Raw genomic sequence first — 287,714 nt, 5'->3', positions numbered from 1 at the left:
TGGTTAGCCTCAGCACAATGATGAAATCAGGGAACCAGATCTATACATCTGTTCAGTGGGCACTGGGGACAGAAGTGAAGTCGAAACACCTCCTTTCTGATCTGGAAGACACGAGTGGAACCCTTCCTCACAGAGAGCCGGAAGTTGGTGTCACTCCGACCCTGTCACAGCCTCTCTGAGGCATGAGGCCCCAGCCCTTTCTAGCTCTGCCTCCAGCCTGCCTGGGAGACAGCTTGAGGGACAGTGACTCTGCTCTGACCTGGGAATCTTAACAGGAGTGTGTCGAGCTGGAGAAACATACCTCGCTTACTCCTCCTGAGCAGAGCGGATGAGTGAAAATTCAGAATTACTGTAAAAGCCGGCCTCCAATGTCCTGAAATGTGCATGTGTGCGAGCGTGCGTGCGTGCGTGCATGCATGCATGGGTGCATGTGTGCGTGTGAGAGGGATGACTGAGGGTCCTGGCTGGGAGTGACTCAGTCTGCTCTATTGTTTAGGCTTGTCAGGTCACGCAGGGCATGAGGGACTGAGTGTGGTGCTTATGTCCAGGGGTTAGAGCGCACGGTACTTATATCTAACAAGGCAGGCAGTACAGTGTTGTGTACAGTGGTAGGTCTCAGTTAACTTAAAAATCCCCTCCTACAAATTTAGTCAAGGGAGAGCTCATGTGTATATCTGAACTAGAGACAAACATATATATCTTAAAACTCATAGTAGTTTTGAAGCCCGTATACATCTATTCTGCATCTATTATCTACCGTGTGATTACATATGAAGTTACTGGTCTAGACATGGGTAAGTAACTTTCACAGTGATGGGTAAATTATGTCATATTAAAACCTTTTGTCCCACGTTGTTCTTACTGCTTGACAGCTTTGTCCATGCATACAATGTATCTTGATTATACCCAACCCAAATCCCTGCTCCCATACTTTCCGTCCCCTCCTTTTTACATACACCTGATGAGTCCAATTTTTGCCTATTGTGTGGACATGGGTGTGAAGCCATCCATTAGAGCTTGCCAACCGACCAATGGCCACACTCCCCCCTCAAAAAAAAACTCCCTACATTAGCAATCACCAATCGCCAATAGCTCTTCAGTCAGAGATGTAGCCTTGTGAGGCCCTCTCCTGTTCATGACTGGGTTGATCTTGTGTGGGTCTTGTACAGGTCACCTGAACAATGGCCATACCATGCTCAGAAGACAGCATTCCACAGCACTCTTCCCCATCCTCTGGCTCTTACAGCCTTTACACCCTGACTTCAGTGATGTTCCCTGAGCTTTGGCATGCTGGCATGGATGTAGATGTCCTTTTTAGGGCTGACCAACCAACAGCCATATATTCTTAGGACTTGGATGAGTTATGAGTCTGTGCATTAGCCACTATCCCCTGTAAAAAAAAAAAAAAAGAAGCTACTCTGATCAAGGTTGAGAACAGCACTAATCTATGGATCCGAACATAAATATTGAAAATGTGGTTTGACAAGATGTCCATTTAGCAAAGCAATAGTAGTAGGTTCCTTTTAGAGCCTATGATCTCCACAGCTGTAGGCTTTTGATAGATTTCCAGTGCTGGCCATGAATTCCCTCCAACAGAATAGACCTCAAATCCATTTAGTAAGTGGTTGATTACCCCCATGACAATCATACCACGTTTACACCAATAGGTACGTGTTGCCTGGAAGGTCAGCATTGCAGGGTCCATTCCTAGGCAAATCTATTGATTATCCCCTAACCCCCTCCCTAGGATCCCATAAAGCACCTTCCAGTTCTCTGAAAGATAGCCATCAAAGAGGACGTTTTCAGGCCAGGTACAGCTTGATCTCTCTATGTTCTACAATCAAAGTGCATTATGTCTTCATCAATAGGCTCTTACCATTTAGTTAGTTAATGATGAAGACCAAAGGCAAAGCCTGTGGTTTTTGTTGTTTGTTTTTTATTTTTTTGGTGATGATGGGTGGGGCATTCAGGGGTCTCTCTAACTAATAACTCCTAGGGAAGTGGATATGGAGATTTTCACTTAATAACCCATGCTTGGAGAAGCATTGCACACCCATGCAGGGCACCTCCACCCAAATTTCTTCTGCTTTTTGGTTTTATTTTTGTTTGTTGTTTTTAAGTTGCTTATAAAGCAGTGGGTTTCCATAATGCTTTTTAATATATCCTAAGTTTTGGTTAAACTGCCCCAGCCTCTCGTTACTCCACGCCTATCCTTGCTTAACCTTTAACCTCCAGTAGTCCTCTCTTCCTCTACTTTCTTATCACATGTATTCTGTTATCCCTTCTCTTAAAGGCCTCCTACACTCCACAGGCCCTTTCTAGCTTCCTGACCTCTAACGACACTCCAAATTAAGCACAGCAATCAAAAAACTCAAAGCTAGGCTCCAGTGAGAGAGAACACAAATTGTCTTGCTGGGCTGGATTATTTCACTTAGTATTATTTTCAAGTTCCATTCATTTCCTTGCAAATGTCAAAGTCTTATTTTTCTTTACAGGTGAATAGTAATTCATTGTGCATAGGTTGCATATTTTCATTGTCCATTCATCAGTTGACATGTATTTAGGTTGATTCCATTTCGTAGCTATTATGAATAAAGCAGCCAGGAATATGGATGCACTGATGCATCCTTCACTCAGATACGGCATCCTCTGGATATATGTTGAGGAATGGTATAGTTGGGTCATATGGCAGTCTTACCTTTAGTTTTTTTGAGAAACCTCCACACTGATTTCTATAGTGGTTGTACCAATTTACATTCCTGCTAACAGTGGATAACAATTCTCCTTTTCCACGTCCTCACCAGCATTCACTATTACCTGTTTTCTTGCTGATAGCCATTCTCCCTGGAGTGAGATAGGATCTCTAAGTAGTTTTAGTGATGGCTAACAGTGTTGGGTACTTTGTAAATGTTCATTAACTATTTGTATTTCTTCTATAGTAGTCCAGGTTTTGATTGCATCATTTGTCTTCTTGATGTTTGTTTCTTAAGTTCTTTGGATAGTCTAGGTACTGATCCTCTGTGTAGCTGGCAGATTTTCTTCATTTTGTAGGCCACCTCTTCACGGTCATCGACACTTTCTTGTTCTGTACAGAAGCATTTACTCTTATGAGGTCTTAGTTGAGGCTGTCCTTTTTTCCTGACGTATCATCATCCTATCCAGAAAGTCCTTGTCTCTGCTTACCTCTTGAAGGGCTCTCCCTCCCTTTTTCTCTAGTTCAGAGTTTCAGGCTTTACATTGGGGTCCTTTATCCACTTGGAGCTGATGGTTGCGCAGGATGAAAGGTAAAACTCTATTTTTATTCTTCTATATGTAGATACCCAGTTTCCTGGAACTACTTGTTAAAGACTTTTTTTTTCCAATGTGTATTTTTTATTTATTATTTTGCATTTTTCAATGTATATTTTGTATTCTTTGTCAAAGATTGGGTGACTGCAGTTGTGTAGCTTTGTAAGCTCGGTTCTATTGCGTTGATCTAGGGTTTGTTTGTTTGTTAATGCAGTAGCATGCTGTTGTATTACCATGGCTCTGTAGGATAACTTGAAATCACATATGAGGGATAACTCCAGCAGTGTTCCTTTTGTCCAGGATTGCTTTGGCTGTCTGGTCTCTTTTGTGTTTGCTTTTTGTTTCTGTGAATGTCACTGAAATTTTGATTGGGATTGCTTTTGGTAGGAAGACCATTTTCCACAATATCGATTCTTCTGATCTGTGACACTGAAGGTCTTTCTGTCTTCTAATGTCTTCCTCAATCTCTCTCTTTAGTGTTTTAGAATGTTCATTGAAGTCTTTGGTGAGTTTTATTCTAAAGGTTTTTGTTGTTGTTTTTGTTTGGCTATTGTGAATGGTATTGTTTGCCCAGTTTCTTTCTCAGTGTGTTTGTCCTTAGCAAATAGGATGGCTTCTGTATGGTAACTTTGTATCCTGACACTTTGCTGAGTAAGAGTTTCCTTGCATTAAAAAAAGTCCATTATGTATAGAATCATATGTACAAATGCAGATACTTTGATTCTTGTCTTTCCTATTTATATATTTTGTATTTGCTTCTCTAATCTTATTGCTCTAGCTAAGAATCCCAGCACTATATTGAATCAGAGTAGAGAAGGTGAACATCCTTGTCTTATTCCTCATTTTATTGGAAATGCTTTGTGTTTTTCCCAGTTTAACATGATGTTGGCTATGTTTGTTATATACAGTCTTTATTATGTTGAGATATAGCCTTCCAATTCTGAGTTTCTTCAGGACTTCTAGCATGAAAAAGTGTTGGATTTTGTCAAAAGCATTTTCTGCATCTATTAAAAATGACCATGTGATTTCTGTCCTTAAGTCCATTTTTGTAATGTTTAATATTTATTGATTTATATTGAACCATCCATGCACCTCAGTAATAAATCCAATTCAGCCATGGTAAGTGATCTTTTTTATATGTTCTTAAATTTGGTTGGCAAATCTCTTGTTAAGAATTTTTGTGTTTGTGTTCATCCGGGGGATTGGTCTGTAAGTACGTTGTTGTTGTATCTTTATCTGCTTTGGGCATCAGGACAGAACAAGCTTCATGAGAGTTTGGTGATGTCCTTTCCTTTCTGATTTTGGGTAACACTTTGAGAAGCATCAGTTTATTTCTTCTTTAAAGATTTGGTAAAATTCACCAGGGAGTCCATCTGGAGCTGTTCTTTTTTTAGTTGGAAGATTTATAATCACCACTTCAATCCCACTTCTTGCTACGATCTGTTTAAATAGTCTATCTTGTCCTGGTTTAATTTTGGCAGGCCATATGCATCTAGAAATTCACGTATTTCTTTAGATTTCCAATGTACTGCAATATATGTCTTAAGGTAACATGCAATAATTTTCTGAATTTCAAAGGCATTTGTTTTGATGGCTCCATTTTCATCTCTAATTTTATTAATTTGAATTTTCTCTCTTGCTATTTTGGCTAAAGGTTTGTCAGTCTTGTTTATCTTCTTAAGAACCAACTCTGTCATTCATTCTTTGTATTTTTTTTTCTTATTTCTGTTTAATTAATTTTGATATGAATTTGCTTTCTTTTCGTATACTGACTAGAGATTTGGCCTGTTCTTTTCTCAGGGCCCTGTGGTACATTGTTATTTCTTTCAGACCGCTCTGATTTCTTGATGTAGGCATTTAGAGCTATTTACTCCCCTCCTTTAATTTGGACTCCTTTAATTGTCCCAAATAGGTTTTTATATGTTGTGTATTCATTTGATTCTATTTTTTCCCTTATTCCCTTCTTGATTTCTTCAAGGACCCATTCATTGCTCAATAGGTTATTATTTAACCTCCAAGAGGTTGTATACATGTGGAGAGTTCTCTTGGTATTGATTTGTAGTCTTACTCCATTGTAATCAGATAGAATACATAGCATTGTATCACTTGCCCTGTATTTGTTAAGACTTACTTTGTGTCCTATTATGTGATCTACTTTACGTAAAGTTCCATAGGTTGCTGAGAAGAATGTATATTCTTCAGTGTTTGGATGGAATATTCTTAGATGTCTGTTAAATCCATTTCATCTGTGATGTCATTTAATTGGTCATTTAAATGTCATTTAATTTCTCTGTTAATTTTATTTTTGCAAAATGACATGTCAATTGATCAGAATTAGTTATTTTAATTACCAGCTGTGGTGATTTGAATGAGAATGCTCCCAGAGACCCATATTTGAGTGTTTGGTCTACCATTGGTGAAAATGCAAAGGATTAGGAGTATGTCCTTATTGGAGGGGGTGTGTCCTTGGTGGAGAAGGTGTGTCACTAGGGGTGGGCTTTGAGATTTCAAAAGCCCACACCTGCTGGGCATGGTGATGCATGCCTTTAATCTAAGTACTTGGGAGGCAGAGGCAGGTGGATCTCCGGATCTCTGTGAGTTCAAGGCCAGCCTGGTCTACATAGTGAGTTCCAGGATAGCCAGAGCTAGGTTGAGAGACCTTGTCCCAAAAAATGGGAATGGATGTGTGTGTGTGTGGTGTGTGTGTGTGTGTGTGTGTGTGTGTGTGTGTGTGTAAAATACCATTCACAGTTAGCTCTCTGCCTCTTGCCTCCCATTTGTAGATAAGATGTAAGCTCTCGCTGCTGCTCCAGCACCATGTGTGCCTGCCTACTCCCAAGCTTCCCACCATGATGATCAGGGACTCATCCTCTGAAACTGGAAGTCCCCAATTAAATGCTTTCTTTTGTACGTTGCGTTGGTCATGGTGTCTCTTCATGACAACAGAAAAGTGAGACACTAATTCCTATCGTGGTAGTGCTAACTTGTATTTTGTCTCGTGAATCTGGATACACCTATGTTTGTGATGGATCTGTTTAGCATTGGGACATGCTCTCAATGGATTGCTCCCTGACAGCATGAAGCACACTTCTTTATCTTTTCTCACCAGTTTTTGTTTAAGCTTACGTTGTCAGATACTAGAGTCTGCTTGCCTCCTAGTTCCATTTGCTCCAAGTTCCTTTTCCCCCTTTCTCCCTAAGGTAGCATCCATCTTTTGTCATGAGGTGGGTTTCATGGAGGCAGCAGATAGATGATTGCTGCTTTTTTTAAAAAAATTATTCAATCTACTAGTCAGTGCCTTTGGTTGGGAGACTCAGACCATTAATATTCATTAATTATCCAAAGTTATTATCCAAAGATATGTATTGCTTCCTGTCATTTGTTATTTTGTAGCATTTATTTTTTTTCTCTTCTCTTGCTTTTGTTTGTTTTTGTTTAGCATGGTTTACTTTTTCTTGTGGCTTCACGGATAGATTTGGTTTTGTCTTCAACCTGAAGGACACCTTCAAGTATCTTCTGTAGCGTTGCCTTGCCATGTATAAATCCCTCTATTTTTATCATGGAAAGTTGGGGGTTTCCTCCAATTATGAGAGGTAGTTTTGCTGGGTATAGTAGTCCGGGCCGGCAGCTCTTTCCTTTCAGAAACCGAAACACATCATTTCGAGACCTTCTGGCTTTTAGGGTTTCCTTTGAGTAATCTCTGTTACTCTGACAGCCTGTGGCCTTCCTGTGTGAGTCAGCGTTCTCTCTTCCCCTCTCAATGCACTTTTCTTTGATTTGCATATTTATTATTTTATTATAGTATGGTAGGGGAAGTTCTTTTCCAGTTTTTCTATTTGGAGTCATAAAAGCCTCCTGTACCTACACTGGCATCTTTTTCCTAATTCTGGGAATTTTTCTCTTATGATTCTTAAAAAAAAAAATAAAATAAAACGTTTCCTAAGGCTTTAGAATGAGGACCAACAAACCATATACTTGGTCTCTTCAGAGGATCCCGCAGACTTTGATATTCACGTTGGGATCGTTGTATTACTCGTCTTCGTCCATGTTTGATTGCCTCAATCCCTCCACCTTGTCCTCGGGCTCACATGATCTGTCATCTCCTTGATCCTTCCTGCTGGAGAGACTTTTCGTCTTTTTTATTGATGTTTTTCATTTCCAACATTTCAGATTGTTTTTTCCCCAGCATTTCTTTCTCTTTGTTGACTTCCTCTTACATATGTTACATCATCTTCCTTATTTTATTCAGTTGTTTGTATTCTCAATCAGGATCTTGTTTTCCTTTTTCATTTCTTACAAGACACTTATGATCATTCTTTTGAGTTCTCTGCCCAGGAGTCCATCTCACTCATTCTCTTTGGATGATATTACCATCAGGGTTGCCTTGGTTTTTCATGTTTCTTGTGTTACTGAATTGGGATTTATGCATCTAGGATTAGTTCTCTGAGTTTTTTATGTCAGCTCTATTCTTTCAATTGAAGTATTTTCATGTTCATGTGGGACTTGGATGTGATGGAGTTGAAATCCATTATTCAGAAAACAGTTGCTTGCTCCTGGAACTCAGGATGTTGCTGATGCTGTATTAACCTCTGGGTAGAATATTAACTCATCCTGAAGCCTTTGGCAGGTCCAGTCTTTTCTTCTCTACCTTTATTTTTAGGACCATGATGGGTCTTCACAGTGATGCAGATGAAAATCTGGGGCAAGGCTGAGATGCTATTTTCAATGTGGTGCGGGGTCCTCACGGTTTTCAAGTGCATCATCTGAAGGATGAAATTTTTAAAAGTAATTTTAGAAGCAAAAATATGCATGAGTGTGTGAGCACATGCCTGTCATCCTGGCACATGGGAGGCAGAAGCAGGAGCATTACCCTCCCTGGGCTACACAGCAAGACCCCATCTCAATAAATCAATGAATAATAAAGCAAAGCAATAAAAAAATTAAAAGGCCAATAAAGCGTGAACTGAGAAGCTCAAGTCCACCTCTGTACAACACACTAAGCTCTCACTCTCCAGGGGTTACCCTGGTAACAGAGTTTTGCATACCCTTCAAGAAAATGCTTCTGCATACATAAGCATCTGCGACCCAGATGTTCCTCACCCGTCTCATCTGTTTGGCTGACTCTTTTTTGGCTCCAAGCTGCACTTGACACAGAACTCAGCCCTTTGTCCAGCATTTACAAGAAATCCAATGACACCAAATATATCCCGATTTTTAAAGTATTATTAAAGATTGATGGGGCCGAGGGGAAGGGTCACGTTGCACAGCATCGGCTGCTCTCCCTCTCCAACCCAAACAAAGCTGTGCTGAATTGTTTCCACGGTGTTGTCAGCCCACACTACAAACGGGGACTGCTCTCCCTGGCCTCCACTTATCCAATTTGACACATACACCGTGTTCCAAGGCCCCTGTCTTTGCACCGCAACCCTTTCCCTCCCAGTCCCTGCCACCCCGGTTGTAAGGACACCCCACAGTCCATCTCAACAGCTCTTGTCTGGCTGGCATTTGGCTTGCTTCTGTTTTTTTTTTTTTTCTTTAGCTCGTTAACCCTTGTCATAATTAGTATGGCAGAAGCTACATCTCTGTGTACTTGTGAGGTGGCTAGGGGGCAAATTCTTAGAAGTGTAAAATCTGAATCAAGCATGCAGGCTTGATTTGCAGTTTGATGTATTGTGATAACTGGTTCTGGCAAAGAAAAAAAAGTAGTGTGAATATTGTAACTTATAGATCATGGGAGTGGCCCCATGTCTCAGTGTCTTGTCCAACACTGAACGTTACCAAACGGTGTCATCCTCACCAATATAAAGGTGGAAATATGTATTCTTTTAACGATGAGTGGTATTAGGCAACTTCCATCTGTGTATCTGGCACACACACAGACACACAGACAACACACACACACACAGACACACACACACACACACACACACACACACACACACACTATGAGAATAAGCCCATGCTTCACATGTGTGAGATAAGCTCTGCCTCTGAGTTCCACTCCCTCAATAGCCATTCATATTTCTTTCTTATCTTTTTTTTTTCTCTCTGCTCTGTATCCCAGGCTGGACTCAAACTTGAGTTCCTCCTGCCTCAGCCTCCCCAAGTGCTAGAATTCCAGCCTCCTGTTGCTACACCCAGCTGTTGCATTTCTTTTCTCTGAAAGTTTTCATCCTCCCCATCTCCTCCTCCATCTCCCCCTCCTCCTCCATCTCCCCCTCCTCCTCTCCTCCTCTTCCATCTTCCCCTCCTCCTCTCCCTCCTCTCCCCCTCCTCCTCTTCTTCCTCCTTCCAGCTCTTTATCTAGGTGTCAGTCACACCAGGAAATCTCTCTCCTCTCTCCTCCTTGGAGGGATCAACTCCCTTTGCCTCCAAGCCACATCTATCTTCTGATTCTCTGATGCCCTTTTGTGGTTTCTCTGCTAGTTTTTTGTTGATCTGTCTCAAGAAGTCACTGTCTCATGTTCCCTGAGGCAGGTGTCAGCCACATCCTGTCTCTCCTGTCCACCATACTGTGATCTCCACTCCTGGATAAGAGGTATCTTTTATCTATTACTTATGTCATAGCTTGCCACCAGGCTCTCTGAGTGTGTATTATTGTGCAATAATTCTATGAGGTCAGTTTATCAGCCTCAGTTCTCCAAATAGGAAAATGGGGGTTACAGGCTAACCTGTATGCTGTTCTCTACTAGTATATGGGACTGGATACCTGCTGGGACTCTCCAGTGTCCCCTCCTGTCATTCACCTCACTGTGCCCTCATTTACCTCCAGGGAGATGACCCTGACCTGTACTGTCTGTCACTCAAGACCTCTTCCCTACCTTCCAACCTGTCTATCCAACTCCTCCATAGAAATCTCTACCTGGATATCTGCCTGAAATCTATGGAGCATGCTCCCAAACCTGCCTGAACCTGCCCTTGCAAGGAGGTCCCTCAGGCTCTGGCAAGAGTCGCCAAGTCCTAAAGAGACAGCCCTCTCCTCCTCTCCTCTGTCACTCCCTACTCACAGATGTCGCATGCCTCCTACCCTGCCTCTGCATCACCAGGCTCTGCACTCTACTTCACCCCAGCTCTGCAGCCAGACATGCTTCTCCTTCAAGCCGAAGAATCCCGATGCTCTGCCTCAGACTCTGTCAGAACAGCTCTTGTTGGGGTCACAAAGGTCCTTGTGCCCACAGGTCACTAGGGAAACCAGGAATGTTAAACAAGCAGGGGCTTTTCTCAGTGGAGGAAATAAAATACTTGTTTCCCCACCCAGAAGGCTGGGAGTGGGTTTTAATGACTTGGTGACCTTTTTGCTATCCGTGGAGGCAGACCTTACCCTAACTCCCCAGAATGGTTATTCCAGACTCGTCTCTCCCTAGACCATCATCTGTCCTTGGGAGAGATGTCACATGCACTGTATGACCTGCTGACCTCTATGCTATAGGTCAGAGATCACATTAGATTCTTGGCCTTTTAGCTCTAGAAGCCACCCTCATGGTCACCTGTACTTTGTAAAAGAGTTTTTATGTAGTCACACCTTAAGAGGTACTGTACAGCTGGAATTGGAAAGACTGTTGCCTGGAAACCTTTTCCCAAATCATACTTTGTTTTAAAGATGCTGATAACGAACTGCCTGGCATTAGACTCCCCAAAGTCTGGTCCGGGTTGAGGAAGTCAATCAATCTGCACTGGGTTTTCATTCTTGTCTCTTCTCCAATCACTGCCTGCGCTGATGCCTACAGGGTCCCCTTCACGCTCTTAAAGGAAAAAGTGAAACAATCTGTGTAAAATAGATGCTTTATGCTAATTTCACAATCAGTTAGACTTTCCTCAGCACCCAGGAGGCAGAGGCAGGGGGATTGCCACAAGTCCTTAGCCAGGCTGCTCTACCTAATGAGTTCCCAGCCAGCCCAGCCAGCCAGGGCTCCATAAGAAACTCCGTCTCAAAACAAAACAAATCTAATTTCTCAATCAATACCAGACTCTGACTCGCCTTGTGGAGAGTCAGTCCCTGTGGTCTAGAGAGGAACGTGGCAAGCCCCAGTTTTCAGGGCTCTGGTAGACAACCCTGGCTTTGCTGCACATCCCCATATCTGGTCAACCGAAGTCCTCTGTGCCTTTGCGCACATCGTTCTCGAAGCTGGGAACTCCCTTCCCTCACAGTGCTGGGAACTAAGCTCAGGTTTGTGGGGCAAATTCTCTGTCACTGAGCTGTGTCCCCCAGCTCCCATTATTTATATTTTGAAACACAGTCTCACTAAACGGCCCGGGCAGGTCTTAGCTTTCCTCTGTTGCTGTTTATTTTTAGAGGGCATGTCTCATACATCTCAAGCTGCCTCTACCTTGCTATGTAACAGAGGCTGGCCTTGAACCCCCGGCCCTCCCTTCTCTACCTCCCAAATGATGTGGCTATAGGTATATGCCAGCATGCACGGTAACCTTGAGCTCCGGATCCTCCTGCCTCAGCCTCCAAGTATGTGAGTTTACAGGCCTGAGTCACCCAGCCCTGCTTAGCGAGTGAGCATTCTCACATCTTTCAGAGCTAGCTTAACGGGCACTTTCCTCATGGTGCTGGCCCGCATCCCTCCATTCAGGTTCCCAGGCATCTTCTCTGGCCTCCTTTTCCATTCTTCTGGTATTGCATCATCGCTCTTCTGTGTTCGACTCTCTCCAAGGCAAGGCTGCCAGCAAAGGCTTCGTTATCCATTCCCAGCTCTGTGTGTGGCGCTCACGAGGTGCCTTGGGAATGTGTGTGGAATTAACGTGTTCCACGCATGAGTAAGTCTCATCACCTGTGCCCCACCCCTCAAGAACTAGAACTGTGAAGAAAAGGACCAACGGTGTGGTGGTACAGTGACAGAACACAGGGACACATGGGAGGACAACATCCCTATTCCTGCATCCTAGCCTGAGGTGGGAGCTTAGCCCCATCACCCCGCAAAGTTGTTCCCCCAAATCTAGATAGTCAAGAAGATCCATCTATATATGTTAGTGTACTTGGAAAGTAAAGCAAGAGGTTAGTAGTTCCGGGATAGCATGGACTACAGTGAGACCCTACCCCACAACAAACAAACAAACAAACAAAATCAAGAGACACTTGGGAGCAGCCAAAAAATGCAATCAAGACTCAAGTAGATATGAAGTTGTAGCTGTTGGAGCAGGAAGGTGGGAAGCCTTTTCCTCCTCTCACCCATCATAAGGAGCGTGGCTGAAGCCTCTACGACAAAGGACAGGTTGGCAAGGAAAAGCCATGACGAATTTGTCTAATCAAAGCTTTATATCATGGAAGAATCCACAAATGAAGATCCAAAGACCCCAGGAAATGTCTTTACACTTCTGATTGATGAAGAGATAGCCATGAGCAAATGGATCGGCCCAAAAGGTGTGACCTGATATAAAAGACAGAGGAGAGGGACCCAGCGAGGCCTCTCTGGGCAACCTTCCTTCCTCCCTGAGTGAGACTGGAGCCACTGGAGTGAGGGCTTCAGAGGAGAAGGGAAACAGTGGCCTTGAGAGGTGGCTTTGGGGGAGAGATGTTCTAGTCTCAGTGCTACACTCTGGGGAAGGGGAATTCTGGGACCTATGATTCACTTTAGGGCACAGAGACAGGGAGTCGACAGATGGGCAGGAGAAGGTCAGAGAGAGCTTGTTTCTCGGGCTGCCTCGGAGGTTTCCAGTCTCCTGGTTTCAAAGTGTCCAGCAGATCCAAGTACCGTACTTCAAGATGTTTTGTCGTGTTTTTTCCTTTGTGCCCTAACATAGCCAAGGCCAGAAGACAGATAATCATTTTTTCAGGAAACAGATTGATACTTAGAAAGAATGGAGGTGCTAGAGACAAATTTAAATTTACAGTGCCATCCTGTCCTGACAAATTAACCCTGAAGCACCCTTGACCTGACAAAACAAGAGTCATTTTCACGCCGGGGACATGTCCACTACGGGTGGCGTGGGCCCTGCTCTACACTTTATTTAGGGACCCACTCTAATGAAGTGTGGCAGATTGAGATTTTCCTCAAGAGCAGATTTTAAAAGGTTCCCAACTGAGAACTTGTCAGAATACAAAAAACCGAACACATAGCATGTTAGTTACGGAGGTCCCCTGGGGATCAACTCCCCTGAGAAAAAGCAAAAGAAAATGAGTGTGCAGAGGGGAGAGTCTCACTGCAGTGTAGGCCCAGCAACAGCCTCGGCCTCATCTCTGGGTCTCTGGAGCTTGGCAGTCCCTTCAGAGCTGCTCTGGAGCCAAGGTTAGACCTCAGCCTTTGCAGGTGAGGAAGCCTAGTAGAGACTGACAGCTGAAGACCTTTTGTGGACAGCGCTCCCAGTCCCTGGGGCCACGTGTCTTGGGGGAAGAACCCGGACTGAGAGTAACCCCATTTTGCAGTAGCTGTATCCTGGGAACGCAATCCAAAATTCTCAGCTTGGGGTTTCCCAGAACCTGATCTGGAGACTGGAATGTGAGTGCAGGACGTCTGCTCAGGAACCCGGAACGGAGATGCTGTGCTGGTCAATTCTGCGGAACTGAGATGGGGTGCCAGTAAGTGTTTGCCAGCTGGACACAAACACCAACCACCTGGGAAGAGTCGACCTCAGTTGAGGAATCGCCTTCATCAGACTGGCCCTTGGGCATGTCTGTGGTACATTTTCTTGATTAATGATTGACATAGGGGGACCAGCTTGCCGGGTGCCACCACCCCACAGTAGGTGGTCCTGGCTTGTATGAGAAAGCAGGCTGAGCAAGGTAGTAAGGAACGTTCATTTGTGTCCTCTGCTTCAGTCCCGATGTCCTCAGTAATGGACTGTCGCCTGGAAGCCCGAGGAGCCTTTTCTTCCCTGGGTTGACTGGTCCGTGTTTTGTCACGGCAGCTGAAAGTGAACTAGAGCAGAAGGATGAGAAGCGGCGTAGGGGGAGCCGGTGGACAGGGAAGGGCCGAGGACTCCGGCAAAGCAGTCCTTTCCCCACTCGGGGGACAAAGAAAAGGTGGGCTGTGTCACCAAGGCCACTCCCAGAAATGGCCACTCTCTGACATTTGTCACCGGCCTTGGCCGCATACACCAAACATTACAGGTCACTGGAGAAGGAAGCCACTGATGTGAAGGGGCGCGAGGTGAAAACCAGCAGTGTCTGCCAGGCCAGCGGAGTCTAAGCCACCTCCAAGAATGACTCCTCAGCCCAGAGGTGACACGTTCAGATGTCCACAAGGAGAGTCCATCACATGGTCTGCCTCCTGGTGATGGGGGCGGGACAGGGAGCCAGCCTTGCTTCCCTCGAGACCAGAGAAAGGGTTTTGTTGAGAACTGATGAGGTACACCCCGCCACATCTCCTCCCTCTTAGCTGCATGAAACTGAGAAGGGCTTGTTTTTCTATGCCTCGGTTTACCAATCTGTAAAGTGGGAAGGCCAGCACCTATCCGACCAGAGTGTGGGAAATTATGTGATGCGCACAGCATTCCTGCCGTCTCCTGGTTCTAATCTGAATCAAATGAATGTAACGAACCTGACATAGCTCCTCCAATGCGATTGTCTTACCTTATAACACAAACGCATTATGGACGTTTTTATGTCTCAAACATAACATTAAGTGGTGAGGTGTGTGCATTTGACGTTAGGTATGCTTGACATTCTAGGACTGATTTCAAATATGTAAATCTCCCAAAATACTAAATGAAGGAGCACCTGTGAGTGGTAACTCAGCAAACTGACTAGGGTGCAAGCAAGAGGACCCCAAGTTTGAATCCCTAGCCCTGATACCAGAGGGTCGAGTGAGAACAGGATGGAGACACATGGATCCCTGAAGCTCACTGGCCAGCTAGCCACCTGCTGAACTGAGCCTCAGATTCAGTGAGACATCCCATCCCCACCCACAGGAAGACACCACTGTCAGCTCCTGGCCTCTACACGCATGCCAGCACATGAGCACACTCCACCCATCCACACATCCACAAATAAACACATTTTTAAAGCTGTAATGGTCAACCACAGTGCTTAGCTCATCCAGGGCCTTCACTAGACAGTGACTCATCATGGCTTGGGAACTTTGGAACGTCAATCTCATAAGTCCAAATCAGACAGGAGTGTGAGTCGCCCAGATAAACAACCGACTCTCAGGTCTCCTGCGGGAAGTGGAGGGCTGACCCACGCCTGGACTCGCCATGTAAACAAAAGTCACAGCCATTTACTAACAGTGAAGATCTACTTCCCACTGAGCTCTTGCAGTCGGGGCTCCAGGGCAAGGGGTCAAACACGCTCACGTGGAACCTGCTTTTCCTTCCCACCAGGTTCTGAGCTGCAAAGGCTCCAATGTCATTTGAATGAGACACAGAAATTCCTCACCTGCCAGAAGCTGGACAGAGCTTTTGAGATGCAAACCATATCGGTCCTCTGAGATGAGAAGTGAAACCAGAGAGAGAGAGAGAAGTCACTTTCAAAGCACTGCCCACCTCTTTCTTATACACACATGCTAAGCATACACCGCTTGCTCAATCTGCTACGAAAACAGAATTCTAAAATAAGCCGTCGTCTACCCTCTCGAGTTGGGAATCTGGAAGAAGATGGATTCGTGTATTTGGGTGAGCGTCACCCTGATGAGTGCACTCTCTACCCTCACCTCCGTTCCCACAAAGGGCAGCACTGGTTGGCAGAACCAGTTAAGAACAGGAGAGAGACACCAATAATTACAAGGGCAGGCTGCAAGGGCCGTGAAAATAAAATGCACAGAAGCCAGCAGATGGCACTTAATCATAATTTTTCCTACAATTTCTATTAATTGTCGAAGATCCTTCATTCTGTCTCCCATAAGATGAATGATAGGCTAATGTGGCGTAGTAAGTAATGTTTCCCCTTTGAGATATTAAATAAGCTTGTTACATAAAGGATCCCCTCCCACATAACCAGCCCCAGACCCGCTTTTCTCATGCATATATTTATCATATCATAGCATGTCATGCATATGCATGCCCATATATCTGTGCACTTCCCAGCACGCTGTGAGCTTGATCAATGTATAAAGTCAAAGCTAACGCCTGGGTTTATCTCCAGAAGCGAGACTGAATCAAGGAACTGTTGTTTCTAAAACAGTGCCGAGAAACCATTTAAACCACATTGTTGAACAGAAATAGCGATGCAGAAATACCTTAGGGAGGCCACTGGGGCAGTTTCCTCCAAGGCTCTTATTACAAGCATTAACAAGGTGTGTGACCCCTTCCAGGCTGCTCTGCCTCACCTGCCAATCCTTCCCCCTCCCTCTCCCTCCATTTCCACAACGCCTCTTCTTTCCGATGTCTCGTTCCCTTCACTCTGCTTCTCCTGTTTTCTTTTGCACTCGTGTGTGTGTGTGTGTGTGTGTGTGTGTGTGTGCTCGCGTGCACGCACGCACGCGCGCGAGTCTTGCAGGGACAGATGCTGTACCAGGCAGGGTTCTTGATTTCCAACACTACAAATCGACTCTTGGTAGAAAAAAAGAAAAATTATTGGACAGCGCTCAAGTAGTTCACAGAATCGATGGGAAGCCTGGGAAATTTGGCTCAGTACACAGGCAAGAACCAAAGGATCTGGCACCCAAGAGCAGAGCCAAGGTCACACCACTGAAAACTGCCCGGTGCGGCTGCCACTGGCATCCAGGCCACCAGTCACTAATGACCACCGCTGCCAGTTGACTCTGCGGAAGGGTGGTCTACACCCACCTGAGGCAAGGCCTCGCCTCCTGCAGTCTGGGCTGGAGACCAATGCCAAGGTCTAGAGGGAGAGGCTTGCACACAGCTTTCCAAGAGCTGGGCTGTGGTTCCGGCTCAGACCACAGCAGGGTCAGGGTACACAGCCCAGAGGCTGAGAGGCTAGCAGAGTTCAGGACACATTGGGTCTGGAGGGGCATTAGGTGTCACTGGCAGGGCCCAGGTTAAAGTCATCCTCACCCCACCCCCTCCCCGACCCCCACACGTGGAAAGGTGTGGAGGTCTGCACTTTCTAGCTGATGATAACTCTGGGGAGAGGTATTTGGCCAGACACATCAGGATTAGCGATGCCTCCTCTGGAAAGATAATGTCTGGTGAAATCCTGCTGAAGCTGAGGCCTTCCCAGGCCACTCGGTCTCTCCACACATACTCAGGCCCAGGCTGAGCAAGGCGCTGGGATGTGAACGCTCTTTGTTCTCAGGTTCGCTTAGCCACTTTCCAGTCCTGCTCTCAAGGACTGCTCTCCTGACCTCCCACATTTTAACCCTTAATGGAGACTAGTTTTTTTCTAGGGAGTGAATTTGCAACCAGATTCCTGGCCCAGCCCAGGGCCTTGCTCTCTCCTGCCAGCTGTTTTCAATTAGGAGCTGGTTTAAGTAATTTGAGCGACGGAGGGTGTCAGTCAACAGGAGTATTTATTTGTTAGTACCTAGTTTCCCTTAGGATCCCAGCCCCACGACGAATAGATTCTCTAATATCCCGAATTACGAGGTGATTTTTGTTGGTTTTCCAAGGAAGGAGAATAAAACATATGAATAAAGTCTCTAAGCTGTGGGCCCGATGGTCCCCGCCACTGCAGGGTGAGTGATGGAGACAGTTCTCTGTGTTATTCTGACAAGGCTCTGACTTTGCCGACTACATTTCTCGGGCGGTTACCTCAATTCTCCTCCATGTTTTAACGGAGGGTCTCTGTGTTGCAAGAAGCTTCCTGGAAAAGGACACCCAGGCAGGGCTCTGGGGGGGCCCTGGGGAAGCTCCGCCGGCATAGCGTGAAAAGGATGCCACATACACCCGTGTTCACTGGTTTCAGCCTGGTGTTTGTTGAGCATCTATTACAGCTGAAATGCTTGCATATTTTGGAATTCAGAATGGCATGAAAGTCACAATTTGGTAATACGGACCCCTTCCGACCAGTGTCATTTTCAGAGGATAGGAGACCAGTCTTTGGCTATATTTGTTGCCAACTGTTTGCCATGGCCACGGCCATGGTGATGATATAAACCAGATGGCTTTTAGTTGGTTTTAGTATTATTTTTAAACTCTGCAGACTAATATGGCCCTTATTGCCTGCACCTGGCTGGCTCCTTCCCCTGACTGCCTTCCAGAACTCGCTGCTCTCAATCACTCTTCCAACTGACAGGAGCAGAGAAATGGAGGGGGAGTAAATGTTGCCGGAAGGCAAAGGGCCCTGGCTAAGCGGACTGGGCTGCTTGGCTGGTTAAACCGCTTTCTGTTGCTCTGAATCTGCATTTGGGAAGCTTTCTGAGGCACTCCCTCTATCTCTACAAGCTGCTCCTATTAAGTGCAGACATAGGCTCTGGGGACAGTCTACTCTTCTGGCGACACTCACATGTCCTCGAGGCACATTGTGGGCGTTTACAAGTCAGCTCCTTTTGTCTTTTATTGTTTACTGTCTTTGGGCCTGCACTGGTCTCACTGGTGGAATGTGCCTAAGCACGGTCTCTCCTGAGGACTCTTGTCAGGAGTCAGCCAATGAGCAAACACGTGAGATGACCAAGTCACGGCAGGGGCTCCGTGAACAAAAGCTGTAGTTACATCAGCATTCTGTCAGAAGATGTGATGCTGTGCTTACAGTTAAGGAGCGGTTTAAGAAAGTCCTGGAACTCAATTCAAGGTCATAAAGACAGGGCTCGGGAGTGATGGAGACAGCCTGGGGACACACGGGACTGTGGACCCAGGTCAGCTGTCCAGACGACAAAGACACAGTTCTGAAAGATGGAGGCGGAGTGGGTGGATCAGGGTCCCAAGTCCTCCCCTACTGGCCTCAACCACAGTGTCCCATCATCACTGTCTTCTATTAACATTTCTGGCCTTCGGTACCACAATGACGCCCCTCAGAGGGGGGCTCTCTCCTGCCATCATCTGCTCTGTATTTATTAATAGACCTTGTACTTTGAGAAATACTTTCTGCATGTATTTGTTCATTCATAGAATTGTATCTGGGTGAGCATATGTGTTTGTATTTTATCAATGGATCTTTACTGTTATTTTGACCCTCAGATTGTTTCAGATTTAGCCAGTAGAAGTCCCTTAAAGGCCGGGCGGTGGTGGCGCACGTCTTTAATCCCAGCGCTCAGGAGGCAGAGCCAGGCGGATCTCTATGTGTTTGAGGCCAGCCTGGTCTACAGAGCGAGATCCAGGACAGGCACCAAAACTACACAGAGAAGAAAAAGTCCCTTAAAGCTGGTTTCAGTGCCCTTTTAATATTGTCATCATTTGGGGAAAAACCTACAACCTACAATCATGTGGTTTTTTGTTGTTGTTTTCTAATTTGTAGCTGAGAGGTAGACTGTCTGTCTGTCTCCCTGTCTATCTCATTACTTACACTAGTAGCTTCAACTTTAATCCAGTACTAGTTAAGTTTCTGTCAACTGGCTTTCCCCTTTCTACATGTGTGCCTCTCTTCTCCAGTCCTGGGAAAGCAGGCTCCCACCACGTCAGTCTGTTTGTCCATAGCCAGTCTCCAGCAGCACTGGGCATGCCCCGGGCCCTCGGTGGGTAGCATCCTCTGAACTGGTTATGTACTTCCCTCGGATTTGTTTTCATAAAGAAAGAGGCAAGGATTCTGGGAGTGGAAAGGTCTATATGGGGGTAGTGCCAGGGAGATTGGGAAAAGGAGAGCATGTGGGGAGGCTGACCAAAACTAAGGATATATGGAAACCCACTACTTTGTAAGCTAATTTTACAAATATAAGTAAAAAGAAAAAAGTTTGAGTGTCGGTATCCTGACTGAATGCATAATGCTGCTCCTATACAAGCTGTAAGTCATTAGACAAAACCCTAGTGCTGGGAGTGGATACCTCCCTAAGGTCAGAGGGGTCCCAGAGGCTCCCCCAAACAACAGAGACCATTGCTATTGTTTTGCTTTTACTCACCAGAACGAGATGGGAAGACCCTATTGCTGGCCTGGACAATGCCTTGTTAGTGAGCTCTGGTAGAGCCAGAATGTGCCACACAGGCACCGATGGGCTTACCACAGTGGTGGGGCCGTGCATGCTATAATACTGACCTGCTAGGCAAGATGGACCTACTGGTGAAACAGACAACAGTTGTGAGGCTAACCAGCCACGTTCTGGGGAGATAAGAGGCCTGCTTCCTAGGAGGGAATTCATGCCTGGTGCTGGTCACAGGCCCTAGTGAGGGACTGTGACTGTTGTTTTGTTAAATGGCCATGTTGTTAGCTGCCTTCTCCATGTTTATGCTGATGTATTAGTACTACTCTCAGCCTTGGGTAAAGAAGCTTCCTAGTGGCTGAAATGCTGAGAGCAAGTGAGGATGGAGTACTCAGTCCTACCAGAGCATCTACTTAGCCCCTCCGCCCCTAAGACCCAAGGAACATCCGGCAAGAGGGGTGGAAAGGGTGTTAGAGCTGGAAGATGGTGAGCGGGACTATGACACGTCATCCTCTGGACATGACATGGGGCTGGCACACATGAACACACAGTGCTGTGGATACCTGCACAAGCCCATTAATAGTCCAGCATGGATGAAGGAGGGGCATATGGAACCCCGCCCCCAGCTGAGTTAGTTAATAGTTTCCTGAGGAGAGGGGGTCGTTTTTTCTTCGGAGGTACAGCCACTGGTGAATTACCCATGATGTAGGAAAACAAACAAACACCTCACGCCCATGCACATGCCAGCGACCTTACCTAGACTCTGACTGTTTGTTTGTTTATTTTAAAGACATGGACGTAGGAACAGGGAGGTTCTGGGAAGAAGGGCTCCAGAGGAAGCAGGTTCAAAGTTCGTTATATACTTGTATCAAATCCTTGAATACTAAATAAGAAATTAATGGTCAAAAAATAAACAAGGAGCCAGTAAATACTTTTTAAAGAGAAGAAGAGCAGGAGAAAAGTCTGAAGAGAATAGGAAGAAAAGAAAGTGAACAGCCTGAGTGGCAGGAGAGGGATGGAGTGAGGAGGAGGAGGGGGAGGAGGAGGAAGAAGGGAGATCTAGGTTCCATTTGGCTTTGCATTTTTGAAGGGCATCCTGGAGGTTCTGAAGAGAAGGAATTGAAGGGTAAGTTCTCCTCATACTTATTTTCTCACTTTGTAGCCTGTTCTGTGGAAGGTACTGTCTGTCTAAGGATGGAAGGCAGAATCGCGTCTCCATGGTGGAGAACTCACAAGACAAAACCGTACTCAGTGTGTGTCTTCTTTGTGCTGTAAAGACCCTCTTAAGTGGCTTCCTGTGGTTTCTGGTGTAAGATTGGACCCATTGTCTGTGGAAGGGTACATCATTTTGGAGTAGATATTCTTTGCTCGGTGGCAAAGCACTCATAGTCTGTTAGTTATATACATGTAGGTCAGATACAAGCTTTGTCCTGGGAGACATTTTGGCAGGTCGTTTGTTTTTTTCTCCCCTCAATCTATTTCTGGTCAAGACTTTTTCTTTTCTACACAAAGCTCACATTCTAGAAGTGGAGACCTATTTCCTTGAGAGCCCAGCGATCCTGGAAGAGAGGGGATTAAAGTTCAGGGTCCTGCTCCCTGAGTTCAAAGCTGGTAGACAGCGCAAGGTGTGGCTCACACTGAAGCTAGAGTGACTAGGAAGCTGTGAGTCTGTGCTATTTGGGAGCTGGCTGGCTGGGTCATGTGAACTGAAGTTCTCCGAGGAAGTCCTGTCTCTACTGAAGACCTTTCGGACTGATTTATCTTGCGTATCTCCTTCCAGGAGAGAGTTAGAAACATCTACCCCTCCTCCTAGGGCCCAAGGGCAAACTAAGGCACCGATGAATTCACTGGGCTTACTTAACAGAGCAATGAGTGAGGGATTGTGGGCAGGAGCACGGGTGACCTTAGGGTAGTCACACTGGAAGGTCTGCACCCATCACGGAGGACGACCTCCCCAGGACCAGGTAGACGGGACTCCCTTTTTTCATCTTCCTTCACCTATATTCTCTAGCCCCTCCCCCAAGACAGAATTCCATCCAACTGGTTGGGAAGGGTGGCTAGAGTCTCAGGTGAGATTTCCATGACCCTTCCCGGCCCCTCCTTCAATGAGAGACCCAGCAGGCTCCTGAAGACAGTGGCAATTTGCCCAGAGGACAGTCTTGTACAACACCTTGGCTGAACATCGGAACTGTAGAGAGATGGACTATTGTAAATGGAGAGCTGAAGTTATCTTGGGCCCTCAGAGCCATTTACTATCAGCTTCTGTTTCTGACCTAACTTCATCCTGACCACGAGATAACATTCCTAGAATGTCCCACTAAGCCTGTTAGACCTCTAGGCTCCACCTGGCCCCAAAGTAAGAATGCATCGAGATAATATCTGACGTCCATAGAACACATCGCCTCACCTTGCTGTAGTTGGCCCAGCTGATATTCCCACTGCTGTAACTGATAAATGTATTGATTCCTGGCATTCTTTTATTCTGTGACTACAAAGATTACACATAACATCTTCCATGGTGGGAAATATCACTCAAGATAAGTTGAACCTGTGTTCGTATATCACGATCTTACTTCCTTTAACACAGGGTACCCATTGACACTTATATGAACTCTTAGATGTTCTTAAATTTAGAAAGCTCCTTGTTAAACGTATCCTTTAGTAATTGTTGAATTATGTAAACTTTCAACTAAATAACTATATTTCAAGCTATGAGTGGATAAAGGTTCTGGTTGCTTACTACTCGGAAACCAGTATTTAGTAGTTGAGAGCTAGTTAAAAGAACTGGAATTTTTAAAAGGACAGTAATATTGAGGAGATGGGGGTGGGTGACCTCTTTGAAGTTCTTTCTATCTTGGGTGTCTTTAGGGACAGGTCATAAAGGGCTTTTCCAGGAAGGGAAAGGAGGGACAGGAAAGCCACACACTGAGTGGGTCTCCATCATCATCATCATCATCATCATCATCATCATCATCATCAAAGCCCGTGTCTCTTTTGTTCTTCACTGGAGCATTGCACGGGACTAACTTCCTCAAGCAAGTTCCTATACTTTACAGACAGATATATGTATAGAAAAAGACTTAAGGAAGGGTGCTGGAGAGAGAGCTCAGGTGGTACAGTGCTTGCTATGTGTGCTGGCTAGTTTTACGTCAACTGGACACAAGATAGAGTTATCTGAAAGGAGGAAACCTCAAGTGAGAAAATGCCTCCAAAAATTTGGTTGCAAGGCATCTTCTTAATTAGTGATTGCTAGAGGAGGACCCAGCTCATGGTGGGTGGTGATGTCCCTGGGCTGATGGTCCTGGGTTCTGTAAGAAAACAGGCTGAGCAAGCCAGTAAGCAGCACCCCTCCATGGCCTCTGCATCAACTCCCGCCTCCAGGTTCCTGCCCTGTTCGAGTTTTTGCCCTCATTGCTTTGAATGACAAACTGCTATATGGAACTGTGAGTGAAACAAACCCTTTCCTCCCCAAATTGCTTCTGGCCATGGTGTTTCATCACAGCAATAGTAACCTTAACTAAGACCACCATACAAGCGTGAGGACCCACCTTAATTTGGATACTCTTGCTGTGATAAACATCATGACCAAAGCAACTTGGGGAGGAAGGGGTTAATTTCATCTTACACTTCACAGTCTATCATCAAGAGAAGTGGGGGCCAGAACTCAAGTCAGGAACCTAGAGGCTTAAACTGAAGCAGAGGCTATGGAGGATGCTGCTTACTGGCTTGCTTTCCATAGCTTGTTCAGTTTGCTTTCTTACACACCTCGGGACCAGCAGCCCAGGGGTGGCACCACCCACCACAGTGGGCTGGGTCCTCCCCTACCAGGAAAATCCCCCACAGACTTGCCTACAGGCCATCTGATGGAGGCATTTTCTCAGCTGAGTTCCTTCTTCCCAGATGAGTACAGTTATTGTTAATTACCATTATCCAGGTCTACAGTGAATCAAAACCGAGTGGAGAAGAAAGATGTGGGAAATGTGCAGTTCGCCGAGGACAGGAGTGCGAGCCAGTTAAAGCTGCAGACAAGGGTGCGAAACAGGCAGAATTGTTCAGGATGTTAGCACCGCTAAAGAGAAGCCTTGTGTTCTGCGCTGGGAAAATAGCAAAGCTGGTCTGAGGACAAGACCCCACCCGTGGATGGGTCCAACTTGTGAAAATAGAGATGAATTTAAAAGGAGAAAAATCTATACTGAGCATGCCACCACGGGGTTTGAGGTGGGGGTGGAGGGGGTCTATTCTCAAAACACATGTGTAGAAGTGGTTCCCCAGGATCAGCCTCAGAGACATGCAGAAGCCACTGCAAGCCAGGCTGTATCTTATCCGGCAGCAGAACTCGGCAGCATTGCCCACATGGTACCCAACTGATTTCTGCAGGCATGAAAGCTACAGTGGTTTACAGGAGGTGGAGACTTGCAGCAATATTCTAGAAAGCCCCTGAGCCAGAGCCAGATTTCCTGAGGGAAGCTCCCCCTCCCCCATAGACCATTGCATGAACTTGGGAAGGTGAAACCCAAGTTTCAGTGAAGATCCTGGGATGTTGGAGATGCCTGGGATTGTGAGATGTGTGTCCAGGAAGGTGACAGGCAGAAGGGCAGCTGGTGGCCTATGGGAGAGTTTGCATGTGTGGTAGGTGGCAGAACTGGAGGGCCAGGCATGTCCAAGCCGTTGGAGTCCAGATGATTCCACCACAAGTATAGATATGGAACCTAAGGGTTTGGTGTGTACCTTGTTGGATATGGATCTATCTTTGAGTCAATATTTTCTTGGTGTGCCTCTATTCCTCCATTTTGGAATAAGAATATTTATTCTGAGCCATTATATACCAGAGTATGCAAGCTATCTTTTTTAAACTTTATAGGAGTTTATAATTAAGAAGTTGTCTTGAGTCTCAGAAGAATCTACTTTTGAACAGTGATTGAAACCATTAAAGACTGTGAACCAATTGCTTTCTGTGTTACAAGCTGAAACTGAGTCCTTTGAGTCTTGGGATGGAATGTAAGATTATAAGTGTTGTGTTTGGTGTCAAGTGGACAGTGGGTAAGGATGTGATGGCCATTCTTCATTGTCAAATTGGCTGGATTTAGAACCATTATGGAAACACACTTCTGGGTGTGTCTTTATGGGGGTATTTCCAGAAAAGTCTGACTGAGGAGGGAAGACCCCTCTGTCGAGAGTCAGCCACCCCTTCCCATGGTCTGGGGCCCTGGACTAAATAGAAAGGAGAAAGTTTGCTGAGGACCAGCATTCATCTCTCTCTGCTTCCTGACTCAATGTGACCAGTTGTTTCACATCCCTGCCATGGCCATCACGATGGCCTGCAACTGTGAGCCAAAGCACAGCTTTCCTTCCTTTAGTTGTTTTCTTTTCGGGCATTTGGTCACAACAGGGAGAAAAGTAACCGATGCATTGTTCCCTCACTACACAAGAGAAGCTGTCACTTCAGAGTCTGTGTGGTCAATGTCTGTTCCCTAAGACAATCTTCCCCTGGACAGCCACATGCCTAGCCCCCAACTTCTCTCTGCCCTTAATTCAAAAAGCCTGCTCTCAAGGGCTTGAGAGATGCTCAGCAGCTAAGAGCGCCTGTTGCTCTTACAGAGGACCCAGGTTAGGTTCCCAGCACCCATATGGCAGCTTACAGCCTTCTGTAACTCCAGTTCCAGGAGGTCCAAAGCCTCTTCTGACCTCCAAGGGCATGCAGGTGGTGCATAGATATAAATGCAAGCAAAACACTTACACACATATAAAAAATTCAACCTTCTCAGGGAGCCCTACCCTAGCTACTCACTCTTCATATTCAACTTTGCCTCCCTATTTTTTTTTAAATTACACTGTGTGTGTGAGGGGGCACACACATTAATTGGCTCTCTCTCACACTAGCATGTGACTTCATAGGGCACATTTGTTTATTATCTGGGTTCTAAAACATTGCCTCGTTCATGGGAAGCACACATTTCAACTGTCTACTGCTACATCATAAACTATCCCACGACACATTGACTTAAGACAACAGTTTATCATCATCTCACTCCCATGGGTTGAGAAGGATCAACTGGGACTTCTTCCTTGGGGATGCTATGTAGTTGGGGTCAGATGGTCACCTGAAACACATGGCCGTCACAGAATGCTAGCTGTTGACTAAAGTTGACTGAAGTCTGTAGTGGCTGCATGTAGTGCTGCTGCTAAGTCCATCAGAGAACCATGCCTAAGGGTTGGTCACAAAGCATCAGTGAGCATTTGGGGGAGGAAGGAAGGCAGGACGGAAGAAGGAATCTGAAAGATGGAAACAAAGAAATAAGGAAGGGGGTGGGGAGGAAGAGAAGGGGCAGAAAGGGGTTTCTGAGCCAACGGTAGCCTGGTAGCCCTGGAATACAAGCCCTGATTGCCTGGCTCTATTTCCCATCTCCCTCAAGTTACACAACGAGCTGGCTTAGAGGCAGAAATTCATCTCATACGGCCGATCAGAACTGGAGTGCTCTTGGCAGAATCTTTTACAATTTATGCCCCACGTTGAAAATCAAGCCAAGGCATAACTCCAGGGGAAGAACAACAGAGCACTTCATCTTGAGGTTGCTCCTTCCCCTTGATAAATTCAAGGCAGTTTTATAAACAAGTGTTATCATTGTCCGGGGAGGAAACGGAAAGGAACTGGCAATATTTAGGTAACGAATAACAAAATGCTTGAATCAACATACTGACATGATTAAGTAATTATGTGGAATCAGAGGCAGGCTACCAACTGCAGCAAATTAATAAAATATAATTTGGAGGAAAGAAAATGTTGGAAATTACACACACACACACACACACACACACACACACACACACGTGAGTGGGGGAGGGAAGGAGCGAGACAGCAAAAGTAGACTTAAACACAACCAGGTAGAGAGAAATGTAAACGGCGGAATGTTTAAAATGGACTAACTTTTAAAACAGTTTGGAAAGAGTCCGTCATTTTCCAGAGCCAGGGTCTCCGCCAGCTGGAGGCCTCTTCCTCAGCCAGCCTGGCAGGCCGTCGTCTAATAAGAGGCCTCGCAGACAAGCTTCTGGCTAATAACACTCAGAGACCGTGGGCCTGCAAGATCTCAGGTTTCACGGTCAACGATGGCGGATGTTCTCGGAACTGCAGCCCTCCTCTGCCCTGGACTTACCCAGGATGCAGTGCTGCTGTGCGTATGGTAACCTTTGCTCCTACAGCTCAAATAGGCTCATTGTGGGGAAACTGGAGCAATTTAAAAAAAAATCAAATGACCATTCTTCACCCCATCCATCTCTGCAAGAACAAGACAAAACACCACAAGCAAGCAAACAAACAAAACCAGCAGTGGAATAAGTAATTTACAAAGACTCTTCCCTTTCATACAAGCCTGGATATGGGACACAGACTATATTTTTCTTTTCTATCTAATCTGAATTGTCTAATCATCTATGGCCCAGCGCGACTGTGTTAGCCCGAGCTCTCACGTCCTCCTTCTATTCAGGAGAGAGAAGACACAGGTAAGAAGAAGGGACCACCTCCTCCTTTTAAAAACGGTTGCTGTGAGCTACTCACATCACTGCCCCAGGCAGCCCTGTGCCCACACCTCCATCACCTCACCTTACCTGACAGGCAGGGAGTCTGGGAGCCCAGGAAGTAGGGTCTTTGTGGTATCATGCACCTGGCAAAGCATGAAGGGTTATCATATTACTGAAGAGAGAAAAATGAAACAAATATTTGCTTGGGAGATGGAGACAGGGAGATCAAGAGTTCAAGGCCAGTCTCAGCCATGTAGCGAGTTTGAAGGCCAGCCTGCTTTTTATAAGAACCCATCTCAAAAAAAAAAAAAAAAAAAAAAACCTGAGAAAAGGTGGGGGAGGGGCACAGATCAAACAGCCTCTGCCACAGTTCTACCCCTTTGTCATCTTAAAAATTCTTCTCTTACATAGGGCACGCCCCCTCCCCAAGAGAAGAAATCACAAAATCCTATCAAGAGTAAGATGATGATGATGATGATGATGGTGAAGAGCAAACTTTTAGGTACCGTTTCATCTCCCTCCTTGAGTCCAGACCACACTGTTATGCAAACCATCTGAGTCTTTTCAAGCTGCTTTAATAAAAATGCCCTAGACGAGGTGCCCTCTTATACACAGTAGAACTTTATTTCTCACAGTTCTGAAGACTGACAAATCCAAGATCAAAATGGCAGCAGATTTGGAGTTTGGTGAGGTCTTCAAAGACAATGGCCCCACGGAGCCTTTAATCAACAGCTGGCATCCGGTGACAACCATGTGCTCAGTGCTCAGGTGACTCCAGTCCTAGCTGCTATTTGGTCCCAACTACATAGAGATTCCTAAGGAAAAACTCTCAGCTGATCCTGCTAAACCCATGGATGTGAGATTATGATAAACTGTTATCTTGTCATTGTATAGTGGGATAGTTTATGGTGTGGCATTAGATCGCTGAAAAGTGGCCAAACAGACCTCCTTATGCCCTCTATAATAAGGGTGGTCCTATTCACAAGGACTAAGCTTTCACAGGTGTGTTCTATCTTTTGACATTGAAACATGCAACTAACACCTCCCCAAAAATGTATAATATATTAAATGAGATTACAATTTTGGATGAGGCCACATCTATAGCTATCCCTGGACACATGTGGCCCCAGGACTGCAGGTTAAACACAGCTGAAAGTCTCCTTCTTATACTGTTGAATTGAGGATTAAGTTCTATGTGGACTTGGGAGAGAAAACATATAAACCATAACATAAACCATGAACCAAAAGACCAGTAATTTGCCCTCTGGTCCACTCCATATACTGTAAGACAGGAAAACTATAGTTAAAATTACCCTTCAGAAAATGCAAACCCCCAGAATGATCAGATCCCTGGGGAATCTTATAATAATGATCAAACTCTGCTGGTAAAGAACAAAGCGAGTCCTTCTATCAGCTGACTTCCCTGGAGGAGGTGCTTAGAGCCCAGCATCCTCTACGGCCATGTTTGAAGCAGGAATTAGAAAGTTTGTTCTCTTGGGACTTCATAGCTCCCAGAGCCCACTTCCTGCTGATAGAGATTTCTTGGCATGGGGGCTGCCTGAGGTATAGAACCATCTTGGGCTCCAGTAGGTTGGACTTATGGATTTGGGTTCATTTGGCTCTCCTAAATTTCAAGAGGCACCTCTTCCTTTTGCCTCCCATTATTTCCTTGCATGATTAACAACATCTAAAGACCTTGTATAAAAATATTTTCTAAGCTTAAAGACTCAAGTCTTTTATCTATAGTGGTGTGCCCTCTGATCACCTTCCCCCAAGTGTGATGCTAGTAAGTTGAGACTATCTTTAGCAACAGGATTTGGAAGGGAAGCAACGGCTTTAATTGGATAGTAGCCATGAAGCTGTCACCCATCACCTCACAGAGAGATTTTCATGCCACTTGGATGGAGTTTAGCTTTGGAGCTGCTACCTACGAATGTATCTTTTCAGGGTCAGCACATCTGTCTTTTTTACTTTGAAGTTCTCAGATCACTGAATTGCTAGTCAGTTTAGGTGACAGTTAAGACAGAGGGCATAACCTGTGTCACCTCCCTAACATAAAAATTGGGAGGTTTAGCTTTTGTTTCTTACTCTCCTGCTGCTCACAGATTTTAGGGTTTCATAATGATATTTCTCCATTTATTTTAGGATTTTCTGATAATACTTTACCATCCCACTCCTGGTACCAATTTATGTTTTGATTGGAGTAAACTAAATTGCCCCAGCAATAGACCTAAGGGTTTAATTGCTCTTCTACAAAATGAAAGTATCTCCCTTTCATGTAGCTGTCCAGGATAGGTACTTTAGAGATTCAGCAACTCTGACTGCTAGAGTCAGTGTCTTCATGCTGTGGATGACTGATTGATAAATAAAATGCTGATTGGCCAGTAGCCAGGCAGGAAGTATAGGCTGGACAAAGAGAGAGGAGAATTCTGGGAACAGGAGGGCTGACACAGAGGGACCCTGCCAGCCGCCACCATGACAAGTGAGATGTAAGGTACCAGTAAGCCACGAGCCACATGACAACTTATAGACTAATAAATATGGGTTAATTTGAGATATAGGAACTAGATAGGAAGAAGCCTGAGCCATTAGGCCAAACAGTTTAAATAATATAAGCGTCTGTGTGTTTATTTTATAAGTGGGCTGTGGAGCTGCTGGGGCTTGGCGGGAGCTGGAGAGAAACTCTCCAACTACATCTTCACAAGCAAATCACCTCATATAACGTCTGATGAAGGCCTCCTGTCAGACTTATGATTTATCTAGATTTAAGAAATCTAGATCTGTGATCTACACAGCAGGAAAATAGATTTCACTAGGTAGAGAGTAAATAGAGTTTCATGCATTGACAAAGGAGTGTCTGTATTTAAAAAAAAAAAATGCCCATCTAACACTTCTCTCAGTCTCCTAATCTGAACCCCCAGCCTCATGGTGCTTTGAACAGACCTGCATTCAAATATCCACCCTATTACTTACTAGCTGTGTCTTTGGGCAAATTAGTTAATTCTTTTGAACTTCTGTTCTTAAATGTGGAATGCCGTTTAAGAAACCTACTCTCTCTGCAGATTTGACATCATACCCTCAAATACACACATACTTTTTAATATTTCATAAATGTTGAATAAGTGATTCTGACCCATCAGAGGAACACATGCTTAAGATGATAGAACTAGGGTTTGGATTTTTACAGACATGGGATGGATTTTCATCCCTCCCTCCCTTGTTTTATGGCCCTGGGAAAACTCTCCTCTTGTCTTCTTCTTGTCTATAAAATAGCAACCATGATAACCACTTTTGGGGTTCATTCTTGTTTTTATCTTTTGTTTTCTAATTAATAGGGCAATGTTTAGAAAACATAAATGTTATGGAGACGTAGACTCCCACTGAACACCAACTGCTTGGATGGAACTGGCACTATTATAGCTTTGTGATTTCATTTCCATCGTCCTTGGCTCCCAGGCTGTTACTTCTTACAGCTGAAGACCATGAGATGCCCTTTGGTTCTATCCACTGTGAGTTCCTTACTCTGTGCTATGAAAGAGGAGCCAGAAGTCCCTGCCAGTGTGGAAATAACTACCTAAAGGCTCCCAGTGAAAAGAGCTTCAGTTTGTCTAGACGGCCAGCCATCTTGGAAAGAGAAACTGGCCCGTATGGGAATAGGAGATCCAGGGTGAGTGTGAGTCTGTAACTCCTGAGACCAGACATTTGCCCAATTCACAGCCTCGCCTTGGGCTAGTTCTGCTAAGGGAACAGTTAGTGCTTATTCCACTCAATGGGGGTATTCTCATCACAGAGGGATTGTGAGATTTGGCAAAGATCACAAAGGGGGAAAAATGCCGACGGAAATACTCAAGAATTGCAACTCGGGATGGGACAGAAATAAAGCCCTGATTTTGATTCACATATTCTGTCATACCCAGTTGATCTGGAACAAAGATCAAAAATTTAAATTGGACACTTCCCAGCCAGGACTTATTTCCTTCCCAATGGGCTGTGTAGTATTAACAACCAAGGAATCTCTTTTATAATCACCAGTGATAAGCTGATAATGGAAAAGCAGACACATTTGTCATTTGTAATTTCTATACCTCCCCTTTTTATTATCAGAACCTCGACATTTTGCACCCATCTTTAAAATGTAAATTTACCTACAGCTATTCATCCCGCCTGTCCTAATGCCTGTCAAACTGAGATGAAAGAAAGCTGTACCAAGGCAAGGCTGAGATCCTCCTCTCAATCAGTAAAATCTTCCATGGAACCTTGCATTACTCAAGCAAGACAGATCTGAGCTCTTGATACAGTCAGAAGAGGTGACCTACTTAAAAAGCCAGCAGCGTGTGTGTGTGTGTGTGTGTGTGTGTGTGTGTGTGTGTGTGTGTGATGAAACGAAAGTGAATTGTTTTGCTGAAATCTGACACTAAAAATAGGGCACTGGATCCTTCCCCTGCTGGAAAAAAAAAAGCATTAAAATGAGTGTGTCTGTATGTCTGGGAATATGTTTCCATAGCAACCATTGTCCCACCTCCCCTATCAGCAGCATTACCCTTCTCTACGAAAAGAGGGCATATGCACGCCTTTCCCAGCACCCCTCCCAATCCCTTACTCCATGAAATCTAATTAAAGAGTGAAATGAATTTTAGCGATGGTCCTAGAGGCTGGGAGAAGTCCAAGGCTGGGGAGGGAGGCACTTGGGAGGAGGCACAGGGAGACCTGCCCTTCCACACTGGAGGAGCGGCATGCAACTCCTTCCTCATTTTTAAAAAGAGCCACAGCTTCCAGGCTGAGGGGCTGCAGGGGAGCGATAAAGCCGCCATGCAATGATGTTATTACTTTAATGGATGCAGGACTGGGTGAGCACTTTATTTCCACCAGGGCTTCTTAGTTTGCAGCTTCTTCTCTTTATGCAGCGTCTAGTTTTCCTCAGACCCTCCTTCTGTTATTAATGAACGTTGTCCCCATTTCTTATGACACTTGGGCGAGGAAAGAGGAGGCATCATTGGAGCAAAAACATCTGTCTCTAGAGTGAGGTGAGTCCATCACCATTAGGAACCTCCCCCCCCACCTCCAACCTTAAACACTCTTCATTTAGATTGTGCCTAGAGGGGCACATGGGGCAGATACCCTAGGAGGCAGAAGCTGCTTTAGGCAAAAGCTGCAAGGTAGATTTTAGCATCTGCTAGGGACATTCCTTCAAGTCCTTCTAGGAACTGCTTTGCCTCCTTCCTTCTTCCTCCATCACCCACCTCAGTGTCTAGTCACCAGCAACCCAGCACCCCACAACCCCTCTGAATATCCCCGCCCTTGGCTCTGTGGTCACATGGTTCTGATCCTTACATTCAAATGTTTTCTCCAACTTGGCTGCTGGTCTGACTTTTGTTGTATAGGTCCCCTCAGAAGCAAAATTGCCCTCACACAAGCATTCGGTCAGGTCTGGACTCGTCCCCCTGACAAGCAGAAGTCTGTGGGGTCTTCTGGGGTGGAGGGGAGAGTTAGTTACTCATAGCACACAAGCTGGCACGTTTCGGAGCTGAGAGGAGCCACAGTCAGGACGGCAGCTAGGCCCTGTCCTCCTTCCTGGTGGAATATGGGCCCAGCCAGCTGTGCGCACAGGAAAAGTCAAAAGCTGTGATCTCACGCGGGATGGAGTGGCTGGCACAGGGCAGCCGGCATGTGACTCCGAGCTCTGGGCAGAGCCAGCTGTGGCATCTGCGGTAGCGTCCACCTCAGCTGCCAGCCCTGCAGCTGCAGCAGCGGGCATCTCCCGTCCTTGGATGGGATAACCAGCCTCCCTGCTGGGGCCACTGGAGCCCCCCTTCTTGCCAGCCAGCTGAGGCAGCAAGAGCCCCTTGATTGCCAAATACCTGGGAAGCCTCCTGGAAAAAAAAAATATGAAAGACCCAGAAGAACAGGTCCCGGTCAGGGGCCTCAATGCTGTCAATGACCTCAGTGCTTTTACCTAGGCCGACGTGGCTTAGAGCTCACTGCTTACTTGCAGTAGAATCATGAGAACTAACATCTAACTGAGCACTCACTCTGGGCCAGGAGTTTCTCTGAGCACGTCTAAGGGTGATTTACGAAAAGGGAAACAGTTATCATTCTTATCTGTGTTTGACAGACACGGTAAGATGAAGGCTAAGTTCTCAGCCCAGACAGTTTGAAGCCAGAGCACACAAGCAGTCCGAGAAGGCTGGTGAGGGAGAGAGACAGCAAGAGAATACTGCCCATCCACTGGCAATATCTTCAGTTTTCGGACCATCTTCATTTTTTTTCCTCCCCCAAAGTGCTGAGGGATTTTTTGACATCCCCAAAAATTATCATATAATCGTTATGTAAAAAACGTCATTAAATATTAGTGTTTAGATGAGAAGAAGTCACCATTAAGCTAACCATCCTGAAGCATCCACTGCCACCCCCACCACTTGATGGTGAGTTCATGTTTCACACAGTGAAATAAAATTCTCTACTCTATTCCCACTGGTTTTATAACAGATGCTATAAGCGCATTTTCACAGGGTTGTATTTTAATTGCTGTATCACACTCATTCCTTCAAGTTCATGTACCGAAACTGACTCCGCCAGTCTCTCATTTTGGACTTTTAGATGACTTCCAGCTTGTCACCATTTAAAACTAACGAAAGCAAATCCTTTGCTCCTTTTTTTTTCTTTTTTCTTTTTATAGATTCTTTACAGATTGGGGAGGGCTATTCACTCTGTGCATTCCGGTGACTTTGATAACCTTTGACCTACAGTCAAGGTTAACTCGAAGGTTAGAAGCACTCAGGCTGGAAGGATTTCACTCAGTGCTGCCCATTGCCGAAGGACTTGGAAGGAATGAAGGTGTGAACAGAATTACCCTCAGCACCCCAGCACTACTGCCAACATGCTAGAAACGGCATACACACCAGTCCCAGGTTGAGCATCCATCCTGCAGAGGCCACATTGAACTTAGTAATAGATAGCCTGAGCTCAAAAGGCCAGCAGGACACAAGTATGTGATTCAAATATTCTCTGTAACCAGAGGGACGGATATTGTCCACTTGCCAAGGGCTGTTGTGGCTAGCGGTGATGCTAGGGAAGCAAACACATAGCAGTGTGTGTGTGTGTGTGTGTGTGTGTGGGGGGGGGAGGGGGGGGGGGGGAGGGAGAGAAAGAGAGAACGCTTTGGGATGTTCAGCTTAGCAGTGACTTCTCTTTCTACAGCTCTTTCCTATCCTAGGTTGGGGCTCTTCAAAGTAAAGGACCATGAACAGGGTCCTAGCCCCAGCTGGGCTCAGTCCTTATGAGAAACCTCAAGATCCAGTATATACCTGGGTTAGATGAGACTCAGCTTAAACCTCAGCAGAGACAATCCATCTCCCCCTGTTCTCAAGCTCAGTTCTGGGCAGTACATCAGTCTAAAGAGGCAGAGGTCAAACTGAGTCAAAATGAGGCACATACAGGTGTGTCTAGTGCTCAAATCTTACTTTAAAAGTGTGCTTATTTTTATTTTCTGTGTGTGTGTGTATTTTACTGCATGTATGTCTGTGTACCATATGCATATAATACCTGTAGAGGTCAGAAGAGGGAGGTGGATTCCCTAGGACTGGAATTAGACAGTTGCTAGCCACCAAGTAAGTGCTAAGAATTGAACCCAGGTCCTCTGCAAGAGCAAGTGCTCTTAACCTCTGATCCATCTCTCCAGCCCGACAGTATTCAGTTTTTAAAGATGCCTCCTTTGCAGGTACTGACCCTATACCCGTGTGACCCTGAGTGTGAAAGTCACTTAAACTTTGTGTCTTAGGCACAACCTCACTTGCCTCAGCCCTGTCCTGGCCTTGCCCTAAGTCACAGCAAGGTTCTGGCTTGTGCATTGCTGCATTTACCACGTCCCTGCCCTGTTGGGCTCTGAATAGCTCAGTAAATCTGGCTTCCTGGCATTGGCAGGTTAAAAAAATAAAATAAAGAAAGAAAGAAATAGGTGGCCGCATCTATAACAGTAAGACAAAGGACTAGGCTGACCTCCTTTGCATGGTCAGCTGTGAAATGTAAACCCATGGATTTCAAGTGGCAGCCCAGGCCAATTGACAAAAGGGCCAGACAACCCAAACCGTGAGTTCAGTATGGACTGGCGCTTGTGCTCTTAATCCTGCTGAGGGAATTAGCATTGAGCAGCTGTGCGTATTCACACTGCTGAATGAGTATTGCACAATATTATCAGATGTCCTCCTACGCAGAGCGGCAGTATTGGCCTGTTGGGTGATTCACCAGGATCCCACACAAGCTGCCAGAGAAAGGGAACCATCCAGACTTGGGTGAGGAGAGAAACCAGAACACATGGTCGCAGAGAAAGGCAGGCCGGGTAGCTTTCCAGGCTGGAGCAAGAAAAAGCTTTGACAGGATGGCATAACTTTCCTTTATCTAAATTGCTTCAGCTCCACAGATCCATAGTCCAGTGTTTGGACCAATTCGAAGAGTTACTCAATCCTCAACAGCTGAGAAAGGAGAAGGCTGTGAAAACCGAGGAGGCAGACAGTGAACTCAGGTTTGAATAATAGATAGCCTGCTTATATAAGTGCAGAGAAAGCCAGGGCTGACCCAGCCTTAGTCTCCCCCAGCTTAGACTCCTAAATAGGCCACAGAGAGCAAGGCTACTCTAAGACAAGACCCTTCAGATCTCCCCTGTCGCCTGAGTCAGTGACCCACGGTGTGGGCAGTGTGCACCTGAATCTTCTAGGGCGGGAGGATATCAGAGTTATCTTTAACTCACTGCCTCAAGTTCTATTCTTGAATATTTTACACCGCACGTTTCCTTCATACAGGAGGAATGAGACTCATATGGACAGAAGGCAGTAATGAGATTCATTTTGACAGAAGTACTCCAAAAACTTCATGTTAATGGATATCAGGATCAAACATGTTTGGAAATCCCTCATCTGATAAGAAGATGAAACTTCTTAGCCTAATGTTCAGAGTCCTCTGGATTTTACCCATTCAAACTCCTCTCTGGTTGATTCACTTCTTGGACCATCTAGTGCAATAAAAGGAATCTGGTTCTAGACCTATCTTCTTCAATGACAACAAACCAGTTTCTTGTTCTTGTTAAGATTGATTTATTCTTATTTTACATGTGTGAGTGCTTGTATGTATGTATGTATGTATGTATGTATGTATGTATGTATGTATGTGTGCTCTGTGTGCGCCTGTGCCTGCAGAGTCAGCCGAGGGTGTCAGATCCTTTGGAACAAGAGTTACAGATGGTTGTGAGTCACCCTGTGGGGGCTGTGAGTCAACTCTGGGTCTTCTGCAAGTGTCCTTAGCTGCCGAGCCATCTCTTCCAGCCCCCGCTTGCCTGTTCTAACTCTTGGCCAATGGAACAGCCACAGATGAGGTCACACTGCATTGAGCTCCCATCCATTTTACTTAGAGGAGTACCATCTTGTCAGAGGACACTCCTTCACGGATGAGCTGTCCAGGGGAAAGGACCACTATTGCTCAATGAAACACAGTCTGCTATTGTCTGCTCAGGGGGCCCAGGTGTAAGAACTTGCATACATAAACTTAACTTCTGCCTCCTCCATTGGCAGCTGTCCTACTTCTGATAGGCCAGAATCATTAGATTAATATCAATCGTGTACCACCATCACCACCACCACCCACCAGCATTGCTGCTAGGACTTGGGCAATGCCAAGCAAGAATGGTTCCAGATGGCATGGTATGGGGATTCAGAAAGCAGTTCCCCTACCTCTGCAGTTCACATCAGCGCATCTCCCAAATCAAAACTGCTGAGGGTGTCAGTGGTTCCCTGCTCTGCAGACTTCTCATTACATAACGGTTCCAGGCAGACAACAGATGAACTCCGCCATCCACTGCTGTTTCCCCAAGGAACCCGGAAGCAAGTTGCTTCTTTCCAAGATGGCAGCCTCAATGGACCTCTCTTTCAAGATCTCTGACAGTGTGACATTGACACTCTTCTTAGGGAGTGCTGAGGTCAAGTGCCACCTCTCTTTCTACTTGAGGATCTTACAATGTTTGGCGGAGATGAGAATGTGACTTCCAAGGCTGGCCATTAAAATGCCACGGCCTCTACAAAGCGCCCCCCCCCCCCGGCCGTAACCACTGTCTGTGGCCTTTAGTGCTGTCTGCTCCAGAGGAGCTGTGTGATTGTGGGTCCACCACCTATGTTAGTGGGACTTCACTATGTCCATAAACTGGGGATAATATTGATCTCTATTCCTGAGCATTGAATAGTTAACCCATGCAAGCCTGAAGTATAATGTCTAGCATGCCATAGCTACACACTTCAAGCAATCTGATATCACTTCTTGACATTTGGGAGGGGACCAGTTGTTATCTGTTCATTGTTTGGTCAAAATTCAGTGTATTCATGGGGGAAAAAAAGGGGGTGAAGATCCAATCTGGAGACAGTGGCATAGAATTTGCTTGTGTCCAGGTTCCATCAGTGTCTCTAGTCTCAAGCCATGTACCAAGTGCCTTATACTAGCCACTGAAGGACGTCTCTCATCCTAACCCTTTCTACTTTTCTCTGGATTTCCCTCCAAACTCTGTTTTGCCAGAGTATTTGCTTTGTGGTTCTCTCCGCCCAGAAGGTTCCCTTCAAGCCCCTGTTCCCCCTTCTGCTGATGCTCATTGGTGCTTCAGCCCACACAAGGCCTTGGAAGCCTTTCCAGACCTTAGGAGTAAATAAAGTGTCTATGTTAGTAACTTTTCTCATGCCGTGACCTGAAAAGAAACTTCAGGGAGGAAGAGCTCATTTTGGCTTGCAATTTAAGAAGGAATGCAGCCCATCACGGTGGTGGTGGGGTGGTGGGGTGGTGGGGGGGGGGGGGGGTGGGTGGGGGGGGGGGGGGGGGGGGGGGGGGGGGGGGGGGGGGGGGGTGGGGGTGGGGGTGGTGGGGTGGTGGGGTGGTGGCAGGTGTGATAGCAGGAGTGGGGAGCAGCGGGCTACACCGCCTCTGTATTCTGGGGGCGAAGAGCAAGTGGAGAGTGGAGCCACACTATCAAGCCTCAAGACCCCAGTGACTCACTTCTTCCAGCTAGACTCCACTTCTTAGAGGTTCCATGGCCCCTCCCAAACAGCGTTTGGGCCTCGGGGAGACACTTCACATCCAAACCTCAGTGGTGTCCTCCACCAGCAGCAGATCATCACAGAGCAGCTGTGGCTCCTGTCTATCTCCACCTTCTCCAGTTTCTGGATGGACGTGGAGGACAGGGTTGACAGATTGCCTTTGGCACTGCTCTCCGAGAACTTAGGAATGTACAGTCAGTAGAAGTCACTCAGCAAAACCTTGACTAAATGGCTGCAAATGAACAACTATCCTAAAACATGAAAGAATGTTTAAAGAAAACCAACAGGGTCTGGTATCATCACCATGGTAGCTCTGTTTTTCATTTTTTGAGAGATCTCCACACTGATCTCCATAATGGCTATATTAATCGGTATCCTCACCAATAGTGACTAAGGTTTCTTCCTCTCCACTCCCTCTCCAACATTTGTTGATGATAGCCATTCTGAGTTGGGGAGAGGTATCATATCAAAGGAGTTTTAATTTGCATTATTCCAATGGCTTGGGATAGTGAACACTTTTAAAAATAATTTTTCATCATTTGAGCTTATTTGTTTGCAAACTTTCTTATTCAGTTCATTTGCCCATTCGTTGACTGGCAGTTTGATTTCCTTGGTAGTTCATTTCTGGTGTTCCTTGTAAATTCTGTATATTAGCCCTTGTCTGAAGTACAGCTGCTAAAGACTCTCTCCCGTCCTGTGGGCTCTGTTAACTCCGCTGATGGTTTCCTTGATGAGCAGAACTGTTTATTTTCATGTAGTTTCATCTGCTGATACTCAGGGTTAGTTCCTGTGCTGTTGGTGCTCTGTCTCACCAGCACTTGCCTACCCCCAAAAGCTTGCGTTTTCTTCGCAAAGTTTCAGTGTGTCAGATTTTAAATTGTACAAGGCAAAAGAAAGATACAAATCTAATGCCTTCTTCTGCAGGTGGAAACCCAGTTTTGCCAGCACCATTTGTAGGAAATCTCTTTTCCAAAGCAGTTTTTGCCTTCTTTGTCAACATTTTTGTGAGCACAGCTCTACCATCTTATTTTCGGGTTCTCTTTTCCATGCCGTTGCTCTGTCTGTTTTCATGCCAGGACCAGCCTGTCTTTATCACTGTAGCTCCATGGTATAATTTGAGGTAGGGCACTTAATACCTCCAGCAGTGTTCTTTCTTACTCTTTGGGATTGCTTGCTGTTCGTGGTCATTTGTGGTTCCAGATGAATTCTTATATTGTGTTTTCTAAACCTATGAAATATGACTCGGGAATTCTGACAGGTATTGCATTAATTCAGCAAATTGATTTTGACAGTATCGACATTTTCCCAATATTAATTATGCCTATCTAGGAACATGGGATATTTTTGCATTATCTGGTATCTTCTGGGATTTTTTTTTCAATACCTTGATTTTTTATTATAGAGATCTTTCACTTCTTTGGTTAGATATCCTAAATACTTAAATTTGGGGGTTTTACTTTGAATGGAATATTCTTATTAATTTCTTTCTCAGGGAATAGAATGTTACTATAAAAGAAGGCTACTGGTTATGAGTATATATATTTATGTATAATATATTCTTATATATAATGTATTTATATGTATATAAGATAAATATATAAATAAATATAAATAATAAGTATATATTTATATATGATCTATCACTAAATATAATATATTTAGTTATATATAACAGTAGCCTTCTTTTATAGTATAGTATTATATATAAATTTATATATATATTATCTTATATAAATATGATTTATTACATATACATTTCTCATATATAAATATATGTAAAAATAAAATATAAGTAGATATTTATACATGTGTTGTATATAATATATATTATATATAAAACAGTAGCCTTCTTTTTATAGTAACATTCTACTCTCTGAGAAAGAAATTATTCATATTTTTTTGGGATCCTGCCTAATTTACCATTATCACTTTTAAGGTGATGGGTAACATATATATATATATATTGGTTTTTCGAGACAGGGTTTCTCTGTGTAGCCTTGCGCCTTTCCTGGATCTCGCTCTGTAGACCAGGCTGGCCTCGAACTCACAGAGATCCTCCTGCCTCTGCCTCCCAAGTACTGGGATTAAAGGCGTGCGCCACCACCGCCCGGCTCGATGGGTAACATATTTTTAAAAGATTTGCATCAAAACAGACTCAAATATAATCTTGGCACGTAGTAGAGTAAGCTTTGGCTGTCTGGAGAAGGCACTCACCTGCAGGGCTTCAGCAGAAGATGGGAGGTGAAGGAGGATGCTATTCTCTGTTTCTCACTGGCGCATCAGGTCGGCCTTGGAGGACAGGGCTGGGAGGAGTCCCTGCTGCCTGAGTGGCGCCACAGGTCAGGTCTTGAGCGCTGCCTTGCCCTGTGAATATTTGATGACTGAAACCTAAGTTTGAAGCTGAAATGAACCTTGATGACCGGCTGAAGATTGATTGAGAACTGAACCATTACAACCTGGGGATGGACCACAGAGCTGTCCTGCCTCATAGGGGAAAGGAACACATCCCTCTGAGCCAGTGATCTGACCCCAGGTGTCTGCACTGAGTGGCTTTCCAGGAACCAAGACACCTGCCAAGCCTGTGTTCTCCGGTTTGACACTAAGGCTCTTTCGTATGGAACAAGGGACTGTGCAGTGGTTTTTGTTGAAGTGTGTTTAGCACAGCATTCTGCAACATTCCTTTCCAAGGAAAGCATATCACACTTCACCTGCGAGAACACCCAGAATTTCCACTGTGAGAGATCCACCAGGGCAGAGCAAACAGCATTTGCTGACACCCCACAGAAGGTTCTGCCTGGGTTTCTCTGACCAGAACCGGCTGGAGTACTGCATGTCAGGACCCGAGCTCCTCGATCTGCTGCTTGTTCTGTTCACAAAATCCCAAGACTATGACATAGTGACAATGACCTTTAGAATGAACAGTGGGGTTTCCTCCTAGCCTGGGAAAGTCTTCTGCTGCACAGGCTAGCACGTGCCAGTCAGGGCTCATTTTATCTGCTTCTGCCCATGGAGACTGTGGAGGCAGGTGTGTCCACTTACGACTCCACCTATCAGTTCTAAACCTTCCTCTTTTCTAACAGTGCACACCTCCAGCGACAGTTCCACCCAATGCAGTCTCCGGCAGGTGATTCAGACACAAAGTCAAGCGTCACTAAGTACACCATGGAGAGATGCCTGACATCCCAAGGGACGAGCGCGGCTGTTGGACAACTCAGGGTCACCCTTCACACAGGCCATCCCGCCAGTGCCCCGGGTTTGGGTGTTTCCTGTAGTTGTTCAGTTCTCTTGGCACAACCATAAAGTCTCAAATGTTTGCTCCCTGGCTGCTTCTCACCGTAGTCCATATCTCCTTCTCCAAGGCTCTGAACTTGACATTCCTGCTGGCGTAAAATGAGAGCGTCTGACTTTCTCTTGTGCATTTTATAACACGTGCAGTCTCCTGAGAGGTGGGCAGTTACGACTACCCTGGTTTTTACTTTTTATTTTATTTTTAATTATGTGTGTGTGTTTGTGTATAGACTTGCACATATGAGCATGGTGTCCACAGAGGTCAGAAGAGGGCGTCAGATTCCCTGGAGCTGCAGTTAAAAAGCAATTGTGAGTTGCCCAGTGTGGGTCCTAGGAATGGATTACCAGTGGGTGCTGGAAATTGGGTCCTCTGCAAGAGCAGTACACATCCTTAACCTCTGAGCCATCTCTCCAGTCTTAATATAATCCTGTTTTACAAAGTGAGAGAGGCCAGGGTAAAAGATGTCATAACTGGCCAGCGGTCCCCCAACTAAGCGAGAGCAGAGGTCTTGACTTCTTGTGTGTAATTTATTCAATTTGAACTATAAAAAGGAATTATCCCAATGGCGCTGTGGCTGGGTTTCCAGTCGCCCTGTCTTTCCTGCTTATTTTAAGATCCTAGGGGAACCGAGGCATAGATGTGAACAAGAGCCGTCAGTGGTCACGTGACCCCTGCCATCCCGTTTGTACCTCTGGTCCTCTGTCAGTGTTGCCCATTGCTGGTGCTCACAGCAAGGAAGACTGAGCCGCTGCTGGGTCAGTCCTCCCCCACAGGGAGCAGGAGAAGGGAGGGCACCAGGAAACGTCCCCAAGCCTTCCTGCTGTTGTAGGCACGCAGAGGATGCCAGGGACCCTGACAAGCCTGTGTCTGACTCATCCAAAGTCTCTCCTTCCAGAACCCTTCTTGTCAAAAGCCTACTGGTGGCCACCTCCATCGGGATTGCAACCAGAGCAGGAAGAAGAGGCCCTGGAGTGACCACCGGGATACCAAAACTGGTGCCGGAGGTACCGGTGTGACCTGGGAGCCACAGCCACTTGACTCACGTTTCCTCCCAGTGGTGTGAATACCGGTTCATCCCTAGTAGTGCACGGCACCCTTGACAGGAAACATACGACACTGCGTGTTTCCTTTATCTCTGTGGACTACATGCTAGTGTCCGAGGAAACGGCTTAGTGCAACACTGCTGAAGTCATAACCCACACTTGGGTACATTGTGAACCGGAACAGGGGCAGCGGTACTACCCTCCGTGAGACCGGATCATCCCATGCTTCCTTCTCATGTGTATTTAGACCCTTTCGTATTCGTGTTGTGAAAGTGTCTTTCTTGCTTGGGAAACTGAAAGAAAGCTGCATTGAGAGCAACATTTAAAAAGAGGATTGTATCTTGCCAAGTGTACCCAGTCAGTACCCAGACTCTGTTGGGCCAGTGGAAATGGATCAGTAGGAAAATCTCCTATGAAGAGCTTTTATTGATAGAAAAGTATTCTTGGAGTCACAAGCTAAATGTTGAACAAATATTTCAAGCATATAAACAAAATCAGGCTGGGCATGATGGCACACACCTTTGATCCTAGCACTCAGGCAGAGGCAGGTGGATCTCTGTGAGTCTGAGGCCAGCCTGGTCTGCATAGCAAGTTCCAGCTAGCCAGACCTGCATAGACAAGACTCTTTTCTCTTCCTTTATTCCTTCCTTCCTTCCCTTCCTTTCCCTTCCCTTCTCCTTCCTCTTCCCTTCCCTTCCTCTTCCCTTCCCTTTCCTTCTCTTCCCCTTCCTTCCCTTCCTTCCCTTTCCCTCCCTTCCTTCCTTCCCTCTCTTCCTTCTTCCTTCCTTTCCTTCCTCTTCTTTCTTTCTTCTTTCCTTTCTTCTCTCTTCCTTTCTTTCCCTCTTTTGTAGTTCCATTTGTTTGATCCAGCCCTGGATAAGGGAGTGTGTCAGAGAACCTGCCTCCAGACTCACCTGGCCCCTCACTTGCTCTGGCATGACAAGACGGAATGAAGATGGAGCTTAATCAGCACCTGGTAATGGAGTAGAACCTTTAGAACCACAGGCATCACTGAAGTCCTTCCAGAAAGAAGCCCTCAGCTGGAGTCCAGGAACGTCCTGAGTGAGGGATTTCCATGGCAGTGTTGCTGTGGTAATGAGATCTGAGTGAAAGAAGCAGCCACGTTCCACCGCCCCACCAGGTGGGCTGGATTCCTCGCCTTATGAAAAAACCAAAAACCCAAACAACAACAATAACCGGCCTGGAGATGAAGCTCGGTTGTAGTAGAGCAAGTGCCGGCTGCTGGGTTACATGTTTGGTCTCCACCACTAAAAGACAAAGGCCTGAAACTCGGTTTCCATTTGTGCCTTTATGGGTTCTCTGGACAAGGATGGGAAGGAGGGTAGTTGAATGTTATGATTTGAATGTGGGATGTCCTACAAACGCTTGTTTGAACACTTGGTCCCCGGCTGGTGGCACTGTTGGGGGAGGGTGTGGGGCCTTTGGGAAGTGGAGCCCAGCTGGAGAAGGCAGGTTGGTGGTAGGTAGCAGGCCGTGAGGTTTCTAGCCTGACCCTGCTTCTTGATCTGGCTCTGGTCCTGGTCTGCCCAGATGTGAGCAAGCAGCCTCATTCTCCATGTCTTCCCCACCGTGACAGACAGTAAGTACTTTCAACCTATAAGCCCTAGTAATCCCTTCCTCCACTACCAAGTGTGGTGGTGCATTCCAATAATCCCAGCACTGGGGAGGTGGAGGCATGAGGATTGGAAGTTCAAAGTCAGCCTCGACTATAGCTTGGACTCTGTCTCGAAAACAAAAATAAACAAAAAATAGACCGTGAGGAAGATCCTGAGGGTGCCCACCACCCCCTTCAGGGACGTGATCCCAATGACCTATACACCTCTCATGAAGTCCAGCCTCTTGGAGGTTCTACTTCCTCCCAAAACTGCCACCCCAGAGACTTTGGGCCCATACATGGGTCTTTGGGGACATTCACGATCCACACTACAGAAAGTGGCAGCATCTCTGGGAGACACAAATGTCCTTTACTCACTCTGTGTCCTCTGCCTAGTTCGATGTTGGCATTTAAGGTCTCCACAGGAGCTTGTTGGCAAAATGAATCAACCAATTATGACATCCCACTCTCCCCCCCCCCCCGCCCCCCCGCAGTAGAATAAATGTAGCATAGATTTACCATTTAAAGCACTTCAAGTGGAGAATTCAGTGGAGGTAAGAACAGTGGACAGCCAGCACTGTGTCTGTCTCCAGAAGTTTTCATCCCCCCAAACCCGCACTATTCCTGTCAAACAGTACAACCTGTTCCCGACTGCCCCTGTGCCCGGTAACCAGTCTTCTGTCTCCCGTCCCTGTGCCTGGCTCTTCCAACTCCACCAAACAAGCTGGATTATACACTACCCATCCTTTCAGCATTGGCCCAGTTCAATTAGCTTGTCTTCAGCGTTCATCCATGTTGTGCGTGGTAGAGGTCGATGCTGGTAACCTCAGTACTTGGGAGGCTCAGACCGGAGGATGACTTCACATTCGATTTCAGCTGGGGTTATATGTTGAGTTCCGGGTCAGCCGGGCCTGCATAACCAGACCCCGTTTTAAGACACTTAGGCCGAATACTACTCTGCGGCAAGCCCATGGTACACCTAGTTGGCCACTCAGCCATCCGGGGATCCTCTGGCCACTTGCACCTTTGAACTGTTGGGAGGGATGCTGCGTCCCTGCCTTCACATCTTTTCAGTATAGTCCTGGGAGTGGGTTATGGGCTCATACGTTCATTTTCTATTTAGTGTTTCCAGGAACTTCCTCATTATTTCAGTTTTGTTTTGGTGGCGTTCTGAGGCAGGGTCTTTCTACGTACTTCACCATGGACCATCCTCTTTTTTCTGCCTCCCAAGTGATAGGATCATCAACATGCCCTGCTCTCTCTTTTGTTGGTTTAGGACAGGTTTCATTTACTGTGTAGCCCAACCTGGCCTGGAACTCACTCTGCAGTCCAGACTGGCCTGGAACTCCTAATTCTTCCCACTCGGCCTCTAGTGTGTTGGAACGACGGGTGTGGGCCACCATTCCCAGCTCTCAATTTTAAACTTTAAAAATATCAGTCTTTGCATAGTCCAGGAGTTGGGAATGTCAGTGGATTCTCTGCCTGGGGAGGCCTTCGAATGTGCTGACTGGTCGGAAGGTTCCCTCTTTTGGACCCTCCCCTGAGAGGCAATGGTAATGCTGGTAGGTTGGCGGTGGTGGTGAGACTGTGGGTCACAAGGTTTTTCTCCACACCGGACAGGCCAATCCTCACAATGTCAGGTGGGCCTGCCAAGCCAGGCTTTCAGCAGCCAGCTCTGAGAATCCCCCACCCCGGGGAGGAACAGGATGGATTTCTCTCACAGAACACCTGAAGAGCAGAGCCAGCCTGGATCTTGTTTTCTACAAGCAGCAGCCCTGGCGGGAACATTTTCCAGGGCCGAGGCAGGCATTGTACTCGCAGACAGCCAAGACAGGCGCACAGCTGCCCAGAAGCTTGGGGAGGGCGTGGCTGAGGCTCCTGCAGGCCGGAAAGGCTGATCCACAGCTGGAGGCCCTTAAAATGTGGCATGGGCTCTCTTTGTTCTCAGGGTAAGTGTAAAGTGCTACCAGCCTGCAGGGCAGGGAGTGAGATTCTAGGAACAAATGGGGAGACTGAGGAATATCCTGACAAAATTGAGACTTTGAAACACAGCATGCCATTCTTCTAAAAGCTATTTATTGAAACAACAGACGTTTTAGAAAGCATCCAAGATACCAACCTTAGGTTTTGGGTGGCGGCGGCGGCGGGGGTGGTAGTGTGTGTGGTGTGTGTGTGTGTGTGTGTGTGTGTGTGTGTGTGTGAGTGAGTGAGTGTTTTCATACATCCTGCTGCTGCATCAAACTTGGCTGTGTAGCTGAGAATGACCTTGAACTCACGGTTCTCCTGCTTCCATCCTCCCTGATCTGGGCCTTCTACAAGCTACCTTTCCTGTCTCCCCTTATGTCTGAGGTGGTTTTATTTAAATTCTCATCGTCTTTGGCTTTCTGGGATTGAAGGGGGAGGAAGGTAAGACCCTTGGCTGCTGTTTCCAGTTTCGTGGGTCCTTTGTCCGACTCACCTTTCCCTTTTCTGTGGGAAAGGTACCAGGAAGGGAGGAAATATGCCGGTTTAGCTTTATGCTGGGTCTCCAGTCTGATCATTAGAGTGATCATTACCAAAGCCATGAGGGGTGGGGGAGATGCCTCAGTGGGTAACGTGCCTGCCTCAGACCCCTGACATGTACAGGAAAAAGCTGGCCAAGATGAATGCTCTGGAACCCTGTGTGGGTAGAGACAGGCAGATCCCTGAAGCTTGCTGGCCAGAGTACCTGTTGGCAATCCTGATGACCCAGTTCCATCCCCAGGTCCCACATGTTGAAAGGAGCAAACCAACTCCCACAAGCTGGACTTGGACCTCCACCATGGCATGCATGCACCCACACACATGCACAAATAAATCAGTGGAATTTAAATTGTTTAATAAGGTAAAGAGCAGTAGAGGAAAGCCCCAATGTCAACCTCTGATCTACACACACACACACACACACACACACACACACACACACACACACACACACACACGAGACATGGGGACGTCCTCTTGCAGCTCAGTGCCAATCATTCCACACTGTATCAGAAGAACCATTTTTACTGATCCTGGTTGTGGATTTTTTTTTTTCTTCTCGTCTTTTTTCCCCTTGAGACAGGTTTCTTTGTGTAGTCCTGGCTGTCCCGGGACTCACTCTGTAGACCAGGCTAGCCTCGAACTCACAGAGATCTATCTGCCTCTGCCTCCCGAGTGCTGGGATTAAAGGTGTGTGCCACCCTCTCACCCCAGTGGTCCTGAGTTTTTTGAGTGACAGCTCAGGACAGAAAATGAAGATGAAGATGCTCCTGACACCAGACGGGACTAAGAGCAGAAGTGAGCAGTAGGAGCGTCCAGCGAATTCCTGGGAGCCCTCAGCCTCCACCAATCAGAAGCAGGGATCAAAAAAAAATCTGCAAGGATGAGATAAGCTTTTGAAGGACCATAAAAAATGCAGGCCCCGGCAGCTCAGGACACTGGTCCCCAACATTCCTCAACATGCAGGGGCCACTTGTCCTAGCAACAGGGGACCCTTCCCGATCTCTGCCTCTGGCCTGGCTCTGGCTTTGGTGTCCAGCACCGTGGCTGACCTGACTGAGTACAACTGAGGCCGTGACCAGCAATCCTCCATTGCTTTCATCTGCTGCAGAGCTCGCATCCATTCACTGTCCTTCCCATCACTGGATGTGGATGTGGTGGCATCGGACAATTGGACTTGTGACCCACTTGTGCCCCCTCTGCCTGCTGTCCCTGAGTGAACTCTGTTTCTAGATATCAGTGGCATCCCTTGGAGCTGGATTTTTAGGCGGTTAGAGTCGTTTGCTCTGTGCACCGTTTCTCTTTTCCTAATGTGTGACGATAAACCGTGGGTTTGAAAGAGATAACTATCAGCCTCTGTGATGTGTAAGTCACGTTCAGGGAGGGTTTCTTCCTCCCTTCCTCTCTGACAGCAGCTCTCAGGAGCTCCCCTTGCACTGAGTGGCTGAGCCTTTGCAAGAAGAATTACAGTGTTTGCACACGGCCATAACATAGTTCGTTTTTCACGTCTCCCAACGTCTTAAAACTGTGACTTTGGCGGCATTCCGAGCAGAGACCAGGAAAGATTTAGGGGCCATAGGCTCTTTCTAGCACCTCCAAGCTGGCATCACCCAGGTCTTGTGCAGAGCAGAGTCAGCACACAGGGCCTGGGGCATCCCCCTGTGGCTTTTGCCCTCCGTGTATCTGACCCTGACCGAGAACCTTTCTCTCTTTTTTCTTCAGTAGCACCCACAGGCCCTGGCTACTTCTATTTTATTTTATCCTCCATGCAAGGATTGGGGCCTGTCAACCCAGAAAAGACACAGTTCTTACCTCAAAGAAAATTTATAGTTTGTTATCTTAATTGGTTTTTTTTTTTTTTTTTTTTTTTTTTTTTTTTTTTTTTTTTTTTTTTTTTTTTTTTTTTTTTTTTTTTTTTTTTTTTTTTTTTTTTTTTTTTTTTTTTTTTTTTTTTTTTTTTTTTTTTTTTTTTTTTTTTTTTTTTTTTTTTTTTTTTTTTTTTTTTTTTTTTTTTTTTTTTTGTACTAAGTGGTGTGGTGATATTGTGTTCCCCAAAATATTGTGCACTCGAATAAACTTATCTGAGGTCAGAGAACAGAACAGCCACAATATTAAACATAGAGGTTAGGCAGTGGTAGCATACGCGTTTAATCCTAGCATTCCAGAGGCAGAAATCTGCCTGAATCTCTGTGAGTTCAAGGCCACACTGGAAACAGCCAAGCATGGTGATACACGCCTTTAATCCCAGGAAGTGATGGCAGGAGGCAGAAAGGTATTTAAGGCGTGAGGACGAGGAACTATAGGCTGGTTAAGCTTTTAGGCTTTGGAGCAGCACAGTTCAGCTGAGAGATATCCAGTCTGAGGAAACAGGATCAGCTGAGGAACTGGCAAGGTGAGGTGGCTGTGGCTTGTTCTGCTTCTCTGATCTTCAGCATTCACCCTAATACCAGGCCCTGGGTTTGATTTTACTAATAAGACCTGTTAAGATTCATGCTACAAAGTGGGGTATGTTTTATTGCAAATAAAACCCAGTTCAATTGGCTGAAAACTTAAGAAGTTTTTTCTTACTCTGCCATGATTTTCCATGGCGGGATGGCTCAGTGTATACTTGTCTTTAAAAACATAGGTAATGTCAGGCAGGCATGGCCACACATGCCTTAGTCCAACCTGATACCTGGAGTTTAGGGAAGGAGGGTTGTGGAGAGTTTGAGGTTAGTCTGGGCTACATAGCAATATCCTCTCAAAAATAGACACACAATGCCTGATGGTGGTGGCGCATGCCTTTAGCACCACTCTTGGGAGACAGAGGCAGGCAGATCTCTATGAGTTTGAGAACAGCCTGGTCTACAGAGCTGGTTCTAAGATAGCTAACGCTACACAGAGAAACCCTGTCAAGAAGAAAAGAAAAAAAAAAAGAAAAGAAAAAAAAAGAAAGAAAGAAAGAAAGAAAGAAAGAAAGAAAGAAAGAAAGAAAGAGAGAAAGAAAGAAAGAAAGGGACATGCTTCTGTCTTTGAGCATGAAGAGTCATACATGCCCTCCTGACAAAGCAACTTGGAAACCAGACAGAGCAAGCGAACCCTGGGTAGGGGCTCTCAGGGTCACCCCAACAGAAGGGCACCATACCAGTGGCCTTCTGCCACCTGGTTTTCTTGATGAAGTCATTTCCTAGACTACAGAGAGGTGCAAAGTCCCCGGGGAGCACTGTAGCTCTAAATTTGGGGTGAAAAACCAGGGTTTGGAGAGGTTTTAAAATACACAGTTCTGCTATTTTTCAGTTTCTGGGCTTGTAGGAGGGGAGTCCCTTCTTGCTCTGTTTGTAACGTGTTTTTACCTATCTCTCTGTGGGGATGGAGGCTGGAGAGGAAGTTTCACAGGAAGAGAAAATCCAAGGACCATGCATAAAGGGAAGCTTGGAGTGTTTGGCTTAATATGAGTTGGACCAATTCCAGCTGAAACCGCATAGGATAGGGAATCAAAATGTCTCTTGGAGGTCAGTGCCCTGAACCATCTCTCTGTTCATACAGGAAAGAGAATTATTTGTATTTCATCTAGGTAAAAAGGAGAGCTGAGCATTCTCTAAGGGCCCAGAAGGGTCACATCTTCAAAGAGAGCTTCAGTTAACCCTACAGTGGAGGCTATCTTCCTCAACAAAGCTCAGCAACGATCCTAAAGAGAATCTAGACGCCGACCTGCAGGCCACTCGACTGTCCACCCAACAAAGCCTTTACCCTTTAAAGGAAGACAACCAAGTTCAGATAATCTGCAGTAACAGTTTCGATGCTTAGCAACCAAGAGTTGCCACATACACAAAGAAGCAGGAAAATAGGACCAGTACCAGGAGAAGAGGCCAACAGGAACAAACTTGGTTTTGAGAATTCCCTCCTTAGGGAGATTTATACACTGTCTACCCCTCCTCCTAAACTCCCAATGACCCACTGATGTGACACCCCACCAAAGGTCACTCTGGGAATCAATGAGTCTATTGGGTTTACTTACAGAGCATGGGAGAAGGGTTATCTACAGGAGGAGGAGCATGGGTGACCCCCAAACAACACGCTAGAAGTCTTCACCTAGTGTGGGTGATGGCTTCCCTCCAAGCCACACACACACACACACACACACACACACACACACACACACACCCTTCCCCAGTCTGAGCACTCTGCTCCTCCAGAGTCTCTGAGGCCACCTGCAGTGAGGAATTGCATACAAATGCCTGGGATGAAAGGCTGGAGTCCTGTGAAGGGTTCAGTGACGTTCCTTATGTCAAACATAGTCTATGAAGGGATGTCAGCAGCCAACAAGACAGTTTGTGATGGAATCGTGAAAGCAACCCAACTGACCTGACAAAATGGTGAGTGATCTCAGAGGGTCCTGTCCTACAACAGACTTAAAGTGACCCATAGAGGAGTTCTCCAAAGAGCACAGAGACACAGCGCAAAGACAAGAATGACCACAAACTTCCTGTCATAAGTCCCCAAAGCTAGACAACATTGAAACTATATCTTCAAAAAGCTGAAAGGAAAAGAAACCCCCCTACACACATACACACACACACACACACACACACACACACACACACACACACACACACACACACGGTTTGTACATGTATTATATATACCACATATATACTATTACAAACTATAATTCTACATTCAGGGGAAATAGATTTAAAAAGTGAAGACAAAGGCATCTTCAAGCAAACAAAAGCCGAAGGGAATTCTTCAAGCAGAAGGAGAATAAGCAGATGGAATTTGGGAATCACACAAAGAAACAAAGAGCTCTGCAAAGGGAAACATTTTAATGACTACAAAAGATTTTTCAATGTGCTCGAGTTTCTGACTTTTTGACTGCTTAAAACAAAAACATCATTAACATAGTCTGAGATCGACGGTCTATGTAGAAGGAACGTAAAGGAGGACAGCCCTAGAAGGAAAGACACAGGTTGGGTGCAGCCTCCCATCTGACCTGAGATGGAGACCGGGGACTGTGGAGAGATGGGACGGCAGCTTGTAGACACAGAGGCCGGGTTATAAAAGCAGAGGGACAGGTAAAGCCCAAGTGAGAACCCAGTGTACTACAAAACAGAACAAAGCCGCATCCAAGGAGAGGCAGAGAAAGAACAGATGGGGCACTCGGAAAAAGTCACAGACCCAGAAATGTAAACGTTCATCAGCAACTACGTTAAAGGGGAGTGTTTTAAATACTCCACTTACAAAAGAAAGCAAAATCCAACTGCACAGTATTTACTAGACTCAAATTTTTATATCCATCTATTTATTTGTGTACATACCCCCATACTCCGTGTGTGTGTGTGTGTGTGTGTGTGTGTGTGTGTGTGTGTACCCTGTACATGCAGATGTGAATACTTTGCATGCAAAAGTCAGAGGACAACTTGCAGGAATCAGTGCTCTCCCTCTATCATGCGGGTCCTGGGGATTGAACTCAGGCTGCCAGGCTTGGCAGCAAGCTCCTTTACCTGCTGAGCCAAGAAAACACCTGCAAAATGTATCTGATTTTTTTTTTTTCCAGTAGTGAGGATTGAACGCATGCTAGGCACATACTCAATCACTGGGCTACACTCCAACCCCCTGACAAATGGTTTATATTCAAAATATATAATGAACTCATAACTTATTAATAATAAACCAATTAAAAGTGGGAAATATTTTAACAGACATTTCCCCAAGGAAAATATCTAGATGGCAAAAAGCACACAAAAGGATGCTACATATAATTAGTCACAAGGGGAATGCAAATCAAAGCCACAATGAGATCCCATGCTGTATCACAGAGTCCTTTAAAACTATCTGACAATACCAAGTGTTGACAAGGGGCAGAGGAGCTAAAATGTTCATGCATTTCCACTGATAATGCTCAATAAGTTATTCCAAAATGTTACTTGGGGGAAATGTGCTATAAATCTAAATGTAAACCTACTATGTGGTCCTATAATTCCACTCCCAAGGCTTTTCCTAGGAGAGCATGTGTTCACACACAAACTTGCTTACAAGCATTCATAATATCCTGGTTCCTAGAAGTAGAAGCCATCTAAATCTGCATCTGCAGCCAGTGAATGGATGAGCCAAGTGTGTTGCAGCTGCAGATGGGAATAACTCCCAGCACTAATAAGGAACGGTACGTAGAACAACACTGGTAAACCTCCAGGCAGGTATGGGACGATGGCCAGGTTCTAGGCCACTGTGAGCTACACAGTAAATTCCAGGTAGCCCGGGAGACCATGTGAGACCCTGACTCAAACAAAAATAAGTATATCTACATGAGTCGATTTATATAAAATGTTAGAAAAGGAAAAACAAACAAACAAACAAACAAACAAAAAACCCATGGTGATAGCCAACAAACAGTGTTTTCAGGGGCTGGGTGTGGAGGCAGGGTGTTGACTATAATCAGGTGCAGTGAACTTCAGGGAGGTTTGGAGACTCCTTATAACTGTCGGCAGTAAGACTACATTTATCAAAATTCATCAAACATTTAAACTGATAGATTTTATCTTGTATCATGCTTAACAATGAAAATGAAAGCAAAGAACAACCTCCCCTCCTTGAAAAAAATAAAACAAACTCCAACAGTCGTAGGGAAGCTAAAGAGCCATACAACAGAAGGCAAAGGCCTCTCTAAGAATCCTTCCTAGGAGACATCTCAAATCTCAACGCCTGCATTCCCTCCCACATCCACGCTTAAGCCGATCACTGGCAAGGAATGAGGATTAACCTCTCCGTGTACAGTGTTCAGGTATACAAAAGTCAAAAATCACACCCTGGGCTGGGAATGGAGCCAACCTCCCTTGAATAGAGATGAACGGATCTGTGAAGAACATTGAGGCCCCGTTAGGAAAGAAGGAGGTTTGTTCCTGAGGTGACCATAGCCATTGAAACAAGGGAGCCCCAGGTTTTGGTTGCTTACCACCATCAAAACTTTTCAGCCCCCATGTGTGACAGAACAGTCCCTGCATTCTTGACAGGGCCAGCTTTCTTCTGTGTGGACTCTCAGGGGGCGCTGAGGAGTTGTCATCCTAGGCCTCTGGTTCTACCTAATAGACAAAGGGTGTGAAGAAGCCAAAGAACTCTTTCTTAGCGTGGCCATCTTGAAGTTAATGCATACAACTTCTGCTCGACACTGTGGCAAGAAGAACCATATCCAGTCGCATCAAGGGGGTGGTAACTACTGCTTCTGGCAGGAAAGCTGGTTCCCAGTGGGGACTGTACATACTAAATGTCCGAATTACTGACAAAACACCAACTCCTACTGTAGACTTTATCCTTCCTCAGTCATCCCCTAAGCCTTTATTACATGCTCACTTTACACATGTGTGGCCCGAGGCCCAGGGGAGCTAAATAAGGTATCCAAGGTTGGATAGCTTACCCAACTGGCTGAGCTGGGGCATGCTTCCCAGGGTTCTGAGACCCAATGCTTTTTTTTTAACTTTTTTTTTTTTTTTTTTTGTGTGCTTTGGGAGTGGGGTAGAGCTTTACCATTTCTCTTCATCATTTGACATCATGGTTCCACTCAGGTCAGTGTCAGAAGGAAATCTTTTGGGGCTGGGCCACACAGACAGGGCTGGGTATCTGCCTCCCACTCCCTAACTGCTTTTGTATCAGCTACTCTTTTCCAGAGTAATGTTGACCCTTGTCTGTGCAAATAAAACAAGCTTAGTATGAGTGTGTCTGTTCAAATAAATCCTACTTCTCTCATTTGGCAGGGACAACTAGTCCTCAGGACTCTCAGGGAAACCCTCACCACTGTTTATTCCCCTGGATTTCTATGCTAGCATAAAGGGAGAAATGGTATACCTTTGATTTTGGTAGGTTTGTGTGTAGAGTGTGTGTGTTTGTGTGTGTGTGTGTGTGTGTGTGTGTGTGTGTGTGTATACATGTTTCTGCATGTAGTGCGTGTATGAGTATGCATATAGAGGTCAGAAATTGACATTAAGTGTCTTCCTCAGTTATTCTCTTTTGAAACATATGTATTTATTTTTAATTATGTGTATGTGTGTGTGTATCTATGTGTGAGTGTGTGCACGTATGAGTGCAGGTGCCCTTAGAGTCCAGAAGAGGGCGTCAGAGCCCCTGGAGTTGGAGTTACAGGCAGTTGTGAGCTGCCCAGTGTGGGTGCTGGGAACCAAATTTGGGTCCTCTACAAATGAAGTATAGAGAGCATGCACTGCTCTAAACCACTAAGCCCTCTCTCCAGCCCCCACCTCAGTTTTTGAAAGAGGGCCTTTGACTGAACTTGGAGCTCATCGATTTGGCCAAACCAACTAGCCATCAAGCTCCCCAGGTCTACCTCTCTACCACTCCTGCAGTGAGATTTTGGGTATGTGCTGCACATGATTTTTTCCTAACCCTCTGAAATTTTGGTTTCCCTGTAATCTTTGAAAGTCCCTGGCATTGTGTGCCTTACAAATGTGTTAAAGGTAGCAGGGGAAGGACACAGAGGTAGGGAAGGGCCAGCACTCTGAGGAGGTGGGAGACTCTGGAGGGCTCTTATAATTTATTGAGTTAGTGGAACATTCTAGAACTTCAATTTGACTTTAAACAAAGCCACCACTGTCTCCATGCTGCCATTGTTGCTAAACAAGTTGGAGGAAGAGAACTCTCACAGAGTTTGCACTCATTCAAAACCCATGCTACCTTACCTAGCATACTGTCCTGGTCACTGTTCCACTGCTGTGAAGAGACACTGTGACCAAGGCAACTCTTATAAAAGAGAGCATTTAAGTGAGGCTTGCTTACAGTTTCAGAGGTTGCATTTACTATTGTGGCAGAGAACATGGTGGCACGCAGGAAGACATGGTGCTGGAGAAGTAGCTGAGAGCTTTACAACCATATCTGCAGGCAGGCTGGCCAGTAGAGAGAGAGCCACTGGCCTGGCTTGGGCTTTTGAAACCTCAAAGCCCATCCCCAGTAATACAATTCTGCCAACAAGGCCACACCTACTCCAGTAAAACCACACCTCCTAGTCCTTCTCAAGTAGTGCCACTAACTGATGACTGAACATTCAAATATATGAGCCTATGGGGGCCATATTTATTCAAACCACCACACTTATAGAGGGTCAATGTCTTCTTCTTGGATGGAAAGCCTCACTCATATTGCTCATCTCCTTAATCAGAGCTCAGGAACTTTCCAAGTTCATTTATTTCAAGCAATTTCCTATTGGAAATTCAGCAGAGAGGTGGTCAAAGCGTCCATCTCAAGTGTTAACAGCGCACACTGCAGCTCCAATTGGCTCCCTGATCTGCCTTTGGCTTGCTTTGTGGACTCATTTTAATATTCCACAATTACTTTAATGTGCTGTGTAATCTCAGATAAGTTGCTTAGGTTCTCTGAGCCTCACTTGGGCACATTTAGTGGTTTCAGATGATTTCTTCCCACCCACCCCCCTTCAAACGAACATCCATGTAGCACTCAGGTCTATAATAACGATAAAAGCAGAACTCATAGCCAGACCTGAAGCATTTACTGAGCAGACCTACTGTGTGTTGGGCATGGTGCCAGAAGTGCAGGACACAGCCTCTTGTATCATCCCAGTGGAGGAGGGGGTCAGACAACGTCTGGGTGCTGGGCTCAGGAGGATGCTGACCAGAGGAAGGAGAGGCAGTGCCACTGTGAGCTAACCTCAGAAGCAGAGAGTGGGGACCAAAGAGTCAAAGCCTGCGAAGGACAAAGGATGCTGCCAGGGCCCCTTTACAGGGTGGGGGCCCAGCAGGGCACACTTCCACAGCACACCTCATTGGTTCTCCAGCTTCCCACCCTGCTTCCCTGCTGTCTCCTTGCTGATTTCTGAGATCGTTTGTTAAGGGAAGGGACACAACCAAAGGGACATCTGGACCATTCCTGGGCCAGGTGAAGAGGGGGAGAGGCACTGTCAAGGCAGGGGACAACGAGAGACAGCAGGGAGCCGGAGGGAGGTCTGGCTGGGCAGCTCCACACTGGCCAGACCGTCCTGATTCTGTGCAGTTAGCAGTGTGGCATTGGACTAGCTTGCCACCCATTGGCCTGGACACTCAGGCCACTCCAACCCCTCCATGACTGTGTGCTTAGAGAAAGCAAACCACTCCAAACATTTACTCACCCCTTGCAGATGGATAACTGTGCCTGCTCCTAGATTAGAAGAGGCACAGCCCCTGTTGGCTGCTCCTGGAAACGAGGCTCTTTGTCCAGAGCTTGGTGGCCCTCTGTGGGTCCCAGTGCCCTCCTCACCACACAGGCCTCATCTCACTCTCAAGGCAGCCCTTCCCAGCCAAGCAGAGCTCATTGAGATGATTACCTCATTGCATGTCGTCTGCAAATGGGGAGTTCTGATTTAAAATGTCTTTTGAAGGGCAGGAGCTGCGGACTGGATTTTACAACAAGGAGCAGAGCAAGACAGCACCTATCCAAGGAAATGGGAGTAAAATGGGGGGAGGGGACGCAAGGGCGGGGAGGTGAGGAGGAGCTGGGAGGGAGGACCTGCAGGGGGTCCTGTCTGTGTGGTAGTGGGGAGTTACAGCTCTCACCACAAGCATTCTAGCCACTGTGTACTGTGGAAAGGAAAACACCAACAGTTACATATTTACAGAGTCCAGGAGGCGAACAGAAGCCGGTCCCTACCAAAAGAGCATCCGAGCAGCTGAGACGAGAATGCCATTTCTGCGTCGTTGTAGGCAGAGAGGCTGCTGCCTGGCGTGACAGAGGGCATCTGTAAACCTGTCCTGTGCACAACACAATGACAAAGTGCTCAGGGCTCTTTCTGAGGACATCCTTCAATAAGGGCTGATGGCATCATGACAAAGAGCAATCCGTAAAGACAACTTTATGGGGGTGCCGATGTGATGTATCCGAGTATTAAGCTCACTGACAGTCTCTTTAATTCATAACTCAGGGGAAGATCTTAGGGACTCTAGAATGTACAGGCTGCATCTTCTTCAAGTAATCTTCCATAAATATTGCCTTTCTTAGCTGAGCTTTTAAAAAAAATATTGAGAGACAGTAAGTTTGAAATCATCTTCTGGATGTTGGCTGTGCTCTGTTGTGGGTTAAGCATAAAATCATTTGTTTTGTTGATCAATCCTCCTAACCAGGGCAAACCTGCCATCACCTGGTGAAGGGCAGCTGGCTATGACTCGGAAGTAGACCTCAGTGTTCCAATGGGCAGGGTACCCCAGAAAGTCACTGCATTCTACCTCAGGCCTCACAAGCTCTGTGGAATAAGGTATGGATGTAGCCACCGTTGGGATGAGAAGTCATTCCCTAAGTACCCATAAAATCACTGACAGCAAAATACCCACTCCTGTAGACCCTCCAAGACAGACAAAGTAGCAAATTGTACCCTGCAAGGCAGGGGCTGGCTGACCTGGAGGGGACAATGAGTTACCAAGAAGTCAAAAATGTGGAGATGAGGGCCATGGAGACGGTTCAGGGGGTAGAGACTCTTGGCCTCAAACCTGACAATCAGAGCACCACCCCTGGGACCCATATGATGGAAGCAGAGGACCAGACCTTCCTACACGTTGTCCTCTGGCTTCCATATGCATCATGTTCCATACGCACACATGTGCATGCTAATCATAAATGATATTTTTAAAAAGGAGGACTAGAGAGAAATGATTGAGTGATTAAGAGTAAGTACTGCTCTTGCCTAGGACCTGAGTTTGGTTCCCAGCTCTCGTCAGGCAGATCACACCTGCCTGTAACTCCAGCTCAAAGGAGATTTTGACTCCTCCAAACTCCATGGGCACTTGCAACTCACATGGACATAACCCCTGTCTCCCCAACTCCATACACATAATTGAAAAAAAAAAAAAAACCTTCTTTCTTTCAGAGATGTGTACTGAAAATGTAGCTTGGGTTTCCAACAGTAATAGATGGGTTCTCTTATGTAGACGGCAGGTAGGTGGCAAGAAGAGTAGACCTACGTCTTCCCAGTAAAACAGTCGCAGGTGAGCCTCTCTGTAACTAAAGCTGCAGGATGAACGCAGCTCAGCCCTTGTTTTTGTTAGCTCAAAGAAAGAATAATTAGAACAAAGGCTGAATTTTTAGAGTAAGCTGGGCGTGGATGAACTGCCCATTTTAAGGAAAGGACATCCTTCAAGTTAGCTGGTCTGTGGCTCCTCCTCCTAATGCAGCAAACTGCTTAATGGTTCCCTTCTCAGGAAGGCACTTAACTTAGGGATGAATGTGTTTTAGAGACGAAGGGATGCCACCACACAGGGTAGCTCCAAGCAGCTTCGAGCTAACTCTGGCCCTTACAAACTAGGCAGATTCTCTAGGCTTTTTCTACCAGAGACCCCATGGAATAACCCCAAACAAATAGGATTCCTTCCCTAAAACAAAAAACTTCAAAACAATCTGAAGATGGCTTACTCAGAGAAGCCATATTGTCTTCTACAATCCTTCAGTAGGATCCATTTCCATATAAGGCAACTCCTCTGTGGAAGAGGACAGGTGACAGATAAAAACATGGGATGCTGAGCTGCACTGGAGTTTCAGATAAATGAGGGATGACTTTTTAGTATAAGTGTGCGTTGTATAATATTTAGGCATATTTGCCCGGTGGTGGTGGTGGTGGTGGTGGGTGGTGGTGGGCGGCAGGTGCAGCGGCAGTGGCGGTGGCGCACACCTTTAATGCCAGCACTTGGGAGGCAGAGCTAGGCAGATCTCTGTGAGTTCGAGGCCAGCCTGGTCTACAGAGCGAGATCCAGGATAGGCACCGAAACTACACAGAGAAACCCTGTCTCAAAACTCCCCCATATATGTATAGGCATATTCATACTAAAAGTTATTGTTTGATTATTTGAAAGTCAGATTTTAGTGGGCATCCTGTCTCTCGGCCGATGACCCTACAGTCAGTGTAGTCTACTTTGAAAATATCATTTTAAAGACTTAGTGCTTGGGACTCAGGTCCCACTCGGACCCTCAGTGTAGATGGGGAGGGATGGAAANTGAAGGAAAGGGAAGAGCACACCCCGTTCTTCCCAGCCCTGTACCCCTTAGAGCTTATAGGCATAAGCAGGGTAAAGACTGTCCTGAGAGATGGGAAGCTTTCTCCCTGGCTTCAGCTGGATGTGAGGGCAAGAGGTGGGCCAGAAGGGGTAGCCTTGGGTACAAACCAGCTATTCCTTCCTCTCTCCCTCCACGTTTCCTTCTGCCTTCCCCTCCTTCCTCCCGCCCCCTTTCCTTCCCACTCCCACCTTCTCACTGCTGGAGAATGAACCCAAAGGCAGGTGTCCTACCTCTGAGACATGCTCCAACCCTTATATTTCTCTTAAATGAGTAATCCCTTCATTTCCATGGGGAAGTTACCTGCAGACACAGAGGGCAGTCTTGACTGAAAGTGACTAATGGGATAAAATGTTGCAATAGAACACACTCCTTTTCCTAAGACCCACCGCCCTGGTGGTCAATTTGGATACACACCATGCATGGGCTGTGGGCAGTAACAGCGTAAACTTACCTCATCTGGATGAATCTTAAGAAAAATGATCAAATTCACCTATTTGGAACCTTTTAACATTTCATGCTGAAATTTAAATGATACAGTGTTTTTTGTTGTTGTTGTTATTTTTGTTTGTTTTGACAGATTTCAATAGGAAAACCGTTTGAGAGGAGAGAATGTGAGGACTTTTGTAGGACATTCAAGGGCCACAGCTGCAGGCTGATATTCATTATCAAGAGCTAATAAAGGGTGGTTGGTGCCCTTGATGGTCACTGTATCACAGTGACACCCGGGCTGGGATTCATCCTCCTTGGGCGTGGGGGAGGGCTAATCAGGATTACTAGAAATGAGTCTTGTTGCTTCAGGCAAGCCTGTGCATGAACTGAACAGAACCACTGGCTGGGGTAAGAGGCTTACCTGTGTAGAAAGTTACTCACACTGGCAAATAAATGTCTATCAGAATCGAAGCCTCATCAGATCCCACAGAGATGAATGGAGCTACTATGGGCCTCCGCAGCAGGTGCCGGGCTTCTGAGTTGGAAACATTGTATCTGTTGGTAGTCAGCCCGAAGGGTGGTAATAGGATCAAGTGTCTGGTGTTATTAATTTGTGCTTGTTTTCTGCTACATCAATGGCTCATCGGTGGATTCTCATGACACAGTTGACTGGCTGCCAATCAGTCAGTCAGGTGACAGCCATCCACTTAGTCTCCTTTGCACTGGCCTTACCAGGATAGTCTCATTCATTCCTACCAGTCCAGTTGTTCACCACAGTTATTACTACGATTATAAAGTGTACATTTGTTTAATAACACGTGGGGGCCGGGATGGGAGGAGAGAAGGATCTTCCATAGCATATGTGTACCCTTATTGTTAACCTCGTGTACCTCACATCTAGCAAGCTCCTGGTCTGTAGGGCTCACTGCACAATCATCCTTCTGTGAACTCTGTAAACATCCTCTAGCGCTGACCACTCCTTAGGTGTGTCGGGACTGGACTTTGCACCTGCTGTCACACTAAGTCACGGGGCCCACTATAAACACCCCAGGGGCAGGAACTGACTCATGGCTGCAGTTCCGGGGTCTAGCTCAGAGACTCTGCACTCAGCGGGCTTTCCAAGTTCCAGATTTTTTGTTTGTTTCTTAAACAAAGAACACAGGAGTCCCCCCCAGCAATGCGAGGACGCACGATGACAATGTGCCAGCCTCTTTGGACCCCGAGTTAAAAGACAGAGGGGGAAGCAGTATCCAGCCTGTGCTGAGCTCACTGTGATCAAGAGACAAAATGTGCGGCCCAGACGTTAAGCATTCTGGGTGGTAAGAAAGCAGAAAGATTGATGAGCTGAAATCCGAGCTTCTGGAGGAGCCAGGCCTTACGTTTCTCCATACTTCCAGCAGATTTCATGACTCCACATCAGGCTTGTATTCAAGACTGGTAGAATGGAGAGAAACAAAAGCAAACGAAACTTCCCTCAGAAATACTAGGAACAGGGGGTGGGGAGGGAAAAGGGATGATGGGGGCAGGGGTGTGGGTGGGGAAGCCCTGGGAAAGGCTTGGTGGCAAGACTGAAATTAAAAGAAAAAAAATTATTGAGGTAAACTATACTTAACACCAAAGTTACCATTTTTAATTCTGCTTAACTGTTGCCGCTGTGGCAGTGAGTAAATTACCCTTGTTGAACCGCCAAGGCTTTATTTATTTAGGTCTTGTGACCAAACGGGGTCTCATGAAGCGCATGCTTAGTCCTGAGCTCTGTTTGAAGCCAAGGATGACCTTGAACTGGTCCTACCTCTACCTCCAAAGCGCAGTGGAGGCCACCATGCCTGGCTGGAAATAAATTTTTAAGAGTCTCTTTTGGAAGGCTTCACACCTGGCTAGTCACATGTCAGTTAACAGAAATGAGAAACACTTGTGGAAATCAGAACAAGAGCGATGTTCTGCACCAAGGAGGGCAGTTTCCCCAGGAACATCTGTGATTTGTTTTGCATGTATTAATGAAAGGCCAGGGCGAGGGGGGTCACTGGATACCAGTGAGCCTTTTTGAGTGTCTGAATCATCCTTGTGAAGTTTTAAACAAGGAACACTGATTTTTTCCCCCAGCACTGTGGAGCCTTTTGTATTCAAATCCAAAGCACAAAACTCTATTGTGGGAGGAAAAAGAGTCTTTAATAGAAACCCAGACGTGTCCACTTAAAGCAATGAATATAGTCTCACGTGGCAGACATACCATTTGAGCACTACAGCTAATAATAGGATGCTGTGGGTTTTCTTTTTCTTTTTTTTTTATGGGTACCTTTGTTGGAAGCTGTTCTAATTAGTACCACAGGGACAGACCCTGGAGAGGAGGGAGGTGGGCCAGGAGGAAGGCAGGCCCACCCAACTACACGGTGGTGGACACTCAGGCCAGAGCCTTGGTGGATCTGATGCGTGGCTGAGAGTCCCTGGCCAACTCTTCCCCAGCACATCAGGTCTCTGGACCATGAGGGGGTGGGAATTCACTGCCTTTGAAGCCCTTTCAATCCTATCTGAGTAATTATTTTTAGCAAGGGCTAAGCAGGTGGCGGGTGGCATGCTCAGCTGGGGACCGGAAGGTGTACGTGTGGGTTGCTGGCTGCTAGACACTCGTGGGGATTCCACAGCGAAGGAATGCCGGACGTCCCGGGATGGGGCCCAGGCGATGAGGTTTCCAGACAAGTCTTCCAGGCCAACTTTTAAAGGTCGGAGGAAAGTTTCTCGAGGAGTGGGGACCCGAGGGGAAGGCAGGGTGGGCTCGGGCATCTCCTCCCCTTTAAGCGGGTGGCCCCGACGCCTCCTCCGTTACCTGGAGCGGGGAGGGGCTTGGGAAAGTTTGTGTTTGTTGCTGGCAAAGCGCCGAGTGGGAGGCGCGGGCGGGCGGACGCCACGGCTCTTCCTTTTTGCTTTCGGGAGGCGGTCGGGCTGTGCCCTGGGATCGGCGGGGCCGGCTCCGGGGCCCGGCGACTGGCGGAGGGCGGGAGGGGAGGAGGCGGAGGGCCGCGCCGAGCCAGGTGCGCACGTCCGCGCCGGCGCTGGGCTTGCTCGGCCGGCAGGGAGAGCGGAGCAGGCGCGCGGCCCGGCGGAGCAGCCGACTCTGGAGCAGCCGGAGCTGGAGGAGGAGGAGGAGGAGCGGCGGCGGGGAAGGAGGAGGAGGCGGAGAGTCGCTCCCGCCGGCCGAGCATGGGGCGCCCGGCGCCGAGGCCCCTGCTGCTGGCGCTCCTGTCGCTGGGTGAGTGCGCGTGGGGTGCGGCGGGGCGCGGGGTCCTGGGGGTGGGGGCGCGGCTGCAGCACGGGGCCTGGGGCGCCCGGGGTGCCCGGGGCGGCTCCCGGGAGACCCGGCTCCGGAGTGCGGGGTCGCCGGCCGGGTGGGGAACGGTGTGCGGCCGCCGGGAGCCCGGTGCACATCCTCCTGGGCCCGCGCGCGGAGTACCCAGAGCCGCCCGGCCTGGCGGAGCCGGGTCCTCACGTGTGCCGGGGGAGTGGCCCGTGGCCGGTTCCCCGACAGCGCTCTCTACCTGTTGGCCGCCGGGAACCGGGCTCACCTTGAACTCCCGGCCCCGGAAGATGCGGGCGGCCCCGGCCCGCGTGCACGGCTGGGCGGAAATATGAGCCTTTGCTGTGCCCCGCCATAGCCGCGGCTGGTCCCGATCGCTCTGCACTCCTTAGCCCATGCTGAGTTGCTTTTCTAGGGGAGCAAGAGAACCCAACTTCCTTCCACGAAGGTCACTGGGTGGCCCAGAGCGTTACAGTGACAATCGTGTACCGTCCCCGTCATTTTAGTTGTGGCTAGATCTGCCTCAGTGTTTCCTTCCAGCTTTTCCTGAAGCCGACTAGGCTCTGATTTATACACAAAGACCCGAGAGCCCTGCTTCCCCAACTTTTCTACCTGTTACTTCCCTTGTTACTGCCCCTTTCTCTTCTACCCTCCGGAAACCCTTGGTGCCTTCCCGTGGTTCGGCCCAATGTCCTCCCCCCACCCTAGGAATCTTTCCTGGGCTTCCCCCCCCTCTCTCCATTTTCCATTCACTCCTTACACAGACACCATCTTCACGTAGATACACACAGGGTGATTTTAACCAGCCACGAGATGTATTTATTTAGTGCCTGCTGTGGTACAGGAAGGCAGATCCCTAAGTGCGGTTATATGGTTGGATCCTTGTGATCAGTGTCATCTAGGGCAAGCGGAATTCCAGACTCAGCTCTAGGTTCCCTTCCAAGCCTCTGCAGAAGACAGAGCTCAGTCTTTAGCAGGGCACGTGTTGTGCGTTGTCTATCCCGGCCAGGCCTCAGCTGCATATAGGCTAAATTACTGCACTTCTGGTGGCCTGAGGGTCCCAGTGGAGGCCTCCCTCCACCACCCCCTTCCTGCTGGCATTAGGACTTCACTGTCCCAGCCCCCATGAGTCCTGGCTGCCTGCAAACTAGTCTTTCTTAGCTGCTAGTGTGATGCTTTACCTCTGAGGGCTTTTCTGGAAATGACTCCCTCCAAGACCTCATCTAGCCACAATTCTTCAGCCACAGCCCATATACAGAAGGCATCCCGTGGTCCTCTGTGGTTTCTGATTCACACTTTTTAAATTTTCCCCTGCTAGGCGCCTGCCCTTAGAAGTTCTGTGTTTGTTGCAAATTGCTGGGGATGGTCCACACCATGTAATTGGCTTTCGTGTCCGGGTCAAGCAGGGCCACGGCCCTATGGCTGCACAGATTGTGCAGGGCACCACTCCCATCTGCTACTCACTTTGTGGTTTATGTGAATGACTTTTCCTAGAGTGGTCAGTTTGCAGTCTGTGTATGAACCAGTTAGGAGGGTAGCATGGGGTAGAAGTTTAAAAAGAATGCCCTTGAGCGCATTGGGGTTGTAGCTCTGTGGAAGAGGGCTTGTGTAGCTTTGCTAGGCTCTGGATTCCGTCTCTCATTCCAAACAAATGCACAAACAAACCACAGCCAACAACACAGGGAAAAAAAGTACAGCTTGGGGAAATTGTGGTAGTATACTCATGCATCCAACCTTGATGAGACGTAAGGAATTTTGGGAGTCACTGGCTAGTGCAGGTTCACCAACAATTCTCTGAACTATTGATGTGCAGCCTGCAAACTGCCCCTCGGCACCTCACTGGGTGCAGCTTCCGTCTGACCCCAGAGGCAGCCTCCCAGTGTTCCATCATTCTCCAGACACACTGAATCCGGAAATGGAGTGTGTTGGTAAGCACGGTTATCTTCCCTCAGGTCTGGCTCCCAGGATAGAATCTTGATGTCACTGCTACTTGCCTGGCGATCGTCTGTTCTGTGACCTCCACCTGTGCCCGGGCCCTTTGTTTTGTAGCTTTTCCCAAGCAGAGGTTCAAGCTGTGTCCACCTTCTGAGGGAGCCCCACACCCCACTCATTCCACACCCCGCCTTAGCCAAGGTCCTGGAGGTGCCCCACCAAGCCAGCTTCTGACCCCTCATGTTGACCTTTTTTCCTCCAGCTCCCTTCTAAGGTGACCATTTTTCCGGTGGATGATTTTGGGGCTCTCTCCTGTGTGCACTGAGCTCTTGTGATTTTCCTACCAGGAGACGCCTCTTGTGCTCGCTCCCTACTCCTTCTGCTTTAGCTCTTTCATTCTAAGCACCTGTTTGCTAACATTCATGGTCTCTCTTGTGCCTTCTAGCCCTCCTCCTGGCCTCTTCCCTGTGTATCTCCCTTTGCCCCTGAAGCTCACATCCCCCCTTGAAGCTTTCTCTCTAAGCCCACCGACGAGGATCAGGCCAGAACTGCTCAGTCTCAGCTCCTTGTCTGTGTCGCGCCTTCATCCCTTATTCGACAGGCCATTTCTTAAGTGCCTGCTCTCTGTGACAGTGTGTTGAGTATTGGGAGTCCCCCAGCAAATGACCAGGGTATAGCGCCACCGCCTCATTGAGTGTTTGATGAAGCTGAGTGGTCAGGTGATCAAAACAATACCACCCCTGACACCAGCCCGGCACTGGGGGAGAAGCAGGGAGGAGGGGGGATTCATTTTGTCTTGGGTTGGGGTTGCTTTTGCTGAAGAGGTGACATTTGAGCTGAGCCTTGAGGATAATTAGAATTTTGAAAGGAAGGCTAGAAGAGCGTCGCGGGCTCTGGGGAAAAGCAGAAAGTGTGGGTGAGTGAAGTGTGTGGCTCCTTCAGAAATGGCACCCGAGTTCCATGTAATGGGATGGGAAGAGGATGAGATGATTGGGCTTGGGGGTGGGGTGGCTTAGGGGGAGGTGCCGGAGGCTCTGTGCGCTGTGTGGACTAGTCTGGCCTGTGAATTGTTGGCTCCCTGGGGGTGGCCAGGCAGCCTGTGTTTTATGTCATGGCTTCAGTTCATGACACTGATTGTCATTGTCTGTCCCTGGGTCTTACGTCTCCACCTGATTTATCTCCCAGGGCCAGGGAACCCATTGGTCTTGCTCTCTTTCTATTCTCTTAGTAATAGGCGGTCTAACACATAGGGAGTGTTTGACCACCTGGGCACCTGGAAGTAGGGAGCCATGAAGAGCTTGCTGGGTGAAACTAACACAACACGGGGCGGCTAAGTCCTCAACTGGTGTGCAGCGTCAGACCTAGAGATTGTGGAGGGTGATTAATATATTCTCTATAGCTTAAAAGAAGTTGCGAATCCACTGAAATAGCTTTTAAGTGACACATGCATCACATCCATATTTTCAAATTCAATTGCTGTACAAGAGTATTATGCTAATTAGGCAGGTTAAACTGCCTTAACAGATACACTCCCGCTCCTACCTAGCATGGTGGCTCAAACAATAGGACTTTTTTATTTTTTTCTGTAACAGTGGCCAGGGAGCGCTCCTGAGGGAAAGCTTGGGTGGCCTCTTGTTTCCTCCACACTCTTCTGGTCCCAGGTTGGTGACCCCTTTAGCTCCCGGTTTTTAAGATCACGATATTTTTTCATGCTTACTTTTCCAGCCCCTCCAAGGATATCCTTTTCCAGCTTGGATATCGTAATGGACACTTCATAGGCCAAGCTTGGGAGTGATGCCATTTTTGTGCATATTCCGTGGGAGACAGAGTGTATCTGTTAAGTTCCATGTCACACTAGCTGCAAGGGAAGCTGAAAAACACAGAGGAACCTGGCAGCCATCTGCCAGCCACTGTAGAAAACGGAAGGATGGATTTGGGATTTGGAGGGGCACCAAGCAGTCCTTGTCAGTTTTAGAGGATGCATGGTACAAGATAAACTAAGTCCTTTTTTTGGGTGGTACTTGAGAATGAAACCAGGACCTGTACACTCTGCTGTTGATCCTCCTCCCCAGCCTTGTTCTTTTCCGGTGGCCATTCTGTGAGGGTTTTGCAACCTGAAAGGCACAGAGCACCAGTAGCTGTCACTTGAGTGTCAGGCTTTTGGATACGCTTGACTCTGTCAGTCATCACATCTTGGGAAAGGTTCAGTTCTTGTCATCTTCTAGATGAGGGACTAGGTGCCCAGAAGAGTGGAAGAACATGTTCAATCATGGCCAAACTCCATCCTGTCTCTGCTAAGGATCACCTGACCATGGTTCACCATGCCCATTATGCTGCAGACTGTTTGAGATTCATTTAGATGAAGAAAAGATGATCATGGGTAGAAAACAAAGCAGTCATTAAAAATAGGATCCGGGGCGTGCAGGGCACAGGTGCCATCCAGAAGGGAGTAGTGGTGTCAAGCATGCACCTCTCAGATGTGACAGTCTGCAGCCCGTGCAGGTCCTCATGCCTGCTCAGAGGAATGGGGCTGATGTGAAGCTGGCTGCTCCACAGGGCACTGGATAAGGAAGAAAGCTCGCAGGAGAACCATGCGTGAATCCCTCTAGCTTAAACAGCCTTTGAAGTGCTGTGGTCTTCAGAGATTCCTTGGCACTTATTTCAGCCTTGTTAACAGAATTCCTGTATCTGCCAAGCTGATGAATGCTTGCCCTGGCTATAATTATTCTTATTAGCTTGCTGGATAGGAGCTGTAGCTGTCGGTGATACTCCTTACAAGGCAGTTGGGCTAGGCGGCTTTTATATGGCTATTTGGTTGTAGTGATGAGCTGCTGAGCTGATTTCTCTCCCTATAGCTGAATCTATACTTACGTATTGGCGCAGCGTCTGGCAGTGAATAAAGTGTGGGCTTGTCTGTCGGAGTGTGTCTGCGTCTGCGTCTCACTTTATCAAATGAAGTTGGTGGAAGCTGTCAGGACCAGTTCATAGCTGTTTGGTTTAATTGCATTGGTTTCTTTAAGGCAGGGCTGCTGCTAGGGCCATTTGACTCGGCTTTGGGAAAATAACTCGAACTGGCAAAAAATTCTAAATAATTTATCTTCTGGAAAAGGCGAAGTGCTGGAGTTGGCACAGTCAGTGTTTTTTGTGTTTTGTTTTTTGTTTTTTAGGTTTTTTTTTAGATCTTGGACTACCCCCCACCAACACATCCACACATCAATTGTAGTCTTGGGGAAGCAGCAGGCTCAGACCCAGTGGCAAATGCTGTCACATCCCACAGTGTGATTTCCAGGAGACAAAAAGACAATGGAAGTGTGTATTTCTGTTCTTTGAATGCTGATGTCTCCCAGTGCTCCTAGAGTGTGTGTGCTGGATCACGGAGTCGCTAAGTGGCACGATTCAAGTTTAAGCACGACATTCCGATGCTGTACCTGCAGTCTGTTTTACACCTCTGTAAGCAGGAACGTGGAAGTGTTGGCATCGCTTGGAAGGTTTCGGGGGATCGAGGGACCGGGCATCATCAGGTGCTCTGCTCTATCTTGGGTGAAGCTGGTTGAGAACGTTAAAGAGCGTCTGTGCTCACAGGTTCAAGGTTCGTTGCAGAGTGTGTGCTGCCATGGAATCTAAATGACATAGAAGCACTTTGCGGACAGAGAGGTTACGTCTCAGACCTTAAAAGCAACCATGAGCCAAGAATGTCTTGGAAATGGTATGGTTCTTCCTTAAAGCTGGAGTAGGCCAGCACTTCACAGCCTGTGGGCTGGGGTGAGGGATCCCTGTCCGTTCCATATGGGTTGTAGGTGTATCTGTATTCTGGTGGCCGGCCCTGGGAGCCCATGATCAAAGGTGGTCTCTAAGCCCTTGAACCTTGTAGATAGTATCATTGCTGAATGCGATGATGAAGGCTAGTGGATATCGCTTTCACTTAGGGAACCTCAGCACTCCCACCCCTGCCTCAGGATGAGCTATTTGAAGATGGAAATGGAGTCAGGTTTGATGGTGTCTGCTGCTAATCCCAGCTTTATAGAGGCAGAAGCAGAAGGTTCAGGGCTAGCCTGGGTTGTATAGGGAGACTTTGGGGGCTGGCCGGGGAGTGGGGGTGGGGAGAGAAGCAGCAGAAGAAAGTAGGAAGGGAAGGAAGAAGCTAAGCAGCTTAGTGGCAGATCCTGAGCCAGGGTCAGTTTACACAGGTCGGCCTCTTGAGTGCTGGGGGACTCAGAAGTGACCGGAGCAGGGCAAACTCAGGTCTCCCTTACATGGTGACACAGCGTACTAGCTGTGAGGTTAGGACCTTCACAGAAAGTGGGTCCAAGAGTTGGTTTGACAGCAGGTCAGAAGGGAAAGTTCTAGAAGTAGTCATCCGAGGCTTGGGAAAAGAGCGATGAGCGCACCCCCTTGGAAGTGAGGCAGAGATGAGTGGAGCGTGCTAAAGAGGGGAGTGGGGGCGGAGAGCGCTGCTGCAAACCAGGATAAAGAGGGAAAAGCGTGGGCCCGGCATGGAGGTTCTCGTCTGTGGATGCAGGCCCCGAAAGGCTGTCCTTGGGTTGGGACCCTGAAGTTTGACTACGCAGTCAAGGTGGGTTTGAAAACGAAATGCTGAGGAGTCTGTGGGTCAGGGAGGACATTCTTGACACCGGGGGCCCACTCACGGAGGGGCAAGTGGAAGACTGCTGTGGAGGTGGCATCTGTTCAGTGTGGTCCAGGGGACACGAGCGTGTGGAAGAGGCACCGGGAAAACCAACCCGAGAGAGGAATAAGCATGACTGAGTCCTAGGTGGACTCCAGAGAACAGGGACACGAAGTTGGAGCCCAACGCAAGTTCTTGGCGTTGCACGGTCCAGGGAGAGTTGGGGGGAGGAACAGGCAGAATTTGTGAGGAATGGTTTAGTGTGGAACATGGTTCCTGAAGTCCTCTCAGCCTCTGAAGCCTAGAATGTCCCCACAGTCCCCAGACATTGTAGGGAGAAGTTTTCTGTATGGTTTTTTCTTTCTTCTCTGCGTGTCTATAGTTTTTGGGTATTATCTAACGTCTGAATCAGTAGAATTAACTTACTCCCTGGCATTTATTTTTGTGTCTTGTGTGGGCGCGTGCATGCATGCATGTATGCATGTATGTGTGTGTGCATGCATGCGTGGCTTGCTTGCCCGAGAGCCCCAGGGATTCACCTATCTCCCCCGCACTAGTGCTGGCCTTACTAATGTGCGTCACACCTGGCTTTTTACCTGCGTGCTAGGAATCAGACTCAGGTCTTTGTGGTTGTGTGCAAGTCCTCAGCTTACTGAGGCATCTCATTTAGCTCCCTTGGGTGAGTTTTGAAAAAAATTATTTTAAAACAAAGAAAGAAAAGTACTTGTGGTACTGGGCTTTGTGCATGCTCGTACCACTGAGCCACACGTCCAGCCCATCGGTGCCATTGTGTCACCCATCTCTTTCCGTCCGTATTACTGAAGAAGGCTTCAGGAATTTGTTACAGACAAATGATTACATGTATGATCTACAAACTCTTTCTGTACTCAGTACCCTTCCCATCCCACCCCAACTCCCAGTTGAAAAGAACTTACGTGGAGAAAAAACAATTGGGTCTAGGTTTTGGAACCAGCCTTCCCTTGAACCCTGCCTCCTGGACTGTGGACCGTAGGCAAGTTGCTTTACTACTTTGAACCCTACTTTCCATCTCTGGGAAATGGGAAGAGTGCCTCTCTTGTAGGATTATCATCAGTATAAAAATTATCTTTAAAACGCAAGCATTCCAGTTAATACATACACATTTCTAGTGTTGTCTGGGACCACAGCAGCTCCCTGGGGGGGACTTTCCACACCCAGTCTAATCTGCTGAATCTGAGTCTGCCTTTGAACATATTCCTAGGAGGCTCGGCTGCACACTAATGAGTGGGAAGTCCTGGTCTGTGAGGGTGCTTAGCACACAGAATATATGGCAGCCCGGCTTTCTCAGTGAGCACTGGGGCAGAGGTCACGGCGGTGTAGCGGGTCAGAGCTGGGCTTTGTGGACGTGGGAGGTACTCAGTTAGCAAGGAACGACGGGGATAGTGTGGGCATGCAGCGGAAACGGCCAGCTTGGTTTTGTGTTTAATCCACCAAATTTGGCACCTAGGAGGGATGACATCATGCCTTTCCATGGAATGAGGTTAGAAGGAAGGGGGACCAAGGACTCGAGGGAGCCGCTGAGAACATCACAGGGAAGGTTGGCCAAGGAGAGCAAGCAGGACAGACAGGTGACTGAGACTTCAAGGCTTGGTGACTCGGCATGGGATTTGAGGGTCCAGAATCTAGAAGCTCCAATATTAGAAGTCTGTGGGGCGATAGATGGGACAGCCAGTCGCCAAGGAAGCATTTCATCAGTCTTCCTGCGGTTTTGGTCAGTTTAGCTCCAATAGGAGACTAGGGTGGACCTCAGCAAGAGAGCCATGCAACTCTTTAGAAGCCTCAGTTCCGGGTGTGGTGGGGAAAATGGTGAAAACTGGTGAATGCGATAAGCCGGGGCTGGGGAGCAACCGATAGAAGAATTCTCTAGGAAATTCCTTCTCTCCTCTATGTAGTGTTTGGCGTGGACCAGGCTTTACACTTTCCATGTATTGACTTGTTGAATAGGCTTTGTAACCGCACCATTATTAACCTCACTCGGTAGGTGAGGGAACCAAGGCACAGTGACATAAATTGCCCAGGGTCACACTGGAAGTGACAGCTGTTGAAACAAACGCACACGTCAGTCAAATGGATCTCTGCACACGAGGAGGAGTTGATACAAGCAGCTAGCGTGTGCTAACAATCGTCTCACTGTCTTTTAAGACCCGAGGCTTGGGTCCTGGCCTCCTTCCTTCTCCTCACTAGTTTCTTGACCTTGAACAAATTGCTGAGTAGCTCTTAGCTCCTGTGAAAAGGATTAGTTTAGCTGGTCCTGAAGGGCCCCCTTCCATCTCCAGACTCCTTGGAGCGTGTGGACTCCCACGGTCGGCCATATGGGCCTCTTGGTTGGTCCTGGCTTTGCTGGCTGCTTGCCATCTTTCCCAGCCCTGCTCAAGTCTGCAGCCCATGCCTGGGTGTTGTGTCCCGCTTGGCTGGCCTGGGGCTGGTCACCGGTTGGTGCCACCAAGGGCTCTTCTGTCTGTGTAGTGTAGAAGGAGCCACTGGCCCTCCTCCCAGCTCATTTCCTGTGCTGTGAGATGGGATCTCTTTCTAGGCTCTCTGGGGTTCAGGGGTCCTCATCCCCAGGTTAGCTGGGCTTCCGGACTGATGTCTAGGGGAATAGAAAACCATCCCAGAAATGGTAAAACCCATACAGCATTTGAAAGTGGCTGACTGTTAATTATATTACTGCCCATTTATGTGTTGGCGCTGTAAAGTTTTGACGGAGGATATTCAGGGTTAGTAGGTAGGGATTATGTGATTAAGTCCCGACCTTCCGAAATGTAACTTGTGTTTTCTTCTACCTTTATCCTTTGGGTCTCCTACAGAGCCTGATGGATGGCTCTGCCCTACAGAAATGTGCTTGCGCCTGTGCGCTTACCCAGCTGGTGCCCTCTCCTTGTTTATCTGCCTCTCCCCTCCCTCCCTTACTGCTCTCTGTTTCCCTGCCCGCTCCTGCCCATGCTGGCTTCAAATGCATGGTGTCCCTGCTTCCGCCTCCCAAGGGTTGCAAGCATGTGTCACCCTGTCCGTACATACAGCAAGAAGGGATACAGGTATTCAAATGCGTCTCACCACTGACACTGTTCTGGATTTGACACCCTTCCTGGAGGGGTAGGAGCGTTCAAATTCTGACACCCCCTCCCCCTCCCACACGAGCCCTGGGGTTCCTGAAGGTTTTCCTTCTCCCTTGGTCTGAAAGGGGAGGGTTCAAGATTGTTGCTAGGCGCCAACCCACTGAGGGAGGCGTCCTAGAAAGCTTGTGAGATACTGGGAGGAGCTGTGCTTCTGGCCTATGACTTGATGCGTCTTGGCTGTTGCCCAGCCCTCCCTGGCTGCTTTGAGGTGCAGCGAAGTCCAGCAATGCTGTCTCACTTGTTTTGTGTGTTGATATTGACAAAAGAGCCCCCTTTAGGAGTGAATTCTGTGTGCTAATAGCTTGCTACTTTGCCCTGCTCTAGAGGTGATGGGGTCAGCCTTGCTTTCTAAATGCATTGTCTCCCAGGATGACCAGGGGTGACGTTGGACTTGGTGTTGATCCAGGGTGTTGCCTCTTAGCTTATATTGCAGTGAGGAGCTAAAAAAAAAAAAAAAAAAAAAAAAAAAAAAAAAAAAAAGCACTTGGCACAGCTATTCATTTTTCCATTTTTCTGAAAGCTGGCACATCCAAATGTTTTTTATTTATTAGAAGACATTACAGTCTGTCATCCTTGATTGAGAAATCCATACTGTAAATCCAAGTTAAGACGATGATGCCTGACCCAGGGCCGGGTACATGGCGGACACTTTGTCATGTTAGTCAGTGGGCACAGCTGTGGCTCTAGGAACAAATGATTTGTGCCTGACTGCTGGTCTCCTCTGCAATACAAGGCATTCCTGCTTTCCCTCAGCAGCACCGGGGAATATTTACCACGTTCCCAACACCATGACACATTACAAAGGAATTAAATGCAGCTCGAAGAAGAAATGGAGCCAGTTGTAACTGAGCAGAGGGGTGGATCCTAGGTGATTCTAAGGGTCTGAGTGAATGAGTTATTTGATGGCTGTGCACATGGCCATCAGAATTAAAGGGGTGTAACTGGGGCCAGGGGCTGTTAGGGGACAGTGTCACAGAGCAGGTGGGCCAGAGAGTGGAGAGGTGTTCAGGCAGGAAAATGACCACTGGGAGGAGATGAATGTGTCCAGCTTGGCATCCCATTTAGGGATTAGCTGACTTAAGCTGAGAAAGTAAGAGACCTCAGGGGCTGTGGATATTAAATTCCGGGAAGGGGAGTGGGTGGAGCGGAAGACTGTGTGTGCAAAGTCACCCTGAAAGGTGTTGGCAGCGTCGTCAGCGCCCACAGAGCATCCTGAGCCGCACGCGCGCGCGCATACACACAGCACGTGAAGTCTTCTGGGGCTTCCAGGAAGCCAGCCTGTTAAATGAAGGTGATAAGTCAAGCCATAAGCCTATTTTTGGTTGTTTCTTACAAGGAAAACAGCTCACCAAACAATTACTGATGTTCCCCTTAGGTCGTTTAACACAGCGTTTCTTCAGAGGACTATCACCCGAGGAGAGGAAGGCTGGGGCGTTAGTTAGTTTTCTACGGAAACAAGGTTTATGGAGTCGCGTAGCTTATTTGTTGGAGTCCCACTTTAATAACCATTTATCCCACAAACAGGTTTATCTGAAACATCGGTATGAGTCCCAGGAAGTGCAGTGTGGTGCCTGGTGCATAAGTAAATGGGGAAGTTCCTCTCTTTGGGCATCCCTGGAGGGTCACAGAGGCAGAGAGGCTTCTTGCTCATCTAAGTGTGCAGTGTAGAGTCTTTGTATGCTTGGATGTACCTATATGCTTTGAAAGTACCTCAGGTTTATGTGAATATTACATAGTGTTCATATGGTGTACACACACACACAGTGAGAAAGTCTCCATCCTTCCCATGGATCGCCTCTGTTCTCTTGGCAGCTTGTGTGGAAGACACGCCACTCTTAGATTCTCAGTATTGTCCCCTCACTGTCCCCACCCCTTCCTCCCTTTGTGGGGTTGGTGTAGCCTCTCCCGCCCCAACAACAGCATCCCCCCCACACACACCTCCCCAAGCCTCATCCTGATGTCCACAGTGAAGAGAAGAGACTTCCTTCTCCCCAGTGCTTGCTTCCAGCACCTTGTGGCTTGGTTGGTCCCAGCCACAGCCCGTCTGCTTGTCATCGCTGTTGTAGCAAGCAGCCAGCTCCGAGCCACGTCTCAGGGTAGGGCAGTGAGGCCGCTGCCTGCCGCCTGCAGCCTGTGCCACGTCTCACTGTCTGCCTCATTCAGACCTGTTATTTATTATCTACCCTGTGCCAGTCATTATTCTAGAACCTGGGGCACATAAGGACATAGACACGGTCCCCTGACTCCTTAACTGACAGGTTTGACATCCATGGGAGGAGAGGTGGCATTGGAGAAATGGCCGAGGGTCATTAAAGACTGAAAGTTTGGAAACAGTCAAGGAAGTTGTGGAGCGTTCTGCTACTTCAGGTAGAGGTGCTTTTGCAGAAAGGCTAAGAAAGCAGGTGTGTAGGTGGATTTTTCTTTGGGCCCGCAGTTCACAAGAAACAAAAACAACAACAAAACAAACAAACAAAAAAAAAAAACCAAAAACAAAAAAACCCCACAACAACACAGAGACATCTTATTAATTATGAAAGCTCAGCTTTAGCTTAGGCTTGTTTCTAACTAGGTCTTATAACTTAAAATAATCAATTTCTATCAACCTACATGCTGCCACGCAGCTCATGGCTTTTACCTCTCCTCCTGCGTGCTCCGCAGGTATCCCCCACCTAGATTCATCTCCTTGTCTTGCCTCTCTGTCTGGAAGTCCTGCCTAACCTCTTCTTGCCTAGCTATTGGCCATTCAGCTCTTTATTAAACCAATTGTTGTTGTTTGTTTTCTGCTCTTTTAGGGGACTGCCACCCAGCTCCCAGATAAATCACACACGGAAGCTTAGTCTTAATTATGAATGTCTGGCCTTAGCTTGGCTTGTTTCTTGCCAGCTTCTTTAAATTATCCCGTATACCTTTGCCTCTGGCCTTTTCCTGTTCTCTTACTTCTGTAAATCTTAGTCTTACTCTGTGACTTGCTGTGTAGCTGGATGACTGGTCCCTGGGTCCTCCTCCTTCTCTGGCTACTACTACTTCTTCCCAGATTTCTCCTACTATATATTCTCTCTGCCTGCCAGCCCTGCCTATCCTTTCTCCTGCCTTGCTATTGGCTATTCAGTTCTTTGTTAGGCCATCAGGTGTTTTACACAGGCACAGTAACACAGCTTCACAGAGTTAAACAAATGCAACATAAACAAAAGTAGCACACCTTAAAATAATATTCTACAACAACCAATCACAGTGACACATCTTCACCCCATGTAAAGGAATCGTCCACAACACAGGTGTGCTTCTTTGCCCATTTGTGTCACTGCTGGGGTTACCTCTGCATCTGTCCATGCATTCTAAAGGCTTTAGTGACATGCCCATGGAGAGAACCTTTCATTAAGGCTCTAAGCACCCAGTCAGTGGCTGTTACTGTCTCAAAGACGAGTGCTCTGGCATGGTGGGGAGTTGGTGTTGAGAACATTGAGACTGACAGGATATCACTTGCTCTGGTGCTTGTAGCCCATCTCACTGACTCTGCCATGTGTCATCCTTGCTCCAGACATGTGCCCTTCACTTCCTGTGATGAGCTCAGCCAAGAGCTTGGTTGAAAATGTCTCAGTGAGGGACTCTTTCTAAAATTAATGAGGTTAAATACTCCTATTAACCCACCTGGATGAGGAACCAAAGGTCCAATATTCCTTTGAAATTCCAGGAACTCGTGGAGATCAGAGTGACCACAGTTACTACGTCATCAGGCTGGGCTGGGGATGTGGTGTGCCATCTGTCCCTGTAGGTCTCACACCCAGCGAGGGTGGGAGACAGACTGCTTCAAGCCTGGAGTGCTGACGGGCGGGCGGCTCTGGCAGCCACTTTGTGAATTCTCCCTGGGTGGGCGCTGGGGCTTCAGCATTGTGGACTCCTTTGCGCTCATGAAGTCATGCTATTCACTAGGTTTTTGTCTGGCTGAGAAGAGATGGGTTTTCTAAGCAGATGGAAGAATGTGGGGAGAGAAATACCTGATTTATAAATGCTTCTTAGCTTTTTTGTTTTGTGTGTGGGTTTTTTTGTTTGTTTTGGTTTTGTTGTTTTGTTTTGTTTGGGCAAGGTTTCCTATTTAGCACAGGCTGGTCCTAAACACATTATATATCTCAGACTGGCCTTGAACTTATGCTCTTTCTGTCTCAACCTCCCAAGTGTTGGAATTACAGGTGTGTCCCATTCCACCCGATCCAAAGCTTGCAGCTGAAATAAAGAATGACTTGTAGGCAGGGTGTGTGTTGTATGCAGCCAAGAAGAGCTATGCATGTGGCCCAACACAAAATCATAGACTAACTGAAAACATAGTAGATTTTTATTTTAAATTTACTTACTTACTTACTTATTTTTTTGGTAACTTGATCTCATGGTTTCTGAGCTTGGGCTTTATGGAGGTCATTGTTCTCTGTCAAAAGGGAAAGGCTGAGGCTGGAGAAAATGTCATATGATTGAGAAGAGTCCCACGCATCACCTGAAAGGCTTTAGGTCCCTCTGTTCCTTTAACTACTTGATACTTATTGCAGGATTCCTCTGCCCCAAGCTGTGCTGCACCACTGACCTGTTCATCAACCAACAGGGATCCTATCAGTTCATATGGCTCTATACACAAGAGGTGTGCAGTGAAGAGTTTGTGAAGGCAAGGCATGTTCATTCCTATCTCACTGATGTAATCTTTTCTTTAAAAGCCATGCAGACTAACCCAGAATCTTTTCGTTTAATTCCTTGCATGATAAACAGTCACACTCAGCCCTTTACTGCGCCTCATCAGGGAAGCTGGCATAGACCCCATGCCACCCACGGTACCTGGCAAAGTCTTTGAACCTCAAGAACAGGTTCTAGGTCTTGCAGGCTTGCTGGGGAGGAGGGACACACCAGTCAGGAAGAGGAGAGACTGGTTTAAGAAATAGTAAGACAAAAAAGCTAACCAAGTAGTGAGTGGGGGAGCGTTGCCCTAGAATCAGCTCAGGTGTCTTTCATGCCTGTCTGCAGGTTGAAGCTCGGCGCTCTCCCGTTCTCTTTAAGCACGCAGCTCAGAGGAGGACCAGGTGTTCACACGGAACTTGGCAGGCAAAGCTGGCCAGTGTGTACGTGGAGAGGATGGAGAATGGCTGAGTAGCAAGGGATGCTAGGCAGTGCCTGGGCCCCTGGCAGCTGTTAATTTTGTAGAATGTGCTGAACTAATCCTTGTGGGTAGGTGGTGCTTCAGCCTTTTCCGTCTGTGGTCCACGGACAGAGAATCAGTTTAAATCATTGTGTGTTTATTGGGTTATTCTGTTTAGTCAACGTTACAGATTGCCTCAAAGTGGTATTTTTACATTTCTTTCTCTCTCTCTTCTCTCTTGCTCTTGCTCTCTCTCTCTTTTGTGAAACTTATCATTTGGTCATATGACTTTTTGGAACCTCAGTTGCCTTATTTAATCCTCTCCAGGGTGAGTATTAAATCCTGTGAGCACAGTGTGCAAACTGTAGGGAGCAGCGTTCCGTCAGGCGGTTCTGCTTGGTTCTGAGTCCTTAGGGTGTAGATGTCTACTCAACAACACTTGGGTAAGTTCCAGCAGGGAAGTGGAGCCATGATGAATATTATGGGATAGGAATTAGAGTTCACACAACTACGACGGGAAGAGCTAGAGTCTCAAAGCGGGGTTGGAAGGCAGTCACTGATTGACCCTCCTGTGCTTGGGTGAGTGGACAAGTTGAGGACTGTGGAGGAATCTGGAACCCAGCAGTGTGGAGTCTCCAGGGGGACTGTTGTAAGGATCTGAAAGGGCTGTGGGATGTTCTGTATGGCAAATGTGTTGCTCTGATTGGTCAATAAATAAAACATTGATTGGCCAGTGGCTAGGCAGAAGTATAGGCGGGACTAACAGAGAGGAGAAAAGAAAGAACAGGAAGGCAGAAGGAGTCACTACCAGCTGCCGCCAGGACAAGCAGCATGTGAAGACACCGGTAAGCCATGAACCACGTGGCAAGGTATAGATTTGTGGAAATGGATTAATTTAAGATATAAGAACAGTTAGCAAGAAGCCTGCCACAGCCATACAGTTTGTAAGCAATATAAGTCTCTGTGTTTACTTGGTTGGGTCTGAGCAGCTGTGGAACTGGCGGGTGACAAAGATTTGTCCTGACTGTGGGCCAGGCAGGAAAACTCTAGCTACATGAAGGGTCTCTACCTCACTGTTTACTTCTGAGCTTGCATCCAAGTACCCAGTGTTTTGGGGCGTCATGGGGTCCATAAGAGCAACATCTGGGAAGAAACAGGAGAGAAAGAGAAAGGGTCTGCTCTGTCCCCCTGCCTGTCACGTGAGGACCGCCAGAGCGGAAGGCCTGCAGCTTCTCCCCTACTGCCCAACTCCCACACAGAGCCTGTCTCGGCCAACTCAAACCTGGAGTTACAGAGAGAAGAGGATTCTGGAAAATGTCGTTTGAGCTTAGCCGAGGTGACACAATCCAAACCCCACTGTTCCGGAATGTAGCATTAAAGATTTATGTGGCTTCAGCCTGCCACAGTCTCTCCAAGGTCCCAGAACTGGAAGCATGGTCAGGTTGAGTTCAGTAATCCAGGCTGTGAAATATGGCCCGAGAGTTTGTTCCTCGGCTATGGTGGTCCCCCATCTCCGACAGTCTTCCTACGATGGTCCTCCGTCTCCGACAGTCTTCCTACGATGGTCCCCCATCTCCGACAGCCTTCCTGCGGTGGTCCTCCATCTCCGACAGTCTTCCTGTGGTGTCTCATCTCGACAGTCTTCCTGTGGTGGTCCTCCATCTCCGACAGTCTCCTGTGTGGTCCTCCATCTCCGACAGTCTTCCTACGGTGGTCCTCCATCTCCGACAGTCTTCCTGTGGTGGTCCTCCATCTCCGACAGTCTTCCTGAGGTGGTCCTCCATCTCCGACAGTCTTCCTACGGTGGTCCCCCATCTCTGACAGTCTTCCTACGGTGGTCCTCCATCTCCGACAGTCTTCCTGTGGTGTTCCCCCATCTCCGACAGTCTTCCTGCGGTGGTCCCCCGTCTCTGAAAGTCTTCCTTACCGTGGTTGTCGGTGATGCCAAAGGTCATGGCCACCTAGGCAGTGGAAGAAGCAGTGACTGAAGAGCCCATTAGTTCTAGTTCAGGTGGTTACAGTCTCCTGACAGTCACGCCCTTTTCCTCTGAAGGACCCAGGGAATGTCGTCTGAAGGCTGAGAGACTTGTGGATGTCAAGGACAGCAGAGGTCTGCAGACCTGGGAACTATTGTTGAGAGAATCAGGTTTTACTCTCTGGACCACCTCACCTCATCACTGTGGCCTGCTAGTCACACCGCCCCTTCCAGCTGCCTGGTGGACAGACAGCCTGTCTGAACCTCACCGGTTTTCTGGTGTTTCCTTTGGAAAATAGTTTTTATTGGCTAATCGTTTCCCGTTGGCTTCTCTCCCCACAGCCCTTCAGCGCAGCGGAGAGCCGCTGCCTCTGTTGGATCGTTCCCGTGGCTTTGACGCTCATCTTACTCTGTAGAGGAGAGGCCCCGGTGTAATCCACGGGCTCCCACATCTGCTCCGGGCACACGCTCCACACATGGGTCTTTGTTCAGGCCACTACCTTTATCTTAGTCACCTTCTTCTTGCATGCGTCTGCTCAGCCTCCCAGTCACCCCGCCCCTTCTGAAAGGTCCAGTTGGAATAATGACCCTGCCTGAAGCCCCCTTCACCAAGCCCTGCGGATGGGGATGCTCCCGGCTCTGTTTTGCTTTTGTGGTTTTGAACCCCACAGCACTTGGTAGCACTTCCCTTCATTATACTGCGTACCCCTCAAGACTCCAGGCTCACCCCATGTGCTTATGGCCCAGCACAGGGCCTTCTTGCACTGTGGTTGTTTATTGAATTAATCATTTATGTTTGTCTAGTGTATCTTAGTGAGTACATCGGTCATTTTTGTTGTGTGACCAAATGCCAACAGGAGGCAATTTCAAGAGAGGAAGGGCGTTGGTTCACAGATTCGGTTGATGTGATGGAGGGTGGTGGGTGGTTCGGTGGCCAGAGTGTGTTTCTGCTATTCTTCACCATCTCATTTTTCGGTGGAACAAGAGGTAAAGAGCAGGCAGGATGGGGAGCCAGACTATATTTCCAGCTAGGTTCCACATCTTAAAGATTCCACAACCCTCCAAAACCCACCATTGTGTTGAGACACATGAGCACAGAGAAGACATTGCATGTCCACAGCACCGCAGTGAGGTCTTAGCTGAGCTTTGTCTTTTAAAGGCTCCTTCTAGTAGAACCGTATTTGCTTTGGGGTGGCATTTTTGAAGTACTGGCCGTGTGTGACTTTAAAACCACATTCTCTGCGGGCTGTAACTTGTTTAATGTGTACATTGCAGAGTCCCATCACTTAGGGACTGTCTCGATGAACATTGGCATGCTCCCTCGATGCCAGGTCTCTCAGAGGCAGACTTAAGGGAGACAAAGGATTTTCATTTGTTGAGGCGGGAACTCTGGCAGAGGCATTCACTATAAGGTTTGTAAGTTGGTGCTTCTGTGTGTATTCCTGTCTAGCTCACACAAGGACTGGGACATCCTTGCAGGACTCCATGGGCCCCTGGGCTCCTGCTAGGGCGGCTGGGGAAGAACAGTTTCGGCGTCTTTGATAACGAAGCACCACGAGCTTCTCATTTCAGGGCTCAGCTTTACCAATACCGCTGTCGTCATAGCAGCCGATACATACCTTACAAATGGCTCCAATCTGAAAGCCAGATGATAAAAATTTGAGCAATAATAGGAACAGATTGCAAGAATGCTTTGTAGCTAGGCCGCACTCTGCAGGTCTTGATTTAGAATAATGTTGGTGATAACCCGAGAAATAAAATTATTTCCCGTGGCTATCAGGGGGAGGTGGGAAGGGATCGATAAATAAAGCTCGGTCTTCATCGTCTCTTTGCTCTTAATGATTCCACCGGTTGCCGACAGAACTTACCGACGACGACGACGCACATGCGGCATGTGTGGTTGTTTACCTTGAAAGCCTTGCCTGGCGTTTCCTGCCTCACCGAAACAGCTATTCCAGATACAGCCAACCCGAAGGCATCTAATTACTTTCTTGACTAGTCTAAAGGGAGGAATATGGTAATCTGGAAAGAGTCCGCTCTCTCTATTGTTAACTGTCTGCTGCTGAGATGTCAGAGCCTAGGGCTTCCAGGCACCCTTCTGAGAGGACTTTGAGATACGGCTTGCGTTGCCTTTCCACCGTGTGTGTGTGTGTGTGTGTGTGTGTGTGTGTGTTAGAGTTGCCATCACTTCCAAAACAAAGTGAGCATAGGTGTGGGAGCAACGTAAAGAAACTTGGGATTATTTTTTGATTTTAAATTGTTTTGATTGATGTCTATGTGTATGCACACGTTTGTGTGGGTGCCCCTGGAGTCCAGAAGAGGGAGTCAGGTGCCCTGGAGCTAGAGTTACAGGGGTTTGTGAGCCACCCACTGCGGGTGTTGGGAACCAAACCTCAGTCCTGGAAGAGTGGTAACCAGTGAGCCGTCTCGCCAAGCCCTGACCCTTTCATTTCTCACCTACCTACTCATTAGCACTCTCCTCTCCTCTTTATGACGCATTTTTCTGTTGCTTTGTTACCACCTGCTTCACACTGCCATTGGGGAATAGGAAATATTTCAGAAGGAATGTCCAGCTGGGCCTCTCCTTCCCTCAGAGCCAACAGAGCCAACAGAGGCAGAACCAGCCCAGCTTGTGGGTGCTGGATAGCTCAGCGTATAAGCAGCTGGGGCAGGGACTCTGTTCCTCACTTAAGCTGGCTGGTGCCAGTCATCCAGCTTCCTCCTAGTCTGTGGCAGGCTGGGAACACCTACCTCCTGGTCTGTTTGCAGGACTGGAGGTCTCCTAAACAGTGCCCAGCTCAGAGTATGGCATATCGGAGACACACAGACGGCATATTACGAAGTCGACCCCTGAGCAATGCCGCAGTGACGTCAGGTGGAAGTTTGGGTATCTTTCTATCCCTTCTCCATCCCACCCTCGGCTTTTTGTTTGGTTGTCTGAGATAGACTCTTATGTAGTCCAGGTTGGCTTCTAATCTTTCTGCCTTCACAAGTGCTGTGATTTCAGATTCACCCTGACCCCAGACTCAGCCTTTCATCTTGGCGGTTATCCTAGAGATTAAAACACGCATTGTTACACAGGTAACCAGTAACTGTTTCAGCCACATTTACCGTTGGCTGAATGAATGCAGAAAAGTTGAAATTGGCTAAGCTTTGTATTATGCTTGAATGTTTATGGATGTTTAACTAAATGTGTGGTGTATACGTGAGCCCACAAGGTCCGAGACAGTTTGCGGGGGTCAGTCCCCAGATCTGGCTCAGGTCATCAGGATGGGTGGCAAGTGTCCTTACTCACTGAGCTGTCCTACCACTGAACCCTTTACCACTTCTGGGCTAGGGACAGTTCATTGACATCTAAGCTCCAGTTCACTCTACCCCCTACTACTACTTTGTATGCTGTGGATCTCGTATATTTTTGTTAAGTATATAGACTGAAATCCAAAAGATGTCACTGACATTTGGTCAGACTCTGTAGTGCCACCCACGGAGTCATTTCTCTCTTTTTGCCTCCTCATGTTTTCATGGTTTCAAGATGAACCAGCTATTTCTGTCTGAAGAACTCTGTTTAGTGTTTCTTTTGGATGCCAATTAATTATCTTTCTTGTTGTGGATTGGTTAAAAGCATATCTATTTTGCTTTCCACTTAACAGTAACCCCCCCCCACACACACACCCTTTTACTGCATGTGCGACTCTAGGTTGACAGTTATGTTTTAAAAAAATCTCTTGAAGACTGCCGTTCCATGGTTTCCCGAGCATTGTCTCCATTGAATGGCAGTTATCACGTGTGCTGTGGCTCCCTTCTCTGCCTCTCAGCAGTCTGACTGGGCTGCACTCGGAATTTATCCTGCTTGAGATATGTAATATAGCTTGCTTTTGCAGCAGAGTATCGTTCAGTTTAAGAAAAATCTTCTTTTGAGAATTCTGTTTAGCTCTTTAGCCCATTTTTTAATTGGATTGTTCAGTATTTTGAAGTCTAGTTTCTTGAGTTCTTTATATATTCTGGATATCAGCCCTCTGTCAGATGTGGGGTTGGTGAAGATCTTTTCCCATTCTGTTGGCTGTCTTTTTGTCTTATTGACTGTGTCTTTTGCTCTACAAAAGCTTCTCAGTTTCAGGAGGTCCCATTTATTAATTGTTGCTCTCAGTGTCTGTGCTGCTGGTGTCATATATTTAGGAAGTGATCTCCTGTGCCAATGCATTCAAGAATACTTCCTGCTTTCTCTTCTATTAAGTTCAGTGTAACTGGATTTATGTTGAGGTCTTTGATCCACTTGGACTTGAGTTTTGTGCATGGCAACAGATATGGATCTATTTGTAATCTTTTACATATTGACATCCAGTTATGCCAGCACCATTTGTTGAAGATACTTTCTTTTTTCCATTGTATAGTTTTGGCTTCTTTGTCAAAAACCAGGCGTTCATATGTGCGTGGATTAATATCAGGGTCTTCAATTCAATTCCATTGGTCTGTATTTCCAGTACCAAGCTGTTTTTATTACTATAGCTCTATAGTAGAGCTTGAGGTCAGGGATGGTGATGCCTCCAGAGGTTGTTTTATTGTACAGGATTCTTTTAGCTATCCTGGGTCTTTTGTTTTTCCATATTCTCAAAAGAAGAATTAAAAATGGCTGAAAGATATTTAAAGAAATGCTCAACATCCTTAATCATCAGAGAAATGCAAATCAAAATGGCTCTGAGATACCACCTTACACCTGTCAGAATGGCTATGATCAAAAACACTGATGACAGTCTATGTTGGAGAGGATGCAAAGGGAACACCCTTCCACTGTTGGTGGGAATGCAAGCTTGTGCAATCACTGTAGAAATCAGTATGGCAGTTTCTCAGAAAATTGGGAATTGATCTACTTCAAGACCCAGCCATACCACTCTTGGGCATATAACTAAGGAATGCTCAATCATACCACAAAGATACATGCTCAACTATGTTCATAGCAGCACTATTTGTAATAGCCAGAACCTGGAAACAACCTAGATGCCCATCAACTGAAGAATGGATTAAGAAAATGTGGTGCATATACACAATGGAGTACTACTCAGCAGAGAAAAACAATGACAGCATGAAATTTGCAGGCAAATGGATGGAACTAGAAAAAATCAACCTGAGTGAGGTAACCCAAACCCAGAAGGACAAACATAGTATGTACTCACTCATAAGTGGGTTCTGGATATAAAACAAAGAACAATCAGACTGCAACCCACAGATCCAGGGAGGCTATATAGCAGGGGGGACCCTAGGGTGACTGTGGCTTATAATAAGTTTTGGTTTTACTCAATTACTAGGCAAACCTCAATGAAACATTTCACTGTTAGGATAAGAATTTATACTGTATCAAGCTGATAATAGAAAAATAAATAAATAAAAATGAAAAAAAAAAAAAAGAAAAATCTTAACCATTATCAAGAATTTCCTCCCTCTCACGCCTTCTGGGACTTTGGTACACATATTTGTGACCTTTTTACTGTGCCCCATGTGTTTCACATCCTCCCTTTTTGGGTTTTTGGATTTTGTTTTGTTTTGGTTTTGTTTCTTTGTCTTTTGATTTTTTGAGACGGAGTTTCTCTGTGTAGCTCTGGCTGTCCTGGAACTCACTCTGTAGACCAGGCTGGCCCTCGAACTCACAGAGATCCACCTGTCTGGCTCCGGAGTGCTGGGATTAAAGGTGTGCACTGCCACCACCGCCCGGCCTTTGTATGTTTTTTATCCTTTTTCCACCCTGGAGTTCAGATGGATTACTTACACTGACTGCTTTTCTGTTGCCTCTAAACTGCTATCAGAACCACTTAGTGAACTCTTTAATTAGTTACTGTATTTTTTACTTCTGGAATTTAAATTTCCATTTTAATGGGTCCTAGTTTAGCAGGTAAAATCCTGCTTGTTACTTCTTTAATAAATCACGGTTATTTTAATATCCACGTCTGCCTCAGTACGTCCGTCCCTTCGGCTCTGTCTCTGCTGTGTGCTTTTTCCCTTTTGCTTTTAGCTGTGTGGTTCTGTCGTCTCATTTTTAAAAACTTTTGTTTTATTACTATCTCTCTTCATGCATATGTGTGTATGTTCGTGTGCGTATGCACATGTATGTGCAAGTGTCCTCAGAGGCCAGAAGACGGTGTCAGATCTCCCAGAGCTGGAGTTACAAGTGATTATAAGCTTCTCAGAAGTGGATGCTGGGACCTGAACTCAGCTCCTTTACAAGATCAGTGCATGTTCTTAACTGCCGAGCAGCTCAGTGTTTTAATTTAATCTTTGTGGTAGTGGGGATTGATCCCAGGGGCCTTTCACTGGCCAGGCAGGTGATCTCCCATGGAGCCGCACCTCCAGCCCTGGCTCTGGCATTGTGACTGTCTCACAAGCAGCAGCTGAACGTGGAGCAGCTGTCCAGTCCCTGGATGACCTCATCTTCTCCCCAAGAAGATAGATGCTTGCCCTGGTGCACCAGTGGCGCAGGAAGCGTCCCTTTCTCCTATGAGGAGCTCGGAGGCTGTTGGTCTGGATTCCAGTCCTGCTGCCTCGACTTCCCTTTTCAGCGTTGCTTTTGATCCAAGAGCATGGGGTGGGGCGGGGACCTTCCAGGCTTATAGCTCAAAGTCAAAAGATTTGCCCACCTTGCTTTGTGGATTCACAATTGCAGTTTTGACGTCTTCATCCCGTGAGTTGGTTTAAAAAAACAACAACACTGCTTGCTTTATGTGCTTTAAGCAACTCGTTGCTTGAAGCAGGGTCCTTACTCTGTTGCCCAGGCTGACCTGGAGTTCACTATGCTTGCCCTCAAACTCTTGGGGATCCTTCTACTTCAGCCTCCTAAGCGCTGGGAGCACACATGTGGTTTAACCCGTTGGTTTTCCTTTTGTGATTAACCTCCGGGCCACTTAGCCTGCCCTCGGACATGATCTGTCTTTTAAGATATCCATTGTGTGAGAGGAGCAGCCCTGTATGATGCCAGGGTCACTTCCTGGCTGTCCCCCCCACCCCCCGGCCGCCCCCAAGTAGAATCTTGGCTCTTCAGATTAGCTCTCTGTGTGTTCCTGAACTTGTGAGTTATTTCTTGGCCCCGTGAGGTGTTCGAAGCTCTGCGTTTAGACATATATTTTGTGGCCTAAACCACTTGAGAATTGGCATATTTCTAAAGAGCGGAAGAAGTGTGGGGCATCATTGGGATCAGTGACTGATTCATCCCTCAGGAGACATTGATCTAGGCTGTTCCAGTTTTAACCTGACTACCATGGCTGCTTCTCAAAGGCGACTCTCTGATCTATACTACTCTATTATACCAGAAACAGTACAAGGGCAAATCTGAGTTACCCACTTTTTAGATTTATGCTTACTTACCCCTCCCCCAAATATTTGAGGCAACTTATAAGGAAATACACAGACAAGTGCAAAGGGAACCTTGAAATAAGATAAAAAACTAAGCTTACAAGGCATCATGGGAAGTAAAAAAGGAGATAATTATTTGAAATTTAAGCTAAATGATTTTCATAGTTGAATGTTGTATTTTATACTGACAAAAAGAAACATGAATTTTATTTTTTTGGGGGGTGGGGAGATGACTTATAAGTTGGAATAATGACAGATGAAGTTAGCTGTGGTTGTATTAAGTGATTTTTTTTTCCCTATAGACTTAAGAAAAACATTTAAACGGGATTCTGTTTACTGCTGTAATTGGCAGTGGGACCAGGGAGAATGGAGCCTAAAAATGAAGCGGACTAATGGCTCATGGAATAGCTAACTTTTTCCACGGCATCAGACAATTCTGATGGTTAAGAAGGATATATTCTGAGGGTTAAGAAGAATCACATGAGTAAAGTGTAGAATCCCAAGGACAAGCCACACGTGACAAAAACATGTTTTTTTTCCCACAGAGGCATTTAATTACTAGCAAGCAGTAACGAGTAATCTGGAGTAAACTCAATCCTTTCTGCTACAGTTAAGAGGAGCTTGAAAACACATCCCAAGAACAAGTCCAGGTTTTGAAGAAACTGAGGCCACAAGAGTCTTGTTTTCTTGGCGTTTTCTCACAGGCACTCAGGATTCCATCCTTGGACCCTGTTCCACCACGGATCCCAAGGCAGTGGGTACGGAGGCCCCAGGGTTGTGCAGTTCACCTCAGGGGGGCTAAGCTGAGCAGGTTGTTGTAGCAGGAATCTTCAAAGTTCTTATTAATGAAATCAAACCCGAGGCCAGTTATCGGGGTGAACACTGGAAGGTCAGAGAGACAGAACAAGCCACAGCTATCTCACCTTGCCAGTTCCTCAGCTGGTCCTGTTTCCTCAGACTAGAGGCCTCTGAGTCCTCATCCAGAATGAATCCCAGCTGAACTGTGCTGCTTCAAAGCCTGAAAGCTTAACCAGCCACATGCTTAACCAGCTAAGAGCTTAACCAGCCAAATGCTTCTAGTTTCTGGTCCTCACGCCTTATATACCTTTCTGCTTTCTACCACCACTCTCTAGGATTATTGTTATTCTGTTTGGGTGTTTGTTTGTTTGTTTTTTAAATTAAACTTTAGTGGGTTTTATCAGGTGCATTTTTGTAATGCAATGTGATAATATTCTTGATAGTACTTTATTCTTTGAGGCAGGCTTTTCTGTAGTCTAGGCTCTCTTCTGTAGTCTAGGCTTACTTGGCTGTGGAGCTGAGGATGCCCTTGAACTTCTGACCCTTCTGCCTCCAGGCTCAGTTTATTCAGTGCTCAGGAGCTCCGCCCGCCTCTGCGGATTAAAGGCGTGCGCCTCCACGGCCGGGTATCCAGGACCTTTTTATGTGGCGTTCTGGTAACACTGTTTTGAATCAGAAATGTCTAGGACTCTTGACTCGAAACACTGGTAGCACTTGGAAACTCGGAAGAAGCTTGTCTTTTCCTCTTTCTCTCAGTTATCAGCTGTTACCAAAGGTTGTGACAAAAATTGGCAAGTGTGGCTCTGAGATATTCTTCTTGATTTGAGAAAAGCCATATGCCTTCCCTTTTACAAGTTATATTTATTTTTAAGTATCGTTTGCCGCTATTTAACAATATTAAGGGGAATCTGTACTAAATACCAGATTGCTGCTGGCAAGTTGAAATTCTGCTACCAAAATCTTGGATCTCCGTATGCTCGGATGAGAGGACACCCTGGTTCTTGCATGCATGACATTGCTCAGGCTTATAGGTTTTCGGATTAAAATCTGCTCTTTCAGGCATCCGCTTCTACTGTTTCTTTTCCCAGTGGCACCATGACATAGCTTCCATCCAGGTACTTGTCCAAGTTGCCATAGAATTTGAGGAAGGAGTGTGTGAGTGATCCCAGGAGAAGGGGATGCCTCACTGAGGAGAAAGTGATACTGAAGTCTCCTCTTGGCAAGAGGATTGCTGGGAAGGCGTGCTGGCCGGAGGAGACAATGAAGCAGACCCTGGGTTCCACAGGGCATGGTGGCATTTCTAGAATGGGAGGTCGTTTGGCTTTGTTGAAGTATAAGCATGAGCAGGGAAGGATGTTAGGAGATGAACTAGAGTGGTAGACTCGGGCCAGGTCATGCAGAATCCTGTGTGTCTTCCATTCATCAGGTACTTACTGGATAGATAGCTTGTGCACCAGGCCCTGCTGAGACACACAGTGCTCACAACGGGAAGAGACAGACGATAAACAGGAACGGATGAGTGCATAGGAGATACATTAATGACCGCTGGTAAGAGAAGTTTTGAAGTGAATAAAAACAGGAGTTGCCATATTAGGGGGTCAGGAAAGGTTGGTTAAAGACCCAGCAGGGAGAATGACTTCAGTGTTCAGGCTCAAAGAGATATGCCAGTGCCTGAGGTTGGGACTGGAGAAATGGCTGGCTGTCCCTGAGTTCAGTTCTCAGCACCCATGTTAGGCAGCTCACAACTGCCTGATGCAGGGGGTCTGATGGGTCTATCCTCCATGGGTACCTAGACACATGCGCACACGCACGCGCACATGCACACACACACACACACACACACACAAGCATGCACGCACGCACGCACGCACGCACATGTGTGAGTGTGCATAATTTTAAAAATTTGTTTTTTAAAGCCCTGAAGTTAGACGGTCTCTAGCCTGTTAAAGGAACTGTTAGGAGTTAAGCATGGCTGAATATCATGAGGGGGAGGAACAGAATCTAGGACTCAGGAAACAAAGCAGGGATTTGGGGTGAAATGTGAGAATGACTAGAGAGTTTGGCACTGAGGAAAAATATAATCTACTGTATATTTTTAAAAGATTGCTTTGTAGTGGATAGAAAGCCAAGAAACCAGTGAGGGAGTTATTTTCATAATCGTGTGAGAGGTAGTAGCTTGAATCAGGGTGGTCACAGAGTAGGGGAGGCAGTTTTGCCATCTATGATAAGCAGTCATTGACGAATTCTGATCCACAGGACTGGAAAGATGGCCCAGTGGTTAAGAGCAGTGGCTGTTCTTCCAGAGGACCCAGGTTTGATTCCCAGCACCCACATACCATCCCACAACTGTGTAACTCTAGATCCAGGGGCTCCGACACCATCTTTGGGCCTCTACAGACACCAGGCATGCACATAGTGTACAGATATACATGTAGACAAAATATTCATACACATAAAATAAAAATAAATAAATACTAAAAAAAAAAAAATTATCCATGGAACAACAGGTTGTGTTTGTTTAAAAAGAAGAAGAAAGAAAGAAAGGTTCTGGAGCCGGGCATTGGTGGCGCACACCTTTAATCCCAGCACTCGGGAGGCAGAGGCAGGTGGGTCTCTGTGAGTTTGAGGCCAGCCTGGGCTACCAAGTGAGTTCCAAGAAAAGGTACAAAGCTCCACAGAGAAACCCTGTCTCGGGGGGGAAAAAAAGGGAGAAAGAAAGGTTCTGGTAGCCATGTGGGAGAAAGCTTGGCAGATTGAGATACTGAGCTGGATTCATTTTTAAAAGTTCAGTCACTAGGAATAAAGATAGAGACCTCAGAAGGGAAGTAGGCTCAGGCCTGAAGGCCCTGGGAACCAACTTTTTGCCAGGGGGTAGAAATAGGAAATAGTCACCCATTTGGAAAATCTTTTGTGAGCCTTGCAAAGTGACTGTGGTTAGGTTTATTCTAGAGGTGTCCCACCTCAAATGTTACCTGCGATACACCACATGCCAGGCACTGTTGTGAGTGCTGTGTACTGGTTCATCTGAACCTTACTTACCATGGCCCAGGGGTGAGGGTTGGGACAGAGTGCCGATCACGGTCCAATTTTGTTTTTTTCATTTTCTACATGTGCAATGTGTATGTGTATATAGTGTATGTATATGTACATATTCTTATGTGGGAGTGTGCATGTATTCAGGTGTGCATTCATATGCGTGCATGTGTGGAGGCCATAAGTGTATATTGAATGTCTTCCTCAATAGCTTTCCACATTTGGGGGGTTAGAGTCTCCCACCACTTAGCTAGACTGAAGCTGACCATCTACCCCCCTCCCACCCCACCCCAAACACACTAGATTACCGTTGTACAAGCTTTTTATGTGGGCACTGGGGATCTGAACTCAGATCCCCATGCTTGCGTGGCAAGTACTTCATTGACTGAGGCGTCTCCCCAGGAACTGTGGTTCCCACTTTATAGAGACTTGGGCAAAGGGCTGGTGGATCTCTGTCACTAATGTATCTCCTATGTACTTATCTGTTCCTGTTTATCGTCTGTCTCTTCCCATTGTGAGCACTGTGTGTCTCAGCAGGGCCTGGTGCACAAGCTATCTATCCAGTAAGTACCTGATGAATGGAAGACACACAGGATTCTGCATGACCTGGCCTGAGTCTACCACTCTAGCTTCATCTCCTAACATCCTTCCCCGCTCATGCTTATACTTCAACAAAGCCAAACGACCGTTCCTTTCTGGAAATGGCACCATGCCCTGCAGGTTCTGTTTTTGAGCCAGGGTTTTGTAATGTCAAGGAGCTGCTAGCTCCTAAACTCAAGTGATCCTCAACTTCTTGACTAGCTGAGGTTATAAGCATATAATGCCTTTTAATTTAATTTATTTATTTAGCTTTATTTTCAGTGCTAGCAACCCTGGGCCTCACATATGCAAGGCAGACAGGCTAGTGCTGAGCTGCATACCACCCCAGCCCGACTTTATTTGATTTTTAAGGACAGTGATATGATTTGGGGTTCCGCAGCCTTTCTTAGGTTGGGAACTTGTTTTAGATAGACCTGCCCCCAGCTCAGTTAGGACAGGAAGACAGTTGATCCCTGCCTTAGTTAGGGTTTTCATTGCTGTGTAGAGACATCATGACCATGGCAACTCTTACAAAGAAAACATTTAGTTGGGTCTGGCTTACAGTTTCAAAGGTTCAGTTTATTATCATGATGGGGAGCATGGCGGCGTGCAGGCAGATGTGGTGCTAGAGCTGAGAGTGCTACATCTTGCAGGCAACAGGAAGTTCACTGAGATATCTGTGGTATCTGAACATAGGAAACCTCAAAGCTCACCCCTCCCGACGGGGCACACTTCCTCCAACAAGGCCACACCCACTCCAACAAAGCCACACCTCCTCATAGTGCCCCTCCCTGTGAGCTTAGGGGGGGAACAGTTATATTCACACCACCACAGTCCCCTTCCTTGAACAGTGTCTTGCACAGTCTCTGTCAATATTTCTCTTACACAGTTGCTTCTTTTTTCCTTTCCCAAAGGAAATGATAGTTGATAATGCTTTTGAGGTTAGAGAAAACGAGAGTTAGGTTTTAAAAAATGGCCCTTTTTTTTGTCCAACCCTGACCCAAATTTATGTCAGGTTTTCATTATAATCTGGTTCGCACATACCTTTGTTTACCTAACAAAGTGCTGTAGATAGCAATACTTATCCCTTACCAAGTACATCGCCCTCTAATCGCTCCTGTTCATTTAAAATTCCATTTTTAAAAGCACACACAACCACTATAAATTCATTTTGAAATCCACTAATAGGCGGCCACAGAGTTTGAAAAACATGAATTACACCAGCAATAAACAAGCAGCCCTGGTGCGCTGGGTTCCTGGGAACGATGCTGTCTGTAGACTAGGTGGCTTAAACAAGAGACCCTTTTCCCTGCAAGCTAGAGGTCAAAGCAAGGTGGCCAGAGTCTGTGCCTTCTAAGGGCTGGGAGAGAGGATTGGGCCGGCCTCTTCTGAGCCTGTGTTGGCTGGCTGCCAGTCTGGGGTATTCTTACCTCTCGGGTGCCTCCCCTTGATCTCCCCCTCCATCCGCTGTGCATTATTCTCCCTGTGTGTCCAAATTAGCTCCCCTTTAAGGACACCAGTCATACTGGCTCAGAGGCCTACCCTATGCCATATGACCGCATCACAGCTTGCCTGATGACATCCTCTGTGACCCTGTTCCCAATTAAGGCTGTGTTCTGACATACTGGATTTCAGAATTCAGCGTATGAATTTTGGGTGAGGCACACAGATCAGCTCATCACAGATGAGAGAAATACAATAGTGACCACAGGAGGCCCCATCATATTGAACCCACGTTACATAGAGGACCCTCCGTTATGCCGTCTTATCTTATTTTATAATCAAGGAAACCAAGCCAAGAGAGATTTTATTCTGATCTCCTTGATTCAGAGCCCATGTTATCTCCTGACTCATGGCTCTACCTGTTTGCAGAATATCAAGAGAGGTACACTTAGTCATTTGGTCTCAATGGAAATGCAAAATCCAGGTCGTAAACACTACAGAATTGTGCTGAATGGAGTTCATTGTAGTGAGACTCTCTGAAGGGGCAGGCAGGTGCCTGTCCCCGAGGGCCCTGCCCCAGAGGTCTGTGGCTCCCAGGCTCTCCTGGCAGGTCATGCCCGCCAACCGCCAACCGTTGGTTCTGTCCACTCTGTTCCTTCCCCACCACAAGTTGCTGTATTCTTGACAACACCAGGCGGCCTCCCTCCCTCCCTCCCTCCCTCTCTCTGAGCTTCCCCATCCGCCTTCTGAATTTAGATCAGGGTGAAGAGTACAGGGAAGGAAATGAGCCAGAAAATAGAAAATTAATACTTGGTGGAATTGTCATATTTTAAAAATAATTTATAACCAATGTCAGATAACAGGAGTTAAATCATTTTATCAGCAGGCCGCTCGAGGATTTGAAAATTGGCATCCATCATTATAAATCGGGTCTTGGGAATGGTCTCCAGGGATGCAGGTTGATGTGGGGTGGCCAGAAATGTAAATATGTGCTGATCTGGGTCCTTTTCTTTCACACAGACCCTTCCCAAATCTCATTGCATGATAATGGCATGTTAAACGCTAACAGGAGAGACAAAGCTATTTGAGGCCATAGTTAGCCCACTTTTCATATTTAGTCTGCCTGTCAGCTCTGGGGAACTGGTTCTGTGGAAGACATTCATTTCAGGGTGCTACTTCCAACCCATAATTTCAGGAGTGGGTTCATCCTCTTCTATGGGGGGTTCCATTTTTTTTTTTTTTTATTCAGATGCCACATTCTACCCTTGGACCCCTGAGCAGACGTGTCCTTCAGCAGTCCCTTTCCTACCAAGAAGGGCCTCCGTGATTAAAGGTCCACCTTTCATTTCCTGTCGTTCCTACAGCTGTTTGCCGTGGTCGTGTGGTGAGAGTCCCTGCGGGCAGCCTGGTTCGAGTGGTGGGCACCGAACTGGTGATCCCCTGTAACGTCAGCGACTACGATGGCCCCAGCGAGCAAAACTTTGACTGGAGCTTCTCGTCTTCGGGGAGCAGCTTCGTGGAGCTGGCCAGCACCTGGGAAGTGGGCTTCCCAGCCCAGCTGTACCAGGAGCGGCTGCAGCGGGGCGACATCCTGTTGAGGAGAACCGCCAATGATGCCGTGGAGCTGCACATAAAGAACGTCCAGCCCTCAGACCAGGGCCGCTACAAGTGCTCAACCCCGAGCACGGACGCCACCGTCCAGGGCAACTATGAGGACACGGTGCAGGTTAAAGGTACAGTCCTCACCCGGGGCCAGACCTTCCTCTGCCATTCTGCTGCTGCAAAGAGACTCCGTTTCCCCTGTCCATCGCAGTGATGGTGTCTTACCTGATGATAGCAGAGGGTGGACCAGGTGACCCCTGGGAGCCTCTTTCCCTTTCCCAGTATAATCCTGACGCACCCTGTGGCCGGTGAATGGTAGGCACCGTGGTGTGGTCACCTGTGAGAGCCCGGCTCTGGAGCCAGCTTGCCTGTGCAGTCGGCTCCTGGCTCTGCCACTCGTCAGCTAAATGGCTCCTGGCTCACTCCAGGCCTCAGCTTCCTCTGTCCAACAGAGCTTGCCTTAAAAGGTGTGGGGACAGGAGAGCTAGCCATGCCAGGCCTCTCCCGCCATGTCATAGCAAGTATTCAGCTTAAAGACAAGCTGGAAGGCATTGCCCAGGAGGTTCAGCTTTATGGGAGAAATAGGTAGCTCAAAGTTCCTGTCTTTTTCTCCGGGACCCTCTTGAGCTAATGTTTGTTTGCAGCAGAAGTTGTGCTTGCTGTTTATAGACGATAAGACCACGTGGTTACAGCTGTTTGATGAACCCAGCTGTGCAAAGCTGACATCATAGGTGTCTGGAATATCTTGGGTTTGGGTTTTCCTTGCCTTGTAAGTGCTGTTGGACTTGCTCCCGCGTTCAATTATCTGAATCCGGTGAAGAAGATAGGGCAGGCTAGTTCCCTCATTTACACATGAGATGGGAGTGCATAGGTTAATTACTTGCTTAAAATGACACAGCTCGTTAGTGAGTGAGCAAGAAGAAGCTGTTTTCATTTGAGGCTAGCAAAACAAGAAACATAATTATTGTTATTATTAGTTGTACATTTATTTGTGCCCTGCTTTGTTTCTGAAAATATTTGTATCGGGGCAGGAGTGTGTATAATTACCTGGAAAGTAGAAAATGGTAATAGAAAAGGAGTGGGCTGATCCAGGCACCCACCTGCCGTGGTTGGTAGAAACCGATCCTGCTCAGCTATTGCTCTTCCTTCACCAAACCAGGAGGGGATGAAATGTCAGCCACACCCATCAAGTAGGAACCAAAGCATTAAGCCACCAAATCTACCTACCTCTTCCATCCTCCCATGAAAGGTACAGAATGTAGGTGGGTGTGGTGGCATGCACCTGTAAACCTAGTGCTTGGGAAGCTGAGGCAGGAGGATTGAAAGCTTTGAGGCTAGCCTGGGCTAGTTCAAAGCCAGCTTGAGCTACATAGTGAGACTCTATGTGGGGGGGGCGGGAATTAGGGTATAGGAAACGTGAAAGTTCAGTGGTAGAGTGATTGCCTAGATATGTAAGGCCCTGGATTTGACTTCTAGAATTGGCGGGGGGGGGGTTGGGAGTCCTGACCTTTTTTTTTTTTCTTGCAAAACTTCCCCTAAGGCACCTTTGCACTGAGTTAAGCAGACAACAGATCACCCCTCCCTCAGGTCAGACACTCTTGTGACTTAACTGTAAGAAGTGGAGGGTGACAGAGTCCCTACCCTCCCCCCCAGTATCTGCCTGTTTCCTCACCGGTCTTTGAAGGCAAGAGAGGCAAGAAGAGGCTTTTCTTGGCTCAGGAGAGCAGAAGGACAGTGTGAGAGAGGCTGGCTGGCTGCCCAGATAGAGTCTCTGGCAGGAGCCCGACGTGGTCCAGCATCTGTCTGACCTTCAACTTCACAGGTCCTGAAGCTGCCTCAGTGAGGAGCTGGCCTTGAGAATGAAGCCGTGCTAGCCACACCCACAGACTGATGTATGTACTGGAAGGCCACTCTATTAGGGCTGTAGAAGAGATGGGCCTGTGGGAAGTGTTCTTCTGAAGGAGCAACGTGCCTGTTATCTGAGTGTGTAATCAAGGGGAAAGCCAGAGAGATGATGAATTGTGGTGCTTGAAGAGCCACATGTGCAGCTCCTGGTGAGCTTGGAAGGTTTGCCCAGCCCTTGGTAGACAGCCCCCACCTGACTCTTACCAGATCACCGGCATCGGCCGCCGTCCCTTCTCCTGAACCCACCCTCTTTTCTAGACTGTGGCAGTGGTGGCTTCTCCCCGTTGGTGCTAAGAATTAGCAGCAGAATGGTCAGCATTTCTTGGCCCCTGCCTGTCCTGTGGATGTAGCCTACTCAGGACACGAGCCACAGGCAGCTTCTGCCGTCATCTCTCCCTGGAGATCCTGATCATGGCAGCTCACTTGTCTCTAGAGTGCAGGCTCCCCCTTCCCGTCCCGTGTCCTAACCGAAGTATTGTTTGGGCATTGTGCCAGTCTGTTTCATCCTGGTGCCAGGCACTGTCCTGTCCTGCCACTCTAGGCACTGTCCTGGCATTCACTGGACTCCTCTTGGCTCCGTGAAGCAGGTACAGTCATCATCCTCTTTTCTGGGAAACTGAGGCACAGAGCTCAAGGTAAACCTGCATCATGGTGACCGAAACACTCACAAACCCATTTTGGCTGGAGTTTCATTATTGTCGCATTTTTCTTTTTTGCTTTTCCAAGTCGGAAAGTCGGTTGAGATCGTGGGTAGATCAGAGTAGATGACTTGCCTCTCTAGGCCTTAGAACCAGAAATGGAGTGAGGACTCTTTCTTAGGTAGCTGCCGTGGCTCAAGGCCAGAGTCATGGGATAGGTAGCCTGTTCCTTCCTGATGGGACAGGACCAGTGGTGACCACTGACTGACACCTTCCCTCTGTCCTCCACAGTGCTGGCAGATGCCCTGGTGGTGGGCCCCAGCTCTCGGCCTCCTCCAGGCCTGAGCCTGCGTGAGGGGGAGCCTTTTGAGCTTCGCTGTGTCGCCTCTACCACGTCACCGTTGCACACTCACCTGGCACTTCGGTGGGAGCTACACCGTGGCCCAGTGCACCGCAGCATCATAGCCCTAAGCCACGAGGGCAGGTTTCACCCAGGCCCTGGCTATGAGCAGCGCTACCACAGTGGGGATGTACGCCTGGACACCGTGGGCAGCGACGCCTACCGCCTCTCTGTGGCCCGGGCGCTCTCTGCAGACCAGGGTTCCTACAGGTGTGTGGTCAGCGAGTGGATCACAGAGCAAGGCAGCTGGCAAGAAATCCAGGAAAAAGCTGTGGAAGTGGCTACCGTGGTGATCCAGCCGACAGGTGAGGTTTTGAAAACGGGTCACCAGTGACCGGTTACGGGACTAGACCAGAAAAGGGCTAACCCCGCTTCCCCTCCTTGGGCAAGGGGAGCAGAGTGGTGTTGGTAGCTTGGGAAAGAGTAACTCTGCTGTGAGCGGTATGCTGGTACTAGTTTTGCCTTCCTGCAAACCTGGGAACCTGGGCTGTTGCTCACCGTGTAGAGGAAGGTTGCTATCTGACTCAGAGGTGAAGAATGACGTCCTGTCAGGGCCCACCTGATGTTCCCTGGAGGTATGGGTACATTCGTTCACACCTGCTGCTTTGGCTTTTGCTTGTTTACTATTCCCTTGAGTCCTTGGGTGTGCCTTCCCTGGTGGCTGTGGTGTTGTGTGTGTGTGGCTGACTCCAAACCTCTTGCCAGTGTGGCCCCTTGGATGTGCCTTTCCACCCCCATCAGGTGCACCATCCCCGGCCGAGTGACACACACCCCATGGATGAGGTTTCTTCCTGCTTCCTGTGCCATATATACTCCAGGAAGTCCAGCCATGGTCCATATAAATTAATCTTTGTCCTGTAATTTGCAAATCTACCCCCTTTTAAAATCTCCGACTACAGAAACAAGATAGAAGAGACGTATTACGGAGTACACAAAAACAGAAGAAAATTGAGAGATAACAATTATTGACTTACTCTTCAACAAGCATTGGTAGGGAGCCTACTGATTTTAGTACTGTGCTTGGCCCTGGCCTCAGAGCTACTTGCAGGCTCAATCCCAGGTGACTGGAGCCTGAAGCTCCAGAGTCCAAAGAGACCGTGGCAGGTTAATGTCACTGCTGGGGATATCTGGGCATGCTTGGTTGTCTAGGAGTCTACCATCTTCAGATCGCAGTCTCCCTGCTTCCTGGGAGACCTTGGCTGGACTCACTCCCTACGCAAGAGTGTGAGTGTGTGGCCTGCTCTGTTCACTGGGAAGGAAAGTGGGAAGCTGTAACCAGTGATTGTTTTTGTAGCTTGCATGGTCCTGGGCAGCATTCCCCGCATCTGAAAATGAGTGTGACTATCTTCATGAGTGACTTGCGGCAGCCGAGGTGTGGCCATTACTGTGGGCCTTGGCTCCCTTGGCTGCAAAAATGACTTTCCAGATGGACTAAGGTCACCTTCTGTAGCCAAAGTGACTGTCTGGAGTCTGCCATAGGAAACCTCTAGCTATTCAATGTTTACCAAGCAACTACTTGACTGAGGCAGGAGGGCTACACCGTTTAATGGAGGGATTTCAGTCGGAAGGTGGTGCTTGTTTCAAACATACCACAAACCCATAGCATCTAGTTACATGATGGGACTCAAGACTGGGTCATGCAGCTCCATCCTGAGGCTGAGGCTGCACCTCTTCTCTGGTTTCGAACTCAGAGCCTCCCACTTGCTAGGCAAGCACCTATGGCTTAGCTATATTGATTGCCCTTTTTATTTTGGGGTAGGTCCTTGCTAAGTTACGCCAGCAGGCCTTGAACTTGTGCTCTTCCAGCCTCAGCTTCCAGAATAGCTAGGATTGCAAGCCTGCACCAACATACTTGGCCTTGTGATCTTTTCCTGTGTGATGGGCCTCTTTGACAGCCTTGTGAAGCCCGGAACTCTCTTAATTCATGAAACATAATACATAAGGTGACGGGAAAGAATTATACTGGAGTGGTTATCAAAATATCTTTAAGACAAATTTGTTTTATACTAAATTATACTTCATTATTAACACATGAATAATAAGCCATATTGGCAGGCCTAACAGCCCTCATAATTTCTAGGGAGCAGTGAATGCAAATGATGTTTCATATGTCTACAGCTCCTGTCAAGTGATGTATGAAGATCTGTTATTTCTGTTGAGGACCAAGCCCCCAAGCCATCCTATCCCGCCTTGTTGCTTTTATAAAGGGAAGATTTGTAATGTATCAGCAAAGGTTCATGAAAATGAAAATAGGAATGGACCTTCCCAGCCACATGCCCAGACTCCATGTGTAGTGCACTTGGTAATAATGTGTAAATTCTCGGTGCACTGCAGGTTAAGAATCCCTGTGTGTGAGGGCTGTGAGCTCGCTTGCATGTGCCCCCACTTCCCTGTCCTCCTTCCTCTCTCCCTCCATCCTTGTAGCCCTCTTCCTCTACTTATTTATGTGTTTAGACAGGGTCTTACTGGCCTCACACTCACAGGCTTATCTTGAACTCACAGAGATCTGCCTGCCTCTGCCTCCCAAGTGCTGGGATTGCAGACACGTTTCTCCATCCCCGGCCGAGGGATGGTCTTTTGTTTATTATTAGCCTGGGCATGGGTCGCAGGTGCTTGCTCATGTCCTCTGACCACGGTGGTGTTGTAAATGGCACAGAGCCGCTCAGGTAGCAAAGCTGTGTCACCCATGGGGCAGGTCCTCCCTCTGGTGGGAGTGGCTGGTGATACAAATCTTAGTATGTAACTTGAGGATTTAGCAACAGTCTACGAGAGAAAACCTGGATTGCCACAGGCTTTGCCCAGGTCTCCTCTTGCATTCTGAATCCTTAGAACTGTCCCCTTCCTCCCCCACCCCCCACTCTAGTTCATCTCCCATTGCCAAACCCTGCAGTCTGGAATACCAGGACCCATGGTTACCGATCGGACAGATACTTAGCCGCTTTCACTGAGAGAGTGGACTGCACAGCTGAACAGACATTGGTGGACCCTAGGAAGGCATTTATTGATCTATACAGAGGAGAGAGAGAGGGACGAGCCAGACTTTTAAGCTCCTTTTCCTCATATTGTGTCTACCCCATTCTCTGTCCTGTGTTGGGATGGATGTTGAACTTGGCTTGAAACAGTTATTTGAAATATCGTCAAGATTTGGAAGTATTCATGAGGAAGCAGTATCTGTTGGCGGGCATGGGCTTGGTGTTTTCTGGACACTAGCCTTTGTCCCTGAGCTTCCTGGCAACGGCAGTGGATGCTGAACGGGTTCTGCTGGAAGGTGGGGACTGGGTCTCACTTGACTCCACTGGGAGAAGTTGGCTGTCATTGAGTGACGGTTCCCAGAGCATCATTGTAGCGTGAATTCTTCCACTCTGATTACAGATGTTCGACATTTTAAAAACTCCCTGAATAGAATACAGTATTTCCATTTAAAAGCTTTGACAGTGGAATACTAAACAAGACCTTCCTTGAGTCTGTGACACCCAATACTTTAAGGCTTCCCCTAAATATAGGTTACTTTTAATTGTCCACAGTCATGAGAGGATGGTGGCATGGAGAATGCAGAACTCATTGGGTTTGGGGTTTAGAGTATGTCTCATGTTTGACTTTCAGCTGGGCATGTCTAATGAAATGACAGTCTACGTGCATCACATTGTGAAGGACTGACTCATGAGGAGAGTTGTCTGGTTTCACTTTCCTGGCTCATCTGTATAGGGTTTTCCACCCCCACCCCCAGGGTGCTGGAGCCAGTGATGGTAGAGGAGGGTGCTACCATGGAACTACTGGGCTTCAGTCTCCGGTGTCAGTAAGATGACCATAACAGTACCCACCTCACATTGTTAATTTCAGAATTAATGTCCAGTAAGTACATAAAAGCAATATAAGTGTTTGCTGGTGTTCATTGCTTCTCTTTTCCAAAACCAATTTAGTGTGTGTCATGAATTTATTCATTAACTATTCCTCAAGTGCTTTCAACTGCACAAAGCCTTCTAATTTTAACACAATAAATCAGTTTAAAAGGAGGTGATCTAGAGGGTGGTAAGGGGAAGGGAGGGTCTGGAAAGGGCAAACCACTCGATCACTTGACGGACTTGATTTTCCTCTTTTAGCGCTGCAGTTGGCTGTGCCCAGGACAGTGTCTGTGACTGAAGGAAAGGACCTGGACCTTTCTTGCAACATCACGACAGACCGGGTGGATGATGTCCGACCCGAGGTGACATGGTACTTCAGAAAGACACCCGATGCCTCCTTGCTTGCCTCCCACATGCTGGCTCGGCTGGACCGTGACTCCCTGGTACACAGTTCACCACACGTTGCTCTCAGCCATGTGGATACCCGCTCCTACCATCTACTGGTGCGAGATGCTAGCAAAGAAAACTCTGGGTACTACCTTTGCCTTGTGGCCCTCTGGGCTCCTGGACACAACAGGAGCTGGCACAAGGTGGCAGAGGCCATGTCTGCTCCGTCTGGTGTAAGCGTGACCTGGCTAGGTGAGTAGCTTGAAGAGCGCCTTTTAAGCTGTCTTCCTAATCCTTCCTGTGCACGCGGGAAGCCCGTGGTATGCTGGGCATTCTGCCTCGTTTAGATGCTTGGATCAGACAAGTGTCCTTGAGCTCCCCGCTCCCGGGCTGGAGGGTAGCATGACAGGCTCAAACAGCCTGGCCAGCGAGGGAAAGCGTGCTGATGTTTGTTCTAGTACCTTTGCTGGAGAATGTGGGTTCCTTTGTTGTTGAGAGCCACCTGCCTGTGAGAGCTGAGCTAGCTGAATGACTCTTTGTGGTGGCTCTTCGTTGAGGGGAGAGACAGCCATCTTCTTCTCGTCCTGAAGCGCATCGAGAAAGAGCAGTCACCTCCGCCAGCTACCAAGAATGTTCTCTCCTCCTTCTGCCTTGGAAGCCCACAGTGGTTTTCTCTGCAGATACAATTTACAGTAGGGGCCATCCACCTCCCTGTCTCTCCTCAGGCTCTCAGCCCAGGCGCTGCTCCCTTGGTGGAGGGGCAGAGGGGTCATCTCACCCCATGTTTTATAGCAGTTTGTAACATGGGAAGATGACTGATGTGTCCTCATAATGTTACCCCATTGTCATGCATGTGATCCCTTATCACATATGTTATTGTGGTCATGTTCTACCTTGTCATATGTCAACTGATAGATCTTCATCTTGCCATCGTGTGTGCTCTCTGGAGAGTGCTCACTTTATCATGTGTGTGCTTCCTTGGGACTCCTCACTTTACCATGCATGTGCTCCCTGCTGTCCTCACTTTACCATGCAAGGTCTCTTCACCTTGTCTTATATGTGATTGCTGTCTTCCATGTGATTGCTGACTTACCTGTGAATCCCACTGTGTCCTCACCTTAGGAATGATTTGACTCGACTTCCTGCGTGCCCTCTTTCTCATCTCTTTTTTCCCTGTGTCTGCCCACAGGGAGGAGTGTGTCCTAGCCCTTCCTGTTGTTCATCAGGGCTTGTAATTGCAGTCCGGCTTAGGAGGGATGGGCCTGTGGGGTGCGGCTCGCTCCCCACCGGCATCATTTCCCAGCGGCCAGGCCTGTGGTCAGCTCTTCTGCTTCCAGTGCTGTGGGCCTGACCAAGGCATTTGAGTTTTCGTTAAGGAGGCAGCACAGATCTTAAAGGCCAGGAAATGACTTCCCCTTCTGCCTGATGCTAAACCTCCTCCTGCATGTGCACGTCTTCAGCTCCCATATAGTTCTTCTCTACCTTCCAGAGAGGTCCTTTACTAGCTCAAGGGTGAGCTCCCTGTCTGGCTGTCCCTAACAAGCCTCTCTTTGGCACAGATGGGAACCTGGCAAGTGGTAACAGGGGGGTGCAGGGGGAAGAGTCCTTAGAGAGTATGCAGTAGGAAAAGTCTAATCAAGGCTTAGACAGGGTGAGCGGGGTGTGGGGGTGCTAGTCAGCCCCACGAGCAAAATGGAGCTTTGATATCTGGAGGGCGAAAGGAGCAGGCTTATCTGGAGAGCTTTCATTCCCACAGTCAGAAGCCTGCGCGAGCGAGCAAGCGAGCGAGGCGCACTGTGAAGTCCTGAGCTGGAACAATGCTGGCCCAGCTAGGACTCTCCTTAGCAACCTTCAAAATAAAACAGATGTTGTCAGCACCAAGAGAAGAGTTTTCATCTCTGGAGTTGAATCTGTCTCCCGGCTCTGATCCTAGTGCATTGTGTGGCTCTGTTAAATTCCCACTCTGGCTCTCTCCCCTCCTCTCCCCTCCAACTTCTGAATCCTAGCTCCAGGATTTTTTTTTTTTTTTTTTTTTTTTTTTTGAAAATTCTGCCTGCACTTCAATTCGAGGGCTTCTTTGAAGTCCTGGCGTATTGATCCCACATACCCTGGGGGAAGTATAGGCACTGTCAGACATCAGGGGCAAGCTCTGGGAGGGAACGGGCTTTGGAACTGGAAGGGATTTGTCGGTGACGTGTTCTCCAGAGATCGAGAGCAATGAAGAGGCTAAACTGTGGGAAAGACTCCTTTATTATCCCAAGGATCCTGCCACTTGTTTTCCTGCAGCGTGCCAGCGCCGTTGTGAAAGTCATCTGTGCGCGTCTCCAATGCACTAGACCTGCAGTGGAACCCAGCCCTTCCTACCCGTGCTTTACACGGAACAGGCGCTCCATCAGCGTTGGCTGAGTGGGGGGAAAAATGTCAGCCCCAACCTACAGATCACATAAGACCTCCGCAGAGAAAAACCAGACATGTATGTGGGCCTAGCCATGGCTGAGAATATTCAGAGACCCTTGTGCACACGGGAACTCACCAGGAGTGGAAATACTATGGAAAACAACTGTGCTCTTCTCTTTCTGCCTCTTAGGTCTTCCTCCTCTTCCCTGTCAATGACTCATGCTTTGCAGCTGCGTGGACACTCGTCTGGAGACGACTCAGGCCCGACTATAGCCACAGGGCTTTAGTCACAGTCTGCAGACTGCATTCTCTGCCCAGATCCTGAGGCAACCAGCTGACTTTAAATGTTGTCTCTAGAAATGTAGTTTGTGCATGCCATCAAATACAATTGAGCCTGTGTAGGATAATGAAGATGTGACACCCCCCCCCCAAAAAAAAAAGCCAGGAAGACAGATGACCTGCTTAGAGTTGTGTGACATGGACTGTTGTCACAGAGGCATTTTTTTTGGGGGGGAGGGGATGAGACAGGGCTTCTCTGTGTAACTGTCCTGGCTGTCCTAGAACTTACTCATTCCATAGACCAGGCTGGCCTTGAACTCACAGAGATCTGCCCTCCTGAGTGCTGGGATTAAAGGCATGCGTCACCACCACCCAGCTCACAGGGGCATTGTTAAGAAAGTTGGACCCCTGTGCAGATATGACACAGCACTCAGTTTTGCACTGGACATGTTGAGAATTATAATTACCGTTATTGGACACTTGCTTTTTCAGGCACTGATGGAGAACTTCCTATGCACTAAATGGTCAGGCGGGAAGTGCTATTGATCATCTTTGGAAAATGTACTCTTCTCCCAGTGGGAGCTAAACATGAGGCTAATTTTTGTTTGGGTTGAGTCTGTCCTAAGCATTGTTGTTGTATGTGGGGCACATCTTTGGCTTTGGAAATCAGCTTCACCGCCTGAGATGGCCAGCATCAAGTCTTGAAGATGAGCTGTTCCTGTCTTCGTCTTCAGAGCTGTTGTGCCAATTGATGAGGGGGTGGGATGGTCGTCTCAGGTCGGTCGTGTTACATGGGCCTGATAGTGATGGTCTGAAAAGTGAAAGATCCTTCATAGCAGGGCAGGGATTTTTTTTTTTTAAAGAGGGTTTAAAAAAGATCTTTTGCTACGATTTGTGTCCACCTTTGAAGGAGGAAAAGATATAAGTTGGTTTGCAAAATGAAGAACAAAGCAGCCGACATAAAAATATAATCAAGATCAAAAGGGGCGAAGAGAATCTAAGAATAGATATTGCGAGGTGGTTGGGATGAATTAGTTGCTGCATTTGAGCGCTGAATTTGTGAGTTTGGAAATCGAGACAAAAAGATGTGATTATCCAGTTCTCTGAGGAAAGAAAACATAAACTCTTTCAGAGAGGCAAACTTTTTCTTGGCACTGAATTTGTCCCATGCTCTTTCATTTCGGGGGCAGTGGATAATAATTTAATGGACAGTGCTTGCGACTGTTCTTTTACCAAAGGCCTTCGGTGATTGTTCAAGTGGATGTTTCTTATACCCACACTTTCTCAGAGCCGAGGGTATGAGTTCTAAGTGTGGAAAGGACTTTCTCTTGTAAAGAACTTGAATTGCTTCAGGAAACAAATGTTGCTTTGTGTTGATCCAATTTAGTGTATGGCTAAAATGTAGAGAGCCAAGCGGAATGGCCAGTTAATCCACACATTAAGCCATCTCTCGCTGCTATCAGATATCTTAAACGAGCCTTTGGCAAGAGTTGGATACTAATCAGTTTATGGTTGAGCTCTCAGCCCAAAGTACCAGACTTCTGCGGTGTTAATTAGAGATGGTTCCAAAGGCCTGGGATGGGGCGGGAGGGGGGCAGAGCTGAGCTCCTCTGTTCAGTCTTAAGAACCTGATTTGCATTCTCCCCCACCGGAGAACCATCCCTCTTCAGCAGTGTGCCAGCAAGGAGGGCAATTATTTTTTTCTTTAAAAGGACTGCTAATCTGCTAAATACTTAGAAGAAATTTGAATTCTGTGCTGTCTCTAGGACATCCTGTTTAGATCTATGGAATTTATAGCATGGCTGTTGCCCATGTCTGTCCAGGATTATTCCAGAAGTGTAAGTGGTGGAGCATTGGTGTCAGAGAGACTTGTGTGGTTTTCTTGGTTTAATAGGAAAATGCATAAAGTGCTTAGCATAGTAGCTGGTGTTATATGCTTGGTACGTCCTTTGGTGGTAGTGATGATGATTTAGTAGTCCTCGAGGGTCTTCTCTACCAAGTCGTTAGCCAGTTGGGATGTAGGAATATGTGTTTGGGCACCGGGGATTCCAGCATGGAGGAACCGGGAGTGTATATCCTGGAAGTAGCATTCCCAGGAGGTGCTGGGGCACAGGGGTTGAGCTAAGCACACCCAGCCCTTCCTACTGTGCTCACAGATCTGGATTTTTATTTCCCTCTCTGAGAGGAGTAGATGAGGATGAAGAGAGTCGAGGGCATAGGTGTTCCATTTGAATCATCGTATTGCTCTGAAATGACTAATGCTGACTTCTGTCATGATAGTAATTCTGCTTAGGCTCTGCAGAGCAATCCCCCCACCCCAGGACTGTATTTGTAGCCATCTCTGTTTAAATATTAGAGAATCTTTATTATACAAATGACCGTACTAACTCTTTGTCAGCTGTGCGTTTGTATCCTCTGAAGTACCTGTCCACTGCAAGACGGAGAATGTTTCTCTAACTGGTGCCTTCCATCCTTCCTCTCATGAGCCATACCAAGAGTACAGTTAGAAAAGGGGTGCTAGAACATGCCCCTGTGGAACACAGTGGGGGGATCAGAGCTTCTCAGCTATCGCTCGGGGCTCCTGGGAGGGAGCAGGCTGTGAGAAAGCCTTGGTATCTCAGGGGTGGAATGAACTTGTCCAGGTAGGTTGGGTTGGGAGCCAGGCCATGTAGAGATAACGTCTCCCCTGTAGTTCTGCTCAAACTCGATGCAAACATTCTCTAACTTAGCTCGCCTGGGCTTCAGTCTTGTTTAAAATGTATAGAGAAGTAACACTAATCCCATAACGTTGTTGTAAAGATTAATCAAAATAACAAGGAAAGTATTGTAATCTGCTGCCTGGGATCTATCTAGAAGGCCTTCAATAAATGCTAGCTGTCACCATTATTATTATTGTAGAATGAGGATAAGGTTATATTCCTTCTCTATAGAATTGTTAAAGTAAATGAAAGACATCTGTATACCTTGCTGACACACTGTAAGGAAAGTAGGTGGCTCCTGAAAACAATAGACACAAAATACTTGAGTCTGTAACTTAGCCTGTGATTCTCAAGGTGTTTCATTGTTTTGAAAGTTAAGACAAAGAAATGTAACGATCCTTGTTTTCAGTAGAATCTTTCTTCTGAGGAGGGTCACCTGGGAGTCTACAGCTTTGGAGACAGTGTTTGTGTGTGAGCAGGTGTGGACCTGGTACCCAGATTAGAAAGCGGGTCCCTGTTTTCACATGCTGCTGGCATTCGGCTTGGAGTGGCTCCGTGTTCTGTAAAAGAGCTGATAGCGTGGGTTGTTGTTTGTTTTCAGCTTTTCAAAACAAATTTACAAACATTCACAGTAGAAGAAATAATCACCAGCTTTAACTGTAAGTATCTTGCTCATCTGATTTAGCTCTCTTTCCTCCCTTGGAGACACACCTACCCATACACACACACACACACACACACACACACACACACACACACACACACATTTTCTCTCTCTCTTACACTTTGTTTTTTATCTGCAGGAGCATAAACCATACCTGAGACACCATATCTTTTCTTTTTTGGACAGGATCTCTTTCCTTCTGTAGCCCACACTGGCCTTGAGCTCAGCACCCTCCTGCCTCTGCCTCTCACGTGCTGGAATTACAGGCGTGTACTACCACACACAGCCTCCAGATACCACTTTACTACTAAATACCCCGGGATGCATCTTATCTGATGAGCATTCTTCAAACATAACTCTCCTTGCATTCTTAGCTGATTTCTTGATGAGATCAGGCAGAACGTAGCAGTAATCAGTGGTGAAATGCCATGCCAAAAATGAGCATTTTTATGCAAAATATTGAATTTAGTCCAATTCAGCCTGTATGCTAATATCTTTGATGTAGAAGGCGCTTTATGCAGAGCATGTGCAGATGGATGCTCTGGGTAGTCCATAGCCTTGGAAGGAGTCCTGTAAGGTTCCATGAGATATACATACAAATAACAGAGTTCAAGGCAGTGTTCTAGCAAAATCTCCAGAGAGTGAGGAGCCTGGCAGGTGGCAGGATCTCTGCTGAACACTTTCTGAATGAGAAGTGGGGACATGGGGTGATGTGCCGAGCGAGATCAGAGGAGGCATTCTGTGTTGCCAAGGTGAGGCCACAAAGAAGGGGTGTTGTACCAGAGGCCTACAGAAAGACACAATCCCCACAAAGGGTATTTAAAATTGTGAAACAGCATAAAAGGACACCTTCTGCACATGCACAAAACAGAACAAAACAGGAACCCACACCCTGACTCCTGTCACTCCTGACTCCTGACGCTGTCATGGACAGCATCCTGTCTTCTCTGAGAGTGTTCATCTGAAATTGCCCCACAATGCTGGTAGACGGCTCAAACTAGCCTGCACTTTGTCATGACACAAGCCAAGAACCCACGAGTCTGTGCATTCGGTCTGAGGTGGTGGAGGCGGGGCTGAGGCTAGCTTCAACAGGAGTAGGAGAGCGGCCATCCACGCCCATGGAGACATTTTCCTGTCCTGCCAGTGAGATTCTTAGAACCGGATGTGAGTGCTCTGCAGCCTCACTGTCTTGTGCCCCTCCTCGTCTCCTGGAATCCCAGGAGGGAGACAGATCCCTTGCAGGGTGGAGGGTGGAGTGGAGCGGGAGAATCTGTTCAGCTGTTTCCTCCACAGCACGCTGAGCAGGTGCCCCCGGTGACGAGGTAGAGGGTGTGACAGGGAGGACGGCAGAAATGAGGAGCCGCGGAGTGCTGAGAGAATGGAGGGAGGCAGTGTTGGCGTTAGGTCGGGTTCCAAGGGTGAAGGTCTTGAATGCAGGCCAGGGCATGTCCTCTGAACCAAGCAGGTGTGAGGAGGCCTGCTGGGAGGTCTGGCTGTGACTTGGCCAGTCGATCAGTGTAGAGGGCCACAGTGAGGGTGGTGGTCCCCGTGATTTCACTCTTAACTGCCATGCCAGGCTTGGAGTGGGAAGAACGGAAGGGACACTGAGGAGACTTACTCTCTCGGGGTGTGGAGGCAGGAGGAAGAGGGGAAGTGGGAGGTGGAACACTCCACCCCAACCCGGGGCGGCCAGGAGAAAGGGCAGTGAGAGTGTGGTCCTAGGAACAGGCAGTGGAGAGCTGGGGAGGGGGAGCTGGCTGTGCTGCTTTGGAGTGGATTCCAGCCGCGTTCTCCCCCATGTGCGCACTGGGGAGGGAAGATGAGGGCTGAGGTGGGTTACGTTGTGACCTGGCTGCACTTGGGGTGCTACGGAGCCCCAGTCAGTGTGCCTGGCACAGCTCCGCCCCTGTGTTGGGTTGTGACGTCTATACAACACTGAGAGAGTGAGTTTGGGGGAGAGCCCGGGAGGGAAGGAGAAGAGGGTAGGGGAGAGGTACCCCGTGCAGCTCTTTCCCGCTGACCACCAAAAGGTCAGTTAGTCATGTTTCCACTTCTTAATCTTCTTAGTTTAACTGACTGACCAACTAAAATTATATATACATATTATACATATGTGTTATGTCTGTGTCTCTCTCTGTGCGTATGTGGTTTTGTTTTTTGGTACTTTGGTTTTGTCTTTACTTTTTTTTTTTTTTTTTTTGTTTTTTGAGACAGGGTTTCTCTGTGTAGCTTTGCGCCTTTCCTGGAACTCATTTTGTAGACCATGCTGGTCTTGAACTCAGAGAGATCCACCTGCCTCTGCCTCCCGAGTGCTGGGATTAAAGGCGTGGGCCACCACCGCCCGGCTTGTCTTTACTTTTGAAGCAGGGTCTCACCATTGAACTCTGGCTGGCCTGGTACTCACAGTGGTTCTCCTTTGCTTCGGGAGTGCTGGGATTAAAGATATCCACTACCACATCTGGCTTAACATTGTATATATTTATGGTGTATACCGTGATCCTTGATATATGCCTGCAGGGTGGAAAGGCTGAATTAAGCTAATTCACGTATCTGTTAGCAGTGATGACGCTGACTCTTCGTGTGGTGAGAACGTTTAAAATCCAGCCTCTTAGCCGTTCTCGAGCACCTGTAGACAGTCACCTAAGAAGAGTCACCATGTTGTAAATGAGCTTTCTGGATTCTCTTCTGTCCAACAGAAGTTTGACAAACCCCCGCCCCTTCCCTGCCCCAACCTCTGAGAACTACCGTTTTATTCTTGGATGCTATGAGTTGGATGTTTTTCGGTTCTCTGAGACATTTGTCTTTCTGTGTCTTTATTTTGATTAACACACTCTATCAGGTTCATTCACATCCTTTTTGATGACAGGATTCCCTCTGTTTTAAAAGCTGAAAAGTACTGTAGTGTGTACCTGTCTCCTACACTGCCTTTCTCTGTTCCTCTGTTGACACTCAGGTGGATTCCCTCTCCTGGCGACTGTGGACGGTGCTGTGACGAGCATCCCCTGTCATTCCTCATCATTTTAACAGCCTTTAGAAAGGGGTCGCTTGGGAAGAAAGCGCCTGTGGGTGGAAGTAAACCGTGAAAGACAGGAAGATTTATTATTAAAAAGGACGTGATCTGAGAACAGGAGTCCTGAGGGGAGCGGCAGGTCAGCTCAGTTCCTCCGCTCCGGTCAGCCGGGCCAGGGTGCAGGCCCATGGGAAGCCGTCCTCCGGTCACATTCCCTGTGGCAGTAATTGGCAATGCCATGGCCAGCACAGCCTTCGGTGTCCTGGAAATTGTCCTGTTGAGCGGTAGAGCTTAGAAACTGTAAAGTTTGGAAGAGAACAGGTTGGGCTCCAGAGAGATGCTGGCCTTGAAAGGTAGGAAGGGCACAGCCCTGGGACTAGAGCTCCCACCCGTGAGGAAGTCACTGGACTTTGAAAGGTGTTCCTTCAGGGCATGAAGTGGGAACTGTGAGCAGTAAACAGTGTATGTGTGTGCTCGTGTGTGTTGGTGTGTACCCCAGGAACCAGGCTGCGCACCTTTTTGTTATTTTACTATTTGTGTTGGGGGGAGGGTCCAAGCACAGTCATGCCACAGCAGAGGTGTGGAGGTCAGAGAATAGCTGTCCTTTCTACATTGTTGAGGACACTCTCCTGCTGTTTCTGCCATGATGTGTACTCCAGACTAGCAGGCCTGTGAGCCTCCAGGTAATTCTCCTGTCTGTGCCTTCCATCTTGCCACATAAGTGCTGAGATTACAGACGAGTACCACCAGGCTGGCCCCCTACATTGGTTCTAGAGATTGAACTCAGGTCGTTCAGTCTGGCATAACTAGTGTTTTTACTTGCCAAGCCATCCCTCCGCCCCCTTAGGGATATTTCTAATTCTTATCCTTGTGGTGATGTTAGGAGGCATTGTTATAGTCATTGTCTGCATCGTTACAGATGAGGTATCAGAGAGCTCATGAAATGTGTTCAAGATTGCGGGTCGATGGCTGAAGCAGGGTCAGCACCCGGTCCGCCTGCAGACCCCTGGCACTTCACAGCTGCAGACCATTTCCATTGCTCTCCATGGCCTCAGGAAGCAGTGTCCAGGTTGATGCCGTTGCATCAGAAAGTGTTACCCAGACCACACTCCAAAGAGACAGAGTTCTGTAAAGGGCAGCCAGGGTGGCTACTGCCACACAAAGTTGAGAGCACTGTCTAGGGTGGCTGTGTTGCGTATTTCTATCTCGCTGGCTCCGAGCTTCCTCCACACTTGCCAAGAAACTCATGCTAAAGCCCCTTGCTAGCCTTCCTTCTTCCTCCTGCCCCCTCCACATCACCCGAGCTTCTCCGGTCACCACACGCTCCTGCCACTGTGGTGCCCCAGTGTGTGGGACGCTCTGAAGCTTCAATGTCACCAGCGGTGACGCTTTTCCTTCCAAGCTCCCTTGTGTTCTCTTGTCTGGCAGTTGCCCACTCCACAGCAACTACACCGTTCGAGTGTCTCAGCCCCAAGCTTCAAATATATTGCCTTGTGCACAGCAGGCACCCAGCGGTTTTGCTAATTTCATGGTCAGGTTTCTGGAAAACGGTGTGCCACCTTGCTGTGTGCACAGCCAGTTCAACTCTGTCATTTCCACGTGAGATGAACTTGGTCGTTCTGTTCTGCTTTTCAGTCTGAACCACATTTGGGCACAACAGAAGGGTCTAAAGCCTTGAATGTGGGGAGCCGAGAGTCTTTCACAAGTTCCTGGGAGGTTACCCCGCAATCACTTGCTGCCGGGAAAGCTTATGACATGTTAGCCCCCTTCGGGGAGGTGGGAAGACAATCTCAGAGCCCACCCACCCCCTGCACTGCTGTCCCTCCGCACAGTGAAGTGACGCAGCCTGGTCCTCTCTACCACTGATGTCCCAGCAACCTACGGTCCCTGCTTACACAGCATCCACGTCACAGCAGGGCTGCTCACACAGCCACACAGGGGCCCTGTGGGTTTACTTCTATGGTGCAGCCTAGTCTAACACACGATTAAATGCTTGTGAAGACGGCATTTGAGAGAATTAAGATTTTGAGTTCTTTCCATTTCTTAGCCCTGTTAATCATTCTCGGAGAAGTCATGATGTTATAAATTTCATTAGAAGTGTAAATCACAAAAGAACAGTTCCTTGACCTCAGCAGTCTATAATCCATGTGAGTCATAAATAAAAGCAGCAAGAAATAAAACAAAATTGCTAAAGGTGATGGAGATAAAGAGAGCACTGGAAAGTGGAAGGCTCTGTTTAAGTTGAATGATTTTTTTTTTTTTTTCTCATCGAAGGCAAAGCGCTTGGAGGGGAAAAAATGTAGACATTCTAATAACCTTACCATCAATCCCGGGGATATATCTTGAGTTCTTCCTGTGTTCCAGGATCTTGGGGATGAGACTTCCAAGCAAAGAGTAGTTGCAGAGTGGCTAACTGGTGTAGGAAAGCATATGGGAGTTCAGAGAAAGAGCGCCATCCCCAGGGACACTGAGGCTTGCAGAACATCCCAAACGCCGTTGTCCCACAAGGGCATCGGCCTGTGGAGGGGCAGTGGGGAGCGAGGCAGGTTACCCAGGGGTTCTAATGCAGGTTCCTTAAGGAGGCAAGTGTGGAGGAGGCCCGCAGCGGTGACGATACCAACACGGAAACGCCGTAGGGAAGTGGGCGGTGATACTGGGCAGACTTAACCAGGGCCAGGTTCACTGTGGGGTGGTTTCACGGTTGGCAGAGTCACAGGGTGAGGTATTTGTGGCAGTGAAAAGAATGTCCTTTGGGGGAGTCTAAGCTGGGGGTGTTGGCTGACTGAATACAGATTCAGTGGAAAATAGCAAATGAGGATAAGAATATGTATGAGGATAGGGACCTGGGGGCCTTGCATTTGGGGCACGGCCAGGAGTGGTCAGAACCTGAGTCCTCGTGGGCCTCGGAATGTCGGTTGTTCTCTAGGTTAGAACTTGGCATTACTCTTCCAGTGGGAGCCTGGGAGGTCTGTGGGCTGGCATGGCCTCCCAGAGACAGTCTTGATAGAAAGTGGACACTAAGTTTCTGAGATCCTTCCCAAAGACTCCAACTGCCCGAAGTCCCTGTCAGTTTCCCTCATTCTGTGCAAAAGTGGGGGTTCTGACCCAGGACATCGGGCTCCTCTGGCCGTGGGTGTTCTCTTTCTATTTTTAGTCTTATTTTTTTTTTTATGTGTATGGGTATTTTGCCTGTATGTATGTCTGTGCACCCCATGTGTACCATGTCCTCAGGGGCTATAAGAGGGGGTTGGGTCCCCTGGAACTGGAGTCACAGATGGTTGTAATTGCAGTATGGGTTTTGGGAGTTGACCCCAGGTCCTCTGCAAGAGCAGCACATGTTCTTAGCCTCCGATTCATCTCTCCAGCCACCTTGGCAGTTTCCTTAAGGCAGAGCTAGGAAGAAGTGATTTACAAGCAGCATTGAGAAACACTCTTCTTATAGGGTCTATGCCGCCCAATACAAAGACGTGATTTCTATCCCAGAGCCTGGCGGGATGGACAGTTTGTCCAGAATATGAGCGGTCCTAGCTCGTTCCTTTGGCCGCTTCTTACATTGCTGTGTTTTTTTCTCTCTCTCTCCTTCAGAGCCAGAATACCAGGTCTACTTGAATGCGTCTAAGGTCCCTGGATTTTCAGATGACCCCACAGAACTGCAATGCCGGGTGGTGGACATGAAGCGCGTGGAGACTGGCGTCCGACTTACCGTGTCGTGGTACTACCGAATGAACCGTCGCAGTGACGATGTGGTGGCCAGTGAGCTTCTTGCAGTCATGGATGGGGACTGGACTCTGAGATACGGAGAGAGGAGCAAGCAGCGGGCCCAGGGTGGAGAGTTTATTTTTTCTAAGGAGCACACAGACACGTTCAGTTTCCGGATCCAAAGGACTACAGAGGAAGACAGGGGCAATTACTACTGTGTTGTGTCTGCCTGGACCAGGCAGAGAAACAACAGCTGGGTAAAAAGTAAGGACGTCTTCTCCAAGCCGGTCAACATATTCTGGGCCTCAGAAGGTAGGAACTTCATGCTGGTCATTGTTCAGTTTTGTTTAGTTTCTTACGTCATCTGTCTGGGTCTGTTTCAGTTACCACCTCCCTCCCCCTCCAACTCACTCTGGAAACCCATGTGATGCTCTAGGGAGCGGTAGTCACCCCACGACCCTCTTTAGACTCACTGCCACTTCTCGTGTGTCCCCAAGCTAAGACACTGTCAGTAGCAAAGCCTTGCATCTCCTGAACTCCGTTGTTTCTTTTTCTTTTCAGTCACCAGCCTCCTCTCTGAGAACAGTTGTCCCAGAAGCCCTCCTAAGTGGTAGTGTTTTCTTCCCACATTCCGTCAAGAGGAGTCAGGGCAGTTTCTACCATTTCCCTTGCGCCCCAGAAGTCCCCCCTGCATCTCTTTGCCCAGGGCTAGACCTCTTCCTCCTCCCTCTTCCTCCTCTCCACTCCTGTCAAGAACCGCATTGACTCCTGGGTCTTCTGCTCATTTGCTGGAGATGCCAGCCTGGCTTTCACGGCCACTCTGTTACTACTCCTGGCTGGCTGGCTTTGTTGAAGTCATCCTGGGAGCTTTCAAAAAGAAAAGATCCCGGGAGAAATTATGTTTGAATTGGTCTGAGGTGTGTGTGGTCTGGACACTGGTATTGAATTGTCTAGAGTAGCCACTGTGGAGAACCCTGGCGGAGACAAGGCTTTTGTTCTCGGTCCCCTGTCTCTGTCTCTCTGAGTGTCACATCCTCTGTCCTTTTCGGTCCTTCACTCCTGATTCTGGACATCAGACCTGCTCACTTCTGATAGCTGAAACCCACCCCCTACCCACCCCCGTAGCTGAAGCTTCGCATGCCTGGTTCTCTCTGCACACAGGCTTTCTGGATCCTTCCCTGTAGTGTTTCTGTCCTGGTGATCCTGCCATCTCTTTCCTCTCACTGGGGCTTCACTTCTCTCTCACCAGGAAGTCCAGCATGTACCTGTAGCTCTCCTGATGTGTGTCCAGGGCCAAGGGGTAAGGAGAATTAGATGATCACCGACTGATAGCTAGCCTCCGTTCCCAGTCAGTCATGCCCCTCCTTGGCATCCTTAACTCTCGCGCCCCTGGCTTGGTCTGCCCTATATTCTGCTTACAGCACAGCCCGATTCAAAGCCAGCCTGGCTGTCTCCTTGGCTGCGTGTGCAGAGCTGGATGCAGTCGAAGGAAGAAAGCATTCCAACAGTGGTCTGGTCTCTCTTGAAATCTCCAGTCCCTTCTGTCACATGGGCTCTCAACATGGAGAGCCGTTCTGGTTCCCTTCATGTGTTTACTTCCCCACTCTCCTAAGTGCTAATTGCCTGCCACCTGCTCTCTCTGCAAACATCCTCCCCAGCCTCCATCAGCTTCTGGCCTTGCCTCTCCACCCCCTATAAAAAGACAGTCAAAGGAGAACTTAGATCTGCCATGTCCAGCATTGAACCTGTTCCTCACCCTTACGTCTTAGCAAAGGTCAGCCCCTCTCACAGCCCAGGCCCATGACCCTCTCTCTCATGTCTTCCATATTCTCTCTCCTCTGGTCCTTTCCCACCAGCCTGTTAACAGTGCTGTTAGGGAAACTAATTTTCTTCTTCCTCCATCTTTCTGTTTCGAACAACCCTTGCCCACCACTCTGTCCTCGTGTGGCGGCGGATTTGATTGAGCTATATTTAATATCTCTAGTTTCTCCTCCATTTCTCTTTGGTGCCGACTTTCCCCTTCACGGCACATGTTAAGATCGCCAGACATCAGCACACTGCAGACACCTATTGTCAGTGTCCTTCCTGGACCGGGACTGTTTCTTCCGTCCAGAAGTGCTTTGGCTTTTCCCATGGCTGGTGGGCTGCCTTTCCCAGACTTGTTTCCATCCTCATTGGCTGCTGCATCTCAGCCTTCTTTGCCGAAACTTCCTGTCTGTTCTCCCAGTTCCCGTACAGGACACCGCATCAGGACGTGGTCCCCGAGTTCCTGCTCACCTCCCTTCGCAGTGTCTTCACACTCCACGGAGCAATGCCTGACTCCCAGTTCTGCATGTTTATGCCAGCATGTTCTAGAGCTCTAGACTCTGTGATATGCTGCCTGCCTGCTTGCCTAGCAGGCACCTCTCAGACTTGTGTCCAAAGGGGAACCCCTGGCCTCTGTAACTTATCTTCTTCCATCTTTAGTTTGCCGACCTGAACCTTCGCCTCTGATTCCTCACTCTCTTTATTTTGTCTTGCTTTGTTTTGTTTAATGTGCTGGAGATTGAACCTAGGTAGGACTTTACACGTGTTATGCAAGCTGGCCATACCCTGACCCCTTACTTCCCCTTTTGGGTTGTTGTTTGATGATTTGTGGCCTTTTTGTTGTTAGAGGTTAAGGTCTCATGTATCTAGTCATCCTCAAACTCACCATGTAGTGAGAGGTGGCTTTGATCTCCTGACTCTCCTGTCAGTACCTCCTAAGTGCTGGGGTGACAGACACCACCATGCCCAGTTCTAACTCCTCATTCTTGGGACTGGTTTGGAGTCTAACGGCTTCTCATGCTTCACTCTTAATAAGCACTGCTAGCTCTCACTTGTATTTACATTGGCTGCCTCTTCTCTGGGTTCCTTGCAGCCACCCTTAACTATACCCTCAGCAGCTGGGCAGTGGTGGCGCACGCCCTTAATCCCAGTGCTTGGGAGGCAGAAGCAGGCGAATCTCTGAGTTCAAGGCCAGCCTGCTCTACAGAGAGAGAGTTCCAGAACAGCCAGGCCTACACAGAGAAACTCTGTCTCAAAAGAAAAAAAAAAAATCACACCCTTAGTGCTGTGGGATGTTCTGTATGGCAAATGTGTTGCTCTGATTGGTCAATAAATAAAACACTGATTGGCCAGTGGCAGGAAGTATAGGCAGGACTAACAGAGAGGAGAAAAGAAAGAACAGGAAGGCAGAAGGAGTCACTGCCAGCCACCACCATGACAAGCAGCATGTGAAGACGTCGGTAAGCCATAAGCCACATGGCAAGGTGGAATTAATTTGGAAATGGATTAATTTAAGCTATAAGAACAGTTAGCAAGAAGCCTGCCACAGCCATACAGTTTGTAAGCAATATAAGTCTCTGTGTTTACTTGGTCGGGTCTGAGCGGCTGTGGGACTGGCGGGTGACAGAGATTTGTCCTGACTGTGGGCCAGGCAGGAAAACTCTAGCTACACCTTAGCATCCAGTCAGCTCATGAACGTCTTCCACCCTGAACCTTCACAGGTTCCCTGTCTCAGAGTCCCCTCAGTGGCCTTGAGTGACCGTCCAGCTTCTACCACAGCTCTCCCCACTCCCCTGCCCTTCCCATGGTTCCCCTCAACACCTGACAAGCTCTGTAGCTCACCGTTGCTGTCTCCTCTGCCTAGAAAGCTTTCCCACCTCCCTCAGGGGGCAGAAAAATGTCGCCTTCTTAGTGGGACCTTCCTGGGCCACTCTGTCCGTAACTCTGCTCCCTTCCCCATATCCAGTCCTCCGCTTTCTCTTTCTTGTCTGTTTTTCTTCTGTGGTGGTTCTTACATTCTTACCACCTAGGCACGCTGTGTGTTTCACCTGCTCATCTTCCTCTACTGGTACATGAAGTGAAGGGTCGCTGCACCTTTGGCTTACCGTTTCATCACCAGAGCCTGTGATAGGAAGGCTGTCAGTCATTACGTCTGATTCATGAATGGAAGGCCAAGCTCACATGAGAAGCAACAATGAGTACGGCTGGGCCAGTGGCCCCTCTGAAGTCATCTCTCCCAAGACAGTATAGCACCTACGTGGTGCTGATAGGATTGATGGGACAGATTGTTCCCCAAGTCCCAGCTTATAATTCTTAACTGGATAGATTTTTAGATTAATTTTTATATTAAAAGATTTTTTTAGAGCCGGGCTGTGGTGGCACACGCCTTTGATCTCAGTACTCAGGAGGCAGAGGCAGGTAAATCTCTGAGTTTGAGGTCGGTCTACAGAGTGAATTCAAGGATAGCCAAGGCTACACAGAGAAACCCTGTCTTGAAAAAATAAAAATAAACAAACAAACAAAAAAAACAAAAACAAAATAAAAACAAGACCAAAAGTCTTTTAAAGGAATGGGCATGATTGATTTCATCTTTTAGTGGCTATTTGAGTACCTTCCACATGCCTGACTGTGCTCCAGTGTGACCGATGAGACCTCATGTGTACATGCTTAGGGATTAGTGTTCGACAGAGAAGCCGAAAGAACGGCCAGATCCACTGCTAGTGTGGCTGTAGACATCGGCTCAAAACCTTAAAACCACGTCTCTGAAGTTGAAGGTGTAAGCCAGGTAGAAGGGGTCGTATCTGCGGATGCATTTAGTGATAGAAGGTCAGGCAGAGAAAAGCCGTGCTGGCACTCAGGCTAACACTCAGCAGACAAAGCTGTGGTGTGGCTAGCCTAGCCTGGCTTCCCCGGCTCGCTGAATCTTGAGAGATTAACTCTCTGAGTTCTCTCCATGAAACATCTCAAGGATTTGAAATTCCTCCAGTCGACACTTTCCCTGTCCATTGCACCTCAGATCACTCCTGACTGCTGCTTCCCCTGTGGCCGTTTTCAGCCTGTTCACAGACACGTTACTTTCTTTTGGAGTTTCCGCATTTTCCTTAGTGTTATCGTGTGACAAATTGCAAATAAATCCCTATTTCCTGGATGCTTTGATTTTTCTTTTTTTTTTAGATGCATATCCGTTTTAGCCAAATCTGTTGGAAATGACCTCCCTCTGATTCTTCTCTCTAGATTCTGTGCTCGTGGTAAAGGCGCGACAGCCAAAGCCCTTCTTTGCTGCGGGGAATACATTTGAGATGACTTGCAAAGTGTCTTCCAAGAATATTAAGTCACCACGCTACTCTGTTCTCATCACGGCTGAGAAACCTGTTGGGGACCTCTCCAGTCCCAATGAAACCAAGTACATCATCTCCCTGGACCAGGATTCCGTGGTGAAGCTGGAGAACTGGACCGACGCCTCGCGGGTGGACGGCGTCGTGCTAGAGAAGGTCCAAGAGGATGAGTTTCGATACCGAATGTACCAGACTCAGGTCTCTGATGCAGGGCTCTACCGCTGCGTGGTGACAGCCTGGTCTCCCATTGGGGGTAGCTTGTGGCGAGAAGCAGCGACCAGTCTCTCCAATCCAATTGAGATTGACTTCCAAACCTCAGGTGAGCGGAGAACTCCGTGAAGTCATGGATGGAGCTGGAAGACCAGCCTGATATTTTAATCCAGGGTCCTTATTATTTGTTTACTTGTGTGTGTGTGTGTGTGTGTGTGTGTGTGTGTGTGTGTGTTATATGTGTGTGGTTTATGTGCACATGTGTGCTTGGGAAGGCAGAGGAGGATGTCGGGTGTCTTGCTCGGTCACTCAGCCTTCTTCCCTTGAAACCGTTTCCCACTGAGCCTGGAGCTAGGCTGATGGCTAGAAAGCCAGAGATGCTTCCCTGTGCCCACCACTGACAACAGGCGGCAGTGCTGGGGTTACTGGCAGATGTGACCTCACCCTGCTTTTTAAACGGGGGCTGGGGATTTGAACTCAGGTACTCATTATTAGGCGGCCATCCATCTTCTATATTGTGCCGCCTCCCAAGACCCTGTCCTTGCTTTGTTCAAATAGCTTGTGAAGTAGAATTCGTCTGCCATTTCGTTTATCCATTTAAGGTCCATAATTCTGTGGCTTTTCATATATCCACAGGATTGTGTGGCCATCAGTCACCATAGTCAGTTACAGAATATTTCTGTGGTACCCAAATGAAACTCGGACCCATTACCCAACAGTGTCCAGCCTCCCACCTCCAGTAACCACTCTGCTTCCCTTGTGTATGGATTTTCCTGCACTGTGTGCTTGACACAAAGGTCACCTTTGAGTCTGGCTGACTTGACTGGGCGTAGTGTTTTCCCACGTCACCCATGTGGCAGCATGTTTCCCTTCCGCTTCATCTTTATGACTGAGTACTGTCCCACTACATGGTGAGGCCACACTTTATCATTTTGTCAGCTGATGGACAGTTTGGGTGTTTCCAGGTCCCCACTGTTTTAATTCACTCATGTGCAAGTTATTGTTTCTGGTTTGGAAATATATGTTTTTATTAAAAAAAAAAAAAAAAAAAAAGACTGGAACTCAGACTTCAGTCTTTGGAGAACACAGTGGAGAGAAAAGCACATGGCCTGTCAGAGCGGATGGTTCAGAGCGGGAGCCTGAATCCGGTCTCGTTCCATGGCTTCCAGTTCCAGGACTGGAGGTGGCGATTGCAGCTCTGGACCTCTAGGACTCTCTCCACCCAGAGATGGCCCTCAGCCTTACTCCTTCCCTCCGTTTTAGACGGGATAAACTTCCTGAAATTAGGTGTTACCAGAGTTGCTGTGGTGCTGTGTATCGGTGACTGTCAGCTTGGTTTGTTAAGAATGGTTATTGATGATGTTTCTCTTTGGTGCTTATTGTGTCTACTCAGAAAGGAATTTATCCTCAGCAACTAGAATATTATCGTGTTGTAAGGTAGAAAAGCCTACATTTCTGAACTGCATAGCTACAAGGTGTATGTTCTCAAGTGGAAATATTTCACACTTACGTGTGACTCACTAGGCTCTGACACACCTTTGGTGTGTGTGTCTTTCAGTGGGAAGATGGCTTTTAAAGCTTCAAACCCCCAATCTCATTTAGATGACCCCTGGTGAGAATTACCATCTGTGACAGACTAACAGTGCTCACTAGTGTGCCCTACATGCTAGTTAGGGAGTTTTAGGGTTTTGTTTTGTTTTGTTTTATAGTTTGAGATTTTTGAATGCATACATTTATATTCATCTACAAAAAATCTGTCATTAGCTGAATCATTACAACACATGCAAGATGCTTTAATTAAATTATTCGCATCTGGAGGGTGGAGAGATGGCTCAGTGGTCAAGAGCACATAACTGCTTTTGCAGAGGACCCAAGTGTGGTTCCCACCACCCATGTTGAGCATATCACACCCACCAGTAGCTTCAATCTTTTTAAAAAAGAAATTGTTAAACCATTCACATCTGTTTATAGGTAAGTCAGAATCTGCCTGCCTTTGCCTCAGGGATGCTGGGATTAAAGGCCTGTGCCACCACACTTGGCCCTTGTTGGGCATTTTTGTCATGGAAAAGAATTATCAAATTACTATCCCCTCCCATCCCCTGTATTTGTGTTTGTTGAGCTGATTACATACTCATTTTACATTAGTTATATCAATTATGTGGTAGAGGGGAGATATAAAATCCTTTGTATATATTTCTGGGTTAGGGATGGATATTGGGTCTATTTCTTAATTCTTTAAATCTCAGTATGGCAGCTAGTCATCTCTTTACTTCCAGGTTGAATAGATTGCCTAAAAACTGTATTCTGTCTGTAGAATTGTCAGTCTGTCCCCATCTGAATTAGAAACTGCCACCTGATGATTGACAGCCCAGTGCTAGGGACCCAGGTCACCTCCCTAGTAAACAACTGATTTGGTCCCAAAGAACTTTTACTTCCTACACATCAGCACTCTCCTTAAGATCCATGACAAAGTCCACCCTGGCTCCACCCTCCTGTCACCCAATCTCCAGCCTTGGTCTCTTGTTAGATCATAGCTTAGGTGCTGACCTAAGTATCAGGGTTAAAATGAGATTAAAGCATCATCCTTTTTAAAGAGTAGGAAATTTTTTTCTTTTTAATGCAGGAGTTTGTAAATAGAGTGAAGGTGCTCAGAAGTTAAAGGCACTGGGCACTCCTCCTGAGGTCAATTCCTAGTGCCCACGTTGCAGTTCACAACTGTGCATAACTCCAGTTCCAGGGGAGCTGACGCCCTTTCCTGGCCTCCATGGGAACGACACATGTGATGCTCAGACATACACACAGGCAAAACGGGCATACACTTAAGATAAAAATAGTACTTAAAAAATTAAAATAGAGCCATGCCGTAGAAAGTAGAGCAGTCACACCCCTACCTCGCCCTGCCCTATGAACGCTAATTTAGGTTGTTCGTCTTTCTGGAGCTTTTCCTCTGGTGGTCTCTTCATGACTTGGGAATCTTGGCTATATGTAAAAGTCTGTGACCCACTTCCTCACCCTTTAATCATTTTTTTCCTGTTAGAATAAATGCCAGGTAGACGCTCTCGTAGTGACTGCAGAGAGTGGCATCACTGAGCTGAGACCCCATGGCTGGGGACCAGATGGGTTACACCATTTGCTTACACACAAATGCTGCCCTTCCAGCCTTTTTCTAGGGTAGGGGTGTCCATGTTTGTATTTGAAAGGTAAGTGGTCCCTGTACTCTCAGCTGACTAGGAAGTCAGGGACCCCTAGTGACTCTGGCCGTTCACCGAATTCTCAAGACGTAGTCTGTGGTCTGCACAGTTAACCAGACAAATTCCCTCACAAAACAGCATTGCCACAAAAAATTGACCATAATGAAAATATTTCTAAATATCCCATTATTCTGGGATAATGGCCATATTACCATCGAGCTATTGATTTCATTAGAAGGAAATCCACCACTGTGAGCTGTTCACCACAATGAAGGCCTTCTTTCCCAGCCCTGTCTGCAGTGTGAGACAGAGCACAGACCCTGCCTTGGTTCCCACGGCAGCCACCAGTAGGGAAATGGGAGTTATGACTTGTGCCCCAGAAGGCATTTGGGGTTCTCTTTGGAAAAATAAAGAAAAGTGACATTTGTTCAAATTAGGTAAGTCTTTCTTCATTGTTTCAGATAAGAACAATACATATATCAGTTGAGCGTTTCAGTGTTTGGTCACTTGGGGTCCTCTTAGAAGGGGCCTGAATACTTTCAAAGAAAGCCCTTAGCAGAGTTATTACAATGAAGTTTCTAATCTACGGGAAAATTATAATCCTCTTGTTCACCATGGCCACTGACACCCTGAACCGACAGAACAACATTCCCAGTCATTTCCACAGAACAGGTTCAGAGCAGTAAGGCTGGCCCTGTCCTCCACACAGCTGTGGGCAGAGCGGGGCCAGAGCATGAGAACCTAAGGGAGCTGGGACCAGAGCTGAGTGTCTGTAGGAGATGATGTCCCCTGGGACTGCCATCCTGCCATGTTCTCAGCCCCTCTGGAGTGAAGTCCCCAGGTCTCCCTAACACACTTACCTCCATAACCACCTTTTCTTTACCTTTCTCTCTGAACTACACAAATTATTCATATCCTTAGTGCTAGGAAAGCAATTTAATGACTTCTTACTAGTCATCAAATTGAAGGGAAAAGAGAGCCAGAGTCATTTCAGCTCATTGCCTCATCATGACGGTGTAACCTTTCACACACTCTCCTGAGCGAGTACCTTTTTATGGATGCTTAAAAACACACTTTGGGGTACATTTTCCTTTCCAGTAATCTGAACAAGAAAACAGTAATGTCCCTATTCCTCAAGTAAGCTTTACTTCAGTTTCCCAGGCCATCTTTCTGTGCTCTACTGAAAATCCAAGTAGAATCCCATAGCACTGATGTTCTAGAACATTCTTTCAGTTTTTCCTATTCCTAGGTTTTAGAAGTTGGGATGATAAGGTTAAATATTAAGCTGTGGGGCTGTAGAGATGGCTCAGCTGCTCTTCCAGGGGACTCAGGTTCAATTCCCAGCACTCACGTGGTAGCTCACAACTGTGACTCCAGTTCCAGGAGATCTGACACCCTCACATGCATGCAGGCAAAACACCAATGCATATAAAATAAAAATAAATAAATCATTTTAAAAAAGCATTAAGCTGTTGGGATCAGTTTGGCTTGAGCTATGTAACGCCCTTAACCTAGGAGGGAATCAGAGATAGGTTCATAATGATCTTTAGGCCACTGTATTCTTGTGGGGAGACAAAGCCTATCTCAGTGAAGGTTGAGATTGTGTGTGTGTGTGTGTGTGTGTGTGTGTGTGTGTGTGTGTGTGTGTATCTCAGTTATAGTTCCACAGCAGAATTGATCCCAAAATATAGCACACTCCTATATGCACCCTGCCTCCTCCAAATTGGTTGGTCTTTTAAATGACTCTCCAGGCTGTCTCTGTTCCCTGAAATTCTAGTATCCTCTCAGTGCCCCCTACTATACTTTATCTAAACATTGTCATTGTTGGGGCACGGGCGGTGTGTGTTCTGTCTCCTAACTGGGTTTCAGCCCTTTAACTCTGGGGTCTCTGTCCCCATCAGTACTGCAGAACATACTGAGGTGGTGAACATGTTCAGGGTCTGCCCCAGAGAGCTTGCAGCCTTAGAGACACCCATGAAGACAGACAGACCAGAGGAAGAATGACACCATTAGAACTTTCTGGATGGCTCTGTAAAGCCTTTCTCCCATTGTCCTGGAGATGAAACCTTGCCCATGCTAAGCCTGTCCCAAGCTGTGTCCCTGGCTCTATGAATCTCTGTAGAAAAGATTAGCCTTGCCAACAGATGCCTCAGGATTGTGGGCCCATCCCTCCTACATTCCCTGCTTGGTGCATTCAGCAGCCAGGTGACGTCTCTCTCTCATTGGTTGCTCTGGTCTTAAAGGAGCATTAAAAGCATTAGGGTGTTGTCCCTGTTCCTGAGCAGTCACCCAACTGAGACCAAAAGCATGTGTGGTTCAGTTCCTGACCCTCTGGCTCTAACCCACCCCAGCTAGTTTGAACTGCATGGAACCAGGAACCAGCCTAAGCTTACCAGCGGCGAGGTAAGCATATCCTACCAAAGGAGCTGTGGTCATCAGGCAGAGACAGTTCAGTTCAGGTTTAGTCAGGACTGAATTCGGGTAGGTGTGCCCCATGCCGGTGTCTCTGAGTAGAGAAAAGAGATCGTAGAGTACCTGCTTTCTGAGCTCTCTAGACCAGGTCCCAGGAAAGAGAGCCACATTTGAGACGCTGTTGGAGCTTCAGGAATGGGATTCGAACGTGTGGGAAAGAGTAATGCAGCTGAAATGTCGCTCTCTTGCAGGTCCCGTATTTAATGCCTCTGTGCACTCAGACACGCCGTCAGTCACCCGGGGAGATCTCATCAAGTTGTTCTGTATTGTCACTCTGGAAGGAGCGGTGCTGGATCCAGGTACCTCCCTCCGCTCTGTCCCCTCCTCCAGTTGCCTTCTGTTAAATGTTTCCCTTGTCATTCTCAGTGTGTCACTCAGGTGTGGGGACTAGGGTTTGGGTTGTCTGTCCATCTCCATGTGTCTTAGGTAAGTAGGGTTTCTGTTGCTGGATGAAACACCATGACCCAAAAGCAAGGTGGGGAGGAAAGGGTTTATTTGACTTACACTTGCACATCACTGTTCATCATTGAAGGAAGTCAGGACAGGAACTCAGACAGGGCAGAAACCATAGATAGAGGGGTGCTGTTCACTGGCTTGCTCTCTATGGCTTGCTCAGCCTGCTTTCTTATAGAACCCAGGGGTGGCACCACCCACGATGGACCTGGCCTTCCTCCATCAGTGACTAATTCGAAAATGCCCTACAGCTGGATCTCACAGAGGCATTTTCTCAGTTGAGGCTCCCTTCTCTCAGATGACTCCAGCTTGTGTCAAGTTGACGAAAGATTAGCCAGGACACCACTTTTCCTGACTTGGTGCCGGCTTGGGTCTGTGAGGCCGTCTATCTGCTGTGAGATTTGAATACACTTTTCAGGGCAATCAGGAGATCTCTTCCTGGGTTACTGTGACCTGCCTAGAGACCCACTCACAGGGTCCTCCTCCTCTGTGTCATGCATTCATTATTTCTGAGTTCCTTCAGTGCACGAGAGCAGCTGTAGAGTGGTGAAAACATGTTCAAGGTCTGCCCCAGAGAGCTTGCAGCCTAGAGACACCCGTGAAGACAGACAGACCAGAGGAAGAATGACACCATTAGAACTTTCAGGATGGCTCTGTAAAGCCTTTCTCCCATTGTCCTGGAGATGAAACCTTGCCCATGCTAAGCCTGTCCCAAGCTGTGTCCCTAGCTCTATGAATCTCTGTAGAAAAGATTAGCCTTGCCAACAGATGCCTCAGGTTGTGGGCCCATCCCTCCTACATTCTCTGCTTGGTGCATTCAGCAGCCAGGTGACATCCCTCTCATTGGTTGCTCTGGTCTTAAAGGAGCATTAAAGGCATTAGGGTGTTGTCCCTGATGCTGAGCAGGACTGTACCCACTTTGCCTTTTCTCGAAGGTTCTGTGAAGAGCCTAGCTTGCTGAGGCCTGCCCTTCTCCCTTACACCTGTTGTGACCCTGACCCTGCTCGCCCCACCCCATTCCTAACAGAGTCATTCACTTTAGAGCAGCCAGCCAAATCGTGTGAGTTCTTGTGTGGTTGTGTGTGCAGACGCCTGGAAGTATGGCCCTGGGGGCACGCAGGCAGGATTTGTTGTTCTCTGTGAAGTGCTGATACACGGGATGGGATGCGGGCCTCACCGGTATCTGGAAGTAATCTACTGAGCAGCCCCCACTGTCAGGGTGGATGCCTGGCTCCTTCAGGACCATACCGTTCAGAGGTTCAGGTAGCTGCCAGCTCAGGATCTGTGCATGCTTCCTATGAAGGACCCAGTAGGAAATAGTTTGGGCTCTGTGGGTCATATGGTCCCAGCCGCTCAGCTCTGCCTCGGACACAGGGAAGCAGCAGTGGGTGACAATATAAACAAACGAGCATGGCTGAGGATCAGGAAAACCGATCTCCAGAACAAGGTAGGCTGCATTTGACCTGCGGGCATGGTTTCCTGCCGATACCAGCCTTTGCTCTCCAATGTCCATGTGCTTTAGAAGAGGTGGGAGAAAGGCGCTTGTAGGAGGAAAGGAAGAGAAAGAACCCTCCCCCACCCCCAGCACACACACTTGCACACCCAGGGGCTGCTTAGCTTGTTCACTGGGGTAAGGCGTGAAGAGACCGGCTCTGAAGCAAGCGAGCGGCCACTGCCGTCCTGAAGCTGGAAAGCATAGAGACACAAAGGTACCTTTGCACGTGGAAATGAAGGTAAACGTAGAAAAGATTGCCAGGGAAAGGCACGCAAAACCCCTTTAAAAGTCTGCCTCGGGCATTGCTGTTCTAAAGCTCATTTATGATATATTCAGAAATAAACCTCCGAATGCTCTTTCTCGCAAATTAATAGGTCGCCGGTTGTGCCTTTCATGTAGAACTCTTTTCTCCAAGTGTAATTGCAAAAGCTATAGGTAGCCGGTATCTTGCAAATCACAATTTTCCAGAACTTTGCACTCTTGGTCTGTGTGGGTGGAAGAGTCTGAATAATTAAACACAAATTGTAATTTCTTTCTTTTTTTCCTTTTTTTCCTTCATCCTATGGGCTCTGAGAGGGAATTCTCTGTGGGAAAGTTGCATAAGTGGGCCGAGAGCCAAGGCACTCCTGTACCAGGGCAGGAGGGGAGCAGCCAAGCGTGGGTGGCGCCATGGTCCGGCTCCGCAGCAAAGCAGACCGAGTATGAGTCATGGAGGGCTTTCTCCACAGTGTGCTGTGAGGGCGCGAAGGAACGGAGCCCCAGCAGCCATGCTATTGGGACTTGGAGCTGAGGCCACAAAGGAGCTGGGCTTTCGTGTCCTCGGCAGAAGTTAACGGTGTCTTGTAGCCTCCATGAGGCATTTCTAGCAAGTAAGGTGGCTCTGGAGAGGTACAGTTAGAGAGTGTCAGCATCTAGAAGCTACACCAGTGTATGCGGTGGGATGAGGTGGCTCAGCACAGCAGCTGTCCACATGAGGGACCCACAGCCTTGACAGCAGAGAGTCATGCCTTTCCTCCCAGCAGCAGCTACTTGTCTGGCCAGGTATGGAGATGAGGCCAGTCACTTAATTATTAAGCACTCACTGTGGTCCAGGGGGGGTTCTTGCAGTGTTTGCCCATGCTCTTAGATTTATTTTTTTAGTGTGTATCTGTGTCTATGTGTGTCTGTATACAAGTGTGTGTCTGTCTGTCTGTCTGTCTGTGGAGGCCAGAAGAGAGTGTCAGACCTCCTGGAGTTGGAGTTACAGGCGGTTGTGAGCCACTTGACATGGGTGCTGGGAACTGAACCCGGGTCCTCTGCAAGAGCAGTGAAGTGCTCTTCACTGCTGAACTGTCTCTCCAGACCCCTATCAATTGCACTTTACAGATGAGGAAATTAAGTTGCCGTGAACTAACATGGCTTGTTCAGGTCACGTGGCCAGTAGGCTCTGGGGTTCTAGCCCAGGCTAGCTCAGCCTACCATCCTATAATGCACAGTGGGGAATACAGTAACGGGAACACCCCTATGCCTCGAGTTTCCATGGGTAGAAGTGCCTGCTGTGCCCTGGCCCTGGCGGGGAATGAGGCAGTTCGCAGTATTCACTCCATTTCCTGCCCAGCTGGTCTCAGAGACTTACATACTGGGAACTGTTTGTGCCAATGTATGTAGGGTGAAGGAGAGAGATGATCTGCCTTAGTAGTGAGCCGGGAAGGAATTATCATTTGGACACATTAGGAAATGCCTACTTTGAGTTCCGCTCAGTCTGTCTTACATGGGTCGGGATAGCGTTTGTTTGCCTTGTAGTGTGTTTTCCAAAGATATTGGTCTATTTCCACTGAATGAATGTGTGTTATTTTTTGTTGTTCAACAAAAACTGACATAAAAAGTCCCATGCCAGGGGTGTAGCTTACCAGCAGAGTGCTTGCCCAGCACGGCCCTGGGTTCAATACTCGTAGTGGTTTTTTTTTTTTTTTTTTAAGGAATTTTGTCAAGCAGATTTAAGACGTAATTGTGTTTCTGATCCACAGTTCTCACATGCCTTCTGGATGAATTTCCCAGCTCAACAGCTGGTATTGGTTGGTACGGTCAAGGGGGGTCTGAGTGTAGCATGTGGCCTCAGTTTCCACAGTCTCTGTAACCACGCCCTTTCTCTTTGCCCATCTTAATTCATTGAGGCTGTTGGAATCTCAGTTTCACAGCGTACTTCATGATCCAACAGCTTTGCTCTCTGGGACTATTAACTAGGTTCAATTTTCTCAGCTTGATTTTTTTTTTCCCCTCTTGTTTTGAACTTAAAACACGTCTGCAAGGGGGAAGAAGAAAAAAAAAAAAAAACTACAGTGAACAATAAAATCCAAACTGTGCACAGCTTTTAATTTGGTACTGATCATTTTGTGTACATTTTGTTCCTTCACACTTCCACCCTTCCCAGTCTCCTGTTCTTTGGCTTGAAGTGCCCCGGGACCCTGCACACCATACCCTTCACATACAGGGCTGTCTGTGGAGCCAGAGTGACCCCAGGTCTTTGTCCTATGGTTCCTTAGGGTGGTGGTTAGGTTGGACACTTGGTCATAAGCTCACACACTACTACCTGTGGCTGTGTGGCATTGCCACAGGGGTGAATGTGACACAGTTCATCATCACAGGCTGCTTGAGGCTTCATCTAGAACAGACCCGGCCTGGAATAAGGGTTCCAGACATGGGAGTGTGTAAATCACTTCTGCTCACACACTGACCTCAGCGTTTTGGCTTGTTAATCCACAGACGACATGGCCTTCGATGTATCCTGGTTTGCAGTACACTCCTTTGGCTTGGACAAGGATCCCGTCCTCCTATCCTCCCTGGACCGGAAGGGAGTCGTGACTACAGGCCAGAGGGACTGGAAGAGTACTCTCAGCCTGGAGCGAGTGAGCGTGCTGGAATTCCTGCTGCAAGTGCACGGCTCTGAGGACCAGGACTTTGGCAACTACTACTGTTCTGTGACTCCGTGGGTGAGGTCACCGACAGGTTCCTGGCAGAGGGAGGCCGAGATCCACTCCAGGCCCATCTTTATAACTGTGAAGATGGATGGTGAGCTCCCTCGCTGAGTTTCTGGAGTATCTTCTTCTTGTGTTTTGCTGCAGCACATAGAATCCAGGTTTCCATAGTTTGGTCCAGCTTATTTTTTTGATCTAGGGCCTGGCTTGGGCCAAAGCAGTTTTGCAAGTTGCTAGCTTTGCAGTTCTGGCCTGGTGACTGCACTGGGAGAAGATTTTTAGGAGTGTTGGCTCTTCTGTGGTTCTGTGGAAACCCACTTCACTGTGGTTCCTAAGGCTGGCGGGGCTCCTGCCATGTGGGGGCAGAGAGGTCTTCAGGCGAGGCTGTAAAGACTGACTACTTTTGCCCACCTGCTGCCTTTTTGTGATCTCATGTGGCCCAGGCTTGCTTCACAGTCACTGTCTAACCCTAGGCTGGCCTCGAACTTCTGATCTTCTCACGTCTCTCTCCCATCACATATTGTTTTACTTCTTGGAAAAGAAAGGTTCCCCCAGAGCCACTAGCACAGAGTGGGGACCTCTTGGAACCCCGAGATGGGAGAGTGTCTCTTAGCTTTACTGACCCATACCAACTCCACCCCATCCGGACCAACCTAACCAATCATATCTCTGCCCCTTGAGCATCTCAGAACTGGGCACTTGTCCCTTTATTCTCAAGAAACGTGTCTGTCCTGTGAAAGCCGCAGAAAGCTACTCTATTTGGAACAACTCCGTGGAGAGAATTGATTCCAGATGCTCCAAGGTTTAGGAGAAGCTTTGACCAAGAGTGTGTTTCCCTAGTGGCAAATCAGTTTGAGGAGAGGGCCCTTCCAGCTCCAGCTCCTCCTCAGGTCCCTCAGTCTTTCTGCTGTGTGACCTTTCCTGGGGAGTCTACTTTCTAGTCACTGCCAATGAAAACAATGACTAGCCAGAGAAACGATCTCACCCAAGCCAACTTGGTGACCCAGTGAGTTCAATAGTGCTCCAGGAGTATGGGCAGCCTACAGGCAGCTGGACCAGTGAAGAAGAATCGTCCTCCCTACCCCCACCCCACACACCCACACACCCACACACTCACACCCCCCACATGCCCCACACCCCCCCACACCCCCACACCTCACCACACATACCCACACACCCCACATACCTCACCCCCCCACTCACACCCACCCCACACCCCACACCCCCCTACACCCACACACCCCACACACCCACACCCACACACCCCACATATACCCACACACCCCACACACCTCACCCCACATACCCACACCCCACACACATACCCACACACCCACACCACCCACACCCCACACACACCCACACACCCCACACACTTCATCCCACACCCCCACACAACCCCACACACCCCCACACCCCCACACACACCCCACTACCACCCACTTACATATTGGAATAGAGGGCCTCATGTGGCCCTCCTCCACCCTCTCCAAAAGGGACTGTTAGTAAGCCTGTTCTTCAGAGGGCCTCAAGCAGGTGAGCACAGCCAGTCTGACTTGAAGATGGCAACAACCATGTCCAGCTTGGAGGACAGAGCTCCACAATACTTCCTGAAAAATGTGACAGTAGTCTCCCATGGGGCTGTTAGGAAAATCAGACCATTCTAAACAGCAGGGACCTGGCCAGAGGCAGCATCTGCACCGAATGCTGGTGCTTAGTGGGACTTTGTGGGAGGGAAGATGGGAGGGGAGGGATGCTCCTGGGGTGGGATCTCAACTTCTGTCATCTCTGCCTCATTTGCATCTTCAACTCTGCTTGAAGTAACTCCATATGAAAACCCAGATTTACCAAACAAGGAGGGGAGCGATTATTCACTTTGCTCGATAATTTACTATAGTGTTACTTAAAATAGCATCTTTAGTACACTTCAGTTATTTGATGCATAGAATTGATTTATTCAGGTTTTTTTTTTTTTTTAAGGATGCATCTGCTGCTCAATGTGCGGTGCCCTTATACTGACTTTTAAAAATCAATCTCCTGCCAAAACCCTAAAAAGAAGCTGACATTCAAAGGCATCAAGTAAAATCTCTTTGCGGTGTGCCCAGCTCCGAAGAACTGAGTGGGGGGACGTTTGCTCGTTTCTTCAATGGAGCTGGGCTACTCCTTTCTGAATCATGTGCCAGGTGCAGGATAGGGGATTTATGAGCTCTGATCTCTGCAGAGACCCGACTGGGGGCTGGGGGGACACAAACAGGGGAGGGAGGGAGGGAGGGATCCAGTGCTCCCCAGCACCCTCCCTCTCAGCATTAACCCTTCCGCTTCCTCTCCTCCCTAGTGCTGAATGCCTTCAAGTACCCGCTGCTGATCGGCGTGGGCCTGTCTACAGTCATCGGACTCCTGTCCTGCCTCATCGGGTACTGCAGTTCCCACTGGTGCTGTAAGAAGGAGGTGCGGGAGACGCGTCGGGAGCGCCGCAGGCTCATGTCCATGGAGATGGACTAAGCGGCCGCGGAGACAGGGACAGAGGAACGTTGTAGGAATGGTGGGAGGGGTGAGAAGAGGACCAGTGATCTTTTCAGACAAAGTGTGTTACACTAAAACCAGTCCTCTCTAATCTCAGGTGGGACTTGGCGCTCTCTCTTTTCTGCATGTCAAGTTCTGAGCGCGGACACGTTTACCAGCAGCACACGGCTCTTCTTCCCACGGCACTTTCTGACATGTAACAATCGAGTGTGTGTTTCCCCAGCTGCAGCTTTTTAATGGTTAACCCTGGTCTCATTAGTTTTCTCCTAGAGGCTTATTGACCCTCTGATTTTGTGTGTGTTGATCACTTTTGATTTGTGGGATCGCGGTGAGGAAGGGTGGAGGCGTTCAGAGTTGGTCATCATGGGTGAGAGGGTACCTGCCCACCTGAGAGCCAGCATCCATCCACGAGGGACTGGCATCTGTAGTGTGGCTACCTACTGCCCTCCACACTGGCCCGGAGCTGATAAAGACCTGCTACAAGGCAAGCTGTGGCTTTGACTACCCTGCCCATCCCCCATTTTCAGGAGTTTAAACTATATTAGAACCTAAACTCAAGAGTCCATGACTTCTTGATCCACATGCCTTTTGTGTTTTCCCTTCTTCTCTAGCATCTTCCATTTTCGGGTTTGTTTCTGTGAGAATGAGGAAATGGCAGCCCTGGAGTCTAGAATTTGGCTTTCCACCAAGCACCTTATCTTGCCACCTTAGCCTTAAGAATGAGTATGAAGAAAAATCCACTGCCACCTCTGTCCAGGGCAGAAGGTCTGTGAACAAGAGGACTCGGGGGACAAGGAAAGGAATAGATGCTCTCTCTCCCTGATAGTTCGAGGCCACTGTGCCCCCAGGGACCCAGGAGGGTAGGAGCAGAGGGCAGCTGAGCCAGGTCCCCTGTCCCTCCTGAGAGGCGCTGTCGCTGGTTGCCATGGACCGGCACAGTGCCCCACACCCTCCCCTTGCCCCGTGAGCTCCTTCACACACAAGCAGATTGCTGCCTGCAGTCCTGACTGACTTCAAGGAATCAGAAATTGCCTAGAGCAAATGTGTGTTTTCGGTGACCTTTGCAGTCCTTGAAGTCTTCAAGATCCCTGCAGGGGGTAGTGAAGAGGGGTATATTTTGTGGACATTTGCCTTCGCATTAGGAATATGAAGGGAACCCAGCAATTTACTGTCATGTGAGTGGCCTGTAAAATAGGGGTGAGAGCTGCTGGCGCTGCCTGACTGGGCCCAGCAGGGATTAGGACATCAGCCAGACACACCTTTCAGGTCCCCAGTGCCTGCTCCATCAGGGCCTCGGCCACTCCAAGTCTCTCACCCCAACACAGCACTGGCCTTCCACAAGCCTCCCCTGGGTGCCAAGGCTGGCAGCCAACTGGTGCCCTCACTCTTCCCTCTGGCTCCGAAGGATTTAACACTGTTGTCTTCCAAAGGGGGGGGGGGCTCCTTTGTTTTGAGCAATAAAGTAATCCAAATAGATGGCCATTCACAGGCAGCTCTTTGTCACTGTGAGCCGAGATGACTGAGCTCCCTCCCCACCTCCTCCCCTGTGGCCCACGGTGGCCTGTCTTCACCACCTAGGTTCCTCTGCTGGCTGTGCCCACCTGGCAACTGTTCTGCTCCTGTGCGGAGTCTCTCAGCCAGAGGGTCCAACCCAGGTGGGTCCAGCCCAGCCAGAAGGGAGACAGCCATTGCACCCCACACGAGCAAGAGAGGCCAGCGGAAGAGGGGAGGCCTTGGCAGATATGGGTGTTTCTGTATGTTACTTCCTTCCTGCTGGTTCAGAGGTGGGGTACAGGTGACTGTACAAACAGGAATTAGGGGAGTGGAGCCAGGTACTGTGTTAGTGACAGCCTTTGAGCCCTCCTTAGGAGGAGAGAGAGACTTAGCCTTGGGTGAGATGGGCCCTGGGTGCACATACAGCCACTGATGGGTCCGAGCCGGCCCTTGATGGGGAGACAGAGGAGTGTTCGGGCCTACCTTTCCCTTTCTCAACTGGTGTTGAGATTTGAGCCTGAGTTGCCGAGGCGCTGGCCTTTATCTTCTGGCCATGCCCCCAACCCCCAAGTTGCTTAGGGCTGGGAGATGGGCCAGAAACCCCAGGACCTAGTTCCTTTTGGGACTATTAACATTCTGGGACGCAAGTCTTTGTAAGTGTGGTCAAACACTCTTGATGTACCAAATAGGGTTCCCCCCATGAAGTGCTCTTCCTGAGCCACACTCCGCCACCCCACCTCCCCATTCCCCGGAAGTACTGGTATGAGGGAAGGCTAAGCCACGCCTTGGCAGATGAAATTGCACTTCTTAAATAGGAACTTTATAGAAGGTTGGGTTTTTTCCCCTAATGGCAAAGATTCCCCCCCCCCCGAAAGAGCCTAAGCTACATTCAGATTGAAGCCTAGAAATTACTTTAAATTGTTTACTTTATGATGTTTACACACACGATTCACTTTTTTAAAAAATAAGAAAAATGCAAACTCTGGCTTTTTAACAACTTTTCCGATTTTTCATGCATGGGATATGCTGGCCCCCTGACTCACCAGCTGGATTAAATCCTCATTTAGAAATGTCCCGGTGTGTGTGTGTGTGTCTTCCCCCTCCCAGCCGCAGGGCTTCCTCCTGCCCAGACCTCTGTCTGTCTCTCTGGTGGCTTTTGCCTCCTGCTTTGCAGACCGCCTGCAGCCATGATTTTGTGACGGCATCTGTGAGCCAAAGACTGCGCCTTTGGAGCAGGAACCATAAGCAATACTACACGACTCGCTACTTCCGGGGGAATTTTTTTTTTTCCTTTTTTAGCTTCACCGATGACAACAGAGGAAGAAGGGAATTAGGGTTTAGGTAAGTTCTCCACTGTGTGACCATATTCTCAGTGACACACACGCGTGCAGATCACCAGGAGAACAAGGTTGGGTTTCTTTTCTAGCGTATAACACGAGAATCTGCAGACTTTTCCGTAGACAAAGAGAAGGTCTTGTGTATTTTTGTCCATATCCAGTGTTATACAAACTAATTGTGTTGTTTTATACTGTGGCCACAAATATTATGCAATGCACCATTTGTTTTTTTGTTTTTTATTTCATTAAAGGAAGTTTAATTTAAATTGAAGTTGTGTGAGGAAGTTGGTGTTGGCTTCCGGGGGCCTTCCTCTCACCAGTAGGAGGAATTGTGGCTAATTCCAGGTGCGACGTCAGAACCTTCTGGTCTCTGCCAGTCCTGTGAAAGCATTGTCAGGCGAGGGAGGGGTTCCGTCAGTCAAGTCCTTGCCTTGCAAGCATGGGGACCTGAACACCATCCTCTGAACCCATTGGGTTGAGGGTGGCTGGAGAAATGGCTAAGTTGCTCTTGCAGAGGATCCCAGTTCAATTCCTAGTACCTACATGGTTGTTTATAACCATATATATATATATTATATATTATATATATATATATATATATAATGTATGTACGTGAGTGTGTGAGTGAGTGTGTGTGTGTGTGTATAATGTATGTATGTATATGTATAAAGCTGGGCATGGTAACACACACTTCCAGCACTAAGGAAGTGGTAGGGACAGGTGGTTCCCTATCCAGTGAGAGACCCTGTCTCAGAAAAAAAGCTGGGCAACAGTAGAGGTTCTTCTGGCCTCCACATGTACATGCAAGCCACACACACACACACACACACACACACACACACACACACACACAGACACACACACACACACTCACACACTCACACACAGACAGCATTGTAGATTTTGACCTACAATGAAACAAGTGCATTTCCTAGAGTCCACTGGGGTTCTCCACAGGAACCTCACATATAAAATGGATACACACACACATATAAAGGGGATTTATTAGAATGGTTTACAGGCTGTGGTCCAGCTAGTCCAACAATGGCTGTCTACAAATAGAAGATCCAGGAATCCCATCTTGAAGTTGGATGTCTCAGCTGGTCGTCAGTATATGATGGAATCTCAAAGAAGTAGACTCTAATGCCAGTGAGGGAATGGACTTGCTAGCGAGAGCAAGCTTCCTTCTTTCATGTCCTTTTTTATTTTTTGGTTTTTTATTTTTTTGAGACAGGGTTTCTCTGTGTAGCTTTGGCGCCTTTCCTGGATCTCACTCTGTAGACCAGGCTAGCCTCGATCTCACAGAGATCCGCTGCCTCTGCCTCCCGAGTACTGGGATTAAAGGCGTGCGCCACCACCGCCCAGCTTCTTTCATGTCCTTTTTTATACAGGCAACCACCAGAAGGTGTGGCCCAGATTAAAGGTGGATCATCCCACCTGAAAAGATCGGGATTAGAAGTGAAATTTGAAATTTAATTATGAAAACAATCCCTCACAGGTGTGCCCAGCAGCTTGGCGAGTTTTAGTTCCAGATGTAGTTACATTGACAACCAAGAACAGCCATCACATCCATGATAAGGTTCCCAGCAAGCAGAAAGGTATAGAGACCGGGATCTTGTTGCTCGGGGCCCTCTTTGTCCCCTGCTGAATTCCCATGACCTTTAGAGGTCTCTTTTTGAGGAAAGAGAAGTTAGAAACCATCCCCCTGTGCAGATGAGGAAACACACACTCACGTTCTGTGACCAGATGGAGACTGGAACAGGTGGTTTTTCTGACTCACTCGACAGTCCCAGCTCTGGAAGGCACCAGCCTCAACAACATAAAAGCCACACTGTACCCCAGCAGATCTGGGCAGCCCACCTCCCGGACTGACACTCCCCTTGGCCTTGCTTTGTACTCTGCACTTCTGTGTCCCTTTTAGTAACCACCTCATGTGAGTTACCCAGATGGGGTGTATGTCCCAGTCACTCACATCCTGCAGTTAAATGATCTGCTGTCAAAAATGACCTGTCGTTACATTCCCTTCAGTCCCAGCACTGATGCAAGCGGAGCCTGGCTTGGGCAACCCTTTACTGTTACTGAAACAGTTCCTTTCTCAAGTGTCAAAAGCAAAACAAACGTTCTCACATACCTGCCATGTGCTCAAGCTCTGCTGAGGCTGGTCTCCTGCCACAGGCCTGCTCCTGGGCTGGGCTGGTTTGGAAGAAAATGGCCCCCAGTGGAAGTGGCACTATTAGGAGATGTGGCTTTGTTGGAGCAGGTGTGGTCTTGTTAGAGGAAGTGTGTCACTGCCGAAGCTGACCACCTGCTCCTGGGCCTTTCCTCACACTGGTTGCTGCAGAAATCTAACTTGTACTTACTTCTCCAGGGATGTAGCTCTACCCATTGGGTCTAAGAGGCTGCCTGACAGATGTCCTGACAGTCTGATAGAACCATGAGGATGGAGCATTAGCCGCTGTGGCCAGTGCTCAGGGATTCTTTCGGATGTGCCCTGCATTGGAACAGTCACCACATCGATGTGACCTCATCTTCAGGTCACCCTGAGGAGCTTTAGCACAGGTTCTTGAGTGGCAGCCACTCTGCTTCCTGGCCAATGGTCATGGGATGCTGGAGTGATAGCTGTGTAAGGACCGCCACACCAGCAGTGGCTGCCACTGAGCCGATGGCTGTGCTCACAGATGGCATTGGAGGATACATACTTGCATCACACTTGGAGGCCATGTGGGATGACACATCAGAGAAGAGAAAGTATGTAAAATGGGCAGTTTACATGTGTCAGTACACAGAAGGGGCAGGCTTCAGAGTGGTTAGGCACAATCATTTCAAGCTGTTGGGGCCACAGAGACCACCCCTACCTGTCTAGACCTAACCTTGGTATAGGGCAGGAGGAGGGTGCCTCTGAGTGCACAATGAAGGAAGTGGGTCGCCCTGAACTGGGTGGCAGCTCCTGGCAACCGTATTCCTCTCTGTCTCTGGCCAACTCATAGAAATGAGCAAAACTTCAAATGTTAAAACATGGCAAGTTGTCAGGTGATGGTGGCGCATGCCTTTAATCCCAGCACTCAGGAGGCAGAGGCAGGCGGATTTCTGAGTTCAAGGCCAGCCTGGTCTACAAAGCTAGATCCATGAAGCCAGGGCTACACAGTGAAACCTTGTCTAGGAACAAAAAAAAAAAAAAAAATCTGAAGTCTGCAAAGAAAACAGCATGGTGAACACCCACACCCTATTGAGTGCAGGCCAGCTGAGACCCTGCTCCATCTGCTCACCTGAGTCCTCCCTATTCTGTGCATTCTCAAACGTACTGGGCCAGCAGCACTGGTTAGTATGGCTATCTAGAGTCCTTTGATGGTTGGGGAAGCAATACATTGTTGAGATCAGAGTATTATCAAAGCATGTTGATAAGACTGGATGTCCATATGCAAGAGAATGAAGTTGGACCTCACATCATATACAAACATGGTCCCAAATGGGTAAAAGCCCCAAATGTAAGATGAAAGCTCTATATATAAAAAAAAAAAATCTCAGGAGAAAATGTGGGGGAAATGTTCGGACTTGGGATTTGATAATTATTTCTTGGGTATGACACCAAAAACATAAGTAGCAAAATAAAAAAAATGGACACATGGGACCATATCAAATTTTAAAATGTTCTTGTGTGAAAGGAGAAAATATTTACAACATATATGTGATACAGGGTCAACATTCAGACTGTGTAAGATATTTGATTATTGGCTGGACAGTGGCAGTGCACGCCTTTAATCCCAGCACTCAGGAGGCAGAGGCCAGAGGATCTCTATGAGTTTGAGGCCAGCCTGGTCTACAAAGCAGATGCCATGACAGCCAGGACTGTTATACAGAGAAACTTGTCTTAAAAAACCACAAAAGAACAAGAAAAAAGAAATTTGATCATTAAAATTAAAAATTGGGAAAGGACTTGCATAGAAAACTGTAAAGAATACATATAAGATGCCCATCGTCATTGCCCATAAGACACCAGGAGATGTTACCTGACATGTGTTAGGACAGCCACTCTCAAAAAGGAAGTGCCTGGTGTTATTCTTGTGCAAGAATGCAGGTAAGGGGCTGAAGAGATGGTTCAGTGGTTAAGGGCACTTGATGCTCTTGCAGATGACCCACAGTTTCTAACCCACACTGGGTAGCTCACAACTGCCTGTAACTCCAGCTCCAGAGGATCCATTGCCCTCTTCTGACTCCCAAGAGCACTCATGTGAGCATGAGCGCATACACACACACACACACACACACACACACACACACACACACACACACACACACACACCATGTAAGTGAAAACTCTTTAAAAGATGCAAAAAAGTTGGAATAAGCTGTGTTGGTGTAGATGTTAAGTACAGCCATTATGCAAAAGAGTATGGAGGTTCTTCAAGAGATTAAAAATAGACCTGCCAGATGATTTAGCAATCCCACTTCTGGGAATATGTCCTAAAGAAAATATGTTCTTAAAAGCAATGTCTCCAAGAGACACATATGTTCATTATGTTCACAATAGCCAAAAGGTAGAAGCAACTTTAGTTTCCATCAGCAGATGAATGAGTAAACAAAATGGAATATTGGTTACCCTTTAAAAAGAAAATCCTGGGGCTGGGTATATGGCTTAGTTGGTAAAGTACCATGCAAGCATGAGGTTCTGATCCTGGACACCATGCAGATGCTGGGCATGGCAGCACATGCCTGTAATCCTAGCACTGGGAAGGCTGGGACAAGAGGCTCCCTGGGACTTTCTGGCCAGCCAACCCAGCTGAATCCACCAGCTCCACTGTAAGTGAGAGGCCTTGCCTCAAAAAACAAGACAGAGTGATCAAGGAAGACCCCGACTGCTTCCATGTGCATGTTTCTTCTCACACAGGTGCATGAGGTCCCCATCCCCCAACACACACACCCCAAAATACAAAGGTAGGTAGGTAGGTAGGTGGATGGATGGATGGATGGACAGATGGATGGACAGATGATAGATAATCCTTGAGCATGCTGCAACATGATTGAACCTTAATACTACTACACCACACGAAATACACCAGATACAAGAACTATTGTGTTGGATTCCTCATACAGAGCATTTGATGACTACAGGAGAATGCCAGGGGGTGCTGTAAAAACCATGGAAGGGCTCAGTGCTCCATGGCACCACAAATATTTTGTAACTTCTTCCACATTAAGGAAAAGGTGTTAGTGTTTGTGCATGCTGCAAGACAGTACATTCTAGATAAGTTGGATGTGGTGGCATACCCTTGTCATCTTGGAACTAGGGAGGCTGAGGCAGAAGCATCGCCAAGGTCAGCCTGCTCTGCATAGTGAGTTTGAGGCTGGCCTGGACTATGTATCCTAGTGTGGCTTGGAACTAGGGCAAAAAGGTGGGTGATTAGGGTTGGCAATGTGGCTTAGCAGGTTCAAAGCACTTGCTGCCAATGCCAGCTCCCTGAATTCAGTCCACAGAACCCACAGTGTAAGCAGCGAACCTCCATATGGGTACTCCGACACATGTGCACTCCACCGACATACACACAAATACATTTAAAAAACATTTTAAAGCTGCTGTGTAATACAATGGACACTTGAGCTTTGCAGACTGAGAAAGCCACAACAGATGGGTGTTGGTCCCTAAGGGTGGGTACGGGATCTTCCTGTCCCCGCTCCTTCCCTCCTATTTAGGGCCTATTCTGAGCCGTCTTCTCTTAACTGTACATCAAAGTTGCTTGTCAATCAGGAAGTTTATGGAGTCGCCCTTCCCTGGGGAATGTTCACTTAGCAAGAAATGACCTAGGAATCCCTGCTGTGGCTTCTTCCTGTCTTTTTCAGGAAGCTAAGTCTATCTCCAGCTCTCCACCCGCTGTGCCCACCTGCTTGTATGCCAAGCCCTGGCCTTTGCCTTTGCCCACAGGAATTCAGTCCACACTTGGAAAACTTCTTATAGTAAATGTATTAATGGAGCCAGGGTAGCAAGGAGTCAGAACAAAGGGGCGCCTTGGTTTCTTCTTCCGGGTCAGGGGAGGGTTAACTGAGGTCACAGTGGTCTCTTGTGGAGTGGCTGGTATTCTGAACTGTTGTCCTTTTTTTAAATGGTTGTTGCCTTTTTTTTTTTTTTTTTTTTTTTTTTTTTTTTTTTTGGTTTTTCGAGGCAGGGTTTCTCTGTGTAACTTTGCGCCTTTCCTAGAACTTGCTTTGGAGACCAGGCTGGCCTCGAACACACAGAGATCCGCCTGCCTCTGCCTCCCGAGTGCTGGGATTAAAGGCGTGCTCCACCTTTTTAAGCCACAGCTGTCTGAATCAGCAAATGCAACTCTACTGCGGTTAGGCTGCAAGGGCCGTAGCCAGAGGGAAATCTGTTCCCCCAGGCTCCAACTCTCACAAAGCTCTGAAGGGAGCCTAACTAAACCTCTCTCCTCTAAAGAACTCAACATTCAAAGGTTAAGGTGGAATTCTGCTCTTCAGAGGCTGAGTAGTAGCAATTAGCTCACCTCCTCTCCTTACTCGAGTTTTCCAAAAAGCCTTCCTGTTCCTCCTGGCCTCTCCTCATAAACCCTTTCTCACCTGGCTCCTCCCCAGCACTTCCTGTCAGCTAGCTGCTGACTCAGCCTCCTGACCGCAGGTGAATTTTATTTAATCAAACACATCTTTGCATCATTAAACAAATATTCCAGAGCATAAACAGAAGTAACACACCTTGAAATAGTATTCTACAACACTCAACAGGTAGCCATGGGGCTTAGCCCCAGACTGCCTGACATTAGCAAGTCTGAGTTTAGGGAACACAATGGCAGTTTACTGCTGACCCCTTAGGCTGTTCGTTTTTCTTAAATTCCTCTTCAAGCCACACACTATCCTACACTTGCCTTCATTAGCAACACACATCCTCAATTCCAGCACTTGGGAGGCAGAGGCAGGTGGATCTCTAAGTTCAAGGCCAACCTGGTCTAAGGAGTGAATTCTAGGACAGCCAGGGCTACACAGATAAACTCTGTCTTGAAACAAACAAACAAACAAACAAAAAACCCAACCCCCCCCCAAAAAAAAAACCCCATAACAACAACAACAAAAACCCCATCATGGCCAGAAACAATTTGGAGAGGAAAGAGCTTATATCAACTCTCAGATCACACTCCATTACTCAGAGAAGTCAGGGCAGGAACTTGGAGGCAGAAACTGATGCAGGTGCCCTGAAGGAGTGCTGCTTCCTGGCTTGTTCCTTCCTAGTGGCTTGTTCAGACCACTCTCCTGCCTCAGGACCACCAGTCCAGGGGTGGCCCGCACCCACACAGGGCTGGGTCCTCCCACATCAGTCACCCATTAGGAAAATGCACCACGGCCTATCTAGAGGGCATTTTCCTGATGGAGGCTCCCTCTTCCAAAATGACTTTAGTTTGTGTCAAGTTGACCCAAACCTAGCCAGCCCAGCAGCCTTGGAATCTAGCCACGTTCTAACCTGGTGGGTTTCCATAGGTCAGCCCAGGACTTGGAGCCTCGGTTCACTCCACTCAGCTGTAAAGTGGGACCAGCAATGCCCGCCACCTTGCCACATCAGTCTGTGAAGCAGCTGCCTTGCACCCGGTGAGGAAAAGTCCCTGTTTGTTTGGGGGCCCTCGATGGGTATGATACAAGATCATAATGCTCATGGTTTCAGTGATTCTGTGGAACTAATATGGAGGTGTGTCAGCCTGAGGGGAAAATAGAACTTTTTATCTACCTTGCAGGAAGAGGGACAGCTTTTCTTCCAGTGTATTCTAAGCGCCCTGTTCTGACTGTTCTCCCCCTCCTCTGCTCTGGGAGAAACTACATCTTATACCTTTTCAACAGCTACCATGCAGTGATTCCCAAGGCAGCAGAATAGCTGTCTCTCTTTTTTCTGAAGATTCCTTGACAACAGAAGCGTGCTCTCTTTCCCTCCCCCCTCCCTCCCTCCTCTAGAAAAGAAGCAACATCACCCTGTCAATACTCAATTCTGGCAGAAATGGAGGGAACTAAAATAGAAAGAGAAAAAATATTTTGGCAAGAGCCAGGAATCTGAAGTTACAGCGCATTTACTGGGTCAGATACATTTCAGGGCTGCAGAAACTCCGTGTTATTGGCGGCGTGGTTCATGCTTATTTCCCAGATAATTCTCTCTTCACCGCACATGACAGATGCGCTGATGCTCGAGTTTTTCACTCCACCCCTTTGCTGGGTCATTTTGCTGCTTCCTTCAACAAAACTATCACTTGCATTTGAATTTGGTCTTATGTTCTGTGGCACAATTCTTGTAGCAATGATCCACTCATTGAAGATGGGGAACCAATGACAGACCAAAGTAATACCACCAAAGTCCAACTGGTGACCAGTGAGTTTACTCAGGTTACTTACTTCATAGTTAAGGGGATACTCAAGGTACAGAGAGGAAGCCGCTGAGTATGGGAAACCCATCCCAACATGGGTGACAGCTCATGAAAGCTAGAATTCTGGAGATCTCTGCACCACTTAACAGGAATCTCAAACAATTGCTGAGTCTCTTGTCCTTAGTATCCTTGCTGCTTATACTGGGCATGGGAAGGGGCTTGTGAGTGTGGTAAGTTTTAGGGACTTCCTGAGACTTGTGAATTGTTTATTTCTTGAGTCTTGGGGAGCCTTCCTCTAGGATGGAATGTTTCTACTAGCTCTATGGGACCCTTTATGTGAAAATATGTAAGACACATGGCGAAGTACTGAGTTGTCCAACCCAAGGCCATCCTAGGCCATTATTGATCCCATCACCTGACACACTAGTGAAAGCCCACTCAGCTAATACACAGACTCATCAGTAAAAATAAATATTTATCACTGGAGCCACCAAGCCTTGTAGCTGTTTGTTACACAGTAGTAACTGTGGATACAGTATATTTGCCTAAAATATTAACATCAGAAGGTGGCCTATGACATCTCTAGCTAAAATGGTGAACAGATTTCTGCATTTCAAGTTATGCTGATACTGTAATTACCAGCTCCGAGGGTGAGTTTGAAATCTCAACCCTAGGCAGCCTGCCAGCTAGTGCTCTCCTACAGATAGCCAGCATGCCCCTGCCTCTGTCTTTGGGATTTTACTTCTTTCTGGGATCTTATCCCCTCTTACCTACTAGAATCCCTCTTGACCTGCAAGGACCTACTTCAAGCATGTGTTTCCTAAATGATCTTGGTGGCCATCCCTGCCCATTTACTCCTAGTGTTTTTCTTGCCTGGCCATGCACTGGACACCATGAACCTGCTTCCTCCTGTGGCTTCTGTTGTTCATCTGCAGATGTTTACTGAACTGGATAGTAGGTTCCTGAGGGGCGGAGCTTCCTTGCCCTTCCTTTACCCTCCAGGTCTTATGCAGAACTTTGAAGAGGGAAGTCCAGAATCTTTCACAAAAGCCCTTGCAGGTTAACTGACTTCAGAGAGCTAATTTTTAAGAGACCACAGCTTGTGGGTTTAACCAGAGGGCAGGATGATTCAGTGAATAGGTTTGTAGATAGATAAATAAAGAGTGGATGGATGAATTAAGTATCTCCATCCCCACGTTTGTAGATGTTCCCCTGATCTGTGATCATTCCACTGAGAAAATAAACTTTACCTTAAAATGCCTTTGTCCTGAAGGCTCCTTTAAGCACTCGCTCTTCTGAACTGGAGATGCCCTACCTCCTACAACTGTAGCCATCTCCTAAGGGACCTCCTCTGCTTTCCTCGGTGTGACACTCTGTCATGTTCTCTCCTGCTCATCTCCATCAACCTCACTGTCTCCAGTGAAGAGAGGCTGTACTTTAACATGAGGCTCTCCGGCATTTGGTACCTTGTCGTGTATTGGGACCCAGTAAGTATCTGACTTTTCATCTCTCCATTCTGCCTTTATTTTAATGCCCCAATTCAGGAACTCACCACTGGTGAAACAAACAACTAAAAAAAATCTATGACTGACATCTTGTCTATAGGCCTCTCTACCTCCCTCACCTTCCAATCAGTTAACAATAATACAAAATTTTGTTTTCGAAGAAAAACCGTGCTGTATTCACATTTAAAACCCTCCTGATAGTTCCTCTGCTCTTCAAGATTAGAGTCTGGCTGGCTTTCACAACCCACTAAGATCTGTCCCAGCCAATCTATAGACTCTCTCTCCACACCAGCTCCAAGCATCATCATCAACAGGGACAGTCGACACCTCCCGGATATGCCAGAGTGTTTCCCAACTGTGCCCCAGCTGTTTTAACTCTCATTGTCTCTTTAGCCCAGTCCCGTCCACCCTGACCTCCCCTCCTGCCCACCAACTTCCTTCTCTGCCTTGATGTGTCCCGTTGTTTGTGGCCACATTGCATTGATGGTCATCTGATGAGGTGTTTTCTGGCTGGGCATGATGGTGCACACCTTTAACCCTAGCACTTGGGAGGTGGAGGCAGGTGAATCTCTGTGAGTTAGAGGCCAGCCTGGTCTACAGAGTGAGGAGTTCCAGGACAGTCAGGACTTGTTACACAGAGAAACCAGTCACACACACACACACACACACACACACACACACACACACACACACACTATTTTTAGAAGGGCATTTCCTGAGGATAAAAGGAAGGTTGTGGATCTCTTTGTATGTGCAAGTTCTACCACAACACCAGAACATGGGAAGACAAAAAAAAAAAAAAAAAAAAAAAAAAAAAAAAAAAAGACTGGATGAATGGATGGATGGATGGATGGACCTGTGGATGGATGAATGGATGATAGATGAATAGTGGGTGGATGGTAGATAGATGAATGGATGATGAGTGAGCAGATGGTGGGTGGATGGTAGATGGATAGATGATTGGCAGATGTATGAATAGGTGGATAGATGATGGATGGATAAAACAGTGAAGAATCTACCTGTTACTGTGCCCTGAAACAGACTAATTTGCTACTAATCTACCTAAGTATGTGCTTTAACAGGTCCTAGAGACCAAGACTAATAACTTCTGCTATCCTTGGTCTCCAGACCCACCCTGGGAAGACAAAAATTCCCTTAGAGGTCTTCTGACGGTGATGACGGGAGCTAGTAGTCATTCAGCACTCACTGTGGACCGAAGACTGTTTTAAGTGCTTTAAACCAATGAGCTTTCTGGCTCTCTTGTGGGGTGTGTGTTATGAGCAGCCCCGTTTTAGAGATGAGAGTTAGAAAATGTGAGCTTTTGGAAGATTGCACAGCTGCTTACAGTGGAATCTGCCCCAAACCCCAGGCAGCCTAACTCTGGAGTGTCTGTCTTCACACCTCTTGTGACCCTGAGTTTGTGTTTTCCAGGGGGACCTCACATACTTCCTCAAGAGGGGAGCTGATCATTTCTCGGTGCTCTTTATTCATTCAGTTTTCTGGAATCCCTTCCTATTTAGCCAGGAAGAGCCCCAGCTTCTTTCTGTCTGTGTGTGTTCACTTTACCATGAAGCTACCTAGTCATTTCACACCCAATCTGAGTGTAACCACCTTTGCTTCCTGCAAGCTATCTCCGTCCCTCCGTCCCTCAGGCTGAAAACCACACCATAGCTTCCTCTTTACCTTTGCCGTGACAGCACAGAATTTTGTCACTCGGCTTCTGAGCGACTTCAGTGACGCTGCCTTGAAAGGCTGTGCCGGTCCAGATGGCAGGCATCCTGTGTGTGGCATCTCTCTTTCTCTCTCTGGGTAAGTTTTAATAACTTTGATGTTTCCACCATCACAGGAGCTTGTCATCCAGAGGCTGCTGGGTGAGGAAGCAGGACAATTTGGTCTTCACAGGAACAACTGAGTTACAGACTTCTGACTTGGTGATCATCGTTTACTTATTGGGGACAGTTTTAGGCTTCCCTAGATGGCCTTGTGATCTGGGGCAGTGGAACACTTTGTTGTATCCTGGGTACCTAATGTCTTTTTTTGTTTGTTTGTTTTTTAAGTTTATCTGTCTTTGAACTTCGCATGTCCCTGACTTTACGTCTCCTATGGGAGAGCTCGAGGTTTGCCCGATGTTAGGGTGTAACTAGAAGAGTATGCCTTGTGGGTGTGATTGGGTAGAAGAGAAGGTGATGAGAGCACTCTGAAGTTTAGGCCAAGCTAAGAGAATGTTCTGGGCTCCACTGAGAGGTAAAGAGAGGGACAGAGAAGGATTCAGAAGATTAATTGACTCTGCTAAAGGCCCTGTGAGGCCTTTATACATGTTTGAACAGGGTAGAGGAAGAAAAATTTGGAGGTAAAGGGAAGAAGCAGATGAACTGAGCAGGGAATAAAACATTCCCTTACTAGGTAGGGCACATACCCCGGATACTGTGTGCCATATTCAAAGACCATCTCAGAATAACCTATAAATGCAGATTATAAAATGCATGCGACTAGAGAATAAACTGGCCATATTGAAATAGAGCTATCAAAATATTTTCAATAGCCAGTGTGGGGGTATCTGTAATAACAGCACTGGGGAGCCAAGGAAGCCAGCCTGAGTTACACAGTGAGCCCTATCTAAACAACATTTAAAAAATAAATTATATTTATTTCATTTCTTATTTATGTGCTATACAAGATCTGGAGGAATATCTATTAACCACTAACTTCAGAGAAGTGATGGGTAGAAGAGAATATTTTAATATGACCACAAAAATTGTCATATAATATGCAGATATCTGTGATTTCTTGTCTACAATCACTGAAGGCCATAGGATATTTTCATTGGAGATTAATGCATATAAAAAATGTGAGGTCTTTTTCTCACCCTGGTTGAAGATCTCTTTAGTCCTATCTGTGGGTTCAAGTTTAGAACTTTTTGCTTCCCAGAGATGGAGTGGAGTTTGTGTAGAGACCTGGACAGCTGGGATGAGGGAGGAACTGGGCCAGACTGTAGTCAGTGTGGCCAAGGAAAGGAAGGAAGGGAGGAAGGGAGGGAGGAAGGGAGGGAGGGAGGAGGGAGGGAGGGAGGGAGGAGGAAGGAAGGAAGAAAGAAAGAGAAAGAAAGAAAGAAAGAAAGAAAGAAAGAAAGAAAGAAAGAAAGAAAGAAAGAAAGAAAGAAAGAAAGAAAGAAAATGAGGGAGGCAGGGAGGGAGGGAAGAAAGGAAGGAGGGAGGGAGGGAGGGAGGGAGGGAGGGAAGGAGGGAGGGAGGGAAGGAGGGAGGGAGGGAGGAGCCCAGCGTTGAGCATGACAGGTTGACCAGCAAGCACTGATGAAGCTGAACAGGCTCAAATCTCAAAGAGCATATGGGTGAAGATCAGACCAGCGGCCCGATGAGGAGACAGGAAGCCTGCAGAGGGATGGATGTTTCTGGACCATTTGCCAGGTGACTGGCACCTGCTAGCACCCTGGCAGGGCAGGCATTGACGGACAGGTGCCTTGGTGGGGTCCCACGTGGACTGCTGCTTCTATGACCCTGTTCTGTCATCTAACAAGTATGCATTCTTTGTGTTTGGTGACTGCATTTGCCTTGTGTGGGGGTGAGATGGGTCTGCATTGGACAGTGAGGCAGAAAGTTGCACATCCTCATTCTGGTTTCTAGGATTTGTTTTTAGTTTTTAGTTGTCCGTTTGTTTTTGATAAGCAGGCTGAGAGGTCTGGAGGAAGGACCATTATTAACAGCACAGATTTAAGAAAAGGAGAATCTGGGCTTTTTCTCCTACCCACTGCCATGGTTGCCTAACCCAGGTTCTGCGTTTGTTCCTTGTAGACTTCGACTCCTATTAAGTTCTCATTTTGCATGGAATCAGTCTTTACAGGAGACATGCATAAGTCGGGAAGTAACTTGAAAGCCTATGCCTCATTATAATTATAGAGAGGAAATGAAGGAAATTAATGACGATAAAGTCATCAATCACGTTGTTTGGCAAATCTAGTCTTTGTCCTAACTTTGTTGTGTTGTTTTATAGTGCGGGGACTAAGTCTCCAGGACCCAGCACCCGCTCGCCGCATACTCTACCACTGAGCCACACTTAATGCCTCAATTTATTATTTTAAAACTTAATTATTACTTGTGTGTTGTATGTGGACACACGTGGAGTCAGGCGACAGCTCTGTGGACTCAGTTCTCGTCTAGCTTTTCATGGGTTCTGGCGATTGAACACAGGTTGTCAGGGTTACCTCATAAGTACCTTTGCCCGAGGAGCTGTCTCACCAGACTCTGTTTATTTATTTATTTTCTATGAAACCGAAAGAGTCATGAATATGACTCTTGGATGCTAATGCAGTAGGCAACTGCTCCCGTGGACTTAGCACTTGGACTTGCCTGCTCCATCTATCACCTCTGACCCTGACCAGCTGCCCAACAATTAAGGGGGTCATTAACACAAGAGGCCTATGGAGAGGGGCTGCCTTTGTGTTGCTGAGACTGTGTTCATGGAAAAACAGAAAAACTTACTGTGTTTTTTCTGGGTGGATGATGTCCCAGCCTTCCCCACACACCACAGAGCATTCAATGTGTCAGGAAAGAACAGTTTGGTGTGTTGACTGGTCCCTAGGTAGCCTTTGTATGAGGTGGAACTACTTCAGATCCTTTTGTTTGTTTTTGAGACAGGGTCTCACTATGCAGCCCTGGACAGGGCTGTGCTGTGGCCTGAATGTTTGGGTCCTCTCGGTATTCACCTGTTGGAACTTTAACCCCAGCATGGTGGTATTGGGAGATAGGGCCTTTGAAAGGGGGTTGGCCGAATGGGTTAGTGGCCTTACAAGAGATTGGTGAGACCCAGCTAGTCCCTTCCATGTGTGAGGACACAGCTAGAAGGGACATGCACAAGAATGAGGCTCCCACTGATATGAAATCTACTAGTGCCATCCGTAATCTTGAAATGCCTACTCTTTGTGGCTGTTCCTAAGGCTCTTCACCATTTAGAATCTTTGTTATTGTTATGGACAAAGACATAGACCTTTTCAGAAGTGCAAGAAAAAGTGTTGAGGTTTCACAGATTATTTATGCATTTAATTGTGCAGTTCTGGGGTTAAATTCAGGGCCTAGTGCATACTAAGCAAGCACTGAACCGTTGACCATATCCCCAGCCAGTATGTTTGAGATGGAAATTAACGATTTCCAGAGGCCAGCTCTCAGGGATCGCACACTGAAGCGCCTATCTGTCGTGTCTCTAAGTGCTATGTCAGGTCCTCTCTCTTCCTCCTAGAGAGGATGGTCCTGCAGGGGACTGGCCATTGCTTTCTCTTTTAGCAGACGGATGGTTAAGCTTTTTGCACAGTGATTTTCATTCTTGTGGTCCAGCCTCTTCTTCCTCTCACCCTCTCTGGCTCCATCTGTCTCGTCCCCTTCACCGATGCCTCTGCAAAGGTGCCCTTACCCACCCCACCGCTCACGACTGGTCCCTCAGTTAATCTTTCTAGCTGCCGTCCTGGTCTGTCCCCTACAATGTCATGAAGTGGTTCATATGTCCCACAGTCACTTCTTAGCCTCAAAACCACCGCTGCTTCTGCTTTCCTGGAATGCCTTACAAAGCTCTGCACAGCAATCCAGTCATCTGACTCAAAGGCCTCTCCTAGTCCCTGCCCGCCAGCAGCCCTGAGCAGTGCTGACCAAGCTCTTTCCTCTTGGCACCTTCTACATGGGTTTCCAAGCCACGATCTGATGGCTGCCTTCCCACCCTCCTGACTTCCCACTCTGCTTCTGTATGTCTCCATCCATTTTCTAAACAAGATTCTCCTTGGCCATCTTCTTCAGAGTCCCTTACATGTAGTGGACCTAGGCTAGCTACATCTACGGCTCAGGTTCAGGGACTTGCCAGGGCAGTGAGAAACAGTGGGCATAGCCATAGATCAATTGGGCACTAGCAGGTTCAAGTCTGCCCAAAACACTGTGAATTTTGACATTACTAAACACAGGAATAACACAATTTTGAAAGGGTTAAATTACAAATGTTTTTCAAAGTCTACAAGAGCCTTTAAAGTAAAATACACATATTTAAATATTTTCCCAAATGTCTTTTGATATCTTTCCTGTTTATCCCAGAGCATTCAAATTCCCTGCCTCCAAAATTAAATGCATTATCTTCTGGCCCACCCTTGAATACACAGTAATAATTCTCACTGATACTTTTTTTTTTTCCTGCTGAGTGCCATTGTTCTCCCAGGCAATTTTATCAAACACGGGTACCTGATTTCCTCCAGCCTGCTGTCCCTATGTTCGTCCCTCCTACACTGAAGCCTCCAGAGCCCTAACCTCTACAGATGTCATCTCCACAATAGCTCTTAAGTTACGGCTCCTTCCTTTCCACCCCTGCAGTTCATCCCCTCTGTCCTGAGCTAGAAGTTACCTGATGTCAATTTCCAGCTTCCACCATTCTCCACACAACCATCAGATTGCCATCGCTGAGATCTTTCTGACACTCTTGGTGGATTGCCTATGGCCTACTTAACTACAAACTGTTAACCATGGTAGCCAAGCTCTTCCTGCTCCCAGCCAGGCTCACGCCCACCCATCAGTCTTCTTGTATATCTTTCCTCCAAAGCTGACCACTTCCTGTTTCTGAGCAGATCTTTTCAGTTCTACCCATGCCATTGTGTCATAAAGTCTCATTCACCTCAAAGGCTCTGCCTCCACTTGGCATGCAATCCTCCCCATCCTCCAGAGTCCACTCCCGATGACATTTGTGCTAGCTACTTTGTGTCACCTCGACAGCAACCTGGACTTGCCTGGGAGGAGAGAATCACAACTGGGAAGATGCCTCCATCAGACTGCCCTGTAGGCATCTCCGTGGAGACATTTTCTTGGTTGCTAATTGCTGTAAGAGGCCCAGCCCACTGTAGGCAATCCCATCCCTAGGCAGGCGGACCTGGGCTCCGAACACAGCCTGGAACAAGGCCAGATAGCTGAATTTCTCCAGCCTCTGTTTCAGTTCCTACCTGGAGCTCCCACACTGGCTTCCCTCAATGACGGACTGCGGGTTATAAGTTGAATTACGTCCTCTCCTCCCCAAGCTGACTTTGGTTAGGGTGTTTGTCACAGAAACAGAAGAAATAGAGCAGCGTCCCTTCCACAAGCCTCACTTATGTCCTCCCCCGCCCACAGTCACGACATCTCTGCTCTCCTTAAATTTCTGCAGGGGTCCACTTGTATCTTTGTGTAGAAGTGATTGCCATTCTAACTGGCTAGCTGATTGAGGCTCAAGGTCAGAGATAACTCCAATCTCATCTTTGATGTCAGTCTCTCAAGAATCAGAAAGACTCTAAATAAATAAAGCAGGGGAAATGAAGTGCTGGTTTCCACAACAGAAACTTTCTATGTGCGCATATTTCACCAAGAAGTGATGGAAAACGTTGAAGAAGCATTGCCCAGCTGCCCACAATAAAATTAATAATATAACATGTCCTGACAGAAAAAGATTAATGGTACCTCAAAGCTATACTTCAAAAAGTGTTTATTTAGCCGGGTGGTAGTGGCGCACACCTTTAATCCCAGCACTTGGGAGGCAGAGGCAGGTGGATCTCTGTGAGTTCGAGGCCAGCCTAGTCTACAGAGTGAGTTCCAGGCAGCCAGGGCAACATAGAGAAACCCTGTCTTGAAAAACAAAACAAAACAAAATGTTCATTTGTACATATGTCTATGTCTATGTGTGTACATGTATGTATGTGTGTATATGTGTGCATGTGTATGTATGTGCATGTATATGTGTATGTATGTGTGCGTGTGTGCATATGGAGGCTAAAGTCAAGTGCCATTCTCAACCTCTTTCCACCTTTTCTTTTTTCAATTTTTTGGAAATTAAAATATAATTACATCATTTTCCCCTTTCTTTCCTCCTTTCAATCTCTCCTATATCCCCCTACCTCTTCTCAAGCTCATGGCATCTTTTTCTTTGTCATTACTACATGTATGTATATGTGTGTTTGTAATACATATCTATGCATAAATATATAAATACAACCCGCTCAGTTATTTCGTATTACTTGTCTGTGTATGATTTCGTGGCTGACCACTTGGTGTTGGAGACACACTTAGGGGGCTCATCCCCGGGGATGAATAGTTCTCCTACCCTCAACAATCCTTAGTTGCCTGTAGCTCTTGGTCTATGACTGGGGCCCAGTGAGATTTCTTTCTCCATGTGAGCACGTCTGCTGGCATTGACTTTGTCAGGTCTTATTCAGACACTTGTATTGCTGAGGTGTGGGTGAAGCTTCCCTGTCATTTCCAGAAGACACGTTCTCACAGCAGATTTCCTGGTCCTTGTATACTAACCATCTTCTGCCCCCCCCACCCCCCTTTATTGATGCTACCTGAGCCTTAGATACAGGAACTGTGTTGTTGGAGATGGCCACCCCATGACCACTTGTTCTTTGCATTTTGACTAGTTATGGTGTTCTGTAATGGTCTCCTTTTGTTGCAAAGAAAAGTTTATTTGATGAGTAATGAGAGTTACATGTATCTGAGAGTTACATGTACCTGTGGGTATAGAGATAAATATTTAGAACGCAATTGGGAATTATTCTGGCGTAGCAAAATGGCAGTCGTAGGTTTTTCTCTAAGATCCATGACCTCATTAGCCCTGGGCAGTTGGCTGGGTTTCCAATACTTAGCAAGATTTCTCTCCTGTTCAATGGGCCTTAGGTCCGATTAGAGAGCTGTAGGTCGCTACCAAGATATGAGGGCTAGTATTGCATCCTTAGGATATCTTGCCAAATTGGTCAGAGCTGGCTGTCTACCCTGTGTTTAGAAACAGGATCTGTCACTCTACCTGGGACTCACCGATTCAGAGAGATGAGCTTGCCTACAAGTCCCTGGAATTCTCCTGTCTCTGCCTCCCCAGCATTTGGATAATAGGTACACCACCACTGTGTCCAGCTTTTACCTGGATACTGGGGTTCAAATGTAGGTCCTTATGCATACACAACGGGCATCTCCTCAGTTCTAAAAAAATATTCTCATGGTGAAATGTAGTATGTTAGAAAAGGTTAATAAAACATAAATGTGAAGTTTGACAAATACGCAGAAACTAAATCCTGTGTAATCACTACAAAGTTCAAGAAACATCATTAGGTCCCTAGAAGTGCCCACCCAGCCTGCCTGTACATCATCAGGACATAATCCTTTCCCTCACCTCACTCCTGACTCTCAGAATAACCACTTCCTGACTTATGATTTTAACCCTTATGCATCAACTAAACAATACAATGTGGTTTTGCCTATTTTAAAAAATTTAATTTTATGTGCTTTGGTGTTTTACCTGCAAGTATACCTGTGTGAGGGTGTCATGTCCTCTGGAACTAGAGTTACAGATGGTTGTGAGCCACCATGTGGGTGCTAAGAATTGAACCCAGGTCCTCTGGAAGAGCAGTCAGTGCTGTTAACCGCTGAGCCATCTCTCCAGCCCCTATTTTTAACTTTATAAAGGATAGGCTTTCTATACATAGTCAAAGAGATTCAAAGGTATTCTGTGTCTGATTAGATATAATTCTACATGTTATTGCAAAAAGTTATAATTTTTATTTTAAATTTCTTTATATGATTCCATCTTATGGTACATCACCACAGTGTGTCTGTTCTGATGATGGACATGTGGGCTAACCCTTGTTTGGGGGGACAGTGAATAGTGCTGCTGTAACTATTCCTTCATATGTAGCCTGGTGCACAGTGCCCCCATTTCACTAAGGCTGCCTGGCTGAAAATGTTTGAAACTTCCTCTGTAGTCCTTTTCTGGTAAGTAATAATATTTTTTTCTAATGTGGTCTGAGTCCTATTTATAGATATTCGGCACACAAAAAAGTGTGATATAAATATATAGCATTGAGATTTATGAATACTTGAATGTATTTTTAAATTATTACTGGAAATGTGTGTGGTTGGGTATTGATTAGTTTCTTGGCCAGTTTTAGTTGAGTGTATTCAGATGCAGTTTTTAAGTTTTCAGTTGATTATATCAAGTCACCACTTACCCCCTTGTGGGGGAGGGAGCCTCCTTCTGGGCCTTCAGATAGTTTCCACTTCTTCTCATGAGCTCTGCACTGTCTTCTCTCTCTCCCCACAGGAGTCTCCTTAACTCTTTGTCCCTGCTCTGCTTCTCTGAGCCTACGCTGAAGGGTTCTAGTCTGTCAACGCCTCTGTGCTGTCCAGCGCTCTCCAGGGACCCTTTGATGTTATTCAACCCTGTCTTGCCCTTCAAGGGTTCCTGGACCCTCACAGAAGACCCTGTCCACCCCTTTGGAATCATTGTCACTGGTCTCTGACTCTTTCAGAAACACAAAAATGAGATCCCTTTCAGTATTAATAAATAAACATGTAGTAGTTTCGGGGGGGGGAAATGCTGATTAAAAACATTTCTCTATAGAAACATGACCTTTTGGTCACGTTTTCCCCTTTAGACCTAATAGTCTGAGGTTTCAATTAAAAAACATCCTAGCTGAAAACCATGAGTAAGAAAAGAATTCAACTCGGAGCAAAAAAACCTGCAGGACTTTATAAAGCATCCCTTTCAGAGTTTCCTAGAAAAGGGAAAGGGCCTTTCTAAGAAGTCAGAAAGCAAAACAAAGCAAAAGCAAATAGAAAAGAAAACCCTTTGCAGACGACAGGAAGTGTTGCTGCCACTTCCGGTCCTCATTTTATCTAGTCTGGCATCAGACGTGGCTGAGAGCTACAGATATCTCCAGCCAACCAGCAAGAAAGACTAAGGCATTGAGAGCAGAGCTGAGGACTTTGCCTCTCTTGAAAGCCCTTCCGTGAGAGAGACCGTGTCTCGGAATTTGAGGTTTGAGGAAGTTTATGCTGTGTTGCCATAAAATACTGCAAAAGGTAAATTATCAGATATTATATTACCTTTCAACTAAGTCCATTTAGACAAACTGCTGCTTTGTGGATGTGGCCTTGATTCGTGGTTGAAACTAAACATTTTCAAAAGGAGGCTAAAACTATGCAAGCTTAGGTAACAGGAACGATGACCTCACTGAATCATTCCTCTGCCATCCAGCCTGAGGAAGGCAGTGAAGATCTGAGGTGATGATAGCTAATAACCTACAGTCTCATTTACCAGGATGGTAATATAGAGGACTACATGATGTGGTACCCCGGGAATTAGAGCACTCATCTATTTTTATTCCCCTTTCTTCCTCCTACTTGCAAGCTAAGCTCAGCATCAGCCAGAGGGAAGTAACAATTCAAAAAGGACCTCTGTACAGAGCCGAAGGTTACCCGGTCAGCATCAGCTGCAACGTAAGTGGTCATCAGGGACCTTCTACGCAGGATTTCCAGTGGTCTGTGTACCTGCCAACAGCCCCGACCAGGGAAGTTCAGATCATCAGTACCAAGGATGCCAGCTTCTCTTACGCAGTGTATGCCCAGAGGGTGAAAAGCAAGGAGATCTACGTGGAGAGGCTGCAGGGCAGCTCGGTCCTGCTGCACATCGCAAAGCTCCAGATGAGGGATGCTGGCGAATATGAGTGCTTCACACCCAGCACGGATGGGAAGTACTTTGGAAGCTACAGTGCGAAGACAAATCTCACTGGTGAGCTCTTGCTAGCCAGTTCCTGGCAAGCCTGTCTCTGCCATCACAATGCTCTGCCCAGGGAAAGGCTTTCCATTAGTCTGTTTGCTCTGGATGAAGAGCCTGCCTACCACTCCGAGTATTTCGGAGATGTGTTACAAGGAGGTGTCTCGTGTTTTCCCAGTGACCTATCCCACACAGATTGAGCCAGTGTGGGGGGGTCTTCCCAAGACCTCTACTCACAAACTGGTAGTAGCAACGCATTAGATGGACCTTTGCATGTCATATCATCTTGCAGCTTGGTAAGGGAGAGATGGCACTAATATCATAGGTGATGTCATTCACTGCAGAATGATTGTGTTCCAACCACCATTTCCTAGCACGTTTCCCTACAGGGACAGTTCAGATTCTTGCAACTGTCATATGCCTGGACCAGCTAGCTTTCTTTTGCAATTTAGCAAACTCCCACAGGAACTTCAGGATGCAGATTCAACATTACCTCCTTTGCAAAACCCTCTAGATTGCCTCAGGGCATATCCCCAGCTTGGTTCTTCTTAATGCCCTGTTCACACTGTGATTACCAGCATTCACCCCGTTATACCATAACTGGCTATTTATATGCACATCTCCCACCACCTTCTGAGCTCCTGGGAACGCTCAGCTCTTAGAGCAGTGTCTAGAGTATTCAGTGACTCAGCCTCAGTGCTGGATGAGCTTGGACCGTATGGCTTGCATTTGAGAAAGAAGAGAATGGTAGGGTCCTAAGACAGCTATGAAAACTTCGGGAAACAATGCATTTGGGGTCTGAATAACAAATCACATTATTTCGGATCTCTGCAATAGAAAAAGCAGGTTAGAGTCTGGGGAGAGAAACAAAGCAATCCACTCATGCGCATCTAGTGAGACGCCCAGGTGGCTGAAGGCCAGAATCTAGGTCTAGAAGCACCGGTGCCCCTCCCACTGGTGGCTGAGTAGCTAGCCTGGCTCCAGCCTAGGCTGCGGAAGCAGAGCCAGGGTCGTACATCACGAAGCCACTTGCTTTGCAAGTTCCCATGCTCCCTCGGCAATAGGGAAGACCCACATTAGGAAGGCATCTGGCTGGGAAAGCAAGCTCAAAGGATGAGCTTTGTGGATGAGGTTTAGACGCCATCTTCCCTTGAGAAGGTCTAAGGACACAAACACGAACCAGTCAGATGATCACTGTCGCTTTGTTTCCAGTGATTCCCGACACCCTGTCTGCCACCATGCCCTCCCAGACGCTCAGGAAGAAGGAAGGCGAGCCGTTAGAACTCACCTGCGAGGCCACCAAAGCAACGGCTCAACATACCCACCTCTCTCTCACCTGGTACCTGGTGCAGGATGGAGGAGGCAGCCAAGCCATTGAGATCATTTCCCTCTCCAGGGATTTTCTACTGGCCCCGGGGCCCTCCTATGCAGATAGGTTCGCGGCCGGTGACATGCGGCTGGACAAGCTTGGAGTCACCTCCTTCAAGCTGTCCATAGGCAAGCTGCAGCCCTCAGATCAAGGCCAGTTGTTCTGCGAGGCCACAGAATGGATTCAGGATCCAGATGAAACGTGGACTTTGATCACAAGAAAGCGGACAGATCAAACAGCTCTGAGGATCCAGCCAGCAGGTAATTATCTTCTCAGAAAATCTGTGAATTTGCTGTCAGTGAGTAAGTAGGGAGAGCTTTTTTTTTAACCTTTTGTTGACTTTTCCTAAAAAGTAGATAAAAAGTTTAAGTTAATTTTGTTTTTGTCATCTGGGAAGCATAACGGAAAAGAAGATGTTCCAAAATGTTCCATTTTAGCTCTGCTCATGGGAGAATTTATATGGGACAAGAAATATGAAAGAGCTAGATTGATGCTATAAGCCAGCCATGGAAACGATTTTATAACCATGTTTACCAGGCACTTTGTAAGCATGTTATTTATATTTTTTAATTGTAGTCCAAACAGTCATCCCATAAGGTAGTCAGCCCCCCCCCCCCATTTTAAAAACAAGGAACCCCAGTTACAGGCACACTGAGTACATTCTAACCCCTGCTGGGGAATGGAGAAACCTACTTCCAAAGTCTAACCTGCCTCTCTCCGAGGCCTACCTACCACAGGCAGCTGGGCCTAAAAGCTGCTCTAATTTCCAACATGAAGCCTCGTCCCTGTTGGTGATAGGATGTTTTTCCACCAGGTTTGAAATTGTCACCTTACATGAACCATTGACATTTTCATCAAAAGTAGACAGAAAGGCCTGGTCAGTTTTGGTCTCCTTAGGTGCATTGGTCCAATAGGAGGGCCAGCTAAAACGGGAAGTATCCCCCGTTGTTGTGGAATATTTGTTTAACTATGTAAAGATGTGTTGCATTTGCGTTAATTAAATAAAATTAACCTGGGCTCCTAGAGGCGGGGTTAGCAACTAGGTGACAGGAAGTAGCAAGGAGGGGGCGTATTGTGGGTTTTTCAGTTCGGGTTGGGGGCGAAACGAGAGGGGCTTCTGGGGACACCGGCAAAGAGAGAACATTAGCAAGTTGCTACTCCAACTCTGAGTTGTCAGGTTTTCACTCTAGCCTTTGAATCTTGAGTTTTATTAGAATGATAGAGATTTAGTTAAAGCTACCTTTAGTGGCAGCAGCAGAGCCATTGTCTGGGGGAACAGAATTCCCCCAAGCTATGGCCTGAGCAGCGTGGAGGCCAGTAGTTTAAAGCACAGGCACTGTGAGGAAGGTAGAACAGCTTTTGGGTGCCCGGTATGGGGTACCAAATGTAGCAGGCTTTCTTGGACCGCCAGGCCCTAAATCATGACATGGAGACTTATTATTAGTTATGACGACTCGGCCTTAGTTTAGGCTTGCCCCAGCAGCTCTTATAACTTATATTAACCTATTTCTCTTCATCTATGTTTTGCCTCAGGGCTTGTTACCTTTATTCATTCTGTATGTCCTACTTTTCTGCTTCCTCTGTGTCTGACTGGCGGCTGCCTGAATGGCTGGCCCCGAGCATCTCCCTCTTTTTCTTCCTCATTCTCTCTCTAGCCTAGATCCCTCCCCCTCCTTATTCTCTCTGCCTGTCATCCCTGTACTGCCTAGCTATTGGCTGTTCATCTTTTTATTAGACTAATCAGATGCTTTAGGCAGGCAAGATGAAACAAATGTAACACATCTTTACATAGTTAAACAATTATCCTGCAATACAATCAAATGCAACATATCTTTACATAGTTAAACAAATACTCTATTCCACAACACACTGTGGAAAGGAATACTCCAGGGGTGGATAACTGACTTTATATGTTACTCTGCTCCACTACAAATCATCCTGTGGCCCTCAAGTATCTGATATGTGCTCATTGGGTCCTACAAGGCCGTATCAAGTGTGCTCAGAAGATAGAAAAATTCTGCTATCTCTTTCTTAAACAAATGAACAAAGTAAGAAATAAAGGCAGGGGTTATGGTTCAGAGCAAGCAGTGGATGCCCAGCACATAGTGAGGCCCAGGTTTAATCCCCAGCACAAAAATAAAAGAGAAAACCAGAAGTCATAATTTACAGCAATTCAACACAGCATGAAACATTTCACTTTTTAATTAAGGAGGCATGCCTAAATAGATGCTTGACACATCTGTGCATGCTTTTTACTTGCTGGGACTGCTTCAAGAAATGGATACTGTCCTTTCTGGGTGAGTTGGAATAGTCGGGGGCCTTTGTAATTTCCTTTCACTGTGGGGCTATATTGGAGTAGGGAACTCACTCCACCACAGAACTGAAAGGCTACATAAAACGCAACCATGGTATCGTTATCACAGATTTCGTCCCTCTTGTGCCCAAAGCGGCAAGGACAGTGGGCTTTCTAAACATCTGCCTTGCTTTTGTTCCCCAGCAAGAGATTTTGAAGTGGACATCACAGCCAGGAGCTTGCCTGCTGAAGGAAACCCCTTGGAACTGATTTGCCTGGTTGTGGGCAGAGGTGGTGACCAGAAGCTTCAGGGTACTTGGTTCCTCAACGGGAAGGAAATCGCCCAGATCGATGCTGATGGGGTCCTGGACCTGAAGACAGGCTACAGAGACAGAGCAAGCCAAGGACAGCTGCAGGTTTCCAAGTTAAGCACCCAGACTTTCTCTCTCAAGATCTTCTCCCTGAGCCCAGAGGACGTAGGCGCCTACAGCTGTGAAGTAGCTGAGGTGGTGAGGACTCAGACCGGCTCCTGGCAGGTAGTTCGGAGAAAGCAGTCGCCAGTCAGCCGGGTGCAGCTGAGGGAGCCGGCAGGTACGTGACATGGGGACAACCACAGATGGTGGCTCTCTTCAGACGCCCCCTCCCTGGGCAATACAGGAACACAGTGAGGGTCTTCCTATAGAGTCTGGAGTCTGTCAGACCCCACTGGAGGTGAAGTAGAGGAGGGGAAAGTATCAAGACTAGCCAAGACATTTGGAGTCCAATTCCTGAGCCATTGGCCATGGGCACCTCTCTTCATTACTCAATTTCAGTTCTCCTGTCTATAAAAAGGCCCTCAAGTCCCTTCTTGCTGTCTTACGTTGTTTGAGTCTATTTTAGTTACAATTTTTGTATGCTAGGTTTTCTGTATAAAGTCCTCTGACTTCATGTGTCCGTACACATGTACGTACATGAGCATATGCTTATAAGTGCATGAATGTGCAGCACATGTGTGTACCTGTGTGTGTGTGAATGCATGTGTATATGGGAGCGGGGGTGGGGGGAGTAGAGTCCCTTTTCCTGGGGAACACACGGCCAAGTAAGCTGACCTTGAGTTGAGGCTGGGCAGCCGTTTTTCAATTGCTTTCTGCTAATCTGGTTATGTTAACTTGCAGTGGGTCATAATTCTGACTCACAGTGAGAAATGAGGAGACAAATGAAAGCAGACAGACTCCATTCTCTGTGCTTGTTGGGATGCGGTGAGATGTCTGCTCAACTGGTCCTGAGCATCCCTCTGAGCAGAACACCGAGAGCCACTGCTGTGGCTTCTAATTGTCCTCCAAAGGCTCCAAGTGTGGTCCTCAGTGTGGTGATGTGAACAAAATTAGATCGTGGGAGCTCCACCCTCCCGAACGTATTAATGCCACCTTCGGAGACAGGACTGTATAAATGAGGCCACTTTGTGCCCTTATCCCTCCTGCTTCCCTTTCTCCTCCATGACGTTCTGCTGTAGCTAGAGGGTCCCCACCATGCCAGTACCACAATATTTGGATTCTTAAACCGTCAGAATACCTTACCCGACGACCTTAGGTATCTTGTTCCTGCAACACAAAACAGACTCGGGACATCCACTGAGTTCATTCATCCTTACTTTGTGAAGACTGAGCGACTCTAACTATGTTTCAATAATCCGGGCTTTACATAGCACCCAGAACCAATATTAGAATCCTCTGCGCTGAGTGTTGGAGTCTAGAAAGTAAATTTGCCCAAAAGCAAAAAGTAGGGGAAGAAGTCTTAATTAAAAATAAACCGAGCTGAACTGAACACTGTCCTTGCTGCACTTGCTCGTTAGGGGTATCTCCAAAGATAGCTAAGTGCCCCTCTGCATTCCGCTTCCTTCTCCCCAGCGGCTAGGGAGGAAGAGAGCAGGGCTCTGGACGGAAGCGTCTTGGTGTTAGTTTCCACGCTAAACATTTGGTCTAGGTTTCTAGGATTCAGGAAAACCAGTGTGGGTGGTTTACATATTTGCACAGAGCTCCTGGTCCAGGGGAGAGGGTTACCTTTCAATGCTAAAGAAATTTTTCCCCCCACAGTCTGGAGTCCAAACTGGGCCTAACATGTAGCAATTGGAAAACTTATTAGCATATTTATTGAGGACCTTGTCTAACACTCTGTTTTGAAAGTCAAACTGCTATTTAAAATACGAGCAGTTTTTATTGTTCCATGAATATTTTAAGCAGAAGGGGATACCCACCGTCCCTGTGCCCTGCTGTGCTTCTTACCTCTTACTATGAGGCTAATAGCCACGATGAATTTTTGAAGTTATGTTAGTTCAAACTAATCATGATGTTTGTGTTACAGTGGTGAGATTATGACTAGTCATTGCCCTTCCAATTTGCGAACTTCAGTTATGAGTCATTTTTATATTAAAGACAAAAGGCAGATAGCATGATCGTGCCTCTGACACCCAAAACACAGAGGCACATTTGATAATTTGCTCCACCTGCTTAGGAAGGTTTGTCTTCATCCTGCCTTGTAGCTGGTGGGTGCATGCCTGAAGCAGTGGAAGGGATCGCTCTCCTCTGTGGGGAAGAACAACTTGCAGATTCATTTAGATCCCCGTTAGATGTCTAATGCTGGTTCTGCTTTATTTTTCTCTTTTGCTTTGAACTGCCTCCTCTGTTGCCAGTGCCTCTTATTAAACACTAATGGTAATAGCCAACCCCTTTCAGTACTCTGCGTAGCCCAAGGCCTAAGCCTTTTGTGTGGCCTTTGTTCAGCCTTCTCAACAAAGCAAAATGTGGCTGCTATTATTACCCTCATTTTTCCTGGAAAGAAACACAAAGGCGCCGAGAGGTCAAGTGTGCTGCCCAGAGTAGTTCTGCCTCTGGGTGGTGATGGTTGTTGTTGGCCTTTAGTGCTGGGCTGCCTGAGACCCGGGAGCTCCTGATGTGTCCGCGTGGCCCACAGAGCAGCCAGGACAGGACCGCGCACAATAAGCATTTGTTGAGAGAATGCTTGTGTTTCTCCACGTCTTGAATTTCCCATCTGGGTGCCAGCCTTACATTTATAGTTAGCAGGCACAGTAATTTAACCATACGAAGACTATCTTTACCAATGATAAAAGATAGATACGCATCTATATATATGATGTATGTGTATATAAATATACATTTCCCCAAATTAGTTGTTTTTTTATGGTAGAATTGGTCTAATTAATAAGTTTCTTTCCCTGTTCAAAACACACACTAAGCAGTTTTGGTCTGACTGGGATAAGGTAAGTAGGAAGATGGAGAACATATTGAAAACACTGGTGGCCTTTATTCTGAAAAACAAAACAAACACCCTAAATATTTAAATCATCAGGGCTTCATTACTTTCTGGTTCATTTACTCACCTTAATGAATCAAACAAAATACTATCAGATATTTGCTCAATTGGATATTCTTCAGTATGGGCTGACTGAATAAAATGATAAGAAATATAAGTGTATATTATGAATCATATATGTGTCCATAGGCTCTTCTGGTCACCTATCTTGTTTCCACTTTATGATAATTACCTTAAGGAAATTTTATTACACACACATACACACATACATGCACACCTATCCATTCACCCATCTATTTATTACTTATCCATCCATCCATCCATTTACATACAAATTTATCCATCCATATATACATACATTCACACACATACATATATACATACACGTATAAATTTATCCATCCATCCATCCATCCATCCATCCATTCATCTATCTATTTACAATATAAATGTTTGGCAGATCTTTGTTCTGGGTGTGGTACAGGAGGAATCAACCAGCCCTGATTTGTCACAAATAAGTCAAGTCCTTATAATTCGCTTTCACTGTATTTCAGAAATGGTTTTATTTAATTGATGCACTTTTCTTCCATAATCTGTAATCCGCAGCAAGAAGTGTGGCTGTGTCTGCTGAGAAGCTGGCCCTGTGGGAAGGAGAGGCGCTTACCCTTCTCTGTAAGGCAGGTGGGGATGCAGGTCCTCTGTCTGTGAGCTGGTGGCTCATCCCACAGGACCAGACCACAGCCGTGTTTGTGGCTGGCATGGGGCACGATGGTACTGTGCAGTGGGGAGTCTCTTCTCCGAGCCCTGGGGACCGTAGCGACAGAAAGCTGGAGAAAGTGGACTGGGCTACCTTTCGGCTGGAGACTGGCTCTGCCATGGTCACAGACAGTGGGACCTATGAATGCAGAGTGTCGGAGAGGCCCCAGAACCAGGCCAAAGATCTGCAGTGGACCCAGAGGATTTCAGTCACTGTCACATCTCTGGGTGAGTATCTGGGAAATCCTTTTCTGGAAGTGTGACAGTCTCTCCACTGTATACTGCAGTTTGAGTAGCAACATCCGGAACCCCTGCCTATGGTATACGTAACCTGAGACGAACAGAGCAGGATCTGCATATCAGGCCTGTCGACTAACCTCTCAGAGTTTATTCATCTTTAGAAAGAGCATTCTAGAGGGCACCTTGTAAATTGCTCCAAGTTGAAAACAAACCCCCATGAATAGGAGTTGACTTACAGATGAGTGGAGGCAAGCCTGTTCCATTCCAGCAGCAGCCTGGGCATCCGCCGCCCCGCCGTGAAGTCTTTTCTAGCACAGGCAAGAGAGTGACGCTGAGCCCTGGGGGTGGGGAGGAGGCCAAACACTGGCTCCGAGTGTTCTCCTTGCTGAGTGGGGAGAGGAAGGAGGCCAGACCCTGGCTGCGAGTGTCCTCCTCGCTCAGTGCAGCTGCCTAAGTGGCCCACTGTGGAAACACTGCCTGTTTGTTGTGGCTGCTGAGAACAGTCAACAGGCGATGGGGGAAGAAACTTGGAGGGCTGAGGTTGGAATTCGGGACAGACTGTACTGTGGACCAACCTCTACCCCCAAATTCACGATATTCCAGGAGCACAAATGTGTGGCCCTGTGTGAAGGGTGGCATTGAGAAAACTTGGAAGTCCTGTGCTTGGACTTGGTAAACAGGAAGCGTGTCTCACTTTCACCCCCCCCACAGAATCAAGTTTACAAGTAAATCTGATGAGCCGGCAGCCACAAGTGACGTTAACCCACACCTTCGACCTGTCCTGCATCGTGAGGGCCAACTACTCAGATCTCAAGCTGCCTTTCTCAGTGACTTGGCAATTCCAGCCAGCTGGCTCTGGGGCCTTTCATCAGCTCATTCGAATCACCCACAATGGCACAGTTGAATGGGGGGATGTCCTCTCCCAGTTCCACAGGAAGACGAAGGTTTCACAGTCTTCATTTCGTTCCCAACTCCAAATCTACGATGCTGCTCTGGAGGAGACAGGGGTGTATCAGTGCAAAGTGGAAGTTTATGACAGAAAGTCCCTGTACACAAGTGGTCCCCCCAGAGTATCTACCACCTCTAACCTATTGAGGATTACCATCACCTTTCCAGGTAAGGGATGCTCGAAATTGATCCCTGCTTTAAAAAAGAAAAAGAAGAGAATATTTTTGGGGGTCAGGAATGATGGTACCCACTTACAATCCCAGTACTCAGGAGGCTGAGACAGGAGGATTGAGAATTTGAAGTCAGTCTAGGCTACAATTGGAGCCTCTGTCTCAAACGGTAACAACAACAAAACTCCTCCCACTTTGTGTAAACTACAGAAATAAAACACAAAACTACCAAGCCATTGTGTTTGCGGTGGTAAAGCAAGCCTGCTGGGGTGGCACTGATGTGAAGCCAGTGCACGTGGGATGGCCACATCGGTCGGTAGGACAATGACACACTTCCCCACTGGCTAACAACCGCTGCCCTGTGCCCTTTCTGCATCTGCCGTGAGTTCCCATTCCCAACAGCTAAAGGATACTGTCTGCCACAGCAGATCCTCAGGGCCTTCCTCCAGAGGAGACAGACTTTTAGGTCAGTCACTGCTGGTGCCCCAACATCTTTTTCATGTTTGGAAGTGGTGGTGATCATGTGAATTCCATTAGGATACACTTAACTACCTCTTTTAACCTGTTAACCTACAATAGAGAATCTGTGGTTTTGGTCCAATTCAATCGTAACTCGATAACAGATCACAGAGGCTGAAAGTAAAACCCAGACTAGCTAAAGTCCTGCTGCACACCTTGAGCTTTCTCTCTCCTGACTTGCATTTTCCCGGGATGGCAATGAGCCCTGGGTTTGGACACGTTACTTACTCTACTCTGTCTCAGTCACGGCCTCTGTAAGCTGCTGGTGTGCACTTGAACTGGGGTGTGTCTGTTGTGCACCTAGTGCAGTGCCTGGCATGCAGAGCAGATGCTCAAGCAGGGTAGCCACCACCTACTCTGTGCACCACCTACTCTGTGCACCACCTACTCTGTGCATCACCTACTCTGTGCACCACCTATCTGTGTACCACCTACTCTGTGCACCACCTACTCTGTGCATCACCTACTCTGTGCATCACCTACTCTGTGCACCACCTACTCTGTGCACCACCTACTCTGTGCACCACCTACTCTGTGCACCACCTACTCTGTGCTCACCTACTCTGTGTTGCTGAGAAATACGTTAATAGTTATGTGTTAATAGTAATGACCTTGCTCATGAATTCATGACTTAATTTACTTGTCCTTCCCTTGATGTTTGAGATTGCATCCACAAAATCTTTGTTTCTTTTTTCTCTTTTCTTCCCCTGCCCGCTCTTGGCCCCGTGGCATGAAGCTTCTTCCTAATCCTACTGATTTCTTCTGATTCTCTTGTATTCTCCTCCTCCATTGAGTCACTGTTTTAATTTGGTTTTGTCTTTTGACAGTGTCTCACTCTGTAGTACAGGCTGACCTGAAATTCTCAATCCTCCTGCCTCAGCCTACTAAGTGCTAGGGTTACAGGTGTGTGCTACTATGCTTGGCTTTTCTTTTCTTTCTTTCTTTTTTTTTTCTCTTCCACAATAAGCAAGATTCGTAGACGAATTTCTAAACAGTCTTATTAAATAAGAAACATAGAGCCAAATACAGAGGTAATAGTCAAAGACATCAGAGCAATAGCCACGACTAGCCTTAGCTTATCACCGGCAGTAACTTTTACAGAGAGAGACTTTCTAATGTCTGACTTGTGTTTTTATTGCTTTCCTGTTCTGCTTTCTCATTGGCTCTAAGCCCAGCCACATGACTTCCTCGTCACTGCCTGTCTATACAGACCTCCAGGTCTCTATGGTTGGTACTGGGATTAAAGGCTTGTGTCACAACACTTGGCTGTGTCCTTGACCACACAGAGACTCTGCCTGCCATGTGATTGGATTAAGGGCGTGGGCTACCACTTCCTGACTTCTGTTTATGGCTATTTGACCTCTGATCTCCAGGCAACTTTATTTATTAACATACTAATAAAATATCACATTTCAGCACAAATAAAGTATCACCACAAAGATTTATTCCACTGAATCCAGTTGTTTCTTTAAAAACAACCGCTTCTTTGGATTCAAGCTTGGTATGCACTCTGACTCTCTGTGCTTTTCTAGGGTAAAGTAGTTTCTGCCCATGGATACAATTCACCTGTTGACCACTTCCATGTTCATTATTCAGGATGGCTTTTCTTCTGGTCTTGGGATTCATATCTAAGTGCTTCCAAGACATGCCTGTACTCAGTGTCAGAGTGTAAGTCATCATCATTGTCCAAAGATAGTCTTTCCATATTGTTCATGATGTCCTTAGCACATCCCAGCACCACAGATTAGAAACTGTGTCCTCTTCATGTCCATACTCCCATAGCAAATGTGAAAGATCTTTAGTAATCCCATGTACCTGTTTCTCCAGAGCCCCCCACACTTTAGATCTGACCCAACCACACTGAGCTGCCTGCAATTCCATAATCCACATTTACTCTCGTGTTCAAGACCATTATTCAAGTTGTTCCTTTTATGTGGAATTCCTTTGCTCTCCATTCATCTGAATGACTACTATTCATCTTCAAGACTTAGCTCAGTGTTGCCTCCTCCAGGAAGTCTCTCCCCACTCCTGTCCTCGGGTTGGGAAAACCTGCTGGGCATCCTGATATTTGTTGCATTTCTGTATATCTCTCTCCTACGTGAGTGATCTATTATATAATCTGGAAGTCTTTGTCCCTGTGTTACATTTTCCTCTAAATCAGTGGCTCTCAACCTTCCTAAAGCTATGACCCTTTAATACCATTCCTCATGGTGTGGTGACCCCCCCAACCATAAAATTATTTTTTGTTGCTACTTCATAACTAAAATTGCTAGTGTTATGAATCATAAATATCTGATATGCAGGAGATACGATATGATATACAACCCCTGTGAAAGGGTCGGTCGACCCCCAAGGGGGTCACAACCCACAGGTTGAGAACTGCTGCTCTAAACTGCAATTCACTGAGAGGAGGCAGTCACAAAATACCTAAAATAGTCTGGTATGTGGTATAATATGTGATTAATGAATGTTTGTGGAGGGGGAATAAAGGGACCTTTAGGCAACACCAACAACAGTAGAGTGATCAGCAAGAAACAGACAACGAGACTTGTAAGATTTATTGTGTATCTTGTGACGAAGGAAAAGGCACTGGAGTCAAAAGATGGCAGAGTCCATGTCCCTATGAAATCCTCACAGTGCAGTGGCTGCAGAGAGACACTGTTAACAGCCCACGCACAACTTCCTCTTGGACTCATGTTTGCAGAGCTCTAATTAGACTTTGACAAATTGCAGATCCAGAAGCAGTTCATAGAGTAAACACCCAGAGACAGAGCACTCACAGTGTCGCTGTCTCTTAAAACGATGTGAACATGCTACAGAAGAGATTCTTCTGCTTAAATACAACGGTATTATCGTGTATCGGGGGCAGAACTGGTCTTTCCCCCCATGATTCTCCCCCTTCCCACACAGTAAGGACAGAAGGAGGATGAGCAGATGAATGTTATGAAGAGAGAAACATCAACTTGCAGTCACACAGAAATCTCACAGGCATGTCTAGACATTTGACATTGTAACACAACACTGTCATCTCCAAAGTTCACGCACAACCGAAGTTCGAAGAATGAAACAAAATTCCGTAGTATTTTAAGTAAGTTTACAGTTTTGTGTTGGGTCCCAGTCAGAGCTATTCTTAGCCACATGCAGCCTAAGAGATGAACAGAGCTCAGAGATGGAAAGGACGGCTTCATCAGATCATGAATTGTGTGCCAAAGCTGAATGAACAGTTAGGGTAGCTGCCGAGAAGAAATTCACTCACATGATGGCTGGAATGGCTATTTGCCCTAGTTGATGTGCTTGCTAGCTTAAAATTCTGTTTGTTTTCCCCAGCAAAGTAACTCTTTTCATTCTTTCCATTCAGAGAGCAAACTGAGAGTGAACTCAAGCAGTCAAGTCCAAGAGCTCTCCATCAGCTCCAGCACGCACATAGAATGTGCCATCTTGTCCCGATCTGCTGGGAACCTTCCATTGTCTGTCAGTTGGTACTTTTCTCGCACTTCTACAAATGCATCCTATCTGAAGATCCTAGAAATGGACCAAACCAATGTCGTAAAATATGGGGATGAATTTCAAACCCCTCGGAGCAAGCAAAAATTTCATTCTAAGAAAGTGTCCCAAGACTTGTTTCTGCTGAACATTCTGAGCGTGGAAGACAGTGACCGGGGCCACTACTACTGTGCCGTAGAGGAATGGCTCTTGTCTATGAATGGCACGTGGCAAAAGCTTGAAAGAAAGACTTCGGGACTCACAGAATTGAAACTCAGGCCCACAGGTAAACCTTAGAAGAGTATTGTCATAGATCTTTCCATAGGATGGACCAGCTTGTCCCCAACAGCCTGTAGGGTGTGACTAGGAAGAGATTAAAAATATTATCTGGCCGGGCGGTGGCGGCACATGGTGGCAGAGGCAGGCAGATCTCTGTGAGTTGGAGGCTAGCCTGATCTACAAAGCAAGTTCCAGGACAGCCAGTGCTGTTACAGAGAAACCCTGTCTCAAACAAACAAACACAAAACAACAACAAAAATAATAGCCACCTACAAATGCCCACAGGACCTGGTAGCCCACCAGAGGAAGGGAGGTTGCTTAAGGTGAATCCGTGTGAGGTTTTGAGCTCAAATGGGAACAAGATCCCTTTGCCTGGTTGGTTTGGCAACTTGACAGCCTGGTCTGCACAGCTGCCCAGGGAATCCTATCTCCAGATCTCTATAATAACCGACTGTGCCACTCCAGAGGGGCTCTACTGTAATTTGGCAGAGAAAGAGTAATACGAAGCATATTTCTCCCACTGTGAACAGAAACTGTACAACTCCATGGGGATGTGTGGAGAAATTGCTTTTCAACATTTGGCTGCCTAAACATAAGGCAAATAGAAGTAGTTAACTGTTGGAATGGCTTACTGGGGGCACCTTCTCCACCTCTGGAGATCTTTAAAAATGTGATGGAACTTCCATCCATTTGAGCTCGTCTACAGCGCGGCTGTCTGAATGCAGGCAAGTTTCACTAGATCTCTCAGTACTGGCCGGGTCACCTCTAGCGGCGGATTAAAGTCAGATGGGTGTCACAGCTAAGGAACTGGACAAGAGCCAACGGTATGATGTAAATAAGTCGATCCAATGTGATGCTTAAAGTACTATTTTCAAGATGACGTTAAAAAAAAAAACTAGGATGATAACTGGACATTCCCATATGCTAGGAAACAGGACTGCAAAGATGAATACGATACAGCTCTTGCCCTTGGGGAGCTCACAGTCTGTGAGAGAAGCAGAGGTAAAACGTAGCTTAGGAAGATCTCTCTCTCTCTCTCTCTCTGCCCTGGCTCACTTCCTCTCCAGGCCCCTCCCCTTTCTCTGTTAAGCTTGAGTGTTCCTCTGGGAGCGATCCTGGCTCTGGCTCTTCTGCTTTTCACTCTCTGCTGTTCTCAGAGCTTCCACTCTGCTGCCCTGGCTTTAACTGTCACCGACAAGATGATTACGTTACATCTTTGGGTTTAGATGGCCTGAGCCTTAGGCTCTTAGATCCTACTGTTCACTTCTACATGGATGCCCCAGAGACCCCCACCGCCATTGCGTTGATGTCTCCTTACCTTCTGCATCTGTGTGATTGATGGCCTGCCTTCCACTGTCCTAGCCGAACACTTGACTGCGTGTGCCTGCACATTTCAAGGAGGCGGCATCTCTTGGCTCAAGCCAGTGTTTCTCAGATAGAAACCTGGACTCAGTATTAGATCTTTTAGTGTATCATGAAATTCTCACAGTCTTCACCGTTGGATTAGGAGACACCTAGGAGGTTAGTAGGGTGTGCTTATAAGAATATTTTGGTGTGTTTATGAGAATATTGCCAGAGAGGATTAACTAAGGGGAGACCTGCCTAAATATATATGGTCTCAGAAAACAGGCTTGAGGCCCCACACAGAATAAAAGGGAAGGAGAAGGAAGTCCACAGATGCAGGCATGCTCTCTCTCTACAACCTTGCCATCTTGAGAGGAGCTTTTGCCACATGGTCCAACACTCTGATATTCTGCCTTACCTCAGGCCCAAAGCAAAGGATCTAGCTGACTTTGAACTGAAATCTCTGAGGCCATCAACAGACCAAAGCTTTCTTCCTTTAAACTCTTTCTTTTAAATATTTGTTACAACATCGGCAATAACAACAACAACAAAACTAATATGGGAGATTGATGCCAGAGAGTGGGGTCAATGCTGCAATCCAACCTGATGAAGTGGTTTTTAAGATTTGAAACTGGTTTATAGGAGGAGTTTGGAAGAGGTTGAAGAAGCAGGGTAGAACATCTCTAGAATACTTTAAGAGTTCAATGGAGAATTCTGGTGAAAGAAAATGCTGGTAGGAATGTGGACAGAGAGACTGTGCTCATGAAACTTTTCATAGAAATGAAGACTAAAATTGGGAAGTGGACTAAAGGCCATTCATGTTGAGTTCTGACAAATATTTTGTTCGTTCCCTAAGACTTGAGTGAGGTTGAACTCAAAAGGAATTGAAAAAATTCCAAGACAGCGCAGGCTGTGGCATGGTGACTGCTAGCAGCTTTTAGCCAAGTTTACAGTGCAATTGGGAGCAAAAACAGCAGAAAAATGTGAAAATCTGTGCACCTGCCCAATAAGGAGGCTCAAGTTGGGGCTCAAGGAAAGTGTGGCTGTTAGAAATTAGTGCCACATACTTCTCACTAGCACAAAAGGAAAAGTCCCTTGGAGGCATCTCAGGGATTGGCCAGACCCACCAATCAAAGACTCAAGGATGTAAGAGTAACTTCATTGAGGACATTTTCCTTTGAAAGCCCTGTGTGGTGGCATTCAACTAGGAAGACTGAGGCAGAAGGATGACAACTTCAAAGACATCCTATCTTACATCGTGAGTTCCAGACTACCCTGAGCTACTGTGGGTTTGTTGTTGTTGTTGTTGTTTTGTTTGTTTTTAATGGCTTTCCCTTGAGATGAGAGCAACATGGCTAGAGTTTCTTCTCACACTGAGCTCCACAGGAAGTTGGTTCTGTGATATCCATGGCATAGACACTATGAGACCACTGAAGCCATAGTCCAAGGACTCCTAATCATAGGTCAAGCTGGTTATAAACATTATCAGCCATCCACATGGTGCTAGTTTTATAGGCATGAGAAATATAAATATAGACATTATTGGATCATGGAGCCTGAATCCATCAGCCATCTAATATATCTTTGCTTCCTCAAGTTGTTTTGCTCAGATATTTTTATCATCAGTGATGGAAAATTGACTAAGACAACACAATGGCATTTCTCAACTTGAGAATGTTTGTAGTTAACCAAATTATCTTAAAGTACTGAGGGTACCAAGCAAATCCTCTCTTTGAGCTCCATGTGACTGTCAGTTGACACTGTATAACTGGGCTAGGGAATAAATTAAGAAATAAGCTGCAAGGAGATACGGAGGCAGGCTGGTCATCACTGCAGCAGAGGATTTTCTCTCAGGTCAAAAGAAGAAAGAATTTCAAGAAGAAAATGAACCTCAGTGACAAAAGCCAAGGAGAAAACAAAGTCACTGAAGGGGTCCCTTGAGCTTGAGACTGTGGAAGACTGGTGGACTGATTGGTCAAAGTGACTTGTGATCGAGGATGGATTAGAAGAAACCACAGAGATGTCTCGACCAAGTGCAATCAAATGGGGAGTAACTTGAGGCAAGAATGCAGAGAATTTTATATAAGTTAATATTTTGCTTGATTCCACATGAAGGACAAATAAATGCTAGTTAGACTAAACATAGTCCAGGATTAGGAAAAAAAAAAGAAGTTTAAAAACAACAAAACAATTTAATAGATGAATTTGTAGCGGAGTTGAAAATGTCATGCACGCTGCAATTTCCCACCTTGACTTCCAGTTGCTCTTTGTTCTGTTGGGTGTGTCGTCCCAAGTCCTCACCTGCTGGCTAGTGGGAGATGGGGTCAGAAGGAAGGCCCAAAGCTGTTTAAGGCATACTAATCTAATAACTGAGATGTCACTCTGGGTGGTATTCTGTCTCTTGTATCAGTGTTCTGGGTCTCAGGGTGTCTGAACAAGAGAGAATATCTGGGTGTGGTGGGGGTGGGGGTGGGGGGGAGGTGATTTCATCAAAAGGCGTGGTACTGGTGTAATTCATAACTCGAGAGAGTATCAAGAGTTGTGAACGGCACCTGTGGAAAATCAAAGAGGAAGTTCAAAGATGGAGAGGCTGCAAGCCCAGCTGGAGCTGTGTCTACTTTAGTAGGGTCTATCAGGCAAGAGGTCAGGCTAGAGGGGGAAGTGGTGAGCTCGGCTTGTGGCAGAGAATGTTCTGGCAAATGTGAAAAAATGGGGAAGGATCAAAGGTGAACATCAACGATGAAGGTTCTGATGTCTGGAGAATACCAGACAAGATCTCCCGGTGGAAATGATCCGGCTCAGAGGTGACCATGCCGAAAGTCTGCTCTTCCCTAACCATCCACCACTTTGCCTTCTTCTAGGAAGTCAGGTGCACGTCTCCAAAGTGAGGTGGCTGGGAAACGCCACTGAGCATGGAGAGGTGAGCATCAGCTGCAGCCTGGATGGCCCCGGCAGCACGGCCTCCCTGTACTCCGTGACGTGGTACTGGAGCAGAGCAAACGCCGAGAGTCAGATGCTGGCGCGCCTGCAGTACGATGGCGTGCTGGAGTACGGCCCGGAGGGACACAGGAGACTCCTGCACTGCTACCGATCTTCTCCCACAGACTTCGTCCTGAAGCTGCATCGGGTAGAGATGGAGGATGCTGGCATGTACTGGTGCAGGGTGGCAGAGTGGCAGCCACAGGGCCACCCAGCCAAGTGGATCAGCCAAGCCTCAAATGAGTCCCAGCGGATGATGCTCAAGGTGCTGCCCTCAGGTAACCTGGGGTCCACCAGCCACTGGCTCATGGGGTCACGGGCATTTCCGGTTTCCCTCTTTGCTTCCGCCTAGCTTTGTTTCCTCCTTTTTCCAGACTCTTGACAGTTTTTCAGATTTCTCAAAGAAGAGGACTTTACTGCCTTTCTCCATAGTAACTCATTTCAACCCGGAAGGTTACACGAGGTTTGGGCACAGACGCTTGACTAATGGGCACATCTGAACTCTTCTGACCTTCCCTTCCCAAGCAAAAAACCGTCAGCGTCGTGTGTGCCTCAGATAGCCAGAGAACATGAGCAGCCAGCAGCATCCTTGCCTCTCAGCTGGTCCTCTGATCTCGGGATGCTGTTTTGTGGTGGAAAAGAAGATGAGGCAGGATAAGATGGTAGTCGTGATGCTAGCTCTGCATTTTGACCAGACTGAACCAGAGTCAGTTACACCAAAACACTCCCTTGATCGAGGGAAGAACAATTAACAGAACCAAAACCACTTTTCCTCAGAGAATCAGTGCGGGGATCTTTGTCTGTCTGTTATTCTTTCTTTCTCTCTCTGCCCCTCTATCTGCCTGTCTCTCTCCTCACCAAACTGTCAGGTCCTTGATAATGTTACTGGGCAAACATACTCAACTTGCAGAGAATGATCACTGGCTCACAGCTTTAGAGACTCTGGTTTCTGATCATTCGGCCCTGGAACTCTGAGTCTGCGGCCACACATCATGGCAGGAGTGTGTGACTGAGCAAACCCACTCACCTCTGGCTAGGAAGTGAGAGAGAGGAAGAGGAAGGGCTGGTGTCTTCAATGGCGTGCCTTTAATGACATGGAGATCTCCCACCAGAACCTTCTCCTAAAGGCACCACCACCTCCTAACAGAACCAAACTGAGGAGCAAGCCTTTCCCGCATGGGCCTTTTAGGGGATGGGGTAGCCATTTAAGATCCAATGTTAGCAATGCTCATTTGGTATCCTCTTTCCATTGTATTATTGTGTCTTGGAAGACATCAGAGAAGGAAGGATGCCATTTAGAGCTACCTTATAGTTTCCAACAAAGAGAAGAGCCACTCAAAGGCCTTTGACCAAAAGGTGACAGTTCTCTGTGTAGAAAAGTCCCCCTCAGCCAATATCTCAGCCTAGTGTAGTATCAGACAAGTGCTGGGTATCTATTAGACATGTGTTAATAACAAGAGTGCTGTCTTCCAGCAGGACCGATACATTGTGGCTTGCTGTAGTATCTGCCAGTTCATTGTCTTAGCTACTTCTTTCCAGGAGACTCAAACAGGTGAAAGGTGAACTACAGGCTGAACTCTTATTGGAAAAGGATCACTAGAGAAATTAAAGCAGAGTCTTGGTACTCCACAACAGAACAGATAAATGGGATCCATTATAAAGTTGACATTCCTAGGAGACCAGCTAGCTTTAGCAACAATCCCTAGAAGGGAAGAGGTACATATGGCAATTCTCACAGACAAAGAGAGCCTCATTGCATTCCAGTGAGACTCCATCTAACTTGTTACCTAGGGTTCCATCATCCTCTCCCCCATCTATTATTCTGGGCTCCACCATCCTTCCCCCATGTCCATTCTTCAGTAATTCTTTTTTTTTCTTCCAAATGTCCAGGCAGAAATTTTTTTAGCAGCTTTTCTTTCCAACAATTATAGGATATCCCACATATCTGGGCATACCCCACAAATGATTTCCCCTGGAATTCACAGGTCCCATAGACTCAGCAGTTTTTACAGTAGAATAAATAGGTAACAACCATAAAAAGGACTGATTCCATGACTAGCAAGCATATCTCCTCTGAGGCAGGTGAGAGGCTGCACAGCATATCTATGTGAGATCATGTAGAACATCTCATTGATCATGTAAAAGATGAACTCTGGAAGGAGACACTAAAAAAACAGAGTCATTTTTGTCTCCTCTGAAAAGGCTCACAGGCCTGTGCCACAACCAACAGGGTTTTCATTTCAGCAAACATCATGTTCCCAAGGAAATCCTGTGGCAAGAGAAAGTGGCCTGCTCTGCCTTTCTGCTCCTGGCTAGTGGGTAGGGAGATAGTCTGGGGTAATAAAAAGTCCTTAGAGGTTGGAGTCACACAGCCCTAAACTCAGACTGCAGTCCTAACCACTTACAAGCCATGTCGTCAGACTATTGATGTGTATGATGCTTGCCTTTCTCATAAACTAAAGATCATAATACAAATATGTTTTTAAAAATCTAGACACTGAGCAGGGCAGTGGTGGTGCATGCCTTTAATCCCATCACTCAGGAGGCAGAGGCAGGTGGATCTCTGTGAGTTCAAGGCCAGCCTGGTCTACAGAGCAAGTTCCAGGACAGCTAGGGCTGTTACACAAAGAAGCCCTGTCTCAAAAGACAAAAAATCATATGAGATGTGAGCACACAAAACCATTAATGGAAGGGCTCATTCCCACAGAATGGGGAAAGCTGAATTCACTGTGATAAGTGTTATCAGAGGAGGATAGTCCCAGAATGCTGAGGGAGCAACTGAGCTAGAGAGAAGGGTCAAGTAGAGACGGGAAGGTTCTCTAGCACATGGATGCATGAGAAGAGAGAAAACCATTTTAGGAAAATGGAAAGGCATACAATATAGCAAAAATACATAAAACTTCACATCAGAGCCAGGGAACCTCGGTGGTTAAGACGGGCTGAAAGGCAGCACCTGCAGTGACAAGGCTAAAAGATGAGGGCACTGAGGGGGTGACACAGAGCTCGGATGTGCTCAGTGTATGAAGTGAGGGGGCACTTTATCATGACAGTCGTGCCGTGCTGCTGAGTAAGTTCAAGTGCAGCAGGGACAGACACCCTTGGCAAGTTCCCATCGGGGGCAGCAGTGAAGCCGAAGTGCAGGGAGAGCTACCGGAAACTGTAGCCAAAGTGAGGCCAAATGGAGGCCCGAGCTCAGGCAGTGCTCGCGAGACGGGAGAAGAACAAGCGGTAGGCAATAGGAGGTCGAGTAGCTGGACATCTGTGGCCAGTGAGTGAGCAGCAAAGGCCAATTTGTCTTGGGGCTTAAGTGGATCCTGAGGCCATTTACCAAGCAACCAAACCAAGGCTGAGCGGGGAGATGGGTCCAATCCGTGCAAGCTGAGCTGGAACTCAACCCAAAGAGAGTTTCCAAGAGGTGTTTATCTGGGAGAGAGTGGGAATTCCAAATGTGAACTGCACCCGACTTGCGTACTAGATGCTATCAATGTGTGGCCAGTATCAAGGAAGGACACTTGAGGTGTCCATATGTCCATTGTGGGGAATCAGAATAGCACATCAGGAAACCCAGGAGACTGAAGAATACACAAAGGCTGTTTAAAACAAGACTGGGAGGGCTGAAGAGATGCCTCAGGGCTTAAGAACACTGCCGTGTAGTGATGAGAACTGGAGTTCAGGTCCTAGTACCTACACAGCAAGCCAGGCGTGATCTCATATGCACTTGTGACCCCGAAACTGTTGGAGGCAGTCAGGAGGCTCTCTGGCATTTGCTGGCTGCCAGTCTAGGCAAGAAAGAAACATGAGCTATGGGTACAGGAGAGACCCTGCCTCAAAGGGACAAGGCAGAGAATGAGAGAGGAGGACACCTGCGTGCGCGTACACACACACACACACACACACACACACACACACACACACACACACACCAAATGGGAACATCTCCACTAGACCTAACATGGTAGAGACAGAAAAGCAGTAAGAACATCAGGCTGAGGTAGCTGAAGAGTGAGGAGGCAGACATGTCAAACACAGGTTTTTCCTCAAGAGCTGTAAAGGACAAGAGAGAAGACCTTAAGATATGGCAGGAAGCGTCAAACAATGAGTTTTAGTTATTTGCTCTGTTTGGAGTTCAAGTTGGTAGACTCCAGAGCATGTTTACAGTACAGAGGGGAAGGTGCATTGGAAAGAAGATGAGTTGGTACAGCAGCCCAGCATCTGGCCATGGAGGCAACCCTTCAGACAGTGCACCTCATGCCATCCTTCCCTGGTCCACATCCGGGTCTTCATGTTGCTCTGACTTCCCCTCAGTCATCACGCTGCAACTACCTGTATCACACACAGTGCTACTAGTGGCCAGGGACTCTGAGAATACACCGACGTCGTGTGTCTCCTCCCAGCTCTGGACTGGCCCAAGAGAGGCTCAGATATTTACCAGCCCATAATGGTAGTCCTGCTGATTGCCAACTCTACATGCTGGTAGAATCCAAATCAAATACAGTCCACTACTGCTCTTCACTTCTCTGCTTCCTTTATTTGACCACACCAGATTGGGTTAGGTTTAGGACTACAGAAAGGAGTCATGGATCACATGGCTTGAATAGAGGCCTTACAGGCATACCCTGGACCTTGCGCCCTCCCCCATTGTCTCTCTACAGTGACTTAGCAGGGTAGGGGCTATATATATAGGGCTAAGTCTTCTTACCTCACCTTCAGTTCCTAAATACAAATTCATTCTTCTTTTGTTTGCTTGCTTGCTTTTTGAGATAAGGTTTCATAGAGCCCAGGCTGTCCTCACACATGCTATATAGCCAAGGATAACCTTGTAGTTCTGACCCTCCTGCCTCTACCTCCTCAGTGCCAGAGTTACATATCTGTTCCATTACACCAGATTTATATGGCACTGGGGAATGGACCCAGGGCTCTGTGCATGCCAGGCGAGCACACTGCCAGTAGAGCCACATACCCAGTCCCTAAATGTCACAATCTAAAAAACTGTCTGTGATGCAGTGATGGGCCAGCCAGTCCATAAGACTTTGGGGCAGGGAGTGGATAGCTTATTTGTGGCAGCATAATACTCATTACTATCCCCTAGCTTTTATTTAGATGAGGAGTTTTCTAGAGAGTGGATTCTTAAAGGAGACATGCATTCCTACCACACTGAAGTTTCCAGAGAGGCCTTTTGTTTACTTTCCCGTGTACACTCAACAACGTCTGGCGGAAGCACTCGGCTCACACTTGATGAAAGAATGAGCAAGCACCCCTCCCACGAGGTTAAAACAGGAAGCTGTCAGGAGCCACTTGTTGTGGGAGGTACTTGCTGCAGAGATCCAAACCCCACTTGGGGGCCAGCTCTCTTAAATGACCTCCCACGGCCCACGTTCTGGACGGAGGCGGGAAGGTTCGAAGAACCTTTATCCTCTCTCTCACAAGTCAGCACTTCCCAGGTGGTGTCCAGAAGAAAAGCTATTCATGGTGTGCGTGGCTGTGGGCAGAGGAAGCAAGTTATCCATGGCTGCTCAAGATGAAGTGTGCTCATTATGTTTTTGGCTCCCTTCTGCAGGCCTTGTCCTTTGAGTATGGGGCACTTACTTGGATTGACTCAAAAGGCCAAACTGTAATGGTTTCGAGTGTCACCCTTTCTCATCCAAATATGGGTGAGAGGCAGATGGTGGGGATTGGTGACTGTAGGTTCCAGAGCACACAGCGCCCTCCCCCGAGAGGCAGTTTAGAGGCACTGGGGCTGACAGGTGCTTGCTGTTGGCCAACTCAGCGCTGTGCAGAGGGCACTCTGCTGCCTGGTGGTGGCAGACTGCTCGAAATGGAGAAACCTCCTCCCCATGAAGACTGTTCCTTCATACTAAAGGCTAGAGTCTCAGAGGCAGAAGAGCCCAATGCCAGATGTCTTCCTACTTCCTGCATGCCCACCCCATCTCGCCATCACCATACAGCCATTCCAGCAGCCGTAAGACCTGCCATGGACTCACCTCCCGATTCTCTACCACCCCTGACTAGAAAGAAAGCCAGTGTTATCACTTACTTTTCTATCACTGTGAGAAAACACGGTGACCGAGGTAACTCATAGAAGAGTTTGTTTGGGCTTACGATTCCAGAGGAGTGGCGGCCATGACGGCGGAGCAGAGGCAGCAGGGAGCAGGCATGGCCGCATGGCCGCATGGCCGCATGGCCGCAAGAGCAGACACAGGGCTCTCACTTGAACTGCAAGCACAAAGCAGGGAGAGCGAACCAGAAGCAGTGTGGATCTTCAGACTCCCAAAGTCCGCCGGTGTCTCGGCATCTCCGAAGGAATCATTTAACGTTCCTGTGAAGGGTAAGACTGAGTCCATGAAAGAAGGCGAGAAGTCTGTTGTATTATGTTCGGCTTCCCATCTCTGGGACAGAAGACCTGAGATAACGTCTAGGGAGAGAAGTCCTGTTTTCTCTCATAGTTTTGGAGTTTTCAGGCCACAGTTGGTTGGTTCATGGCTTTGGGCCAGGAACAAGGCAGATAAGAGAGTGTGACCCTTCAAGAAGCTTCTCCCCGTTGGCATCCTGGAAACAAGGAGGAAAAAAAAATGGTAGATGAAGAAGAAATCAGAATTCCACTGTTCCCTTTAAGGCCATGCTCCCAGTGACCTATGACTTCACACTAGGCCCCACCTCCTACAGGTCCCATCACTTTCGAGTGCACCAAGCTGAGGCCAAACCTTCACTACCTGGCCCTTTAGAGGACATTCCAGACCCAAACCACAGAGCTGAGGTCTCTGTGAGGAGTCAGCAGGCTTGGCAGAAGGTTGCCTAGGCATTTCTCAGCTTCCCCAGAACATTCTAGCTAATGTCTATTGCTTGCCCACTCAACAAATGGTCTCGGTATCGTGTTAGATGTTCTATTACATGCCATCTCATTGAAATGCAGCGAATTATCATTATCCCTGTTTAGCTGATAAGGAAACAAAGTATTGAAAGAGATGAAAAACTTACCCATTCTTCATAAGAGTGAGTTAAAGATTGGAATCAAGCTCTCTCTGAAATACAGTTGGTACTCATACTCCACTGTACGGATGCTCATGGCCAGTGTTTTAACCAGGCCTGGCTCCACCCTCTGTCAGCGGAAGTTCTTGAGTCTGGGGTCAAGAGACACTAAGGCAGATTGTCCTTTTGGGTTATTAATGCCATGGACAGACAGCAGCATGGTAGGGGCCCTGATGAGAGTTCAAGCTCACAGGCAGTGTAGGAGGTCTCATCTTAGAGGTCTCAGGCAGGGGAAGGTTTCCCATCATGAGCTTGCAGCCAGGCTCTCTCTGATTCACCTGCTGCAGAGTGGGTGGGGTGAGGAGGAGAGGAACTCCAGAGAAGGCATGTGCAGCTCTGAGGATGTGGGGAAAGTGAGAAGGAAGGGCCCATCTAGTTGAAGTGCACCCATTATATGGGTGGAGGGATGTGTCAACATTGGCACCCTTTTCGTATCCCAGGGAGTCCAACCCTGAGTTTTATAAGCTTCCTTGGAGAAGTGAAAATCGTGGCTGTCTGTCATTCTCCAGGAGTCTGGACACCTGAAGAGACTGTTTACAGTCTTATAGATGGGCTCTCTGTAAGGGGCTTGCCATTTTCTTACCGTGGCTGTTGCTATAAAAAAGACATTTCTGTAGGTAGGTGTGGCTCAGCAATCTGGTCTATGCTAACACAACATTGCTGTCTCTGCCTCCTTTGGCCATGCTTGCAAGTGTCATCCAATGAGCCCTGGGAGACTGACTGGTCCAGCTGGGTCATTTGGGAGAAGAATGCACACAGAGGACAGAAAGTTACAAATTAAACCACACATGGTGACACACACCCATAATCCCAGCCTTTGGGAAGTTGGAGCAAGAGGATCAGGAGTTCGAGGTTAGTTCGAGAGATATAGTGAGACTCTGTCTCAGAACAAGACAAACAAACAAAAACAAAATGAAAGCAAAGAAAAAAATCGAAATCTCTCTTCCATTGATCATGTTTTCAAGAAGGAAAATCAGATGCAAGATGAAGTCTACAAATGAGAACAGGAAAAATCCAGGCCACCATCTTCTGCATCTTCATGCCAACCCCATTCAGAACAGACAGCCTAATGTTCATCAAGGACCATCACTCTGCATTGCACAGTGGTGGTCACCCTGGTTCTTGCATGAGGAATACACTCAGCAATTGATTCCTTTATCAGGATCCCGTGAGGCCTTCCAGGGGAAGTGCTTCACAAGATACAAAGACACAGGCCTGACTCTCAAGGAGCTCACAGTGCCAGCCTGGAGCAAATGTCTGGGTTCATTCTTGATTTCCAGCAAAGAGGCAGTCTTTGGCATGTAAAGTGCATCAGTGAGGTCCCATAGGGACTCCTTTTTGCAGCAAGCGGTAGATCAGAATGACCTATTAAACCTGTTTTTATCACCGAGGATCTATAATCTCATAAATTCTATAGCTTAACCTTTGAAGAAGAGAGGGCTCATGTCCTTATGGTTTCCCAAGCAAAGCACACCTGCTGTCAGCATCGGATGGTTCAGAACAGCCCCGATTTCAAATACAGCATAAATGTCGTTGGAAGACCACAACAAGTGATCGGTAGCACTTTACACACGTGGCTTTCTGCTGAATGCCTGTAACCTGGGCCTTTGGTCATTAGCTCAGGGTGACATTTCCCAGGACCTGTGGCATCATGAGTCCACTTTGCTCTGCTTCCTTGGGAAGTGGCCAGGAGCCCCATTGGCCGACATGTTTGTCTGCTGATGGTACCTTGCAGCAGACTGCAGCTGCCTGAGGATCACATGCTTCGGTATGCCTCTGTAGTGTGCCTTCAGCAGCAGTCAGTTTGGTTTCGCTCAGATCAGCAAAAGCTCTTAAGCAACCGACTAGGCACTGTGGGTAATGCATGGATCCCAGGACACTATCAGATATTCTCGATCAAGGTAAGGAAAAGGGCCTAAACAAAGGCATGGCAGCATGACCAGGAAGTGAGAACTGGACCATGTGAAAAAGTCTGGCAGAAGTGAGATCCAACCCGACAGGGGCTGTGCTGGAGGCATAGGAAGTGACCGTTGAGCTTTGGGGGGGCAAGAAGCCAGGGGCTGGGTGACCTATGTGAGTGACGTGGGTCAGGGGGAGAAGCACACTCCTCCACAGGTTCGGCAGCTGCCGAGGGTGGCACAGTGCACTGTGAGTCTCAGCCGCAGTGGTGGGAAGAGCTCAGTTAAAAATTCAGGGCCAGCTCCACAGTTGAGAACGAGGGCTGAATTATACATGTCTTTTCTGAGGGAAGGAGATTAAAGGAAAGGTTTTCTTTTTTGTTTTGCTTTTCTTTTGGGCTGGTGGTTGTAAGTAGGTCATTGGAAGTTCTATAGCTGCCGTGGCTGGGCAGGGGGAGATGTGTGTGTTGAGAATGTCCTAGGGTTCTTCTCCCGGTGCTCTGCCTTGCACCCTCACAGGATGAAGAGCCTGTGCTATTCCACCCTGTTGTCTATGTGTTATCTACACGGGCTTGCCTTTGATAACGTATAAGCAAGGGTACGTGACTAATCGGCCCAGATAATTTGGACACCGATTCTCTTCTGTGTTTCTCTTTTGTTGCAGAATCCACCTTCTCGTCCCGGATCTGCTCCTCCGAACCCTTACTCCACTTCCTCATCGCCTGTCCCCTCATCATGCTGCTGCTGCTGCTCATTTCCCTCCTCTGCTTATACTGGAAGGCCAGGAAGTTGTCACAGCTGAGTCTCAGTGCCCAGAAAGAAGAGGCTCTCTGGGTAGACATGAAGACTGGACCAGTTAGGCACGAAGATGAAGGCTACTGAATCTCAAGGCACGCCTATGCTGATGGAGGGAGTGTGATGGGATTGGATTGGATTGACCGGGGTGAAGGAACTCTGCTTCAGACCTCGGCCAAGTTACCTAGGGACCAGAAGGGACGTGTCGTGGGCATATGTTGTTAACCAGATCCTTTTAAGTGTTCTTTGTGTATCATCCATCTTACTCTTTGAGTCCTCCAGAAGTAGATAGCGTTATTGCCCAGCTTACAAAGACTTCACCTCCTCAAGGTCCAGCCTCATCTGGAAAGCAAGGAACACCAGCCCAGGAGCCTTTGTTCCTCTCTCATTCCTCTCCAACATCACTTATTCCCTGGGAAACATCAGCTTGGCCCAGTCACAAGGGAAATCATTTCCCTCTAGATGAGTGACACAGGAGAAATCTGATGTCAGCAAAGCAAGAGGAATTGAGAGCATGGCCTCGGTTGCCCAACATCTGAGTCCCCAGTTAGTAAACAACTTCTTTCTAGGCAGGGCCCCATTTCCCCCCAATCCCTTTACAAATAACTGCCAAAAAGTATAAGAGTAGGTATCTAGTCAATATTGATTCTTTGACAAAAGGGTAACATGTTGTGGCCTTTTTGGCATGTTTCTTTGGCTTTGTGTGTTATGGTTTGGGGGTGGTTTTTGTTTCTATTTCTATTTTGTTGAGAAAGGGCCCTGTGATACAACCCAGGCTAGCCTTGAATTTGAACTCACCGTATAGCTCTGCACTGTATAGTCTGGGCTGCCCTCCAACTTACATGAGTCTTCTTCCTACCAAGGCTGGCCTCTGAAAACTGGGATTAGAAATAGGAATTGGCACCAGGTGGTGGTGCTGCACACCTTTAATTCCAGCACTCAGGAGGTAGAAGTAGGTGGATCTCTGAGTTCAAGGCCAACATGGTCTACATAGTGAGTTCCAGGATAGCCAGGGCTACACAGAGCAAACCCTGTCTCGGGGTGTTGTGTGTGTGTGTGTGTGTGTGTGTGTGTGTGTGTGTGTGAAGCACACATTGGCATATTTGGTTTAAGAGTTAGTAAGTTATCACTGAAGAACATTCCCCCCCCCATACACCATGTAACAGTGTTCTACTTGGCCCCCGAGGCCTCCTATCTCCCCCTCACCTTGTCCAGCCACCACCATGGTACTTGGTTAATGCTGTCCTTTCTTTGATAGAACTGAGTAGAAGGAAGGGATCTCAGTAGAGCGTTGGAGAGGGGTCTGCAGTAATGCCCCTATCTCATGTTGGTGGAGTTGGAGCTCAAGGGAAGCAGCAGGTCCCTAATGTCACCCTAGAAAATCCCAAGGGTGAGGTGTCATGGTTTAAAGCTTTCAAGAGCTGTGTCCCCTGTTCAGTCTGGTCATAGCCAGAATTGAAAAATCAATCAAGTAAAGGACCTCAGATAACACATCTATTTATTGTCTATGTGACCACCAGGGTTTCTTCAGTACTTTGTAATTTGCATTTCTAAGGAGAGCCATTTATTTTTAATTATTTTATCAGGCACACAGTCCTCTCCAAAGATAATTAGTTCCTTTGCTCCTTTGCAAGCAGATTATCTGTGGCTGGGAGAACTCCCACCATAGACCTGCTGGTTCTTTAATCCAACTTCCTCTAAAGCCTCATTTGAAGCATTCCAAATGTTTTCTAAACAACCAACATATTAACGTCTTCTCTCCCAGGTAAGGATAAAAAAACCCTGAAATTGAAGAGTTCTTCAGAAATATGATGCCTCCCCCCCATTTTTAGAGGCCTTTAAAAATTATTTTATTATGTGTATGGGTAATTTACCTACATGTACGTCTGTGCACCATGTTCATTCAGGGCCCACTAAAGTCAGAAGAGGGCACTCCCTTGGAACTGGAGTTAAGAGATGGTTGTGAGCTTCCATGTGGGTGCTGGGAATTGAACCCGCATCCTCTGGAAGAGCAGCCAGTGCCCTTAACTGCTGAGCCATCTCCCTAGCCCCTAAGGCTTTTTTTTTTTTTTTAAGACAGGATTTTACTATGTAGCCTTGACTGACCTGGAATTCACAATGTAAACCAGGTTAGTCTAGTACTTAGGAAATCTGTCCCTCTGTGAAAGCTTGTACCATCATGTCTGAAAGAAACCTGTATTTGAATTAAAGCCTGGCAGAGAATCATGGGGTGCACTGTGGTACTTCCCATCTGTTTTCCCTGTAGTTCTCTCCCAACTTTGCCCCCACACCCTTACCTTTCAACTCCAAGCCCAGATATTACTTCCTTTCTGTTGAACCCAGGCCAGACCGTTTTCTTCTTCTTTTTTTATTAAAAAAAATTTTAAATTTTACATACCAACCACAGATCTCCCTCTTATCCCTCCTTCCATCCCCACCCCCCCACCCCTCCCCTCCTTCAAAAGGGTAAGGCCTCCCATGGGAAGTCAGCAAAGCCTGGTACATTCAGCTGAGGCAGGACCAAACCCCTCCCCTGCTGCATCAAGGCTGAGCAAGGTGTCCCACCACAGGTAACAGGCTCCAAAAAGCCAGATTGTGCACCAAGGATAGATCTTGATCCCTCTGCCAGGAGCCCCTCAAACAGACCAAGCTACATAACTGTCTCCCATATACAGAGGGCCTAGTCTGGTCCCGTGCAGGTTCCACAGTCTTAGAGACAGAGCTACAAAACTTTTCCAGCCAGAGTGCATCCAGGGGAAGTGTGTCCCTGAAACACTTCCTACTTGTCAGTCACTGTGCAAAGGCTGGTGACTCAGATATGTCCACCCCCATAGCAGCATTGCCTGGCCCATTCTGGATGCTCTCTTTCGTAAGTGGGATGAACAGCTCATCAGATTACCTTAGGAGCTACATCACACTATTGGCCCAACAATCAGTTTTCAGGCAACTAAAACCCCAAACCTTCGTGTGCATATATATGCACCCATGAGTATGTGTAGAGGCCAGAGGTAGACACATTGAGGTGTCTTCCTCAATCTCTACTCTGCCTCATTGTTTTGAGGAAGGATCTCTCACAGAGCCTGGAGCTCACCTGTTTGGGGCTGGACTGGCTGGCCAGTGACCCACCAGGATGCTCTGGTCTTGTGCCCCACCTCACCACCCACGCCAACCCAGAGCTGGGTTTACAGACGCGGGCTCCCATACTCTGCTTTTATGTGCGGGCTGGGATCTGAACTCGGGTCCTCAGGCCTGTGCAGCCGATGCTTTACCCACCAAGCCATCTCCCCAACCCAACCCCGGAGCGCCTTGAATATAATTAGCTTTGATCCAGCCTAACATGTATTTCTCAGGACACTTCCCTCCACGTGTGCTCTTGTTTGCTTTAGTGCTGGAACTTGGTGGAAAACTTCTCTTGTGCTCAGTGATTGCAACCTTCCTGTTCTCTGTCCCCACCTGGCTGTATTTTCGGCTTTGTTGTGAATCCTCTTTGGCAGTGAGACAAGCCTTTGTCTCAGGGACTGGCAGACCACAGCCCGGGGGCCTGATGCAGCCTTACGCCCGTGCTTTAAATACGATTTCCTAGAACACAGTCGTGCTCATTCCCTTACATTCTCTGCATGGCTGCCTCTGTGAGGAAATAACCACAAGGGGAGGGTGTTAAGGACACCATGTGTGCTGGGTAATTTTATCATCAACTTTACACAACTTAGAGTCACCTGGGAAGAATCAACCTCAATCAAGGAACGGCCTGGATCAGATTGACCTGTAGGCACGTTTTGGGGTGTGTGTGGGGGGTGTTTCTTGATTGTTCGGTGATATAGGAGGGCCCAGCCCACTGTGGGGGTGCCATCCCTAGGCAGGTGGGCCTGGGCTGTATGAGTAAGCTCCCTAACTGAATTAGACACTGAGCTGGTACACAGTGTTCCTCCATGGTTTCTGCTTCAAGCGCCTGTCCTGGCTTCTCTCAATGATGGACTGAGACCTGGATGTATAAGGCAAACAAACCCTTCCTCCCCAGGTTGCCTTTGGTCAGAATGCTTTATCGCAGCAACAGAAAGAAAGTTAGAACACCGTGTGACCTACAAAGCCGCAAATGATTTCTTTCTGACCCTTTCCAGCCTCTGTCTCTTGGGGTTAGTGCTCTGCCCATTGTAGCCTTGTATTATGCGCCTGAAACACTTGATTTGACCTATTTTATCTTCCTTTGCTGTGTATTTGGTTGACTTAATAAACAGGCTTAGGCTGTCAGGACTGGTGTCTGGTCCAAGCCATTCTGTGCTCATGATCCTCCCGAGCAGGCCGGCAGTGAGGGTGGAGAGCTCGCCACCCTGCGGAACGCCTCGCCACTGTCCTTCTCTAAGTGAGACGGGCTGACACCGAGGTGAATAAGGCATGGCTGCCCCTCTCATTATTTTTGGTCTTTAGAGACATGTGTAACACTAACTGATTTATTGCCGAAGATGACTGCAGCAGTGAAAAGATGCAAGCCACGCTAATTCCTCATGACTGTTCAGAATTTATGCAGCATCAGTTTCTTGGCATCCTACACAGAAGGGATTGTTTTACAGGCAAGGAACTGATGCCCAGAGAGGTTAAGATTTATCCAGGATCAACTAGCACTGTGTAGAAGAGCGAGACCAAAATTTAGGTTTACCGAGATATCCTACACCAGTGGTTCTCAATCTTCCTAATGCTGCAACCTTTTAATACAGTTGCTCATGTTGTGGTGACCCCCCCCAACCATAACATTATTTTCATTGCTACTTCATAACTGTAATTTTGCTACTGTTAAGAACTGTAATGTAAATGTCTGCCGTTCAGGATATCTGATATGTGAGACCCCTGTGAAAGGATCGTTCCACACACCCCCAAGGGGCTGTGACCCACAGATTGAGAACCACTGTCCTAGACTCTCTTACCACAAACACTGTGCACTAATTTATTGCTATGAGGGGAAATTTGGATGATGATAATACCCACATCACTGGTTCAAAGCCTTATATAGACACAAGAGCTTGCTGTTTATTTTCTTTTCCATGGCCAAGTTCACAGTGGTAGGAGCAGCTCCTGTCCATGATAGTTGAGCTAAGGAAGCAGCTTGCTCACCTCTCAGCAGCCAGCTTATAAACAGGTTTTAAACCCCTTCAAATCATAAACGAATGTCACCGTATCTCGATTTTTTTTTCAGGCCCTACCTGTGCTCATATGAAATAAAATCAATAGTAGTAATTCAGATTTTACAGGCTTTTGTCACAGCTTGCTTGCAACGGGCCATAGTCATCAATAGTGTCCTTCAAATATATCTGAGGATTCTGCGGGATGTTGAGGATTCCCATGCGCTCACAAGCAAAGTCTCTCCCCTCTCATTTCCTGTTGTTTAGTTGGGTACCATGGGCTCCCTGAGGTTGGGATGCTGGATGAAGCATGAGAGATGGGCAGATAGCACTGCACTCAGCAGTGACCATCTACCTGTCTGAATCACATTCAGCTCTAAGGGGACAAACTCAAAGTTCCTGTGACTTTATGCTCTCCAGTTACTCTCTTGTGAAAACAGCTCTATTACCTTTTGCCCAATATTTCCTTTGTAACATCTAAACACTGACCAGTCTGGGGCCATCCTGTTCATCCCTCTTCTTCCTGTCCTACGGCCTTGGGCACTGTGTACTTGACCTGCTTACCACCTCCTTCCCTTTGTCTCCCACAGGGAGGTCGTGCAAGCCTGCTTGAGGGGACGCCACACCATCATCACCAGAAAGGCCCCAAGGTGTCTATATTCCCTTTCATGGCGGTCCTATTATGAACTAAAGTGCTATGACCACTTAGAAAGGAGAGAAATGCCATAAGGGAGATGCTATTTGACTGAACATTAAAAGTAATGGCATATTTTTAGAAGAAAAGTTGAGTTGAGGTCAACAGTCCAGGTAGAGAAGACTCCCAAGAGAAACTCAATGCATAGAAAGCTCTGGGTTGCCCTAAGTGCCACAACCACTGAGAGGGCTGGGAGAAGGGGATCTCGAATGTGCATAGATGCTTGGGTTTAATGGTGGCCATTGGCCAGTCAGTGAGCACTGCTTAGCAGGGAAGGAGAGGGCGAATATTCCGGATGTGAAAAGGACAAGTGAAGACTTTAGCTTAAGTTGGACTGGGAAGGCAGTGGTACCAAAATGAAACAGGGCAGCTGGCTGGAGAGCAACCTTTGTTTTCCTACCATGAATAATGGAGATGGCACCAGTTTTGTGAATGCTTTGAGTGTAGAACAAAGTTATCAGAAAATTTCAAGTTTTAGGCCAACTCGGGCCACAGAGCAAGACTCTCACTCAGAGACTAGAAATAAAGAAATATGAAAAGAAGAAGAGGAGGAAAATAAAAGAAATTTTAAGTGAAGGTCACAAAGTAGCTAATATGTATTTGTCAAATACAATGGCGTATCTTGGGATTCTTCTTAGTTTAATATGTATATGTTAAGTTAATTTTCTCCTAATATGTATAGAAATAGCAGACAGTTACATTTGCTATCTCAACTGGCTTTTTGTTTATCTTTTTATTTGAGATAAGATCTTTCTATGTAGGTCAAGTCAGCCCATATTCTAATCCTCTTGCCTTGGCCTTCTGAATGCTGCGATTACAGGTATGTGCCATCATGCCTGTCTCCATTTATCTTTTTTATACTCACTTTTACATTTAATTTGCCTGTTAGAAATGCAAAGTTTCTACCACATCCCCTATGAAACCAAGATCTCTGCTGGACCACCTACCAAATGGAGATGTTTTGTTCGGACAAAAGACCACATTAGGTAAGGCCTGTGATTCTGAAGTTTACATGCTATCACCACCAGTGTGTGGAAGTCCAAGACTGTTCTTTCTGGGAGGCAGAAGGTGGAGGGTTCTCACTCTGCTGTGCACATGTAATAAAAATAGGATCCTTGGATAATTCATCTCACTCTGGTACTCTGTGTTCCATCTATAACAAATTACTCACCGAGTCCCAACTGTGTTTCTAGTTGTGTGTCTTTTACTGTGGAAACCTTTTCCTTTTTGTGATCCTGACTCATTCCTTGAACTGACCTCAATATTTTTGAGGCCCACACCAAGTCTTAGAAGAAAGCTATACTCTTTTTTTGTTTGTTTGTTTTGTTTTGTTTTGAGACAGGGTTTCTCTGTGTAGCTTTGCGCCTTTCCTGGATATCACTCTGTAGATCAGGCTGGCCTTGAACTCACAAAGATCCGCCTGACTCTGCCTCCTGAGTGCTGGGATTAAAGGCATGCGCCACCAACGCCCAGTTGAAAGCTGTACTCTTTATTCTTTTGTTTGTTGTCTTAGCTAGGGTTCTACTGTTGTGAAGAGACACCATGACCATGGCAACTCTTATAAAGGAAAACACTTAATTGGGGTGGCTTACATTTTTAGAGGTTTAATCCATTATTGTCATCATAGTGCAACATGGTGGCACACAGGCAGACATCTTGCTGGAGAAGTAGCTGAGAATCCTACATCTTGCAGGCAACAGGAAGTGGTCTGGGACACTTGGTAGTATCTTGAGCACGTATGAGACCTCAAAGCCTGCCTCCACAGTGATACACTTCCTCCAATAAGACCACACCTACTCCAAGAAAGCCACACCTCCTAACAATACCACTCCCTTTGGGGAACCATTTTCTTTCAGACTACCACAGTTTGCATGTTCTAAACTGGATGATATTCAGACAGAGTTGTGTGTGACACAAGACAGAATCTCAGAGAGCTCCCTCCTCCTCCTGCAAACTCTTTGAAAACTGAGATTGCAAGTGTCCCTGCTCTTCTCTTGGGTCATCTTCCCACATGGGACTGCTGCCAGGAAGCATTTCTATGTGGCCTGATGTCATGCATAGCACTACATGGAGAGACCCGATAACACACAGAACCTGCCCCTTATCACTGGCGTGAGTCTGCAGCTGATGACCTTCCCTTTTACCCTGAACAGAATAAGCCATTCTTCAATGTGAGGGACTTTCAACACTTTGGTTATTAGTTACAACACTGATCACTGTGAACACAGGACATTGGGGGTCACACTGTAGTCCCATCACATGGGAGGTGGAGGCAGGAGGATCATGAGTTCCTCAGCTGCAGGCTGAGGTCAAGGACAGTCCGTACTTCATGAAATCTCACATACAAACAGAAACTAGGCATATCCTTTGATAACACACATGTGTGTGTGCAATGAGTCCCTAATTGAAACACATACCACTAATAGCTCTTGGTACGATAATATTATAGACCAAGGATCATCAACTTAGATTTAAGCAGGTAAATTAAAAGAAAAACAATTTGTCTGAGGAGAGTCCTTAGGGAGTAACGCAGACAGAGGTATTTGGAACGTGCATTTCTATTTAAAGGCACTCAGAGCCAAGGTAATATATGAGATAATTGTGCAAAGAATTAAAAGGTTTTAGAGGATGGATTCAATCCTTTGCAATCTTGCATCACATCCCGAGGCTATCAACAGATACCAAAATTCCACCATCAAAACAGCATCTTAAGGTCATGACTACATTCACTGATCACAAGGCTACATGCCCGGCTATTTTGCTATTTTATCATTCAAAAGTAGGTCTATCACAGATCACAAATGAATTTTTGTATCACACACGAGATGGAAAGCTTGAGCGCCATTGTTGGGAATGTCAAACAGCACACTGCTATGAACAAGCAACAGGGCAATGCCTTTCGTTTCTTCTCCCTACCTTATTTCCATTCTCTTACTGCAAAAGTAGAAATGCAATCACCCTAGAATCCAGTAACTTTGCTTCTGAGTGTATACCCAAACCACTGAAAGCAAGGACATGAAGAGATTTTGTGCACCCATGCTCATAGCAGCAGCATTCACGATAGTCAAAAGTCTGGGGCAATCTAATGTTCATGGATATATGAATAAATTAGCAGGATATTACATTATATATATATATATATATATATAGCATAGAATATTAGTCATTCTTTTAAAAGGAGGAACATTATGACACATGCTACAATGTGGATGAACCTTGAAGACCTTGTAAGCGAAGCATCCAGATCATAAATGGATAAATGTATAGGATTCATTAGCAGAACAGTGTTTCCCAGGACTAAGTAATGGAACAGTACGGGATACTTGTTTAATTGGTTGGAGGGCCTTGATTTGGGAAGATGAAAGGCTCAGTGGAGCTGGATGGTGGTGACTGAACAATGTGCTTGGACTTAATACCCCCGAAGCCTGCACTTACATGGGAAGAACAGTCAAGTGTATGTCGATTTTAGCACACTAGAAAGTGTGGTGGGGAGGCCGAGAGATAGCTGAGATGGTAAAAGTTTCTCTGGATAAGCTTGAGGACATGAGCTGCAGCCTCAGAACCCACATAAAAAAGAAAAAAGAAAAAAGACCTGGTTTGGTGGCATGTGCCTGTAATTCCACAACTGGGGAGGCAGACACAGGTAGATCCCTGGCACTCACCGGCCATCCAGACTAGCTGAATCAGTGAGAGACCCTGTCTCAAAATTCAAGATGGGCAGCTCCTGATGAAAGACATCTGAACTTGACCTCCAACCTCCAACTGTATATGACCACATACATGTACAGGAACACACACACACACACACACACACACACACACACACACACACACACACACACGCACGTGTGTGTGTGCTGGAAAGTATAAGATAAAACACCAAAGTTGACTCTTTTTCTGTTATCCTATTACTCTGGTGTCATATTCCTAAAGAGGATCTCTTTCCTAGTGCAGTAGCTTTGAAAACAAACAAAAAAATGATACACATGCTTTATTTTATATGCTACTTAGGAAATCATTGCTTAGGCCAGGTGTCAAGGTACATGCTTGTAATTTCAGCTCTTGGGAAACGGAGGCAGGAGGACCATGAGTTTGAGGTCAGTCTCAGCTACATAGGGAGACCCTGTTTCAAAGAAAGAAAGAAAAAAAGGCAAGCGTGGTAGTACATGCCTCTAGTTCCAGACTCAGGAGGTGGAGGCAGGAAGATTTCAGATTCGAGGCCATCTTGGACTATAAGGAGATCATGATAAGACCTTGTCTCAAAAACAAAACGAAACAAAGCATTAAAAACAACTTTGACTATGCTCTATAGACTTCAATGATACATCAAATTACAATCAACCATGATCTAATCACAATTTACCACTGTGCCTGTTTTATTAAGAAATGCAAAACTGGCTTACCATGCAAAATTCAATTTATGTAAATCACTGTGTTGACAGAATATAGAGAAAATTCCTCATCATCCCAGTAGGTGCAAGGAAAGATTTAGTGGTTTCTAGGGCTTATGACCAACACATTTCTCAGAAAACAGACAATAGAGGGGAGTTTTCTCAAATTAACAAAGGGTGTCAAATTCAGTTACAGAACACTGAGTGCTTCTTGCCTGTTAGGAATGCCATGGGATGCCAACTAGCTATGCCTCTTGAATACCAGACTGAAAGTTCTTGAAATGCAGTACTGTAACAGGTCCTCAGGTCTCAGCACTAACTACTGATGCCACGTTAGAGGCACCATTCTGACCTTAAAACCCATCACATCAGCCCCAACACCTGGCAAAATCAGAACAAAGCCCTAGACCATCGTCCCAGGAAAGTCCCTCAATGTAATAACTAATCTTGTTTTTTGGTTGTGAAGTTCCGCTTTGTGGTACCAGAAGTGTGCCTACCAGGATGTAGTTTTTTGTGCATAGAAGACAAAGAGCTATAAAGCTTGGGGCTGCATGATTTGGGCAAGTTCCCCATGCAGCTGCTGGCTGGCAGTGAAGATTTTCCTTTCCTCTTTAAGAGTGTCCATACGGTGCTCTCTGGTGGGCTTACTTCACAACAAGACAACAGGACAAAGAAATAAAAAACAAAACAGTTGAAACAGAAAGCAAAGTGTCTTTATTTTCAGGTGACTTGATTACATTTGCAGGAAACTCAAATCAGGTACTAGAGCAATATAAAAAAATGAACTGTAGTTTGAGACCAAATAATTTAGAAATTATATTTATAATAGAATAAAATATCGAATGTCCTGGAATGAATTTAAGAAAATATGTAGAAAAGTCTACATTTGAAACTATAAGTAAGACGTTGCTGGGCTGAAAAAGACCTATTATAGCGAGTCTATTTTCATAGTTAAAAGGCTCAGCATCATTAACATGTCAGTTATCTTTGAGTTGATCTACTGATGTGAAGGAGCTGTGAGCAATGCAGGAAGCCAGAAAATTTGCCCCCTAGAGACTGTCTGGCAGTACATAGGGACATTTTTGGAGTCACAGTGCTGGTGAATAAGAGAGCATGTATTCTCTGAACACCCTGCGACGCTCAGAGAAGCCCCCCTTCATAATAGATACTTGTCAAGCCCCAAACTTCATTAGCGTCACACTTAATGGAATCCTGACTCAAATTCCAGGCTATTTTTAGGCATCAACATGAACATTCTCATACTAAATAAAAGTACAAATTATTTGGGGTCAAGAAGACCATATTAAAAATAAAAAGTTGAAGGAACCACATTATCAGATTCCAGGGAATTCTGTAAACGACAGTAATTAAGACCATCTGAAATATGTCCACGTGAAGAAAGAACACAATAGAGCAGAACTGGAGACCAGAAATAAATTGACACATGCACATTTACCTAATTTCTATTGCTGCTCCTGCACTGGGGAGAGAATGCTTCTAATGAATTATGTTTGAGTAATTAGAAATAATCTGTTAAAAATTATCTCACATTTCATATGATAAAATGATAAAAATATCATTAAAATTAAAAATCGAGAATCAAAGAGATCACCAACCTTGTAGAATCTCGGTATAAAAGAGAAATGATGAGGGACACACATGTCCTAAGCATCTTGTGGTACTGACTGGGTGACAAGGCTTACACTCAGAGCCAGGCCCGCAGGAGTTGCTGACCAGGCTCCCTCTCTCAGCCCAGAGCAAAGTGCAGTGAACGCTTACTTCATGGGGCAGCTCTCGTGTGTTTAGAAGGATTAAATTTCTGTGACAACACTGGGAAGAACACGGCACCAGTCAGAGCTCTCCAGAGAAACAGAAACAACAGGACCCGGACAGAGACGGAAGAGGAATTTCAATCTGGGAATTGTTTCACACCGTCGCGGAGGCTCACAGTGAAGCCCTGGTACAATGTTTGCAGGCCAGAGGCTCAGTGAAGCTAATGGTGCGGTTTAATCAGAATCCAGTGGCCTGAGAAACTCGGGGAGCTGGCTGAGGAGGTGATTCCCACACTGAGGCCTAAGGCCTGAGAAGGGCAAAGACATGCAGGCCTTGCAGCCCCAAAGACCGAAAGCTCGGCTGTTCAGGGGCAGAAGATCGATGTAGCCCCCCTCAAGAAGGGAGGATTTGCCCTTTCTTGGGCTTCTTCTATTTGTGCAGGTCATAGTTTGTAGCTCCAAACCTGGAGGCTGGCCTTTTTATTATTTTTTTTAGATTAGCTTATTTTATTGTATGTGTACTGAATGTTTTACTTTCATGTATTTATGAACAACCCTGGTGTGCATGGTGATCGTGGAGGTCCGAAGAGGGTGTCAGAACCCTTGGAGTTATAGATGGTTGTGAACCACCAGGTGAGTATTGGGACTTGACCCTGGGTCCTCTGCAAGAGCAACAGGTGCTCTTACCCACTGACCCGACTCTCCAGCCCACGGGGCTGATCTTTATGAGGCTTACTTCCTCAATTCTTCTTGCAACATCCTCCCAGACACCCCCAGGAACAACACTGTATTAGCTATCTGGGCATTCTTTAGCCCAATCAAGTTGAGACATACAATTATCCATCACAAGTATAAAAGAGGGAAACACAGTTCTGTTTTATGATCACTAAGGATTATGACTCCAAAAGCAGTGCCCCCTCTATTACAGTGTGCTTCGGCCATCTGCAGGGACTCCACCCTCTCGTGAACAGAGACACCTAAGTACCACGAGAGGAACAAGAAGAATACTGGGAGAACAGCCATGATAGGTCCCAGGACCCTCTAAGTGCCAGCTTGCTCTGAAGAGAGAAAAGAATTTGGCCTGGGGGAACAGGGGAGCCCCTTGTACTCAGCCCTGACTTCCACATACTTCCTATCAGCCCAACACATGTTGAGTACGCGGCCACTCTGTGTTACCTTATGAAGCAGTTTAAACAGATCCAGGAGAGTGAGCTCTGTGATGGTCTCCTGTCACTGAAGGCAGACGCTACAAGTTCTCAAGTCTGTCTTTAGGGAGTCTTCACATCGTTTCATGGCCTGTCTGGCAGCAGCTATTTGTACCGCCCTGCTGGCTGCAGAAAATTGAGGGGTCCCTGGCTGTCACTGCTCAAGATACCACCTGCTCCATCAAAGGGTGCTGATATCACAATGGCCAGCGTTCCCTTAAGCGCGGTTCAAATGCCTTCTAAGCCCTAAAGCTGACAAATAGCAATTCTGTGCGTAGAGAACAGCTCTACGGAGGGGAAAAACGTGCGTGGAGCCACAAGCATCTGAAAGAGCGCGGCTTAGTTTCCACTGTGAGTAAGGTCTGCCCAGAGCCAGGTCCTGGCACATAGGTGCTTAGAAGTCCACCTGTGGTGCTTGAGTGAGGAAAGGCATTCGGCAAAGCATGACACGCGCACCATTCATCATCATCATGCTTCCCATGTGTCAGCCCAAGACTAGATGGCGCCTGACCCATTTAGTAGTTTGTCCTTCCTCACAAAAGACCTGGTAAACCCAGGAGCCCTCACAAAGAAGCAAGCTTCAAGAAGGCAGACTGAAGCTACTAACTGCTACTTCTTCTCACCAACCCCTTTCATCTTCTGCCCCTTGAAGATCCACGAAATGAAGTGAATGTCCCTGACTTGCCAGAGCTCAGTGTGAGGCTTAAAATGAGATGGAGTCGGCATTCATATCCGTGGGCAATGTCGTCATCACTGACTGGCTCCTGCTTTAACGCTTTCTATGCCTGAAAAAGAAACACTAGCTAGCTCCCTGTGTTTTAGTTCTTAGCATGCTACTGGAGAGAGCAAGATGTGGGATCTGAACACAAGCATAGATGCGGTCACAAAACAGGATTGCTGTCCATTCTCAGCCATGGAGGCGAACGGAGGAAAGGGTTCAGGAGAGAATCTGGCTGCCAGGGCAAGGGGAATGGAGGAATTGAGATAATGTGGTCTGGGCACTTTTCAGTTAAATGGCAAGTCAGTGTGCTTTAGTTCAGGAGTTCAAAACCAAGATATAAATACCTGGAAAATAATGAGAAATGGAGTCACTGGAGACTCCTATCCTGGGATACTTTATACCTGTATTAATTAGCTAATTCAATTTACATGTAGATTTGAGTGCAAATGGCACATTTGGAAAACACTGTATGTAGAAGCATATGCTGGGGTAGGTAGTGAACAGTTAGATTGGGAATTTGTATTGGTGTGCTTGGGCCCAGAGCAAAACCCCAGAGGCATTTTGACTGACATAACAGAGATTTATTTTCTCACAGTTCTCAAGCCTGAATCCTAGATCAGTGCTGATCCACTGTCAGCTGAGGCCTCTTCCTGGCCTGTAGATGAGCTACCTTCCTCCTCAGGGTGCTCTCTGGCCAAAGAACAATCTTTCCGTTCTCTCTGTCTCTCTCATGCAGGCAGGGGTATGCCACGGCACACTTGTGGATGTCAGAGGATAGCCCTGGGGTGTTGAATTCTGCCTCCCGTCATGTTTGAGGAGGGTGTCTTGTTTGCAGTCCCATATGCCAGACCAGCTGGTCCACAAGCTTCCCCGGAAGTCGCCCACCTCAGTCTCCCATCTCACTGGAGCGGTACTGGTGTTACAGATGCAGTATTACCGTATGCTACTGCCTCTAGCTTTTCCCTAGGTTCCGGGATCCAAATGTGGGTCGTCACCCTTGCATGGGATCTACTTTACCCACTGCACATTCTCCCCAGCCCTATGGTGTCTCCAGGGGGAGCGCATCAATAATCGCCACAGAGTCTCACCTTCAGAAACGCATCTAAATCTAACTACTTCCCTAAAGCCCCGGCTCTAAATACCAATATATCGGCTTTGGCGTGTGAACTGTGGGGAACATAATGTGATCGCAGAATTGTCAGGATAATCAATGAGCTGTTTGTCTTGTATTTACCCTAGGTGAATGTTCTTCAAGTCTGATAGCAGTTTTCAGTGGAAGTAAGCTATTTAAGTGCTATAGGCTTGGTGTGTTTTATTGTCTGAGTGCACACACACACACACACACACACACACACACACACACACACTCACATCGTGTACAACCTAAAAGCAAAATCAGTCAAATGAAGTGAGCAAAATTTCCCCACCTGCCACTTAGCCATGCTCCAGCTCTTCCATGAGAAATAAGCAATTACTGAAGTGGCAGGGATGGTGTCATCACGAAAAAGTTTAAGGATGCAGAGGGATTGCTTAAGGAGGCATGCAAAGCTCTGGGGGGAGACACAGAGAACCAGGATGCGACGGCTCCCACCACAGCCGTTCAGCAACGCTGCCTTCATCTGCTCTGCGCTGAAGGAGAAGTGTCGTGGGGCAGGGGGTGGGGGGGAGACAAACAAGCAGGAGTGGATGGAATGGAAGAGAAGAAACAAGGACAGCTAGTCCAGAAGGGCGAGAAAGCGGAAGTCACAGCCCACAGCCCACAGAGGGAAGAAGCACTCTTCCCCTGTCCCCTCTCAGGCTCTCTGATTCCCACCCAGGTGCATGGGTGGCTCTGGACGGGCCTTGTGGTGAGAAGTGCACCACAAGCTTTTAGGAAGAAGTCCTCAGATAGCCTGAGAGGAAGAGGCAGCAAGTGTTCGCGGAGCTGAGGTGGCCTTCCTGCCTCGCTGGAGTAGCAGACAGTGTCTGTTGTGGAGGGACACAAAACTGTTGGTTTCTGGCTAGAAAGACCTAAGGTCAGCCCGGGAAACAGGGTGAGGAAGTGTTGAAGAGGAACTGAGGAGGGGAGCTGGACTGTGTGGTTCCGCGGGACTTCTGCTCTGTGGTCCCTAAGGAGGTGGCCTCAGATCGACTCTTCTCACTGGGAGCTCACGTAGCAAATCCCTTAATCAGACTCTTCCTAGCCTTCATAAATGCACGCAAACCTTGAGAGAAGACCAAAAGGGAGAGAGAGGTAAGACGTGATAGATGTGAGGCAAATCAACGAGACAGAAGGTGAGGTGGCTGAATGAATTCCCAGCCTAGTATAGACAAGAGCTTTGTCCCCAAGAGCCATATGCCTCTGGGCCTGTCCTGTGCCACTCACCAAAAATAAATAAATAATAAAAAAAATAAAATAAAAGCCAGGCCAGAGTAGGCTCCTTTTCTTTTCTGTTATAATTCTGACCAATCAGGGGACAACAATAAGGCAGCACCCATAAACAGTAGTAGAGTGAACGCTGTGTAACTCCACTCTTGACTGGATGACTATGGTGTCATGGTTACCTGGAGGAATGCTCTGCCTGGCTGGGCATTCTTCTAGACAGTGTGGCTGAAGGCAAAGACGGTAGGTAGGCTTGCCGAGTGCTCCGTCAGGAGGTAGCACTCATAAGTCAGCCTCGAGAAATACGATCCAAAGAGGTATGGACAAGCTGGAAGGGCAGATCAAACTAACAAGATGAAATTCAGAATCCATGGTGAAGTTCGAGCAAATTAGATGCACTGGGTATCTGGAGTCCATGTGTGAAAAATGAAAGCTGTGGTCTGGCTTGATTGCATATTCAATATAAATTACTAGCATGACATATTTGCAAAGAGATGGGAGAGGAGGAGCCACATAATAAACTGGTTAGAGCCAAAATAAAGGAGATAACCACCCCACAGTATTCTCATTCGAGATGCCTGAAATAAATGGAGCAAATAGCCCTTGAAAAACATTACTGTGGGGGCTCACAGGGGAGAGAACTGTGGAGTTGGAGCAATTTCTCTGGGGAGAAAAAAAATGCATGAGATATGTGAAGAGGATGAAATGGCCACATTAGAGTGTTTTAAAGTGATACAAGAAAAGACTTGATGTTCCCTGTGTAAGTTCAAATGAAAAGAAGGTGGACATTGCAGACAGAATGATTCCTTCTCAGCAGTCATTAGAGGTCACTGACACGTGATAATAATAATAGAGAACTGGTTGTGACCAGGAGTTTCTGTGCCACATCCATTAGGGATGCTGTGGAAGGGACCAGAGGACACATTAAGTGATGTTAAGGATCCTTCCATTCTGGTTTCGTTCACCCATGTAACAGGTCTATACTAAATTTCTATGACCTGCATTTAGAAAAAGTGTTGAGCACAATGAATCTCTGACCTTGGCACTTGAGTATAGTTGATGGAAGAGATGGACAATGAACAGACAAGCAGACAACTATGTGCATAGTGCTGTGTGGAAACGAATGGGACTCTCCAGAGAGAACAGCGGGAAGGGGCTCTGTGGAGATGTACACAGGGCAAACGTGGTGGAGGCATTGCTTAGGCTGAGGCCTCCCCGGGTGAGAGGCTGGCCTTTAAAGAACTGGGAAAAGCAGTAGGGACTGATGGTAATTATTGTGGATATCGCTCTGTATAAATAAAATGATGATTGGCCAGTAGCCAGGCATGAAGTATAGACGGGACAAGCAGAGAAGAGATTTCTGGGAACAGGAAGGCTGAGTTAGGAGACGCTGCCAGCCACAGCCATGAGTACCAACATGTAAGATACTGGTAAGCCACGAGCCATGTGGCAAGGCATAGATTAATAGAAATGGGTTAATTTAAGATGTAAGAACTAGATAGCTAGAAGCCTGAGTCATTAGGCCAAACAGTTTAAATAATATAAGAGTCTGTGTGTTTGTTTTATAAGTGGGCTGCAGGACTGCCAGGGCTTGGTGGGAGCTGGAGAGAAACTCTCCAGCTACAGGTAATGAATGAACAGAGGCCTAAGAGCAGAAGAGGTTTGGCATTAGAAGAATTGAAGGCAGGTGGGACAGGCATGTGGCAAGCAAGGGGCAGGGTTCAGTAGGTAGGAAGGAAACATGGACTGGGCCAGATCCTCTGAACCCAGGAGAAGATTTATATCTTCTCCCCTAAGTACAATTAGTACTGCCCATATGCAGGTGTGGGATCATCCACTGGGCGCATGAGCAACCCACCAGTGGCCAGGTCCTCAAAGGACGGTGACTTTCTCTCCCACAGTAGCAATCAACTGCCAACAGCCCATCTGATGGCAGTGGAGCCTCAGCCTCCTCCCCCAATCTATGTTAGACTGGCTCAATCTTGTATAGGTAACCACGGCTGCTATGAATTAATAACAGTCATATTATGACCAAAAGTCTGCATTTCATGGTTCTCCTCTCTATTTGTTGCCTCTTCCTTGACACTTCCTGAACCTGGGGATATACCCAAAGGACTTCTATCCTACTATAAAGATAACTACATATTCATGCTCCTTATAGCTAGTTCCTTATAGTCACAGTAGCTAGGCAACTGAATCAATCAAGATGGCATCAATTGACAAATGGATAAGAAAAAATGTGGAGTATTATTGAGTTGTAAAGAAAAATGAAATCATGGTATTTGCAGGTAAATGTATGGAGCTGGAAAAATTTTGAGGCCAACCAGGCACAGAAAGACAAACGTGGCATGTTTTCTCTCATGTGTGGATTCTAGCTGCAAATCTTTTGTATTTTTAACTTGGGGTACATGTGGAAGCCAGGAAGCTAGAACCAGACCACTGGAGGGTGGATATCTTAAGGAGGACGGATAGTAAGTAAGGGAGGAGGGACAGGTAAAATGAAAGTGGGGGGGGGTTGGAATGGTTCAGCATGGAGGCGGGTGGGGGTGGGGAAACAAGGCATTGGCAGAAGGGTTAACCAACACGAACAGTGTATGGAAAGCTATGTGGAAACCTATGCTCTTCCAACCGAAAGAAAAAAAATAGCATTGCTCTAGGTTGCGCATCATACCTATGTGGTAAGACCCTATTGCTGAAGATAATATTCACTTTTAATACAGGACCCAGAGAAATCCATCTCAACTAACCAGGAAAGGTTTTCCCTGCCGACTAGCTTACAACAGTGCCCGAAGGTGCTATGTAGGCTGCTGGGGAAGAAAAACATCAATGGTCTTGCCCAGCACTGGCCCTGCATGCTACAATACCAACCTGCCTGGAAAAATGTGCCCACTGGTGAACTAGCATAGCATGACTCTCTGGGGAATAGCCAACTGCTTTCTGATTGGCTATGAGGCCTGATCCACAGGGAAGATTTCATGTCTGGTGCTGTAAACCTGGTCAAAAGTCCATGGCTGGGGACAATCATATGTCCTAGAGGAGAAGCTACTGCTGTTGTGTGGCTGAACGGTCCTGTTGTCAAGTGCACTGTAAATACTTGTTTATCCCCATGGATTTGTGCTGCCTCAACTTTGGTCTGAGCAGCTTCCTTTTGCAGTGGGTAGCGGTTAATGCAGAGACTCACAAGTGGTCAAAGTGCTGAGTATAAATAAGGCTAAGTGCTCAGCGGTGGGTGGACCATTTCAGAGCATTTTGCTCTGAAATATGGCAGTGCAGTGCAGAGACTGCTCTATTCCAGCTCCTACATGCACCCGTGAAGGAGGCGTGGGAAACCATCATCAGATCTGTGCAGGTTTTCTCGGCCACTGAGATCCCAGCTTCCGGGGAGGCTCAGAGGGGGTGAATCTTCAGAACATGGGGTAGCATGTTCCTGCTCAACAGGAGAACTTAGCCTGGGTCCAAGTGCCATGTGTCACCACCCAGAGGAAAGGCAACTCAGGGCAACTTGTACACAGCCACAGCGGTCTTCTTGTCCTGGTCATCTTTGTGTGTAGCACAGTTAGGGCCTTAGAGAAGCAGTGAGGAGTGTTCCTGCTTCTTAGTTACGTTGAAAATTAGGACTGAGAATACAGTTAGAATTAAGCAAAATGACTAGCCTGGAGATAAGTAAAAAGGAGAAAGGACTTGGTTCAAAGGATGAAATGATATCAAAAAGAGGGTGGGGGAAATAAAGGGAATCAAAAAAGACAGGGTTAACTACAGGACAGGGTTCAACAGCCAGGCTGAGAAGTAAGCACACATAAAGGTTATGAGGGAGGCACAGAGATCGTATTCCAAGGCCACTCCATGGTAGTGTAATGACATCACATGGGAATGAAAAATGGGGGAGGGCGTCTCAACTCCTGCCATCTTCCATAATCATGATTATTATTTTTCCTGTACATTCTCTTTGTCATATTTCCCTGTGAACTTGCTTTTAATGGCATTATTGGATTTTTTAAGTCATAAGAGCAATGCATGCTAGTTATAGAGAGTAAAACAGCACAGATCTGCCAACCCAACTTCCCAGGGGATAGAAACAGAGCCATGTAATACAGAGCTTTAAAAGTTTATAGTTTGATGTCTCCAAATATTGGCATGATTATAGTCAGAGTACACAAACAATTTTGATGTGTAACATTATACAAACCATTATTGTTTCTCTGATGTCCTTGGATTAATGCCACTCTTACTTTGGTTTTGGTTTAACTCTCATATAAACCTTTAATGGAAAAAGCCTTTTCAAGACCATTTAAACAGGGAGAAAATGTGGCCCCAAAAGCACATGAAAAAGAATTTAACATCAATAGTCACCAGGGAAATACAAATTAAAAGAAAAGTGAGATACCATTTTATGCCTGTTAGGATGACAATGATTAAAAAGGACAGATAATACCAAGTGCCGGCGAGGATGTGGTGAGCAGGGGACCCTCATGTACTGCTGGTAGGAAAATAACACGGTGCAGCCAGCTTGGGAAGTGCTTTGGAGATTTGTTAGGAAGTTAATCCACCATTTGACCAAGCTTCACTCACAATTATCTACCCAAGAGGAATGAGAACAAAGCCCATCTGGAGATGTGTATGTCAACCAACATTCATAGCAACAGTATTCCCAGTGACCCCAAAGGGACAAGCACCCACATATCTGTCCACTGGCAAATGAATATGAAAGAGTGTTGTAGCTGGAGAGTTTCTCTCTAGGTCCCACCAAGCCCCGGCAGTCTGACGGCCCACTTATAAAATAAACACACAGACGCTTATATTATTTACAACTGTATGGCCGTGACAGGCTTCTTGCTAACTGTTCTTATAGCTTAAATTAATCCATTTCCATAAATCTATACCTTGCCATGTGGCTCGTGGCTTACCGGCATCTTCACATGCTGCTTGTCATGGTGGCGGCTGGCAGTGACTTCCTCCACCTTCCTGTTTTCTCTATTCTCCTCTCTGTTAGTCCTGCCTATACTTCCTGCCTGGCCACTGGCCAATCAGTGTTCTATTTATTGACCAATTAGAGCAATTTGACATACAGACCATCCCCAAGCAGAGTGTTATTCACCAGTAAACAGGAGTGGAACGCTGATACACCAGACAGCAGGGATGAACCTCAAAGGCACCCTGTGAGAAGACGGGAGCAGTCTACATGTTCCGTGACTCCAGTGGCCACATTCAGTGCTCCCTCCTACCCTAGCAACACATATTCTTTACTCCCAGTTTTAAAGACACTTATATATGATGTTCAGAAGGTGAAAAAGAAAAGACAGAGACCACAGGATTGAAGGAATCTTCAGGATGATTAAAAATGGTCTGAAACTGTGGGGAGAGGCTATGGGGCAGGCACAGCTAGTGAAATTCCTGTCCTGAAGGCATGAGGACCTGAGTTTGGATCCCCAGCACTCTTAGAAGCCAGGTTGTGCCTGGAGACAGGGGGATCCCTGGAGCTTGTTGGTCAGCCAATAAGATTCAGGTTCAGTGAGACTCTACCTCAAAAAACAAGGTGGAGAACAACTAGAAGATAGCTGATGTCAATCTCTGGCCTCTTCACACACACACACGCACGCACGCACGCACGCACGCACGCACGCACGCACGCACACACACACGCACGCACATACATACACATTATACTATACACAAAAAATGTTCCCGAACATACAACTCTATACATAAAGAAAACACTACAAGGAATTGTATACAAGGAGAGAAATTGCTTTGAACAACTCTTGGCATCATATTTTAAGAACAGTGAAATTGGGAATCTAATACTGCAAAATTTTGGCCCAACAAAAGCATTTGTCAAACTGATTGACAGTTTAGATTATAAAGATTTTTGCCCACTGTAACATCTTGATTGTGCCTTTGACAAAGGACAAGTTTAAAACTCTCATATGTTGGGAAGGCAACAAACAGAACGAAATCAAAGGAGCAGTACATATTTTTAAGCAAAAAGAATGAAGCAGGCGGGGCGGGCTTTCTGTGTGGCTTTCACGTTAATATGCTGCCACCTAGTGATTATTTATAAAATGGCAGGACCTTTGTTTTGGTCTTCGATTTGTTAAGCCATCTATCTGCATGCCACAGCAAACACCCAAATGTTTGATGGAATGCAGGTGAAATATCTGAGTCACTGAATGCTTTTGAAAATTGAAAAATTTTAGTTTAGCACCCTAATCATTTTGTGTGTGAGAGACAAGACCCTAATCATTCATTTTGAGCCGTCTTGCTGTATAATTCAGGCTAGCCTGGTACTCTCTGAGTAGTCCAGGCTTGCCTTGAACTCCGGACAACTCTCCTTCTTTATGCTGGGATTACAGGGGTGAGCCACCAGACCTGGCTGTCCTAAGTCTTTAAAACTGGGAGTAAAGAATATGTGTTGCTTGGGTAGCAGGGAGCACTAAACACAGTTATTCGGCGAAAGCCTCATCTTAGAATGTACCTCAGAGAAAGCTGAGATTTGAGAGCTTCCCAGAGCTTCCCAGAATGTGCTGTACAGCAAAGATCTGTTCCCTGCCAGGTAGAATGTGTTGCTGGAGGGCTTCTCTCCAGGTTCCACCAAGCCCCACAGTCCCACAATCCACGTATAAAATAATCACTCAGATGCTTATATTACTTATAAACTGTATGGCCGTGGCAGGCTTCTTGCTAACTGTTCTTTTATCTTAAATTAACCCATTTCTATACATCTATACCTTGCCACGTGGCTTGTGGCTTACCGGCGTCTTTACATGCTGCTTGTCCTGGCAGTGGCTGCAGTGTCTCTCCCCCCTTCTTCCTGTTTCCCCAATTCTCCTCTCTCCTTGTCCCGCCTATACTTCCTGCCTGGTCACTGGTCATCAGTGTTTTATTTATATAGAGCGATATCCACAGCAGAATGAGGCACTCAGCCTACAACAATCCAAATGCCTCAGAGGTTCAGCAAGTCAGGTGTCGGGCAGGGTGGTACTAGTGATTCAGTGTTTCAGTACTTAGCATGCCCCAGGCCCCCCAGAACTGCTTCCTTACCCCTACCCCACCAAATAGGGAACTTAGAACTGGCAGCTGGCTGGAAAACCACATTTGAGCACGTATATAATACACAAGACTTGCAGAACCATAGAGTCTGACAAGTGACTTGAAAATTTAAATTGCTGACTACTTTTAAATGATGCTGACAGGGATGTCAAGGCGTTACTGTTTTGGCTGCTCCTCTCACCTTCAGAATCTAACAAATGCCCAACACGTTTAACATATGCCCGCCAAAATAGCGCTAGGCAGATTTGTTTTCATTTCCTCAGGAATTAAAATGCGTGGATCATCCTGGGTTTTACTTCACAGGTTAGAGAAATGGATCAACACCATCTGAACTGAAAGGGTTTCTACTCCCCAGTTCTTCAACCCCTAGGCTATTTCCCCAAGGATGTTAACGTGTCTGCCATTTACTTACCACTTACACATCCTTAAAAACAGCTTTCTTGAGGCCTAATTTAGATCTCATAGGATTCACTTATTTTCAGGGTACAATTCTAAGCCTGGGGATACATGCCTATAAACTCATCACTCAGGAGGCTGAGGCAGGAGACGTATCCAGTTCTAGACCAGGTTGAGCTAATCCTAAGACTCTTATCTCAAAATAAATAAATAAAAATAAATAGCTTTTTTAGTGCAATCATTGTCACAATCCAGCTACAGAATAATTCCCACATAAACTTCTGTGTCTGAGTCAGGCCCACACTTAAATCATTTATCATCAGATTGTTAACCTGTGCATTTAAAACCCCTAGATGTAGGATCTACTTGAAGCATTCATTCTGAGTACGTCACACTATTAGGAAAACCAAAACTTACACTCTCAACTCAAAGTAGAGATTTATAAAGCCCTTTCTCTGAGGTCTCTCCAGAGGTTTTCAGGTTTTATATACACAAAACCTGTACAAGTTTGGCTGTCTCACTGCCCCACCCCCACTCTTGTTAATATGACCTGGAATCTAAACATTTTCATTTAACAGATCCTAAATTTACTGAAGACACGGTTTCCCCTTCTGTAAGTTTTCTGTGTCCATTTTTGCTGAGTTGGACCTTTGTGGATGGGCAGCTGCAGAGGAAAAGATTCCTCTAGAATGCCACACCTGAGACCTGGACTTGTCCTGTTTCAAAATCATATTATGCAAGAAAGACTCGCCATGGTCCTCTTCCTGCAGACCCAGCATTTCTGGTCTCCATCTCCTCATACAGTATCTATTTCACATGCACATACACATCTTTGAATTGTAATCTGGGAATAAAGAAAATGCTTCAACTATTCATCTGTAAAATTACATTGGCAAACTAGTACTGAATACACTTGGAAATTCAAGTCTTCCTCTAGCTCTTCAGAGTTTACTGCTTACTCCATTCATCCTGACATTTAAATACTATTTTATATTTATTTAAGCACTAGGTTTATATTTATTTAAGCACTAGGTATAGGCTTGTTCAGTCTTCTCTATTCAGTAAACCCCTTGTGGTTAGAACAGCTGTTTTTAAATATGTGCATTAAATGAACTTTGTATTTCTCAAACATCTACTCCTCTTGGAACACCAAAAAAAGCTATCTACTAAGAACTGCTTAATTCATAAATAATATCTCGAGTCTGTCTCCCCTCCTCTGGACTCCTAAAATTTTACATTGCTCCATGTAGCCCAGACTTCTTAGACATAGCAGCTTTTCTGGCCTCATAGCAACTGTGTGTGCCACTCTGTAGGCTGCGACGTAAATATGAAGCCATCTCTATTGCAAGCAGGCTCCGACAGTCATTCCTCCCCTTCTGTTCACTAATGGAGTTGATTACAACTTCTAAAGATTTACTTTATTTTTAATTCTGTGCATGTGGTTCTGAGTGTGCACAAGTGTCGGGGTCCAAAACAGGTGGTTGTGAGAGGCCAGAAGTGAGTGCTAGGAACCAAACCCTGCAAGATCAACCAGCAAGCACTCTTAACTTCTGAGCCATGTCTCTAGCCCCTTGATTACAATTTCAAAAGCAATACTCTTTTAACGTCACTCTCGATTTTACAAATGCAAAATAAGTTCAAAAGGCTTGACAATGCAAAATACACCAAGTAAAATGAGCCTGCACGCGAGGTCCGTTTGTCTTCCGGGTCTTCTCTCGGACTCCGGCTGGCACATCTCAGAACCTCACCAACACGAGGCAGCTGTGAGGTCCAAAGGGCGCAGAGCCTGGAACTGAAATCCTTGCAGCTGTTCTGAGACACCCCCTGCAACTGTTCTGAGGTTCACTCAAGCCTCTTCGACCTCGGGTGACCTTGTGGGGCCGGGACACTACACTCAAAGGTTGTCGGGGGCCGTAAGGAAGTCTTTGTGCCTGCTCTGTTGACAGACAATACAATTTATTCCCGCAGTTATAAAGGCTCCGCCTCCTCAAACTTAACTCTCTCCGCCCACAGCGGCTGCTTCCCGAGTAACCGGGCGGCCCAGGCTCCCTCAGGCTGCCTCAAGGGCTCGCGGTTACTCGGGTGTCACCCAGGCTCAGCCTCTGCAGGTCTTGCTTCCTCTCGGCCCGGGAACCTTCAGGCGTCCTCCCGGGGCCTCGGCCACGCCCCCTGGCTCCCAAGTTTGATTTCGGCGCGCGCCAAGCCTGAGGGCGGCTGTCATTGGTTGGGGTGAGCGGATCTCCCATCTGATTGGTCCTCCGGATCCAGGGGCTCGGACGCTAGGCGGAGCGTCGTGGGGGCGGGGTCAAGGGCGGAAACCCGGCGCGCCGGGCTTCCAGTTAGCGTCATGGAAGTGGTCAAGTGTCCGCAGCACGGTAAGGCTCCCGGGATTTCCTTCACGGGGCCTGCGGGACTGGCCTGGAGTGGCCGCTGATGACCTTCTTATCTCCTCAGGGACCGTCTGCTTCTTAAAGACCGGCCTCCGCGATGGCCCGAATAAGGGGAAGAGCTTCTACGTGTGCCGGTCGAACACATGCGGCTTCGTGCAGTCCACCGAGTAAGTCTCGAGCGCGGCGCCAATTCCGCGGAGTGAGCCAGCCTGGTCGCTTTACGTCCCCGGGCCGCGGATTCCTCCCATGTTCAGATCCTTCCAGACTCGGGTTCAAGTCTCTAGTCACTTGTCTGGCCTTACTTAGCCGGTCCCCTCTGTCCCAGCATCCTTTGCGCTCCCCCTAGAAAGTGTAGACAAACAGTGGACGTGGGGATTAATTAGCTAGTGTCGCACCAACTTTAGGTCGCCCTTTTTATTTTAATGTTTGAGGTTAAAAGCATTAGGAGTTAGATACCTGCTTTTTCCCCTGCATCTAAGAGGTGTGAGGTTAATAATCCGTTTTCTTGAGGGAGCAGTTCTCCAGCGAGATCCAGTTTCTTTAGGGAGTAGTTAGTTCTCCAGCGAGATCTAGTTTCTTTAGAAACGGAAAGAAACGTCAGACCCCAGAGATCGATGCGCTGCTTAGGTGCTATGGATGCTAAGGCTGAGACCTGGAAATGTCACGCTTCTCCAAAGTGAGGAAAGTTAATACTGCCCTCCTGTGACAATCTTACATACCAGGTGTCTGCATTCTCTAAGTGGAATTAAACTACGTCATCATTTAACATTTCTTCCTGCTCTCTTGTCTGTTGAACTTTGTAGAGCAAAGTTATTTTTTTTTCAGCATCATAACTTTATAATGGATATTAGTTCTTTAGTGCTAGAATGAGTTTATGGTTTTTGTTTCTGTTGCATCAGGGTTTACTATTTATTTCCAGTTTCTAAATATATTGAGATTTGGTACTTCGCTCAAATGTTGTGAGACATAAGCCTGCCCATGTTTAATAGGAATTAAACACCAATGGTACTATCAGGTTTGGTTCAAGATTAAGAGAAATATTCTTGGGGATTGGAGAGATGGGTTAGCATTTAAGAGCACTGGCTGCTCTTCCAGAGGCGCTAGGTTCCATTTCCAGCACCCCATAGGGGCTAGTGAATGTTCGTAACTCCAGTTCTGGGGGAATCTAACGCCCTCTTCTGGCCTCTGCAGGCACAGCATGTACATGGTGTACAGACATACATGCAGACAAAATACCCCTAAACATAAAATTTAAAAAAAAAAAAGCCCTCTAAAAAGAGAGTTAATATTTTTTTTTATTTTGTTTTTTTGAGACAGGGTTTCTCTGTGTAGCATTGGCTGTCCTGGAACTCACTTTATAACCCAGACTGGCCTTGAACTCACAGAGATCCTCCTGCCTTGGCCTCCAAGTGCTGGGATCAACGGTGTGTGCCCCTGCCGCCGGTGATAGCATTCCGTAAATGGAGTGCCGCTTACATGGGTGCCCTACAGTACCAACTAGTACAGTACTTTCACTTGAGGCTTGAAGTGTGTCTGACAGCAGACTGAAGACCGAAAACATGGAGTCACAGGAGAATGCTTTAGACCTTCACTAAGACCTGCTCACTCTCAGCGCTGTACATATTTTCCTTCTGTAAGCTAGGAGGGATATTAAAAAATTATGCCAAGCAAAGAAGCAAATAGTAAATTTTTGTTAGAGGTAGGTGAGTGAGTAGCAGTAAATGACAGCTAATAGGGTGTTAATGGATAAAGGGTGATGGGAGAGCCTGAGGAGAAGTCACCGTGAGCCTGCCTTGTAGCCAGCCTTAAACTACAGGTCATCCCTGGGAGTATTGCAGAGTAGATGTCCTATAACAGGCCATTTTGAACTCCTAACTATTGTCATGCTTTGTTTTAGGAAGTAGGAAGAGAGAAACTCTGGCTCTTTTCCTTTGCAAGCCACACGGATAATGATGTATGGGATTTTCGAGCCACGTGTAAATCCTTAGTGTAAAAATCTGTAGTTAGGGTGGGTCTGCTGACACACGCTTGTGATCCTAGGACTCAAGAGGCCAAGGATGGATTGCTGTAAGTTTGCGCCAGACTGGTGTTAGTAGCGAGTTCCAGGCCAGCCAGGGCTACACAGTGGGACCTTGTCTCCAAATAAATAAATAAATAAAAATAAGAATTCAAGCTTGGATTTGACTTCAGACTGTTGGCTTCTATTCCTTGTCTCCTAAAAATATTTTCTTTTCTCCTTCTAGTATTCCTGTTTCTCGCTGCTTATTGCATGAGGACTTTGTGGTAGAGCTTCAGGGCTTGTTTCTACCACAGGGCAAGAAAGAATGGAGGTGAGTGTCTATAGGAGCATCTAGAAGAATTTCCTTTTCTCTCTCTCTTTTTTTAAATCCTGAAAGAGTTGCAGCTAGATATGCTTTTTATTGTTCTTTTTTAATTTTTATTTATTTTTGATTTTTTTTGAGACAAGGTTTCTCTGTGTAGCTCTGGCTGTCCTGGAACTCACTCTGTAGACCAGGCTGGCCTGGAACTCAGAGATCCGCCTGCCTCTGCCTCCCGAGTGCTGGGATTAAAGGCGTGCGCCACCGCCGCCCAGCTGTTCTTTAAAAGTCATTACGGAGGAACACACTGTGCACACATTGGACACTGTCTACCTTATCACTCCCTAAGTCAGTGGCTCCCCACCCAACCCCCTGGGGGTGTCAGTGACCCTCTCACGGGGGTCATGTATCAGATATTTACATTAGGATTCATAACAGTAGCAAACTTATGAAGTCACAATGAAAGTAATTCTATGGTTGGAGGTCACCACAACAGGAACTGTGTTAAAGGGTCACTGTGCTAAATGCTGAGCAACTAGTTATCTAGAGAAGTCGGTGGTTAATTTCTGGATTACCAGCTCTGTGGTATTCTCTAACTGTTCCCATTGCTAATAATATCAATCACTAATTTGTTGACTTTCAATTCTGCTAATAGAAAGAGGGCAAAGGTCTGACATGCTAAGTACTCAATAAAGTATGGCTTCCCTTAAGGGCAGGGAACTCCGTATAGATGGGAGATGTTATTTGTAATGAGTATCAAAAGGTGAGTAGAAACTTAGCAGACACTTGATATTCTTTTAAATAAACACATTACATTGGGTACCAAGGCATGAAGTACCATGACCACTTCAGAGAATTGCAAATGTTTGGTTTGGTGGTTATTTATTTAGCTGGTTGAGATCAAACCCAGGGCATACTCCACCCAGTGCGCTATATCCCTGGCCCTCACTAAAGTGGAGACTTCAGGACGTAAGGTTAGTTGAGAAGGAAGGGATCATACATGATAGTTTTGTGTAATAGTCTGTGTGATTTAGAATTTGTATGTTCTGAGTCTCTGTCCCCAACCCAAGTACATTGAAATGCTTGCCATCCTTGTTTAAAAAAAACAATTAACCCTAAGTTTGGGTCAGTGTCTGAGGTGGTTAATTTTTGTCCATTGGTTCATTTACATATTCTTGCATGGTTAATTATGTAAAATAGTATGTCTTCCAACTTCTTCAAGATTGTGCTGGCATTTGTGGGATCTTTGTATTTGCATATCAAATATAGATTCAACTTCTTAAATTTCTACAGAAAACCCTATTGAGGTTGCATAATTTACACAGATCAGTTTTGAGAGAGCAGACATCAATATTGACTTTTCCAGTCTGTGAGCATGGTGTAGCATGACTTTAAATTGTTCTCTCTGTTTTTAAATAATTTCCATTATAAAGTTCTCATACTCATTTTACTGACTGTGTTCCTCTGGTTGTTTTTAATTCTGTTGTAAGTGGAGTGTTTGTTGCTGTTCTATGTGTATGTGAGGGGGTATGTGTATATGTATGTATGTGGGTATGTGTGTGTGCATGTGTGTGGATATGTAGAGGCCAGAGGCTGATGTTGAGTGACTCTTGGTCACGCTGCACTTTACTATATTGAGACAGGGTCCTCACTGACCCTGGAGCTCACCAGTTCTGCAAGCCTAGCTAGAAAGTTTGTTTTGGGGGACCCTCTGTCTCTGCCTCCTGAATGCTGGGACCACAGTTAAGTCTGCCTTACCCACCTGGGTTTTATGTGGGTTCTGGGCGTCAGAACTTCAGTTTTCATACTTGCAAGGAATCACTTTATTGAGTTGTCTCCTTAGCCTGTAAATGGAATTTTTAAAGTTATTTTTACATTGTTTTCCTTTAGGAGAGTGGGGCTGGCAAGTCTTGTTAGGTGCAGTCTTGTTGTCTTGACACTTAGATCACTTACCCTTTGATCCAGAATCGCCTGCCTCTATGGGTGGTAGAAGGCGACCAATGGATTTCTAATTGGCGTTAAAAGAACCACGGAGATTCAGAAATGAACACAGTGGAGGAGAAGGGCAGCTAAGAGAATAGCTAGAGTGTTAGCCCTCGTCTTCCATGGCCGTCTGCTGTGGTTGGTTACGGTAGCTCTGTTTTACGGGTAGATGTAAGAGTACTTTAGAGAGGTTAAGAAGGGAATCTGAGTTCCCACGATTGTGAAGTGGTATTGCAGGGGTTCAAACCCAGCTCCAGCTACTTCAGCTGGAATTGAGATGGTGAAGCTGAGTGCAGTTCCGCTGAGAAAAACGGCTTGAGGAGAACTGGAATGGCAAGACATTCCCTGGTAGTGCATTTCAGTGTGCATCTCTCTCCACTTTCTCACCTAGATGATGCTGATGGCCTTGAAAGGCCCTGGGTTGTGAAGAATCAGCTGCATGATACAGTATGTAGTTTGCTAGTATCTTCTTTGTTTACCATCTTCCTTTTTTAGACTGTTTTGTGACCTCCCTTCTGGCACGCACAGTATCTGTTTGGGGTGTTTTGTTTTTTTTTTGTTTATTTTGGCAGCCATTGCTGATCGCTTTCTCCATTTCATTTGGTCTTCATACAGAATAAAAAGAATAAACCCGTGCAGACTCTCTGGTTACTGTTATCAATTTTGTTCTTGACTTTCCAGCCCTTAAAAATGTCTTCTGCAAGGGCCAGGGGGATGGCTCCGTAGTTAAACCTCTGGCTGTGCAAGCATGAAGGCCTGAATTCAGATCTCTAGGTGTGCTCACCCTGGGCTGTGGTGAGACCTCTCTCTCTCTCTCTCTTTCTCTCTCTGTCTAATTATGGGGTTGGAGAGATGCCCAGTGGTTAAGAGCACGTGCTGCTCTTGTAAAAGACATGGATTCTGTTCCCAGTTCCCTATCAGGCAGCTCACAACAATTGCAGCCTTGTAACTGGTCCAGGGAATTTGGTGCCATCTTCTGGCCTCTACAGGCACTGCATGAGTGCGGTACACGTCTACACATGTAGGCAAAATACTCATACACATGAAAAATAAACGAAAACCCTCTTTAAAAATTAAAAATAAACTTTTAAAAAAGACTTTCTGTAGCCTTAATTATTTGTATTTTATACTCCATTAGGTTGTTCTTCCGATGCGCTAGAAGTAAGGCAGAGGGGAAGCACTGGTGTGGGAGCGTTCCATGGCAGGTAGGAATTACCTTTCTGTTTTCCGTATGGCGGTGTTAAGACAGTGTGGAGACTTGACTGAGAGCACCCCAAGTCCTTATGAACTGCTAGTGTCCATCACACAGGCTCTGAGAGCTCCGAAGGGCTGTGGGACTGCTCATTCAAAGAGCCAGAGCCTCACCATTTACCTCCTGTTTCACACAGATAATTTCCAGTAAATTAAACTCAAAGTAGTCAGTGTCCTCCTGCTTAGGAGAAAGAGGCTAACTTTCCCATCTTTTTACAGATCAGTACTTACCTGATTTTGACATAAGCTAAATGTAACTAAGGTTCCTAGCATATGAGCGTTGTAGGGATTTAGCAGAGTTACTATCTGGGATAGATATTAGATTGAACAACCTTTTCTTTAAAGTACTTTGACCTTGAAGAATCCTTGTGGGAAACAATGATTGTTTTCCTAAAGGGGCTTTATAGCCATTCCATGACTTTGGTCATAGGACACCTCAGGCACATCTGAGGCTCTTATATTATTGTGTATTACAAACAATACATAATAAAGGACTAGAGTCAGAACATATGATGCTCTCCTTCAATAAAACATGTAAATTAGATTAGGGACCTTGGTATGAAAAAATACTTTATGTAACCTTCAATAAATACGCCTTTGTATGGCTGTTCGGGGTTCAGTTCATTAGAGAGGCTGGACCTTCCAGCTGCCACATAGGCCTTAAAATTTCATCTTGGAATGCCTTCTATCTTCAACTGACCTGTGCTACAAAATACACCCCAACATTTGGTGCCTAATGCGGGGCTTGAGGAAAGAAGGCTCCAGATACCCCAAGACTGGAGATAATGCCCATAATAATAGGTGAGGCTCCAGGATGGGGTACAAATACAAACATGGAGAATTTAAATTCTCCATCTCAAAAACAACAGCTAATACAATGGCTCCTAAAACAAAAGATGGAAAAAAAATCTTCCCAATAGAGAAAGGGAGGGGGAAGTCAAAAAAGGTGTCGTCACAATAAAGAAAGATTAAAAAACTAAAAATTCTCAGTATAGGAGAGGAGGAGGCCCTCCTCCTGTGCAGTACTCATAAAGAATAGAGAAATGCTCTGGGTCAGACTTCGCCTCCCTTGAGCCCTGGGAAGGAGAGATCCGGTACAGAGGAGGAACAGGCACTGAAGGAAACAGTCATTGTGAATTGGCGTCTTTCTTTGTATATGCAGAAGTTAGGCATGGACCACGTTTGCTGTTTCCATTTCCTCCAAAAAAAGGCATTTTAGATACAAGGGTGGCCTTATTTTACCTTATCATATACTGTTTTCATTGTCACAGGATCCTAATCCTAAAGAAGATCCTGTAACCAGCAAGCCTCCACAGGCATCTGAGTTATTTCCTCATCCTCCCAGCCAGCCAAGAAACCCATTCAAGGTGCTCAACACTAATCAGAAAGCAGCTTCCCAGAAACAGTTAGTCGAAGGAGACGGCGAGGGAAAGACGGCTGATAAGAAGCTGAGAGAGAACAAAGACCAGCTCTTGGATCAAAAGAAAGACCAGAAGTCCAAGTCTGACTGTAGGATGGAGAAAGACCCCTCCCCTGACCTGGTGACAGAAGCACAGTCTAGAGGTGACGGGAAAGAACAAGGGGCGAAAATGAAGTTTCAGCCCCATACTAAGAAGACTGAAGGACTGGCTTCCAAACAAGGCCGTGGAGATGCACTCCGAGGAACGTCTGTGGTTCCTCAGACGTCAGAGAGTGAGAGTCGAGATGTCCCAAACAAGCCAGAGCCTCCGAGAGAAAAGGAAACCCAGCTTTTGCCTCAGAATGTCCCTGGTCAGAACCCAGAAAGCAAAGCCCAGAAAGAGGGCCACCTCAGCAGGGAGCAGCTCGGGAGTGGGGAGGCCCAAGGCAGAACAGGCACAGATGCCCCCAATGCCCAGGCTTCTCAGGAGGGAGCACCTGGGCTCTGCTTTCGAGAGGCCCGCCATGCTGCCTCCAGCAGCGAGGACAGTGAGGACGAAGAGGGTGTTTCCAGTAGGCCAGGCTCCCCACTTCTCTTTGACTCCCCTGTGGACTCCCAGAAGAAGGGGAGCCTCCAACCTTGTGATCAGCGTGTGCAGAGACAGCCACCTGCTGCAGGGGGTGTCTCCAAGAAGGGAGAGTCGTGTGACCCCGCAGCCCAGCGTGCAAACCTTACAGCACAGCTAAGACAAAAGAAGGTGAGTCTTGGCTCTGCAGAGTAGACCGCCTTTGCAGAAGACCCGGGTTCGGTTCCCAGCACCCACATCAGGTGGCTCAAACTGCCTACCCTCAGCTCCAGGGCATCTGATGCCCTCTTCTTGCCTCCTTGGTAAACTGTACTTATGTTTACGTACTTACACACAGACACATACAAATACACATAATTAAAGCCAAAAAGTTAAAAAAGAAAGGGGGGGGGCAGGCCAGTCTTGACTTGAGCTTTGTCTCTAAAGTGGTTGTTCTTAACCTGTGGGCCATGAAGGACCCTTTCACAGTGGTCGCCTAAGACTTCGGAAACAGATACTTACATACGATTCATAACTACCAAATCACAGTTCTGAAGTAGCAATGAAAATAATTTTATGATGGGGGTCACCACAACATATTAAAGGTTAGAAAGGTTGAGAACCACTGCTCTAAGATCAGGGTGTTTTGGGGGCAGCTGGGAGACCCTCACAGAATTGAGTAGATTCCTGAGAGGGCTTTGTAGGTGGCTATTTAATACCTGCCTTTGCTATGTTTATGCTTAGGCTTCGTAAGCTAGTTGGTTTTGTTTTGCTTTTTAATCCTGGATTTTACATTCATAATTAAAAGATCGTTTCAGAATTTCAGCATGCTAAGCCATGTTAATCGGAGGTTGTCCTTTAATAACTTGAGAGGCCAGTCCCGTTTGAATAGGATCTGTTTTTAGGGCACCCTGGCTGCAGTGAACATCCAGGCTCTCCCTGACAAGGGTGAGAAGTTGCTTAAGCAAATCCAGGCATTGGAGGACGCACTCAGTGCTCTGGCTCTCTCCCCAGAGCAAGGTAAGATGGGATTTGCCCCAGCACTCTGTGTTTGTGAACTTGACAGAGACATTTTGATAAAAATTGTGTTCATTTTTTTTTTTTTTTCATTTTCTTGTTGGCTTCTGTGCTTTCTTTGATGATATCTGTTGTTGTTTATAAAAGCAACGTTCCTGCTTCCTGTGGTCTGGGCACGGTTGAACGGGAGCCTGCAGCCTGCTGACTGCATTTGCACTGCCTTTACTAGTTCCTCCCACCTAACCCATCTTCCCTTATGTGTCGAGCAGGAGCTAAGGAGAACTGTAGCTCTCAGGAACCCCAGCAGAGTGGCTTCACCAAAACCGCTACAGACCCTCCACACCTCGTGCCTCCCCAGCCCCTTCCCAGTCATGAGGTCCAGCTTGTAGGCTCTCTAGGACTAAAGGCAGGTCGCCAGGGAACTCCTGAAGGATCCAGTCAGTGCTCCGGAGGTAAGATGCAAGAATTCAGCCCTGCTGTGACAAGTTGATGCTGTGAGTTATGTGTTACCTCGCAGGTGTCTTTGCCCACCAGAAGCCATTTTTGAACTGAAAGTTGCACGTGTGTTAGAGACCTTGATTCTCTGTAGAGCTCGGAACAGTTGTTGTAGACTCTGAGGCTAGGGACCGGTTACTACCTTACACTGAGTGCCCATCCACCGACTCAGAGGGCGGGCGGCACAGAGGATGTAGTGTTGTGTGTGAGACCTAGTTTATTATGAGGCAGGTGGACCAGGCGCTAATGTGTTTATTTTTCCCATATGAGAGGTGGGTTGCACTGAGGCAGAGCAGAAGAATGATGAGTGGTGACCAGTGATTTACGGAGACATAGAAAGCAGTAATTCCCTGGTTAGCTAAGTTCCCACTGCTAACTTTCCAGGCAACTTTGCAGGTCCCAGGTAGTCTTGTTGGTTTTTTTTTTTTTTTTTTTTTTTTTTTTTTTTTTTTTTTTTTTTTTTTTTTTTTACTATTTTATTTTTATTTTTTGAAACAAGGTCTCACTGTGTATCCCTGTCTTGCCTGGAACTTGCTATGTAGACCAGGTTGACCTCGAGTTCACAGAGATCCACCTGCCTCTGCCTCCTGAGTGCTAGAACTAAAGGTGTGCGTGTCCACACCCAGCTCCCAGACAGTCTTCACTGTGCTATCTGACTTGATCTACCAGTCGGGAGCTTGAGTTAAAGTGGGCTGGCAAAAATGAGGAAAACAAAGGCAGTTCTCTCCCAGTGAGAACTACCAAAGGTATTAAAAAAAAAAATGGAAGGGCAGCATAGCTCGGGAGTGTCTAATAGATGGGGTGATATTTGAACTTAGGCCACTCTAAAAGGGCACTGAAAAAACACTGGGTCACATAGCGTAGCAGTCTTGGCTGCTCGTTATTCCATTACATAATAGTGACGAAGTCACCTAGAAAAACATTAAATTATAGTGGTTATTGAGGTAAAAGAGCATGTGATAAGATTTGGAAAGAATTCTAGTAAGACAGTTTTAAAGCATATTAAAACAAAGTTTTCCATTGTCTAGAAACTTTGTACCCAGAATGCTTTTCCCCTAGAACTGCAAACAGGTTGTGTAACATCCTTGTGGGATGAGAAGGCAAACAGCATAGTATGATACATAGTTAGCTGGTGACCTGCACCTCAGGGATCAACTTTCTATCTGCACAGAAGACTTCATACATGGCTTTTACTCTCACTGGCCTTTCTTCTTTGAATCCAGAGACCTTTGCTTCCAGAATTAGTGCACAGCATGACCTTTGACCTTTTTGTCCACTGCTTTTCTTAAGTGAAAAATAAAAGATCAAAACTCCCAAGGGCCTAGCTGGATGTAACTCAATGGTAGTGCTTGCCTGTTGTGATCAAGGCCTCAAGTTTGATCTTCAACTCTAGAAAAGAATTATAGATTGTTTTGTTCTAAATTATAGTCCGTGTGGTTAAGCAAACAGAATGGGAGTAGAGAAGCTGGGAGGTCAGGAGAGTGTTGAGGTAGGACTTTTTACTCAATACAGATCTATCGTTTGGCAAATAATTACATTTTGAGGCTCTAGCCAGAATATAGTACTTGTCTTGCTGTTTTTTTGTTGGAGAGACAGGGTCTCGTGTATCCTGATTTGTATGGTGCTGGGGGTCAAATCCACGTATGCAAGGCAAGCACTATACGAACCGCACTGCATTCCCAGCCCTGAGGACATGGCACTTGTGACATCTTTGGGTAACACTTGTCTGTTCACAGGTCATATGAACCAACATCATCTTCATAGTGTATGGAAAATCACGAGTGAAGCCATTGATGAGCTGCATCGGTCACTGGAGTCTTGTCCTGGTCAAACAGCAGTGGCAGAAGACCCAGCTGGCTTGAAGGTGAACTGGGAAGACTAGCAGTGGAGAGTGTCCAGCACCCTGCAGAGAGAGCACTGTGAAACCTGCAGATAAATGCCTAGTGGCTTCTCCTGCAGTAGTTTCTTTTTTGTTGAACAGTGAAAATAGTAGCAAACCCTTTTTTTTAAGTTGTAAGATTATACATTTCTATAGCAGCAGTGGATCCTTGTGTTGTCTGTAGATGCTACAGGATATAAACCAACTGTTATTTGTAATGATCTACTGGGGATGGAGATGTATGAAACAAATGTGACCATAAAACAAAGATAAAGAGCACCTTGCAGTGTGTCTTAGGCCATACATGTAAAGTAAAAAGGGAACTCAGAATAAGGAAAACATCATCTGGGTCAATAATTACTTTTATACCTTAAGAAATTGCAGGTATTTAGAGAGCAAAGAGGATAGTGGTGTTGAGGGAGGAGACATAGAGGTTGGTGTTTATGAGTGTTGGATGGCTGTCGTCCTCCCTGAGCTGGGAGGGGCAGGTCATGCTGCTGAGTAGGGAGAGTCCCTTGCAGTGGAGCCTGGCATTGGCAAATGAACTTAGGGTTGAATGGTTCAAGATGCACGCTGCAGTTGTGGTCACTTTGTGAAGGACAGTGCATGCTTTGTGAAGGCTTGTTCTCCCAGAGTACAAGGGAAACTGGAACACAAGACTGGGAGGAAGTCACTAGTTCAAGGGCTACCACAGCTTGTGACTAACCGTCCATACTGGGCTGTTGGGCAGAGAGGAGAGTCAAATGTAAGGATCATGAAAAAGACTGAAAGACTAGTAAAAGTCGAGGGACATCAGGGGTTTGGATGCAAGCAGTAAACCTGACTTCTAATTGAGAAGACAGGCATGGGCTTTTAGTGGATGTGGAGGCATGGACAGGAGCATCCTAATAGAGATGCTGACTTTAGCCATGGTGAAGGCTTCAGCGTAGCACACAGGAGAAACCAGTAGCCATGACAACAGCTAGACTAGAGGGCTCACCTGTACAGAGGAGGAGTAGAGCGAAGCCAGGGTCCCCCTTAGCCTCATGAGGGGTTCATTCTGACATCTGTCTTATTTTTGTCAGGTCCCTTTGTTACTCCACCAGAAGCAGGCATTAGCCTGGTTACTATGGCGGGAAAGTCAGAAGCCACAAGGAGGGATTCTGGGTAAGTTTAGCATTGTGATAAGAGCCAACAGTTACGGGATTCTTAGGCACCATGTTAACCTTGCTGTATTGTTTCATTTGATGTTGTCTCTTCAATTTTTTTCAGATGGGAAACTTAAAGTGTAGAAATGGTAAGGACTTGGTTAAAAATACATGGCCTACCAAAGGAAGTGTTGGCAGCCAACTCTGACCAAGCAGAGGGTTTGTTTTCTGCTGGCTCCACAGTCTCTAGAAGCTGTGGAACATGAGACTAGGGGCCAGTATTCCAGGAACACAGGCCATAGCCACTACAGACTTTGCTATGACTTTGCTCTGAGTGTTCAAGGAAGCTAAGGCCACCCAGTGTCGGCTTCATCTGCCCTGGGTTCAGAGATTGGTAGTAGAACCCACAACATCTAGTCCATCCCACAACTATAACTTACACAGATCAGAATCAGCAGAAGGCTCACAGGACAAAATTCTGGGAGTAGTCTTCTGGAGTCTTCTCTCAGTGGACCACATGGCTCACGCTTACATCCTAGCAGTAGGTTGTAGGATGTTTCCAACTGGAGAAGCATTTTGGAACCTCAATGCCCAGGAAGTTTTCTAGGAACGCATCATATAGGCATTGTTTGGCACAGAGCCACATTGTGTACAAATGGTGTGGGCAGAATGAGTCACTCCTGTCAGTTCTGAAATGTGAGAGCTGTCCTTACATGTTACTTACAGAGGGTAGCCAAGGCCTAATGTTGGGAGTAGGGCTCTCAGAGGTTGGTCAACAGTAATAGGTTTTCTGTAACAAAATAATAGGTTTCTCCCCCAGTGCAGAAAGCCAGATCCAGCTGAATTAAAAAAGCAAAAGAGCAAGTTTTTTTGAGCAAAGCAACTCCTGGGTGAGCCCTCCAGCCCCAGAGATTGGGGCTGCAGAAGTCATATGCCCAAACCAAAGCAGGGACCTCATACACCCTGTAGAGGGAAGGGGTGATGATGTGTTCTCCACAAGCTGGGTTTGTGCCCAAGTATGGTCAAAACTGACTGCTTTGGTCGGGTCTTGGCTACTGGCAGCTTCGGGGAGGAGCTGCTAAGAATGCAAACTGGACTTTTTGGCGCCTTTTCTTTGTTGGAGATTCTCTGAGAGGGTGGGGTCTGGAGAGGGGAATGGGGCTTTCCAAATCAAGCAGGAGCGGGAGGTTCCACCCGAACAGATGAGCTGCGCATATTGACTCCTGGACTGTGGCAGAAGCAGAATTTGAATCATAGCCCATGTGCTCACATGTTACTTCTGCTTGCTCACAGTGATTACTTTGAATGAATATAGCAACCTGACGAGTGAGCCCAAGTGTTGCGTGTGGTGTGCAGAGAAGTTAGGTAAAAATCAGTGGCTGGTGCGGGGACAGCATCCAATGCAGTGCAGGCCTAGTGAGTTGGCTCAGCAAGCAAACACTTGTAAAAGCCTGGTGACCTGAGTTTGACCTTTGGAATTCACGTAAAAGTGGAAGGAGAGAACAGACTCCACACATGTGTCTTGGTATATGGTGCTTGTGTGTCCGTGCATATGTGCATGCACACACACACAAATACATATATAATGAAGTGTTGAGTTATAGCCTCTGATGGATAACAGAAGTGAATGAAGGACTGTTGGAACCGAGGCAGTGTCAGGAGAGTAGGTGATAGACTGTGTTAACTAGACATTTTTCTTTTGGAAAAGGACCAAGCAGCATCATAAAACTGAAAAAGTCAATTGATCCACTCTTAGAAAAAGCCACTGTAACAGAGAACTGGAGGTACGAATGAGATCTAACTCTTGTATACTGAGCTCTCCATACAAATAGTGCATCATCTTTGCAGAAACACAGACGCCACTCGGGTAGGGAGTGGGTCAGTTTCTACAGGAGGAGTCTCCTCCTCAAGTTGTGTTGACTCTGTGTATTGTTTTCCAGCGGATGATATGGGCTTAGGAAAAACCCTGACGATGATCGCACTCATCCTAACCAAGAAGAACCAGGAGAAAAGCAAGGACAAGAACAGAAGCATGCCTGTGACGTGGCTTTCCAAGGACGGTAGATATCAGCACCTTCTGCCATTACTAACCTTATTCGAGCCAGCAAAGGGAGGTTTCCAGGCCACGAAGGGTCACATCTCATTAATCTGTTAGAAAACCAGCATTGGCTACTTCCCTGTGTTATTCTAATGCGGAATATACCAGTTATAAACGAATTCTTCCCCCTTTTATTTAAACTTAGTTGGTCAGGGATTTAAAAAAGTTCCCTGGAAGTAGGTAAGGCTCTAGAAGAGTTAGTTCAAACACAGTAATTGCTGTTTTCTGTTAATATTGGGAATAAACTCTTGGGTAGATCCAAATTAATGTACTTTTTAAAGGGTGCATATTTGATTTGTTTCTTGTTTTAAAAATATAACTTCATGCATGTTTTAAGATGCTCTATATTATCTGTAAATACTGTGTAAATTGCTGTGAATGTGAGCACAAGTCCTGCTTTGCTCTGTGGGTAGAAGCATGTGGCCCGGCTCTCAGGGCCCATGGTAAGCACTGTTGCAGCTGGGTACTTGCCCTGTGCTGAGCAGCACACAGCACACGTGGTGTGGACACATGAGTGATGATACTGTGTCACTAGATGGTTCCAAATGACATTAGCTTGTCTTAGAAGAGGCTTTTTCTACTTATAGGCTCTATTTAACACATAGTAATTTGTATTTATATTTTAATGTGGAATTACATTAAGTTACAGTTTTCTCGGAAAAACAAAACAAAACAATAATTCCCTGTTGTGAATCATCTTAGGAGGCCTTAGGAAAGGGCCTGCTTCCACTTCCGGCCACTGTGAAAGAACATTGCTTTTTAGATGGTCACACACTGCCCACTTTCTTTCCTCCCCGTCTTTATACTCAGAACCTACACTTTTATAGGAGAAAATAAGTAAGTGTTTTGGTTTAAAAATCCCTTCCATTTCTTATTCGGTTTGCTTTGTGTAGAAATAAAACAGTAGTTAAAAATATCGATTAAAGGAGTAAAGTCAGTCAGGAAAAGTAAATGCTCAAGGCTGTTCAATGAATATAACTAGGTACTGCTTTTCCCCCTCAAGACTCCTCTGTTTTGACTTCCAATGGAACACTAATCGTCTGCCCCGCTTCCCTGATCCATCACTGGAAGAACGAGGTAGAGAAACGTGTGAACAGCAACAAACTCAGAATCTATCTCTACCACGGGCCAAACAGGAGTCGGCATGCAAGAGTGTAAGTTGGAAGTGCTTGGATGCGTCCGCAATCCATCTAAGGAGCCCCTTTGTCTTTCTGCTTGTCTGTTTCTTCTCTTCGTCAGGGCTGATCATATGTGTGGAGACTGAGGCCGATTCTCAGTCTCATTGTCAGACAGCCTGCACTCAGCTACATCTGCTGTTCAGTGGTTTTACTTTTCGGCCTGCTGGTCACTCTCCCTAGCCAAAGCTGCAGTGTGAGGGGCCTGCAGTGCCTGAGCTGCTTGCCAGGTGGCAGCCACATTCCCTGGTAAGCCCTGGGGAATGAGGAAATGTCATGGTCTCTTGGGCACTGAGGTCTGAGTCTAGAACTCATCTTCCATTTCTCTGAGCGAGAAAGAAAGCACCTAGTCTTACATGCCCTCTTGGTAGCTAGCATCTGTCATTTAATGCTGTAGGCTGTGTGAATGTGTGAGTGTTTATAGCTGTATTTTCATTCATAACCTATTCAAAAAGTTTAGACTTAAGAGCTTTAGATGCAGAATTGTTAGACTTAACTAAAAGTTCCTGAAAGGGGATGCTTTGGAGGGAGAAAAGATCACCTTGGATGGTATTCTTTAGTTTTTGGTTTCTGGAGGTAGTTGTTTTGGGGTTTTCTTTCCAGTGCTAGGGATTGAATACTTTGAACATTCTGGGTAAACACCTACCACTGAGCTACAGCTAGACCTGCGTTAACTTAAAGGAACTGTTTTCTGTTTCTAACTGGAATGGGAGACTGAGGCAATTTGCAGCCTAACCAAGGACAAGACCATTGTTGTTCCTCCTCCCAAGTAAGCTCTCTCCAACCCTTGCTACTGGATATTTTGTGTTCCACAGAACAGTGCAGGTGTCTTCTGGAGCTCTGTTACCAGATTGGTGACATTTATTTTTATATGTGTATTTTTTTTTTTAATTCTAAAGGTTTATTTTTAATTTTTAAAGATTTATTTGTTTAATGTGTTATGTATGTATAGAACAAAAAGAAGCAAACTCACCCAGGAGAAATAGACGCCAGGAAATAATCAAATTGAGGGCTGAAATCAACGAAATAGAAAACAAGAGAACAATACAAAAAATCAATGAAACAAAGAGTTGGTTCTTTGAAAAAATCAACAAGATAGACAAACCACTAGCCAAATTAACCAAAAGGCAAAGAGAGAGCACCCAAATTCACAAAATCAGAAATGAAAAGGGAGACATAACAACAGACAATGAGGAAATCCAGAGAATCATCAGATCATACTTCAAAAACCTGTACTCCACAAAAATGGAAAACCAGGAAGAAATGGACATTTTTCTGGATAAATACCAAATACCAAAATTAAATCAAGATCAGATAAACCATTTAAATAGACCAATAACCCTAAAGAAATAGAAACAGTCATCAAAAGTCTCCCAACTAAAAAAAGCCCAGGACCAGATGGTTTCAGTGCAGAATTCTACCAGACTTTCAAAGAAGAACTAATACCAATCCTCTTCAAAGTGTTCCACACAATAGAAACAGAAGGAACACTACCAAACTCTTTTTATGAGGCTACAATTACCCTAATACCCAAACCACACAAAGATGAAACAAAGAAAGAGAACTACAGACCAATCTCCCTCATGAACATTGATGCAAAAATACTCAACAAAATATTGGCAAACCGAATCCAAGAATACATCAAAACAATCATCCATCACGACCAAGTAGGATTCATCCCAGGGATGCAAGGATGGTTCAACATACGGAAATCAGTCAATGTAATACACCATATAAACAAACTGAAAGAAAAAAACCACATGATCATCTCCCTAGATGCTGAAAAAGCCTTTGACAAAATCCAACACCCCTTCATGATAAAGGTCTTAGAAAGAATAGGAATACAAGGAACATTTCTAAACATAATAAAAGCAATTTATAGCAAGCCAACAGCAAACATCAAATTAAATGGAGAGAAACTCAAAGCGATACCACTAAATTCAGGAACAAGACAAGGCTGTCCACTCTCCCCATATTTATTCAATATAGTACTAGAAGTTCTAGCTAGAGCAATAAGACAAGAAAAGGAGATCAAAGGGATACAAATTGGCAAGGAAGAAGTCAAACTTTCACTATTTGCAGATGATATGATAGTATACATAAGTGACCCCAAAAACTCTACCAGGGAACTTCTACAGCTGATAAACTCCTTCAGTAAAGTGGCAGGATACAAGATCAACTCAAAAAAATCAGTAGCCCTCCTATACACAAATGATAAAAGGGCTGAGAAAGAAGTCAGAGAAACATCACCCTTTACAATAGCCACAAATAATATAAAATACCTTGGGATAACACTAACTAAACAAGTGAAAGACCTTTTTGATAAGAACTTTAAATCTCTAAAGAAAGAAATTGAAGAAGATATTAGAAAATGGAAGGATCTCCCATGCTCATGGGTAGGTAGGATTAACATAGTAAAAATGGCAATCTTACCAAAAGCAATCTACAGATTCAATGCAATCCCCATCAAAATCCCAACACAATTCTTCACAGACTTGGAAAGAAAAATACTCAACTTTATATGGAAAAACAAAAGACCCAGGATAGCTAAAAGAATCCTATATGATAAAGCAACCCTTGGAGGCATCACCATCCCGGACCTCAAACTCTACTATAGAGCCATAGTAATAAAAACAGCTTGGTACTGGTATAAAAACAGACATACGGACCAATGGAATCGAATTGAAGACCCTGACATTAATCCATGCACATATGAACACCTGGTTTTTGACAAAGGAGCCAAAACTATACAATGGAACAAAGAAAGTATCTTCAACAAATGGTGCTGGCATAACTGGATGTCAATATGTAAAAGATTACAAATAGATCCATATCTGTCACCATGCACAAAACTCAAGTCCAAGTGGATCAAAGACCTAAACATAAATCCAGTTACACTAAACTTAATAGAAAAGAAAATAGGAAGCACTCTTGAACGCATTGGCACTGGAGACCATTTCCTAAATAAAACACCGACAGCACAGACCCTGAGCACAACCATTAATAAATGGGACCTCTCAAAACTGAGAAGCTTTTGCAGGGCAAAAGACACAGTCAATAAGACAAAAAGACAGCCAACAGATTGGGAAAAGATCTTCACCAATCCCACATCTGACAGAGGATTGATCTCCACAATATATAAAGAACTCAAGAAACTAGACATCAAAGCACTGAACAGTCCAATTAAAAAATGGGCTAAAGAGCTAAACAGAGAATTCACAAAACAAGAACTACAAATGGCTGAAAGACATTTAAAGAAATGCTCAACATCCTTAATCATCAGAGAAATGCAAATCAAAACGACTCTGAGATACCACCTTACACCTGTTAGAATGGCTAAGATCAAAAACACCAATGACAACCAATGTTGGAGAGGATGTGGAGCAAAGGGAACACTCCTCCACTGTTGGTGGGAATGTAAACTTGTACAACCACTGTGGAAATCAGTATGGCGGTTTCTCAGAAAATTAGGAATCGAACTACCTCAAGACCCAGCCATACCACTCTTGGGCATATACCCAAAGAATGCTGATACATACCATAAAGATACATGCTCATCTATGTTCATAGCAGCACTATTTGTAATAGCCAGAACCTGGAAACAGCCTAGATGCCCATCAACGGAAGAATGGATGAAAAAAATGCGGTACATATACACAATGGAGTACTACTCAGCAGAGAAAAACAATGAAAGCATGAAATTTGCAGGCAAATGGATGGAACTAGAAAAAATCATCCTGAGTGAGGTAACCCAAACCCAGAAAGACAGTTATGGTATGTACTCACTCATTGGTGGATTCTAGATATAAAATGAACAATCAGACCACAACCCATAGAACCATAAAGGCTATATATATATATAGCATGGAGGTCCCTAGGACGACTGTGGCTTATAATAAATTTCAGTTTTACTCAATTATTGAAAAAAAAATAGCCAAATGAATAGAAACACATGAACTATGAACCAAAGGCTGAGGGGCTCCCAGCTGGATCAGGCCCTCTGAATAGGTGAGACAGTTGATTGGCTTGATCAGTTTGGGAGGCATCTAGGCAGTGGGACCAAGTCCTGTGCTCAATGCATGAATTGGCTGTTTGAAACCAGGAACTTATGCAGGGACACTTGGCTTAGTCTGGGAGGAAGGGACTGGACCTCCCTGGACTGAGTCTACCAAGTTGATCACAGTCCTCGGGGGAGGACTTGTCCTGGAGGAGGTGGGAATGGAGGGTGGGCTGGGGGTAAGGGGAGGGCGTGGGAGGGGGGAGAATAGGGGAACCCATGGCTGATATGTAGAATTGAATGGTATTGTAAAATAAAAAATATATATCACAACAACAACAAAAAAAAAAAAAAAAAAAAAAAGAAATGCAAAAAAAAAAAAAAATACGATGTAAGATAAAAAAAAAAAAAAAAGATTTATTTGTTTAATGTGTTATGTATGTATACCACATGCATGTAGGTACCTGTAGAGGCCAGAAGAGGGCATCAGAGTTCCTGGAGCTGGAGTTACTGGTAGTTGTGAGCCACACGATGTGCTGGATAGCAGCTCTTAACTCTTAACCTCTGAGCCCTTTAGAGCCTGACCTGAGTCTGCCAGCACACCTGTTCTCGTAGTCAGGACCACAGGCAGGACTGTAGTCTTCACTGCTGCCCGCTTTGGCTCTGGACCTCAGAGACAATTGGAGCTCACAGTCACTTATATTTGATGCTGAGGATTCAGAGCTGGAACTGCCATTTGGAATTGGGTGTATCATTTTACCAAAAGAATTTATTGCTGTCTCTCAGGTATATGATATTAAATCTGTTCGAGTAAGATTTATGCCTTTAATAAGAACCTTTGTGTGTAAATAATGTAGGAAAGGTGAGCTGAAAGCTTACTAAGTGAAGCTTTAAAATCTAAAGCTAAGTTAATTGGTTTTCACAAATCTGTTGTAAAGTGGTAGTGAGAAACTAACATTGGCATGGGTTGGCAGTGCTTTGAAGGTTTCTTTTTCCTTAAGAGATGTCAGCATCACCCACCTCAGATCACTAAATATTATTTTCCAGCCCTGTCCTTTCTTTTTTTTCTTTTTTTTTTTTTTTTTTTTTTTTTTTTTTTTTTTTTTTTGGTTTTTCGAGACAGGGTTTCTCTGTGTAGCTTTGCGCCTTTCCTGGAGCTCACTTGGTAGCCCAGGCTGACCTCGAACTCACAGAGATCCGCCTGGCTCTGCCTCCCGAGTGCTGGGATTAAAGGCGTGCGCCACCACCGCCCGGCCTGTCCTACTTTCTTTTCTGACCAGGTTATTGCAAACTTAATCTGACTTCAGCTAGAGATTTTCCTTTCTGATTCACTGGATGGGAAGAGAGGCTGTTCTGGCTACAGTGAGCACTGTAGTAGAAATGATCACATTGGTAAAAGGTAGAGAAGTCCGGTAGAGAAACCTGCCTCTCATAGTTCATACACACACACACACACACACACACACACACACACACACACACGCACACACACACACACACACACACACACACACACACACACCACGACAGAGACAGACAGTGCATGTGTGTACCAAGGACATAATTACTCGGTGTCATTCTGCTATTGTTCTTCCCGCCCCACGTTTTAGTTTTGGGAGTTGAACCCAGAGCCTTGAACATACTAGGCAAGCACCCTAACACTGAGCTATTATTTCTCCGCTAGGCGTTTTCATAAAGAAGTCAACTCTGCCTCTGTCAGGCTCCAGGAGGAACTGTTTACTCTTTGCTTTGTTTTGTATCCATGCAGACTCTCTACATATGACGTCGTGATTACTACCTATAGCCTTCTGGCCAAGGAGATTCCCACAACAAAGCAAGAGGGAGAGGTTCCAGGCACAAACCTCAGTGTGGAGGTGAGGCTCAGGGATGCCAGAGGGTAGAGGTAGAGGCACACAGAGCCTAACAGGAGAGATTGCAAAGGTATTTTCCTGCAAGAAGAATGTTCCAGATACGCCTCCACCTGTGGATATGAGTCCTTCCCACTGCTCTTTCTTATCCTGGACAAGCACTCCAGTGATAAATTAGTACTTGGCACAGAGTTTGGCTGTTTTTAGAAATAAAGAAACCATACACTGCAGTTGTGGTAGTAATAATCACACATGAATGCAGAAAGAATCTTTTTTTTCCATTTTTCTTTATTAAGAAATTTTATACTCACTCTACATACTGCCCATAGATACCCCCTCCTCCCATCCTCCAGTCCTCCCTCCCTAGCGACCCCACATCTCCACATCCCCCAAATGAAGGTCTCCCATGGGGGAGTCAGCAGAGCCCAGCATACTGAGCCTACGCAGGTCCAAGCCCCTCCCCACTGCACCAAGGCTGTGCAAGGTGTCACACCACAGTCACCAGGCTCCCAAAAGCCTACCCATGCACCAGGGACAGATCCCGATCCCCCTGCCTGGGTGCACCCCAAACAGTTTGAGCCAAACAACTGTCTTTCATATCCAAGGGCTGAGTCCAGTCCTATGGAGGCTCCACAGCCACCAGTCCACAGTTCATGGGCTTCCATTAGTGTGGCTGGTCATCTCCGCATGTCTTCCCATCATTATCTAGATGTCTCCTGCCATGCAGAAGAGTTAATTAGTGCTTGCATCTATGTGGGGTATACTCTCATGTATTTTCTATGTTTAGTGTGCGTTAACCTGTGATTGCCTGCCTTTCCTCTGCCTCCCAGAAAGGGCCTTGCAAATAATATCGCTATAGATGGGTCAGAGACCAAACGATAACCTTGAAAAGTTCTTTGTTCCTAGGCAGATTGAGGGATGCTTGGCTGATGTACAGGCTTTATTGTATAATTTTATGAGGATTTCTGTATTTTGGGCAATGCATAGAGTATGTCCCTAGCTCATGACCAACCTCAATGCTTTTCCATGGCTCTTGAGATAAAACCCAAATTCCATTACATAATGCCTCTGGTGCCTTATAATCTTGCCCTCTCGATCCTCCATCTCTCCTCATCTGCCCCCTCCCTGTGGCACTGCACACTGCACACCGTCATACCCGCCACCCTCTGGTTATCTCTGGATGCCGTGCTTAGCTGCCGCTCTTTCTCGGGTGCATTTGTCCTGTGCAGTTTCAGGAAGCCTTTCTGTACTGCTCCCTGTCAGCGTTTGGATGAGTGTCTCCCCGGTGTCGGGTACTCACTTGGTTGTGGCTGTTCAGCTGGCGTGGAAATGGAAGAAGTCATGCTTTAGCAGACTTTCTATGTCCTGTACCGAGTGACTTCTGCACAGACTTCATGCTCTGGTTACATTTGTCTCCGTTGCTAGAGTTTGAGCTCCTTGAGGGTGTGAGCTGGCCTTTATGTTTTTGACTTAGCATCTTAAAAACAACTAAAAATAGACTTGTAAATTTAGTAAATATTTTAATGAGTGAGTGAATTTTCAGCCTTAGACCTGGTGTATTCCTGGCCAAACATTGTTAATGCTGCTGCTGAATGTAGACTGAAGGAATAAATGAAAATTCAAATTATAAAGCATTTTACCCTTAGGATTTTAAGTTCGGGGACAGACTCTTAAGTAACCATTTGCTTGAACTTTTTGAGAAATTCTGCCCTTGGTTTCTGAACTTAGTTCAGTGGAAGGGTATAAGCAAACTAGAGAGTCAGAGTGTGTCCTCAGTACTATGGTCATGTCCCCTCATCTCTGGAGGAACATGCATGGTCCCATACTGGTGTTGGCTATCACTTCGTTTCTTCCAGGGCGTCTCAGCACCTTTGCTTCAGGTAGTCTGGGCTCGAATCATACTGGATGAAGCTCACAATGTGAAGAATCCTCAAATCCAGACATCCATTGCTGTGTGTAAGCTGCAGGCTCGGGCCCGGTGGGCTGTCACCGGGACCCCCATTCAGAACAACCTATTGGATATGTACTCACTAATGAAGTGAGTGGCCGCTTTGGGGTCGTTAATGTGAATCCCTGTCCCTAGCCTGTAACCCTTCATCGTTATTATTTCATGTGTAGTGATGAAGCTCTGGTGTGTCCAGATTATCTTGTGTAGCAGGTGGCAAAGCTTTAAAGGCAAAGGATGGATATTCATGCAAAAGTATTATCAATTCACAGGCTGAACAGTATTCTATATTCATGGAAAAATCTAGAGCAGCTTGAATTAAAGGAAGCTAGGGTTACCATTCTTCAGTCCCGTAGCTGTTTTAGGCTACTTTGCTTTAAAATACCAGGCCTAAGGCAGGATCGCAATTTATTTGAGGCAAACAGAAAAGAATGCTGACTTCAAAATTTTTTTCTTTTCAAATATACCCACAAAAGGCTTTGGCATTTCTTTGCTAGCATTGATGCTTTCGTAATAAATCGTAGCTGTAATGTCGTGTTTGACTGTTTATATTGTTCATGTCAAATGGACATCTTTACAGTGTGGAGTTCCTGATTGGCTTGGGTCTTTTGGGCCTGTCTAGCAGACAGTGTATGGAATTCATTTTCGAATGGCATGGGGTCACAGAGGTAACAGTTCTGGTCTGTTCTCATTGTGTCTTTGAACTTTAATTCCATCTTCTCCCTGCTCTGTGCCTTTCCTGGCCCTAAAAAGGTTTCTCCGCTGTTCCCCGTTTGATGACTTCAGTCTTTGGAAGAGTCAGGTGGACAACGGTTCATTGAAAGGAGGAGAACGCTTGAGCATTTTAACCAGGAGCCTTTTGCTGAGGAGAACAAAAGACCAGCTGGATTCCACTGGTAAACCTTTGGTAACCAGATTTCTGCCTATGCCCGGCACAGCCAGGGAAGGAGGGTGACCAGGACCTCGGGTAGACCAGCCCCGCATCAGGAGCCTCTGTTCCCTCTGAGGAGACTCTGCTCAGAGCGTGCCCGGTGCCGGGTTGGCACAGTCCTCCCGGGAAGGAGGAGCGGCTGGGGAGACGGGGCCGAGCCAGTGTGCTAGGGTTTGCTCTGCAGGTTGGGCTGGTTCCCAGAGCTTCACTCCACCCTCCCTCATCCCAGGTGCCACTGCCCCAGCGGAGGCTTCAGCTGCACCGCCTGAGGCTGGCTGAAGACGAGCAGGCTGTCTACGACGTCTTCCTGGCAAGGTCGAGGTGTGTGCGAAGAAGAAGCACCTTCTGCCGCTTTAGTTTTTCCTGTCTTGGCTTGGGGAAGAGTCTGGACTCAGGTGTCCTTCAGTGTCACATATGATTCTAACATGTTACATCTTTATAGTCCGGAGAGCCCCTCCCTCCCTCCTCCTGGATTGTCTGTCTCTCATACACATTGAAGGCAGAATTTTCTTTTAATGATTTATTGATTCTTATTTTATGTGCATTGGTGTTTTGCTTGCATGTATGTCTGTGTGAGGGTGTTGGATCTCCTGAAGAGGAGTTACAGACAGTTGTGAGCCGCCATGTGGTGCTGGGAATTGAACCCAGGTCCTCTGGAAGAGCAGTCAGTGCTCTTAACTGCTGAGCCATCTCTCCAGCCTGGAAGGCAGAATTTTGTCTCCACTTTTAATTGGCTTGTTTACATAGAAATCAGAGGGTGTGTGATCTATCTGCTCTTTTGGGGGCTGTATGGATAATGACTCTTTGACCTTTAACCTACCGCCCAGCATCTCACTGGAGCTTAGATAAAAAACAGCTTTGTAATCTTTCCTATTGTTTTCTTTGCACTGTCTCTCAATTCTTGTTGTGCTTGGAATTCTCCATTTGCTCCCTTCTGTATGGCATGTTTTGTTTCCGAGAAGAATGTGTTTTTTGTCTTCTTGTACTTTGTACTTACTACCAATATTCAAAAGGTTTTGTTTTGTAAATAATAATAATAACAATAATTGATTATTGCTTTGTCTGTGGCTCATGTTTGCTGTGAGCTGGGCATCATCTAGCCAGTGCATTGTCTAACCTGCCCAGGCCCCATTCCAAGTTAAGCAGCAACCACCATAAGCAGTCTGGCCTTGGCAGCCGTCATATGTGATTTCCTTTCTTGATCTGAGACAGGTCAGCTCTCCAGTCCTATCTAAAGAGACACGAAGGTAGAGGCAGCCAGCCTGGAAGAAGCCCTGATAATCCGTTCAGTAGAGGTAAGCCAGGGACACTCTAACGTAGCCACCGAAAGTGGGACTCTAGCTGTTGAAATAGCAGAACCAGCTTATGGGCCCCAGGTGCCAGAAACTAAAAGCTTGTTAAGCCAGAGGAAAATACACTCATCTTGAAACACAAGGACTTCTTTCTGTTTTCTAAATCTGCATTATTTAAACTAGGCAAGGCAGGCCAGCAGAAAAACCTAGTACTTCCTCTGACATGTATGCTGTATGTTTATGTTATGGGATGTTAAGAAGACTCAGCTGGTGAGGGTGCCTGGCACCAAGCCTGATGCCAAGTTCAATCCCTGGGACCCCTATAGTGGATGGAGGGTGGAACTGGCCTCTGCGGGTTCTCTTCTAACCCCCACATGCAAACCTTGGCACACATAGCCCCCAAAATCGTTTTTTTTTTTTTTTAAGTATGCTACAGCTAAATTATTGAATCTGAGATCAAACAAGCTTAACTAGCCGCCCTCAGTTCGCAGTCCCAGTCCCAGTCCCGTCCCAGTCCCCGTCCCCGTCCCCCCATTTCCCTGTTTAAATCATGTACTCTCTCTCGGAAGTGGCGCAGGAGTTTGGGTCCAGCGTGCCCCAGTGCTCTGCTGCAGCAGGCCCGCAGAGACCCAGCACCGTGCACGTCCTGTCCCAGCTGCTGCGGCTCCGCCAGTGCTGCTGCCACCTCTCCCTGCTCAAGTCGGTGAGAGCACACCAGCCCAGCGCTTTCCAGACCGTGGGGCCCAGAGAAGGGAAAGTGGTCTGCAGGGCAAGAGCGGGTGGGGGAGAGACTGGCTTCTGACACGTTCTGTTGATGTCTGTTCGTTCTCACGGCAGCAGATCGATTGATTGATCGATCATTTGTTTTGTTTTAGATACACACTATTTTAGACCAGGAAGTGACGTTGTGTTAAGGAATCCATTTGTGAATATCTCAGAATGTCATACAGCTTATGTAGTTACTGTTGTTCGGTCCTGAGGCTCATGGAAACTCAAGTACAAACTGGAAAGGAGCTCTACTCTAGACGTGTCTAGAATCTCATCTCAGAAGCTTAGTGTTGTCGTCTGACTGTCGGCTGAATGGATATGAAAATAGAACGATTATGTAATCTGTCTGGCAAGTTTTTAACTTGCATCATGTAGTTTATCTGGTAAAAAACTTGAAGGCCATGCTTTAGACAGGGCCTTTTCCATAGTACTTGAGGTAAAAGATATTTTACTCTGGAGTTTTGGAAATTAGCTGGAAAGGAAGTGTGCCACTTTGCTGTCCCCTGTTCCCATCCCTCTCTGTCCTTCCAAGGCCCTGGACCCGACAGAACTGGAGAGCGAAGGCCTTGTCCTGTCCCTGGAAGAGCAGCTCAGCGCTCTGACCTTGTCCAAACTCGACATCTCAGAGCCGTCACCCACTGTTTGTCTCAACGGCACCTGCTTCAAGGTGGAGCTTTTTGACAACACACGAAGGAGCACCAAGGTACCTTTGTCACCTCTGTGCTGTATGGAGACATGGAATGACCTTTTTTCCGTGTTGGAGTACCTCACTTGTGCACATGGGAAGAGCCGTGTGAGAGCAGAGTTAGAACTGCCAGATTCTAGAGTCCCCCGCTAGTCTTAAAGCCTCACTTCGTTTAAAAAAAAAAACAAAACAAAACTCTAAAGCCTTCATTCATGATGGGCTTTCAGAAAATTATTTGGGACATCTCTGTCATCAAGGAAGGTTCTCTGTCACAGATTACTGGGAAGGGCTGCCAGTTTTATGCTAGGAGTGGGGGCTGAGCAAGTGAGGAGTTTGTTTAGGGAAAGCTTGGAAGGAAACCTAGAGACATGACCCTGGAGACTGTGTGGTGTGCCAATGACAATTACTTCGACTTGTTGGAAGGCTTCCATCGGTGAGCCTTGTTTTCTCCAGAGCTCTGTCTCCATCAGTCATTCAGGCAGCTCTAGCTCGTAAAAGAATGTGAAGGCTAGAGGACTTTATTCCAGGAGGACAAGGCCATGCTGTAACTCGAGTCCTGCCTCTCTGTTGGCTTAGGATGTGCTTTATTAGCCCATATGCCATCAAAGGAGGACTGGCTTTTCTCTCTGTTTGAACCCTAAACTGCCTTTCCTAGCCTCAGCCAGTCTTACAAAGCTTTTGTAAAGATGTGAACTAGAAAGAAAGTCACTACCAGAGGAACATTCTGCTTCCTCCTAACTACCATCTAAAAGGTTTGGTTGGTTGGTTGGTTGGTTGGTTTGCATGTTTTATTTTGTGTACCTTCCTTAGTCAGTTGTGGAACTCAGGATAACTCGTGGGAGCTAGTTCTCTTTCTCACCAGATGAGGTCCAGGAATTGAACCAATTGTCAGGCATGGCAGCAAGCACCCTTACCTGCTGAGGCATCTTGCTGTCCTGTAGTTAAAGTTCTAGAACATGAAGCTAGGTGTGTTGTTGTTGGGGTTTTTAACTCTTTTCTCTTTTTTGGGGGGGAGGGACCGCCACCTAGCTCCCAAATAAATCACACACAGGCTTATTCTTCATTATGAATGTCCGGCCTTAGCTTGACTTGTTTCTAGCCATTTTTCTTAACTTAAAATTATCCTGTCTTGCCTCTGGGCTTTTCCCGTTCTCTTACTTCTATAAATCCTACTCTTACTCTACGGCTTGCTGTGTAGCTGGGTGGCTGGCCCCTGATGTCCTCCTCCCAGATTTCTTCTTCTATTTTTCCTCTCTGCCTGCCAGCCCCGCCTATCCTTTCTCCTGCCTTGCTATTGCCGTTCAGTTCTTTATTAGACCATCAGGTGTTCTAGACAGGCACAGTAACACAGCTTCACAGAGTTAAACAAATGCAACATAAACAAAAGTAACACGCCTTAAAATAATATTCTACAACATAAGCATTTACCATAAAATAAATGAAAGATAATAAGAGCAGGGCCTGTATGTGACCAGACTGTATACTCTAGCATCATTAGTTAGCTGCCATGTCCTTGCCTAGTACTCAGCTTCTTACCATGAGTCCATTAGTAGATTCAAATCATGTTAGGTTTCACGTAAGCAGGAAGCGGCTTAAAGCTGGCAGAGCTCTTTTGCTTTCTTCTGTGAATTTTAGGCTAGAGCCTTCCCTCTTCCAGCAAAGTTCTAGAGGCCAGGAGTGCAGGAGTGAGCCAGACACAGCATTCAGCTCCTTGGAGCGACTGAGGTCCTGAGAGCAAAGGATGATTACTAAGCAGTGATTGTGAAGTATGATCAGAACCATGGCAGTAGAAACAAAGAGTGGAACCTATTCGGTAGCACCTAACCCACACTTAAGCGGGGGAGGCGTTCCCAAAGTGACACCCATGATACCCCAACAATGTGGCCAAACAAGACTTGAACAATGACAGTACCAAACAGACATACTAATGTGGGAGAGGGAGATCTCACAGGGTCCTACCCATAACAAGAACTATAGGCAGCTAAAGACTGCTGCTGAGAGATAGAGCAGTCTCTCCAAGGGGTGAGACCCCTAACTGGTTATCCAGGTCGAAGTGGTCAGCCCTCAAATCATATATGCACAAGCTGTACTAAATGGACCAAGTAGGTTATATTTGTATATTTGTGTGTGTGTGTGTGTGTAACAATAAATAAAAGAGGCCGTCATTTTGAGAGGAAGTTGGGGGTGCATGGGAGTGGTTAAAGGGAAGAAAGACAAAAGGAAAGTGATGTAATTATATTTTAAGTAAAAATCAGAAAAAATAAATCTTTAAAGCAAAGAAAAATGACATTAAGCTGACATGGAAAATGATATTCTAAAATAGAGAGACCAGGTATATATGGCCTGTTGGATAAAGAATTTCAGTATGATGTGTCCTTTGAGGAGGGCTTAGTGAGGAATGAACAGAGGTCAGAGCAGCATGGACCCAGCAGGTCAGAAGGGGCTTGGGCTTTATCCTCAGTGGGAAGTCATGGAGAGGAGGAGGCAATCTGCCCACATTCAAGAACAGCCTTTGGCTGCAGGAGAGTGAGTAGACAGCCAGGCCAGAAGCATAGAAGCTGTCCGGGAAATTGCTTCTGTAATTCAGGAGAGGAGAGAAAAGTGAATGGCCTGACTGCAATGTTGTGTGACCTTTCCCAGGTGTCTTCTCTGCTGGCAGAACTGGAGGCAATCCGAAAAGCCTCAGGGTCCCAAAAGAGGTGAGCATCATTTCAGTACTTGTGCAAGGAAAGTTGATGTTTGTGATGCTCTCAAGTCTTAGCTTAAGTCATGCCCTACAGAATGCATTGAGTAGTATGGTATAAATTCTGTGATTTCTAATTGAAATATTGTGGTGTGCGTTGAAGGGGTCCCTGGCTTACCACCCCCCCCCCTTGAGGATCTGGGTAAGGTAGGCGTCGGAAACAGTAAAAGAACATGGGAGGGAGCAGGGAGCCTAGTGGGCAGCTACTGAGCTGCTTAAGCTGGGGTTCATAGTCCAGTGGGTTGGTCGTTTGCTGTGCCTTCATGTGTATGGTATAACACACACACACACACACACACACACACACACACACACACACACACGCACGCACGCACGCACGCACACACACACACACACACACACCTGTATTACATAACTGTATTGCATATCTATATGGAATAGTTCCTTTTGAAAATTTAAAGCTCTGGTTAAGATATGCTTGGGGCGAGCAACCTATCAGCTATTTTACTGGCCACAGGACAACATGAACACTAGGACCCTAAACAAAAGACAGCTGGGGTCATTACTTTAGCCTAGGCAGTCCTTTCTTCTGACTCTAACACCAAGTCAGAGTGGAGCTTAGGAATGGGTGGGAGAACTATAGACTTACAGTGTGACCTTAATGTGTGCCCAAGTTAGCTGCATGCCACTACCATGAAAGGTCTCACAGGAGCACTTAGACAGCAGACTGATTTCGTGTGGCTCACATTGGCTTAGCTGTTGGTGAGGGAGCAAATGGCATTAGCAGGGTACGTGTCAGAACAAGCGGTCACATGTCAAGCTGGAAGCAGGGAGGAAGAGGTAAGTTCTGCAGTCTGCCTAGCGGACTGCCTCCCCTAGGCTCTGCCTCATAACCACTCATAGCACCCCAGCACTGCCACCCGGGGTCCAAGCCTTCACACACAGGTCTTTGGGAGACACTTGCCCTTTAGGTAACAGGGATTCTCCTTGTGCACATTTTATAAATAATCTTGAGACTGGTGGCATTACAGCCACAGAGGAGACTGCATAGTCCTTTGATGGTTTCTGGTTTTTGTCTTCTCCTCTCTAGTGTCATTGTCTCTCAGTGGACCAGCATGCTGCAAGTGGTAGCCCTGCACCTCAGGAAGCACGGACTGACTTATGCCACCATCGATGGCTCTGTCAACCCCAAACAGAGAATGGACCTGGTGGAGGCATTTAACCACTCCCGGGGGCCTCAGGTACGAACTAGCACAGCAGGCCTGTGTAACTGAGGAGCAAATTGTTCTTAGTTGTAAGGCAACATAATGTAGCACCTCCACTTAAAAATATTGTTTTGATCCTTCCAAATGTTTGCAATTTATTGGGGGTCCTTACCCAAGTACACAAGTACTCTTAAAAGAACAGTTAGCAGAGCTGGTTGGGATCAGAGAAATCTCTGTAGAGGAGGAAGCCTTGAAGAGTATGTGGGTTTTTGACATGAGATGCAGGAGAACAGAGTCATGGAATAGGTGAGGATCAGGAAGCACTAGTTGAATGGAAAGAAGGATGATTTGATGATTTAACTGGAGGGACATGGTCTTAAGACTAGTCATAATTTGGCTAATGCAAAGTAGACTCCGAGGATCTGAATTACAGTGTCTGTATGTTTTGGCAGACTGATTTTTGAGGTTGACCCTCTGTGGGATGTGAGAAATTTTTCAAAGATGAGGTATAAGAAATGGCATCTTAATGTTTCAAAACATTGCACTGGGGGAATTTGAAAGGAACTGTTTCTTTTGTTTTGACCTTCCTGAACTAGAGATGGAAAGATTCTGGTTAGCTCTTTCTGTCCCTTCAAATACCTAGTGTAAAGAGAAGGGGCTGCTTTTGGCTTACGTTTTTGGAGATTTCAGTAGCTCATGGTCAGTGAGCCCTGATGCTTTTGGGCTTCTGATAAGGGAACATATCATGGCAGGAGTGTGTGAAAGGAAACAACCACACATCTCATGGCTAGGAAGTACAGAAGACAGGAAGAGTCAAGGGCCAAGGTCTCATTAGACCTTCAAAGGAAGGGCCTGATGACTTTAAGATCAATAGAACCGACCCTACAGAGTTCCACCGTCTCTGATCTAGAACCATGATGGGGACCAAGCCTTTGCCACCTGGCCTTTGGGGCACTGAAGACCCAGCCTATGGCAGATGATTGTAAGAGCAGCTGTACGGAAGTTAATAGAATGTTTCCTTCTGCAGGTTATGCTGATCTCCCTCTTGGCTGGTGGTGTCGGACTCAATCTGACTGGAGGGAACCACCTTTTCCTTTTGGACATGCACTGGTAACCAGGGTTTTTCTTGTTGTTTCAGCATAGCAGGGAAGAGCAGTGGCAGAGGGCTGCGGGTCTCACCTCTTAGGTCGTGTCTTTTAGGGAGTCGTGGAGACAGTCTGTACAGCCGTCTAAGTGGACTGTAAGGCCGGGTGACATTCCAGCACTGCTGATTGAACATTTCATGACTATGTCAAGTAGTTCATGAATTTATTGTTCACTAACCTCTTAAAAAATCTAACATCTATGCCGGGCGGTGGTGGCACACGCCTTTAATCCCAGCACTCGGGAGGCAGAGGCAGGTGGATCTCTGTGAGTTCGAGGCCAGCCTGGTCTCCAAAGCGAGTTCCAGGAAAGGCGCAAAGCTACACAGAGAAACCCTGTCTTGAAAAACCAAAAAAAAAAAAAAAAAAAAAAAATCTAACATCTTTTTCCCCCACACAAATGAGGAGCACAGGAAAAAAAAAAAGAAGAAGAAGCTGGGTGTGGCGCACGCCTTTAGTCCCAGCACCTGGGTGGCAGAGACAGGTGGATCTCTGTGAATTTGAGGCCAGCCTGGGCTACAGAGCAAGATCCAGTTCAGGACAGCCAGGGCTACACAGAGAAACCCTGTCCTGAAAAACAAAACAACAAAAAAGAGGAGCACAGGTTTTTCTCATTATTAAGAGCTACAGTGCTCAGTTTGATGTCTCTAGAATACTATTTTCCAGACAGAGCTGTTGAGAAGGAGCCAAGGCAGTCTCAACCTTGGTCACTCCAGAAGGAAAAAGAGGGCTTTTCTAACTGTTACGGAAATGCTTGTTAGATGCAGCCACCGGCTTCACTGTGTGCTGCCGGTGCCTTGGTGCATGCCCTTCCCGGGGCAAGGCAAGGGAGGTCACGTGTTACTAGGTGGACTCTCACAGTGCCAGTTTCTGATTTCCTACTTATGCAAACCAGCATTGCTGCTGCAGGCTTTGTCTTGTTTGTTTTGTAGTGATAGGGACTGAGTCTGGGCCTTGCACATACTTACCCCAGCTTACTTTTTACGTTGAGATAGGGTTTCCCTAGTTGTGCAAGCTGGCCTTGAACTTGGTCTGTAGTCCAGGCAGGCCTGGTGTTTGTGATCTTCCTGCCTCAGTGCGTTAAGTACCTGGGATTTCAGGTTTGTACCATCATACTTTTTCCAGGCACTATTTCTAGGAAGATGTGTCTAATTCTCCACACAGCCTCAACTGCTGCAAAGAGGCCAACTTGCCATATTTGTGGACAAAGAGTGTAGGTGTACTTAGGATTTTCATATACACAGAAGTAAAAAACATACTAGGAACTACACCAGTTTTGAGATGGAGAAATATTACCCAGATTCTGAAGAGGAAAGATGAGATACATTTACAGTTGATAATGAGACTCTATAAGGAAGGGAACAAATTATACCTCTTTAGTTAACTTCACTGAACACTGAAGTTGAAAGAAATATTTGAGAACATTAACCAGCTCTTGTTTCCAAGTAGGTTCTGGGCCTGGAGGGTATTGTTAGATCTGTCTGTGGTCATCAGCTAGTAAAGACTGGCTAGGAATCCTGGTTTCACTTCCGTTTTTTATAGGGACTGACTGATGATGGTGCTAATAGCTATTAGGAGCCTGTTCCCAGTCTCTCAATAGAGAGTAGAAAGATAGCTGGTCTTTTAGGTCATTTCCTTCTAGAACAGGCTTGACAGACTTCTATAAGCATTTTAGGCTTTGCAGGGCACGTAGATTTTTGTTGCATATTCTTTTTGTTGTTGTTGTTTTGTTTTTCAAGATAGGGTTTCTCTTTGTAGCCTTGGCTGTCCTGGAGCTCACTCTGTAGACCAGGCTGGCCTCGAACTCACAGAGATTCAACTGCCTCTGCCTCCTGAGTGCTGGGATTAAAGGCGTGTACCACCACCGCCCAGCTCTGTTGCATATTCTTCGTTTTATGTTGTTTCCGTAACCCCCTTTGAAAATGTAATGACTATTATTAGTCAAAGAAGCATACAAAAATGGACTGTGGTCTGGACTTGGCTGTAGGCAGTGGTTTGTCAGCCCTGTGTAGGATATTGGTGTTTCTGAGTTACACTTCTCTAATAGGAATCCTTCACTTGAAGACCAAGCTTGTGATCGCATCTACAGAGTAGGACAGGAGAAGGATGTCGTCGTACACAGGTAAGCAGAGACACCAGGCCCTTCTCAGCATCTTCCTTTGTGAAAACCATCTCTGGGAAGATTTTTATAGAATAGGAAGTGTTTGGTGACTACTTCGCTAATGATGTTCTGCAGGCATACCTCAGGAAGGGAAGAAACAATCTGAGGTAATCTCGTTGGTCATGGTTAAAACGAAAGCATGTATGGTGATAAGCCTCAGCTCATCAAGGAGGCAGCTGTGAAGGGCTTGCTCCCTGCCCATGTCTTTTTTAACTATTAGTATGGCATAGTCTCAGTCACAGAAAAGTTGCAAAGGAATTACCAGAAAGTTCCTGAGTGAGTGTGTGTGTGTGTGTGTGTGTGTGTGTGTGTGTGTGTGTGTAGGGATCAGCATTATAATGTTAACATCAGTATAATATAGCCTGCTCAATCCACTCTCGGGTTCATCTCTCCCGATGCTGTCCTTCACAGCAGCAGGAGATCCCACATCTGAGTGGCATTTCGTTGTCCTGACTTTGGATCCTCTAATCTGGCACAGTGCTTCCTCCTCTGATTTTGACATTGCCTTTGAAGAGCACAGCCTGTTGTTACTTTGCAGAATGCTCCTTTGGGGCCTGCATGGCTTTGGGACCACCAGAACGTGCCTCACTGCTATAGTCCACTCTTCCTGTGGCCCTGTTTTTGCTCCCTTTGCTGACAGGGTCTAGTGAAGAATTGAGAAGACACAGTCAGTACTGCTTACCTCCGTTTCTTCCTCAGTCTTACAAAGTGCCTTCCCCCATTTCATGTAAGCTGTTCTTGTTGAGGGCCACCGGTGAGCTCCAAAATTTGCCACATGCAGTGATAATTAGTTTTCCTGACTTTAGCTCTCTTCTCTGCTCATTCCATATTTTCCTCCTTTAATTATATCACTCCAGTGAGTACAAAATCTGTATTTTTAGGTCCACTGTCTCCTACACTTCCAACCTGGGTATCCAGACCCCTGCTAAACATGTAGCCTAAGTATGGAAGTGCCTGCTCGTCTCATTCATCTGCGTGTGCATTCGGGTACCAACTGAATGCTGCCGAGCACCCGAATGTGCTGAGTGTGACTACAGCCTCCGGGATAAACATGTCCATCTGAAATGTTTGCTTCCTGCTGCCTGAGCACATCCATGTGTGTCATCTGTGTGGATAGTGCCCGTTTCTCTAGCCGTACAGCCAGAAACTAGCCTCTTTCCTCTCCCAGGTCCCATGCCCAGGCCTTCAGTTGTATTTTCTAAACTGTTAACCACCCTTGCCTTCCATGCCCACTGCCAGCTCCCTACGCAGCTCTGCTGATTCCTGTGCTCCGCATTGCCAGCAGAGGGCTCTTTCTAACTGACGATCTGCTGGGACAGGGCACGCCTTCAAGGGCTCACTTCCTGTAGATTTACTGTCAGGGTCTTGGTGTGGTGGGGATCACCACTGAGGACCTGGCCCACAGCTCCTGAACTTTTGCTACCAGTGGACTTGACTAGACAGCATGATCTTTAATTCAGCCATGGTCTAGAGCTCAGCCACAGTTTACACGTGTTCTAATCCCCTGGATGTTGTGCCTGTTCCACCATCTCATCTAGCAAATGCCTGGTCATCCTGCACACCACACAGTAAGAGTTGACTCTAATGGAGCCTTCTTTGACTGCCTTACACAGATTGCCTTTTGTACCCTGGACACACTCCCACTGTCTTATTGTTATTTTTATTATCATTATTGGATGTTCGTATCTTGGTTTTCTCCTACAGAGAAGAAACTATATTCTTTGTCACCTCCCATAGGACATGGTATATGTATATATAAATACATACATACTTAGTGAGTACTTGAGTGAGTGGTGACTTCATTTGAAAAGCCTGGTTATAGTATGCATTAGCTAAGAAATTAGACATTCTGCACCTAAACACACAGACACTTGACCTTTGAGGCCCTTCTGACCTTGTCAAAATTGAGTTTTGAGTAAAAGCTGGGCCTCTACATTTGTTCTAGATAGAAATGTCATCTGCAATTTCCCTCACGTCAGGAAGAAAGTTAGTCTGCAGTGCATCACTTTAAACAGACATGTGTAGTGGAAGTTGTGTGGATTCTCTGCTCTCGTCTAATACCAGGGAAACATCTCCTTCAAAACTGAGGTGGAGAGAAGTTTGAACGCGTGCTTCAGTAAGCCGCTTGGGCTCTGACGTTTGCTGTCATTTGCTCTTAGGTTCGTCTGTGAGGGGACAGTGGAAGAGAAGATCTTACAGCTCCAAGAAAAGAAGAAAGATTTGGCCAAACAGGTCCTTTCTGGATCCGGAGGATCTGTCACCAAGCTCACCCTGGCTGACCTCAAGGTCCTCTTTGGCATCTAGCTTCCTGTGCCGTGCTGGTGTGTACTACAGTCTGGAGTGGTATGTTCCGTGATCCTAGAGCTTTCGACTTCATCTTATTCACGGAGACAAAGTCCTATGCCAGGAATTGAGAGTGGGTCACCATGTTAACAGACTGGCTAGTCCATCTTGTTTATCATCCCACTTGTTTAACGAGCACCGTAGAAACCAGCTGATGACTGCAGATCGGAGTCTGGTGTGCTGATGCACGCCTATAATCCCAGCCCTTGTGAAGGAAGCAGGAGGGTGGAGAGTTCCAGGCCGGCCTGAGAAGAGACTCTCAAAACAGCACAGAAGTGCTCTGGAAGCCAGTCATAGTCCATGACTATAATCCCAGTACTAGAGAGGCCGAGGCAGGATTGCGAGTTAGAGGCCAGTTTATGCTACAGGGTAAATTCTAGGCCAGCCTGGGCTACAGAGTAAGACCAAGTCTTAGAAAAACCAAACCAAACCAATTAAATCTTTGGTGTTAGATGTTCTGAGAAGATAAGTCTTGAAGAATTGTACAAATGCTTTGGTAAAGCCTAACAAGTCATTACAGGCATGGTGACAAATGCCCATAATCCCAGCACTTTAGGGGCGAAGGCAAGAGGATCTTGAGTCTGAAGTTAGCCTGGGTAACATAGCGAGTTCTTTGGCAACCTTAATAACTACATGGTAAGAGCCTGTCTGTCAAACAGCCACAGAGCCCTGTGTTGCCGCCTTGGCTGATGGGAGATGGTCTGACTGACCTTCCCTGTGTAGGCTCTGTCCTGTCTCCTTGCTGGCAGGCTGCTCCTTGGAAGTCTCTTGTGAGCCGAGAAGAGGGAAGATCTGTAAGCAGCCATCCCTGTGTGGCTGGATGAGTCGGCAGTGTCTCAGGCTTGGGGTCAAGATGCTTTGCATATGGACAGATGCTGAGTGTTGATCGTGGTATCATCTAGCCTCTGTCACTTAGCCTGTGCGTCATTGTTTCATTTAGGAGTTTATCAACATGAGTGTGACTGTCACCCAGTTTCATCACTGTATCATTTAGTATTTGTACCATTTGCTATCAGTATTTCTATCATGCAGTATTTGTATTATTTAATGTTGATGTCAATTTTAGTTACTGGTAGCATTTAATACAGTTCTGTCATTTAGTTTATACCGTTGCACCACATTGTCATATCATTGATATAATCTAGTAAATGTGTTCGAAAGTGTCACAGAGGTAATGCTATATCTCTAAACCCCATCTTCTTCCCTCGGAGCATCTAGAGACTACCTGCTGCAGGTAAGGTCCACATTACTGAGTTGTAGCTGGGGGAGCATGGAGAGAAGTGATGTAAGGAAATGGGCTATCCTGTGCAACTTTCCAAATGTTTTTTCTTGCTGGAAATAGGAACTGAAGGGAAGATGTTGTGGGTGTAGAAAGGTTAAATACCACTAGATCAAGGGTTCTCCTTTTTCCTTTAAAAAAACATTGTTTGAGAATTTCATACTGTATCCTCCACTCCCACTTTTCCCTCCCAACACCACGTACTCTTTTTAAACCCACTGAGTCTACTCATTGCTGACAGGATGCCATGCACAGGGCCATGCACTGGAGCATTGGCAGTCAACAGAGCATGCTGACACTGTCCCTGCCAGCAGCCATCAGTTGCCCATAGCTCCTAAGCTATGGGTTGGGAATCTTGCTGGGATTTGTCTGGCTTGATCTTATGCATAAGTCACAGCTACTGTGAGTTCATGTGTGTGGCAGCCTGTCATGTACAGAAAACCTTGTTTCAGAGGTCCCTATTTGTAGAAGAATTGTCATGGAAGAGGCAGAAAGAACAGGGGCTCTGAACTTAATTTGGGCCATAGATCATTTGTCAGACTTGGTCTTGGAGTGACTGGGGACCAGGTCTTCCTCAGGTGTGTCTCCTTCACCCACCTCGCCTACATTGGACTGTGTCTCCATTGGACTGTGTCATGATCGAGAAATCCTTTAAGTCGCTGAGATTCGGGGTTGTCAGTGTGCTGACTGGTATACAATGTGAGACTTACTTGTCAGTAAATTAGTTACAGTAGTTTCCAAAACACTTTCCTAGAAAGAACTGTTTCCTCTGAGTTGGGTAAAGGCACAGACCCAATATTCACCAGTCAGTGTGGCAGGAGATGCTGTGATCTGTTTCAGGAAAGACTCCTTGTAAAAGCAAGTAAAGATAATGTGTGCTGGTGGGAAGAAATCAACTCTGGAACTTCCACTGAGTTCTAATTCTGGTCTCACCTTAGCTGGAGGCATAGCTAGTTAATAGGAGTTTTTAAAAACCTATGTTTTGGTCTCCTCATTTGTAAGGTGGACCTTGGTTTCAGAACTTAACGGCTACAATAAGATTCCTGATAAAATTTAGCTTTTGAAGTTACATGATCAAAGTAACGATAGAGACACCTGAGCAAGCCTGTCCAAGTCTGACAGCCATGAGCTGACTGTTGGCCATCCTTCCAGGTCGCTGGGCATCGCAGCCTTTTGTCTGTGTGCTGTGTGAATTAGCATACATCACACACTGCCCTGCGAACACATGGTTAACTCCTTTTGCCGGACAGATCAGGGATGTCCGCCTGTGAGGTGAACACTGTGAATGTCTACTCCAAGCACTGTTGAGAAAGAGTCCTAACTTTCAAATTAAAGTCTTTATTTGGAGACTACAGAGAGTCTAAGCTATATTCAAGTCCCATTGACAAATGCCTCTAAGGTAGACTTCTGGTATCTTAAAGTCTTCCCTTCATTTTTCCTGTTCTGATGGCAAGCCAGCAAAGCTTCCTAATTGTGTCTGAGGTAGGTAAGTGTTCCTACCAAAATGAGATGCTCGTCATGTCTGTGGGTGTAGAAATTGTGGAACTACCAGGTAGGATGGAGTTCTCCAAATGTGTTCTTAAATCCTCGTTAATGCTGTGAGGCCTTCTTGGTAAGATTGAGTTGCACCCAGTCAGTGGGCAGCACATCACAGTGTAGTGACCTAATTGAGGTGCTGTGCTGACTGCTGCCAATGTCACCAAGCCTGTGCAGGGGCCTCCACTGCCAGGTTTCTTTTCCCATTGGTCTGCCCACTTCATCTGAGTTGGCCACGTGCTAGGAGTACAGACATGTACCACCTTGTCCTCCTCTAATGCTTTATTGTGGCCCCTCGGCACAGTGTTATTTCTGTGTGGGTGTCTCATGCTCAGTGAAATGGCTCTTTGCCGGACTCCAGGTGAAGCCAGATTCTCTTACACCAGGAGGATCATCATGGGACCACCAGTTCTGTATGGCCTCCTAGTCTCTGGATTCTTGATGTTTACTTTCTGGAGAGCTGAGTTTATGGAATGGGATGCTATAATACTATCACACAGCTTGTCTTAGTGAGGTTTCTATTCTTTGGTAAAACATGGCCCAAACCAAGTTGGGGACAGGGGTTTATTTCAGTTTACAACTCCCAGGTCACTGTCTCTGAGGAAGGGCAGGACAGAGGCCATGGAGGAATGCTGCTTCCTGGCTTGCTCTCCATGGCTTGCTAAGCCTGCCTTCTTATACAACCCAGGACCACCAACTCAGATGGCACCACCTGCATCTATTATTAATCAAGGAAACGCCCCACGGGCCAGTCTGATGGAAGCATTTTCCCAGATGCCCCCAGTTTCTACCAGGTTAGCAAACTAAGCAGCACACAGCTCCAAGCCCTAGAAAACTACAGGAGACGAGAAAACATTCTGTAAGCAGAGAGATAATAGATGATCTGAGTTCTTAGACATATCATCCATGTTAAAGTGTTTCATCAGGAAAAAGGAAGTTAGGGCTAATTAGGAACCAGGTACACATGGAGTCCACAGCTCGAGGGATGGAAAGGAAATGAAGAAAGCCTGCCTAAGTAGGGAGCAGGCAACAGCCATGGGATGTGCTTACTGTCTTGAGTCCTCTGCCTGGGTTCCACAGCTAAATCTGAGTATAGGTGGAGATGTGTAAGGAAGAAAGGATGCTGTGGTAGTTCGAACGTAATTGGCTCCCATAAGCTCATTGTGAGTGTCACTGTTGGGAGAGGTGGCCCTGTTGAAGGAAGTGTGTCATTGTGGGGGCAGGCTTTGAAGTCTCCTTGGCTTAAGCTTCGCTCAGTGTAACTCGGAGATCACTTTCTGTTGCTTGCAAGATATAGGGCTCTGAGTTGCTTCTCCAGCACTACATCTGCCTGCATGCCACCATGTCCCACCATGATGATACTGGACGGAACCTCTGAACCTGAGCAAACTACCCCAATTAAACATTTTCTGTCATAAGAGCTGCCGTGGTCATGGTGTCTCTTCGTAGCAATAGAAACCCTAACTAAGACAGATGGGGAATATTTCTGTTGCTCAATTACTTATTCACTAATTGAAATATATACCAAGCACCTACTTGTGTAAGGCTCTGCTGAGTACTCCATTTGTAAGGTGAAGCAAAGCCAAGCATAAGCTTCCCTTCTTAGCATCCAGCAGGGGAGATGAGCATTAAGAGCTGTAGTAGAGGACCCTGTAGCTGATCATCTCAAAAACTGACCTGTGAGAGCTTTGAGGAAGTGATGAAGGAATGCCTTCTCAATATGTAGGACAGTGGGATGCCTCTTCCTCTGTTCTGCTACTAATTGGCATTCTCTTCATCCAGCCATCCCTGACACGGGTGCACATCCTCTGGAGTAATGTTGAACAATGATTGCAGGGAGGCTAGAGGATGGGCAGGCTAGCAGGTATATGGATGTTTATTTTCCAAGACAGCCAAAATGTTTACCCTGTTACAATATCCCAGAGGACGGTGTTTTACTGGACTGTAACACCAGCCACATCACTTAGATCATAGAGCTGCATCTGGATGTTTCAGTGTGCATTGCTCAAGTTCTGAAGCACATTGTATCCTGCAACAGTCCCTAGAGCCTCCAATTCCTTTTTCCTTGCCCTGGAGTTTGGGGTTGTTCAGACCACTCTGACTTCCCATGGATCTGTCAGCTCAGCTGCCAGAGCAGTTGGAGTACATTGAGCTAAGACCATGTTATTGTACAAGCCAAGGAAGAGCCACCCCTGGAGGCTTCTGATATTTTTAATATTGTTACAAGAAATACTGCTTAAAGACCTGGGTAAGCCAGGCCCTAGCTGCCTCACAGAACATTTAATACAGCTTCACCTGCAGAAGGTTGTCCAGTTGTAGCCTCTCCAAGGGAGACTTGTGAGCTTTGGTGCTACCTGCTGCACTGACTCCCAGGCACCTGGGAAAGATGATGTAATTCCAGAGACTTGAGGGCAGAAGACTCCCGAGACGTCTGAGGTAATTGGAAGATTCAGGGCTGGTCCCTTGGGTGCACATAACTTATCCAACAAGTTTGATAGAAGGTTAAGACATTTTCCCAAGTGGTGTTTGGTGAAGTCATGAAAACATACTAAGTAGAGCCAAGTGGAAAATTCCACAGATCTTGATTTTTATTCATTCAGCATACTGTTGTTTCCACCGTAAGCCAAAATCTGCCCTGCTCGGGGATAACAGAGTTACTAATGTCAAGTCCCTCAGGGAGCTCGAAGTCTCCAGCAGATAAAAGATATTATATATGGCAGATGATGATGAAGCCATGCAGGGCGATGCCTTCTCCAGGGTAGGATACTGCTGTCTTATACAGGGTAGTTAGGGGGCTCACTAGTAGGGTGGTAGTTGACACTAGAGCAGAAACTTGAAGATACCAGAGTGAATCATGAATCATCTTTGAGAAAGGGCATGACAGACAGAAGGCCAGTGACTATAAAGGCGACAAGACAAGACTGTTTTGACTGAGGAACTGGCAGGGCCACCGTGGCTGGACAGGACAGCAGGTTAGGAAGAGAAGATGGATCAGACGGTGCTGGCCATACATGGTAATGTGAAGCATGTATGCTGACTTGTTCTGAGTAAGGTGGGAGGGTACTGAGCAGAATGATGTGACATTTTGAGAGGCTCGCTCTCTCCTGGGGGCTATAGTGGAGGGGGAAAGGCAGAAGCAGGCCGGTGAGAAGACAATGACAAAACTTGGAGGTGGGACGTCTTGGCATCTCAGACCAGGACAGCAGCGGTGGACGCAGTGAGCGGTAGTCAGATGAGTAAAGGTAAGGCTGATGGCAGTTCCCTGTGGTTTGGAGATGGTGTGTGACACGCAGTGTGTTTCCAAGACTCCCCCACCTAAGGACAGAGCTGTGCTTCTCAAGTGCAAGAGAGGACCACAGGGGAAGCAGTTGGTGATGGCAGGCAGGAGGAAGTGAGAACTGGACACTGGAAGTCATTTAAATTTGAGGTACACACAGGGAAGATGGGATGTAAGCCATTGGACACAATTAACTAGAGAGTGGACCTGGAGGGGACGTGGGAGTCACTGTGTACAAATGGTGTGTAAGTGACAGAATGAGACCTTGGGAACAGGAAGAAGTGGAAGAACTGCTCTTCGGCTCTCCTGGGTGTCCGGGGAACAGGAAAATGCAAGGGTGAGCAGAGGAGACTGGGAAGGAACAGTGGAGCAGAAGGCAGGAGCGATGGATGCCTCACCAAACACGAAGATGACACTTCAGGGAGGCATAACCTGCCCCGTTTGCTGCGGAAGCTGTCCTAAGCACTGTGAACAGTCTGGCCTGTAACCCCACTAGATGCTCCTAGGCCCTGTATCCCCAAGATTCTGCTGACATTCCTCAGGGAGGTAGTTGTGGGGCAAAACCACTGCTGGCTGAGACCCAGGGATCTCAAAGCAGCAATGGTAATAAGCTCGGGACACCTGACTAGGCCCAGAGACATAAAGAGTAAAGAACGATCAACAAACAACCTGAGGGGTGATGGGCAGCCCTGTCTTCTGGAACATGAGATTTTGCTTACAGAAAGGGGCTAAAGGGGAGTGTTTCCAGAAAAGGAAGAAACTTAGTATCTTTTGTTTATAGCTACAATGTAGCAACTCCAAGAAGGAAAGGTATTCTGTGGCGACCTAACAGCTGTCAACTAAGTGTGTCACTTCCTTTGCTTTACCCAGGTCACCACTGCGATGAGTCACCACTTCTAAGAAATCATATAATGTAAGTTTCAGTAACTATTTAATATATGCTGAGTTTACTGCTGTATAAGAAACCAAGGATCCCAGAACACACGGAGTGGATCTGGGGAAGGTCTTGGCAGGCTGGCAGAGGCAGTGCCAACTCTTCCCGGAATCCTGTAGCCCCTAGGAGGTACCTGCAGTCAATGCTCTCCGCTATTGCCAGGTATAGAGACTCATCGGAAAGCCTCTTCTAAGTCAGAGCTGGGAGGATGGAGGCCTCTCCGTCATCCATCCGGTGTAAGAACTGCAACCGATGGATGAGATCTTTCCATGCCATTCCTCCTTATTAGCTGTCTACTTGTGTGCCCTACAGATGACTCATCACCAGGCTCTCAGCTAAACAACAAAATCCCTTTAGAACTGTCATAAACCATGCACTGGAAAAACTACTGCAAGTATACTAACAAAATGTGAATGAGACAAAGGGGTCTCATTCTCTGAGAAGCACTTAAATTCCAGCTCAGGGATAAACTGAAGAGGCTGTAAAACAATAGAAAGGAGGTAACATCTTCCCTGTGCCATAATGTTCCCTGGCATAGACACCTTGATGCCTGTATGGAACAGAAAAGAACCTCCTGTGGAGAGCTCGTCAGCCCGCCTTGAGTGGTGCATTGGTGGCCCACACTCAGCCATGGTATAGGCGAGCAGCTCACACACACAAAAGAGCACTTGAACTCTGATGTTAGAGAAAGCACTTTGTCTTTAATTCTGTCAGTCTCTTTGGAACTAAAGCTCTCGGGTCCTCTGCACACCTTAGGTCATGCCGGCTTCAGGTTTACCTGGCTGAACTTGTACCCAGGAAGCCATCAGAGGGCCACGGTCCTAAGAAGACTCCTTGGTGCGCTCTGCCCACCGGTGTACGTGCACTCAGACTTCTCAATAAACTTCCCACAGCAGGACCAGTGCGGACGACCTGGGTGTCCTTTGTGTCCATGGCCACAGCCAAGGTACCCACCTGCATATACAAAGGGGGGGGGGACAATTGAAAGGAGAACCCAGCCCTTGCTACACAAATTAAACCTGGAACATTCAGACTTGAGCAGTGGAACTTTCTCCGAAGGAACTACCTGTTTCATTCCCTGTAACCAGAACTACCGAGGCAGTCATGGCCAGGCCAGGTTCTCAAGACTGTCTAACCTGCAACCTGAAGGTGATCTAGTTTACATTTGAACTTAAAGGAACTGATTTGGATCTTACCTACATGTGATGAGTGACATGTAAAGGAGGGCAGATCAGTGGAAAAGGAGAAAGATCCCGGGCTGGTTGCACAGGAGGGTACGGAAGCCCATTATGTATACGAGTGTTTTGCCTGCACGAATGTCTGTGTACCACGTGTGTGCCTGGTACCCAGAGGCCAGAAGAAGATACCAAATTCCTTGAATTGGGGTAATAAACAGTTGTGAACCCCCATGTGGGTACAGGAATTGAACTTGGGTCTTCTGGAAGAGTAGCCAGCACCCACATGATTGCATCTCCCCGAGCGCCAAGATAGAATAACTTTAAAAAAAAAAAAAACACTGGGATCTCTTGCCTGGAGATCCTGCCTTCCCAGAGAGTCAGACATTGCTCAACCATCCACTCCCCTGGTCTGCCCATTTGAGATTCCTTCATGATTTTGGGTGGGTCTGCATTTCACAGTGCTGAGACCGCTAAAATGGGTGCAGACTGAATTTGAGAATCCCACAGAGAAGCATGAGGCCAGTGAACCAGTGAACTGTATCAAGAAAGAACTCAGAACCTTGAAGCCTGTCCTTTCAATTCGAGCTTACTGTGTAAGCTCCTTGTCCTGCCTCTAAACATGAGGCTAGAATTCTAGAAGTACAGCCTCAGTCCACACACCCTGACCTAGTAGCTGGGAGGCAGAGGAGGGAAGGCCCCTTGCTGCTGCATGGACTAGCAGGCTTGAGGACCCCGACCATCCTTACCTGGCATGGTGCCTCCGCAGGCACAGCGGGCAGTTTTCTGGCCTCCGCTGGAGCAGAAGGTACAGCAGTGAAACACACCTGGATGTGGGCGATGCTTTCTCCTCACGGTCACAGTGAACGGTGAGCCCTGAAGGGTTTGGGCCAAGAGCAAAGGTATCAACAGGGTGTGCTGAGCATCAGTGCGTGATAAGCAGGCGCTAAGTCACAAGAGGGACAAGGACACGGGACAGAAATATCTCTGGCTAGGGACTTCTCGGCTGGATGGGGCAAATGGAAGCGCAGTGAAACTGGATGTGGATGCATGTTGCCCTTCTGCCATGCACCAGGGTCACCACATTCTCCAGGGCACTGACTGTTCGAAGCTCCCAAGCCTCTGGGCACTGAAGACAGTTCCACAGGATCAGCTTCATTTTCAGTGACGTCTGAATTAGCTCGGGTTTGGCTCAAGCCCTTTATGGACTCGGCCTCCCTCCAGCCTTGAATGAAGTGGGAGTGTAAGCCACTGCACACAGTCATCTCGACTCGGCTTTGGTGTGACTGACCGCAGCCTTTAGGAGTCTCTATGTCAGTTCTTGAGGCATGTCGTGGGAAGTGACTGGGCTGCCGCACCACAAGCTAGGACACGTGCAGCTTCTCAGTCACGTGCCTCTTCTCACAGAGTTAGCACCTTTCCTCCCACCTCTGACCCTGGACACCACAAATCTGCTCATCCTCTTAGTGGTGACCAAAGATACATGGGAGTGAGAAAAGTCCAGTATGTGTGGCTAATGAGTCTCAAGGTGGTCACTCTATCCACTTTTTCCTCAAGGATAACTTGTATTTTACTTTCTCCTGGGTTTAACACAAATGTTTATTAAGTATTGTATTTTCCTGTCCCCAGGTAAGAGCCACATCAGATAAGGACAAAGTGGAACCTGGTACCCCAGACTTCCCAATGTTAAAGTCTCCCTCTTTTGAAGGGATGATCCAGAGACTGAACCTCTAAAATTATGAGCCAAAATCAACCTTTCTTTCTTTAAGTTTATAACTCTGGTATTTTGTCACAGTAATGGAAAGCTGGAAAACAAGATTTTTCTTAAAAAGAACCTGGCAGCGAATATGACTGGCACATCCTGTAATTCCTGTACTTAGGAGGTCAGGGCAAGAGGATCAAGAGTTCAAGGCCAGCCTGGCTACATAGTGACTTGTAGGCCAGCTTACAGATGATAACAACACTCTGTCCTGTATCTCACACAACAAGAAAACGAAACAAAACAACCTGAAGTTAAAGTAAGAGCTACTGGCTATTGGGTCAAGACTGGTCTGTCTGTGTAGGCTTTGAAGAAAATGGAAGTAAACTAACTATACAGAAACATCCAACCATTCCTGACATACTGTGAAGAGATCAGTAATGGCACTGAATGAGTCTTCCTAGTGCACAGGCCACATGATTAATATGACCACGATGGTGCTTATGGCCATCAACTTTGCCTTCTGCCTGAGGGAATGACTACTCCAATGTCAGCAGAGACTTTAAAACTTCCTAAACCAAGAAGTGTTATACTTACTTGTCGGGACTGGAACCATGGTACAGATACACATATGTATGCGCTGATGGTTAGCCAGATAAATGACCGACAGCAGGAAGAGCCGTAACCCTGCCGACTGCAGCCCACTCATGATGTGGAAAGGATGAAAACTGCGTGCACTTCTCTGCTAAGGGACTCCCCTGTGGTCAAGACATCTTCCCTGGATTAAGAATCCCAACAAACTAGCCAGGAGAGGAATAAAAGGCAATGTAGCTGCCAGTCGGGGAGAGAGGCAGCGGGGTCAGGACGGTGAGCACCCCTCTAGTAAGAACGAGAGTCGCAGAATCTGGGCTGTGTCCACGATGAAGAGCAAAGGACAGTTACTCCCTCCCTTAGCAGCTGATCCTGTGGGAGAGCCTGAGCTGACAGCAAGCACAGGGCCTTCCTCACCTGCACGTGCTGCTCCCGGATGCAGACCCACACAGTGTAGACTCCAGGTTCCTTGGGGGTGTAGGAAACATGGTATGATCCGTCCTTGTTGTCCTTGACCACCGTTCTGACGGGGCTGAATGAAAGGGGGGTCAGAAGGCCGTTGGCTCTCACAGGCCTGCTCCAGCTGCCCCCGTCTGAGGCCTGAGTTATGTTTAATAGGAACTAGAAATGTCCCTCACACTGAAGGTAGATGGCATCAGCTCTACTTTAGTCCAGCATCCTGAGAACCAGGAGAACGTTCCTGTGCTCTTTTATGCAGGTCTCTGTTGGGACTCCCTGCCCTGTGGCCCCTTCTCCTTAGGCCAGTTGCAGAGAGAAAAATATAAACAATCCTGAAGCAATTTAATAGGAAGAGAGACTAGGTTTAAGAAAGGGTGCAATTCTGTTACACGTCAAAAAAAAAAAAAGTCTGCCCATTCCAAAGTTTGAAATGAGGACAATCTGGGGGCAGCGAGACTCTTAGAGAGAGAAAACTAAAGCTGAGCCATAAAACCTACTCAGGGGACACATTCCATTAATTGTGTGGAATCATTTTCTCATGGCATTATGGACCCATACGATGAAGGAGTCCAGTTATATCTCCAGTAACTCGAAGGCCCTGGTTTTCCCCTCACTGCCTACTGCACGTGATACATTTAACACACACCTGTCTTTCTTATCTTTGGGGACAACGGCGACCTGGACGTTGTCTCCTCCCCTGCCCATGCTCTCTCCCGCGGCATCCTTACAAAGCAGGGTGAAAGAGGCTGTCTGTTTCTCTCGAGCCCTGTGGAGATCTGCAAAAGACAAACAGGGCTCACCCCACAGGCAAACGGAGACGCCATGGCCCCAGTCAGACCAAACAAAGCTTGTGCTTCCTAGTTATTTGAACCACCCTGTTCCCTCTCGCCTTCTAGGCCATACTGCTCGGGTATCCATCCCGGAGACCTGGGTAAGTGGTTCAGCAGCAGCTGATTTGGGTCACGTGGGATTCTGCATCTTAATTTTAGCTGTAAGGAAACTCTGCAAATATTTAGGATTAATCTAGGTGTCCAAAGAAAGCCTTCGGACCTGTAGACGGATATCCTCAAGACCACCTTCTGCAAGCCCCGGATCCTCCAGAACAGGAAGAGGACACTGCAGTCCAGGGTACTGTGTCCTTGTTGTGAGAGCTCCTGTAACTCAGAAGCCATTGCCAAGGTGCTGGGGGACTACCCACGGGCTGCAGCCTGGAGGCCAGCATGCAGAGGAAACCGGGTTTCTCAGCCCTGGGTGGTGAACTGCCAAGCATTGCCGAGAGGCCTGTGGAGGGTCTAGGAAACTCCTGAGACTGTATGTCCTACTTCGTGGGTACTTCCGGGAAAGATCACTCTCAGAGTGATCTGTGACCTCCAGAGAGTTAGAAATTCTGTGCCAAAGTGAAGGCAACTCTTGAATACAAATTTCCCATCAGGATTGATCTGTGAAATATGTCTAAATAACATGCTTCCCTTAGGAACGGAACACTGGTATAAAGAAACCATTTCTAGCTGGGCCTGGTGATGCACCCCTTTAAATCCAGCACTCAGAGGCAGGTGGATTTCTGTGAGTTTGAGACCAGCCTGTTCCACATAGTTCCAGGTCAGTCAGAGCTATCCAGTGAGACCCTGTCTCAAACAAACAAACAAAAGACCTCAATCTACCAAATCTTTTGAAATACCAACGATACGAAGTTTGTGTGACCCAAAACGGTAAGGAAGAAAGGAAGCTGTGATTCTGTCTTCCTTGTTCTGTAGCCTTCAACATAGCGCCCAAGCACCAGGAGCTGCCATGCGCGTCTCTGCACAGGCAGACTGTGCCTTGTTCTAGTCAGTGCTGTTAGCTCCTGTGGGTGTGGCCAGGCTCTGTCACCCCAAAGCATGGTCCTTAAGGTTCTGGGGAGCTTCTGCTTTTCTGAAATGGAACGGGCTCAAGCGTCACCCCAGTATCAACTGTGGCCTGCCCAGACCGAGCGAGAAGGAAGAACAAGGCAAAGCGTCGCTGCCTTTCAAATCAGGACGCTTCTCCCCTTGGTCGGGGGTCAGACGTGGAGTACCCCTAGCTGAACAAGCCTCACGGCTTTATTCCTTTTGACACATGGTCTCCTACAGCCCAGGAAGGCCTCAAACTTGAAATGCATCCAAAGCAGTCCTCAAACTTCTGACGCCCCTGCCTCCACCTGCCGAGTGCTGGGATTATAGGCATGTGTAGTCAGGCTCAGTTGTGCGTGGTGCTGGCAATCAAACCCAGGCTTTGTGCAAGCCAGGCAAGCACTCTGCAGACTGAGCTCCGCCCCCAGACAAGAAGCCACACAGTTCACAGACTTCTACATATCATATCCCCGGGCCCTGTCCTGAGTGCCAGTGGGAAATGCGTCCCTACCTTCTCCCTGGAGGACACATTTAGATGGATCCACTTCTTTGGTGTTAATGGCCCCGTACACTTCGTAGCCTCGGCACTGGCCTGCCTTCTCCTGAGGACAGAAGCTGATCTTATCATTCACTCCCAGGCGGGCGCTGTATTCAACTTTGTTCAGCTTCCTGAGCCGCTCGACCACTACTCCCTTGGTGATGAGGATTTCCAAGTCTGAGCCGCTGGTCAGCAGGTGCTCGGTGAACTCCACTCCAGTCCGCATATCCGCCAGCAGCTGTTCCAGCTGTGCCTTCTGCAGTTGCAAAGAGTTTTCCTTCTGGACCCGGATGTCATCCAGCTGCTTCAGCAGCTTGTCCCGATGTTCCTCGATCGCTTTGATGTAGCCCTCCGAGAATGTTCGGACATCAGCCGCCACTGCCTCCACGCGCTCCTGGAGGCCGCTGTTCACGCTTTTGATCTGAGCCAGGGCCTCCTCCAGGGCCTCCACGTGGGGCTGGGTGCCTCTGAGGAGCTCCCGCACGGAATCTCCATGCTTGTGGATGACGTTGCTGGTGAAGTCGTAGGGGTGCTCTCGGTGCTCCCCAACCACACAGTCCCGACACACGGGCCGGTCACACAGTTCACAGAACAGTCTCAGCTCCTCCGCGGGGTGCGCAGGGCACAGGATGGGCTTTCCAACCCGACTGTAGCCTTTCAGGTCCTTCAGGTCCACCATGGTATGATACATCGTCTTCTTCTGCCGCCTGGAAAGAAGCAGGAAGTGGGGGGATAACTTAGAGGGAGACAGTTTGGTGAAGAGGTTTTAAGAGTTCAATGGGTTTGAGTCACACCCCTCAGAACTTCTAATATCAAACTACAGGATCCTCTGCTTGATGGTTTTTCCACACAGTGAGACCCAGGCCTATCTGAGCGTTGTTGTTTAGAACACAATACACATATATACTTGGAGTTGGCTTGGACTACATCTTCAAAAGTGCAACGCTGAGACTACGTTCTGAGAAACTCTCGCTCAAGAGATAATTGGGTAACTTTAAACAAGGGTCACAGCCCACTTCCAAGTGCATGGTGGAAGACGAGTACCAAGCGATACAACCATGCCCGATGGATCTATGAAGCAACGAAAGCAGCTGGCTGGCTCTCACAATCTCTTGTCTCACGTTTAAGTAACATTTTAGTAAAGCAATTCCTTTGGCCAGCGCCTACATCATGTACATTGGCAGGCCAGCATTTCCCTCAAGAGGCATGAGCGTTAGTAGAAAGTGGAATCAATGGGCACTAAAATCAAAGCTCTCTTGAATTCCTCCTTTCTATAGCCTCCTGGGGGACTCAGGGAAATCCCTAGGAAAATGCAGTGACTGCTTGGAGCGCTCCCTGGTAACAGTTCCCGCAACCTGAAGTGCATGTGCCTATTCTGGTCCAAGGGTGGCTGCGGAGAAAATGGGTCAGCTGTTGAGCTGGCAACACGACCGTCGGAGGGGTGACCACACAGGTTAAAAATAGGGAGCAAAGACAACTGTGCTGCTGGTAAGGCCAGAAAACAAAACTGCTCTAGGTTAATCTGAAAACCTTGCTTAGTTTTGGTGTTTCGTTTTCTATTCTGATGCACTAGAGTGGGATGGAGGAGAAAAGGGGACAAAGACTAAATGATAACAAACTTCACTGAGTGTGATAAAAAGACAAAATAACCCAGTTAGAACCTACCAGCCTGCTCTCCACGTACATACAGAGATATGAGGTACGGCATAGCCAATCGATACCCATGCCGAGAAGGGGGCACGCATTTAGTAAAAAAGAGCACAGAAGGGGCAGGTCTGAAGAGAGGACTCGGCTCAGTTACACGCTTACCAGCTACGGGAACTTAGCAAATCACAAAACATTGCTGAGTTTCCATTTCAATAAACAGGGGTGAGATAAGCACGAGTCTTTCTGTAGAAGTTACAATGATCAGATGAGATCAAGGGCAAGGGCTATGCTAATAGCGCGGTAACCTTGTCTCTCCAGCACCTGGTGCATATTCAATAGCAATTGGTGATGGAAGGAACCCCGACGTGCTCTGTAAACCGAAACCTGTGATGCTTTTATTACTAGAGGTATCAGGCCGGCTGCATTAACTTCCATTCTAGAGCTTGTGATTGCATGGCATGTTGTTCTTTGCCGTTTGGTGTGTCTGAGAAAGCCTTCCTTCCGACCTGCTCAGCAAGGGATTTGTGTCTCTTTTCCCCCCCAGAGCTGAGGCCCGAACCCATGGCCTTGCACTTGCTAGGCAAACGCTCTACCACTGAGCTAAATCCCCGACCCGTGTCTTCATATCTTTGCACCTCACTCTTAAGCCACAACAGGTGGGGTATTCCCTCTTTACCTATGAGCCTGGCAGCAGAAGTGGCAGAGATTGGCTTTGCAGGTCTGACACCTCTTCTCTACTTCTCTGTCGCTGCACAGGTCACACACCAGGCCCTGACCTTCCCCACGCAGACTCTCCAGCATCACATCATTCATGGCCAGGTGGTCTATCGTTAAGGCCTTCACTCCACCCAAGGGCAGGTCCACCTGAGCATCACATACCGGACAGAGGATGCCAATCTGGGGCTGCAAGCTGCGTGACTTGGGTTCCTGGAATATGGACCCCTCAGAGCTTGTGTCTGAGTCACCCCCACGGATGTCCACTACTGAGAACGGCTCCAGCTTTTCCAGACACGTCGTGCACACCGTGTGCAAGCAAGGCAAGAGCCTGGGGGCTTTGAAAAGCCCTAGACAGGAAGGGCAGTGAGTCTTGCCTGAGTTCCCAGATGCGCTCGCATCGGGGAGTTTGTGCACGAAACCCAGAAACAGCTTCCTGTTTTCTGACATCTTCCCCACGTCTGTACCCAGTATCAAAAAAGGCCCTGCGTAGTCTTATAATGCAGGTTAAATTCACCCTAAGGCAGAGTTCCCAGGATTTGAACAGAGACCACCAGGGCTCTCGTGCTGCCAAATAAAAGGGCAACCGGAAAGAGGGTGCCTCTGAGGAACCATCCACAGATCTACTCTGGATTTGTGGCTGGGCCCTTCCTTTCCACTGCATCCCATACCAGACACGTCCACGCCCTCCTCTATCACCCAAGTCGTCCTCCTCGCAAGAGCTTCCAGATCTAGTGCCCCAGCTAGTCCTGCCACCACCCCCCTGACCCCTGCATTTCGTGTCCTTCACGGCTACCCCCCACCCGCCCCACTGGTCCCACCCCCACCACGCGACAAGCGCGCCCTCTCCCCGGGCGATGAGGTAGTGAGCCCTCCGGCTCTCCCAGGGTGCGGCGCCAGGGGCTGCCGCCTCCCTAGGCTGCCCAGAAGGCCCTAGAGCCGCCGCCCCGCCTCGCACCAATCCCAGCCCAGGGAGGCTCCGAAGAGTCCAATCACCGTGCGGGAGGGGCGGGCCTCGCCGCCCGGAGCCTCGCCGCCCTCCAGAGTGACACCACTGCCATCCAATAAGCCCAGCAAGTTCCACATCCTCGCCTGGCCACTCGCGCGGCGGGACGACCGGGACCAAGGAGGGAAGAGGAGTCTGGGAGCTTAGCGGCGTAGTGTCGTCGGCGTCACTATTTCACGAAGATGAGCTCTGGCCACCAGCGAGGCCGCAGGACCTTTGAAAAAGCCTAGCTGAGTGCCGCAGGAGGGATCCGCCCCAAACTCACATAGAGTCCTCCCATTGGTGCGTGGTACTGTCAGTCGGCCGAGGTGTAGCCCGAAGCATGCTGGAACTTGTAGGCGGTCTCCCCTTAGCTTCGGAGGCCTCCGGGAAGCAGGGATTGCCTTGCCAGGTCTCTTTCTCGGTTTTCTGAGCATCTTTTCTGTTCTGGAGTCCCTCAGGTCTAGCGTGCCGGGTACCAGAACCCCCGCAGCTGGCTAGCTTCTGGCATTTTCCAGGGCAAAGGTACCTCCGGCTCTCGTTCCAGGAACCTAACCGAAAAGTTTCGAAAGTCTGCCCCTTGGAGCTCAGCTGAGTTTCCGGGAAGGCGGGAGGGAATGTGACCTAAGAGTTAGATACTTCTCAACCAGAATTCTACAGTAACGGAAGGAGGTGTGGGACGACGGCAAGCAGAGCAAGTTTGGCAGCTGTTTTTACCATCAAGGGGGGCTCCTGACTGGTCACAATGGGACAGTGGAGGATGTCAGTGAGGGACGAGTCCTCTGTAGGCCGAAAACTAATTAGGAAGATGGGCCCGCCTGGTACCCTGAGCAGTTTTACTTCTTTGTCTCCTTGGAGAATTTGGCCAGGAATTTCAGATTCATTCATGTGGAAGCTGCTTCCTACTCGTGGGGTCTGAGACCTTGATCTCTGAATTCCAAAAATGGTAACAACATGGCTCCTTAGCTACTACGGTTCTCATTCTTCAGTAGCTTAAGCCTCTTTTCCTTCGTTTGGAACCTTCCTTATTTGATTTCGATCCATGGACAGCCGTTTCAGGGACCTCTTTATTAGAGATGCTTTACTGTATTCATACAGTCGGAGCCTACGCTTTTATGAAGTATGGACTCCAGGTAGAAAAGGTCCCAAACTATGGAAATATGAAATTAAAAAAAAAAAATCATCTGGCTATTTCTAAATATGTTGGGTTGGAGATGTAGCTAAGTGTTTGCTTACTATGTATGAGGCTCTGGATTCTAGCACATGTGTGTGAACACAGTCAAACACACATACACACACAGAGACCAAAAAAAAAAAAAGTCTTGTTTAGTCCTTACTGTGAGGGTCTTCAGATCTGGTTCTAACTTTATAATAAGTAGAATACCTGTGGATTACTCGAAAGCCACTTTTATATAAAAGTCACGTGACTTCCCAAAGTAAGCCGCCTTAGAAATGAAAGTGGTCCTTACCTAGACTTGCCAGCCTTTGGTCCTCTGCACTGCCCTGACCGAATCCGCTGGCTTCACTCCAGTATGCTGAAGCAAGTTACAAACCGCTGGACTTGGCTTTGCTGTATATTCCTGCTCTGCACTCTGCCCTCCTTGGTGCTTAGCTATACTGTGTTTCATCTCTTATTCATGCTGCATCACATTCCCCTTAGTGGGTATTCTAACCTGTCTCCGTGGAGAGCTGCTTTATAATTTATATGCACCATCTCATTTAATCTTCTAACAGCGTAGGAAAGAGCAGCCTGGAAGAGGTCTAACAGTCGGCCTGAGCGAACATCTGGGACAGAAACTGTCTTAGGATGCCATGTCTGAGACTCCGCTGCAGTCAACTTTACCCTTCCCTTTCTCAGCTTCTTACGAACCAAATCTCTCACACACGGAGCACCTACCTGCCTTCCACGGAGGGAGAAAATGGGACTACCTGGAGAACATCCTCACTTTTACTTAAAAGTCTGTGCATCTCTTCCTTTCTCATGACACTGATTGCTGTTTCTATCCCAACTCCTCCTGCCTCTCCTTATTTCGCTGACACTTTCCAGTCAGTCCTTTACATGGTCTTTCTTCTGAGGACTGTGACTGAGTCCTAAGGGGAAATTAATCCTACTTTGATCCAGTTCCCCGCAGCCTAATTAACTCTGGTGGCTCTCACCGCCGCATTTCTCACCACCAACAATTTATTCGTGTGGAGATCCTGAGTGACGATATTGGCAGACTTCTCGCAGTCCGCAATCATTTCAGCGTTTGCAGTGCTGTGTAGTTGGTCTGCTTCCGTACCCTCCTTTGTCAGCCCCACTCCTCCATTTTGTTCTGGATCTTTCCCATCTATAGTTCCTCCGAAAGAGTCGAGTCCTAGACCTTTCATTTCAGCACTGACTGACCTCTCCCCCAAGTTTTTATAAGTGTCTATTATAACCCTACTGCAAAATATGCTCCCATCACGTAAGCCCCATCTTAAATGTCTCTGGGCTTCTCTTGTCATTAAATTCAGTGCTCTGAATCTTCCTATTTCATTCTCCTGAGGGGAAGCTCGCTCTTCTAGCCTGAAATCTTATAGTCCTCTTGGCCTCCTTTCTCATTTTCCAGGTCCAGGCAGGCATCGGTTTCTTTCCGTTCCCATTGCCAACACCTTACTGCGTAGAAATTTTAAAATGGTACAAGACTGTATCACTCTCACTTCCAGCACCACATTAGTTTCTGAATCATTCTTGACTTCCTTTTTTAAAATAGCTAATTTGATCTTCCAGGTTAGTTGTAAAACCATGTAAAGCCATGTTGATTGTACCGAAGTTAGAAAGTCAGGGAGGAAAGATGACCTATCGGGAGATCAGGAAGGCCAGGGAGAGGGAAGATGACCTATCGGGAGATCAGGAATGTTGGGTCTGATCGACACCGATTGATTCATCCAACAGCTACTGAGTGAACACATAGAAAGGGAAACATAGGTTCTGACGGACTATCTTTCGCCATTACATCTGTCTCTATCAGTCATTATCCTTTTACCTCCTGATTTCTCCTGAGACGTCTAGTCTAAAGTCCAGCCCCATCCACTTCCCTTCATCCCCTCCTTCCTGGGGAACTTCCTATGGGCTCACCCTCACGCTTCAGTTTCTCCTTCAGTCTGTGCTCCTCCCTTTTCTCTTCCTCCTAGCTGAGTCTGGAGAAGTGGCTTGGACCAAGTGTCCCCCATAAGCTCGTGTCGGAACACTCAGTCCTAGTTGGTAGTGTAGTTCGGGGAGGTTTGGCAACTTTTCCTGGGTAGATCGTCACTGGAGGAAATGGCCCACCGTGGTGGGGCGGGGCGCATTGAGGTTTTATAGAAACCTCCTTCCACCACGCTCTCTGCTTCTTGATTTGCCCAGATGTGAGCAAGCAGCCACATATCCCTACCAGTGCTTAAGAGCCACTAGGCTGCCATGGTTCCCCACCACGATGAACTGTATCTCAACCTGAGCCAAAGCAAATGCTTCCCTCCTGTGTGCTTGCCACCATGAGGAAAGTCCCATAAAAATAGTCTATGCTTGCTCGCTCCTCGAATTCTTTTCCTTCATTTTACCCCTAATGCCGTGCAGTCCGGCATTTGCAAAAGACCCCTGCAGCATGCCAATGTGTGCTACTTTTCAGTTCTTACTTAACTGACTTTGTTGTCAATTAAAACGCAACTGTCTGAAACGTTCCCTCCCCTTCCCTTGCCCCCTGGCCATCCCCTCTTACCCCACGGTGCAGTTTCTTCTGCTCATCTCTTAAATGTTACTTGGGTTCTTAGCCCTCATCTGCCTCCCTCCCCAAACCTCCTCCTTCTCCCTTGATTGTTATGGGGGTGATACTTCAGGTGATGTGTAGAAAAAAAAGCATCAGTCTCCTTGTTTCCTATGGGCTGGGGGTTCTGCTATTGGTACCACTAACCCCTCCACGAGACTTCTGAATTCAGAGACTTGGTGGTGAAGGAGTGACGTGGACACGTGGCTGGAAGGAGAGCAATCAGACCAGGAGGCGTCTGCTTCCCGAGAGGCTGGTGTGTTCAAGCACAGCAGAAGGCCAGGGCACTAGGGCGGCACGGACAGCCAGTGGGTGGGCAGAGGAGGGATTTTCTTCTTTAAGGACCTTACCTTGGCAGCCAGCTTCAGCTCTGCACTGCCTCTGCACTACACCGATTGGACCAGTCTACTTGCTTTGGTTAATGCAGCTCGCCTGTGCCTCTGTTTAGACATCTGCTTCTCCAGGAGTCTTCCATTCATGGAGTCTTTGCTGTGTATCTCTATGTGTGCTACCCATGTGTGCTGGAGAGATTTTTGTCAGTGTGCCACAAGCTGGGACATTTGGGAAGAGAGAACCTCGGCTGAGAACATGCCTCCATCAGACTGGTCTGTAGGTGAGTGTTCTGGAATATTATTTTAAGATGTGTTACATTCGTTTATGCTGTGGAATATTTGTTTATTGTTGCAAAGCTGTGCCGCATTCTTTTATGTTGTATTTGTTTAACTCTGTAAAGCTGTGTTACCGTGCCTGTCTAAAACACCTGATTGGGCTAATACAGAGCTGAACCGCCAATAGTTAGGCAGGAGAAAAGAATAGGCAGGAGCGGCTGGCGCATAACAGAGAGAATAAATAGGAGAAATCTAAAGAAGAGGAAGGGAGAGTGAGAAAAGAAGGAGAGGAGGATGCCAGGGGCCAGCCACAGAGTAAGAAGGGAAGAAAGACATATAGAATAAAGAAAGGTAAAAAGCCCAGAGGCCAAACGTAGTTAAAGAGAAACAGGATCATTTAAGTTAGAAAAGCTGGCTAGAAACAAGCCAAGCTAAGGCTGGGCATTCATACATTTGTATTTATTTGGGAGCTGGGTGGCGGGCCCCCAAAGAGAAAAACAAAACAAAACTACAGATGAGTCTGTGAAGCACTGATTAGTGGTTGATGTGGGAGGTCCCAGACCTCTGTAGGTGGTGCTACCCTGGGCAGGTGGTCCTGGGAGGTACAAGAAAGGTGTGTGCATGTGAGCCTGGAGAGAAAGCAGTAATGTCAGTCTTCCGAGGCTCCTGCCTCTGCCCCTGCTCCCATTCCTGCCCTGTCCTCCCTCAGTGATGCACTGTATTCAGGACATGTAAGCCAAGTAAACGCCTTCCTGCCCTAGTTGTGTGTGTGTGTGTGTGTGTGTGTGTGTGTGTGTGTGTGTGTGTGTGTGTTATCACAGCAACAGAAAACCACACTAGAACACTACGCACCTCAATTTTCTTTCTTTTTCTTTTCCTATCTAGCCCTGGCTGGCCTGGAACTTGGTATGTAGACCAGGCTGGCCTTGAACTCTCAGGAATCGCTTGCCTCGCTGCTGGGATTAAAGGTGTGCACCTCCACGACCTGCTGCATCACATTCCCTATGCACTCACCTGATGCCGCTTCTGCCGTCACTGTGCCTCTCTGCCTTTTTTTTTTCTTTAAGATTTTATTCTTATTATTTTAAAATGATGTGTGTACGTGGGTATGTGCACATGAGGCATCAGATCCCCTGGAACTGGAGTTAGAGGTGGTTGTGAGCCACTCAGTGTAGGAGCTGGGAACTGAACTCAGATCCTCTGGACTGCTGAGCAAACTTCGAGTCACATGGGCTCCTGCTGTCTGCTGCATTTCAAACACCGGCTACAGCGCCTGAAACACAACGTGTTCAATAAGTGGATACGTGGCTGAGACTCGTGGTTCATATCTAGAAGCTCATATCCGGACAAACCATCTGGGAGATGCATTGCTAATTTCAGGTAGATCATTTTTTAGCTTTCTGAAGTTCCCATGGCCTGATTCCTAACATACGACTCTTTAATGCCATCTAGTGGAAGTAGCTTTTGTCCAAATAAAAGTTCCAATAAGTTTGGATAGTGCTCGCTTGGTTTCTTTCTTTCTTTCTTTCTTTCTTTCTTTCTTTCTTTCTTTCTTTCTTTCTTTCTTTCTTTCTCTCTTTCTTTCTTTCTTATTTTTTTAAAATACTGAGAGAAGGAAGGGATTGAATAGGCTCCAGGACACAGTGAGTTCTAGATGTTTTGGTTTTTACTTAAAAAGTCACTCTGCTGAGACAGGTATGGCATTCAACAATAGTCCCAGCACTTGGGAGGTGGAGGCAGGGATACCAGGAGTTCAGGGCCATTAAAGGAAGGAAGGAAAGAGGGAAGAAGTGAAGGAAGGAATAGAACATGAGGTGATGGAATTATGAGACACAGCCAGTGTGAATAACCCCGTTCCGACACTGGTGATAAATGGGCCGCTGTTCCACTTTGAGCTGGTGAAGATGAGAGGGTTAGAATGAGGTCAGTTTTCAAGCTCTCCATAGAGGAGAGGGTTGGACTGAACTACACAAGACATCAGCCCCATGGTACTTATTGGCAAGGCCGCCATTTTAACAATATTGACTCTGCCAACTTATGAGCATGGGAGGTCTCTCCTTTAGTGCTTGCCCGTATTGACCTGCCATCCTGGCAAGGAGCAAGCCATAAAACTAGCCAGGGCATGGGCTTACAGAAAAAGTCTCTACTGTCTTATTTATAATACTTCATCCTTTGTATCTGACTCCTGTTGACTGACAAGTGTATGCCATGGCCCCAATAGCCTATAGTCGACTAGTCAGAAAGTGTCAATCATAAGTGATCCTTAAACTGTGTACACTTTATTGTCCACATGACTGTGTCTTTCTCTGAAATCCACTTTATCTGTTTATCACACACTGGAGCTCATTGTCCACCTTTCTTGGAAATGAATGTTTTTAAAAGGAATCTAGTACATTATATATTTACTTTTAACAACATGAGTAAATGCTTTTTTATTATAGTAGTTACACATACATTTATCTCCCATGAAAAATATGTATAATTGCCTAAAATGGGTAGTATAAAGGAAACAATGCATTAAGAAGTCAAATTTCATGCCGCATGTGGTGATAATGCTTGTCATTGAAATTGGAGAAGCAGTTGTAGGGTTCTCACGCTGTTATGCTAGAGAATTGCTCACAAAGGCGTGCTTTGTGCTCCTAATAAACACTGCATTCTAATTTAACACACTGTTTTCCGTTTCAGGAGCCCTCCAGCTCTTGACTTTAGTAAACGATGTGCTAACTTCCAACGTTAGTTTTGAAAATGCTGGTTTAAACTGGACCTTTGGTGTGATATACATTTGCCCTGGTTAGTTTTTTTTTTTTTTTTTTAAGATTTATTTACTTATTTTATGTGTATGAGGGCTCTATCTGCATGTATGACTTTATGCCAAAGGAGGGTATCTCATTTCATTATAGATGGTTGTGAGCCACCATGTGGGTGCTAGGAATTGAACTCAGGACCTCTGGTAGAGCAGCCAGTGTTCTTAGCCACTGAGCCATCTTTCCAGCCCATGCCCTGGCTAGTTTTATGGCTTGCTCCTTGCCAGGATGGCAGGTCAGTATGGGCAAGGACTAATGGAGAGACCTCCCATGCTCATAGGTTGGCAGAGTCAATATTGTTAAAATGGCTGCCTTACCAAAAGTAATATTGTCAATGCATTTCTCTGGAAAATTCCAATGACATTCTTCACATAAAGAGGACATTTAATCCTAAAACTTAGGTGGAAGCACAAGAGATCTCCAACAACTAAGGCAACCCTGATGGATGCTGGAGGCGACGAGACCTGACTTCAAACTCAGCTACAGCCAAGGTAACAAAAGCAGCGTGATACTGCTGTAGACCCATATGACCTAGATAGACACCCATGCACTTGCAGCCATCTGATTCTCGACAAAGGTACCAAACCATGCACTGGAAAAAAGACCATCTCCTGCAAAAGTGTTAGTAATAAAGTTTAGTTATCCAAACTAGAGCCTTATCTCTCACCCTGTACAAAAATCAACTCAAATAGACCAAGGGTAAGACCCAAAACTTTGGAAATTGTTCCAGATCTAGAGGCAAGCAATAGCTTTCTGAATAGGACTCCAGTAGTTCAAGAAATAAGAGCAAGAACTGACAAAGCTATATCAAATTAAAATGCTTCTCTACAGCAAAAGAACAATCAATGGAGAGAAGAGACAGCACATAAAATAAGTCTTTCCCAAGTATTTATCTAATGGGAGTAATGGCCATAATATATAAAGAACTAAAAAGGGGACAACAGACTAATTAGCTCAATCAATGAATGAGCAATGGAAATGAATAGACACTTTTTAAATGAAGATACGCACATGTGCCCATGTTATATGCAAATACACGAACAATATTTAACACCCCTAGCTAAAATGCACACCAACTACTTTGAGATTCTATCTCACCCCAGTCAGAGTGGCTAATCATTAAGAAAACAAGGGGGCTGGAGAGATGGCTCAGCAGTTAAGAGCACTGGCTGCTCTTCCAGAGGACCTGGGTTCAATTCCCAGCACCCACATATGTTGTGGGATGTTTGTACACTGTATGAAGTTATATTGCTGTGATTGGTGTGATAAAGAGCTGAATGGCCAATAGCTAGGCAGGAGAGTAGGTGGGATTTCTGGGGAGAGAGAGGAAGAGGAGGAATCTAGGTGCACAGATTTCTCCAGCAATCAGAGCAAGTCGGATGTGCCACACTGGGGAAAGGTCAAAGCCACATGGCAGAACATAGATTAATAGAAGCGGGTTAATTTGAGTCAGAAGAGCTAGTTGAGAAAAAGCCTAAGCTTTTTCATAATTTTTATAATTAATAAGAAATCTCTGTGTCGTTACTTGGGGCTGGCGATTCAAAGAAAGTCCAACACGAAAGCTTGCTACACACATAGAAGCTAAAAATGATCTATAATGCCTTCTGTCATGCAGGCATACATGCAAGTAGAACAGTCATATACATAAAATACATAAATAAATCCTTGGCCAGGTGGTGGTGTGCACGCCTTTAATCCCAGCACTTGGGAGGAAGAGGCAGGTGGATCTCTGTGAGTTTATGGCTAGCTTGGTCTACAGAGTGAGTTCCAGGACAGTCAGGACTGTTAAACACAGAGAAACCCTGTCTCGGAAAAAAAAAAGAAAGAAAGAAAAGAAACAAAAACAAACAAGCAAACAAAAGGCAATCTGTTCACTGCTAGTGGAAATGTAAATTAGTTCAGCCACTATGGAAATCAGTATGGAGGCTCCTTGAAAAATTTAATATAAAAGTTTCATATAATCCAGCTGTACCACTTCTGGGAATATATCTAAAAAAAAAAAAAAAAACAAAACAAAAAACCCCAAACCCAAATATTGTATGCTTTCCCTTCATATGTGGGAGATAGAAAAAAACAGACATGAAAGTACTGGAGATGTGGAGACGGAATGAGGGAAGGAGGAGGCAGGATAAAGGTTTAATAGAAGAGGTGACTATTATCAAATGATATATATATATATATGTATATATATATGTATATATATATATATATATATATATTATATATATATATATATATGTAGTTGTCATAATGAAAACCTTATACTCCACAATCGGTACAATAATCACTTGGGCTGGAGAGACAGTACAATAATTGCTTGGGCTGGAGAGATGGTCCAGTGGTTAGGAGCCCTTGCTCGCTTCCAGAGAGTCTGGATTTGGTTCCCGACACCCACATGGCAGCCCACAACCATCCGTAAACCCAGGTCCAGGGGATCTGACATCTTCTTCTGGCTTCCAAGGGCACCAGGCACACACATAGTGAGCATACATACATGTGTAGTCAGAAAAGCCTGCAGAACGCTCCTTCAAGGTCCCACACGTGGTAACAGAGATGCTGCCCTGCTCCCCAGCCCCTTCTCTGCCCCCATGTTATCCTCACAAGGCCTCCAGCAACTCAGGCCAGGCTCAAGTGACTAAACCACTGTCTGCCCTGGGGACTTGCTGTGGGAGGGCTCTGGTCTGGACTAGAATTGTGAGGGGGTAGAGAGGGACACCCAACTTCAGTAAAAGAAAACAAGGAAAGGCCATAAGCAGCAGAGACAGACTTGTAGTTTATTTTGTATTTTAACAAACTGATATAAATAAAAATAAATCTAAAACAATAATTCAATCTGTCCTAAGCATATATAGCTGTCTCTTCTAAAAAATACAATATAACAACCACTTAGCATTTACATTGTTTGTGTAATGTTATAAATAGAGAAGCCAAAAGCTACACAGGAGAACGCACACATGTGAAATGCAAACACTATACCACTCCCCAGAAGAAACTTGAGCATCTGCAGCTCTTGGGATCTGCAGGATGTCCTGGAAGCAATTTCCCGCAATATCAAAGGTTGAGTGTGTGTGTGTGTGTGTGTGTGTGTGTGTGTGTGTGTGTGTGTGCACATGTGTGTATGTATGAGTGTGTATGTATGTGTGTGTTTGTGTGCGTGCCTGTGTATGTGTGTAGTGTATATTTTTATCGAGAAAATATGTATGTTTGCTAAACAAGCCAACAGTTTAGAAGAATATATATGAGTCACATCTCTTATGCCAAGTCTGAATCTGAGAAACTAGTTAATTATTTTTTTGTTGTTGTTAAAATATCCTTATATTATGCAGGCAGTGATCTTGAAAGCTTTTAATCCCAGCACTCTGGAGGCAGAGGTAGGCTCATCTCTTGAGGTTGAGGCCAGCCTGGTCTACAGAATGAGTTCCAGAACAGCCAGTACTACACAGAGAAACTCTATCTTGAAAAAAACAAAATAAAACAAAATCCATATATTATAAAACTTACCATAAATGATTTCTAAACTTTCATAAAGAAAAACATAGCGAACTCAGACATAAATTTCTCAGCACTTGGCTTTGCTGGCTAACAAAATTCTGTCCCTCTTGCCTAGTATACATCCCAACTTTTACTTCTCTTCTTTGCTAAAAATCTTAAAGCAAATCCAAGACAAGTCATTTTTGTTATATCAATATTATATTTGTAAAGGCTAGATGGAAAATATTTTTGAAATTTCCATGAAGAATTCTTCACTTAAACATACTGTAACCTAACATTTTGTTTTAAAATGTCCTTCATTTGAAAGAGGGTTCGGGTGAGAATTAGGAATAAAATGATGAATTTATGACTGTAAGTAAAATGTGTGTGCATGCCTACACACACACACACACACACACACACACGCACGCACACACGCACACCTCTCACACACACACACACATGCACACGCACACTCACACACACACCACACCACGCCATTCACACCGCACTGCTTTCTCTGCAGGATTTGTGGGGCCGTGCTGCTTCTGATTTTACACTTGAACCCCCTCCAGCTTTTCCCCCCGTCCTTTGGAAGAGTTATTAAAATGGTTAACAAATGCATGCCTTTCCCCCTCATTTCTCTGAGTGATGAAACCCGGAATGACTAGAAAAGGGCAGGCTGTGATTGAATGCAGTGTCTCTTCTCATTCAAATGACAGCTAACTTTTCTGAGCACAAGTCGCCCACAGCTTAGAAACAGCATTTACAGCAGGAGTAGATTAGAATACATCATGGTATAGAGAGACGTTTATACATTAGTTCCAGAGATGTTGGTAGGAAATATAAATAATGTTCCCAGCTGCAAGAAAATATAAATCCCCTTCACCTACTGAGGCAGAGCCTAGTTATGTATTCTAGATTGACGGCAGCTATTTTTTCTTAAGTACCTATTTCCTAGGAAGCATTTAAATCAGCGCTGCATTTTAATAAAATGTTCATTTATTTGCACAGTACGTAGGACCTGGAAGGACTTTCTATCTTTTGTACGAAGGCAACGTCTCTCATTTTCTTCTCTTATTTAATGAGCAATACATGCCATTTCCCAGAAATTCGGATGTGACAAAGCTCTTCTCTCCTTCAGCATTAAGTGTTGCTCTGTTAAAATCTCCCAAGAAAATGTTTGCTGTAGACTGTGGTAGCGCTGAACTGGGATGGGGATAAAGGGCCCTACTGCCAGATATTTGTATTTGAGGGGCTGAGAGGCAGAAGTCTCGGGGAAAGGCTCACAGGCTGATTCGGAAGCTGCCTTTGTTGAGCAAACCGCACTTTCTCCTTGTTTCGCGCATGACCTGGAGCAGTGCTGTTGGAGAGGGAGAGCTGGGATGAGCAGAGAGTGGTCCTCGCAGCATCCCCGCACAGCCACACCCCAGTCCTGTGCCTGCGGATGTGGGAACACGTGGGAAGAAGCCGTTGCCTCATGCAGCTGTTTATCACTTGAAATATGGTTAGTCCAAATTCAGACACGCTGTATAAAGTAAGTGCTGACTTTCAAAGATTTATACAGAAAAAGGATGTAAAGTATATCATTGATTGCATGTTGAAATGATACATGTTTATGTTTATTTTCATAGTTTGTAAGTAGAAACTTGTCTGCGTGTGCGTGATTGCATGTGTGTGTGCAAGCATTAGGGTGTGCCCATGTTGTTTTCACTCTCTTTCCATCTTACGTACAGAGGCAGCATCTCTCACTTGAACCCAGAGCTCAGCCACTCAGCTGGTCGAGCTAGCCAAGCAGGCTGCCACATCCACCTGTCTGGGCTGGGGATCCAGACTCTGGGCCTCACCTTTACACCACAAGTACCTTACCCACTGAGTCATAGTATAAATAATCATTTTAAAAGAGCAGTTTTAGGTTCATAGCAAAACTGAGCAGATTATATTTTTCTCCCCACATAATAACTGCCCCTATCAACACCCTGCACCACGGTGGTGCTCTAGTTACTGTGAACTGAAGTCACTGTGTTGTCGCTTACACTTGACAGTCTGCATCAGGCTCACATTAGTGATGTATGTTCTATAGGTTTTGACAGATGCTAGCGTGTATCAGCCATCACAGAGTGTCTCCAAAGTCCCCGGTGCTACCTCTCTTCTTTTTTATTTTATTTTATTTTATTTTACAATACCATTCAATTCTACATATCAGCCATGGATTCCCTTGTTCTTCCCCTCCTGCCCCTCTCCCCTTCCCCCCAGGCCCCCCTCCATTCCCACCTCCTCCAGGGCAAAGCCTCCTCCAAAGACTGAGATCAACCTGGTAGACTCAGTCCAGGCAGGTCCAGTCCCCTCCTCCCAGACTGAGCCAAGCGACCCTTCATAAGCCCCAGGTTTCAAACAGCCAACTCATGCAATGAGCCCAGCACCTGGTCCCACTGCCTGGATGCCTCCCAAACAGATCAAGCCAATCAACTGTCTCACCCATTCAGAGGGCCTGATCCAGTTGGGGGCCCCTCAGCCTTTGGTTCATAGTTCATGTGTTTCCATTCATTTGGCTATTTGTCCCTGTGCTTTATCCAACCTTGGTTTCAACAATTCTCACTCATATAAACCCTCCTCTTTCTCGCTAATTAGACACCCAGGGCTCCACCCGGGGTCTAGCTGTGGATCTCTGCATCCAGATTCCTCAGTCCTTGGATGGGGTTTATGGCACAGCTATTAGGGTGTTTGGCCATCCCATCACCAGAGTAGATCAGTTCCAGCTGTCTCTCGACCATTGCCAGCAGTCTATTGTGGGGGTATCTTTGTGGATTTCTGTGGGCCTCTCTAGCACTTTGCTTCTTCCTATTCTCATGTGGTCTTCATTTACCATGGTCTCCTATTCCTTGTTCTCCCTCTCTGTTCTTGATTCAGCTGGGATCTCCTGCTCCCCCAAGCTCTCTTTCCCTTGACCCTCGCCCTTCATTACCCCCATTCATGTCCAGGTTGTTCATGTAGATCTCGGCCATTTCTCCATCATTGGGTGATCCTCGTGTTTTTCTTGGGGTCCTGTTTTCCAGGTAGCCTCCCTGGTGATGTGAGTAGCAGTCCAGTCATCCTTGTTCCACATCTAGTATCCTCCTATGAGTGAGTACATACCATATTTGTCTTTCTGAGTCTGGGTTACCTCACTCAGAATGATTTTTTTCTAGATCCATCCATTTGCCTGCAAACCTCATGATGTCATTGTTTTTCTCTGCTGAGTAGTATTTCATTGTGTATATGTGCCACATTTTATTTATCCATTCTTCAGTTGAAGGGCATCTAGGTTGTTTCCAGGTTTTGGCTATTACAAGCAATGCTGATATGAACATAGCTGAGCAAGTGCTCTCGTGGTATGGCTACATCTCTTCTTTAGTCCTCTCTTCAGACTCCTGGCAACCCTCTACGGACTCGTCTTTTTTTCAGTGCTATCCAGTTGGAATCAAACAGACAGCCTTTCATGTTGATGACCTCATCCCTACTGTCCTTCGTATTCAAGTTTCCTTCATGTCATTTCACAGCTTGCTAAACTCATGACTTGATGGCTACCTCTTCTTTCTTTTCTTTTCTTTTTTTTTTTTTTTTTTTTTTTTTTTTCGAACTTTCTCTTGTCTTTTGCTTTCCTGAGCTCACTTTACCAGCTGCCTCGAACACACAGAATGCCTGCTCTGCCTCCGAGTGCTGGATTAGGCGTGCGCCAACGCCCGGCTAGTTATTTTGTCTTTTTTTTTTTTTTTTCTTCCAGAGCTGAGACGAACCACTTGCGCTTGCTGGCGCTCTACCACTAGCTAAATCCCCTTCTTTCTTTTCTTCTTCTCTTTCTTGCCACCCTTTCCTCTCTCCTTCTTTTTTTTCTCTTCTTTCTTTTTATTTTTTTGAGACAGGATTTTACTTGGTAGGCCAGGCTGACCTGGATGAGATCCACCTGCCTCTGACCCCCAAGTGCTGGGATTAAAGAGGCGCGCCACCACACCTGGCCCTTTCTTTTTGTCTTATTCCAAAGAATACTTCTTTGTATGAGGGCATTGCAGCTTATTCATCCCAAAGTGGAGAGATTTGAATACAATTCTACTAAATAAAATCAATATTTCAATCGTTCCCACTTGTTCTGCTACAATTTTAAGGTGGCTGCTAAAACAGAACCACAATAAATTCCAATGAATTCCTCTTTGGGCAGTCCTGCCCTGGGCCTTGGCAAAACCACATAATCAGTAGAGTTAGCCTCAGAACAGCCTTCCATTTTAACAGCCACCTGGATTCTGTTGTCTCCTACAAAGGGCATTGTCCTAGGCTTGTGGTGTGCTTGGTTTCTTCAGCTGCCCTACCTGATGGGTGTGTTTCCCCATCCCCAGTTCCCACCTCCCAGTGACACTTAGCGGCAGGTAAGCTGTGGCCTTGGGAGTAGGTGATTGTTGACTGATCCCATCTATTACCCTTGCACTGGGTCTTTGGGGACACATAGACATGTGCCCATGTGGCTTGTGTTCAACAGAACACTGTTAGGGGAAGAGATGAAACAGAATAGTAATAGACAGAGACATGTGTTAAAGCTCTTAGAATATATCTTATGTAGTTCATATTAATATTGTTTCTAAAAATTACCTGGAATAGTTCATTCTCTTACAATCTGATTCATTTTTCTTCTTACCATCAATCTGTTTCTCTCCTCTGCTCTCAGTGGGAGCAACATTGTCTCCAAATGAGCAAAAGTTGTTTTTTTGCAGGTGGTGGGAAAAAAGTCTATCCTCTCAATGTATAAAGCACATATATATTTCTGTACATTTATACACACACACAGTACAAATGCAGATACAGCATATCTTGGATAACATTTCCTGTGGTGAGGTAAGTGTTCCTCGGGGGCTGATCACAGACATGCCGACAGGCACAGCTTCCTGTGCTCGACACAGACACTCCGAGCGTGTGCGCAGAACAGCTGCACTCTGTAATTTAAACCAGTTAACACCCCAAATTTCCCAAGGAGAGGAAAGAGTATAAAATAGAGAAACTATATTGAAATATCTACATTTGTATTGCACCCTATCTTTTTGAACTCTGTACTGCAGTTCTGCTCTGGGTCCCTGTTGGAGTCACCATGGGAAGACAGCAACTGACGGATGTTCAGACTCTCACCAAACGAAGTTATCACTGCCAAGTCATTTATATTTTCTCTGCCTCTCTTCTCTGTCTCTCTGTCTCTGTCTCTCTCTGTCTCTCTCTCTGTCTCTCTCTCTCTCTCTCTCTCTCTCTCTCTCTCTCTCTCCTATAGCAGCTTGGTAAAGAGTATGTAGGCTTTTATTGCACCCTTTTCCCAAATGTTTTCTTGTTTTATTTGTTTACTTTGAAACAGGGTTTCACTGTGTAATATAGGCTGGCTTCAAACTTGCCATTCTCCGGTCTCAGCCTCCTGAGTTCTGGGTGTGCACCACCATACCCATCTTCGGGTGGCTTTTAACATAAAATTGAGGTAAGATGCTCTCACATATATACCTCTGCCCACCTCTGCACTGACCTAGTCTGGGGCCCTGTGGAACACAGTTCTTCTCTCATGTCTCGCATCATGCATTTACTACCCTCCTGTGTATATGGAACCGCTCATCTGGCCACCTTCTGGAGACTTCTTACACCCTTTGCCTGGATATTTCCCAGAAATCTTTTAGTTTCCTTTCTTCCAGGAAGTCTTCCATAACTACCTAACACCACTCATGTCTATATTAAGCTCCCAAATGTATTTCAATTATTGTAATAATCCTCAAACATCATCACACTTACACATTATCTACCTTTGCTGCACCGTGAATGCTTTAAAGGCAAAGATTATGGTTTGTTCATCTCTGACCTTAGCAGCTCACCACAGGGTTTCAGAACAATATTTATTTTATTTAAAAAAAAACAATAATTTCTCCATAAAATGCATCGTTGTTTTATAGAATTCCATTCCAAAGGACAAAATAAGAAAAAACTGTTTTATTTGCTTTGTACAGCTTTACTGCTGATAACAGTATTTCACATTAGACTTTTATAAAATATTAAAAATAGCTCCCAGATCCCCATTATTATCCTTGTAAAAGTCTCTATGAAATATCCCTGACAATGCCTTGAAGCCCAGGCTGCTTCAGCTCCAGCAAAGCCCTGCTTAGGTCTCTGGAGTCAGCACTCGGCAGGACCGCCAAGGGAAGTAGAGTGGAGGCTGCAGAGACAGAACGGTAGGGAATTCTTTTTCAGGACTTGGAGGTCAGTGAAAGAAGCACACAAAACCAATAAAGATAGATAATGATGAAGATACTTGCATACATATTCACAGTTACCGCAAGGAAGATACTATTAGCCCCACACGTTAGATTTCCACCATGTGACATAAGGTCTGAAATAGTCAAGGAGGAATGCCTCTTTGGCTTCTCCGTTCAGAGGTTTCAGGGAGGGTCTGTCTCCCTGGCCTCAGTGTCTTTGTGGTGGCGCAGTGCATCATGTCAGGAGTGTGTGGCAGAGGAGGTCCTTTTCACTTAGTGGCTACTGGGAAGCAGGATGAGGAAGAGGGAGGAGTTAAAGAGCCAGTATCCACCAAGCCTCCAGCTGCCTGACTTTCTTTACTATGCCTCAACCTGCAGAGGTCTCATCGCCTTCCAGTATAGCACACAATGGGAGACCAGAGCTGTGTGGGCATTTACAATCCAAACCACGATAGATAGCCCACTATCAGAACAATGGAAAGAAAAACCTGAATGCAATGGTAAAGTTAGAGTTGCTCTTTTTTTGTTTTCTAGATTTTTAGACAGATCCACCCTATCTAGGGCCCACAAAACTTGACTCTACAACTTCCCAGATCCCACACCCTGTATAAGAGATATAGGTAGGACTCGGGCTGTAGTTTTGATTTTCACCAGCAGGATTCCAGACTCACCATTCCTCAAATGAAATGAGTGAGATAAGGTGAAGTCAGTTGCTTTTCTAATATACTTCAGGTCCATAATTCTATATATGGACTCAAGAAAGAGGCTCTAATGGACACTGTATAAACCATGAGTATGAATGGATGAGGAATAAAGTACACAAGGTAATCATGGTTAGGGAGGTAAATTGAAGAATAATATTTATCTCTGTGATATAAATTGCCAAAATATACACTCAAGTTTCTTTGCACACCAATTAAGAAAAGTTGAGGTTCATTTGTCTTGAGCCCTAATAGATTTCTTTGCTACCTATTAGAGTAGTGGTATTTCTTGTTTCCTGGTTACAGTCAGGAACATCTCTCTTCTAGTTTGTTTCTCTGTTACTGTGATAAAATACTCTGACCAAAGACAACTTAGGGGCAGAAGGGTTCATAAAGGTTTATACTTCCCTGTCACAATTCATCATGGAGGAAAGTCAGGGCAGGAATTCAGCAAAAACTGGGGAGGAATGAGGCATATTGACTTGTGTTCAGCTGGCTTTCGTATATAGCCCAGGCCCACTATATAGCCTAGGGATGGTGCCTCCCACAGTGGACTGGGCCCTATTAATAATCAGTGAAGGCAATCTCTCACAGACATGGCCATAGGCTATTCTGATGGGAGCAATTCTTCTATTGAGGTTCCCTCTTCCCAGGTGACTCTAGGTTGTATCAAGTTGGCAATAAAAACTAAACAGGACAATCTCCTTCCCGTTTCCTCTTAGGAGCATGCAGAGGACCTGACAGAAGTGCTGGATCAGACTAAGTACTGTGCCATGCTGAGAATTCTTCATTCATATATTTTGAGCTAAGTCTAGTGAATGCTTGTTTTTCTCTTCTTGAAGCAAGTTACTTATGTTCCCCCTATACCTCAAGTACATGGTCTTGGATCCCAAATCACATGCATGCACAACTGTATGCACATGTGAACACACACACAAACTTGTGCAGCCACAAACCAAAAAACATTTGTTAATAAAAAGTCAAGTAATATTGAAAACTGAAAGATTTTGTTTGTTTGTTTGGTTAGTTGGTTTTTTCGAGACAGGGTTTCTCTGTGTAGCTTTGCGCCTTTCCTGGATCTTGCTCTGTAGACCAGGCTGGCCTCGAACTCACAAAGATCCTCCTGGCTCTGCCTCCCGAGTGCTGGGATTAAAGGCGTGCGCCACCACCGCCCAGAAAACTGAAAGATTTTAATGTGTAATAAAGGGTGTAATAAAGAGGCCAGTGATCCTGCAAGTCCATCTTGGGGGTTCCGGAATAGGTCTTAGGTTTAAACAGAGGGCAGAAAGCAAGCATAGGAACAGTCTTGGTCAAGTCCTATCCACAATGTCTCTACTCCAGTTTCTCTGACGAGTTGCCACAGCGGTGTGAACTTCCGGGGAGACCAGCTTCCCTCTGACTTCAGCCTTCCCCTTCCCCCAGCATGAGATTCCTGAAGGAAATTCCACTTTCTTGGGGTTCACTGTTTCTGTAGTCTGGTGGCCAAAGGGAAGGCAAGAGCGTCTCTTTAGATCTTCCTTCCTGCCAGGGCGGTTACACAACACACCTAGCGCAGTTACTCTCTGCCAATGCACAGCACAAGTGCCCCAGGGTTGCCATTCGTACGTTTTTCTCCTCGTAACCTCTCTTTTATTTAAAACACACTGTGTGTGTGTGTGTGTGTGTGTGTGTGTGTATGTGTGTGTGTGTGTGTGTGTGTGTGTGTGTAGAGGTCAGAGGACAACTTTCAGGAATAGGCTCTCACTTTCCACGTTGCTGTCTCGGGGTCTTCCTTGTTCGTCTCGCTGTTTGACAGACTGAGGCTACCCTTTCGGGAGCTCTGGCAGATTCCCTGTCTTCCATATCGCCCTCTGTCTGCCGAGATTCCATATGCTACTGCATCTGGCTTTTTACATGGGTTCTGGGGATTGCACTCAGGTCACTGGGCTTGTGTGGAAAGTGCCTTTGCCCCCCGGGGCCATCTTCCTTGTCCCAGCTCTTCTCTGACTTCACTATGTCTCACACTATTGTTGCTGGGGAGACATTGTTTAGGTATTTATTGCTTGTATATATTGTATATAGTTATTATACTTATTGGATATAGTTTTTCTTACAACTTTTTTCCTTTTTTCTTTTTATTAGAAATATAGGGGGAAATGTGGGGATATTTTAATTGAGCTGAAATGTAATTTTATTTGTATGTTAATAAATAAGGTTTGCCTGGAGATCAGAGGTCATTAGCAAGCCAGGAACAGAAGTCAGGTGGTGGTAGCACATGCCCTTAATCCAATCACATGGCAGGCAGAGTCTCTATGTGGTCAAGAACACAGCCAAGCTGGTGACACGAACCTTTAATCCCAGTACCAACCATAGAGACCTGGAGGTCTGTATAGACAGGCAGTGACAAGGAAGTCATGTGGCTGGGCTTAGAGCCGATGAGAAGGCAGAACAGAAAGGCAATAAAAAGACAGGTCACACAGGAGAAGGTCTCTCTCTCTCAGGGGAAGGACGGCAGCGAGTGGTAAGCTAAAGGGAGTCGTGGCTCTTGCTTTGATCTCTTAGGCTTTCACTCTGTATTTGGCTCTGTGTTTCTTATTTACTAAGACCGGTTAGAATTTCATCTACACACTATGGTAAGTGTGTTTGTGGCCCATTTGTATGACTTTGCCCTTGTATGTTCCACATCTTCAAGGACTTAGTGAGAAAAGAAAGGCTGAAAAGATGAAATAACAACAGCAGCATCTAACAGTTTCCCTTCTGAGAGCCCGAGGAAGAAACACTGCGACCCTCAGATAGCCCTAGTACTGCAGTTTGGTTTGCTCACATGGAACGCAACTGCTCCCCGGACACAGCTCTTTTTCTTTGAAATCGGAGGCACACGGGTTGTATTTTCATCTTTTCATGACAGTGGTCTTTTGTAGCATTGAACATAGTAACTGGTGGTTTGGGGAGGCCATTAATGAACTTAGTTCCCTCAGCAGCATCTGCCTGCTGAGCCACTGCGCTCTCTTCCTCAGATGTCCTCTGACCTGCTTTGAATTGATGCCTGATGGACCAGGCTCTCTGTTGTTTCCTGACTGTTCAAACACTAACCGTCTAATCTGGTCAAATAGAGGAAATATAGCAAGGTTGTTCAGATGCTTGCTGATATAATTCCTAATACTCATTTGTCCTGCTTAGTATGTACAGTTTATAATGGCGGAAGTTTATTAGTACACACACACACACACACACACACACACACACAAGCACACAAGCACACATGATTGTTACTGACTAAATTGTTTCCCCAAATGTGTATGTTGAATTCTCAGCTCCCAGTGTGCCTCAGTATGTGACGTATTAAAGTACTTAAACAGCTAATTGGGGTAAATGTGACATATGTGTAGTCCCTAGTCCAGGGTGTCTGACATTCTCATAAAGAAGAGTGAGAGCCAGGTGGAAATCACATGCCTGTAATTCCCACACTGGGGAGGCTGAAGCAGAAGGGTCTTAAAAGGCCAGTCTAGGCTCCATTGCAAGACACAGTCTTTTTTTTTAAGGTAGGAAGAGGGATCAGGGGTACACCCACACAGAGAAAAGGCCATAGGAGGACACCGTGAGAAGGGAGGCGACAAGAAGACAAAGAGAGACCTTCCCATACCCTGCTCTTGAACATCTCGACTCTGAAACTGTGGAAAAACAAATTTCTGTTGTTGAAGCCTCCTAGTTTATCATACTCTGCTTGGCAGACTAAGCAAAACAATCCAACGAGGCTGTGGGATCTTTATGCAGACTATGCCTAGCTGTGTATATCTTTACCCCTTACAGTGAGGTAATGCTGTAGAAGCCTTAGAGCAGTGGTTCTCAACCCTTGGGTCGTTCCCCCTTTGGAGGGCAGATGACCTTTTCACAGGGGTTGCCTAAGGCCATCAGAAAACACAGATACTTACATTACAATCGATAACAGTAGCAAAGTTACAGTTACCATGTAGCAATGAAGTAACTGTATGGCTGGGGGTCACCGCAACATGAGGGGCTGTATTAGAGGGTCTCAGCATCAGGAAGACTGAGAACCACTGCTTTTGAGGGAGTCAGAAGAGTCTTGCAGGTCCACTGAGAACCCTTTGTGAAGCAGGAGAGCACTGAGCATGATTTGGGAACCACGGTAGCCTCCTTCAGGGAGAGAAGCCCTCTTTTGTTTCTCATAGAATCTGTCTGGGGCCCTGGAGATGGCTCTGTAGTTAAGAGCACAGGCACTCCTGCAGAGGACCAGGATGTGGTTTCTAGTACCCACACTAGACTCACATCTGCCTGTAACTCCAGTTCCAGGGACTCCAACAGGATTCCTTCTGGCCTCCACAGGCATTCACATGTACTCAGGCATACACACATACATATAACATTGAAATGAAAAAAAACCCAATAACTCAGAATCTGTTTTTGTTGGTTCTTCCCCCTTCCTCTTCTCCACGTCCTGCCCTCCATGCCCTTAGGCCCACCCTACCCCATAATGGCCTCTTTTCTCCTTTAATGCTGCATGTGTCCTTTACCCTTTCCTCCCTTCCCAATAGTTCTTTCTCCTTCTCATGGCCTCTAGTCCAGGCTCATAGTCTATATTCACTCTCACACCCCTTGTCTACATATATACAATCATTAAAGTTTAGGACCTACATGTGAACAAGAACACACAATGTTTGTCTTTCTGAGTCTGGGTCACCTCACTTAATATATTTTCTAGATCTATTAATTTTCCAGTGCACTGTGTTTTTCTTCACTGCTGAATAGCATTCCATTGTGCATACATGTTACTTTTTCATCATCCATTCATTGGCTGATGAACTTCTAGGCCAGTTCTCTTTCCTTACATTGCATTGTGAAAAATGCAGCTCTCCCATGATGTTATAGTTATGGTATCCCTGTGGTAGGAGCAGAGTTCTTTTGACAAGACCTTCACAGAGAGCTACAGATGAAGTTATTCTCTTTATCTTGGGAATGAAACTGAGAGCTTCCAATGACTCCCCACACTTTACAACAAATAACAAAGTGGAAGCCAGTATGTATATAACATTTTAAACTTTGCTGAACCCTCTGTACATAGTAGGACAGGCCCATAGGGTCGAAGAAATTGGCTCAGACCAGTTGCCAAGACATGCACATAGCATAGTCCTTATGGGCCAACCTAGAGTCTGCCTGAGGGCTTAGCATCAGGCACTGTCAGAGTTCCTGATTGTGCCCGGCCAATGAGGGACGACCATACAATGCCACCAGATTGCGACACAGACTGGGTGCTGAGAGGAGGGTATATAAGGCCTTCCCCATTATTACATAAATGAATTGGTTATTTGTCTTCAACTGACTCCCACTGTCTGTCTGTGTAGTTGATGCCGAGTCTTCTCCCCCCCTCCCCTGGGGAGCAACATGTATATTCTTAAACTCACTCAGAAATAGGTTGTGATGATAGGTAGGGGTTAGAGTTCTGACTAGCCTGTTTACTATGGAATCATGGTGTTACTTAAATTCTC

The 287,714-nt window shown here is 46.6% G+C and overlaps 4 protein-coding genes across 6 annotated transcripts; 3 read left to right on the top strand and 1 right to left on the bottom strand.

Annotated features, from left to right (window-relative positions):
* Positions 1-63,339: 63,339 nt before the first annotated feature.
* Positions 63,340-136,953, top strand: Ptgfrn (prostaglandin F2 receptor inhibitor). The gene is made up of 9 exons (XM_037206936.1): positions 63,340-63,852; positions 95,255-95,623; positions 98,327-98,740; positions 102,536-102,916; positions 115,299-115,724; positions 120,453-120,872; positions 126,618-126,725; positions 131,117-131,422; positions 133,664-136,953. The coding sequence occupies exons 1-9, from the start codon at positions 63,804-63,806 to the stop codon at positions 133,828-133,830; spliced, it is 2,640 nt and encodes an 879-aa protein (XP_037062831.1). The 5' UTR covers positions 63,340-63,803; the 3' UTR covers positions 133,831-136,953.
* A 10,913-nt stretch (positions 136,954-147,866) lies between these two features.
* Positions 147,867-186,470, top strand: Cd101 (CD101 molecule). The gene is made up of 9 exons (XM_028877297.2): positions 147,867-148,341; positions 157,720-158,100; positions 159,298-159,714; positions 161,952-162,338; positions 165,663-166,040; positions 166,764-167,168; positions 171,048-171,458; positions 175,657-176,052; positions 185,363-186,470. Exons 1-9 carry the CDS (start codon positions 148,299-148,301, stop codon positions 185,578-185,580), a joined length of 3,036 nt encoding a protein of 1,011 aa, XP_028733130.1. The 5' UTR covers positions 147,867-148,298; the 3' UTR covers positions 185,581-186,470.
* Positions 186,471-211,491: 25,021 nt separating this feature from the next.
* On the top strand, positions 211,492-249,099 carry Ttf2 (transcription termination factor 2). 2 transcript variants are annotated; one of them, XM_028877293.2, is made up of 23 exons: positions 211,492-211,570; positions 211,650-211,752; positions 213,829-213,915; positions 217,025-217,091; positions 218,409-219,293; positions 220,007-220,121; positions 220,388-220,570; positions 222,350-222,477; positions 223,557-223,638; positions 225,560-225,679; positions 226,721-226,871; positions 232,658-232,763; positions 234,614-234,795; positions 235,456-235,609; positions 235,863-235,954; positions 236,846-236,928; positions 237,495-237,628; positions 238,226-238,396; positions 241,019-241,077; positions 242,173-242,323; positions 243,315-243,397; positions 245,477-245,551; positions 247,750-249,099. In XM_028877293.2, the coding sequence occupies exons 1-23, from the start codon at positions 211,543-211,545 to the stop codon at positions 247,892-247,894; spliced, it is 3,384 nt and encodes a 1,127-aa protein (XP_028733126.1). In that variant the 5' UTR covers positions 211,492-211,542; the 3' UTR covers positions 247,895-249,099. The 2 variants fall into 2 exon arrangements, with proteins under 2 accessions (XP_028733126.1, XP_037062830.1); XM_037206935.1 differs by lacking the exons at positions 211,492-211,570; positions 211,650-211,752; positions 213,829-213,915 and adding an exon at positions 216,264-216,333.
* Positions 239,767-264,535, bottom strand: Trim45 (tripartite motif containing 45). Of its 2 annotated transcripts, XM_028877295.2 has the most exons (7): positions 263,613-264,535; positions 261,263-261,996; positions 259,530-259,659; positions 258,842-258,956; positions 256,884-257,010; positions 255,738-255,913; positions 239,767-240,106 (listed from the first exon to the last, which is right to left on the bottom strand). In XM_028877295.2, exons 1-6 carry the CDS (start codon positions 264,098-264,100, stop codon positions 255,765-255,767), a joined length of 1,743 nt encoding a protein of 580 aa, XP_028733128.1. In that variant the 5' UTR covers positions 264,101-264,535; the 3' UTR covers positions 239,767-240,106; positions 255,738-255,764. The 2 variants fall into 2 exon arrangements, with proteins under 2 accessions (XP_028733128.1, XP_028733127.1); XM_028877294.2 differs by lacking the exon at positions 239,767-240,106 and having other exon boundaries at positions 253,314-255,913.
* Between the last annotated feature and the right edge of the window lie 23,179 nt (positions 264,536-287,714).

Source organism: Peromyscus leucopus, chromosome 6 (genome assembly GCF_004664715.2).
Source record: "Peromyscus leucopus breed LL Stock chromosome 6, UCI_PerLeu_2.1, whole genome shotgun sequence".
In the NCBI taxonomy this organism is placed as follows: Eukaryota; Metazoa; Chordata; class Mammalia; order Rodentia; family Cricetidae; genus Peromyscus; species Peromyscus leucopus.
Note: the sequence above shows the minus strand (reverse complement) of the source record. Positions and strands in the feature narration are given on the sequence as shown.

What these genes read in the sequence shown, in the direction of transcription:
- Ptgfrn (XM_037206936.1), top strand. Translation starts at nt 63,804, where the DNA reads ATGGGGCGCCCGGCGCCGAGGCCCCTGCTGCTGGCGCTCCTGTCGCTG. An exon ending in GGACACGGTGCAGGTTAAAG is followed by an intron (nt 95,624 to 98,326) that starts GTACAGTCCTCA and finishes TGTCCTCCACAG; the next exon opens with TGCTGGCAGATGCCCTGGTG. An exon ending in CGTGGTGATCCAGCCGACAG is followed by an intron (nt 98,741 to 102,535) that starts GTGAGGTTTTGA and finishes TTCCTCTTTTAG; the next exon opens with CGCTGCAGTTGGCTGTGCCC.
- Cd101 (XM_028877297.2), top strand. Translation starts at nt 148,299, where the DNA reads ATGGCAGGCATCCTGTGTGTGGCATCTCTCTTTCTCTCTCTGG. An exon ending in TCTGAGGATCCAGCCAGCAG is followed by an intron (nt 159,715 to 161,951) that starts GTAATTATCTTC and finishes TTTGTTCCCCAG; the next exon opens with CAAGAGATTTTGAAGTGGAC. An exon ending in GATTACCATCACCTTTCCAG is followed by an intron (nt 167,169 to 171,047) that starts GTAAGGGATGCT and finishes CTTTCCATTCAG; the next exon opens with AGAGCAAACTGAGAGTGAAC.
- Ttf2 (XM_028877293.2), top strand. Translation starts at nt 211,543, where the DNA reads ATGGAAGTGGTCAAGTGTCCGCAGCACG. An exon ending in CACAGCTAAGACAAAAGAAG is followed by an intron (nt 219,294 to 220,006) that starts GTGAGTCTTGGC and finishes ATCTGTTTTTAG; the next exon opens with GGCACCCTGGCTGCAGTGAA. An exon ending in GCCACAAGGAGGGATTCTGG is followed by an intron (nt 223,639 to 225,559) that starts GTAAGTTTAGCA and finishes ATTGTTTTCCAG; the next exon opens with CGGATGATATGGGCTTAGGA.
- Trim45 (XM_028877295.2), bottom strand. Translation starts at nt 264,100, where the DNA reads ATGTCAGAAAACAGGAAGCTGTTTCTGGGTTTCGTGCACAAACTCCCC. An exon ending in TCCGGGAGCAGCACGTGCAG is followed by an intron (nt 257,011 to 258,841) that starts GTGAGGAAGGCC and finishes CAAACCCTTCAG; the next exon opens with GGCTCACCGTTCACTGTGAC. An exon ending in CTGCGGAGGCACCATGCCAG is followed by an intron (nt 255,914 to 256,883) that starts GTAAGGATGGTC and finishes TTGTATATGCAG; the next exon opens with GTGGGTACCTTGGCTGTGGC.